This window comes from Nomascus leucogenys, chromosome 3 (assembly GCF_006542625.1).
Source record: "Nomascus leucogenys isolate Asia chromosome 3, Asia_NLE_v1, whole genome shotgun sequence".
NCBI lineage: Eukaryota > Metazoa > Chordata > Mammalia > Primates > Hylobatidae > Nomascus > Nomascus leucogenys.
The window spans coordinates 91,376,896-91,665,253 of record NC_044383.1 but is presented as its reverse complement, the minus strand read 5'-3'; the positions used below and the strand labels follow the sequence as shown (position 1 = coordinate 91,665,253).

Below are 288,358 nucleotides of genomic sequence, written 5' to 3'. Positions count from 1 at the left end.
TTTTCTCACCGTTTTTGCAATCCACAGATCAGGAGATTCCCTTGTGTGCCTACACCAGCAGGGCCCTGGGTTTCAAGCACAAAACTGGGCAGCTGTTTGGGCAGACACCGAGCTAGCTGCAGTATTTGTTTTTGTGCCCCAGTTGCACCTGGAACCCCAGCAAGACAGAACTGTTCACTCCCCTGGAAAGGGGACTGAAGCCAGGGAGCCAAGTGGTCTCGCTCAGCAGGTCCCATTCCCATGGAGCCCAGCAAGCTAAGAACCACTGGCTTGAAATTTTTTGTTGCCAGCACAGTGGTCTGAAGTCAACCTGGGATGATTGTGCTTGGTGGGAGGAGGGGCATTTGCCATTACTGAGGCTTTAGTAGGCAGTTTTCCCCTGAAAGTGCTAAGGAAGCTGGGAGGTTTGGACTGGGCAGAATTCACCACAGCAGGGCAAAGTGGCTATGGCCAGACTGCTTCTTTAGATTCCTCCTCACTGGGCAGGGCATCTCTGAAGGAAAGGTAATAGGCCCCAGTCAGGGGCTTGCAGACAAAAGTCCCATTTCCCTGGGACAGAGCACCTGGGGGAAGGGGGGGCTGTGGCCACAGCTTCAGCGCACTTAATCATTCCTGCCTGCCGGCTCTGAAGAGAGCAGCTGATCCTGACAAGAGGGATTCTCCAGGCACAGCTCACCAGCTCTGCTAAGGGACAGACTGCCTCAAGTGGGTCTCTGATCCCCATGCCTCCTGACTGGGAGAAACCTCCCAACGGGTCAACAGACACCTCATACAGGAGACCCCTAGCTGGCATCAGGCCAGTGCTCCTCTTGAATGAAGCTTCTTGAGGAAGGAGCAGGCAACAATCTTTCCTGTCCTGCATCCTCCACTGGCAAAACCCAGGCAAAGAGGGTCTGGAGTGGACCTCCAGCAAACTGCAGCAGATCTGCAGAAGAGGGGCCTGACTGTTAGGGGCCTGTTAGAAGAAAAACTAGGAAACAGCAACAACATCAACCTCAAAGAAAAAGAACCCCACATGAAAACTCCACCCAAAGGTCATCAGCCTCAAAAATCAACGGTAGATAAGTCTACAAAGATGAGGAAAAAACAGTGCAAAAACACTGAAAATTCCAAAAACCAGAATCTCCTCCAAATGATCACAACTCCTTCTCCAGCAAGGGCACAAAACTGGATGGAGAATGACATTGATGAATTGACAGAATTAGGCTTCAGAAGGTGGGTAATAACAAACTCCTTTGAGCTAAAGAAGCATGTTCTCACCCAATGCAAGGAAGCTAAGAACCTTAATAAAAGGTTACAGGAACTGCTAACTAGAATAACCAGTTTAGAGAGGGATATAAATGATCCGATGGAGCTGAAAAACACATCACAAGAACTTTATGAAGCATACACAAGTATCAATAGCCAAATTGATTAAGCAGAAGAAAGGATAACAGAGATTGAAGATCACCTTACTGAAATAAGGTGTGAAGACAAGATTAGAGAAAAAAGAATGAAAAGGAATGAACAAAGCCTCCAAGAAATATGCAACTATGTGAAAAGACCAAACCTATGACTGATTGGTATACCTGAAAGTGATGGGGAGAATGGAACTAAGTTGGGAAACACACTTCAGGATATTATCCAGGAGAAATTCCACAACTTAGCAAGACAGGCCAACATTCAAATTCAGGAAATACAGAGAACACCACTAAGATACTCCTCAAGAAGAGCAACCCCAAGACACATAATCATCAGATTCTCCAAGGTTGAAATGAAGGAAAAAATGTTAAGGGCAGCCAGAGAGAAAGGTTGGGTTACCTACAAAGAGAAGCCCATCAGACTAACAGCAGATCTCTGTGCAGAAACCCCACAAGCCAGAAGAGAGTAGAGGCCAATATTCAACATTCTTAAAGAATTTTCAACCCAGAATTTCAAATCCGCCCAAACCAAGTTTCATAAGTGAAGGAGAAATAAAATCCTTTACAGACAAGCAAAAGCTGAGAGATTTTGTCACCACCAGGCCTGCCTTACAAGAGCTCCTGAAGGAAGCACTAAATATGGAAAGGAAAAACCAGTACCAGCCACTGCAAAAACACACCAAAATATAAAGACCAATGACACTATGAAAAAACTGCATCAACAAATTGTGCAAAATAAATAGCTAGCATCATGATGACAGGATCAAATTGAAACATAACACTATTAACCTTAAATGTAAATGGGCTAAATGCCCCAATTAAAAGACACAGACTGGCAAATTGAATAAAGAGTCAAGACCCATCTCCTGTGCAAAGACACATATAGGCTCAGAATAAAGAGATGGAGAAATATTTACCAGGAAAATGGAAAGCAAAAAAAAGCAGAGGTTGCAATCTTAGTCTCTGATAAAACAGACTTTAAACCAACAAAGATCAAAAAGGACAAAGGGGCATTATACAAAGGTAAAGGGATCAATGCAACAAGAGGAGCTGACTATCCTAAATTTATATGCACCTAATACAGGAGCACCCAGATTCATAAAGCAAATTCTTAGAGACTTACAAAGAGACTTAGACTCCCACACTATAATAATGGGAGACTTTAACACCCCACTGTCAACATTCGACAGATCAGTGAGACAGAACGTTAACAAGGATATCCAGGAATTGAACTCAGCTCTGCACCAAGTGGACCCAACAGACATCTACAGAACTCTCCGCCCCAAATCAACAAAATATACATTCTTCTCAGCATGACATAGCACTTATTCTAAAATCAACCACATAATGGAAAGTAAAACACTCCTCAGCAAATGTAAAAGAATGGAAATCACAAGTCTCTCAGACCACAGCACAATCAAATTAGAACTCAGGATTAAGAAACTCACTCAAAACTGAACAACTACATGGAAATTGAACAACCTGCTCCTGAATGACTACCGGGTAAATAATGAAAATAAGGCAGAAATAAAGAAGTTCTTTGAAAATAACAAGTTTTGAAATTGAGGAATTAATAGCCTACCAACCAAAAAAAGCCCAGGACCAGACAGATTCACTACCAAATTCTACCAGAGGTACAAAGTGGAGCTGGTACCATTCCTTCTGAAACTATTCCAATCAGTAGAAAAAGAGGGAATCCTCCCTAACTCCTTTTATGAAGCCAGTGTCATCCTGATACCAAAGCCTGGCAGAGACACAACAAAAAAAAGAAAATTTCAGGCCAAATCCCCGATGAACACCGGTGCAAAAATCCTCAAGAAAATACTGGCACACTGAATCCAGCAGCACATCAAAAAGCTTATCCACCATGATCAAGTCGGCTTCATCCCTGGGATGCAAGGCTGGTTCTACATACACAAATCAATAAACGTAATCCATCACATAAACAGAACCAACAACAAAAACCACATGATTATCTCAATAGATGCAGAAAAGGCCTTCAACAAAATTCAACAGCCCTTCATGCTAAAAACTCTCAATAAACTAGGTATTGATGGAACATATCTCAAAATAATAAGAGCTATTTATGACAAACCCACAGCCAATATCATACTGAATGGGCAAAAACTGGAAGCATTCCTTTAGAAAACTAGCACAAGACAAGGATGCCCTCTCTCACCACTCCTATTCAACATAGTGTTGGAAATTCTGTCCAGGGCAATCAGGCAAGAGAAAGAAACAAAGGGTATTCAATTAGGAAAAGAGGAAGTCAAATTGTCTCTGTTTGCAGATGACATGGTTGTATATTTAGAAAACCCCATCACCTCAGCCAAAAATTCCTTAAGCTGATAAACAACTTTGGCAAAGTCTCAAGATACAAAATCAATGTGCAAAAATCACAGGCATTCCTATACACCAATAACAGACAAGCAGAGCAAAATCATGAGTGAACTCCCATTCACAATTGCTTCAAAGAGAATAAAATACCTAGGAATACAACTTACAAGGGATGTTAAGGACCTCTTCAAGGAGAAATACAAACCACTGTTCAAGGAAATAGGAGGGGACACAAATGAATGGAAAAACATTCCATGCTCATGGATAGGAAGAATCAATATTGTGAAAATGGCCATACTGCCCAAAGTAATTTATAGATTCAGTGCTATTCCCATCAAGCTACCACTGACTTTCTTCACAGAATTAGGAAAAACTACTTTAAATTTCATATGGAACTAAAAAAGAGCCCATATAGCCAAGACAATCCTGAGCAAAAAGAACAAAGCTGGAGGCAACAAGCTACCCAGCTTCAAACTGTACTGCAAGGCTTACAGTAACCAAAACAGCATGGTACTGGTACCAAAACAGAGATATAGACCAATGGAACAGAACAGAGACCTCAGAAATAACACCACACATCTACAACCATCTGATCTTCAACAAACCTGACAAAAACAAGCAATGGGGAAAAGATTCCCTATTTAATAAATGGTGCTGGGAAAACTGGCTAGCCATACGCAGAAAATAGAAACTGGACCCCTTCCTTACACCTTATACAAAAATTAACTCAAGATGGATTAAAAGACTTAAATGTAAAACCCAAAACCAGAAAAACCCTAGAAGAAAACCTAGGCAATGCTATTCAGGACATAGACAAGGGCAAAGACTTCATGACTAAAACACCAAAAGCAATTGCAACAAAAGCCAAAATTGACAAATGGGATCTAATTAAACTAAATAGATTCTGCACTACAAAAGAAACTATCATCAGAGTGAACAGGCAACCTACAGAATGGGAGAAAAATTTTGCAGTCTGACAAAGGTCTCATATCCAGAATCTACAAGGAACTTAAATTACGAGAAAAAAAACACCACCATCAAAAAGTGAGTAAAGGATATGAACAGGTACTTCTCATAAGAAGACATTTATGTGGGCAACAAATATATGAAAAAAGCTCATTATCACTGGTCATTAGAGAAATGCAAATCAAAACCTCAATGAGATACCATCTCATGCCAGTTAGAATGGTGATTATTAAAAAGTCAGGAAACAACAGATGCTGATGAGTCTGTGGAGAAATAGGAATGCTTTACACTGTTAGTGGGAGTGTAAATTAGTTCAACCATTGTGGAAGACAGTGTGGCAATTCCTCAATGATCTAGAACCAGAAATATCATTTGACCCAACTATCCCATTACTGGGTATATACCCAAAGGATTATAAATCATTCTGCTGTAAAGACACATGCACATGTATGTTTATTGCAGCACTATTCACAAGAGCAAAGATTTGGAACCAACCCAAATGCCCATCAATGATAGACTGGATAAAGAAAATGTAGCACATATACACCATGGAATACTATGCAGCCATAAAAAAGAATGAGTTCATGTCCTTTGCAGGGACATGGATGAAGCTGGAAGCCATCATTCTCAGCAAACTATCACAAGGAACAGAAAACCAAACACCACATGTTTTCACTCAGAAATGGGAGTTGAACAATGAGAACATGTGGACACAGGGAGGGAACATCACACACCAGGGCATATCAGGGTTTGGGGGCAAGGGAAGGGAGAGCATTAGGACAAATACCTAATGCATGTGGGGCTTAAAACCTTGATGACGGGTTGATGGGTGCAGCAAACCACCATGGGACATGTATATCTATGTAACAAACCTGCGCGTTCTGCACATGTAGCCCAGAACTTAAAGTAAAATTTTAAAAAATAAATAAAAATAGGCTGGGCGTGGTGGCTCATGCCTGTAATCCCAGCATTTTGGGAGGCCAGGGCAGGTGGATCCCAAGGTCAGGAGTTCGAGACCAGCCTGGGCAAGAGACCAGCCTGGCCAATTATGGTGAAACCCCATCTCTACTAAAAATACAAAAATTATCCGCACATGGTGATAGGCACCTGTAATCCCAGCTACTCAAGAGCCTGAAGCAGGAGAATTGCTTGAATCCAGGAGGCGGAGGTTGCAGTGAGCTGAGATCACACCGTTGCACTTCAGCCTGGGCAACGGAGCGAGACTTTGACTCAAAATTAATTAATTAATTAATCAATTAAATATAAATATAAATAAATTCCCCCTTTCACATGCAAATTAAATAAACATGTTAATATTTAATTGTGTATTTTACATTTTCAGCACACTTTTAGATACGTAAATTCATCCTCACAACATCCCTTTAAGGTAGGTGGGGTAGATGCTATAAGGGTGGAATGTCAAAGCAAGTTGGCTGAAATCACCATGGGATCTCAGCAGTAGACAGGTGGGAAACAGAAGAAAGCTAGCATGGGAGGGCCTAGAATTGGGAGACCTCACAATGTCATAGGGCAAACCCCCAGAGGAAAAACTAGTGGCTCATGTTACAGAGGGAAGGGCCAGGCCCAGCCTGGGCCAGAAGACATCTCATCTAGACAGAGAGAGTGGCAGAAAGAGCTGCAGGGAGCCTGTAGAGCCCCAGCTGATGACTAAGGTACCCAGAGAAAGAAGATGCTGGCCCTATCTGTGACAAAGTTCTGATTCAGGGGGAATATTAACCAAAACCAAGGCAGAACACTTTGCCTAGTGGGCTTTTTACTCTGTCCCAGATTAGTCAGAACTACACAGAACTCAGCCTTCTGAAGACTTTAGGAGCACCAGTTTGAAACCTGGAGACAATTATTCCCATTTTCCAACTGAAGAAGTTAAGTAATTTAATCAAGGTGGACTTTGCAGCCAGACTGCCTGGTTTCAAATGAAGATTCTATCACTCCCTGGGGTGTTAGCTGCAGCAGGCTACACTGTGGTAATAAGAGGCCCCTCAAAGATGTCATGGTCCAGACAGAGATTTTCATCTATGCGATAGTCTGAGGAGGGGCTCCTGGTTGGTGAGAGTGATTCAAGGAACCCAGGCTCTGCTTCCACTTGTGGCTCTGCATCCAGCTGGCAGCAGGTAAAAGAGCAGGGAGTGCCACTCCTGCTTCTTAGATGCTTTAGTCTAGAAATGGCACACTCTCTCACATTCATGGGTGGCACTCAATCCCCCAGCCACTCCTTACTGCAAAAGGACTGAGAACTGTCAGCTGGTTATGTCCCCAGAAAGAAGAAACGTATCTGATATAGTTCGGATGTGTGCCCTGCCCAAATCTCACACCGAAATGTAATCCCCAATGTTGGAGTTGGAGCCTGGTGGAAGGCGACTGGATCCTGGCAGTGGATTTCTCATGAATGTTTTAGTACCATCCTGCTTGGTACTGTCCTCACAACAGTGAGTTCTTGTGCATCTAGCCATTTGAAAGTATGTAGCTCCTCCCCCAGGCTCTCTCGCTCTGGCCACGTGACATGCCTGCTCCTGCTTCATCTTCCACAATGATTTTAAGTTTCCTGAGGCCTCTCCAGAAGCTGATGTCATTATAGTCTGCGGAACCATGAGCCAATTAAACTTCTTTTCTCTATGAATCACCCAGTCTCAAGTATTTCTTGAGTCTAGGTAGCAGGAATTTTTTTTTTTTTTTTCTTTGAGACGGAGTCTCTGGCACCCAGGCTGGAGTGCAGTGGTACAATCTTGGCACACTGCAAACTCTGCCTTCCAAGTTCAAGTGATTCTCCTGTCTCAGCCTCCTGAGTAGCTGAGACTACAGGCGCACACCACCACACCTGGCTAATTTTTGTATTTGTAGTAGAGATGGGGTTTCACCACGTTGGCCAGACTGGTCTTGAACTCTTGACTCAAGTGATCCACCTGCCTTGGCCTCCCAAAGTGCTGGGATTACAGACATGAGCCACTGTGCCCAGTCAATAAAAGGGATTTAGTTCTGGCACAGTGTCTCATGCCTGTAATCCCAGCACTTTGGGAGGCTGAGGCAGGCGGATCAGAAGGTCAGGAGTTCCAGACCAGCCTGGCCAACATGGTGAATCCCCGTCTCTACTAAAAATACAAAAATTAGCCGGGTGTGGTGGTGTGTGCCTGTAGTCCCAGCTACTCGGAAGGCTGAGGCAGGAGAACCACTTGAACTTGGGAGGCAGAGGTCACAGTGAGCCAAGATTGTACGACTGCACTCCAGCCTGGGTGACAGAGGCTCCGTCTCAAAAAAAAAAAGAAAAAGAAAAAAAGAAAGAAAAAGAAAAAAAAATAGTGGGGATTTAAATCTACATCTTTTGACTCAGAATCCAGGGAGAGTTCTTCCTACTTTTTGACTGCTGCTGGTACTGTCTGGAGCATCTACACGAAATGATTCAATTCCCAGCTTTCCTCCTGAATACAAATATTGTTTCTCTAAAAAGCATAAATGAGAAAATCTGGTCACGATAATTGGAAGCAACCGCTGGGGCTAATGGAAGGACATGGCAGCCTTATTTGATTTCAAGTTATATTTCAGGGTTTTTTTCTTATATTGAAATTGTTCATTTCAGTGAAAGACCACATAAAAATGCCATACTGGGAAGAAAAGCCAACTAAGAGCTCATTGTTCCCTAGGCCTGTATTTTGAGGGGGCAATATGCATATTTAATTTGTGTGTGTGTCAGAGGACAGCCCAGTATGACTCTCCCTTCACTTTCGTTTATTAAGGAAATATCGAAGCAGCCTTGGAGCGCTTACTTGATTATTCCTTGCCCCTCTAGCCTTTCAGCTAAAGCAGATTATATCTCTCTGCTTTTAGTTAATTCTATTTCATTTGCTTGAGTATTGAGAAGAATATTAGGAAATGAAAATTTCCATCTGCAAAAACCCTGGACACTTTCAGTCAGGTAAATAAAAATGAAGGGCAAATCTCATCACTCACAAACAATAAGTTTTTCCTTCACTATCCTTGAGCTCTTTGACCATCTAATGTTGTCGTTTGTCTGCAGAATAAACTGCAGTTTTATCTTAAATGTACTGTAATTATAACTCTGCTCTCAGGCTGCCCGTGCATCTTGCCAACTGCCTGGACTCATTTATTATCCTATCTCACCCACTCATCGGACAGGAAAATCTGCAGCACAGTGATTCAGCCCAGCAAGATTGTCTTGGCTAGAATAATGTGAGACTGGGATTGAAGCATCAATTTCTTCTCACCAAAACAGGAAGAATTAAACAAGTCAATTTTAAAGAGATATAATCTGGTCATCTCGTTCACTTCCAAAGTCATGAAAGTGGGAAGAAAAAGTCGACTTGTACATTCTCCCTAAATAAATAAATAAACCTCTATACTCAGGAAATTCTGGGAGCAGAATTTTTCAAGTACGTGCTGAAGGGAAGAATGCTGTGAAGTTCAGATCTGGAAAGCCTCCTGAACACTTCTGAGTACGCTTCACCTGATTGGGTGGCCACCAGGAGTCTCTGGGAGGTGTGTGAGGGGACTTTAGATAGAGTAATGTGGCAGGGACTGTGATTTGTCTGCCAACATCTGCTCCCCGCTCTTTGAAAGTAATAGAACTGTAGCTTTGTATGTGGTTGTCAGGCAAGATTATGTTTCTCAGATGTCCTTGCAATTAGGTGTAACCATATAACCAGGTTTTCACCCAAATAATGTAAGCGGAAGTGATATGTACCATCACCAGGTCTGGGATTGAAGACATCAAGGGGGCCTCTTCGCTGCCCACCCCCCCACCCAGCCCCCCGGCCTTCTCTCCTTCCCTGCAGGTTAGAACCTGAATGCGGCAGTCATAGCTTTGACAAATGATAACAACACTCTAGGGTCTCGCTACTCCAATGTGGTCCAGGAACAGAAGCATTGCATCATCTGGGAACTGTTAGAAATGCAGAATCTCAGGTCCAGTCACAGACCTACAAGAATAGAATTGTAAGATTTCCAGGGGAGTCAAACATGCCTGAAGTTTGAGGCACCCTGGCCAAGGGCTGGCAGAGCCCAGACCTAGAACAAACCTGGGTCCTCGTGTGAACAGAGCTGTCCCACCAACCTGCAGCACTCACTTTGGAACTACGTGTGTGTGTGTGTGTGTGTGTGTGTGTGTGCGTGTGTGTGCGTGTGTGTGAGAGAGAGAGAGAGAGAAAGAGAGAGACATTTTATTTATTATTTATTACTAAAGTCATGGCATTTTGGAGTGTCTTTGTTACTGATGCTTAGATGTATCTTGATACAAGTAATGTGACACTGTTCACAGGGTCTCATTTATCAGAACATATTTTAAACTTGCCATGGAAGTTCCTATCCCAAAGTAGTTCAATCTTAAACCCTGCCACATGCCTGTACTCTAATCAGCTTGCAGATCTACCAGGTGTGACTTCAGGACCCAAAGATATTTCCCACTACTAATTAGGGGTCCTCGTCCTAGAAGATACAGCCACTCAGAAACCACCAGCCAAGTTAGGAACTGGGAAAGAGGAAGAGAGTCCCTAATGAATGGTCACCAGTGGAAATTAAGACTAGAAATCAGGAGAGGAATTGCAGTGGATGAAGTTAGAACTGCAGGTCTGAGAACTCATAGGACCCTTGTGGCTGTCCATAGCAGCCACCTTCTAACTGCACTCTGCTTGCCCCTGACCCCTGCCTTTCGTGGTGGCCACTGGCCTATTCAGGACACTTCAATCTTTGCCCTACCCAACTAAGCCCCAGAATTGTTTTTAAGTCAACATCTTATCTATAAAGAAAGTGACGGGGGCTGGGCACAGTGGCTCACACTGTAATCCCAGCACTTTGGGAGGCTGGGGCAGGTGCATCACTTGAGGTCAGGAGTCAAGACCAGCCTGACCAATACGGTAAAATCCCACATCTACTAAAAATACAAAAATTAGCTGGGCATGGTGGTGCGTGCCTGTAATCCTTCTACTTGGGAGGCTGAGGCTTGAGAACTGGTTGAACCTCAGAGATGGAGGTTGTAGTGAGCCAAGATTGCGCCACTGCACTCCAGCCTGGGTGACAGAGCGAGACTGTCAGAAGAGAGGAGAGAAGAGAGACAGACAGAAAGAAAATCACCAAACTATTTCCAAATGATACTTCCCACATGAATTCAATCATGTTTAATGATCTAAACAACTCAAATGGGTTGGCACAGCATATAACCCCAGACTCTGTTTGACCACTACGTACATCTCCATACTCATCACCTCCTCATCCCAGGCCCACTCCATGTACCCTTTCTTTGTATTCACAAAACACTTTGCCATCCCAAAGGGACATTCCCTTGTCTGTCTGCTTGATTTTGCACACAAGTTTTCCTCACGCATTTGTCAAAATTTAGTTCTCCTGTTGATAACCTCATTTTTCTATTCTTAAAACCTTTTATTTAACAAATCTGAGACCTGGATTTCCTTGCAGTGTTCTGCCACTTTACCATTCATGCCCAGATTGTGGCTCTGAATACCATTCTGCACCAAAATGAACCAGGGCTAATCGCAGAAATGGCTGATGCCAGGTCTGGGTCAGGAAATGTACAAGATACCTTGTCACGCCACAAAGCAAGGAAGCTCTCAAAGACTTTTGAGTCATGTTGGTAGGAGTCAGGAAACAGCTTGTAGTGGCTCCCACTTGCCAAAGAAGGGACAAATTGGACATTTATAAAAGTGTATTTCATGTATGTGAAATATAAATTCCAATGGATTGAAATAAATCATTACATGCTTTTAAAAATCCAAAAACAAAACAAAATTTAAAACCTACATTATCACTCTTAGAGGATCTATGGAAGTCAACTCTATCTGAAAAGCTGTTTAAAAGAGGAAGTCAAGAACATATCCTGCCTCTTACATGCAGTCTACCTCAAGCACATAAAAGGTAGTTCACGCACCTCCCCATATTTGTGCATCCCCACCTGTCCCCGAGTTTCAGCCACTTGTTTAATGGACATCCCCACCGCCACCATCACTGTCTGCCCTCCTAATACTGCCACTGTGTCAGCCTCCTGAGTCAAGGGCTGGGCCCTGAGCATGGCTGTGGTCATCCCTGATGCCTTGGGAACAGCTGCTCTGGTGCCCTGGTCCATCCTGAGGGGGTAGGCACCAAGGTACTGGCTCCTCCCATTACTTCTGGATCCAGATAAAGTGCCAATCATTAGTGCAAGGGATCTGACTTCTCCAGATGCTGCCCTGGCCAGTCTGACAGCTCAGTCTGGAGGGTTAGAGGAGTTACACCTCAAGGTAAACTTTGACCAATGAGAGATCGAATATAGGAAATTATCAGCAGATAAGTTTGCTTCCCTTTCTCCCCTAATGATGTACAGGCAGCCTGAGAGTTGAATTATATTCACAGCATATTTGCAATAGAGCCTCAGTTTATTTTGCCCACTAACAGTAACATTAGATGGTCAACGAACTCAAGGGTAGGGAAGGAAAAACTAATTGTTCACAAGTAATGAGATTTGCCGCCCCCATCCCTTTTTTTTTTTTTTTTTTCGGAGACAGAGTCTCACCCTTTTGCCCAGGCTGGAGTGCAATGGGTCTGTCTCAGCTCACTGCAACTTCCACCTCCCAGATTCAAGTGATTCTCCTGCCTCAGCCTCCCAAGTAGCGGAGGTTACAGGCACACCCCACCACACCCGGCTAATTTTTGTATTTTAGCAGAGACCAGGTTTCACCACGTTGGCCAGACTGGTCTCCAACTCATGGCCTCAAGTGACCCTCCCTCCTTGGCCTCCCAAAGTGCTAGGATTATAGGCATGAGCCACCATGCCTGGCCTGCCCTTCTGTTTTTATTTGCCTGAGTGGAAGTGTCCTCTATGGACTATTCCCAGGTGTATCATTTCACACTGGCCCTCTGGAAAATGTTCTACATAACCAAACAACCAGTTGTGTAATTTTTATGAGGTTGTGCTGGCTCAGTAACATACCACCTTGCATTTGCTTTTCCTCATTCCCTGCCTCACTTTTTCCTTCACTCCTGCTGTTCTTGAATTGCATCTCCCAGTAAAACCTTAATATTCAAACTTTGCCTTAGGCTTTGGGTTCTAGTTAATTCATGAAGTAGCTGTGATGGCTAATACTGAATGCCAACTTGATTGGATTGAAGGATGCAAAGTATTAATCCTGGGTGGGTCTGTGTGGGTGTTGCCAAAGGAGATTAACATTTGAGTCAGTGGGCTGGGGAAGGCACACCCACCCTTAATCTGGGTGAGTACCATCTAATCAGCTGCCAGCAAATATAAAGCAGGCAGGAAAACCTGGAAAGGTTAGACTGGCTTAGCCTCCCCACCTACATCTTTCTCTCATGCTGGATGTTTCCTGCCCTCAAACATCAGACTCCAAGTTCTTCAGCTTTGGGACTCGGACTCAGACTGGCTTCCTTGCTCCTCAGCTTGTAGATTGTGAGACCTTGTGATCGTGTGAGTTAATACTTAATAAACTCCCCTTTATATATATGTCTATCCTATTAGTTCTGTCCCTCTAGAGTAGCCTAATATAGATTTTAGTACCAGGAGTGGTTCTAGAGGAACAGAATATTAAGGATGGAGTCCTCTTGTTGGTTTGGGGGTTTCTGGAGGTGGTTGCTTAAAATGATTAGATCCCAAAACACTAAGGACTGTACTTCTAATAGTATGGAGAATACCGAGAGTCCCTGGCATGAACTGTTTAGAAAGTTGGGCAAAATAAATGTATTTGACACTCCTGATTCACTGCTCGTGAGAGACAAGGAGTTCAGTGACTCTATACATAATACCTTTGACCATATGTGGAGAACCAAGGAACATAATGAAGGTGGTTGGTTGCTCCTAAGTTCACTAGACACAGTGATGAAAGAAAATAATGAACTCAGGGATTCTGTCTCCCAGCTTCAGAAGCAGATATTGAGCCTCAAATCTTCTAAGATTGCCCTGAGTGAGAGTCTTATCTCCTGTGGAGAAAGGGCTGAAATTGTGGAAAATCACACACAAGCTCTTATCATGCAAGTGGCTGACCTGCAATGAAAGGTGCATGCACAGCCTCACCAGGTGTCTACTGTTAAAATGAGGGCAATGATTAGAGAAGAATGGGACCCTGCAGCTTGGAATGGGGATGTGTGGGATGAAGCTGAGGACACTGAGCTTGTAAACTCTGGTGAACCCTTTTTGCCAGAAGAAATGGCTTCCCCCATCACCGGTAGTGGCAACATTCCCTTCCTGACCTACACTGGCATCAGCCTTTCCACCTTTCTCTGAAGAGATAAACCCTGCACTGCCTGAGACAACAGTGATGGCCTCCCCTGAGGCAGTTGCCAGGCAAGATAATGTTGATTCTCCTCAGGAGCCACCCCCAATATTCCTGTTTGCTTCTGACCTATAAGTCCCGGCAGGGCCCTAGAAGTGAGGTTGAGAGTGTGACCCATGAGGAGGTGCACTACACTGGAAAAGAACTGCTTGAGTTCTCCAATTTAAATGAACAGAAATCTGGAGAACAGGCATGGGAATGGATATTAAGGGTGTGAGATAATGGTGGAAGGAACAGAGTTGGATCAGGATCAATTTATTGATTTAGGCCCACTAAGTAGGGATTCTGCATTTAATGTTGCAACTTGGGGAGTTAAAAAAGGTTCTAATAGTTTATTTGCTTGGTTAGCTGAAATATGGATTAAAAGATGGCCCACTGTGAGCCAGCTGGAAATGCCTGATCTCCCTTGGTTTAATGTAGAGGAAGGGATCCAAAGGCTTAGGGAGATTGGGATGCTGAAGTGGATTAGTCATTTTAGACCTACTCATCCCAGCTGGGAGGGTCCAGAAGATATACCCTTGACCAATGCTTTGTGAAATAGATTTGCGAGGGCAGAACCTGCATTTTTTAAGAGCTCTGTAATTGCTCTTCTCTGTATGTCAGATCTAACAGTGGGAACCACAGTCACCCGACTACAAAATTTAAATACAATGGGAATAATTGGATCCTGAGATGGCAGGGACCAATTGACAGCACTTAACTGTCAAAGGAAAGGTGGGCACAGCTACCATAATGGACAGCAGAAGCAAAGCAGCAATCACAATAGTCTGACTCACATAGAGCTCTGGCATTGGCTAATTAATGATGGTGTTCTTAAAAGTGAAATTGATAGGAAGCCTACTGCATAACTTCCAGGTCAAATGAACAAAATAATTTGAACAGAGAATCATAGCCCCTCAGTCAATTTCCAGACTTGCGCCAGTTTACAGACCTGGAACTCCTTGAATGAAGGGGGGCCAAGGTGCCGTTGAGGAAGGACCCCACAACACTACCAACGATTTATGCTAATCTTTCTCCCATCCTTCCCCAAGGACACATCCAGCCTTTTACCAGAGTGTGCTTTGGGGAAAGGGAAACGATCAGACATTTCAGGGATGACGACACTGCCTGTGAGCTGACATTGATTCCAGGGGACACGAATTGTCCTCCAGTTAAAGTAGGGGCTTATGGAGGTAATTAATGGAGTCTTAGCTCAGGTCCTACTTACAGTGGGTCCCCGACTCATCTTGTGTTCATTTCTCCCATGCCAGAATGCATAATTGGCATAGACATACTTAGTAGCTGGCAGAAATCCCAGAAATCCCGGGCTCCCTGTCTGGTAGGGTGAGGGCTATTATGGTGGGAAAGGCCAAATGGAAGCCATTAGAGCTGCCTCTACCTAGGAAAATTGTAAATCAAAAACAACACTGCATCCCTGGAGGGATTGCAGAGATTAGTGCCACCATCAAGGGCTTGAAAGCCACAGGGGCAGGGGTGGCGATTCCCACCACATCCCCATTCAACTCTATCTGGCCTGTGCAGAAGACAGATGGACCTTAGAGAATGACAGTGTATTATCGTAAGCTTAACAAAGTGATGACTTCAATTGCAGCTGCTGTACCAGATGTGGTTGCATCGCTTGAGCAAATTAACACGTCTCCTGGTACCTGGTATGCAGCCATTGACTTGGCAAATGACTTTTTCTCCATTCCTGTCTGTAAGGCCCACCAGAAGCAATTTGCCTTCAGCTGGCAAGGCCAGCAATATACTTTTACTGTCCTACCTCAGGGGTATATCAACTCTCCAGCTTTATGTCGTAATCTGATTCAGAGAGAACTTGATCACTTTTCACTTCCACAATATATCACATTGGTCCATTACATTGCTGACATTATGCTAATTGGATCCAGTGAGCAAGAAGTAGCAAACAGACTGGACTTATTGTGAGACATTCGCATGCCACAGGATTGGAAATAAATGCAACTACAATTCAGGGACTTTCTATTTCAGTAAAATTTCTGGGGGTCCAGTGGTATAGGGCATGTTGAGATATTCCTTCTAAGGTGAAGGATAAGTTGCTGCATTTGGCCCCTTCTACAACCAAGAAACAGGCACAACACCTAATGGGCCTATCTGCATTTTGGAGCAACACATTCCTCATTTGAATATGTTCCTCTGGCCCATTTATTGAGTGACCCAAAAGGCTGCCAGTTTTGAGTGGGGTCCAGAACAGGAGAAAGCTCTGCACCAGGTCCAGGCTGCTGTGCCAGCTTCTCTGCCACTTGGGCCATATGACCAAGCAGATCCAATGTTGCTTGAGGTGTCAGTGGCAGAAAGAGATGCTGTTTGGAGCCTTTGGCAGGCCCCCGTAGGTGGATCACAGCAGAGACCTCTAGGATTTTTGAGCAAGGTCCTGCCATCTTCTGCAGGTAACTAATCTTTTGAGAGACAGCTCTTGGCCTGTTATTGGGCTTTGGTGGAAACTGAACGTTTGACTATGGGTCATCAAGTCACCATATGACCTGAACTGCCTGTTATGAACTGGGTGCTTTCTGACTCATCTAGCCATAAAGTGAGTCATGCACAGCACCATTTCATCATCAAATGGAAGTGGTATATATGTAATTGGGCTCAAGCAGGTCCTGAAGGCACAGGTAAGTTACATGAGGAAGTGGCTCAAATGCCCATGGTCTTTACTCCTGCCGCCCTGCCTTCTCTCCCTGAGCCTGTAGGGGAGTTCCCGATGATCAGTTGGCAGAAGAAGAGAGGATTAGGGCCTGGTTTATAGATGGTTCTGCACAATATGCAGGCACCACCCAAAAGTGGACAGCTGCAGCACTATAGCCCCTTGCTAGGGCATCCCCAGAGGACAGTGGTGAAGGGAAATCTTCCCAGTGGGCAGAACTTCGAGAAGTGCACCTGGCGGGCACTTTGCACGGAAGGAGAAATGGCCAGATGTGCAATTATATGCTGATTCATGGGCTGTAGCCAATGGTTTGGCCAGATGGTCAGGGACTTAGAAGAAGCATGACTGGAAAATTGGTGACAAAGAAACATGGGGAAGAGGTATGTGGATATGGACCTCTCTGAGTGGTCAAAAACTGAAGGTATTTGTATTTCATGTGAGTGCTCAGCAACAGGTTACCTCAGCAGAGGAGGATTTTAATAATCAAGTGGATAGGATGGCCTGTTCTGTGGACACCACCCAGCCTCTTTCCCCAGCCACCCCGTCATCACCCAGGGGGCCCATGATAAAAGTGGCCATGGTGGCAGGGATAGAGGTTATGCTCAGCAGCATGGACTTCTACTGACCAAGGCTGACCTGGCTACAGACACTGCTGAGTGCCCAATTTGCCAGTAGCAGAGACCAACACTGAGCCCTCAATATGGCACCGTTCCTTAGGGTGATCAGCCAGCTACCTCGTGGCAGGTTGATTATATTGGACCTCTTCCATCATGAAAAGGGCAGAGGTTTGTCCTCACTGGAATAGACATTTACTCCAGATATGGGTTTACCTATCCTGCACACAATGCTTCTGCCAAGACTACCATCCATGGACACACAGAATGCATTATCCACCATCATGGTATTCCACACAGCATTGCCTCTGACCAAAGCACTCACTTTATGGCTGAAGAAGTGTGGCAGTGGGCTCGTGCTCATGGAATTCACTGGTCTTATGATATTCCCCATCATTCTGAGACAGCTGGATTCATAGAATGGTGGAATGGCCTTTTGAAATCACAATTACAATGCCAACTAGGTGATAATACTTTGCAGGGCTGAGGCAAAGTTCTCCACGAAGCTGTGTATGCTCTGAATCAGCATCTAATATATGGTATTGTTTCTCCCATAGCCAGAATTCATGGGTCCAGGAATCAAGAGGTGGAAGTGGATGTGGTACCACACACCATCACCCCTAGTGATCCACTAGCAAAATTTTTGCTTCCTGTTCCCCATTACGTTCTGCTGGCCTAGAGGTTTTAGTTCCAGAGGGAAGAACTCTGCCACCAGGAGACACAATGATTCCACTAAACTGGAAGTTAAGACTTACACCTGGACAATTTGGACTACTCCTACCTGAAGTCAACTGGCTAAGAAGGGAGTTACAGTGTTGGCTGGGGTGATTGACCCAGGCTATCATGATGAAATCGGCCTACTGCTCCATAACGGAGGTAAGAAGAATAAGTGTGGAATACTGGTGATCCCTTGGGGCATCTCTTAGTATTACTATGCCCTATGATTAAGGTCAATGGGAAACTACGACAGCCCAATCCAGGCAGGACTACAAATGGCCCAGACACTTCAGGGATGAAGGTTTGAGTCACTCCACTGGAAAAAAAACAATCTGCTGAGGTGCTCACTGAAGCCAAAGGGAATACAAAATGGATAGAAGGAGGTCGTCATCAGTACCAGCTACAACCACGTGACCAGCTGCAGAAATGAGGACTGTAATTGTCATGAGTATTTCTTTCTTTTGTTAAAAACATTTGTGGCCGGGCGCAGTGGCTCACGCCTGTAATCCCAGCACTTTGGGAGGCCAAGGCAGGCAGATCACAAGGTTAGGAGATCGAGACCATCCTGGCTATCATGGTGAAACCCCGTCTCTACTAAAAATGCAAAAAAATTAGCCGAGCGTGGTGGCAGGCGCCTATAGTTCCAGCTACTCGGGAGGCTGAGGCAGGAGAATGGTGTGAACCCGGGAGGCAGAGCTTGCAGTGAACAGAGGTCACGCCACTGCACTCAAGCCTAGACAACAAAGCAAGACTCTATCTCAAAAAAAAAAAAAAAGAAAAAACAGAACAAAAAACCACATTTGTACATGTATGCTTATACTAAGAAAATAACTTCGTTTTATCTCCTTTTCCTTTATCATGTGACATAAATGTTGATATGAAGTCAATAAATGTCAAGTGTTGTTAACTTTATGAAATAGCCTTTGGATTGGGGATTGGTGCATTTCCGGTTGTACGAAGGATAGTTGTATTATGTTAGGCACATTATGATCTTATTGTCTTTATTTGAAGATTATGTATGATCTCAGGAGATGTGTTTGGGTTCAAGTTAACAAGGGGTGGACTTGTGATGGCTAATACTGAGTGTCAACTTGATTGGATTGAAGAATGCAAAGTATTGTTCCTGGGTGTGTCTGTGTGGGTGCTGCCAAAGGAGATTTACATTTGAGTCAGTGGGTTGGGAAAGGCCAACCCACCTTTAATCTGGGTGGGAACCATCTAATCAGCTGCCAGCAAATATAAAGCAGGCAGAAAAATGTGAAATGGTTAGACTGGTTTAGCCTCCCCACCTACATCTTTCTCCCATACTGGATGCTTGCTGTTCTTGAACATCAGACTCCAAGTTTTTTGTTTGTTTGTTTGTTTTTTGAGACAGAGTCTTACTCTGTCACCCAGGCTGGAATACAGTGGTGATCTTGGCTCACTGCAAGTTCTGCCTCCCGGGTTCATGCCATTCTCCTGCCTCAGCCTCCCGAGTAGCTGGGACTACAGGCGCCCACCACCATGTCCAGCTAATTTTTGTATTGTTAGTAGAGACGGAGTTTCACTGTGTTAGCCAGGATGGTCTCGATCTCCTGATCTTGTGGTCCACCCGCCTCGGCCTCCCAAAGTGCTGGGATTACAGGCGTGAACCACAGCGCCCAGCCCAGGCTCCAAGTCCTTCAGCTTTGGAACTCGGACTGGCTTCCTTGCTCCTCAGCTTGCTGACAGCCTATTGTGATCTGGTGATCATGTGAGTTACTACTACTTAATCAACTCCCCTTTAAATACATATATCTTCTTAGTTCTATCCCTCTATAGAACTCTAATACAGGAACCAAATGGTTGAAGAAGCAAACATCTGACATTATTTTAGTTAATAGATGAAGAAATTATAGAACTAGAATGTCACCATTTTGTAATCTCTTATAATAGATTATTTTTCATCTATCAATGGCTGATAATATCACAAGAAGAGAGATAAGTAGATATCTATCTATCACAAGGTGGTGTGTTACTGAGCTGGCACTACCTCACAAAAATACACAATCCATTTTTTGGTTACATAGGACATTTTCCAGAGGGCCAGTATGAAATCCTACACCTCAGAATAGTCCATAGGGGACACTTCCACTCAAATAAAATGGAAGCAGGCAGAGAGAATGTCTCCATTGTCTGTGGTGGGAGGAAAGATCTTTCTCCTTTTCCTATGTCACTTTCTAATCCACTTACTTCCTTATTACTCTAAACACAACCACCATCCCTAGTTAATTACTGCATGTATCCGAAGACTGGCCACAGATAGATGTGTATGAATTTGTGTAAATATGCACGCAACGTATTCCTATGTTTCTTATGTAATCCTAGTTACAATTTGCATTCCTTGAGGGCAAAAAACCTCCTCCAGTGTTTCATCTGCTAATCCTCCAGAGCACATAAAACAGGCTTCTATGGACAGTGAAATTTATGAATTACCTGGGAAAGTTACTGTAGAGAATGTCATCATTTGCTCAGTCCTTCCAGGAAATAAGGATTTTTATGAATAGGGTATATTAATAAAAAGCTGCCTCGATGGGTTTCACATTATTTTCTTCACTAACACTTTCACAATCTCAAAACACAATTCTCCACATTTAATAAGAAATGAATGGTAAAAGATTTAAGAGACTATCTTTTATTGCATGAAACAATTATCTTACACAGAAATTCCATTTTGTTATGAGCTGGAAAGGATCTCAATCCATGTAAACAGATCTGTACAAGATTTAGTGATTTTTTTGTATTGACACAAGTATCATCAGAATTCAAGGCATGCCTTAATTTCCTTGGAGTATAAAAGAGGCAGAAATAGGAACCTGGATTTGTCCTGTTGGAGAATAAACACATACACACATGTGTTTTACACTGGGCTTTTCAAGGAAAAATATTGGTGTAGGTAGCATGGTCTTTCATTGCAGATACCTCTCTCCTGTCCAGTGTTTATAGAATCAATGCTTGTGCCAAAACATTTTGTTTCATGAAGCCCTTGGACTTTTGCCATAATGAGGATCTATGAATCTTACAAGGTCAGTGTGAAGGTTATCAATAAAGACCCAGAGTCTGCAAATCAATCGTAGCCAACTGAGTTGTAGGATGGCTATCAGAAGAATACCGTTGTCAGCAGAATTGTAACTAATGAAGAAAAATAATGACTTTCTCAACCTGAATGCAAAAAGTGACTGGCTTGTTAACAGGCTGCACAGAACCAGCATGAATTGTGATTTCCAAGACTTCTCAGAAAGGCTGTTTGTTTTATTCTTTACTATTGACTGTGAGGTTCACAGTATAAACAACTTCATTTGGACTTTTTCTAGCTATTTTTCTCATTAGCCTTATTTTCTAAATGTAATTTCAATGCCTACCTGCGATAAGAAAAGGAATCGTGTTCAATGAGTCATTTGTAATAACGCAAAGAGATTAATATGGAAATCAGCATTCACCAATCTCCCTTATTCCTTTAATGGATATTTAAAATCTATGTTTATATATGAAACCTGCCGCTTCTATTTCTTAGCAGATAAGAATAAACCAATGACAAAGGTGTGTTCAAAGGCTTTCAGTAACATTTAGGTGTGGACACTCCTATCAGGCAGATCCTAAAATTCACTGAATAACAAATAGTTTGATAAAATATGGCTAATAAATCATTACTGGTAGTGTTAACACACAGTAGGAATACATTTTTAACAGACAATACAATAATTATTACATTTCATGAAGCTTGGAATTGTTTTGATGAGAAAAGTAGGTAGAATAATAAAAGTTTTTCGGAAGATAGACTTAATATCTTTTTCAAATCAACTTTAAAGTATTATTTACAGACAATAAGACGTACCCATTTTAAATGTAGTTTGATGAGTCTGACAAACATATACACATATGTGGCTATCACTACATGGAAGATATGAAACCTTACCATCACCCCAAAAAGACTCCTCATGCCATTTTGCATTTACTCCTCCTTCTCACTGGCAACCAGCGATCTAATTTCTGTCCCTTTAGATTATTTTTTCCTTTTCTAGAATTTCATTTAATTGGTGTCATACAAATGTACAGACCATAACTGTCTTTTGTTCAACTTAATGTTTTTGAGATTCATCTGTGTTTTGGTATGAAAAAGTGCTTTATTCCTTTTTATTGCTAAGTGGTAACCATTGGGCATATCTTTCAAATCTATTTGACCAGTTGTTTCTGACTCGTACTAGAATGTAGTGAACTCAGAATTTCCTACTTTATTAACTTTTGATTAGGTGCATCCAACTGTCATCACCATGAAAAGGTCCAGATGGTCAGACTGACCATGATTTTGGTTAAACTGATACAACAAAATGACATTTCGAAGCTTAAAGAATTGGGTAAAAACTAAGTTGGTATGATTATAAGGGCCAGTGGTTTATCACCACTATTATGGCAGATACACTGCTTAAAAATGTTTTTCTTTTGTGAAAGTCATTCTTTATTTACCCTATCAGATAAGCTTTCTTTTATATTTGAGCATTTTTCATGCCTCATTGAATATGGTGAATAAGAAACCATCTTCATATCAACTTCTGGCTTTTTATTTCCTGTCCTTTCCAAGTTGGCATGGTCCTTTTGTGTTTCTTAGGGACACTTAATTTTTTACACAATTATTTTAAAGTTAAAACACTGAATATTTTTACCACTTTAAATGTTTAAAGGTTTATATATTTAAAACATAAAACAAAAAAATTATTTAAAAAAACCCCAAATCCCTAGTCTGAGAAACTGATATATGTCATCTACATTTGTCAGCAAACCTCTACAATTAACTTAAAAACTGAAGTTCATCCATATAGATATGAATTGGATCCCAGCAGGGAAAAAAGAAAAGGAACTAGTTAGAATAGCAATTGTGGAAGATTTTTTTCATTTACTCTTTTTATATCACCAATAAGTTTGTGTAATAAGCATAATGTTTAAAAATATTCTTAGAGATAAAAGGAATTCTCAGTCAAAAAATTAGCACAAAAATATGAGCTAGAATAAAGTCTTCTTGAATTTATTTTCATGAAGAGAAAATTGAAAAATAGTTTGTGCTACCAAATCACTAGTGTTATATTTTTCAGAAAATGAGTCAAAATGGTTTAATTGAGTAAGCAGGGACTCGGTGAGGATGTGGTATGCAAAGCAGATTCCTGGTTCCCATTGGCCTCATGTTCTAGTGCATGGTGAAAGACAGAGGCAACAAACAAAATAAAAACCAAATACGTCTATTTTATAATGTCCCAGAAGACGAAATGTAAAGCAAGGTCAGCAGGTAGAGAATGACAAGGCCCATCTTAAATAGGGTGGTCAGGAAAGGGCTCTCCAAGGACAGACCTGAGGAAAGGAACTTTGTGAAGATCTGGGAGAGAAGATACCAAGCAAAGGGAAGAGGAAAGGCAGTTTGTTCCCTCAATGTGGCCTACATGATTCTAGCAATTATGGTCCAATCGAGTCTGGATTATGGATTCTCCAAATAAATGAAAATCACATCATCAACCCACAATCACACACCTAAACACATGCACAGTCCCCACCCTCGCCACCCCAACAAGCTGACCAAGAATGCAACTTAGCTAAATGGTTCTCCAACTGTCAGGTGCACAAGAATTGACTGGAGATCCTGCTAAAATCAAAAAGTGAATATGGCAGGACAATCGGTAGTCAGCCAGGCACATCGTGAGCTCTCATTTTTAATTGGGGATGATCGGGCTTCAACCTTCTTTGGGCATAAACTTTCAGTAAAGGACAGTTTGCTGGTGTGGATCCAGTATTTGCCATACTATCTTTTTAACTTTTCTATAAATCTAAAACTATTCTGAAATTAAAAGTTTATTTAAAAAGCAAGCCTGCCATTCTGATTTCTGAAACTGGGTGTGGTGATCTCCAGCCTCTGACTCATAAGGATTCCCCACCCTTCTTCCTGCACTGGGCTTTATAAAGGAAGAAGTAGTTTTTATTTGATCATTTGGTTTTTTAATATTTTTAATTCTGAATCCGTGGTCTACTTTTCCTACAACTCAGTTTTCTCCATCTATGAAAGTGAAGGAATGATAGACGACAGTATGGAAAGATACCTCAGGCAACAATGAAAAAGCAATCCTATGTTTGGCAATAAGAACTCGTAAGATTGGGGTCTTACCAACATATACCAAACACCACCAACAGCAAAAGGCAAATTGGCTGCCCCCAGTCTTCATGTGAAAGTCAAAAACTGACCTGTCTCTGGGTCCTTCTATAAAATCACCTCATTAACTTCACCTTTTTTTTTTTTTTTTAAATAATCACCATGGCCTGGCATGGTGGCTCATGCCTATAATCCTAGCATTTGGGGAGGCTGAAGCAGGAGGATCCCTTGAGCCCAGGAGTTCAAGACCAGCTTGGGCAACATAGGCAGACCCTATCTTATAAAAAAAAATACATAAACGAAATAACCACCCTACCGTACTGGCAATTTCTGAGTCTTCCAGGAAATGTCAGTATCTTATAAGACAGGCTACCAGAAACTCTTGCAAAGCCCTGTCAGGGTATTATCAGCTCATCTCTGACACACATAATTTTTCATCTTTGATGTCAGAAAAGGTGAATGGAAAGATCCATCAAGTGACAATAAGGAAAAAAGTAGAAAACATCACACTCACACTAAGAACCTTTTAAAAAGGTCTATTGTTTTTGACTTGGTATAGCTTTACATGTGGATTTGTCTTCCATAAAAGAGGCAAGTACACAATTAATCAAAGACAAACAAAAAGTCATGCTGTCTAGCTTTGTATCCTAGAAAGCTATTTCCAGCATTGTTTATTTTAGCACTGCTAGCACATGTTGAAATGAATTAGAATAATAAAGATAAGATCTTTAGGGGACATACACCTAATTTTATCCTAAGTAAATATAGTAACTATAGTGGTTCCAAATTACAAGTTGTTGGGGGTGGGGGCATATGAAAAAGTATACAGCAGTTATGATCAAGTCAGAAAACTATGAATTAACTTGAGATAACACACTAGAAAAATACAGAGAGCTACACACTTGGAAACTTTTGCTGTTAGAGATATTTATGATAAAGTGGCCTAAAATCTGTGTGAATGTCAAAAGGAATGAACACCTTTTCTGCCTAAAAGTTGTCACTATGTTGTTCTCCAGAAATACTTCCCTGTGTCTGATGAATTCTCTAACTTACAAGTTGTTTGATCAGAGGTAAAGCTCACCTTCCACCATCCAAGTTGAAATTACTAGATACCCTCAAAGCATTATTTGCAGTTTTAACAACCTAGGCCTCATCAGACAGACATACCCACTCCAGACTGTGAAACAGGAGAAGCAGAGGAGCTGGGATAGCAAGGAATCATCTCTAGCAGCAGCACCCAGTGTTCGGGGACCGCAGCAGCACGGTGCTACAATGGAGTGTCCTGTCTAGTGCATAAGCTGTAAAATTTAATGTTTGGGATGCCAATGGCAGTGACCTCACCAGATCTACTTTGTGGTAGTTTTAGATGTCTAGTATCCAGATGAATTGGACTACCTGATTTCAGTGAGGATGACACAATCCAGCCCTCCTGGTATTTCTGTAAGCTATCCAATATTCTTGCAATAAACTGTTCTTTTAAATCAAGATGGCTTGTTTTTCTTGCAACAGCATTTTAACTGATATGGGAATGGCTGCAGGCCATAAACTCCAAAGAAATAGAAAGGAATCTGAGATTGATTACCCAGCCTAGTAGGGATAAAAGGCAATGAAAATCCAGCTAGCACTGAAAAATTGGGAGAGAAGGGCCTCTGGCTGACTCAAGACCAGCAGAGATGAAACAATTGATTTCATTATTTCCCCATGGTCACCTAGAATGAAGTTCCTGCTGAGTCATTATGGCCTTAGAGCAGTTTCTCAACCATAGCACTATTAACATTTGAGGTTGGATCATTTTTTGTTGTGGGGCTATCCTATGTGTTGTAGGATATTTAGCAACATTCCTGGCTTCTGCCCACTAGATGCCAATAGTAACCCCACACTTGGTAATAACAACTAATGTCTTCAGATATTTCCAAATGTCCCCTGGAGGGCAAAATTGCCCCGGGTTGAGAAGCACCGCCATAAAGAACACAAAGAAGCTGATGAATTAAAATGACTTTGGAGTGGGTAACTTAAAGAGAATGACAATCCAGGAGAATTTTTAGTCCAAGAGGATGGAGAGAAAGCCAGGGACTCCATTTGACATTTGCCAAAAGACTCCTTTATCTCATACAGCTCTAAAGGTCATTCTTGAGCTTGAACCATGCTCCCAACCCAGTGGGGCCAGAGATACTCAAAGAGCTGCAAATGGGAGGCCATATGGAAGCGGTGGACCCTGGTTTATAGCATTTGCCAATTTCCATGCAAGCTAGCTCCTGCATACCACAAGTCATGGCCAATTTCCCCCTTAGCCCCTTTCTGCTTTCTTCCCTTCTCTTCTACAGGTAGTAATCCAAGGAGCACACCCTGACAAAACTCCTACTCTCCAATCTCTGTCTGTCTTAGAGTCTGCTTCCAAGGGAATCCAACATGCAACCAATGTGACTCAAGCATAGTGAACCCCGAGAAGGGAGGATAAACTCCCATTATTGAGAGAAAATACTTTGCCGTTCAAATCATGAAGAGCCTGGTTCATCATACAAAGTAGTTTGAAATTTATCACATAGTCAATGGGGAAATAGTGAAGTGTTTTAAATAGGGCATTAACAAGACTAAACAGTTTAGTAAGGTTATTCTGAAGCAGAACAGAGAGTAGCTTGGCAATTACTCTTGTAATTGTTCCAGCTGGGACAGCTAGAATGGGGCTAGAGAAGAAAGCCCAGAATAAATTGAGAGGATTGGATGACTAATTAGACATGAGGCTGGGGGAGAAAGAAGAGTCAAAGATTTAAGATGACTACTAGTTTGGGAGACTGGTCAGATGAGTTCATGGCACAGAATTTAGGAGGAGGATAAATTTTCAATGTGTTGAACTTAAGGTATCGCCATATGAACTATCAAAGTGGAGATATTCAGCAGGGGTATGTGTACAGTCCCAGGCCATACGACAGCATTTCTGTCCACAACGGACCACATACACAGCAGTGGTCCTTTAAGATTATAATGGAGCTATTAATTCAAGATGGATTAAAGACTTACATGTTAGACCTAAAACCATAAAAACCCTAGAAGAAAACCTAGGCAATACCATTCAGGACATGGGCATAGGTAAGGACTTCATGTCTAAAATACCAAAAGCGATGGCAACAAAAGCCAAAATTGACAAATGGGATCTAATTAAACTAAAGAGCTTCTGCACAGCAAAAGAAACTACCATCACAGTGAACAGCCAACCTACAAAATGGGAGAAAATTTTTGCAACTTACTCATCTGACAAAGGGCTAATATCCAGAATCTACAATGAACTCAAACACATTTACAAGAAAAAAACAAACAACCCCATCAACAAGTGGGCGAAGGACATGAACAGACACTTCTCAAAAGAAGACATTTATGCAGCCAAAAAACACATGAAAAAATGCTCATCATCACTGGCCATCAGAGAAATGCAAATCAAAACCACAATGAGATACCATCTCACACCAGTTAGAATGGCCATTATTAAAAAGTCAGGAAACAACAGGTGCTGGAGAGGATGTGGAGAAATAGGAACACTTTTACACTGTTGGTGGGACTGTCAACTAGTTCAACCATTGTGGAAGTCAGTGTGGCGATTCCTCAGGGATCTAGAACTAGAAATACCATTTGACCCAGCCATCCCATTACTGGGTATGCACCCAAAGGACTATAAATCATGCTGCTATAAAGATACATGCACACGTATGTTTATTGCGGCACTATTCACAATAGCAAAGACTTGGAACCAACCCAAATGTCCAACAACGATAGACTGGATTAAGAAAATGTGGCACATATACACCATGGAATACTATGCAGCCATAAAAAATGATGAGTTCATGTCCTTTGTAGGGACACGGATGAAACTGGAAACCATCATTCTCAGCAAACTATCACAAGGACAAAAAAACCAAACACCGCATGTTCTCACTCATAGGTGGGAATTGAACAATGAGAACACATGGACACAGGAAGGGGAACATCACACTCCGGGGACTGTTGTGGGGTGGGGGGAGATGGAAGGGACAGCATTAGGAGATATACCTAATGTAAATGATGAGTTAATGGGTGCAGCACACCAACATGGCACATGTATACATATGTAACAAACCTGCACATTGTGCACATGAACCCTAAAACTTAAAGTATAATAATAAAAATAAAAAGATAATGGAGCTGATACAGTCCTATCACTCAGTACTTAACCAAACTTTTTGTAGTTATTTTAGACTGTACTCCTATTTTTTTTTTTTTAAAAAAAGAGCTAACTAGGGCCAGGCATGGTGGCTCATGCCTGTAATCCAAGCACTTTGGGAGGCCAAGACTGGAGGATCACTTGAGCCCAGGCATTTGAGACCAGCCTGGGCAACATAGCAAGACCCTTCCTCTACAGTAAATAAAATAAAAAGCTAACTGTAAAACAGCCTCAGGCAGTTCCTTCAGAAGGTATTCCAGAGGCATTGTTGTCATAGGAGATGTCAGCTCCTCCATGTGTGTTTATTGCCCCCAAAGACCTTCCAGTGGGACAAGATGTGGACACGGAAGACAATGATATTGATGATCCTGACCCTCCATAGGCCTGGGCTAATATGTGTTTGTATCTTAAGTTTTTAGCAAAGAAGTTTAAAAAGTAAAAAAAGTTAAAAATAGAAAAAATCTTACAGAATAAGAATATAAAGAAAATATTTCTGTATAGCTGTACAATGTGTTTGTGTTTTAAGCTACGTTTTATTACAAAATAGTCAAAAAGTTTTCAAAAAGTTAAGTTTATAAAGTAAAAAAGTTACAGTAAGCTAAGGTTAACTTATTATTGAAGATGGAAAAAATTTATAAACAGTGTCACCTAAGTGTACAGGCTTTATAAAGTCTACAGTAGTGCACGGTAACATCCTAGGCCTCACCACTCACCCACTGACTCACCCAGAGCAACTTCCTGTCTTGCAAGTTCCATTCATGGTAAGTGCCCTGAAGACCTTCCAGTGGGACAAGATGTGGATGTGGAAGACAATGATATTGATGATCCTGACCTATACAGGTGTACCTTTTAAAATCTTTGATACCATATTTTTACTGTACCTTTTCTATGTTTAGATATGTTTTGATACAAATACTTACAATTATGTTACAATTGCCTAGGAGCAATAGGCTATACCATATAGCAGAGTAGTAGCATAGTAGGGTAGCTCATCCAGGTTTGTGTAAGTGGATTCTATGACGTTCACACAATGACGAAATCACCTAACGATGCATTTCTCAGAATACATTCCTGTCATTAAGCAAAGTATAGCTGTATTTATAGACACAGGCAGCCCTCCTTATCTGTGGCTTTTGCATCTGTGGATTCAACTGACCATTAATCAAAAATATTCAGGAAAAAAATGAAATGTTGTGTCTCTACTGAACATGTACGGACTTTCTGTCATTCCCAAACAACACAATATAACAACTACTTACATTGCATTTACATTGTATTAGTTATTATAAATAATCTAGAGATGATTTAAATATTTGGAAGCGCATGCATAGGTTATATGCAAATATCATTTTCTATCAAAAACTTAAACATCCATGGATTTTGGTATCTGCAAGGAGTCTTTTTTTTTTTCGCTCTGTCGCCCAGGCTGGAGTGCAGTGGCGCGATCTCGGCTCACTGCAAGCTCCGCCTCCCGGGTTCACGCCATTCTCCTGCCTCAGCCTCTCCGAGTAGCTGGGACTACAGGCGCCCGCCACCACGCCTGGCTAATTTTTTTTTTGTATTTTTAGTAGAGACGGGGTTTCACCGTGGTCTCGATCTCCTGACCTCATGATCCGCCCGCCTCGGCCTCCCAAAGTGCTGGGATTACAAGCGTGAGCCACCACGCCCGGCCTTCTGCAAGGAGTCTTGAAACCAATCCCCCATGGATACTGATGGAGGACTATATATACAAACGATTATATAAATAGTCTGTATATACAAAATATATTACATCACATATTATTTATATTCATACCCCCTCCTAGTTTAAAAGCAAGGTTATATAAATTTATACAACAGGGTAAAAAACAGATGAAAAGTTTAGGCAAGGGGAATTGAGGTGAATTTAATACACAAAAGACAGATCTTAAACAGCTACAGATAGGCCACCAAATCTGTCCTGAATCTCCCAGTGGCAAAACAGAGGGAAACTGTTACAATTTTTTTTTTTTTTTTTTTTTTTTGAGACAGAGTTTCATTCTAGTTGCCCAGGCTGGAGTGCAATGGCCTAGTCTCGGATCACTGCACCCTCCACCTCCCAGGTTTAAGCAATTCTGCTGCAGCCTCTCAAGTAGCTGGGATTACAGGTGCCTGCCACCTCACCCGGCTAATTTTTTTTTGTATTTTTAGTAGAGACGGGGTTTCACCATGTTGGCCAGGCCAGTCTCAAACTCCTGATCTCAGGTGATCCACCCGCCTCGGCCTCCGAAAGTGCTGGGATTAGAGGAGTGAGCCACTGCGCCCAGCCCTGTTATGATTTGTATTGTTATGGTTTCTATTTTGGTCTTAAAGTTTCTCTGGCAACAGTGGCCATAAAAGTCAAGTTAGCTGCACTCTAGGAGAGTCCAAAGTTAGCTTCCAGTGTGATGGTCAGGTGAAACACAATGATGAGATCAAACCAAAATGCATGAAACAGAAGAAGAAACTTTATCACTTACAGACCCAGAGAGGTTAGGAGGGCTGACGAAAAGTCTGAAGGCAGCAGGGAGCTCAACCATCAGGAGGTGAGTGAGAGAGAGGCGCTGTGGGATGACGCCTTTATTAAGGCCCATGAGCATTAGCACGAGCGTTTTCCCAAGGGAGTTGTGGATTGGCTAATTTAAGGAAAGCACGTGAGAAGAGGGCAACTTGTTTGAATGACTGGTGTTGACCACTAGGTTTTATCGAGGTTAGCAGCTGTGGAGGTTTTGGGTGAACAGAATGAGGAACGAGTGGGCTCAACAGTATACAACCACACAGGGAGGGGACGCTTTAACTGGGCTAAGGATGGTGCAGTACCACTGGGTTTGAAACAACTTAGGGCTAAAAATGGATGCTGAGGCAGCAATGATATTAAAGTTATAACAGAAACACAGTCAAACACATGGTTCACTGAGACTCTAGGTTAAAAGCAAGTCAACGCTTCTGAGAATCACCTGTTTTAGTAGTGAGAGCTGAGGGGAAACACCTTCAAGGCAAACCAGCAGTTGCCTACAGAGAAAAAGGAGGCTTAGAAGAGGGGCTTTCATTAGAGATGAAGATGTGGGAGCCAAGGAGTATGGGTGCTAGTGATGACCACAGGCACAAGGAGAGTGTGTAAAGTAAGAAAAGGACCAAAGATGGAACCCTAGGCAACACTGGCATTGAAAAGGAAAGCTGGAGAACCAGGGAAAGAGAAAGAATAGGGAAAATTAAGCTGTCCAAGGTATCACAGCTGTAAGAATTGCAGATATAGGCCAGGCATGGTGGCTCACGCCTGTAATCCCAGCACTTTGGGAGGCCAAGGCGGGTGGATTACCTGAGGTCAGGAGTTCAAGACCAGCCTGGCCAACGTGGTGAAACCTCGTGTCTACTAAAAATAGAAAAATTAGGTGGGTGTAGTGGCGGGCGTCTATAATTCCAGCTACTCGGTAGGCAGAAGCAGGAGAATCCCTCGAACCCGAGAGACAGAAGTTGCAGTGAGCTGAGATTGTGCCACTGCACCTGGGTAACAAGAGTGAGACTCTGCCTCAAAAAAGAAAAAAAATTGCAGATATACAGTTTGGGAATACTTGCAAGTATATTTTATTCCATTCCATTGTCTACCAAATGAAAGCAGAAACCATAGTCTTGAAATCTACCAATAATAGCCTTCAAATGCTTGTCCGGGGAAAAAAATTGAGCAATCTCCTATCTATCTTCAAAAACACAGGAAAGGACACTGTCATTAACATAACCTCAAATACAAAGGAATATTAGATTATATCAATGATACCATGGTTATTATATGACTACAGTAACTGGCAGTGGCAGAATGTCTATATAAATTATTTATAGTTGCTATCTTAACTCTGATTTTAAAGTAAAAGATTTTATGTTCACTTCAGGAATGACTGAGTCTTCAGAAAACAATATTTTTGAGGAATAAGTTTCTTCCACTCTGCTGTCTTAAAAGTATAAAACTTTTGCTCAGTCTTTTCTATTTGCCTCACAGATAAATTCCTCTCTATATCCTATATAACAAAAGAATCACTAGCTATATCTATGGATTAGCTGATAAATGAAATCACGTGATCTCTGCCCAGTGGAAATGTGAGACCTGCCTACTCTCTGAGAAAGAAGGCTTGTGGGAATCACTTCAAGAGGTCATTGTAGGCTCTGCTTTCTTTAAGCAGTTGGAGATGAGATACCATGAAACACAAAGACATAACATAAATAAAAATGATAGCACCTCCTTAATCCAAATAGTTCCTGCTAAGTCTTCAGCCAATGAAAATGTCATGGGGAAAAATACACTATTTTACATCAGATTTTTTAATAGAAAATAGGAATAGGCTGTGTATCTTGTATGAGAAAGGAATGAACAGATGTAAAACAGTCAACCATATGAAAAGCCCATTGGAGAGAACTGGATGATTAATACTCTACAAACAGGTTGGGGCAGCATGATTGATCTCCATCTCAGAATGAAAACCTATGATGCAGAAAATGAGGTTAAAGTGAAAAATGAAGAAATCCTGACAAACAACAGAATAATGGATAATCTGTGTTTAAAATAAGGACATAAATTAAAATGTAGAACTGAACTCTTTAAAGGAATTCAAGAATCTACAGACAAGTCTTGGTGAGTAAGCAGACGTGAAATGCTTCCTTAGAGAACTTGGAATTTTTCTCTAGCACAAGACAAACCATAGCTCTAGAATCAAATGTCCCACTGTATTTCTTAGTAAGATGATGATGTTTTACTAGGAAAAACAACAAAAAATGTACAGAGAGAGCAAGGGCAAGGAATGGAAGCCACCTAGATTTTTCTTTGTGGTAGATGCAGAGGAATAATTTAGGGTTCCCAGGAAAACAGTTGTGCTCAGATGAAATTATTTGCAGAAATTAAATAAAAACAAACTAGAACCAAACTTGCTGTTTGATAATATTCTAATAACATTATTAATAATCAAAAGATCACTGGCCGGGTGTGGTGGCTCACACCTGTAATCCCAGCACTTTAGGAGGCCAGGTGGGCAATCACTTAAGGTCAGGAGTTCGAGACCAGCCTGGCCAAAATGGTGAAACCCCATCTCTACTAAAAAAGACGAAAATTGGCCTGGCGCGGTGGCTCACGTCTGTAATCCCAGCACTTTGGGAGGCCAAGGCGGGTGGATCACAAGGTCAGGAGATAGAGACCATCCTGGCCAACATGGTGAAACACTGTCTCTACTAAAAATACAAAAATTAGCTGGGCGTGGTGGCGGTCACCTGTAGTCCCAGCTACTCAGGAGGCTGAGGCAGGATCACTTGAACCCAGGAGGTGCAGGTTGCAGTGAGCTGAGATTGCACCACTGCACTCCAGCCTGGTGACAGAGCCAGTCTGTCTAAAACAAAACAAAACAAAACAAAAACACAAAAATTAGCCAGGCGTGGTCTTGCATGCCTGTAATCCCAGCTACTTGGGAGGCTGAGGCACGAGAGTCGCTTGAACCCAGGAGGCGGAGGTTGCAGTGAGCCGAGATCGTATCATTGCACTCCAGCCTGGATGACAAATTGAGACCCTGTCTCAAAAAAAAATAAATAAATAAATCACCTACCGGCTGCCAGGCAGGGTGGTAGGTATGACTTTCCTTTCTACAGATGGAGAAACAGGCTTAAAGTGGACAGTCAATGAAGACAACTGTCAGAGAAGAGGATTAATTACTATATGGGTCAGACTTCTGATGGCCTAAAGGGCACAGTGTGCTTCATAATCCTATAGTATGTCTTAAAGGGAAGGAGTGTTTCCCTACCCTTAGAAGAATAAGTATCTTCATTTTCCTATTCTCATTTCTCAAGATTAAGACCATGAACTTTCTGGAAAAAGTTATTAAAAAGCTACAGTTTCATTCTGTTAACACTTTTTGTTAGCACAAACATTTAAAAAAAAATAAGAGCAGCATCAGGTAGATCTTTATTTAAATAAATTTGTGGCTATTATATTTCACTTTAATTTTTTGTAATATAAAATTTTATTGAAGTATATATACAGAAAGTACACATATAAAGGATACAGTTCAATGAATTTTCACAAAATGGACACACATATATATATAAGCTTTCAGATAAAAAAGAAAAATAGAACACGACCAGATCCCCTGAAGTTCCCTTGTGCCCATTCGCTGTCACTAATCTTTCAAGGGTAACAGTCATCTTGACTCCTAACACAATTGTCTGAGTCTGTTTTCTGTTTCTATAACATAATACAACAGACAGGATAACTTATAAAGAAAAGCAATGTACTTCTTACAGTTTTGGAGGTTGGGAAGTCCAAGAGTATGGCATCAGCATCTGGCGAGGGTCAGCCCGTGACAGGAGTGCAAGAACAAGGGAGCCAAAGAGAGCTCGCCTTTACAACAAAGCCACTCCCACACTAACAAACTCACTCCTGTGACAGTGACATTAATCCATTTATGAGGGCAGAGCCTTCAATAATCCGTTAATCCATTCATGAGGGCAAAGGGATTAACTTTCCAACACATCAACTTTTGGGGAACACATTTAAATCAAAGTGATAATAAATTAGTTGTGTCTGTTACTGAACCTCATATAAGTGCAGTTGCACAGATTTACATATTACTATACTGAGCTTCTCTCATTTGATGATCTCTGTATTTATGAGTATCATTCATATAGTTGGATATGGTTATAGTTTGTTCATTTTCATTGTTGTATGGTATTCCACAATTTATCTATCCTACCATTAATAGATATGTGTTGTTGTTTTCAATTTTTGACAGGAAAAATGCCGCTATGAATACTTCTATGTCTTTTTGGCAGATATGTGGGAGTCATTTTGCAATCATTCAGATACTTTTGAGGACTTTGAATGGAACTTAAAAACATACAGTCTCTCTTTTCAATGTGCATTCCTCCTGTGTTATGTACCTAGACAATATATCTTGCACATGGTCAAATGATAAATCGAGGAGTGGAATTTTTTTTTAATTTTAATTTTAATTTTGAGTTCTGAGGTTCATGTGCAGGATGTGCATGCAGGTTTGTTATACAGGTAAACATGTGCCATGGTGATTTGCTGCACCTGTCAACCCATCACTTAGGTATTAAGCCCGACATGCCTTAGCTATTTTTCCTAATACACTCCCTCCCGCAACTCGACCCCCCAACAGGCCCCAGTGTGTGTTTTCCCCCTCCCTGTGTTCATATGATCTCATTTTTCAGCTCCTACTTAAAAGTGAGAACATGTGGTGTTTGGCTTTCTGTTCCTGTGTTAGTTTGCTTCCAGCTTCATCCATGTCCATGCGAAGAACATGATCTTATTCCTTTTTATAGCTGCATAGTATTAGGAGTGTAATTATTAATATATACTCTGATCAACAATGTAGGAAGGTTTTTTGTCATGAATTCAATTTATTTAGGAGTGTTTAGGTATTTCATTTGTTTTTGAGTCAGTTTTGTCAAGTTATAGACACACTCCTAGGAAATTATTATCGTAATTATGATAAGGGTGGCCATAATTGATGGAGCTGAGTGATAGGTGTAGGTGTTCATTATTTTACCCTCTTCCTTTTTGTAGAAGTTTGAAATTGTTCATAACAGAATTTTTTAAGGTTCCCAGCAATGAGAACCATGACTTACATATCTTTTATAAGTATACTTTTGATCTACTTAATAGTTAATTTTAAAAATTAAAAAGTGGGCTGGGCATGGTGGCTCATGCCTGTAATCCCAGCACTTTGGAAGGCCAAGGTGGGCAGATCAGTTGAGGTCAGGAGTTGAGATCAGGCTGGCCAACATGGTGAAACCCCGTCTCTGTCAAAAATACAAATATTAGCCGGGTGTGGTGGTGTGCACCTGTGGTCCTAGCTACTCAGGAGGCTGAGGCAGGAGGATCGCTTGAACCTGGGAGGAGGAGGTTGCAGTGAGCCGACATCATGCCACTGCACTCCAGCTTGGGCAACAGAGTAAGACTCTGTCTCAAAAAAAAAAAAAAAAGATTAAAAAGTGAATTCAGGAGCCAGTGAGGTGGCTCATATCTGGAATCCTAGCACTTTGGGACACCAGGGCAGGAGGGTCACTTGAGGCCAGGAGTTCCAGACCAGCCTGGGTAATATAGCAAGACCCTGTCTCTACAAAAAATACAAAACTCACATGCTTGTAGTCCTAGCTACTTGGAAGGATTAGCCAGGAGGATCACCCCAGGAGTTCAAGGCTGTATTGAGCTATGATCATGCTCAATGACTACACCCCAGCCTGGGCAATACAGCAAGGTCCTGTCTCAAATAATAAATACATACATACATACATATATAAACTCAGCATTGCCAATATAAACTTGATACAACTTCTTAGATAATTTGGATACTTCCCATATCTATGTTTCCAGGGAAATACTTGGCAATTTTACCTTTGAAGATGCTTCAAATACTTTTTAGAATGAAGTGAATATAAAGAAATTATTTATGCCAATTGCTAAAACATCATCTAGCAAAGAATTTTAACAGCATGAAAAATGTCAGAATCCCCCATCTTCTTGCCAAGACCAAAGTCTTAAGTCCATTTATGCAAACTCGGCCTCTTCTGAAAATAGACACTAATACTCACAACAATTTCATGTACAATTTCCTGTCTCGATTTCCCTGCTACATACCCACTACAATGCATGTCACTCCCTTCAGAACTGGGACCTCACTGTATGTACCTTTACATTCGTGATCCTGTTAGAGGACCTGGCCCACAGTTTACTCTCCATAAATGGAAAGGTTAAGTATTACATTATGCCAGCTCCCACCTTCTTCACTGGCTTATGGGGAGACTTGAAGGAGATGATGAAAGTAAAAGCCTTGTAAATTGGATGTCTAATTGTGCTTACGTCTCTGCTCCAGGTAGAAAACAGGCAGTTCTCTTCTTTTGATTTTTCTTTTTTTTTTTTCTTTTTTAAACTTTCCTGTGGTGCTGAAGTTCTTATCTTTTGAAAGAAGCTTCTTTGAGTAGAGGAGGAGGCTCCTTCCCTCACCCAGTCCACCACAATGGGCCGATGGAGAGGCTCTCTGCTTTCTTTCTGTCTCTTCACTCTCGGCTAGTTGGGTCTGCCCAGAATGGAATAAAGAGGCTGAAGTCAAAAGAGCACATGAAAAGCCCTGGCTTGCTGCCACTCATGCCATGGCTGTCTCTGCAGGGACATGTTACTCAGATTATTTTGGCATAAACTGTCACCATGAGCAGCGTGGTGGGAACGCATGGGCAGGTGCTATATCATTACTAAAGGGCACAAAATAATGGGGATTATTCTCTGTGGCCTTATTCAATTTAAGGTACAGCCATACCTTGAAGATATCGTGGGTTTGGTTCCAGACCACCACAACGAAGCAAATACTGCAATAAAGTGAGTCACACAAATTATTTGGTTTCCCAAGCATATAAAAGTTATGTTTATACTATACTGTAGTCTAAGTGTGCAATAACATTATATTTAAAAAAAAAACAAGGTATACACCTTAACTATCAAACACTTTACTGCCAAGAAATGTTAAAGATCATCTGAACCTTCATCGAGTTGTATTCTTTTTGCTGATGGAGGGTTTTGCCTTGATGTTGATGGCTGCTGAACTTCTTTCAAAATTGGCCAAGCGCAGTGGCTCACGCCTGTAATCCCAGCACTTTGGGAGGCCAAGGCGGCAGATGGTCAGGGGTTGAAGACCAGCCTGGCCAATATGGTGAAACCCTGTCTCTACTAAAAATACAAAAATTAGCCAGGCTTGGTGGTGGTCACCTGTAGTCCCAGCCACTCAGGAGGCTGAGGCAGGAGAATCGCTTGAACCCGGGAGGTGGAGGTTGCAGTGAGACAAGATCGCACCACTGCACTCCAGCATGGGCAACAGAGTGAGAGGGAGACTCTATCTCAAAAAAAAAAAAAAAAAAAAATTGGAGTCAATCCCCTCAAACTGGCCACTGCTTTATCAATTCAGTTTATGGAATGTTCTAAAACCTTTGTTATCATTTTAACAATGTTCATAGCATCTTCACCAGGAGTAGATTCCATCCCAAGAAACCACTTTATTTGTTCATCCCTAAAAAGCAACTCACCATCCATTCAAGTTTTATCATGAGAGTGCAACAATTCAATCATATGTACAGTTTCCACTTCTAATTCTAGTTCTATTGCTATTTCTGCCCCATCTGCAGGGACTGCCTCCAAGACTCTGAAATCTTGAACCCTTCAGAGTCATCCATGAGGATTGGAATCAACTTCTTCCAAACTCCTGTTAATGTGGTATTTTGACCTCCTCCTATGAATCATGAATGTTTTTTTGTTTTTTTTTTTTTTTTTGAGATGGAGTCTCACTCCATCGCCCAGGCTGGAGTGCAATGGTATGATCTTGGCTCACTGAAACCTCTGCCTCCTGAGTTCAAGCGATTTTCTTGCCTCAGCCTTCCAAGTAGCTGGGATTACAGGCGTCCACTACCACCCCCACCTAATTTTTTTCATTTTTTATTTTATTTTTTGTATTTTTAGTAGACACAGGGTTTCACCATGTTGGCCAGGCTGGTCTTGATCTCCTGACCTCAAGTGATCTGCCCACCTTGGCTTCCCAAAATGCTGGGATTACAGGCATGAGCCACGGCACCTGGCTGATTCATGAATGTTCTTAATGGCATTTAGAATGGTGAATCCTTTCCAGAAGGTTTTCAATTTACTTTGCCAGATCCATCAGAAGAATCACTACCTATGGGAGCTATATCCTTGTGAAATGTTTTTCTTTTTTTTTTTTTTAGACAGAGTCTTGCTGTGTTACCAGGCTGGAGTGCAGTGGCATGATCTCGGCTCACTGCAACCTCTGCCTCCCAGATTCAAGTGATTCTCCTGCCTCAGCCTCCCAAGTAGTTGGGACTACAGGTGCATGCCACCACACCCAGCTAATTTTTGTATTTTTAGTAGAGACAGGGTTTCACCATGTTGGCCAGAATGGTCTCGAAATGTATTTCTTAAATAATAAGACTTGAAAGTCAAAATTACTCCTTGATCCATGGGTGCTATGTCAGCAGGCATGAAAACATTTATATCCTTATATCTCTGTCAGAGCTCTCAGGTGTGTGGGTGCATTGTCAATAATCAGTCATCTTTTGAGAAAGATCTTTTTTGCTAAGCAGTGGGTCTCAACTATGGGCTTAAAATATTCAGTGAAGCATGCTGCAAACAGATGTGCTGTCATCCAGGCTTTGTTGTTCTGTTTATAGAGGACAGGCAGAGCAGATTTAGCATAATTCTTAAGGTCCCTAGGACTTTTGGAATGATGAGTAAGCATTAGCCCATAACAAGAGAGTCGAGCTTTGAAGCCAGGCATTGACTTCTCTTCTCTAGATGGCATCTTCTTCTAAAAAAAGGCTGTTCTGTCCACATTGAAAATCTGTTGTTTAGTGTAGCCACCTTCAACAGTGATCTTAGTTAGATCTTCTGGATAATTTGCTGCAGCTTCTACATCAGCACTTCCTGCTGCAGCTTGCACTTTTCTGTTACGGAGATGGCTTCTTTCTTTAAACCTCTTGAACCATCTTCTGCTAGCTTCACACTTTTGTTCTGCAGCTTTCTTTCTTTTTTTTTTTTTTTTCGTTTTTTTTTTTGAGATGAAGTCTCGCGCTCTCGCTCAGGCCGGAGTGCAGTGGCACCATCTTGGCTCACTGCAAGCTCCGCCTCCTGGGTTCACGCCATTCTCCTGCCTCAGCCTCCCGAGTAGCTGAGACTACAGGCACCTGCCACCATGCCTGGCTAATTTCTTGTATTTTTAGTAGAGGTGGGGTTTCACCATGTTAGCCAGGATGGTCTCGATCTCCTGACCTTGTGATCCTCCTGCCTCGGCCTCCCAAAGTGCTGGGATTACAGGTGTGAGTCACCGTGCCCGGCACTTCTGCAGCTTCCTCACCTCTCTCAGCCTTCATAGAATTGAAGAGAGTTAGGGCCAGCTCTGGATTAGGCTTTGGCTTAAGAGAATGTTGTGGCTGTTTTGATCTTCCATCCAGACCACTCAAACTTTCTCCATATCAGCAATAAGGCTATTTCACTTTCTTATCATTTGTGTATTCACTGGAGTAGCACTTTTGATTTCTTTAAAGAACTTTTTCTTTGCATTCACAACTTGGCTAACTCTTTGGTGGAAGAGACCTGGCTTTCAGACTATCACACATTTTTTTGAGACTGCATCTTGCTCTGTCGCCAGGCTGGAGTACAGTGGCACCATCTCAGCTAGCTGCAACCTCCGCCTCCCCCGGTTCAAGCGATTCCCCTGCCTCGCCTCCCAAGCAGCTGGGATTACAGGCACGTGCCACCACGCCCAGCTAATTTTTTGTATTTTAGTAGAGACGGGGTTTCACCATGTTGGCCAAGACAGTCTCGATTTCCTGACCTTGTGATCTGTCTGCCTCGGCCTCCCAAAGTGCTGGGATTACAGGTGTGAGCCACTGCCCCCTGCCCCTATCACAAATTTTGACATGCCTTCCTCACTAAGCTTAATTATATCTTGTTTTGATTTGAAGTGAGATATGTGACTCTTCTTTTAACCTGAACACTTAAAGGCTATTGTAGGATTATTAATTGGCCTAATTCCAATATTGTTATATCTCACAGAATGAGGAAACTGGAGGAGAGAGAGTGAGTCAGGGGAAAGGCTGGTTGATGGAGCAGTCAGAACACACACAACACATTAAATTCACCATCTTATGTGGGTGTGGCTTGTGGTACCCCAAAACAATTGTAGTAATAACATCAAAAATCACTGATCACAGGTAACCATAACAGACATAATAATAATGAAAAAGTTTGAAATATTGCAAGAATTACCAAATGTGAAACAGAGACAAGAAGTGAATACATGCTGTTGAAAAATGGTGTCAATAGACTTGCTTGATGTAGGATTGCCACAAACATTCTCTTAAAAAAAAAAAAAAGGCCAGGTGCAGTGGCTCACATCTGTAATCCCAGCACTTTGGGAGGCCAATGCAGGTGGATCTCTTGAGGCAACCTGGCCAACATGGTGAAACTCCGTCTCTATTAAAAATACAAAAACTAGCCAGGTGTGGTGGCGGGCCCTGTAATCCCAGCTACTTGGGAGGCTGAGGCAGGGGAATCACTTGAACCCAGGAGGCAGAGGTTGTAGTGAGCTGAGATTGCACCAGTGTACTTCAGCCTAGGCAATAGAGTGAGACTCTGTTCCCTGCCACAAAAAAAAAAAAAAAAAAAAAAAAATGCAGCACCTATGAAATGCAATAAAAGGCTGGGCGTGGTGGCTCACGTCTGTAATCCCAGCACTTTGGGAGGCCAAGGCGGGTGGATCACGAGGTCAGGAGATCGAGACCATCCCGGCTAACACGGTGAAACCCCGTCTCTACTAAAAATACAAAAAATTAGCCAGGCGTGGTGGCGGGCGCCTGTAGTCCCAGCTACTCGGGAGGCTGAGGCAGGAGAATGGTGTCAACCTGGGAGGCGGAGCTTGCAGTGAGCCAAGATCACGCCACAGCACTCCAGCCTCGGTGACAGAGCAAGACTCCGTCTTAAAAAAAAAAAAAAGAAATGCAATAAAGTGAAATACAGTTAGGCAAGGAATGCTTGTATCTTCTTCCATGTTCAATCTTTACATAGAAATACTACAAATCTCTACATCTCAGCCTCTCTGATCCCTTTGTTTTGTTTTGTTTTTTGACAGGTCTCTTTCTGTCACCCAGGCTAGAGTGCAGTGGCATGATCGTGGCTCACTGCAGCCTCAATCTCCCAGACTCAAGCAATCTTCCCACCTTAGCCTCCCAAGTAGGGACCACAAGCAGGTACCACCACACCTGGCTAATTTTTTTATTTTTGGTAGAGACAATTTTGCTCTATGTTGCCCAGGCTGGTCTTGAACTCCTAGCTTCAAGCAATCCTCCCTCCTTGGCTTCCCAAAGAGCTAGGATCACAGGTGTGAGCTACCGCACTCAGCCTTTTGCTCCTGATAAGAGAAACTTGAGAGATAACTTTTTATTTCTCCTTCCTTTGCCCTTCCATCTTCAAGACAAAATAAAAGAGTGGATATTATATTTCACAGGGATATGGAATTATTGCAGTTAAATTTGAGGTTGGTATTTAACATTCCAGTTTGTCATTTAAATTGATTTCTCTGTGCAGATCAAGAAACAAAAGAGGTTTTTGGAATGAATTCCAATGGAGTTCAATAACCAGCCATACTGGGCAGATTTTTTTAAAGCCCCAAGTAAGAAGTAGTCTATACATACTGTTTTTGAGCTGTTCAGATGAATTTTTATGACTTCTCCTTTGTCTGGTAGATATTTGTTTTTCCACGTGGTATAAAGTGGATTAATTCAAGAGTTTTACACCCAGGAGCAGCTAAAGGATAATTTTACATTTGAATATACTGACGTCCTTAGGGCCACTTCTTTCCTTCCCACCACTGTGACGGCTCTACTTTTCATAACCTCCTGTTGTGATTCTGGCCACATTCTCTCATCCCACCCTGAATGCAAGTGCACAATTTTGCCAACTCTAGATCATAGGAGCTGATCATATATCCTTGTAGCTCAGAAACGTTATGATAGCTTCCACAGAGGACCTCCTCAGCCCTGCTTTAGCCCCAAGATCAATTTACTCTTTAAGCCAAAAATCTCAGTTTATCAGGAGAATCAGGCACCAGATACACTTTATAAAATGTACCTGGCTATCAGATATATCTTACTAGAATTGTGTCATAGGGCCACATACATGTTGACAAGCTCTGTTTTCTTTGCTCAATAGGTTATTAGTGTTTTCTGAAAAACTGGAGAGAGAAACAACCTCTTTTCTCACCCCTTTCCACCCATCTCTGTTCTCTAGGTCTACTTTGTCAGCTGAGTGCTGGCAGAGAATTGCTACTGGCTGTCTACACACATGGCAACCAGATCTGACCCATTTGTTTCTGTGCCTCTGAGATGGAGAGGAAGTAGGAGCTGTTCAAACTTAAGGTTAGTTGCTTTGGTTCCCATTTCCACTGTAAATTGGTTCATTTTTGTTTTCTTCTCTCACCCATTTTAGTTAGTGAACAGAAGGTCACACAATGAAGAAATTCGTATGTCCTGAAATGGTGTGTGTCTATGCAAATGTGTATATATTATATGTGTTGTTTAGGTAACTTAGAAAAAGCATACTTGAAAGATAAACCAGTAAGAACCTGGAACTGATGTCCTGTAACTTGTTTTCTTGTTGCATTAAACATTGACTACAATCACATACTTGTCAGTGGCCAACTGAATCCAAAAGCAAAACATGCATAGCATAGGCTAATATAGTCCTTTCCCAGATTCCAGAAAACAGCTTGTGGTAGCTCTGTTTCATTAAAGGAAGGTTGGCTCTGTTGCAAGAACGGCTTGCTCATTCTGCTGATGAATTAGTTGTATTAATGTGCCAGAAACAAAACAACAATCTGGGGATGATTTCTATAAAACTTGGTGTTTCATTCAAATGTGATTAACACAACCAAGATTTTTTTTTGCCCTTGCTACTGTGAAATAACTCAGAGACTGAGTTCATAAGGGCTAATCTTCTGTCCACATTTGAAGAAGTGTACGCATCGATTTTCCTTCCTTTGTGTATTAGTCTGTTTTGCATTGCTATAAAGAAATACCTGAAGATTGGGTAATTTATGAAGAAAAGAGGTTTATTTTGGCTCACAGTTCTGCAGATTGTACAAGAAGCATAATGCATATAGAAGCATAAACCTAATGCTTCTAGTGACGGCCTCAGGAAGCTTACAATCACGGCAGAAGGCAAAGGGGGGGTGCAGGTGTTTCACATGATGAGAGATGGAGCAATAGAGAGGGAGGGAGAGAGGTCTCAGACGTTTTAAACAACTAGCTCTCATGTGAACTAGCAGAGTGAGAACTTGCTCATCACCAAGGGGAGGGCACCAAGTCATTCATGAAGGATCCATCCCCATGACCCAAACACCAGGCCCCACCTCCAACACTGGTGATCACATTTCATTCCAGTTCAGCATGAGAACTGGAAGGCATTAATATCCAAGCCATATCACTTTGGATACTAGTTTTTGAGAGAGCCATAAATAAGCCTCTTATTTTTTCAGTTTGAAGATTTGTTAGTGAGGATCAGAGTTTGGAATCTGCCACATCAGAGAGTAATCTAGTGATGCAGCATACTCGGGGATCAACAACTATGCACATTTTGTAACAAAATAGCTATGAGACAGATACTGACTTTTAAAGCTGTGCTGTGGCAAGTCAGAAGCTGTAAACATAGCCTTGTCTTTATACTTTGGGAATCAGTAGAGGATTGTGGTTAAATACTCACACATGGGCATTAGGATGACTCAAAGTTTTAACACTGCCTCTATCACTTTAGATTCTACTGGGAACTGAAGCTAGATTCTGGAGACTGCTCTATGCGTCAATTTCTCATCAACCAACCTCGCTAAGAAATTGAACAAGATAGTTTAACCCTTTTCCTGTTTAGAAAAAAAAAGTGCAGCTTGCTGCCAGCGCTCATTTAATTTTACATAAACATGCTCTTTGAGGCTGAAGCACATCTGACTGGTTTTCAATGTGAAAATAAAATATAAAAACTGTGCTTGGAGTTATTTCTAAACAGATCTAACATCAGAATTGTCTATTTTGGAAGAATTGGGTTCATCAGATGAATCTTTGGCCAACAACTGTTCGAGAATGATGCTAACATCCTGTGTAGGAATGCTATGTTTTCTAGGATTTGACATTTTTAGCAATCGAGAATTACTGTATTTTGTAAATGGAAATACCACTACTAAAAACAGAATGCTATAGCTGTAATCCCAGCACTTTGAGAGGCCAAGGAGGGCAGATCACTTGAGGTCAGGAGTTCGAGACCAGCCTGGCCAACATGGCTCATGCCTGTAGTCCCAGCACTTTGGGAGGCCAAGGACGGCAGATCATTTGAGGTCAGGAGTTCGAGACCAGCCTGGTCAACATAGTGAAACCCTGTCTCTACTAAAAATACAAAAAATTAGCTGGCCTTGGTGGTGAGTGCCTGTAATTCCAGCTACTCTGGAGGCTGAGGCACGAGACTCATTTGAACCCGGGATACGAAGGTTGCAGTGAGCCAAGATTGCACCACTGGGCAACAGAGTAAGACTCTGTCTCAAAACAAACAAACAAACAAACAAAAAACCAGAATGCTATAAATAGAATGATATTCTTTTTTCCAAAGATATACTAGAGTGATGTGAAAATAATAATAAAAGCAAGACATTTAGTGGCCAAGTTATCTCGGGGTAAATGCTGCTGCTGCTCTTAGCACTGCTGGCAAGTATTCTCGGGGAAAAGGGGAAAGGGTTTTAAGTAAAGCTCCTAATTCAAAGTAAGTGCTCAACAAATGGTAGCTACTCCTACTAGCTGCTTAACTATTAAATGAATATAATAATTATACTTTAGGTGATACTAAATATTTTGCACTGAATCAGAGGAAATAGTGAGAATTTATCTTATTTAAGTTAATGTTAATTCAAAATGTTAATACACAAATTAATTTTCTCCATAATTCACACCCCTTATTCATGTATACTTAGTAGATTGCATTTAAAAAAAAAAAAAAAAAACGCCACTTAGTGATCTGAAACAGCTGATGTACAGGAAGCTTTCTGAATCAAGCTGACTCAGAAGGTGGCAAAACAACTCAGTGTTTGGGTACAGAACATGATTTCTATTTTAAATATCTTAATCCTTTAGACTTCAGTTTCTTTACCAGCCAGGATTTGAGATGGAAGGAGCAAGGAAACTCACCAAATTGTCCTTCCCTGATTCTCCATCAAGTGGTGGAGTCAGGGGTAAAAAGACAAATTATTGATTTAGGTTGGGGCAAAAGTAATCCCGGTTTTTGGCATTACTTTTAATGTCAAAAAAACTGCGATTACTTTTGCCCCAACCTAATAGATAACCCCCAAATGTGCATTTAACTACTGTGCTATACTGCTTCCTAGGTTAGGATAAAGACAGGCCTGTGCTAGAATTTCCCAACCAGCAACACTCCAGAAGAGCAACATGGTACAGTGGTGAAAGATGTGGCTTCTCAGAGCCTGCTGCCTGAGTAGGAAGCCAGCTCTGCCACAGGTGCTGCTGTGAAACCTTGGGGAAATTAATCTTTCTATGCCTGAGCTTCCTTATCCAGAAAAGGCGAATGGAAACAATACCTGCTTATAAGTTCACAGGAGGATTAAATGCCTTAATACATGTAACCTGCTTAGAATGGTGCCTGATTATAACAGGTTGTTATCTACCTTATTGAGCATATGGAAAATATCCTCAGGTTTTAGGTTTTTTTTCTTCATCTGTTTGCTATTAGACCTAAAGAAACTTGCCTCATTTGCAACACATTTTTTTGTTTGTTTTAAAAATCTGGGAATGTACCTTTTATCTCATACATTGACTACTTCAAACACTGCTCATATATGTTTTTGTGGATTTTTTCTATTTCATAGGGATTTCCAGTAATTGAAGGAGATACTTCTAAATCAAGTTCTCTTTCCTTGAGGCCTATAAACGTTATTTATCTTTGGGGCAATGGTTCCAAAATCACTAAACTTAAAAAAAGAAAAAAGATTATGGGAACTGCTTTGTAAGCTGCAGAGAACTGTAAAGTAGTAAGGCAAACTCTTACCCAGGGGAATTGCAGTTTATCGTGGAGCTAGGCTCAGCATTTCAGGCAAAGATTAAAGACAGTTAAAATTACCCCTGAAAATCCCTTAGAATACAGGACAGTTCTGTTTTTCAGTAAGTTCACTATAGTCACTTTTTTCTTCAGCGTTGGAAAAGATCACATTTCTTCCATTGAACACTTGATGATGTGATTGTCTCGTATGTAAGCATCTTTTGTATGAAAAAATATATACAAGATAAACCAAGCATTTTCTATATACCACCTCACTTACTCCTCATAATGACCTTAGGAAGTATTATTATTATTATTATTATTATTTTTGGAGACAGAGTCTCAGTCTGTTGCCAGGTTGGAGTGCCGTGCTGCACTCTCGGCCCACTGCAACCTCCGTCTCCTGGATTCAAGGGATTCTCCTGCCTCAGCCTCCCGAGTAGCTGGGACTACAGGTGCATGCCACCACGCCCAGCTAATTTTTGTATTTGTAATAGAGACAGGGTTTCACCATGGTGGCCAGGATGGTCTCAATCTCCTGATCTCATGATCTGCCCACCTCAGCCTCCCAAAGTGCTGGGATTACAGGCATGAGCCACCGTGCCCAGCCATGAAGTATTATTATTATTCCTCTTTTACCTTTGGAGAACTGAGGCAAAGTAAACCCCTTGCCAGTGATCACCAGCAGGCAAACTGTGTAGCAGAATCTTGTTTTCATTTCAGTTCTCTTAGCCATGAAGCCCCTACTTTCCCTCTACGGAGTGCTCCCATGGCCTAGCATCACTGTTACATGGCATTGAGGGATACAAGTTGCCTTTTCCTCTGCTCAAGACTGCTTAGTATCTATGGGAGGAAACACTGAGTTCAGAGCTCCTCAACTTCAATTCAAGACAATACGAAGTAACTAGAGACAGTCCAGAGAAGACTAAGGAACTGATTTTTCTGAAAGAAGTCCCAAGAGGGATTCTGTTTAAGAGTGGAAAGATTTAGAGTGGAATAGAAGGCATTACTGGGTTTTAGGTCCATAAATAAGTGATGCAAGGAAGCTGAGGAAGAATCACCGCTGGCAGCCTTCCCTGTTTGGTTGCAACCCTCCTTAAAGATGGGCTGGATGGGCGCCCTATGAAGACATCTTTCTATCTGGCGATTCTAGGAATCCAGCCCCGGACATCACTAATAAATGTGGTAAAGTGAGAAAGATCAGGTACACTCAGCTGATTCCTGGAAAGCCTGTACAAAGGGGGAACAGACATTACTGTCTTCCTCTCATTTAACGATGAGGAAATGAGACCCAGAGACACAATTCACAGGAAAAGTGACTGTTCAAAAATTCAAGTGAATTTTTCCAGGCCAGGCAGCCCCAAAGGAGCTGCTTCACATGTGCAGGGTTCCAAGGACACTACTGAGTGAGAGAGGATACCACTACCTACATGCCAAGTGTCCAGACCTCCCCTCCTGGCCTGGAGGAAGTGCAAGGAGGGTACTTAGTCACCCGAATCAGTGGGTTGGTGTGATGAGGGGGTTTGTCAGATGTATCTGATGGCTGGTGCCAGCTACCTGTGACCACCGGACAAGCCCATCTCCTCTATAGAAATAGGCCTGTGAAGGAGACCAATTACTCAAATTGCCTGGTCCATAATAAAGTCAGGATCCTTTCTTGTGGCCTTGCTCTCTCTAAAGAGTTCTTTGTCTTTCAATTGCTTTTATCGAATTATACATATAGTTCAAGATTTAAAAAGGAAAAAACAGAAGGCGTAAAAAGATAAGTATCACTTCTAATATCAAAGATCATATATTTAATAGATATAATTTTTCCTTAAGAAACTCATATATATAATAGTCTATCATACAGATAACGGTAATAACAATAATAATGAAATAAACTATGTGCCAGTTGCTGTGCCAGTGCTTAATTTGCATCATCTTGCATATAAAAGCCAACCTAGAGAGGAAAAGTCTGACATTTCCTCCAGGTCCAATCCAGTATGGCACCTTTAAGGGGTCAGATACTTTCTTCTTGCTTTCCTTGAAAAAAAAAAAAAAAAAAGAAGCTAAATATCTAATGATGCTTAACATTTAAATCATCTTATCATCTTAATTATAGCCTCCGAGGTTGTGGTTAATATTAAAACCTAAGAAGAACCAATGAAAATTAACATGAATGATAAGCCTCTGATCAGTAAGGCCCCTCTGGGCTCTAAGAATATGAAAATTCAAAAATTGCCCACCCCACTTAACCACCAGGCCAGTGAATTAGCAGCCTGATCTCAGAACTGTTTCTAGAGCTTGTGCTTCAGCCGCACTTTGTTTTGATGGTCTTCTGTGAGATCTACTGTCCTTTTTAGTTCTGCAATTTTTAGTCTTGTAACTGTTAAGGGTTTTTGTCTTGTACCTGTTAAAGATGATACTGGTACAAATATTCTATTAACATTTATGAAAGGTATAATTTTAAAAAGGCCAACATGTCTAAACAAAAATGTTTTCAACTACAATTTCTTAATAGAATTGGGTTTGAAGCATACTATAATATGGAAAAATAATCAATAAAAATCTTAAAGTCCTTACAGAGGAATCCACCTTTTCATCTTGTTTTCTCTTTGCTTTTGTTGGTTTGTATTTCTATTTTTCAATGACTTCCCGTTTCTCTACTAATTCTGAACATTAATTCTCCCCTCTAGAACTCATATATAATTTGTGATTTAAAACTCCCTTTAGGCTACTGAATTGCTATGTTTTATTTATTTTATTATTTAATATATTTTGAGACAGGATCTCGCTCTGTTGCCCAAGCTTAACTACAATGATGCAATCACACAGCTCACTGCAGCCTCAACCTCCTAGGCTCAAGCCTCCCATCTCAGCCACCCAAGTAACTGGGACTACAGGCGCACACCACTGAACCCAACTAATTTTTGTGTGTTTTGTAGAGACAGGGTTCTGCCATGTTTCCTAGGCTGGTCTCAAACTTCTGAGTTCAAGCAAACCGCCCACCTCAACCTCCCAGAGTGCTGGGATTGCAAATATGAGCCACTGGTGACCAACCAGGCTACTGAATTTCAAAATGTGCTTTCTTAATTAAAACCTTAGCAACAAGCCCTAATAGAGGGCTTACTACTTTGAGACACTTTTTGCATACTATTTTTTTCTCTTTGCACTGTGTTTCAATTCCAACTATTACTTATAAGGTAGAAAATTAGACATATTCCATTCACCATTCCCACATATTAAAGCAATTTCTATATCAGAGTGACTTCATATAGTAGTGTGCTTTGCTGAACTGTATCTCAAAAGGTTTCCTATTCCCCTGACTAAATCTCCAGCTCAGGTCCTGCTGCCCTAAGGCCTGCTGGGCTCCTACCTACCTAAAAATCAATTGTCACTCTCAGTTCTGGAAGCAGGTCTGACAGCCTTGCCTCTGACATGTGTGAAGAGGAGAGAAGCTCAAGGACTTTCTATGAGCAAGATTGCAGGAAGAGTAAGGAAGTGGATGGAGTCTCTACAACAACAAGAAGTGCTTTGATCTATGGCTATGAAATGGACTTGATATTTTAATGAGGGAAAGAGTCAGCTTCTGAGACCAAAAAAGGAGGGGGGCAGATAGATGTACATTGAAAACAAAAGCAAAAGGGTTAGAAATAAATTTAGTCAGGAAGACACAAGACTGGTACATTGAATATGAAAAACATTGCAGAAAGAAATTAGAGAAGACCTAAATAAATGTTCATGTATTGGAAGACTTAAGATAGCAGTATTACCCAAAGTGTTTTATAGATCTTTATAATTCCTATGAAAATACTAATGACCCTTTTTAAGATATGGAACAAATCATAACATTCATATGGATTGCAGGGGACCACAAATAGCCAAAACAATCTTGAAAAAGGAAAAAAAAAAGGTTGGAAGACTCATAATTCCTGATTTCAAAACTTACTAGAAAAAAAAAATTACTAAGTAATCAAAACAGTGTGGTACTGGCATTAAGAATAGACATATAGGCTGGGCAATGCAGTGGCTCATGCCTGTAATCCCAGCACTTTGGGAGCCTCAGGTGTATGGATCACCTGAGGTCAGGAGTTCGAGACCAGCCTGGACAACATGGTGAAACCCCGTCTCTACTAAAAATACAAAAATTAGCCAGGCGTGGTGGCACGTGGCTATGCTACATGCTAATGCCCAGCTAATTTTTGTATTTTTAGTAGAGATGTGGTTCACCATGTTGGCCAGACTGGTCTTGAACTCCTGACTTTGGGTGATCCTCCCACTTCGGCCTCCCAAAGTGCTGGTATTTTAGGCGTGAGCCACCACGCCTGGCTGAAAGTCATATATCTGATAGAGGCTGTCTGGTATCCAAAATATATAAAGAACTCTTACAACTCAACAACAGAAAGACAAGCAACCCAACTGAAAAATTGGCAAAGGACTTAAACAGGCATTCCTCTAAAGATATGCAAATGCCCAACAATCACATGAAATGACATTCAACATAATGAGTCATTAGAGAGATGCAAATCAAAACAATGAGATACTACTTCACACCCACTGAAATAGCTATATTTAAAAAAAAGAAAATAATAAGTGTTGCCAAGAATGTGGAGAAATAAGAACACACATACATTGTTAGTAGGACTGTAAAATGATACAGTTGTTATAGAAAACAGTTTGGTAGTTCCTTAAAAAAATTAACATGGAATTACCATATGACCCAGCAATTCTTCCCCTAGGTGTATAGCCAAAAGTATTCAAACAAAAGCTTACATACAAGTGTTAATAGCAACACTATTCACAGTAGTCAAATGGTGGAAATACCCAAATGTTCATCAACAAATAATGGATTAACAAACTATGGCATAATAAACAATGTAATATTATTTAGCCATAAAAAGGAAGAAGTTTCTACATTCTACGATGTGGATTAACCTCAAAAACATTACGCCAAGTGAAAGAAACCAGACATACAATGTCATATGTTGTGTGATTCCATTTATATTAAATATCTAGAGTAGGAAAATCCACAGAGACAAAAAACAGGTCAGTGGTTGCCAGGGGAGAAAGGGGAATTGGAAAGTGAAGGCCTTATGTGTATGGAGTTTTCCTTTGGGGGGATTAAATGTTTTGAAGCCAGATCGAGGTGTTGGTTGCACAACACTTAATGTGCTAAATGTCACTGACTTGTACATTTTGAGACGGTTACTTTTATGTTATGGTTATTTGACATCAATTTTTTTTAAAAGATGGTTGGCCACTAACATACAACCCACTGCAGTCATTGGCAATTATTTTGTAAATGTACATTTGCTGACAGATATTTCCATAATCTTCATTATGAATCAGGTTATAAATTAAATTATAAATTAAATTTTAAAGATTATAAATTTTAAATTAAAACAAATTATAAATTTTTACAAAGCAAAAGCAAACAAAAGAGAAAAAACTGAGAAAGAGAGGGAAGAGAGGCAGGAAACATGAGAGAGGAGAGAGAGAAGGAGGAGGAAGAAAAGGAAAATGCAAAAAAAGAGAGGAGAACAGGAATATGAAAGAGAGTCAGAGCAAAAATTTTAAAGTTGGGTAATATCAGGTGTCAATGGGAGTTGTGAAGAGAGGAGAGTGCAGGAAGGAGCACTCTCCTACATACATGGTAGGGATATAAATGGACACAGACACTCTGAAGAATGATTTGTCAGTAGCAAATAAAATGAAAATGAACATACTCAGAGCCCTACTTCTGAACATATATTCTGGAGAAATCATCACATATGTGTCCAAGGAGCATGCACACAGCATTTGTTTGCTGTATCAAATACTAGAAACAGGCCCAGTGCAGTGGCTCATGCCTGTAATCCCAGCACTTTGGGAGGCCAAGGCAGGTGGATCACTTGAGGTCAGGAGTTCAAGACCAGGCTGGCCAACATGGTGAAACTCCATCTCTATTAAAAACACAAAAATTAGCCAGATGTGGTGGCAGGTGCCTATAATCCCAGTTACTTGGGAGGCTGAAGCAGGAGAATCACTTAAACCCAGGAGGCAGAGGTTGCAGTGAGCCAAGATTGTACCGCTGCACGACTCCAGCCTGGGTGACACAATGAGACTCTGTCTCAAAAAAAAAAAAACAAAAAAAAACTACAAACAACCTAAATAGTTAAGAGGATGGATGCACTGTGATATGTTTGTGAAAATAAGTAAAACCCTAAGCTGTTGGTACTTTAAAACATTTTGAGCCTTACGGGAATCTGATTATGGGATCTGAGTCACATGTAAACAGGCAGCTATAAAGTAGGCAGCTGTGACCTTTGTTTTTCTGATTATAGATTAGCCTTTTCCCTTACCTATGTTGTTTTGTAAAATGTTATAAATGACTAAAGGGCACCAGGGAAGACCCCTTCTCTCTTAACTGTTGATCTTCATTATAGAGTAACTTCCCTCTTTCCTCTCTTACAGACTTCATGACTACCACATCGTCTAAGATGGAATGTTAAATATACTCTTTTAAATAGGAAAAGAAAACAAGCTGTATGGAAAAGAAAACAAATTGTAACTAATTAAATTGTTGTAACTCATAAACCAGCCTTGTTTAGAAAATGTTATAATCCTACTAAGTTTCTTTGTTTTCTGCTGGTGTATGCAAGATCTTAACTTTGGAGCACTGACTCCATTCCTTCGGAGTCTGTGTTATCTGAATGGCATTCTCAGCTTTTCACTTGGATAAATGCTTTTAAACTGGATTCTGATCCTTTCCATTATTTCAGGTAGACATATTAATAATATAATAGCATACAGTCATTTAAAAGAAGAATTTTATATATACTACATATGTGAAAAGATAAATGAACTTCAAGGTATTTTGTTGTCTGGAAAAGAAAGTTGGCAGATACAGCATGATTCCAAGCAATATACCTTAGTATATTGCATTATATTCATGTATTACTTATATAATAAAACGTATAATAACACAAAATGAGGGAGACAGAGAAAGAGAACTCTGCCATGATCAAGGCAAGAAAATGTATGTGAAGGAGTAAGAAAGAGAAAAATCAGAATGCAGCAGGGCAGCAGTATTTAACACAAAATTTTCAAAGAGGGATTGCACTCTGTATATACTCTCAAAATTTGGGTCAGGGGGTGCATTTAGGAGTCCAGGCATGGATTAAGTGGATCCTCTGCTCAGGGTTTCACAAAACTGCAATTAAGGTGTCATTGGTCTGTGTTCTCATGTGGATGATTGACTGGGGAAGGATTTACTTCTAAGTTCACTTAGGCTGTTGACAGAATTCATTTCCTGGAGTTTGTAGGACTTCTTGCTGGCTGGCTATGGGCCGGAAGCTGCCTTTCAGCTCCTAGAGGCTGCCCATGGTTCCTCACCATGTGGACTTCCCAAGTATGGCCAATGCCTTCATCAGGCCAGACCGGACAGTCTCTAGAGTCTGTTCACAAGAGAGAGTCTTTTATAATATAATGTAGTCATGGGAGTGATATCCATCACCTTTGTTATAATTATTTTCAGAAGCAAGTCACAGGTCCCAACTCCTCTTAGGAGGAGGGGATCTAACACAGGTATGAACATGAAGAGGTACTGGGAATCAGAAACCATTGGGGCCACTGAAGAATCTGTCACACAGGGATATCTTTGTTGCATTAAGACAGGAAAGCTATTTTAAGATGGTGTGGTGAAAAAGGATAAATCTCCTTACTCAAGCTCTAGCTTATCTAACTCTCAGTCAATAGGTAACAAAAGACCCAACAAGCTGTTACCTGCAAGCTCCTATTTCAGAGGGCTAGGGACTTCCCCAGATCCCCACCTGTACAGTTAGACTTAAACTCCAACGTACATTTACCCCTTCCTCACTTTAATGCTAAAAATTACTGCTGGGGTGGAGATTTGAAATGCTAATGCTACATATGATGTATGAAAAAGCATATTGGGCCACTGTGCAAGCACTAGAAAAACTCCTCCTACAGGTGCCCTGATGTAACCCTCCCCTATAGAAAGACCCTATAAAACTCACCCACACACTGTCCTCAGAGCAGTCCGTTCCTTTGCCTTTCTTGGTGCTGACTCCCTTGCGCACAAGCTGAATACACTTTCCTTTGCTGCTATGTTTGGTGATCTCTGTTAATCTCTATCATGGGAGATCATAAGAACCCAGGGCAACAGTAACAGCTTCTGAGTTTTTAAATTAAAAATAACAGTAATATAATCCTTAAATTTTTTAAATGTAGGACACTAAACAAGTAACATCTAAATCCGGAGTACATCTGACCTCAAAGTTCATGGCCTTCTCACTTCTCTGGCCATAGTTTAAAGGTGTACGTATTTATATATATACATATATACATACATATATATGTATATATACACAAACACACACACACACACACACACACTATGGACTACATCCAGTTCAAACTGGATTTCCAACATTTGAGCAAATCCCTGCAATGAAGAGTAAGAGTGAAGGCCTAGGAGTCAACTGGTTTCTAGCCATTTCTGGGGTGTAAGAATATGTGTATTTCTTGATCCTCAGTTCCAGCATCAATTAAAGGGAGTTAATTTTACCATCTACATTCACTGTTTTTGTGGTTATCCTGGGGCTCAAAAAATACATTGATTGCTCAATAAATGCTTGTTCCTGGAGTCACTGTTACCAGTATGGTTATATAAAATGAAAGTGAACTAGAAGAAAGGAGGTGACATTCTTAAATTAGTGGCGTGTTTCTGGTCGTCACCAACCCTCACATTTGTTTCATCACAAAAACAAAACAAAACTTTGCTAATTGCAAAGGAAGAAAAAATGCACCTGATCATTGCTTTAAAATTGTATGCATTTGGTTATTACTGATACGAGCTTTTTTGTCATTTGTGTTTTTAAATTTTTTCCTTTTATGATTGTCTATGCCATTTACTCATTTGCTTTTGGAGATGTTCATTGATTTGAATATAGGTATTTTATTGGTTGGGTGCTGTGGCTCACACCTGCAATCCTAAGCTTTAGGAGGCTGAGTCAGAAGGATGCCTGGGCCCAGGAGGTCGAGATTGCAGTGAGCCGTAATCACCACTGTACTCCAGCCTGGGTGACAGAGCCAGACCCCATCTCTTAAAAAAAAAAAATACTATATTTACCTTTCTCTCTCTCTCTCTGTCCAATACACCCAAATATTCCCGTCCCCACTATGGTGATTTACCTCTTCATTTTGTTTACAGTGTGTGTGGAGCGGGGGTGAGAGAGCCGGCGTGCAGTTGCCTTGGTTCAGCAGCCAGCCCATCGCTCCTGCCCAGTGTGACTGTGAATACTAGGTGTATGTTACAACCGGGAGCGGTGTACACTTGGGGAAGCGCATCTTTGGAAACTTTGGTCCGTAGCGGCCGCTAGGATTCTCCGCAACCCCGCACCCCGGTGTCCAAACCGCCTGCCCCGGCCCAGACGCAGCCGCCGCGCCCGCCCACCCGGCTGCGCCCCGGGGCGCGCGCCCGTGCCCGGCCCCCGCCCGCGCCGCCGCGCCGCTCCGGAGCCCGCTGCGGTCACGCTGCGCCCGGCGCCGCGGGGTGGGCGGCGAGGCACTCGCGAGGCGGACGCTGAGGGCTTCCGCGCGGGCCACCCGGGTCCAGCGCGCTCCGCCGGGAAACTTCTGCGGGCGCCGGGCTGGAGCTCCGGGCAGGTCCGGGAAGGAAAGGTAAGATGGTGAGCCCGAGGGCGCTGCGTCCGCCGCCTTCCGCAGGTGTCCGCACCCTCGCACCTCGCGGCCGCTTCGGGCAACTTAGCGGGCGCGGCTTCTGCTGGGCCGCCGACCCCTGCGAGCGCTTGCGTCTGGCTGCCTTGCGTTCCCGCGCTTCCCGCGCCGCTCCTTCCCGGCTCCCGTCAACTCGGCGCCCTGGGGTCCGGGGTCTGGGGTCCCGGCTGTGTCTCCGCTCACAGCTCGGAGGTCTAGGGGACCCTCTGCTGCGGTTCCTATCCGCGCCGACCCCTGAAGAACGCGAGTCGTCTGCCCTAGAGGCTTCTGGGCGAATATTCCTCCCAGATCTTCTCCCGCAGGTCCTACTCTGGCCCCAGGCACCCTGGATCCCAAATAAACAGGCCAGTTTTGCAAAGGAGAAAAGCCGTTCCTAGGGGCCCTTGTCAGTCCTGGGGAAGTCATGCCACCGCCGGGAGTTTCCTTCCCCCCCCACCCCCTTCCCCGGTCTGTAAGCAAAGGGCCTGACTGGTGTCAGTGCTCTCACACTGTTCTCACAGAGTTGGGGGTACGAAAAAGCTGCCTCATCAAAGGTCGCGCTGACCTGTTTTCTCTATTTGGGGATCCCCTTGCCAAAAAAGAAATTTGCCAACCACTAAATTGTCTTATCACCATGTCGGTTACAGTGGTATAGTTTTGAGGGTCTGTATTTTAGGCAAAGATGAAAGACACAATCAAAATACAGTAAGAGGGGCAGTGCCAAAAATTTAGCCAGAAGACATTTGCAGAAAGTGAAAAATTCTGTTTGTAAATAATAAATGGAAAAGTAGAATTAGAAGCCCACTTTTGAACGCAATTTGATTTACTAAACTTCGTTGCTTCCTGACTTTTCACTCTAATTCTGGTAGTTAGCTATTTTGAATTTGCAAACCTACAAACTGCAATTGAGTTTTATAGCAGCCTTAAAAAATTATTGTTGCCTGTTCATACTAAGTTTAGTGGCTATTTTTTTTTTCTTGTTTTTAATTCTACGGACTGTTGCATGAAAATATCCTTGTGAGTACAATAACTTGGCATTGTTCTTTGTGACAATAGAAAACCAAACAAGAACTACATGAGACAGAAAATATAAACAAAAAATTGGATCTCAGTTTCTATATTTGCAAAATGAAGAGCTCTGGCTGATCCCAGATTCCAGATATCTCTGAGGTTCTTTTCTGTCCTGAAAAATCTGTGTGTGTGTGTGTGTCTTCAGGAGTTTGGGATACAAATATTAATTGAAATCTAAGATATTCTCTGTCCTCAAAATTTTATACATTTAAATGGGAAATATTTGATAGTTGAGTTTCTTTAATCATATCAGTCCCTCAAAATAGCTGAATCATGGTGCATCTTCTGCCTCTAAATGGTTACATTCTATGCTATTAAATAACAGTGTGTCATGGGAAACAAAAATCCCATACTTTTCACCACAAGGCTGACTAACACGGTTGACACTAGAGCACTGATGCCTACTTATTTTGAAACAGTCTCCAGGAAGAACTAAGAATGTTATGAAGCATTTGCTACAGTATGTGAGCATAACACATAAGCAACATGGCAGGCAAGAAATTTCAAAACTGCTTTGGAAATATCCATGATAGATCTGAAAGTCTGTAAACTGCCGTTGAGATCACATTTTGTAATTATGGTCATTGGTCAGCTGGGATTATGAGCTCTCTCGAGAGAATGAATTTCTCTCCAATTAATAGAAGAGTATATTGAATCACCGATACGATTGTTTTAAAGGAAGAGAGAAAATGTTTCTCCCTCTTATCTAAGTAGTTATAAGAAAAAGTCTTACAAGGAAAATTACATTAGGTGTTTTCTAAATTAAATAAATAACCGAAAGTTCCTGACTGAAATTACCTATAAAAATGCAGGGTCCTCCTCCAACCCAGAGAATCCAGGGATTAATTCACACAGACTTATAGCGAGACTTTCTTATTTTGTGTTCTTCAACAGAATAATAACCTCCAGTGACTCTGGCACACTGAAATTGGCCAGGATGGGATCATGAAGGAAGGTGTTGTGGGGTAGTATTGGAAGGACAAGCAACTGGCTAAGCTTATAGAAGAATCTCCATCCCTCTGAGCTTCATCCTCCACTCTGAACAATGCTGACAATAATATGGAGGTTTCAGAGTTGCTGTGACTCCTAAATGGATGTGTGTTTGTAGGAATTAGTACCTGCATAGAGAAAGAGCACAGCTGATCTTGGTTCTTCCTGTCTTCTTTGCAAGGTGTTTGTTTCCTAGCTGAACAAATTGCAGCTGAATTGTAGATAACAGCTTTTGCTTTTAATTTCAAAAATTCTATGTGGCAAAATCTTGATAATTGTTGAATCTGGGTAACAGGTATATGGGAATTTGTTGTATACTATTTTCTCTATTTTTGTGTGTGTTCAAAATTATCAGAAAAAAAATTTAAGTGTGAATCTGAAAAAAAAAACCCCACTTTGAGTTATTTCTAGTCCAGGATTTCATTTTACATTGTATGTTTCATTTTACATTGTATTTTTTAATTAGTGAATATTTAAATATAGAGAAATATAAATTATGTACTATATAGGGAGTGGATGGGCAACGACTGGTCCTGGAGAACAATCCATGGCAGTCTTCAATTTTTTGTGTGGAATATTTTTTTATTATGAAACAATCTAAAGAAAATATGACAGTGTTGATGGTTGTTAATTCTGGTTGTTGGGTTCTTGGATTTTTTTTAATGTTTATATTTAAAATTTTTTTACATTGGTATAAAATCACCATATTGTTTCCCAAAATCATTATAAGAATACAAATAATGCAGCTATTTTTAAAAAGGTAAAAATAGTTTCTATCCCACTATCAAGACATATTCATCTTTAACATGAAGTGAAAATCATTGCGTATGTCTTTCTATTTTTACACAAATAGGATATGTCGGTTGGGCTTGGTGGCTCACGCCTGTAATCCCAGCACTTTGGGAGGCTGAGGCGGGCGGATCACCTGAGGTCAGGAGTTTGAGACCAGCCTGGCCAACGTGGTGAAACCCTGTGTCTCTACTAAAAATACAAAAATTAGCCAGGCATGGTTGCATGTGCCTGTAGTCCCAGATACTTGGGAGGCTGAGGCAAGAGAACTGTTTGAACCTGGGAGGTGGAGGTTGCAGTGAGCCAAGATCGCGCCACTGCACTCCAGCCTGGGTGACAGAGCAAGACTCTTTCAAAAAAAAAATAAAATAAAAAAATAAAAAATAAAAATAAATAAATAGAAAATAAGGATATGTCAAAAGATTAAAAAGAAATGCTTTTATAAAAAATAGAATTGTTAAATAAGCAGAAGGCCATTAGCCTGAGGCTTTCTCCCTACTTTGAGTCCCTATGTGAAAAACTGACTAACTTTGTACATAAACAAACAGAAAACTAACTCAACAGTGTATTTTTTGTAATAGCCAGGTTTCAGCCAATCACAGGCAGCCAGCTCATCACACTATGCCCAAATAAAGCAGATACAGAGCTGTAGCCAGTCGAGTGATTTTGGTTTTTTACTTCTGTGATCAGTGTATAAAAACTGCAGCTCATGCTGCTGGATAGAGCTCTGTGAACCTCTTCTGGTTGTGAGTGCTGCCTGATTCGTGAGTTGTTTGTTGCTCAGGTAAACTGTTTAAATTTAATTTATCTAAAGTTTTTCTTTTAACAGGATGATACTGTATATGCTTTTTAAAATAAAAAAATTATATTTTAACAGAAGAAACTGTAGTGAAAGTGAAGGAATTGCTGAATTTGACATCAGTATTTCTTCATTCTTAGAGATAACAGGTTCTAAACAAGTCTTCCAAACTAAGAGAAAAGATTCTGAATACATCTTGAGATCAAGATTTTTTTTTATTAATTTTTTTTGCACACAAACCAATAAACATTTTCTAAAAATACATACAAACAAAAAGATGCGTATCAAACATATTAGGAAGGTTGCACATAGGAAGACAGGGAATAGAAATGGGGAGTGGGAATTAAAGAAAATGAGAGAGGGACTTTATATGGATCAATGATAATAACTCAATCCTCTATTTGACAAAGAAGAAGGAGAAGGAAGAGGAAGAAAAAGAAAGTGGGATAAAGGATCAGAAAGGGAGGAAAATAGAAAAAATTAGAGTATGACTCCAGGGTAGACCTGTTTTGTTGTCGCTGGGTTGGTTGGTTGGTTTGTCTGTTGCATTTTTCATGTTTCGCCATGTTGGCCAGGCTGGTCTCGAACTCCTAGCCTGAAGTGATCAACCCGCCTCGGCCTCCCAGAGTGCTGGGACTACAGGTGTGAGCCACCACGTCCAGCCCCCACATTGCTTCTGGCCTCCGTGGTAGACCTCCCAGATGGGGCAATCGGGCAGAGGCGCTCCCCACATCCCAGACCGGGTGGCCAGGCAGAGGCGCTCCTCACTTCCCAGACGGGGTGGCCGGGCAGAGGTGCTCCTCACTTCTTCCCAGACGGGGCACCCGGGCAGAGGCATTCCTCACTTCTTCCCAGACAGGGAGGCCAGGCAGAAGCGCTCCACCCTTCCCAGACGGGGCGGCTGGGCAGAGGCGCTCCTCACTTCCCAGACGGGGCGGCCGGGCAGAGGCGCTCCTCACTTCTTCCCCGACGGGGCAGCCGGGCAGAGGCGCTCCTCACTTCTTCCCAGACGGGGCGGCCGGGCAGAGGCGCTCCTCACTTCCCAGACGATGGGTGGCCGGGCAGAGGCGCTCCTCACTTCCCAGACGATGGGTGGCCGGGCAGAGGCGCTCCTCACTTCCCAGACGATGGGTGGCCGGGCAGAGGCGCTCCTCACTTCCCAGACGGGGCGGCCGGGCAGAGGCGCTCCTCACTTCCCAGACGATGGGCGGCCGGGCAGAGGCGCTCCTCATCTCCCAGACGATGGGCAGCCGGGCAGAGGCGCTCCTCACTTCCCAGATGGGGCGGCCGGGCAGAGGCGCTCCTCACTTCCCAGACGATGGGTGGCTGGGCAGAGGTGCTCCTCACTTCCCAGATGGGGCGGCCGGGCAGACGCGCTCCTCACTTCTTCCCAGACGGGGCGGCCGGGCAGAGGCGCTCCTTACTTCCCAGATGGGGCGGATGGGCAGAGGCGCTCCTCACATCCCAGACGATGGTTGGCCGGGCAGAGGCGCTCCTCGCTTCCCCAACGGGGCAGCCGGGCAGAGGCGCTCCTCACTTCCCAGATGGGGTGGCCGGGCAGAGGCGCTCCTCACTTCCCAGACGGGGCGGCCGGGCAGAGGCGCTCCTCACTTCCCAGACGATGGGTGGCCGGGCAGAGGCGCTCCTCACTTCCCAGACGATGGGTGGCCGGCAGAGGCGCTCCTCACTTCTTCCCAGACGGGGCGCCCGGCAGAGGCGCTCCTCACTTCTTCCCAGACAGGGCGGCCGGGCAGAGGTGCTCTTCACTTCCCAGACGGGGCGGCCGGGCAGAGGCGCTCCTCACTTCCCAGACGATGGGTGGCCGGGCAGAGGCGCTCCTCACTTCCCAGACGATGGGTGGCCGGGCAGAGGCGCTCCTCACTTCCCAGACGATGGGTGGCCGGGCAGAGGCGCTCCTCACTTCCCAGACGATGGGCGGCCGGGCAGAGGCGCTCCTCATCTCCCAGACGATGGCAGCCGGGCAGAGGCGCTCCTCACTTCCCAGATGGGGCGGCCGGGCAGAGGCGCTCCTCACTTCCCAGACGATGGGTGGCTGGGCAGAGGTGCTCCTCACTTCCCAGATGGGGCGGCCGGGCAGACGCGCTCCTCACTTCTTCCCAGACGGGGCGGCCGGGCAGAGGTGCTCCTTACTTCCCAGATGGGGCGGATGGGCAGAGGCGCTCCTCACATCCCAGACGATGGTTGGCCGGGCAGAGGCGCTCCTCGCTTCCCCAACGGGGCAGCCGGGCAGAGGCGCTCCTCACTTCCCAGACGGGGCGGCCGGGCAGAGGCGCTCCTCACTTCCCAGACGGGGCGGCCAGGCAGAGGCGCTCCTCACTTCCCAGACGATGGGTGGCCGGGCAGAGGCGCTCCTCACTTCCCAGACGATGGGTGGCCGGGCAGAGGCGCTCCTCACTTCTTCCCAGACGGGGCGCCCGGGCAGAGGCGCTCCTCACTTCTTCCCAGACAGGGCGGCCGGGCAGAGGTGCTCTTCACTTCCCAGACGGGGCGGCCGGGCAGAGGCGCTCCTCACTTCCCAGACGATGGGTGGCCGGGCAGAGGCGCTCCTCACTTCCCAGACGATGGGTGGCCGGGCAGAGGCGCTCCTCACTTCCCAGACGGGGCGGCCGGGCAGAGACGCTCCCCACCTCCCAGACGGGGCAGCGGCCGGGCAGGGGCTGCAATCCCAGCACCCTGGGAGGCCAAGGCAGGCGGCTGGGAGGCGGAGGCTGCAGCGAGCCAAGACCACGCCACCGCACTCCGGCCCGGGCAACACCGAGCACCGAGTGAGCGAGACTCCATCTGCAGTCCCAGCACCTCGGGAGGCCGAGGCGGGCAGAGCACTCGGGGTCAGGAGCTGGAGACCAGCCTGGGCAACATGGCGAAATCGCGCCTCCAGCCAAAGGAGAAAAAGCAGGCAGCGGTGGTGGCGCGCGCTGGCAATCCCAGGCAGCCCGCAGGCCGGAGCAGGAGAATCACGGGAGCCGGAGGCAGGGAGTCTGTAGCGAGCCGACTAGATTCCGGCCTGGGCCACAGAGGGAACAAAAGAAAGGAAAAGAAGGAAGGAAGGAAGGAAAAGATTTTTTAAACATACATTAATTTAGACAGTCAGAGGCTCCCTGTTATAGGATGGAGCACTGGGTAGTTTTACATTACCTATAGTTTCACTTCTAGTCATATCCCAATTTTTATTATTTATTTATTTATTTATTTATTTATTTTTTGAGAGAGAGTCTCACTCTGTCACCCCAGGCTGGAGTGCAGTGGCGCGATCTCAGCTCACTGCAACCTCTGCCTCCCGGATTCAAGCAATACCCCTGCCTCAGCCTCCCGAGTAGCTGGGATTACAGGCATGCACCACCATGCCTGGCTAATTTTTGTATTTTCAGTAGAGATGGGCTTTTACCATGTTGCCCAAGCTAGTCTCAAACTCCTGACCTCATGAGGTGATCCTCCCACCTGTCCTCCTAAAGTGCTGGGATTACAGGCATGAGCCACTGCACTCGGCCTGTATTTTATTTTTTTAATTTTGGAGACAGGGTCGCACTGTGTCACCCAGGCTGGACTGTAGTGGCATGATCACAGCTCACTGCAACCTCAACCTCCCAGGCTCAAGCAGTCCTCCCACCTCAGCCTCCCATGTAGCTGGGACTACAGGCACGCACCACGGCACCCAGCTTTTTTTTTTTTTTTTTTTTTTTTTTGTAGAGTTAGGGTCTCACTATGTTACCCAGGCTGATCTCAAACTACTAGGCTCAAGGCATCCTCCCACCTCAGCCTCTCAAAGTGCTGGGATTACAGGCATGAGTCACTATACCCAGCCCCAATTTTAAAAATATGTTTATATTGTGAGGATCTATAACATTTGCATTGTGTTTTTAAACTTCATTTCAGATACAATTTTTTTTTTTTTTTTGAGATGGAGTCTTGCTCTGTTGCCCATGCTAGAGTGCAGTGGCGCAATGTTGGCTCACTGCAACCTCAGCCTCCTGGGTTCAAGCGATTCTCCTGCCTCAGCCTCCTGAGTAGCTGGGATTACAGGTGTGCGCCACCACGCCCGGCTCATTTTTGTATTTTTAGTAGAGATGGGGTTTCACCATGTTGCTCAGGCCGGTCTCGAATTCCTGACCTTGTGATCCACCCACCTCGGCCTCCCAAAGTGCTGGGATTACAGGTGTGAGACACCACACCTGGCCATTTCAGATATAATTTAGTCTTAGTTTTATAACTAAATGAAATCACTATGAATCACTGGTTCTTTTACCATGGCATCTCAAGTATCAACTTTTGATTCATCCTTTGATTGGCTAGATTTTGTCAGTGTGTCTGTTTGTTTCCAAGAAGGGCTCATTTCCTGTGTCTTTTTATGTTTGAAATGCCCATGTTTCTTTCCAGATAGTCCCTGGCTCACGATGGTTTGACTTAACCATTTTTCAACTTTATAATGGTGCAGAGACAATACACAGTCAGTATGCTCAACTTTCGGTGTGGTTACACCCAAGTAAACACATCATCATCATAAATTGAGAATACTGTAAGTCAAACGTGTGTTTTTCAACTTACGATATTTTCAACTTACCGTGAGTTCATTGTTCATTGGGGAGCGTCTGTACTTGAATGACCATTTGGCTGGCTGTACCATTTTTGAGCCAGTTTCCTTACCTGCGGATTATATAGCCTTTGCTCCATTCACTGCTAGCATCTAATGTGGCTGTAGAGAAGTCTAAGTTTGGTTTCAAAATTTCTGACTGGGCGCAGTGGCTCACGCCTGTAATTCTAGCACTTTGGAAGGCTAAGGCGGGTGGCTCACTTGAAGTCAGGAGTTCAAGACCAGCCTGGCCAACATTGTAAAACCCCATCTCTACTAAAAATACAAAAAATTAGCCGGGTGTGGTAGCGCCTTTAATCCCAGTTACTTGTGAGGGTGAGGCAGGAGAATCGCTTGAACCCGGGATGCGGAGGTTGCAGTGAGCTGAGATTGTGCCATTGCACTCCAGCCTGGGCAACAAGAGCGAAACTCCGTCTAAAAAAAAATTTCTTCCCTGCAATTGATTTGCTTTTTCTGCCTGGAGTCCTAAAGTATCCTTTATATTCCTGAAGTGTAGTAATTCATGCTATGTCATTGTTAAGTTCTGTATCAATTTTTCATGGAACCTGGTGCATTCCTTCTATTTCTATTCTTTCTATTGGAATAGTCTGTTGTTCTTAATTTCAGGTTTTTTTTTTCCCATTATGAATGCTTTTTCTTTCCAATTTTGTAATTCTCTACTTCAAAGACACCAATTATTCTTACACTGTCTCATCTTTGTTCTCCATGATTATGTTATCTTGTTTTAATTTCTCCTCTGTTTTCTTCATTCACTGTACTTGTCAAAATCATTAAAATGTAACTGATTTATAAATGAAAGTGTAGCATGGTATAAACAGAAGCAGGTTAGATATGAGGATATTTGGATTCTAACTTGGCCAAGTCTTTCTTAAAGAGGTTTTCTTGCTTGAAAAATAGGAAAATAACTACCCCTTCCTCCTGCCCCCAGTATTTTTGGAGCTATGAAATAATATACATGTAGTAGTTCACACAGGTTCTGACACAGGGTTGCTACTCAACAGATGCTGGTTATTATTACTTATTCCTCCATTCAAGATGCAGGAGGGGTGGTGTTAGAATTCAAGTTCCAAACACATGTTACATTATAATTGTTCTGGAAGTCACAATGCATGAAGGATAGATAGTACCTTTTCCCCTATGTTATAAAGAAAATTTAACCTCCATGAGAAAAAGATAAACAGAAGCACTTTAACACATTCTGTTTGGAATTTATTTTGTGGAATCTCAGCTTATTTTCTGTTGTTTGAGTTCATTTTCAAGTTTATATTAAATCTTGATAATGCATGGAAACCCACCAACTAGTGGAGCATCCTTGATCAATACTTGGTCAGATATGAAAGGAAATTTAAGATAATGATTCTAGTCTCATTAAGACTTTAGACTGTTTTAAAATGTAGCATTTCTTTAAAATTTAGTATGCAACAAGTGACTTTATTTATTTTTTATTATACTTTAAGTTCTAGGGTACATGTGCACAATGTGCAGGTCTGTTACATATGTATACATGTGCCATGTTGGTGTGCCACACCCATTAACTCATCATTTAGCATTAGGTATATCTCCTAATGCTATCCCTCCCCGCTCCCCCAACCCCACAACAGCCCAGTGTGTGATGTTCCCCTTCCTGTGTCCATGAGTTCTCATTGTTCAATTCCTACCTATGAGTGAGAACATGTGGTGTTTGGTTTTTTGTCCTTGCGATAGTTTGCTGAGAATGATGGTTTCCAGCTTCATCCATGTCCCTACAAAGGACATGAACTCATCCTTTTTTATGGCTGCATAGTATTCCATGGTGTATATGTGCCACATTTTCTTAATCCAGTCTATCATTGTTGGACATTTGGGTTGGTTCCAAGTCTTTGCTATTGTGAATAGTGCCGCAATAAACATACATGTGCATGTGTCTTTATAGCAGCATGATTTATAATCCTTTGGGTATATACCCAGTAATGGGATGGCTGGGTCAAATGGTATTTCTAGTTCTAGATCCCTGAGGAATCGCCACACTGACTTCCACAATGGTTGAACTAGTTTACAGTCCCACCAACAGTGTAAAAATGTTCGTATTTCTCCACATCCTCTCCAGCACCCGTTGTTTCCTGACTTTTTAATGATGGCCATTCTAACTGGTGTGAGATGGTATCTCATTGTGGTTTTGATTTGCATTTCTCTGATGGCCAGTGATGATGAGCATTTTTTCATGTGTTTTTTGGCTACATAAATGTCTTCTTTTGAGAAGTGTCAGTTCATGTCCTTCGCCCACTTGTTGATGGGGTTGTTTGTTTTTTTTCTTGTAAATTTGTTTGAGTTCATTGTAGATTCTGGATATTAGCCCTTTGTCAGACGAGTAGATTGCAAAAATTTTCTCCCATTCTGTAGGTTGGCTGTTCACTGTGATGGTAGTTTCTTTTGCTGTGCAGAAGCTCTTTAGTTTAATTAGATCCCATTTGTCAATTTTGGCTTTGCAACAACTGACTTTAAATGAGTTTTAATGGCTGGGCACAGTGGCTCACACCTGTAATCCCAGCACTTTGGGAGGCCAAGACGGGAGGATTATTTGAGTCCAGGGGTTTAAGACCAGGCTGGGAAACACAAGGAGACTCCATCTCTAATATAATAAAATAAATGAAATAAGTGTTAGTTAGTTTATTTGTAGATAAGGTGTATTTTTAGTTAGTAATATTTAAAATAGATCGCAGTTTTGAAAACTGGACTTAAATAGTGTTAACATTTGAATTTCACTAAAATGTAGGCTCCATGAGGACAGGTTTTTAATGAATAATAATAATAAGTATTATTATTATTTGAGACAGAGTCTTTCTCTGTCGCTCAGGCTGGAGTGCAGTGGCGTGATCACAGCTCTCTGCACCCTTGACATCCTGGGCTCAAGTGGTTCTCCTGCCTCAGCCTCCTGGGTAGCTGAGAATACAGGTGCATGCCACCATGTCCACCAAATATTTTTTATTTTTTGTAGAGCTGGGGTCTCACTTTGTTGCTCAGGCTGTTCTTAAACTCCTGTGATCAAGCAATCCTCCTACCTCGGCCTCCCAAATTGCTGGGATTATAGGCACGAGCCACTGTACCTGGCCCTGAATTATTGCATATATTAATTCACAATATTTTTAAGGCCATTTGAGAGCTAATGATACAGTTAATTATGTTATAATGCATGTTTTGAAAGTAAGCATTATTCCAAAAAATTGACATATTAGGGAACGATTTGGGCATAATACAACTTTCGTGTTTGCTTATGCATGTTTTACCCAGAAAAAACACTGGGTGAATGCATTAAATTGCAACTAGCTGACCTAAGCCATGTAGGGATACACAAAATGCAAAATGCAAAATGCAAACACATACCTCTCAAACATCTACCAGCTATCTTGGTTTGCCATGTATTATTCTGAAAATTTACACTTTGCTATCCTTTCACACTTGTGAACTTTCCTATATAAAAACATGCTCATTCTAGGATTTAAGGGCTGAGAAAGAGCACAGTTTTTATTCCTTCTTCCACCGCTTCACCATAACTCACAAATTGCAACCATTCCTATACCACTTCCCTAGCAAGTTTTTGGCCTTTTTTTTTTTAAGATCAAGTGCCATATTTGTGTATTTTTAACCATTTAAGATAGATAGATATAACTGTGCTATTGTTTTTATTAAATTCCTATCTTTTAAAGAATGTGCCACTGATGAAGATTTTAAGTGTTATATTCCTAACCCCATTTTCTTGTGAGCCCTGTGGTTGTTATTGCACAGTTTAGTACAGTGCAGTGACTGTTTAGGATCACATATGTTGTTGTGTTACAGTAGAATTGACTCTAGTTGATGAAAGTGGCGTAGAAGTGCTATTAAGTGTCATGTTGTTGAGACAATAAGGGTGATATCTACATCTGGCATTCTCTCTACTAAAAGAGTCCTAATGTGACTCCCCTGACCCAGATGTGTGGTCCACCTGGTTATTTAGCCAGAAAAAAAGAAAAGGCAGAGATTATGGCCAATTAGCTATCATACATGATCTTGTTAGGGCTGTTTGCCAGGAAGTAACTTGAAAACTTGATCTAAACATAGGAAAAGTGAGTTCATTTTCTGCATATAGGTCACTTAAAGTAAAGGAAAGCAAAGGTTATCTACCATTGATTCATATAAAGAAACGACTGTTTAATGTATCTAGTTTCTCTTGCATCTTTCATCAGGAATCTCTCTTCAGTAAACTTACTGCATGATGTCATAGCAGCTCATCAAAAGGGAATGGCTTCCTGCTTATGCCTTTAACCATTTCCAGGATATGGAGAAGTCAGAAGAACTTGAGCAGAGTCTGTCAGTTATTTAAAACAGTCTAATGGCAAGCTTGAGAAGTAGAGACTTTACTGCTGCTTCTTCAAATTAAGGATTTTCGCAACTATAGGGCTGAGTGACTCAACGGTAGGACCTACCCTCCTATCCCTCTGTGCCTCAAAAAACTGTAGCTTCTCAAGAAGACATTTAAATTATTTAATCTAAACTGAAGAAAGAAAATAAGAATGTCGTTGATTTGTTTTGTTCCAGTAAGTCCAGATATTTATTGAAATTGTACCTGTAGCAGGATATTTTGGTGGTAAAGAGAGCAGACATGGCATCTGCCTGCCTAAGAGTGAATCTGGGCTCTATCATTCATGTTTCCTTAGGTAACCAACTTAACTTTCCTAATACCTCAATGTTCTCATCTTTAAAAACTGGACAATAAAACTATCTTCTCAGTAAATGCTAGATGCTAGTAGTAGCAAATGAGGATCAAGAAGATGACAGCTGGATATTGCCTTCCCAATGCTGAAGTCATCTGGCCTTGGTGGCGTCACACAATTTGAAGAAATACAGAGTTAATTCTTTTGAGTTTCTCTGGGCTGTATTTTGAGTGTCAATCTCTGAATATATGTAAAACATTAAGTATTTGCCCTATCTTTATGGCTCAATGTTACAAAGAACTGACTGATCTGAAAGTCAACCATGAAAACATGGTATTCCAGGAATTTTGGAGATTTGTATATGAATGTCATAACTATTCTGGAAGTTGCCCATGTGTTCAAATGCTTAACAGTATGGTGACTGCCTGACTATATGAAAGGAAAACCTCTTCAGTGACACTGGGAACCACAGTGAATTTAATGTAATTCCCAGGGTCTCTCATAGGGTCTTGTTTTCCAGGTTCTATCAAGGAACGATTCTCAGCTGATTTTCCTGATTTAAATCTAGCAAGGATTGAGTGTCTTCAGCTTCACAGATCTATATTCTAATTCCATTATAAAATATGCATTATTAGATTAATGAAAAGCCTCATATACAGTGAGTACTTATAACTGTTTATGTGTGTGTTTAGTTTTTTGTTGCTGTATAAAAAATGACTACAAACTTAGCATCTTAAAACAATAAATATTTGTTATCAGTTTTTGTGGGTCAGGAGTCCAGGCACTGTTGAACTGGATCTTCTGCTCAGGACCTCCCAAGCCTGCAGTCAAGGTGTCAGACACACTGAGCTTTTTATTTGGAGTTTGGGCTCCTCTTCCAAGCTTCTCAGATGGTTCACAGAATACTGTTCTTGTGGTTATAGGACTAAAGTCCCAGTTATCTTGCTAACTGTTGGCTGGGACTTCAAGCTCATAGAGGCCACCTGCCATTCCTTTCCTTGGAAACCCCACAGGCAGTTCACTTATGGATGTTTGCCTTTTTCCAGTAGGAGCACGTCAATCACTCTGACATCCAATCTCTCTCCAGTCCTATGATGGAGTCCTATATAACTTAACATAATCATGAGAGTGACTATTCCACCACCATTTGCCATATAATGTTACCTAATCAAGGGAGCATCTATTCCATTCCATTCACAGGTCCTGCCCACACTCAAGGAGAGGGAATGATACAGGGCATGTATACCAGGAGGTCAGGAATGTTGAGAGCATCTTAGAATTCTGCCTACGACTGTATGTGATAAAATGAGAGATCAATCATGGATAGAGATAAATGTGATGTTAGCTGAGACATGAGAACAGAAAAAAGTCCAGCGTAGCCTGTCGGCATGTTCTCTGATTTCCTCAAGTCTCCAGGAGACTCCAAGATCTCATTGATAAGGAGGATCAAAAGCATGCTTCAGCCTGAGAGACTGGTGGTACATGAAGAGTCTCCAAGTATTGTGTGAAAGCAAAGGCTGGTGTGGATACTCTGGAATCCACATCAGAAGATGAAATGAGAAAATTAAACCATGTAATATAATTGCTTGGGAAAGGGGAACTGTCCTCAGCCAAAAGGAAAAAAGTGATACTTCCCTTGGTAGGATAAAGGAGCAAAGTGCTGTAGTGGGGTTGGCCACCCCTGTAGGCAGAAACCAGATGGTGACATCTATGCTTTGGGTAACATCTGACTGATGGCAGCATATGAATGTTGTAACCAATATCATTTACATTTCCATCAACACTCTGTTCTGAATCTTGGATAATTCTTCCACATTTATACACTTATGCATTATACATATGCAGTGTTTGCACAGCATCATGCCAAGTCTTTTCATTTCTTCTCTCTGTTACTTGAGAGACTCTAGATCAGCACTGTCCAATAGAAATATAATGCAAGCCACATAAGCAACATGTTTTTAAAGTAAGAACAAGTGAAGACAGCTTTAATAATAGGTTTTACTTAACCCACTATTTCTAAAACACTATCATTTCAATATGTAATCGATATAAACATTAATGACATATTCTTTACTTTTTTTTTGAGGCTGAGTCTCGCTCTGTTGCCCAGGCTGGAGTACAGGGGCACGATCTCAGCTTATTACAACCTCTGCCTCCCAGGTTCAAGCAATTCTTCCACCTCAGCCTCCCGAGTAGCTGGGATTATAGGCACCCACCATCACATCTGGCTAATTTTTGTATTTTTAGTAGAGACGGGGTCTCACCATGTTGGCCAGGCTGGTCTTGAACTCCTGGCCTCAAGTGATCTATCCTCCTCAGCCTCCCAAAGTGCTGGGATTACAGGCATTAGCCACCACGCCCAGCCTATTCTTTACTTTTGTACAGTCTTCACAATCTATTGTGAACACTTTCATTTCTCCCTATGCTCTTTTTAAATAATTTTAACAACCCTAGTTTTTATTTAGCATTGACCTGTGTGATAGTAACCGCTAAATCTCTCCCCCTTTATCCTACCCCTTATCCTCTGCTGTAAATTCTACTAGACTCAGAGCATCAGATTAAACATGGCTAAAACTGAGTTCCTTTTTCCTCTGACTTTTTCCCTAACTTCAAGATCTTGTATAACCCCCAAATGTCTTCAACCCTTCTTTGTTCCTCTGTCTCAATAGATCCTTTCACTTCTTCCTCATAGTCTAATACATGCTGCCCTTTTTTTTTTTTAAATTCAACACCTAAACTGTTGATTCAGGAGCTTTCTGACTTATTAACCCTTATCCCAAGCTTATTTCAAACACTGTTTTTCTACCTGTGCACTCTTGTCTTTATTAGTGAATGTTTACTAAAGACCACTTTGTGCTAGACAGAGGAAAATTTCAAATACACACACACACACACACACACACAAAATGATCTATCAATAAAGCTGTTATTCTACACACACACACACACACACACACACACAAAACCATCTATGTTCATTTTTTAAAATGCTTGAATATGTAACCCAACTGAAAAAATTAAAAAATTGTGATGCTTTAAAAAGGAAAAATATACATAATGGTCAATATGACACAATCTATGATGGAGGCTACGTAGACAGATAATAAAGGCCATAAAAACTCAGCTTACAAGGTGCACTTCAGGCCACCATGGTCAGGAAAGACTGCTGCAAAATGTCCACAAGCCTTCATCCCTTTTGGACTGATGAGTGTACGGAAGGAAAACGTCTTTTCACAAAGGATGGAAGTGAGAACACATGAAGAGGAAATGTACCTTTCCAGCTCCTTAAAAACAAGGATTAAAATCCAGATCCTTTATTCTGTGGAATGTTCTGGTGTCTCTTTTCCCTCCCCCACCCCCACCTGTCACCTCCTTCCTATCTCTTGGATTTGTTCAACAATTCTTAACCCTGGCTGAACATCAAAATCCCTGGGAAGTTTGTGAAAAAAATTCAGTGCCCCGGCGACAAAACAGGCCAGTTAAGTAACAGTCTCTGGAGTTGGGCCCCAATCAAACACCTGGTGATAAGACCTGCAGTCTTAATTCAGTTCTGCCACTCAGCTCTATATTTTGACCCATGTTTGGAATCATCTTCTACTCCACATCATATGGAGTCATGTCATTTTAGAGCTCTTATGATGTTGTCCAATTCTTTCATTTTACCAATGAGGAAACCGGTCTAAGGAGATGAAAATCACATAGCTATCTAGGGATACAGCTAAGACTAGAACCCTTCTCTTGGGTGGAATCTTAGTTCCATTATAAGCAATGTGACATTGAACAACTTACTTTTTCGCTGAATTTAAATTTTCTTATCTGTAAAATGGAGATAATAGTACTTTCCTCTTGGGGTTGTTAAATGAGATAATTTTAAAAATATGCCTGGCACATAGTTGCTGGGTAAATGTACCCCCTCAAGGACAAGTCGAAAAAACTAAGAAAATGAGAATTTAGCTTAGGGAACACATGCCAAAGTTGAGAGCTGATCCCAATTAATAAGTAGAATATTGATGGAATTTTGAGTTTGTGGGTTGCTTAGCAACCAAAACTCACTCAATACCACTGACTACCCAAGTCGTTGTTTTTAATCAAAGCAGTAAACTGTTCTTAAGGAGTTCAAGGTTGTGAACAGACAAAAGGATTCCCTTATGCATTTGGGGTTGTGCCAGGCATTTTGAAAAAGTGATGCCCCAGCTCCTCTGTGTTTTTGCACTTAAACATCTTGGACATTTGGATCCCCCCAATTCTGTGCCCATAGATGACAGAAGATGTTACAATATCTGTTACATCGGATAGAGAGTGAGAAGGGAGAAGGCAGAGTGCTTGCACTTCTGTACCAATGTATTAAGCCAAACTGATGGCGTGCTAGGGCTGAGAAATAGAAAAGCATTTGTCTTTGCCCCTGCTGCCCTTTAGAATTTCAGTCTAGGAGAGGAAACCAGTCAATATTGAATAATACAGCAAATTATTCATGAGCGGCTCTCTGTGTCCCTAGCAGTATTCTAAGAGTTACAGACTGAACAGTACAAGAACATATAGGGTAAGTCTGAAATATCCATGGTTAGGATTTTTATTTTCTTGGCAAAGCAGCCCTGGAAGAATATCCCATTTGGGTTCCCCAAAACATTAATATTTGATTCACAGTCTTGAGAGCTGGCACTGAATGTTGGAGAGGGTCTAAAGAGGGGTGGAGGGGAATTGGAGCTCCATGCCACCACCTGTTGTACCTGAAGCCAGAGACTCAACCAATCTGTGCCCTTCTTTTCTCATTTGTAAGCTGGGCATGATGATTTAGATTCTGCCTCCCTCGTGGCAATGAGATAATAAATGCAGAAGTTCTGTTGCAATAAATGCAGTTTCTAGCTAATTTGCCAGCAGGTTTACTTTGCATTTCATTGAGCATCCTCATATCTTCATTTACATTTCCTATTCCTTTATAACTCGTAATCTTAACAATTTAAAGAGAAAACCCAGATGAGCTTGGAACAACTGTGTTTATTTGCACTTAAGTTTGTCTTCATCATTTGTAGCTCAGTGTGCTAACTTGTTTTGCAGTGAAGATCAACTCTAGTGCTTAGGAAAGAAATCCATTGTGCCGCTTTGGCATGTCAGCATTTATTTACGCAAAACATGACCTCAGGCTTACAGGCCTTTAAGGCAGACAGCTGGTTGATGAATCATGTTGGACATTCATATAGTGCTGCTGGCACATGTCAGAAGGACACTCCTGCTCATCACCTGCCCCTGTCAGTTCTTCCACTTCTAATAAAGCATATCTGTTTTGGTGACCAAATAAAAACACAACAAGTGAAGAAGGGCTGGGTGTGGAGTAATTTAATCAGGGCAAGTCAGCACGCTGCATTGAGCAGTACAGTATCAAGGATAAAAAGATGGTTTGTAACAGCTGAATGAAACGAAGCAGATTAGAAAAGGCGGAAGCACAGTTCCCCTTATAATCATAATGGGTCATGACCCTGGAATGCAGGAGCCCCAATATATCCTACAAATCAAGATTTTTAAGGAGACAGGATTCCCAGAAGTTCCCTTCTGAATTGCCACGAACGTTTTACATGGCCTTTCTCTATTAGCATCATTTTAACATTTCGCTGAGGATTATAAATTTTTAAGGAAGTTCAAACCAAAGTTCAGAGCTCCACTAGCAAATCTTTTTAATACTGGCTTTCGTGGGTGTGTTTGGTATCCTGAAGAATTGATTGATTTAAAATACCCTAGTTTTGAAACAGCAGGGAGACTGACATTTCCAGCCTGGTATTTTGCAGTTCTCACTACTCATTGTATTTTAAAAATAATTTTTCTTTGTTGTAATATCCAGTAGAATAGAATTTTGTGCTTTGTTTAAAAGAGGAGAAATTGAACATGTTCAGGATGCTGGCCTGTCTTGAATTTCATCACCATCATCTCATAGATTGATTGGTGGAGAGAATAATTAGGGATATGCAGGATGTTTGAAATGTATTTGAAAACAAGCAAAAACAACAATATGACTATAAGTTGTTAAGTCTTTTTTTTCTTTTTTTTTTAAATGATTCACCTGGCAGTGTTCTTAAAGTCATTACTTACTGAGAAAAGAATCACTATCCAAGATGAAAAATCAGGAACTTCAACAACAGCTCCTTTATTTCCATTTCTACTTCTGTTGGTGATTACACTGTTCCATTTTTTACTCCAGCTAAGTCATTTTCACCTCTGTGTATTTTTTCTCCTATGGGGCAAGATCTGTGATATCTGATAGTTTATTAACAGGTGTGCTGGAAATAATCTATTTCAAAAATAAAACTAAATATAGCACACCAGTTCAAGGCTTTTGAATGTTACCATTGTTTTAAAAAATCAATGTCATCAATGCTTTACATTGAAATCATTTATTGTTAGGAAACCGGGTGGCAAATGATACATCTATCCTGTAGCTCTGTCATCATGGCTAATGCTCTCCTGACTCAGATTACATATTAGCATTTCCACCATATGGCTGAAAGGGTAGAGAATGTATGTGCAGAGGAACAGAGTTGGTAATATTTTTGACCATCTGGTAAATAAATACGTAAGTAACAGGAATATTAATATTTATTTAGTCATGTGATGCAAACTTTAACCTGAAATAACCACTAATACAACAAAGTAGTACTACATTTATGTTTCTCAAATAATTTCAATCTAATTTATTAAACATTTTCATAGTCAATTAATGCTCTTAGAATGCGACTTCTGTTTCTTATGTTTATTGATATAGTAGGGTTCCTTATCATGCCAAATTTAAAAATCTTTCATGAGAGGCCACATGATTGGACCCAGCACATGGGCATGAGTGCCAAAGTTCTGCTCTGCCAGTGACCACTGTGTGGCCTTGGATAAATTACCTGACCTCTCTAAGCCTCAAATTAATGTGTAAAGAGTGAATAACCTATTATCAGACAGTATCCCTCAAAGGGTGGGCCATGGAGGACCATGGATTAACACATCAGAATCACATGGGGAGCTTAAAATACAAACATCTGGGCCCCACCTGCAACGATTCTGATTCATGTATCTGGAAGCAGTCCATGAATCTGCAAATATATATATAATATATATATATATATATATATATATATTATATATATATATGTATATAAATACAGAGTCTTACTCTTTCGCCTAGGCTGAAGTGCAGTGGTACGATCTCGGCTCACTGAAGCCTCTGTCTCCCAAATTAAAGCGATTCTTGTGCCTCAGCATCCTGAGTAGCTGGGATCCCAGGTGCGCACCACCACGAATGGGTCATTTTTGTATTTTTAGTAGAGACAGGGTTTTGCCATGTTGGCCAGGCTGGTCTCGAACTTCTGGCCTCAAGTGATCCACCCGCCTCAGCCTCCCAAAGGGCTGGGATTCCAGGCACACGCCACCTCGCCCAGCCCGCATTTTTAGTCACTGTCCCGAGTGATTCTGAGGTACACTGAATCACTCCCATAGAGACAAGATTAATATAGAGCACTTAGCTACCTTGAAAAATATGTAGCTAATTTTAATAAATATACTTTTTATACCATAGAAATTTAACACCCATCAGCATTTGTGCTTAAAATACTCTAACTTCATAGAAAATAGGAGGTCAGCTTGCTAAGTAATGCTGCTGATCATTAAATATACCTCACAATTCTCCTTTTTGTTTAATTAGATCCTTTATCTTTTTTCCTCTTGCATAGGAAATACCAAAATATTTGCAGACTGGATCCAAATCAGGAGCCCAGATGAACTTAAAGAAGCGAGCATGGGATTCTTAGTTTTACAAGATCCATACACACGAAGCCTTTAATCAGCATCAACTCCAGTGTCTTTTTTCTCTGGTTTTGTGAAGACTGCGTAAAACTTTCATGATGGAAAACCAAAGGACTTAGTTATCTGTTTCAGTGTCATCTAAAGTCAACTGAAAAGTGAAGCAGGCAGTAATACAGCCATGGAAAGAAATTCAAGTTTATGGAAGAACCTAATAGATGAACACCCAATCTGCACAACCTGGAAGCAAGAGGCCGAAGGAGCCATTTATCATCTTGCCAGTATTTTATTTGTAGTAGGTTTCATGGGTGGCAGTGGATTCTTCGGGCTCCTTTACGTCTTCAGTTTGCTGGGGTTGGGTTTTCTCTGTTCTGCTGTCTGGGCTTGGGTAGATGTCTGTGCAGCCGACATATTTTCCTGGAATTTTGTACTGTTTGTCATCTGCTTCATGCAATTTGTTCATATTGCATATCAAGTTCGCAGCATAACCTTTGCCCGAGAATTCCAAGTGTTGTACAGCTCCCTTTTCCAGCCCCTGGGGATCTCTTTGCCTGTCTTCAGAACGATTGCTTTGAGCTCTGAAGTGGTTACTTTGGAAAAGGAACACTGTTATGCCATGCAGGGGAAAACTTCCATTGATAAACTCTCCTTGCTTGTTTCAGGAAGGTTTGTACCTTTGGTGCTTGCATGTCATTCCTCAAGTATTAGTTGTTTGTGTTTCTTTCCACTATATTTTTCCATCTCAGTATCGCATAGTCCTGGGTGGCATTTAGCACCCTGAGGCTTGAGGAAGTCTTTGATACTTGAGTCACAGACATAGCCATTTAGAGTATATGGCATTATTTACTTGAAGCAGAAAATAATCAAGAGCCTTAATATTTCATCTTAGAAATCAAATTACATGAATCTTAAAATTAAAGTATGAATTTGTTTATGTGATATATTTGTTTCCTAGATAATTACTGAAAGTCAAGAAGAGGATGATGTCAGCTTGAATTAATAGAATACTTATATTGGCGTGCAAAGTATTTTAAAGACTCTTTGATAGGGCTTTAAGTAACAGAGAACATTTAAATTTTATTATTATCTTTTTTTCTTCAGTAAATTCTAGCAATTGCCCATGAGAAGCAAGCTGGGGAGACACTTCAGGAACAGATATAGAAATCTAAACTTTGAAAACAGGCCAGGTGCGGTGGCTCACACCTGTAATCCCAGCACTTTTGGAGGCCGAGGCAGGATAATCACCTGAGGTCAGCAGTTCAAGACCAGCCTGGCTAACACTGTGAAACTCCCATCTCTACTGAAAAAATACAGAAACAAAACTATCCAGGCATGGTGGCACGTACCTGTAGTCCCAGCTACTCAGGAGGCTGAGGCAGGAGTTGCTTGAGCGTGGGAGGCGCAGGTTGCAGTGAGCTGAGATCGTGCCACTACACTCCAGCCTAAGGAACAGAACGAGACTCTGTCTCAAAAATAAAATAAAATAAACTTTGAAAACAAAGTTTGGGAGAGGAAACAATAATGGGATTACTCACGGTTTTCAAAAAGTTAAAAATTTGGCTTACAGGCCAGGCGTGGTGGCTCACGCCTGTAATCCCAGCACTTTGGGAGGCCGAGGGTAGTGGATCACTTGAGGTCAGAAGTTCAAGACCAGCCTGGCCAACATGGTGAAACCCCGTCTCTACTAAAAATACAAAAAACTTAGCTGGACATCGTGGTGCACGTTTGTAACCCCAGCTACTCGGGAGGCTGAGGCACAAGAATCGCTTGAACCTGGGAGGAGGAGGTTGCAGGGAGCCGAGATCGTGCCACTGCACTGTACTCTGGGCGACAGAGTGAGACTGTGTCTCAAAAAATAAATAAATAAATAAAAAATAAAAATTTGGTTTACAGAGGTATTTGCAGAACTCCTCTATGTTCTTAAATGTTTCCCTACTTAATTTAAAATCCGACAGAGTCCATTAAAATGTTTTATTGAAGTATAATATGCACACATAAATGGACATATATCATAAATGTACAACTTGATGAATTTTCTGATGAATTTCACTCAATATTCCAGAATCCTGACTATGTAAGGAACATGATAACATGAATCTTACAGGATATTATGTCACTTACTATAATCTATGAATTTAATGTTTTGCCTTTCAAAATCATAAAGGGCAAGAGTCATCAGGGATCTGAAATACACTTCCTCTACCCCCCACCCCTCCCCAATTATGTGCTCTCTTTCTCCTTCCCTTAAAAATGTTGTTCTTGTGTTATGATAGGATCAGAGTGACAGTTGATGGCGAATTTCTGCATTACATTTTCCCCCTTCAGTTCCTGGATTCTCCTGAGTGGGATTCACTGAGACCCACAGAGGAAGGCATTTTTCAGGTAAGGGATACCAGAACACACAGCACTCCCTCTTTCAAACAGATGTTTGTTTAAAAATAAGTAAACAAATAAACAGAAAAGTGGGTAAGACAAGAATATTTTAAGACTTTGGAATGTACTTTGCAGCATACATGACTTTCCCAATTCTGCTGGACTCCTGATGATTAATGCCACTTTATAGGTCCAGTGATGAGAAGAACAGGTGCTACATATGACAGGAAGGAGGCTGTGATCAATACTTTAAGCTTTACTTTGCATAACTGCATATTTAGGAATTAAAATATAATTGAGATTTGACTAAACACTGCTAATGCGACGTCTAGAAAACATCAATCAAGAACAAAAAACTGCACTTATTAAAAAATAAATGATTTTTAAAATTTAAAATGCCAGTGGATTTCAGTTGTTTTCCAGCAACAGAATGCTAAACTTACTGTCATTACTCTGCTGCCATGTCTGGCAGTTTTGAAAGATAATCATTTCAGCAGGTTTCATTTATTTTGTTACACAGTTTTCTAATAAATATATGTGTGTATGCAACAAACTCAAATATGTATGCAAATTAGGTATATAAATTCTATTTTCTACTGCAGAAACTGCATTAAGGTTAAATGTCCACAGTCTTCAGAATTGACTTGGAAATATTTCTGTAACATCAACCAACTTTTTTTTCCCTTCAATAAAAGAAATGTAGATACTGGAACTTAGAAAAACAGATTGAAGATGGCTAGAACATTGTGATTATTCATATTATAAATTACGTATGTAGTAACACATTTTGTAGTTTCTATTTTTGCAATATATTGTAGGTCAGTGGGCTTTTTCAACCTTAAAAAAGGCAGCAGGTGAAATTAATTTAACATTTGGGGTAGAAAAAATGTGGGAGAAGTTTTCTTGCTTCCACATCTGTTTATGTGTGATCTTGTGTTTTTTAGGTAACCCTCACTGCAGAAACTGATTGTCGATATGTGTCTTGGAGGAGAAAGAAATTGTATCTGCTCTTTGCTCAGCATCGTTATATCTCCCGCCTGTTTTCAGTGCTAATTGGCAGTGACATTGCAGATAAACTCTATGCCTTGAATGACAGGGTATATATAGGAAAAAGATATCACTATGATATTCGGCTACCCAACTTCTATCAAATGTCAAGTCCAGAAATACGCAGATCACCCCTGACACAACATTTTCGGAATTCCAGACGATACTGTGATAAATGATATCAAAGTCTGAAATTGATAAGTATAAAAAAAGACTCTTTCTTCACCATTCCCCAAATGAAATAGCAAAATACAAAAAAAAAGCTCCCTAATGTTTTTATAAATCAAATTTAGAAGCGAGATGCCATTGCCAACTGTTTTATTCAACAACTGCATTGTGAATAAACTTTACAAATTTTTCTTGTATTTCTCATTATTATAATTGGGGAGGGGGTGGATAACTATGGGCAATTTGCCCTTTTCTGCATCAAAACTGGGAGAATGAAATTCCACATTCTCAACTCTTTTCTTACATATACTCAAATGCATTGTCTTGCCCTGTAGACTCAGGAGTTGCTTCTCAAGAAACAGCCAGCAAGTATTCTCAGCCTGAGAGTGGGTTGCTACTGTCCACATAGGCATTTCCAGAATTCACTTTTTTGCTACAACCTCCAGTGAAAGCAATTATTTATTTTACTTGATATGACTAAAAAGTAGAATAAATGCAAGAGATAATAATATGTGAATCTTGAAGCCTATTTTATTGCTGCAAATGAAATAACATTTAAAAAGAAGCATTTCCTGGAAAACAAAGCTGCCTGATGATTACTAAGTCAAAAGAGTACTCCTGAACCAATAGTAAAAATGTTGCACAGTGTTTCAGTTTCACGTGTTCAGCGGAAAGAGCTTTCAGTGGTGTTGAATGGGCAGCGAGGGTTCACAGGGAATGCTCAGCCCACCACACAAACACAAGGGTCTGCCTCACAGCAAGTGCTTCAGCTTTGTGAAGAACTTAAGAAAGAACCCTAGTTGGAGATCTGATCCCTTCCTTTGGAAAACTGGTTTTCTGAAGATCACATGCAGACTATGTTCTTTAATACAGAGATACATTATCAAATATTTAACAAGTGTGTACTGAGCACCTTCTATGGCTCTAGGTGCTGACATGGGCATGGGGATACATCAGGTAACAGATGGAGATCCCACCCCTCATAAAGCTTACATTCTGGGGATGCGGGAGACATAATAAAGTAAATCAGTAAATATTTAGAAGGTGATAGTACCAAAGGGAGTGATAAATTAGAGAAGGTGGATAAGAAAGGGCATTGCAATTTTAATAGGGTGGTCAAGGAAAGCCTCCACAAAAAGGAATGTTTGAATGAAGACCTGAAAGAGGCAATGGAAGAATCCATGCAGATATCTGGGGGAAGAGCAATTTGGGCAAAGGGGACAGCAACTGAGCAGGCCCTTAGGCATGAGCATGACTGGCCTGTTCCAGGAGCAGCTGGAAGGCTAGCGTGGCTGGCACAGAATGAACAGAAAGTAACTGTGGGCAGACTGGGTAAGGCCTAAATAAGTCATGGTAAGGACTTTGATTTTTTCTAAGAGTGACCAGAAGCCATTGTAGGGTCTGAAGTAGAAGAGTGATATGATCTGCCCCATGGTTTAATAGGATCACTCTGGCTAGCCTGCTGAGAATAGACTAGGGGGAGGAGAGAAAAGAGTGTACTTGGAAAGTAAAATGAGGATTAAGAGTGAGATGCCTGCTAGACACTGAAATAGAGTAGATAGCTGGAGATAGGAGCCTGGAGTTCCAAAGAAAAGTCTGGGCTATAGAGACAGCTTTGGGAGTATTTAGCATATACATGGTATTTAAAGCCATGAGTCACCATGAGATGGCCAAAAGAGTGAGTGTAGATTCAGAAGAAAAATGGTCTGAGGGCTTGCCTTGGAGCACTCCGTTGTTAAGGGGACAAAGATGGGGGAAGAGTCAGCAAAGGATCTGAGGAAGAGCAGCCAATGAAGTAGAAAGAAAATCAGAAGAGCCTGGGATCCTGGAAGCCAAGCAAAGAGAATTTCTGGGAGAAGGGAGTGATGAACTGTCTCAGATGTGGCTGAGAAGCCCGAGAATGAACCATCGGGTTAAGCAACATGGAACTCACTGGGGAACTTAACAAGAGCAGTTTTGGCGGAGTGAGCAGGAACAAAAACTTGACTGAAGCAGGTTGAAGGAGAATGAGAGGCAAGAAGTTGGAACAGTAAGGGTAGGTAAGTTTTTCAAGGAGTTTTGATGTGAACTGTAATAGAAATGATCAGTAGCCTGGACAGAAAGTGGGGTCAAGAGAAGGGGTTGTTATTGATTTTCAGATAAGATGGTGCATTTGCATGCAGATGGAAATGATCCATAAGTGAGGAGTGAACTGCAGGAGTGATGACCTTGAGCAGGTGATGGGATCCAGTGGCCTTAAACAGAAATATGGACAATTCTTCATGAACAAAAAGAGAAGAGTATCTGGGAGAGTAGTTGCTGGCAAGCGGGAGATGTGGTGAGAGGTTGTGAAAGTTCTCTAGTGATTTTCATTTTCTCAGTGACCCAGGAAGCAAAGTCGGCAAGGAGAACGGGAGAGGAAGTACTGGGGTTATGTAAAGGACGTTGCTTTTTCTGTATGTTAGCATCTACCATAAGTGGGACGATGTGACAAGATTTAAATCATTAGTCTGGATGAACTACTGAGCTATTCAAGTTCAGCATGAACTAAAGGAATCACTGGAATGGTTTCTTCTATTTCTTGGCCACACACGGCCATCATGGGCGGCTCTTCCAAGCACACCCAAAGGCAGCTGTCTGCCAGATGCAATCAAAGGCCTTCAGGAAGCACCCACTGGCTTGTCAGTGGGCTTTACAATGGCTCTGGGAGAAATTCATTTCTTGAATCTTTTAAGACTTTGAGATATTTATAAAGTATTAAAATGCAGAGCATCCCAGATAGAATTCACATCTTAAGTTAGTACTACCAGGTAATAATTTTACAGGGATTAATTATCAGATAGCTTTCTAACCATTAAAGTCAGCAGAGAACAAAGCCACAGAAATGGGATGTAGACTTCTGGCTCGAATCATGTGGCAGAGGGGACAAGATTTTATATGTAAGTTTCCCAGAAATCTATTTTTACTATAAGGAGAAAGGGGTACAAACATAATGGGATAAAGGGATACTGAAAGAGGAGGTAAAGGGATGCTTTGAAACTTCACAGTCTTCACTTCTGTATAGGGCTGGCATCATTCCTTGGTGTTAACAGATACGCTATTATCCAATATCTAGGTTTGCACTCAGGTTTTCTCACTTTACAAAAAAAATAAAAATAAAAAACCTACAGTGACTTTCAGGTAGCTGTATTGTATGTCTGGTTTGAAATGTCTAGCAAACCACATACTATCTCAAAATAATCAAACCAGATGGAAAGCAGAAATGACACATAACCTAGAAAAATACCTCTGTGTATTTAACACATACATATCAATCAAAAATATAAGTAAGCATTAGTATCATATAGACCTATTATAATAAAATGCAGGTTTAATTTGATAGAACTGTGTGTTATTTCAAGACTGGAAATCTCACAGTTGTGAAAAGATGCAGCAAGACTGAAACACTGGTTACTTTAACTCTTAGTCATCTCATCCTAAGTATTACCATGACTGTAATGCTGAACTGTACATTTGCATAGAATATCAGCATGATTTGAACATAACTTCAAGTTTTATTGTTATGCTAAATTTGACTAGTTTTAAAACCTGCTAGCTATTAAAGATTGGCAGGGAACTTTAAAACACTTTTCTCCCTAAGAACTGATAATTTGTGTTTTGAACTGTAATTGTCTCCTTTTTTCTTTTATTCCAATTCAAGCTTTGGTGATCTTAATAAGAGTAATTTTATTTTATTTATAAGATCCTAAAATATTTGTTTTTACATAATTTCATAGAATTTTAGCTCCACTTGATATAATATCAAGTGTCTCAGGCCATCAGAATTGAGATTACTACTCTTATTAAATGTAAATTTATCTCACAAATTATTACAAAACAATGTCTTACATTTATTTAACACTTTATAGTTTACAAAGCACATGCCTACATGTGATTTCATTTGCTTGTTCCTTGGAAGGATCCCATTTTACGGATAAAAATCAGAAAGACTGAATCACAGTTAGTAAACAGTGGTGACACTCAGCTTAAGCCTAATTCCTCCAAATCAGTGTCCTTGCATTTTTCATGCTGCACTGACCATGTTCTTGACTGTGTTCCTGACTTGGAGAGTATTAAAATGTCCCCAATCTGACTTGAAGGACAATTTAATGCCAAAATGCTAGTTACACATCTTCCAAATCTGTTAGTGACAGCATGAGGAAAAATTATTCAAACATGAACCTTTCTTCTTTTGAATCATCAGCAGTAGCTTGAGCTCAAATGTGGTTTACAAGTAAAATGTGTCATTAAGTGTAACTCCATTTTAAATGGCTGTAAGTTTACATAATGAAAGAACAAGGCCAAGTTTCTTTGATGCAGTTTAAATCAGTTTTTAAAATTTTGGTTCTGTCCAATTTCATTGAGATATTTTCACAGCTCAACTGAGGTCTCTCTCTAGGTATCCTAGAGAGAAGCCTTCATCATTTCACCCCATCATGTTTTATGTGCCATCCACTCCTTCTTATAAGAAAATTAATTCAGTGCCCCTTGTAGTGCTATTTCTCTTTCTTCTCTCAGGTAGAATAAAACTTTATGTACAATGAAACTTTGTAAAAGCTGAAGTTTTTTCAAATAGCACCAGGTAAGGGTTCCAAGATGTGGAAGAAATTTTTGGTGTAATACAAGTGGGGTTTCTGAAGAACAGGATATTACTGCAGAATATAAGTTGGTTCCTTTGAGATAAAAGTTTAACCAATGCAAAAGCACAATGTCCATCTTATGAGAAAAGGAATTCTACTCCGAAACTCTTCCACTAGTCTATATCTTTTTCACTGTTAGAGAACAATGCCTGGCGCATGGTAGCTGCTTTGTAAATATTCATTGCATAGAAGGAAATTAATTGCATCTTTATTTTTGAGACAGAGTCTCACTCTGTCACCCAGGCTAGAGTACAGTGGTGCCATCTTGGCTCACTACAACCTCTACCTCCTAGGCTCAAGCAATCTTCCCACCTCAGCCTCCCCAGGTGCTGGGATTACAGGCGTGAGCTGCCATGCCCAGCTAATTGCATCTATTTTTGTATTTGAATTTTAACATTGAATCCCCTTCTCAAATTGATTTCAATTATGCAGTGCCACTAGTAGTTTCTCATGAAATAAAATGTAAGAACTATAATAATAGCATTTTTTTCTGTATGATATAGAATTATTATTTCCTTAAATGACTTTCAAAGTCACATTTTTTCTTGCTGATACTGTTGAAGTGAGTCTGAACAGCACTTGTTCAGGATGCACAGTTATTAAGTCTTTAGGTTCCAAGATCATTTGTTGAATTGAAAATCTACAAAATGATTTTTGCTTAGAGATTCTTTGTTGGGAATGTTAAAAGGTAAACTTAGGCAAAACAAAATTTTGAAGAGTTTATTTGGGCAGACAGCAATTCATGAATCAGGCAGCACTAGGCCACAAGTGGTTCAGAGCTTCACTGTAGGGGGACGGGCAAGAGAGAAACTTATAAAGTCCAGAAGCAAGACAAAGAAAATATACTTGAGTGGTTAGTGTGGAAAGTCCCTAGTTAGAGGATGGTTGGCAATTTCTGATTGGTTAAGCTTAAGTTTTGTTTTACTGTTTACACTGGGCTTTGGTTTGTTTACATAGGAGCCCAAGGCACTGGAGCCACCTCAGCCTAATGGCCTCCCAATTAAATTTTCTTTTTTAACAGAAACATGTAATGGATTATCATGTACCTCGTAAGTGCAGTCAGCCCCCTGTATGTGAGGGTTCCACAGCTACAGATTCAACCAACCTTGGATCTAAAATAAAATGTAAGGCCTATAATAATAGCATTTTTTTCCTGCATGATGTAGAATTACTATTTCTTGGAAATAATAATTTGGAAAAAATCTAAAATAACAATACAACACTACAAATAATACAAATAAAAACAATATAGTATAACTATTTACATAGAATTTCCATTGTATTAGGTATTATAAGCAATCTAGAGATGGTTTAAAGTATACGGAAGGATGTTTCTATGCTACATGCAAATACTAGGCCATTTTATATCAAGGACTTGAGCATCCTCAGATTTTGGTATCTGAGGGGGTCCTAGAACCAATCCCCCACAATACCCAAGGATGACTATAATTCCATTTTAAATGATAAATTAAATAATATGGCTCTCACACCCTCTTCCCAGGGATGGCAGAAAACAAACATTTGATCCTGCCACTTAAGAGACATTTCTACAACCCACAGAATGGAAGAAAATATTTGCAAACTATTCATCTGTCAAGGGATTAATAACCAGAATATATAAGGAACTTAAGCAACTCAATAGGGAAAAAGTCAGTCCAATTTAAAAATGAGCAAAATATCTGAATAGACATTTCTCAGAAGAACACATGCAAATGGCTGGCAGGTATATGAAAAAACAGTCAACACCACCAATCATCAGGAAAATGCAGCTCAAAACTACAATGAGATATCATCTCACTCCAGTTAAAATGGCCTTTACAAAAAAGGCAGGGAATAACAGATGCTGGTGAGGATGTGGAGAAAGGTTGGTGGGAATGCAAATTAGTACAGCCACTATGGAGAACAGTATGGTAGTTCCACAAAAAATTAAAAATAGAAGTACCATATGATCCAGCAATCCCACTGCTGGGTATATGTCCAGAAGAAAGGAAATCAGTATATCGAAGAGAATCTGCTCTCCCATGTTTATTGCAGCACTATTCACAATAGCGAAGATATGGAATCAACATAAGTGTCCATCAGCAGATGAATGGATAAAGAAAATGTGGTATATAGACACAATTTTTAGCCACAGAAAATAATGAAATACTGTCATTTGCAATGACACAGATGAAACTGGAGGACAATATTTTAAGTGAAATAAGCCAGGTACAGAGAGACAAATACTGCATGTTCTCACTCATTTGTGGGAGCTGGAAAAAAAAACTGAATTCATGGAAATATAAAGTAGAATGATGGATACTAGACACTGAGAAGGGTAGTCGGTAAAGGATATATGAAGCGGAATTGTTAATGGATACAAAAATACAATTAGATAGAATGAATAAGACCTAGTATTCAGTAGCACAATAAATAGGGTGACTATAGTTAGCAATAAATTATTGCATATTTTTAATAACCAAAAGAGTGGAATTATAATGTTCCCAATACAAAAAAATGATAAATGCTTGAGGTGACAGGTACTCCAATTACCCTGACTTGATCATTACCCATTGTATGCCTGTATCAAAACGTCACATGTACCCCATAAATATATACAACTATTATGTACCCATAACAATTTTTAAATGTTTTAAAAAGACGTTTCTTTCCATTTTAGGCATTTATTATATTTTATTTTTTTAATTTTATTTATTTATTTTTGCAATGAGGTCATTCCATCACCCAGGCTAGAGTGCAGTGGCACGACCACGGCTCACTGAAGCCTAGAACTCCCAGGCTCAAGTGACCCTCCCACTCAGCCTCCCAAGTAGCTGCAACTACCATGGTATGCGCCACTACACCCAGCTAATATTTTTTTTTAAGAGATGGGGTCTCGCTATGTTGCCCAGGGTGATCTTGAACTCCTAATTCCTCCCTGGATCGAACGCAATGTTGCTTGGGTAGTTGGTCTCTGGGTATCTGGGCTGATGGCCCCTAGAATGTGGTTGGCTTTGCTGCTGCCTCTGACTTGGAGGCCTCTGCATTCTTCCCCTACTGCTGCGGTCTGACCCCAAGCATTTCCCACCTATCAGACCACTCAGTGTTTCTGAATGAATGAATGAATTCTGAATGAATCTCAGGGTTAAACCTTCCCTCTGCTCCACCAGCTCTTTCCACTCCTTCCAAACGTATCTTTTCCGAGTTGGGTCCCTGTTCCATCATTTATCAGCTAGACAGGACAGGGGAGGAGAGGACGTTGGTGATGGGGAGTATGAGGGTGGGCAGTGGGGTGGGGTGTCACTGTCATGGTGAGACGTCACCATAATTCTAATAAAATAATATAACCTGGTAGAATATTAAGTGTCACTTTGTTATTTATTCTATTAGAAAAATAATGTATTATAAACAAGTTAGAATAGAAAAAAGAAAAGACAATCATTCCACTATCCTAACCCAATTTCTATTAACATATTGGTATACATTTCTTCTGCTGTTTTCCCCATTCATAATAATTTAAGTTGTAAAACACAGTTTTTAAAAAGATTTACTGTTTCTTCTACTGGGGAATTTACCGAGTTCCAAATATATGTAAATCATGTGCTAAGCACCATGGAGATATGAAAGATAAATCAGATACACTTCTTATCCTCCAGAAACTTTCAACCTAGAGGGAGAAAAAGACTTTTACATAAATATGTAAAAGGTAGCAAGTGATAAAGGCCATAACAGAGATAGAGAAAAATGGCTCTAGGGAATCACACATCTGTAGTGTCACCTTAAAACTGGGAATCACATGCCAGCATGTTAAGTCATCAATAATGTAAGTACTGAATGCCAAGTCATTAATAGCAATATTTTCCGTTTTATTTTTCCCATTCAACATCAATTTTCTTTTTTTATAATGTTTTTATTTATTTTTTATTATTATACTTTAGGTTTTAGGGTACATGTGCACAATGTGCAGGTTTGTTACATATGTATCCATGTGCCATGTTGTTTTGCTGCACCCATTAACTCGTCATCTAGCATTAGGTATATCTCCTAATGTTGTCCCTCCCCCCTCCCCCCACCCCACAACAGTCCCTGGAGTGTGATGTTCCCCTTCCTGTGTCCATGAGTTCTCATTGTTCAATTCCCACCTATGAGTGAGAGAACATGCAGTGTTTGGTTTTTTGTCCTTGCGATAGTTTACTGAGAATGATGTTTTCCAGTTTCATCCATGTCCCTACAAAGGACATGAACTCATCCTTTTTTATGGCTGCATAGTATTCCATGGTGTATATGTGCCACATTTTCTTAATCCAGTCTATCGTTGTTGGACATTTGGGTTGGTTCCAACTCTTTGCTATTGTGAATAGTGCCACAATAAACATATGTGTGCATGTGTCTTTATAGCAGCATGATTTATAGTCCTTTGGGTATATACCCAGTAATGGGATGGCTGGGTCAAATGGTATTTCTAGTTCTAGATCCCTGAGGAATCGCCACACTGACTTCCACAATGGTTGAACTAGTTGACAGTCCCACCAACAGTGTAAAAGTGTTCCTATTTCTCCACATCCTCTCCAGCACCTGTTGTTTCCTGACTTTTTAATGATGGCCATTCTAACTGGTGTGAGATGGTATCTCACTGTGGTTTTGATTTGCATTTCTCTGATGGCCAGTGATGATGAGCATTTTTTCATGTGTTTTTTGGCTGCATAAATGTCTTCTTTTGAGAAGTGTCTGTTCATGTCCTTCGCCCACTTTTTGATGGGGTTGTTTTTTTCTTGTAAATTTGTTTGAATTCATTGTAGATTCTGGATATTAGCCCTTTGTCAGATGAGTAGGTTGCAAACATTTTCTCCCATTCTGTAGGTTGCCTGTTCACTGTGATGGTAGTTTCTTTTGCTGTGCAGAAGCTCTTTAGTTTAATTAGATCCCATTTGTCAATTTTGGCTTTTGTTGCCATTGCTTTTGGTGTTTTAGACATGAAGTCCTTGCCCACGCCTATGTCCTGAATGGTATTGCCTAGGTTTTCTTGTAGGATTTTAATGGTTTTAGGTCTAACATTTAAGTCTTCAATCCATCTTGAATTAATTTTTGTATAAGGTGTAAGGAAGGGATCCAGTTTCAGCTTTTTACCTATGGCTAGCCAGTTTTCCCAGCACCATTTATTAAATAGGGAATCTTTTCCCCATTTCTTGTTTTTGTCAGGTTTGTCAAAAATCAGATAGTTGTAGATATGCGGCATCATTTCTGAGGGCCCTGTTCTGTTCCATTGATCTATGTCTCTGTTGTGGTACCAGTACCTAGGTATTACAAGTTTTATTTATTTATTAAACCAAGTCATTTGAAACCTTCAAAATGTGAAAAATTTCCTGATTCACACTATAATGCTCTATTGCTTTTAGATGCCATTTTCTAAGCTTATAATATATTCATACACTTCTACTCAGATGACTTAGTGTGGCTGATGTAAGAGATATTAAGAAATCCTATGTTGTGGCATGCAGTAAAACTGCATAACAGTTCTGTATATCTCATATAAACCCAAATCACCTTCTGTCAGAAACTGCTCTGTCCAAAGTATTTCTATTCTTCCCATACTCTAAAAAGAGATTCAATGGCTCTAAAATCTCTTTTTCAAAGCATGATCTTTTTGTTCTTTCATGGGAATGTGTGAGGGTGCCCTATAGTTTTCAAACTAAATAGCATTTGCAATCACTTTGTGTGGTTCTAAATTATATCTAATATGTTTGATCTTGGACTAGAGAAATATTTCATCATGTTTACCAATTTTTTATGCAAAATGGTAAAACTGCTGGATGTGGCTCATAAATATTTTATTAGGTCTTATATATGTATTAAACTAGAGAGGTGTCTTATTTTCATGAATTTATTACAACAATTTAAGTAGTACTAATAATACAAATTTGCATTTAAATAATTCTTTTCTCCTGGGAACTGAGTGCTTTTGCACATCAATTAACGCTGGATGGCAGTGTCATTATTCCCAACTTTATTTTATTATTCCATCTTTATGATGTGCTGCTTTGGGTTTTTGTTTCTAGCCTTATGTCAAATTACTTGGCTGGCTGTTATCAGGCCTCACATTTGCCTCCCAAACCAGCCTTTTTGGAGGATTAATTGTATAAAAGAATGATACAGAACTCTATGTCACATAGTAGAAACTCTATGATAATTGAAAGTTCTGCTTTCACCAGATATAGATTAAAAGTCCTTACATGGCTTCACTTTTTTTTTTGAGACAGAGTCTCGATTTGTCACCCAGGCTGGAATGCAGTGGTAAGATCTCAGCTCACTGCAACCTCTGCCTCCTGGGTTCAGCAATTCTTCTGCCTCAGCCTCCTGAGTAGCTGGGATTATAGGCGTCTGCCACCACACCTGGCTAATTTTTGTATTTTTAGTAGAGACTGGGTTTCACCATGTTGGCCAGGCTGGTCTTGAATTCCTGACCTCAGGTGATCCATCCGCCTTGGCCTCTCAAAGTGCTGGGATTACAGGTGTGAGCCACTGTGCCCAGCCTATAGCTTCACTTTCAATCAATCAAAATCTTATCTATACCACTAAATTACATACTATTAAAAATTGCCAAAAGTTATTTTTCTACCATTAACAAGTTTTCCTTTCTAACCACTAAATACCTCATATAAAGAAGTTGTTTACACACTAAATAAAATAGTACCTTTAAAAGTGTTGTCCTCGGAGACTAAATGGTTGTTGGCATTTCTCTTCTCTGAAAGTGGGCATGCTTGAGATTTATAGATGGGCTTTATACAAGTCTGTAAATTCCTAGAAGTTCCCAACAGGGAAAGAACAAAAGACAAGAGAGGTTGTCACCATAGCTGGTGCCAGACATGTGAATCTGCCCTTCTTGGGGTATCTGCCTAGGCCCCTGATCCAGTTTTGTTTTGAGGATCCAATCTGGCCCAGAGATTGAATCCTTCTGGTTACAGGTTGAAGCTTCTTAGAGAATTGAGTGGAATTCAGGGTCACTTCTCTGATCCTCTTTTCATACTTACCTTTTTTATTTAAAACACGATTTTGTCATGCCTGCTTACTTACAATAATTTCCTTCTCTTTGAAATAATTTCCAAAAGGATTAGGAAACCCTATGAAATGGTTCATCTGTGGCCTTTGTTTGTTACCGTTAATATTTAAAACAAATATTAACAAACATAATTCTTCTGTTTTAGAAGAAAAGCTATGTGAAAAAGAATAAACAGAGAGAAGATCAGGCCTCTGGTTTTTGACAATATAGTTACTGTATGCACATTTCTGCCAACCCCAAGATGGTGAATTACTGTAACTTAGCTCTGCCAACTGCCTGGTTTATACAATCTAGACTGTTGCATATTTCATGAGTTTGCTTTTGAAGCCAATATCTTTTTTTTTTTTTTTTTTTTGAGATGGAGTCTCGTTCTGTTGCCCAGGCTGAAGTGCAGTGGCATGATCTGCAAGCTCCACCTCTCGGGTTCACACCATTCTCCTGCCTCAGCCTCCCGAGCAGCTGGGACTACAGGAGCCCACCACCACGCTCCACTAATTTTTTGTATTTTTAGTAGAGACGGGGTTTCACAGTGTTAGCCAGTATGGTCTTGTTCTCCTGACCTCGTGATCTGCTAGCTATTCCAGGGAAGTCCCAAACTACTGGAAATTTTAGCATGCATCAAATTCTTATAATGTATAAGCAAGTTTCATTTAAAATACCTTGTGTATTCTGTATTCCATCTATTTAAAACAGGCAAATATATAGAAAAATGAAACTACATTTTAGCTACTTCATGTGTTCATAGGATAGTTCAACTATTTCTTCAGACTAGGGAATTTTGATGATTCAAATTCATTTCCATTAAACAATGAAACTAGAATTCAAATAATTTTTATGAATTGTGAACCATGTGCAGGGCACTGTTGGGGCATACAAGAGATATGCAATTATGCTACCAAGAACTAGATGCTAGGCATTTTAAAAAACATAATCTCTAAAAGTCAAAATCATCTCGGTAACTATGAGTTATTTTCCCAGTTTTATAGACAAGTAAACTGAGGCTCAGAAGAGATAATTATCTGAATACACATATAGCCTATTAAATGTAAAACCATTATTCAAATCCAGCTGCTAATTCCAAAGCTACCACTCTTTGAACTGCCTTCATAATTCTCTATCTTCTTAAATTTCGGGGTCACTTTTTAAAATTTTGGTGTTGTGGGTGTGGTTTTTTGTTTTGTTTTCGTTTTTGTTTTTTTTTAGACTGAGTCTCGCTCTGTCGCCAGGTTGGAGTACAGTGGCACGATCTCAGCTCACTGCAACCTCCACCTCCCAGTTTCAAGCAATTCTCCTGCCTCGGCCTCCCGAGTAGCTGGGACTACAGGCATATGCCCCCATGCCCAACTAATTTTGTATTTTTAATACAGACAGGGTTTCACCATGTTGGCCAGGATGGTCTCAATCTCTTGACCTCGTGATCCACCCACGTCGGCCTCCCAAAGTGCTGAGATTACAGGTGTGAGCCACCACGCCCGGCCGTGTGTGTGTTTTTTTAATTTTGTTTTGTTTGTTTATTTGCTTGCTTTTTGAGACAGGGTCTTGCTCTGTCGCCCTTGCTGGAGTGCAGTTATGTGATCACAGCTCACTACAGCCTCGACCTCCCAGGTTCAAGGGATCCTCCCACCTCAGCTTCCCGAGTAGCCGAGACTACAGGCGCCAAGTTGCCATGATGGCCCATTTGTAGAGACAGGGTTTTGCCATGTTACCCAAGCTGGTCTCAAACTTTTGGGCTCAAGCAAACGGCCTACCTCAGCCACCTAAAGTGCTGGGGTCACAGGCATGAGCCACCACGCCCAGCCTGTGTGTCATTTCTTTTAGGAGCTGTGAAGCCTTTTGGTGAAAGTTTATTGTCCAATGATTAAATTGTTACATGACTTCTTTAGGGAGCTTCTCCCTGAATTTAACATTAACAGTATTTGGACACTGCATTTTTTAGATGGTGGGACTTGCAAAACAATAATACGAAAGTTAAGGCCCTTTGCTTTGAGATGTTGTTTCCAGTTTTCTATCTAACAAAAATATAGACCTGTTGAGTGCATAACCTGTTTGGTTATTTTGAACAAATTAAGTAATTGAATCAATTTATAAAGTAAAAAACACACCTATTAGAATGGCTAGAACTCCCCACCCAACCCTACAAAAAAATGATAGTATTAAATGTTAGTACAGATATGAAGCAACAGGAACTGTCATTCATTGCTAGTGAGATTGCAAAATGGTGCAGCCACTTTGGAAGACAGTTTGGAATTTTTCTTACAAACCTAAACATAGTCTTACCATATGATCCTAGGTATTTACCCAAATGAGTTGAAAATATGTGCACACAAAAAACTCCACACCAATGTTTACATATGTTTAGACATAATTTGCCAAAACTGGAAGAAACCAAGATGTCCTTAAAATGGTAAATGGATAAATGAACTGTGGTACATCCAGTAATAAAAAGATATGGGCTATTAAGACTCAAAAAGACATGAAGGTTACAACTGATACCACAGAAACAGAAAAGATCATAAGACACTACTATGAACAATTATATGGCCACAAATTGGGTAACCTAAAAGAAATAAATAAACAACTAGCAACAGACAACCTACCAAAACTAAATCACAAGTAATAGAAAATCTGAACAGACGAACAATGGTGAGGAGAATGAACAGTAATAAAAAGACTCAACGAGAAAAGTAAAGGACCAAATGGCTTCACTGGTGAGTTCTACCAAATATTTAAAGCTTCAATCTTTAACTTTTAATTTAACGTCAGTCTTTCTCAAACTCTTCCAGAAAGCGGAAGGGGACAGAACACTTCCAAACACGTTTTATGGGCCCAGAATTATCCTCATACCAAAGCCAGATAAGGACACCACAAAAAAAGAAAATTACAGGCCAATATCCCCGATGAATATAGACGCAAAAATCCTTAATAAAATACTAGCAAACTGAATTCAACAACACATTAAAGATATCATACACCATGATCAAGGGGGATTTATCCCTGGGATGCAAGGATAGTTCAATGTATACAAATAAATAAATATGATACACCACACCGACAGAATGAAATACAAACACCATATGATGATCATCTCAGTAACTGCAGAAAAACATTTTACAAAATTCAACATCCTTTCATGATAAAAACTCTCAAAAGGAATGTTCCTCAACACAATAAAGGCCATATATCACAAGACCACAGCTAAAATCATACTCAATGGTGAAGGCTGAAAGCTGACTGGGCACAGTGGCTCATGCCTGTAATTCCAACACTTTGGGAAGCCGATGTGGGAAGATCACTTGAGGCCAGGAGTTTGAGACCAGCCTGGCCAACACAGTGAGCAGTGAGACCTGTCTCTAAAAAAATGTAAAAATTAGCGGGGTGTGGCAGCACACAGCTATAGTTGCAGTTACTCAGGAGGCTGAGAGAAGAGGATTACTTGAGCTCAGAGTTCAAAGCTACAGTGAGCTATGATCATGCCACTGAATACTAGACTGGGCAATACAGCAAAGACCTCGTCTCAAAAACACAAAGAAAAAGAAAAAGGAAACGCTGAAGTCAGGAACAAGACAAGAGTATCTTGTCTTCTATTTAAGACAGTACTGAAAGTCCTCGCTGGGGCAGAAAAAGAAATAAAAGGCTTCCAAATCAGATAGGAAGAAGTAAAATTGTATGCTTGCAGAAGACATGATCTTATATATAAAAACTCTGTATACTCCACCAAAAATTATTAGAACTAATAAGTACATTCAGTAAAATTAAAGGATATAATATCAACATGTGAAAATCAGTTGTATTTCTGTATATGAAAAACAACCTATCTGAAATGAAGTAGCAATCTCATTGACAACAGCATCAAAACAATAAAACATTTAGCAATTCATTTAACCAAGAACATGAAAGACCTATACACTAAAAGTATAAAACATTGATGCAATAAATTGAAGAAGACACAAATAAATGAAAATATGTCCTACGTTCATGATTTGGAAGAATTAATATTGTTAAAATGTCTATACTACCAAGAGTAATCTATAAACTCAATGCATTTTCTATCAAAATTCCAATGGCATTTTTCACAAAAATAGAAAAAAATCCTAAAATTTGCATGGAACTACAAAAGGCCCCAAATAGGCCAGGTGCTGTGGCTCATGCCTGTAATCCCTCCTAGCACTTTGGGAGGCCGAGGTGTGTGGATCACTTGTGGTCAGGAGTTCGAGACCAGCCTGGCCAACGTGGGGAAACCACATCTCTACTAAAAATACAAAACTTAGCCAGGCATGGTGGTGGGCACCTGTAATCCCAGCTACTTGGGAGGCTAGGGCAGGAGAATCACTTCAACTCTGGAGGCAGAGTTTGCAGTGAGCGGAGACTGCACCATTGCACTCCAGCCTAGCCAACAGAGCGAGACTCCATCTCAAAAGAAAAAAACAAACAAAACAAAACAAAATAAAAACCCCAAATAGCCAAAGCAATCTTGAGAAAGAAGAACAAAGCTAGGGGCATCACATTTCCTGATTTCATGCTGTATTGCAAACCTGCAGTAATCAGAACAATGGTACCAGCATAAAATCACACGTATAGACCAATGAAACAGAATAGCCCAGAAATGAGTCCATGTGTTTATAATCAAGTAATTTTTGACGACAGCACCAAAAATATACAATAGGGGAAAGATAGTACCTTTAATAAATTGTCTTGGGAAGACTGATTATTGGACCCTTATCTTATACCATTCACAAAAATTAACCCCAAATGGATTAATGACTTAAATGAAACCATAAAACTACTAGAAGAGAATGTAAGAAAAAGTATTCTTGACATTGGTCTTGGCCATGACTTTTTGGATATGATACCAAAAGCAAAAACAAACAAGTGGGATTCCATCAAACTTAAAGGCTTCTGCACAGCAAAGGAAACAATCAACAAAATGAAAAGGCAACTTATGGAATGGGAGAAAATATTTGCAAACCATATCTCTGATAAGGGGTTAATATCCAAAATATGTAAGAAACTCATATAACTCAATAGCAACAAATAAATAAATAATAGGTGAAGGACCTCAATGGACATTTTTCCAAAGACATACAAATGGCTAACAAATATAAGAAAAGGTGTTCACCATTACTGTCATCAAGGAAATGCAAATCAAAACTATAATGAGATAATCACCTCACACCTGTTAGAATGGCTACTCTCAAAAAGACAAGAGATAACAAGTATTGGCCAGAATGTGAAGAAAAGGGAGCCCCTGTGCATTGTTGGTGAGAGTGTACGCTGGTATAGCCATTATGGAAAACGGTATGGAGGTTCCTTGAAAAATTAAAAATATAATTACCATATGATCCAGCAAGCCCACTTCTAGGCATACATTGAAGGAAATAAAATCAGTATCTCAAAGAGATGTCTGCACTCCCATGTTCACTGCAGCAATATTAACAACAGCTAAAACAGGGAAACAATGTAAGTGTCCACTGAGGAAAGAATGGATAAAGAAAATGTGGCATATGTACACAATGAAATATTATCCAGCCACAAAAGAAGGAAATTCTTTCATTTGTAACATGAATAAAAATGGAGGGCTTACACTAAGTGAAGTAAGTCAGAAAGAGATAGACAAATGTTGTATGATCTCACTTATGCATGGAAGCTAAAAAAGTTGAACTCACAGAAACAGAGAATACAGTTACCAGGGGCTGAAGGGTGGGGAAACTGGGGAGAAGGTAGTCAAAGGGTACAAACTTCCAGTTATAATATGAATAAGCTCTGGGGATCCAATGTATGGAGTAGTGACTCTAGTTAGCCATATTGTATTTTATAACTGAATTTGCTAAGAGAGTAGATCTTACATATTCTCACTATACACATAAAAATGCTAACTATCTGAGGTGATGGATGTGTCAACTAATTTGATGGTGGTAATCATTTCACAATATATACATATATCACATTAAAAAAAGAAAAGGCATGGAAGAAACTTAAATGCATACTGCTTAGTGAAAGAAGCCAATTTGAAAAGGCAATACATCATATAATGCCAACAATAGGATATTTTGGAAAAGGCAAAACTGTGAAGACAGTAAAAAGATCAGTGGTTGCCAGGGGTGTGGGAGGAGGATAGACAGAGGGATGAAGAACTGGAACACAGTAGATTGAGATTGTTCTGTATGATACTGTAATGGTGGATACATGACATTATACATTTGGCAAAACCTGCACAATCTACAACATGAAGAGTGAACCATAAACTACAGACCTTTGTTAATAATGATGGATCAATTTGAGTTGTCCCTTTGTGACATACCACACAAATGCAAGGTGTTAATAATGAGGGAAACTATCTGCTCAGTCATCTGTAAACTTAAACTGCTCTTTAAAAGAGTCCATTAATTTTTTAAAAATCAAAAGAAATGTAAAAACAATCAGTGAGGTTGGTTGTCAAACTGGTCAGTGAAAAAGTTAATGCAACAATTAATGAGAGGAATGTGGGTTCAGAAACCAGTCGTGACCAGAACTGTCTGCTATGAGAATGTATCAGAAGCAGCTGTAGTCTCCATGCAATTAGTAATAACAGTTGAAATAAAGTCTACACTGATGTATATCATGGGCAGATTTATAGATAAGGAAGATAATGCTACTTATTGTTATGTGAGTACTTGTTTTTTTGTTTTTTGCTTTAGACAGAGTCTCACTCTATTGCCCAGGCTGGAGTGCAGTGGTGTGATCTTGGCTGATCGCAGCCTCTGCCTCCCGGGTTCAAGCTATTCCGGTCCTTCAGCCTCCAGAGTAGCTGGATTACAGGCATCCACCACCATACCAGGCTAATTTTTGTATTTTTAGTAGAAATAGAGTTTCACCATGTTGGCTAGAACTCCTGACCTTAGGTGATCCGCCCACTTCGGCCTCCCAATATGAGTACTTTTAAAACAAGTGACTCCCTCAGATCTTGTTTTATTTTCACAAAACTTATTCTATCTGAACTTTGAAGTCTCATTAAGGTTTTATCTAACTGGTAAAAGTAGACTAGGATGCCTATAGAGAAATAAAGGTAAAAATAATTATGTCAATCTAACGCTAGCCAGAGTTTTTACAGAGGAGACAGACTGCCTTGTATTTTGTTATTTATGCTTCTTACCCTTTTCATTCTACACGTATGTGCAAATTAGTTCCTTGCTTCATATTAACTTTCAAAATAGCGCTCGGAAGCTTTCAATCTGACCTTTCTGTGGCCAGCAGGAGGAGACCAGGGAGCTTGAGGCATTCCCATATCCTGGGTTCTGTGTCTAGAATTCTTGCTTTGAATTTTATAAAGCTACTATTCATACATCCGGGATAAGAAATTAAAATACAGTAAGATACTCATTATAAATAACGCTTTCAATCCTAGATGGGTTATAGTGAGGGGACTGGGTTTTTTCCACTCTTCACTTTCTATAGAACACAGACTCAAAGAAAACACAGACTCTGTCAAAGGCTAGAACTCAAATCTTATGAAAACTAATTCAGTGCTCTTTTCATAAAAATGTTCAATCTTTCTATGATCTACATGCCTTACAGGTATCCTATCCTGAAGGTAAGGAGTGGGTGTGTAATAGGTGACAATATATCTAGGTTACTGATAACACTGCCTGACACAAAGTATACTCTATGTGAGGCGCCAGTAAGCTTCTTCTGTAGAGCCATAGAGTAAACATTTTAGGCTTTGTGGGCCATAAGGTTTCTGTTGTAACTAATCAAAGCTGCGTTGGCAGCATGAAAGCAGCCATAAAAATGAACGTGACCGGGTTCCAATAAAACTTTATGGACACTGAATTTGAATTTATACAATGTTCTTATATAAAAGAAGAAAATTTTCTATTACATATAAAAGAAGATATATTCTTCTGATTTTTTTCAACCATAAAAAATGTAAAAATGGGTGTACAAAAACAGGCAGGGGGCTGGGGTTTGGGGCATAGTTTGCTTTATATAATTAGTAGACATTATGATGATGTCTATAATATCTTTCTAGAAATTATTTGTAATGGTTGCTTAAACACAGAGTCTGTTTCTATGTTTTTTATTTTTAATGGCTGCTTAAACTGGTAGGAGAGGGAGGATTCAAACCCAGCTTGTGTGACATCAAGGCCCATGCCCTTTCATAAACAAGACTGGATGTTCTATAATTTACTTAGTCCCCTGTAGTTAGAATTTAGGCTATTTCCAATATTCATTATTATAACTCACCCTCCAGTGAATATCTGTGTAGTTAAGTCTTTATGCACACATAGTATTATACCCACGCCTTAAAATGTATTTAGTGGTAGCTATCAAAACGGCTGGCAGGGGCGTGTGCGCACCTGTAATCCCAGCTTGAACCTGGGGGGTGGAAGTTGCAGTGCGCCCAGATCGCGCCATTACACTCCAGCCTGGGCAACAAGAGCGAAACACTATCTCAAAAAAAAAAAAAAAACAGGCTGGCAGAGCATCTAGAAAGAATCAGACTCTAAAGAAGTAATCTCAAAAAGTAATCTTTTATGGTTATAGGAAAGTTCAGACATATTAGAAAAGGAGTTTTATAAATACAATATATATACATAGCACTTATGTCCCAAACACCATTTTAAGACCTTTATATATAATTACACCATTTAGTCCTCAAAACAATACTATGAAGTGCAGGTACAATTATCATAATTATCCTCCTCCTCCTCCTCCTCATCATCATCATCCTCATGTTCCAAAAAGGAAACTGAGGAACAGAAGGGCTAGGTAACTTCTCCAAGGTCACACAGTAAACTGGCAGGAGAGGGAGGATTCAACCCCGGCTGTGTGACATCAAGGCCCATGCTCTTTCATACCAGGCTGCACCATCTCTTCAAGCAGAGGCTTGACCAGTGTGCACCTCCAGGTACTCTTTATAATGTACCTTCACACAATTGGTGGTGGTCTTTTTTATACTGAGATCACATTTCACATGCACGAACGATCTCATACTCTAATAACTGGTGCCAATTTTAGCCCATAATGGGACACTTTTGGTGGAAACTGGGTACCCATCTAACCTTCCTCTATTGTCCTACAAGACACCCCCCCACCAAGGCCAATTCTTCTTAACTTCCCCTGCTTTTCTTACCCAAAATAGTTGTCCAGTAAACACTAAAATTGATTGGAGCATACTCTCATGTCTTATTTTCCAACGTATGGCCCCAAATCTACATTCAGGTGGTGCTTTGCCTACGATGGAGGGCCTTCTACCGCCTGGGATTGCTAGTTTCGGTTAAGTACACCTCCTTGAAAACAAAAACAGTGGCACGTGTCAGAAGTCCCTCCCGCGCGGCCTCTTCCCCCTCTTCTTCCACAGCAGGAGGCCTGACCCCCGCGTCCTACACCCGTGTGGCCCAAACGTCCAGACTTGGACGGGAACTCGCGCGCTCTCCGGTCTATTCCCTGTTTGTGCTGAGTTACCGGCGAATCTTCCAAAAAGGAGATATGCGAGTGGGTCGTCCAACTTTGAGGGGAAACGAGGATTCTCTTTCTCATTTTCTCTCCTGATTTCTCTCCCTACCCTGCCGCGCTTCTCGAATTATCCCCGTGGGGAGGAACGACGAATGCCGCCGGTCCCACGAAACTAAACTGCCGCCCCCCCCCCCATGCCCAAACAAGGATAGAATCTTGTAGCGAGGGAACAAGAAAATAAATAAGCTGGCGTTTCAAACTGAGTCCTCGGGTGTGCAGACCCGCCGCGGAGTCGCGGGAGCGGGGCGGGCAGTCCTGGTCGCGGCGCGGGGCTCCGCCCGCCGGGGGGCGCGGGGCGGCGGGCGCGTGCGCGTGCGCGGTGCGGCCCCAGCCCTGGCCGCCGCCGCCTGCCGCTGCCGCCGTCTCGATGCCTATTTTAGTCAAAGCGGCTGCGGGCTTGGGGACCCGGCCCGGGCAGCGGAGCTTCCGGACCCGCCGACCCGCCGAGGAGCGCGCGGCGGGCTCCCGTCGAGCAGCTGAGCCCGTGTCCACCGCGTCCCGCGCCTCGAAGCTGCCGCTCCGAACTTTGGCCGGCGCTGCCCAGGCTCCCCGCCAGGGACCAGCCAGGTAAGGATGGGAGGCGCAGCTGCCGCCGGCTGTCCCCCCGCGCCGGGCTGTGTGCGGCCTCGCGCTCCGCTGGCTAAATCGAGAAGCGAAAGTTGGATCTCAGCCGCTCGGGGAGCAACTTTGTCGGCCTCGGCGGCGGCTGCTTGTTCTCCGCGCCCGGGCAGCCGGGGGCGCCGCCCTCTGTCCCTCCTCGCTGGCCGCGCCCTCGAGGGGCTCCTGGCCCTTGGAGGCCGCCCTTCTCCCCGGGTCTGGGCGCTGCGGCCACAGAGATCCTCAAGGGTCAGCGGCCGCCCCTCGGGTCAGGCAGCCCCAGCGTCCCCGGGCCCTCGGCCCCACCGAGTGCCGGCTCCCGCGCTCTGCGGCGGGCAAGCCCCTTGGTGAGCTCCGCCTCTGCTCTCTCCGCCGGGTCCCCAGGGTTCCTCCTCGCCCCCGGTAGGGCCACCGCGAGCCGCGCAGAGCCTGCGTGCAGCCGGGCGCGCGGTGTCGCCCACTCCGTCCCCGCTCCGAGAGTAGGGTGGGCCACGGCGCTCACTCCTCACCCCCGCGTCCCGAGAGCGCCTGGCCAAGGAGGACGGTTGCCGCGGACCCTCCTCCTTTAAGGAGCGAAGTCAGAGGGCCCCGGGAGAGCGCCGATGGCTGGGGAGCCGAGGTCCGCGCCACCCACCCGCAACCTCCTTCCCCGAGCCTTTGGGAACGGGTTGTTGGCCAGACAAGTCCCAGAAACTGCCTGCTTTGAAGCATGAATAAGTGCGAAAAGACTCTTAGCAATGTAATGCCGTTTGCCATTCGGAAGATGTGCGAAGATTCAGTTAGAATTACAGAATGAATTAACTCGACTAGCAAGACGCTCTTTGCAGTTATCTTTTTCCTTTTTTTAGTTTGGTAGAGGTTTAACGTTAGTTTCAACATTTAGCTATTTAGCCCTACAGTCACCTATTTGAAAACCGATAAGGAGAACTTTACTAGTATAGGTAATTTAAGGACTTCAACTTTGGTGATCTGATGAGGGAAAGGTAATTTATCTTGATTTAGTCAAAATTAATCTGAAAAGTTTACCAATTTAGCAGTCTAACCTTTCTCTTTCCACCTATTCTCTGTATAAGAATTGTTAAGTGTAAGCCACTAAACGATTAAGTGGTAATCAAAGTAAACTGATCTGATCAATATTTTCGACAATAGGTAACTGGCATTTCACAATAGACAGTTATATAGATATATAGATACATATATCTGTATATATATACATATCTCTTTAATAAGGTGTCGTGCATCAAAACATGTTTAGGATGACCCTACCTTCTAAAAATTGCTAATAATATTTTCTGGTTCTTGGATCATAATTGTAGTTTTCCTGTCATTTTTCTTGGACCAGAAATTGGGACTTTTAGTGTCACTTTAAGAACTTGTAAAAGCCTGATATTGAATTATAGTGGATTAATAGGCAATACAGGTGAAATTGGGTGAACTCGAGGGGGAACATGTATTGATTGATTGATTAGGTAAATGTGTATTAGAACCATAGGCTATTAAAGTTTTCCCTATTCCAAGGAAGAAACAGACCCGAGGAGCAGAAGTGGCTTTCCCTGGCTTAGGTGGCACCCTGGTGGCTTGTGGTATAGAACCTCACTCAACCTCAGGAAGGCTAGGCACTCTTCTGGCTTTATTACTGAGATCGGGGGAGACTGAACAGTGATTTCTAAAAGTGTTTATCAGGCTGAGGTTCCTTCAGAGTGGCTTTCATCCCTGCCTCAGTGGCCTTCTCTACAGAGGCTAGGCCTTGGAAGTACATAGATGAATAAACATTGTCCCTGCCTCCTAGAGGACAAACAGGACAATGGGAGTGTAGGTACATTCTACAGTGCTGTCAAATGGTAGTTATTATTAACCTATGTAATGCTAGGGTAGGTGATGTTAGGTTATGAGTGATAGAGGACGCGTCGTATCATTCTGTCTCCTGCAGAAGTTATGAGATCCATTCTCGTTTGGCCTTGAAAAGCAAACTTTGTATAAATGGAGTTACTAAAATAATGATCTTGCCCCCCACCATCCTGATAGGCTTACATATTTGCTGATTTCAGACATTTGGAGAATAGGTGAATTTTTGTTTCTTTCCTTTTTGTAGCAAATCAATATCTAAGTCAATTATTACTATTGTGTTTATGAGCTATTTCAGAATTATGTAAAAAGATCTTCAGTTGACTTGATGATTTCATTCACAATTTGTAAATTGGTGTGCTTGTTTTTTATCATCTTTAAGCTGTGGAATTCTTTCACATTTGTCTGTTAACATCCTTTCAAAATACCCATTTTATACCAATTAATTATTCTACTACCTAAAACCTTTAGTATATTAAGAACAAGCAGAAAAGTAAGATTAATTGCATGACCTTATTTTGAAAGAAATACATATTTCTAAATTTAAATGTATTTAGGATCCTCATTTGGAATTTTCCTGAAACAGAATAATTCATATATTCTGTAAACCTACATAGTGTTTGGCAAGGACCAAATTTGTGCAATTAATAATAGAGTGTTTTTTAAGGACCGGAGACCAAAGACAGGTAACATAGGAAATGGTTTTATATAAGCATGTGTAAAATGTATATCCTTTAAATGTACTTGCTATGGATTTTCATATGTATAAGTAAACGGGAAGTTTACTACTTTTAAATTTGTGATATGCTACCAAGTAGAATTATTATGGGAAATAAAGTAGAGATTTAAATTAGATAATAAAAGTTTCATGTTGTATCTCTCTGTGTATATATAAATGTTTATATGGCTATATATTATTTGCATATATGATAATGTATTATGTATGTATGATACAGTGGTTTAATGGTGGTATAAAAATAGAGCCTTCTAAATATCCTAAGCCTTCAAATAGATGTGAGGGTATTCATATTTTTTTAAGTATTCAAATAATTAGTTTTCTAGTTATTTTTCCTGTGTTTGGATTCAGTCACCAGTGGGAATTTGATGGAAGACTAGACGAAATAACTTTGTAATTACCATGGTTTATGAACATTGGTGATTGTCTTAAAGACTAATTCCCTCACTCCTCCCTTCCCTACAAGTCTTTATACGTATATGTGTGCCTGTGAGGGACTAGTTGTGCACTATGCTAAGTATTTTATATATTTCATTTCATTTGATCATAAGGCAAATGAGGTATTATTATCATCCTTTAACAGGTAAGGAACTGAATACATTTAATATGTGACAGAGTTGGATTTGAATCTGGGTCTGTGTAATTCATAAGCACTAGAGAAGTCTATTTAATTCACAGAAATAATTTTGGTATAATACCTATGAAGGTAAAAAGATACAATTGCCATTTTTATGATTTTACTTTTGTTTACTTGTTTTTACAGGAATTTTCAAAATGAATTATACAGAGTCCAGCCCATTGAGAGAATCAACTGCCATAGGTTTTACACCTGAGTTAGAAAGTATCATACCTGTGCCTTCCAATGAGACCACTTGTGAAAACTGGAGAGAGATACATCATCTGGTTTTTCATGTAGCAAATATTTGTTTTGCAGTTGGGTTGGTTATTCCAACTACTCTTCACCTTCATATGATATTTCTTAGGGGAATGTTAACTCTAGGTAAGATACCTAACTGATATTTTATGTAACTTTTCTGTAACTGACATAAGATGGGCTTTACATTGAGAGCTTCAGAGTATTCTTTGTCAGGCCCATAGCAAGCCAAAAAATGTAAGTCTGTGTTAATGAATTAGCAGTATATCAGTTAGCTTAGAGCATAGGCCTTCACATGCCATATCTCTCCCTTACTTACTTTGTTTATATGTGCTTTCATATGTTGTTTAGGTTTTCCAGATACCAGAACATTCATTCTTGTGTAAGAGTATGAACTTTAGAGCCAAATTGTGTGATTCAAATCCTGGTTCTACTTCTTGTTAACTGTAACTTGGGCAAGTGATTTAATCTTTCTACTGCCTCAGTTTCCTCATGTATCAGATAAGGGTAAAAATAATACCACCTCCCAAAGTTGTTGTGAATTAAATGTGTGTCATATATATATTTAACTTGGAATATTGCCTGCACATAGTAAGTACTGTATAGTTTTAACTATTATTACTTGAAAAGTTATTTGCTGTGGGCAGTAAAGAAACATTGGGAACAAAAACAATTACCAGATACAGTAGTTTAAATAAAACAAATTTTTTTTTGGTCCCAGTAACCCTGATGAAGCAAGTAAAATTGATTCACATCAGAATATTAAAACAATTGAGTCTGTTATATTAGCCAGTGATTCTTGACAAATTATTCTCTATGTGATTATTTCCCTGATGGCCCATTTATTCAGGTGCATTTTTTAGCACCTGTGATGTGTCAAGACAAAGATTGAGGAAGGCCATCTTCATCCTTGAGAAAGACACTCTTGTGGGGGCTGGTGGAGAAACAGATGGGCAATCCCAGTATGGCGTATCGGATGCTGGGATGCAGGTGTGCACCCATTATCCAGGGGGACACGGAGAAGGTAATAGGCTTAATAGGAGGGCAGAGCAGGGTCCCACTGAGGAGGTGACATGGGACCTGGATTTTGGAAGATGAGCAGGATTTCTCTGAGTGAATGTGTGTAGCATCCAAACAAAGCACAGAAGAGAAGGAAATTGAGCATATTGGGGTGAACGTAGAGTAGTGCATTGTGCTTAAAAATATAAATGGGCTGGACACAGTGGCTCACGCTTGTAATCCCAGCACTGTGGGAGGCCGAGCTGGGCGGATTACCTGACGTAAGGAGTTCGAGACCAGCTTGGCCAACATGGTGAAACCTTGTCTCTACTAAAAGTACAAAAATTAGCCAGGCATGGTGGCAGGCGCTTGTAATCCCAACTACTCGGGAGGCTGAGGCAGGAGAATTGCTTGAACCCAGGAGACAGAGGTTGCAGTGAGCCAAGATTGTGCCACTGCACTCCAACCTGGTGACAGAGCTAGACTCTGCCTCAAAAAAAAATGTGATAAATGACAAGGAAAAAGAGGCTGGAAGGTTAGTAGAAGCTTGTGGGGCCTCTGTGGCTGTGTGACCTGTGAGTAAGGTGAGGATTACAGCAGTAGGAACAGGGAGTTGAATGGAAAAAAAAAAAATACTGTACCCTATAAAAAAGCAAACATCAATTATGAATTTTAAGACAGAGTTTTGGAGGTGGAATGAACCAAAGATATTATCAAATCTAACACTTTATTCTGTAAATGCAGGAAGAGAAACCTAGGCCAGGCACAGTGGCTAACGCCTGTAGTCCCAGCACTTTGGGAGGCTGAAGTGAGAGTATCTCTTGAAGCCAGGAGTTCAAAACCAGCCTGGGCAATGTAGTGAGACCCTATGTCTACAAAACATTTAAAAATTAGCTGGGCATGGTGGCATGCATATGTGGTCCCAGCTATTTGGGAGGCTGAGGTGGGAGGATGGCTTGAGCCTGGGATGTCGAGGCTGCTGCACTCCAGCCTGGGCGACAGAGCAAGACCCTGTCTCAAAAAAGAAAAAAAATAATTTAAAAAAGCGAAACCTAGACAAGTAAAATGACCCACCCAAAATTAAGATGGAGAAAAAATGGTCAAACCAGGACTATAATTCAGGTCCTCCAGTTTTTCTGTATCCTCCCATTATATACCTTGTCTCCTTTAAATTAAAATATTTTAAATTGCTTCACTATTTGCCATGAAATATTACTTAAAGAATATTTAAATTTTTACATTTTGGGCTTTATTCAGGTGCCTCAAATCATTCTTATGAAATAAAAAACTGCAAGTGAGTAACTTTTAAAGTGGGAGGTTAGCTTTTGTGAGTATGCGTGTGTCAATGATTTATATCTTCAAGATAGTTTTATTTTAAATGTATATACTGTATTAACTCTCCTACTATAAAATTCATCAAAAGAAACTGGGGATATTTTATATAAGGTAAGAGAATCGATAAGAAAACACAGGAAGATTCTCAGAGATAAATGGATAATCACCAAGGGAAAATTCAGATGGCTAAAACATTTTGGTAAAATATGCAAGTTCACCAGTAATCATGGAAATACAAAATGAAGTATACATAATTCCTTACTATCAAATTAGGAGTTTTCACATTTTATAATACAGTCATGCATCATATAATGAAAGTGGTCCCATAATCTAGTACCACATGTTCACCTTTTCCATGTTTAGATATATTTACATATACAAATACTCACCATTGTGTTATAATTGCCTGCAGTATTCAATATTCAATACCATAACAAGCTGTACTTTGTTGGTTTATACCCTATAGTGTAATAGACTATGCCATCTGGGTTTATGTACGCATACTCTCTGATGTGCACACAGCAACAAAATCATCTAACGAAATGTTTCTCAGAATATATCCCTGTCATTAAGTGACACATGACTATACTGGCAACTTGATACTGGCATTTCTAACTAGTAGGATTGCAAATTTGTACAAACCTTTTGGAAAACAATTCTTCAATATTGTAAAAAACTATAAAGTTCATTCCCTAGATTCACCTTCAGGTAATCCAGACTAAGTAAACAATCACAGATACAGAAAAATTTGTATGTATAAAATTTTTTTTCCACTTGTCAAAAATTATACCCTCAAAATATTGTCTTTCCAGCAGTAGGGGGATGGTTAAATAAATTATGGTTTAATCAGTTGCAGTCTTTTAAAACTATGCTTGCAAAGAGTTTAATGAAATGGGAAAATCACTGGAATAAGTCAAAAAGGAGATTTTAAAATTGTATGTGTGCTAGGTTTGCCATCAAGTAAAACTGTATGAAAACTAATTCTGTAAGGCGGAATTAAATTATTTGATATTTAATGGCTTTCTTTAAGTAGTAGAATTATGGATTTTTCCCCTTTAAAAATATTTTTTATACTTTGTATTTCCTGTATATTTTTAACACAGATTTTATTCAACAAAGCATATATTTGGGAGTTTTTTTGTCACTGGACAGAAACCAAAATGAAACAATGTGATATTTGGCTTAGGTAGTTCTAAAATATGTTTGATTTACAGTAGTCCCCACATGCATGGATTCACTTTCTGTGGTCGACAACAGTCCAATAATATTAAATGGAAAATGCCAAGAATAAACAATTCATACGTTTTAAATTCCAAGACATTCTGAATAGTGCGATGAAATCTTGCAGTGTTCTGCTCTATCCTGCCTGGGATGTGAATCATCCCTTTGTCCAACTTATCCCCACTATCTATGTTACCCACCCAGCGATTGCTTATTAGCTGTCTTGGGTATCAGATCAATAAAGCATAGTGTTTATAGAGTTGTATACTATCCATGGTTTCAGGCATCCACTGGGGGTCTTTCAAAGTATCACCTTCAGAAAAGGGAGGACTACTGTATATATAGAGGATATCAAATTTATTAAACTCCCTGCTTAGGCTCTTCTAGGTTATCTAACATGTTAACTTTGCCCTTCAACAGGATGTACCCTTTATATCGTCTGGGCCACTCTCTACCGATGTGCCTTGGATATAATGATCTGGAACTCTGTGTTCTTGGGTGTCAATATTTTGCATCTGTCGTATCTTTTATACAAGAAGAGACCGGTAATTACTAAAATTAATTAATAAGGAAGTGATTTTAAAGCTAAAACTTTGAAAGGTACTTTGCTCAGAGTTCAGAGTAAGCATCTAGCATATTTAGTCACTTTGATATAATTTCCCTGAAGTTTAGGCTTTCTGTTTACATATGCCTGAAAGTGAAACATTTTAGTACCATGAAACTTGTTCTACAAATGAGTTTTTAAAACTTTAAAGATCATTAGCATATAAGAGAACATGAGTAATATTTTCCTTTTTAAGTCATATTACTGGATTTTTTTATATTAATATTCAGATGTTAACCTGGAAATATCATTGCCCAGTTATAAAATTACTTACTAATAGACAACTTCTGTAAACATTCTAATGATTTACGAACAGTTCGTGCTATTTTTTAGTGTAATAACTATATATTTTTCTAATGCCCAAAACATTTAAGGAAGTCACCATATTTGGTAGGTTGCTACCAAAACACCAGTCTTTAACTTTTTCTTTTCAACTCTGATTTATCTTGTATTTGTTGATAATACCAAGAATAGAAATAGAGTAGGAAAACAGCAGGAGTCCTAGAAATCACCCCATATATATCTACTGACTTTCCTAAGCACAAACAAACATTCAGTAAAGTAAAAGATATAGTGCTTGCCTTAATCTTACGTTTGGGGCCAGATTTGCATGTAGAAAACTATCAGAAAACAAGGCGATTCATAGAAGATTCTAATTTGAATGATGCAGATGATATATAATAGGCATTCAACTAGATTGTAACCTCATCCAAACATAGTGAGTCAGTCCGTGTTGTTTTACTGTAATATTCAGTTTTTTCCAGGTTATGCTATGTAACAAATCTCAATGATATATAACAGCAAATGGGCTTTTTTTCACACCCACCTTGTATCTTGACGCTGGCAGCTATGTGTCAGCTGTGATTCTGTTCTATGCATCTCATTCATTTCAGGGTCTGTGCTGAAGCAGCAGGTTCTATTTGGACCATGCATTCTCATGGCAGAAGAAAAAGTACTAGAGAGCAAAAGAGAAACACCCAATGTCTCTTAAAACTTTTGCTCAAAAGGGACATATATTGTTTCTGTTCACATTTCATTGGCAAAAACAAGTGACATGGCCAAGTTTGATAATATGGGGCATGGGGTGGAGTAAGGGGATGTACAGTCCTCTTACAGAGGTTGGGAGCAGTGAATAATTGGGAACAATAACACACTTACTGTTGTATCCACTTTTCCTGTCAACTGTTATTGGCACACAGTAGGTGCTCAAAAAAACCTTTGATGAGTAAATGCTTTCAAAGAGGAAAAGAAGTAGGCCAGGTGCAGTGGCTCATGCCTGTAATCCCAACACTTCGGGAAGCCGAGGGGGGTGGGTCACCTGAGGTCTGGAGTTCAAGACCAGTCTGACCAACATGGTGAAACCCTGTCTCTACTAAAAAATACAAAAATTAGCTGGCATGGTAGTGCACACCTGTAGTCCCAGCTACTCAGAGGCTGAGGCACAAGAATCGCTTGAACCCAGGAGGCGGAGGTTGCAGTGAGCCGAGATTGTACCACTGTACTCCAGCCTGGGTGACAGAGCAACACTTTTGTCTCAAAAAAAAAAAAGAGGAAAAGAATTAAGAGGGCTTCATGAGGCTGGGCCCCATGGCTCATGCCTGTAATCCCAGCACTTTGGGAGGCCTAGGTTGGAAGATCACTTGAGCCCAGGAGTTTGAGAGCAGCCTGTGCAACATAGACCCTGTCTCTACAAAAAATTTAAAAATCAGCTGGATGCGGTAGCACACACCTGTAGTCCCAGCTTCTCGGGAGGATCACTGGAACCCAGGAGTTTGAGACTGCAGTGAGCTATGATCACACCACTGCACTCCAGCACAGGAAACAGAGCGAGACTCCATCTCCAAAAAATAAATACATAAAAAGGGCTTGATCTGAGAGTTATGGGATGAGCAGATTATGAATAAATCATATTAAATGCTCATTAATAGAGCTTTGGAGTAGAGGAGGTAGATAATGATTGCATTTTCTGAATGTCAGAACTTGCTGGAATCCCAAAATTTAAGGTTCAGAAGTTGCTGATCATAGCACCAAATAAGTAAATCGCTTAGTGTCTGTGCTTTTGTTTGTTCTCATACTGTAAATCTACTTTTTTGAAAAATATGAATGCTGGATTTTCCTCAAAATGAAACAGCAGGACAAGTAGGAGCATTGCAGATGCTATGGTGACATCAGGTTGGAGCAGCTGTCATGATCCCAGTCTATAGGCTTCATATCGTGCCTGCCAGAGATACGGTGCAGTATGGTTTTCCATCCACCCAATTAGTGTGACTTCCAGAGACTAATGCTGGGGCCAAAGATGGGGCATGACCTGGGCTTTGGAGAATCTGACAACAGAAATGATTAAGCCATTTTGTTTTTCTCTTCCTCCAGTAGCCAGCCTTGTTTGCCAGTAGGTTCTCCATTTTACAGAGTTCATTTAAGCTTACGATGAAACTTCTACACTAAAACTCTTTTACACCCTTTTATTTTTCCTTCACTTTACTTGACAGTACATAAATGTGAAGCAGTGATTGCAGCTATGCATGTTTGTTTTTCTATATTGGTGCATTAAGTAATTACATGGAGATAAAATGCTTAATGTATGTGTTACCTTTGTAAATTTGTTTCCTCATTGATTCCTATTTTGTGTTTATTTTCTTGCTGCCATATTTAAAAGTTAGTAAAAATTTTTTTGTGTGAAACAAAAGGTTTCACAGAAAAGGTTTTCTGTTATTTATAGAAGATGCTAAGATTAGGAAGATGAATGTTGTGACAACATTGAAAACCTAAACAGTTGCATTATAGCTAATAGGAAGAGGTTATGATGAGTAGTGCGGATCTTCCCCTTATGCTCTGAGTTCAGTTTAACTGCGAAAGTTTTTTGATTTTTTTTTTTTTTTGAGACAGTCTTACTCTGTTGCCCAGGCTGGAGTGCAATGGTCCAATCATAGTTCACTGCAGTCTCAAACTTCTGGGCTCAAGTAATCTTCCCAGCCTCCCAAGTACCCAGGACTATAGATGCTAATTTTTTTTTCTTTTTCTTTTTCTTTTTTTTTCTTTTCTTCTTTATTTTTTTATTTTTATTTTTATTATTTTTTTGATACTGAGTTTTGCTCTTGTTGCCCAGGCTAGAGTGCAATGGAGCAATCTCAGCTCATTGCAACCTCTGCCTCCTGGGTTTCAAGCAATTCACCAGCCTCAGCCTCCTGAGTAGCTGAGATTACAGGTGCATGCCACCACGCCCAGCTAATTTTTTGTACTTTTAGTAGAGATGGGGGTTTCACCATGTTGGTCAGGCTGGTCTCGAACTCCTGACCTCAGAAGATCCACCCGCCTTGGCCTTCCAAAGTGCTGGGATTACAGGCATGACCACTGAAAGTGCTGGGATTACAGGCGTGACCACCGCACCTGGCTTTTTTCTTTTTAAGTAGAGATAGAGCCTCACTGTGATACCCAGGCTGCTCTCAAACTCTTGGGCTCAAGTGATCCTCCCACCTCAGCCTCCCAAAGTGCCAGAATTACAGGCATGAACCACCTCACATGACCTAACTGTACCCTTTTAGCATCTAAAGTATAAACTTCTATCACCATTTCACTTGCTGTGTAAGATTCTATTGGCCTAAATACAGAAGGGTGATGGTATATATCAAAGATTTGTTTATTGTCAAAACCATATTTAGACCACAGAAGTCAGTGTTTTGGGATTGCTGCTGCATTGGTGCAGCATCTAGTCATTGCTGCATTTCAGGTAAAGATTGAAAAGGAACTCAGTGGCATCTACCGGCGATTGTTTGAACCACTCCATGTGCCTCCAGATTTGTTCAGAAGACTAACTGGACAGTTTTGCATGATCCAAACCTTGAAAAAGGGCCAGACTTATGCTGCAGAGGATAAAACCTCAGTTGATGACCGTCTGAGTATTCTCTTGAAGGGAAAGTAAGTGTTCTGTGGAAATCAAAATTCCTAGTTTACCTTTAATCTTTTCATGGCCTCTGGGAAGGAAGTGAATGGAAGGAAATGTTGCCAATGAGTGGAGAAAGCAGTCACAGGGTTTGTTGTTGGTGGAATTTTATGCTACAACCACACTTTACAACGCTATAGAGCAACACGTTAAAGCCAGGTTGAATGTACTGTTCTGAATCTTGATGTCAGGATTTTCAATTGCAAGTATTTTAACCATTTTTGACCTTTTATTAAAAATGAATGAGTCAAAATTGAAGTGGATTTAAATTAGACATTGAAATTCAAAAAGCTTATGCATGCTCCAGAGTTAATTTGTCTTGAATATCACAAAAATACAACTTCTAGGAATATCAGCCTTTTGGGGAGAGAGTCAGTCTATTGTGCTGGCATTGTTATTAATAACACCTCTTCCCTCTCAGAAGTGTCCCAGCTAGAGTTACAGATTATATGGTCACTTCCATTACAAGAGCAATAGTAACCACTAGACGGCATACATCTGGCTCAATACTGGACACTGTTTTTTTCTTTTTCTAACGTTATTTTTTGAAATACTTGTGCCTCAAGAAGTGCTTTTAGTTATGTCCATCATCTGTGGAATTTTTAAAACTGTACTACAAAATAAAATCGCATAAGATTATAGCAGTTTTAAGGATCATCATGGTATTTGTGAAATATTGCTTTTATTAACATTAATTTCTGTTATCAGAATGAAGGTCTCCTATCGAGGACATTTTCTGCATAACATTTACCCCTGTGCCTTTATAGATTCTCCTGAATTTAGATCAACTCAGATGCACAAAGGTGAAAAATTCCAGGTACGTTTTCACATGATTTTTAAGGAGATTGAAACTAGTTTGCATCTCATTCAGAATCCAAAGGATATTAATAGAAACACTGCTATGAATTATTGGGGGAAAAAACAAGTTACCATAGGGCATATATAGTATTGTCTCTCTTTTTTTTGTTTGTTTGTTTGAGATGGAGTCTTGCACTGTTGCCCAGGCTGGAGTGCAGTGGTGCAATCTCGGCTCACTGCAAGCTCCGCCTCCCAGGTTCACGCCATTCTTCTGCCTCAACCTCCCGAGTAGCTGGGACTACAGGTGCCCGCCACCACCCCTGGCTAATTTTTTGTATTTTTAGTAGAGACAGAGTTTCACCGTGTTAGCCAGGATGGTCTCAATCTCTTCACCTCATGATCTGCCTACCTCAGCCTCCCAAAGTGCTGGGATTACAGGCGTGAGCCACCACGCCTGGCCTAAAAAATACTGTATATATGTACAGAAAATGTTATAGAAAGATATATTCTAATTTTGTCATAATGTTATTTCTAGACTGTGTTTGCTTTTTAAACTTTTTTTTGCTTATTTGAATTTTTATAATTTTTTCTATAGAAAACATCTTATGCTTTATTAGCAAAAAGGAAAATGTGAGCTGTAGATAATCAGTGTTCTTAAACCAAGTAATTGACATTTATTGGAGAAAACCAGAAAACTGGCTTTGCCTTAGGGAATTTATTTTGTTAATTCTTATGAAAGAAATCTAATCACTAAACTCTTTTATACTTAATGAATATGTTTAAGGGGAAAGAATGAAGTTCTTTGTAATGGCAATAATTTGAATGTGGACTAGTTAGTGTGATTCCTTTTGTGTTAAAACAAATTGCTGCAGCCGGGCACGGTGGCTCACACCTGTAATCCCAGCACTTTGGGAGGCCAAGGCAGGCAGATCACGAGGTCAGAAGATCGAGACCATCCTGGTTAACACGGTGAAACCCTGTCTCTACTAAAAATACAAACAATTAGCCGGGCGTGGTGGTGGGCGCCTGTAGTCCCAGCTACTTGGGAGGCTGAGGCAGGAGAATGGCATGAACCTGGGAGGCGGAGCTTGCAGTGAGCCAAATCACGCCACTGCACTCCAGCCTGGGCAACAGAGCAAGACTCCATCTCAAAAAAAAAAAAAAAAAAAACAAACAACAACAAAAAACAAATTGCTCCATTATGTGGCACTTTGTTCTGATTCTTTCTGTAAGTGTCCAGCCCTCCTATTTTATTCATTCACCTTGTTATTGGAAGGAAATTAACCAAGAAAATAAACGGGTGAGAGTTTCCTTTAGTCTCAGCCTCTGGATTAACAGCAGTAAGGAAATATCCTGAGAATGGGATTGCTTATGGGCAAGAAGGTAAATCTATTTAGGTAAGAAATAGAAACGAAGAGGCTATTACTACCTGAGGGAGGAAGGAATGTTAGTGTTTCTTGATGACAGAATCTTATTTTAGAGTCTCATTTTGAGATGCTATACAATTTGGGATGCCACAAAATTGGAGATAAAAGAACACTTACAGACATACAGTTTAGTTTATATCATTTACGATGGTTTCAATCCTGCCCTGCTCCCGCCGTTCCTGAATAACTGGCCTGAGTAATCGTGCAGCTTGTTAGTTATGTGCATTTACTAAAAGGTTGCATATAGATTCACTGTTACGCAACATTCTTCCCAAGCTGGCTGGGCTTAATAATACAGAAGGAGACAGCTAATGCTGTGTCCTGGCTCCTGTCTTTACACTGTCACCTTGTTGTTGTGAGGGTCAGCTTTGATGTGAGATTTATGTTCTTATTTTATCTTTAATCACCACCATCTACAAACTGGTGCAGGGCCACATCTTCTTTCTCTCCTTCTTTCCTGTGACCTTTTTACAGTTTCTTCTTCCGAAGCCCAACATTTATCTTTTGCCTGTATTTCTCTGTGTATAGTAGCAGGTGGTTTTGTGTGATAACTATCTCATATAATCCTGAAGAGACTGGGATTTGAGGATGGAGTGGGAATTGAACCTGCTTTGTTTCCAGAATCAAGTGGTCCCCAAGAGGCCAGAAATACTAACATACTATCTTTTCCACTGGACTTCAGATTGTGTTTATAATTAAGTCAACAAAAAAGGAATTCCTACCACTAGCTACAGTTCTCTTCTTGGGGACTAGGGATTGGATTTTGGTAGTTGAGAATTATTCCCGGTAATTATAAAGATTCCAAAAACGTGACCAAAATTTTATAGTGCCATAGCTGGATGAAGAAAATGTGTTCAGCTTTTCCTAATGCCAGTCAGCTTTTCTCTGCATAGGGTCTCGTGTGGCATTTCCTGATTGGCCAGTAGATTAAAACTAGCATCATGAAGCCTGTGTCCTGTATAGCTGGAGCCATCAGAGTAAGCCCTTGGGAGAGACTGTACTTTGATTGTTTACAAAATGTTCCTGTTGGCAGATCCTCGAGAGTAGTAAATAGCTATTACACATCTGTGTAGGAGTATGTATATTGCCACTTACCTATGCAAGTTCCCAAATGAAAAATGTCACATTCTCCCAGAGCCAACTTCTCTCTACCTGTGTCAATGGCAGAGGACACTTGATCGTCAGCCATCAGGCTTCTCCACCCTCAACACTTTTTACCTGCTAAGCTCATCCTTCCCTAACTGACCAGTTAAACATGTTTGATGAGGATCTACTTCCTTTGAATTTCTCTTTCTTTAAATTCGTTCTGTGGTCAGAGTGCTCATGAATTGTACAGTAGGATGAGAAGGAGGAAAGAGAAGGCAAGTGGACTCAATGACTGTCCCTTGAGATTGCACAGCAGGTGTTGCTCAGGTAAATATGTAGTAATTACCATGATAATAAGCATAGTGATAGAGCTGAGAAAACAGATTCTGAACTTACAGTTTGTTATCCCTAGGTACTTATAGTGATTTTGGTACTTATAGCCCAGAGTTGCTGTTTATTGATAGAATCTTGAGTACTATTATTACAAAAGATAAAAGTAGGCCAGGCGCGGCGGCCCACACCTGTAATCCTGGCACTTTGGGAGGCCGAGGCGGGTGGATCACCTGAGGTCAGGAGTTGGAGACCAGCCTGGCCAACATGGTGAAACCTGGTGTCCACTAAAAATATAAAAATCAGCTGCGCATGGTGGCAGGTGCCTGTAATCCCAGCTACTCAGGAGGCTGAGGCAGGAGAATCACTAGAACTCAGGAGGCGGAGGTTGCAGTGAGCCGAGATCACGCCCCTGCACTCCAGTCTGGGCGACAGAATGAGACTCCATCTCAAAAAAAAAAAAAAAAAAAAAAGATAAAAGTAGTGTTTTGTTTGGTTTCTCCTTCTTTATGTAGATGTTTTATATTAAGTGAGCTTTACTGTTTGCAAGCTTTTCTTTTGTATTCTATCTCATGCTGCTGCCTTCCCATAGCCAGTAGCAGGTCCTGGTGTTGCAAAGCCCAAAAATCAAAGTTTTATTGACTTCAAGGGGTGAGGGATGTCTTGGAGGCATATGTCCATGCTCTTGTAAAAGAAATGAACACCAAGTTTTAATGGTATTGAAAGAAAACATTATCTTAATATTAAGTAAATATTTTGGTGGAGCTGTGAAGCAATTTCCTCTGCCACTTTTGAATCTGTGTTATTTTAGTGCTTAGGAGAACTAATAAGCATCAGTGGAATAGACCACTTCTAGGATATTTTAGTGTTTGGTATATGAAATGCAGTATGATGCATGCAAAAAGTATTAAATTATTTCCTTAGGACAGTCAGCCAGTCCTATTGCCACACTGCGGTTTCTGATTCTAGCACATGTGGCAGATCCCTCAGAGACCTTTGTTTCCTGCAGTGGAGCCCAGTGTCTTCTCTTTATGACAGGCTGTAGAATTGGTTTGGAGTCTAAAGGGAGGAGCTGATCCAGTACCTGGTGGTAATCATGGCAAACCTGTTTGCAAATGCTTAGTCTAATTCTCGACCTGAAAGATGTCCTTTTATGTCTTCTGTTGCCGTATTTGCTTTTATTTCTTCAGTAAAATTCTTCACAAGGACTCAAGCATAGCACTACTGAAGTGCCTAATAAGAAGCAAATTTATTTTATGGAAACTTTTAAAATTCTTATATTGCTTTATAAGATATTCTCATAAAAAATACACTTTGCTTAACTGTTGTGACAGGAAATCATTAAATAAAACTGTCTATTTGGTAGAAATGAAACATTAGGAATCAAATAAAATGACCTCAGTCAGCACTCTAACTACTGGCTTCCAACTAAATCCATGTTTTTATGGGCCTGTAAGTTACTCATATGAACTAAGTACAGCTTATTATTTGAACACTATTATTTTATATTCAATAATAACTTAAACAGGTCGAAAGTAATTTTTTAACCATCAATAAAAAGTGAATTTGCTAAGGAAATTACAGTGTCATCGTAAAAGTTTTATTGCCTCAGTGGAAACTTGAGGTAATTCAGATGGCTGAAGAAAAGTTAACAGCCTTATGTATCATCTAAATATAATTTCTTCATCTCATAGATGATTCCCATCTCCTCTTTTAACTCCTTCACCCACTCTTTTCCAGAGTCCTGGGTCACATCTTTGCACAACAAAGGAACATCAGTCCTAACTGTCTTTAGCACTTAGGTGCATGGCTGGGCCCTCATGAGGACCCCATGCTCACTTTTCTGTTATTACTCCAGGAATAGTTTTCAGTTGCCTTCCATTTATGCACCCACCTCATACCGTTTGTGGGAATTCCCCAGGGGCAGTTTGCTTATACTCCTCTTCCTGTAAATCTTGCCATGTTTTTGATCCTATTTCTTTATTAGCAGCCTCGTCCGCTAGAATGTAGGCTTCATGGCATGTGTTCAGCCTTTCTTCGTATGAGGGGCTCTTGATGGACTGCACAGCCAACCTTGTAGTCACTAGGCAGAAATACTTTCTATGAAATGGTATTGATGAGTATTGGGTGTATTGGGTATTTTGACCTGGTGGGAAAATACATTTGGGCTGAAAGTCAGAAGTGCTCACTTTACCACTACTTTTTTTTTTTTTTTTTTGAGATGGAGTCTCACTGTGTCACCCAGGCTGGAGTGCAGTGGCACGATCTCGGCTCACTGCAACCTCTGCCTCCCAGGTTCAAGGGATTCTTGTGCCTCAGTCTCCTGAATAGCTGGGATTACAGGCGCCCGCCACCATACCCAGCTAATTTTTTTTACTTTTAGTAGAGACAGGGTTTCACCATGTTGGCACAGGCTGGTCTCGAGCTCCTGGCCTCAAGTGATCTGCCCATCTTAGCCTCCCAAGTAGCTGGGACTGTAGGCACATGCCAGTATGCCTGGCTAATTTTTGTATGTTTTGTAGAGCCACTCTACCACTAATTAATATGTGTTTGTGAGTTTTTTGGTCCTTCTCATTTGGCATCTGAAAAATGGGGAAGAATATTACTTGTCTTATTTTAAACGGACTTTTGAGGATCCACTTACGTGATAGATATGAAAGCACCATAAAGTTTAAAAGTACATATACAAAGTGAGTGGCATTATGTGCTACTGTCACGCCCTAGTCATTCTCGACCACTTTCCCCTGTTCTATGGTTGTCAAAACACTTACTGCCACCTGAAATTGTCATATTTCTTTATTAATTATCATCCTTCTCCACTAGAATGTAAGCTTCATGGGGCAAGCATCTTGTCTTTCTTGTTTACCATTGTAACTTCATACCTTGAAGAGTATCTAGCACAAAGTACATGCATAATAACGTATATCGAAAGAATGAATGAAATTTAGTGTTTCATCAAGTCTTAGATGCTGATGCATTTCTTAAAAACAAATACATTTGGTTTTGGAAATTCCTACTTTTGATATAATAGATAAACACAAGCTTTTTTTCCTAGGAATGTTGACACCACTTTTTAAAGTAGCCAGACGTTCTTAATTTGCCAGCGATCAGATTTCAGTTTGTTGAAGTAAGGAGACAAGCTGGGTTTTTCATTTTCTGTCTTGGTAGGTGTACATATCCCCTTGTCCTCTGAAATGTGTTTACTTTTGTGACAAAGGGGACAGAGCTTCTTTGGAAACATTTGCTCTGAGGCTCAGATAGGACTGGATGTCAGTTTAATGGACATTGGCTTTTGCCTTCTGCAATATTTGTGTTCATTTGTTTTGTTTTTGTTTTTGAGATGAGGTCTCATGCTGTCACCCAGGGGTCTCCTGCTGCCACTGTATGATCGAGTGTAGTGGTGTGATCATGGCTCACTGCAACCTCAACCTTCCTGGGCTCAGGTGATCCTCACACCTCAGCCTCCCAAGTAGCTGGGACTACAGGCACATGCCACCATGTCCAGCTAATTTGTGTATGTTTTGTAGAGCCAGGGTTTTGCCATGTTGTGTGTTCATTTGCTTAAGGCCTTCATACAATGGTCATGCATTAAGCACCACTCCATGTTGGAAGTCAGGCATTCAGACAGACATGAAGATACACAATCCCTGCCTTCACAGTGCTTAGAACAGGCAGATGTGTCAGCCGATGAGCTTGGATATAATGATAGGATTTAAGCCATAATGAAGCTTGCAGGAGTGTTAACTGATGGAAGTGTTAACATGGGAAGAAGGGCTTCCTGGCACTGAGTGGTGAGGGCATGGCCCCTCACTCTGGTGCAGGGATTTATTTGAGGGATACTTGAGCTCTGTGTCTTGCAGTTATAGTACCTTTCTGCTTTCCTACATACAATACTGAAGGAAAGGGGGTATGATTTCCAGCTCTGAGCTAATTCGGGAGTGTCTGTGAATATCTCTAATGGGCTATCCTGGATCTAACCTTGAAATGTGACACTCGAGAAACACCTATGACAGAAGGACCCTCACCAGCCATATTCATCAGCAACAGCTAGGGGCCCTTGAAGTTTTCTCAGTCTTTAGTGTATATTTGCAGAGTTGGATGGGCAGAAGGTCTTTCATCTACAACTTGCCTAATGAATCTTAGTTCATCTGCTTGAAGCTGTATTTTTGAACTTCATTGTAATGTACAGGGTGTAAAGAAATATTTCATGTTAGTCATATGTCCAGTGGCATCCTCAGTTGAATACATGCTCCAGCAGCAGTATCAGTACAGTGGCCATTCTTCTGTCACCAGACCTCACAAAACAAAACAACAATGAAACCCAGAGAATTTGCTTTTATTTAGTCTGCAGATTGCTTTTTTAAAAAACATAATTTTATACATGTAGAAGCTTGTGTGCATTGAGTCTTTTTTTTTATAATTTGACAAATCAGTGCTATGATAATGTCCACTAAATCATTGCTAGTTTTCTAAATCACTATAGTCATAATTCATATACATAGATGTACTTTATTCTTTGCATGCTTGTTTCTTTGGCAGGTCACCATTATTGCAGATGATAACTGCAGATTTTTATGCTGGTCAAGAGAAAGATTAACATACTTTCTGGAATCAGAACCTTTCTTGTATGAAATCTTTAGGTATCTTATTGGAAAAGACATTACAAATAAGCTCTACTCATTGAATGATCCCACCTTAAATGATAAAGTAGGTGTTTTCTGAGTTTATTTTGTTAAATAAATATGTATATGAGGTATATTTCACTTTATGAAATATGTTTTCCTGAATTTTTAGTAACTAGCCATATGTTAAATGCACTGGGGATACTTGTAATCTTGAGAGGAGAAGGTATTTTGTAATGATTAGATTTGCTGTTACTTAGTAAGGAGTCTATAATTGTTAGGGACTAGTGTTTATGGTGATAAGGCACCCTCTTCATCAAGAGCATTTTAAGGAAGATGGTAAAGGAGTAAGAGGGGGTGGAGGATGGAGTAGGTTAGGGAGGACAGGACAGCTGGAGGTTTGCAGACAGGAAAAGGCTGACAGACCCCAGTGATCAGGAAGTTGGCCTTTGAACCCTGCTGTCTTCCAGTCTTGCATATCTTCAGGTCAGGCGAGAAGGTGAAAGGAGAGGTGTAGAGCTGCATAGATCTTCAGCAATTTGCAATTTGATCTTAATATTCCCATATCTTTTTAGAAAGAAATTAAAATGATTACAAGAGAGAATTTAAAAAAACGTTTCTGTGATAAGTACTGTTACACAGTGACAATTGAGTATATGTGCCCTTTCAAAATCATCTTGTCTGGGCTGTTTATCAAATTAAGCTGGTGCTTATTTCAGTTAATTATTTAGCTTATTATAAATAGGCTACTAAGTATATTTGATTTTTTTATAATATATGGTAATAGCTAATAATAAAAATCATAGTTTATGTTTATTGGCCACCTAATATGTATCAGCTATTCTTTTTTTTAATGCACTAATGTATTTCTAGGAAAAGTACATGCTGCTTAAATGGAATGTATGATTCAACTCCCATAATTCTCAGAAAGCTTAAAACTTTGCTTTGTAGAAAGCCAAAAAGCTGGAACATCAGCTCAGCCTCTGCACACAGATCTCCATGTTGGAAATGAGGAACAGTATAGCCAGCTCCAGTGACAGTGACGACGGCTTGCACCAGTTTCTTCGGGGTACCTCCAGCATGTCCTCTCTTTGTAAGTTATCCCAAAACTGATACTACTCCAGAGTTCTGATGGGTATTTCTGGACATAGACAAATGACAACTTTGATTAGAAAAATAACTTTGCAGGTAACTATTTGAAATGTAACCTAAAGGTAATAATAAAAACAATCAAATTTTGTGTAGCATTTCCCCCATATTGCATATGAGCTAAAAGCCAACTTTAGAACTATTATTTCTGTTTCAGAAATTGAAATTGTTCACTGGTTTTGCCATATACTTTGCTTAAATAGTGGCTCACCGGCTGGGCATGGTGGCTTACGCCTGTAATCCCAGCACTTTGGGAGGCTGAGGTGGGCAGATCAGCACTTTGGGAGGCTGAGGTGGGCGGATCATGAGGTCAGGAGATCCAGACCATCCTGACTAATATGGTGAGACCCCATCTCTACTAAAAATGCAAAAAAAAATTAGCCGGGCTTGGTGGCAGGCGCCTGTAGTCCCGGCTACTCGGGAGGCTGAGGCAGGAGAATGGCATGAACCTGGGTGTCAGAGCTTGCAGTGAGTCGAGATCACGCCACCGCACTCCAGCCTGGGCGACAGAGTGATACTCCGTCTCAAAAAAAAAACTAGTGGCTCACCAGAATACTCTAAGAGTCCACATGGTTTGGTTTTGTTGCTTTGGTTTTGTTTGGTTTTGTTGCCATTTGGCTTTGTTACTTTCATGACTTTAGTTAGAGTGAAAGCCTGGACCCAGAAATGTTTTACTAAATGGTAGACAAATAAATGCTGGGTGTTCTGCTGCTGGTTGGTTATCTCAGTATGAATGCCATGAGTTAAAAAGTGATTGAGAAATGGAATATTCCCAAAGATGAAGGAGATCACTCAACACCCTTGTAAGCTACCTCATTCACATGCCTGCCAAGAGGCACATTTTCCGGTATTCTTCCATAGTTTAGATTGTTTCAAAACATCTTAAGTTTAACACAAATAACCTAGATCTTGAAAATAGTAAGTAAAATGAGAAAAACTAAATTAAGAATTAAATACTTAAAATTAAGAATTATTCTAAGAATGATGGTATAAAAACTTTGAACAAATTCATATGAAATAGCAAAAAGGCAGATATTCTTCCATTGCATGAATTAAAAACTATTCGTATTTCCAATTGTATTTTAAACCAAATTAACTTTTAAAAAATGCAAACACATTCAACAATTCTTTATGTAAATGATCTTGTAACTTTGTGTGCCTTAGATAAGTTATATTAGGGATTTTAAGTATTGCATAGTCAGGAGAGGCTGGAATTTACAAGGCCATATAATTGGTGTGTAGGAAAGAAAAAACTTTACCTCTTCCCTTTTAGGGTTGTTTTTTGGCTGGACCTGAGAATTAAATTGACATAAGACAGATTAACAAGAGAAGAGGATACAAATGTAATACAAGTTGTATGAGTTTGTGTCAAAAGCTCATACAGGTTTTACATGGCACAGAAGCTTTCATAAGGAAATGAAGACCTAAAGAAGCAATTAAACAGTTTATAGTGAATTGGACAAAGAATAGTAAGATATGAAAAAGCAACTAAATTATGTTGGAAGACTTAAAGACAAGAGTTATTTTAATAAAGTCTTGTACAGAATAATCTCTCTGCCTCAACATCTTGTCCTTGGTGATAAGAATGTTGTTTTCCTTCTAATATTTTGGGAGATCACCTTTCATACAAGAATTTCATCTCCGGTTTTTTTTTGTTTGTTTTCTTTTTGTTTTTGTTTTTGTATGGCAGGGGGGATGGGGGTTGGTCTCACTTTGTCACCCAGGCTGGAGTGCATTGGTACAATTACAGATCACTACAGCCTTGAACTGCTGGGCTCAAGAGAACCTTGTCTCTATAAAAATAAAAATAAAAAAAATGCCAGACGTCGTGGTGCAGGCCTGTAGTCCTAGCTATTCAATAGGCTGAGGCAGAAGGATCCCACCCGCCTCGGGTGCTGGGATTTCAGGCATGAGCCCCTGCACCTGGCCTGCATAGTAACTTTTTGAAGGTATTAACTAAAGCTCACATGAAGGTCCGGTGCTGCACTTCCCTACTCTTGGGGCTCAGCCAAAAGACCAGCTGCCATCTGGGTCATTGCCATTGTAACTGCAGAGGGAAGACAGTGGTGGCAGATTCACAAGATGGCTGTTAAAGCTCCTGCTCTAAAGGAGCAAGTACCACTTCCATGCATGTTCTCTGGGCCACAGAAGTCACTTGCCAGAACCAACATCAACGGATAGATCATTTAACCCTTCTGCAGGGGCTGTGCAGGAAGGGGCTAGTGAGAAACAACAGGTGGAAAGCTGGACTATAACACAGTCTACTACAGCGGGTGTTAGGTCATTTTACAGATGAGGAAATAGGGAACATGAGATGTTTATTCACTTGCCCCTCTTCCATGGGGGCTGGTTCTGCGATACAAACCTAGGGATCCTGTCTGATTCCAGAGCTCATGCTTGGACAGGCACAGTGCCTCACACCTGTAATCTCAGCACTTTGAGAGGTTGAGGCTGGAGGATCGCTTGAGCCCAGGAGTTCAAGACCAGCCTGGGCAACATAATGAGACCCTATCTCTACAAAAAATTGAACAAATTATCCAGGCATGGTGATACATGCCTGTAGTCCCATCTACTTGGGAGGCTAAGGTGAGAGGATTGCTTGAGCTGGGGAAGTCAAGGTTGCAGTGAGCCATGATTGAGCCACTGCACAGAAGCCTGAGTGAGACCCTGTATCAAAAAAAAAAAAAAAAAAAAAAGAAAAGAAAAACAAAAGCTCGTGCTTGTAGACCAGATTACCTCTGTGTTTTTTTAAATACAAGTAACAGTTGACTAGCGTTTTTCCATATACAGGTCACCTTCACATCTGTTCTTGCATTTGAACCTGACAGCTATGTGAGCTAGGCACAGGAGCTGTTGTTATTTGCCTCTTTGCAGATGAGTCTACCTAGAGTTGGTGAGAAGGTAGTGACTTGCCCCAAGCCACTTTTTCTCAACTCCCACCTACTTTTCTGGGGAAACCTGTCATCTCCTGATTCCTTCCTTGTGATCAAGTAGTGCTGCAGATAGGTTTTCATATATTGGTTAATGTAATCCATTTCAATGAAAATTTTTGTCTTATTCTTAGCACTGGAGTACTAGGGTTCTACTTAGGAACATGTGAAATTATCCAATGATAATCTCCAGTGTCATTTAGCTTTTAGTTAGAGTACTTAGAGAATTACAAGCAGTGTCACTCCATACCAAATTAAATATACCTTATGTATTTCCTTAAACCTTTTTACATTGTTCCACCTATTCATTAACCCAAGTCTAGGTCGATTTAAACATTAACGTGCATACGAATATTTATAATTATTTTTCGAATCACGATCTGAACAGCATGTGCACATTGCATTCAGCCGCTACACCTCGGGGCTCCCTTTCCATCTCTCTCTGTCTCTCTGTCTCTGTGTGTGTGTTTCTGCATATGTTTTTGTTTTGGTGTTTTGGTTTGTCTGGTAGAACAATAGATTCTTAAATGTGCATATGAATCACCTGGAGATCTTATTAAAGCTCCTGATGTAGCAGGCTGGGGTGGGGGTCTGGGAGTCCACAGGTTTAACCAGTGCCCAGGTGATACCAGTGTGGCTGGTCTGTGAACTACACTTTGAGTAGGAAAGCTGTAGAATTTCCCACCTTCTGGAATTTTGCTGAGTTCATCCCCATGGTGGTGATTATGGTGTTCTTGTCTTTCTCATCTGCCGGTAGTTTGGTCTAGAAGCTTGCATAAATTCTAGTAAAGGCACTACTTTAAAGATCTCAATCAGTAATGCGACAAATATACTTCATAGCTTTACACAGCAAATGTTCAGTGAAACAGAAATACAGATCAAAAAAAGGTGGAGGGAAACTAAGTGACCTGTTTTAATGGAATTGCTGCTGCTCCCATTTCTCATGTTGTACTCTGCTCTTATACATGCCACACAACGCTAAATCCACAGCAGGGTCTCTACTCCTTTCCACAAAGATTCTGTATTCCCACTCCAAATTGTGGGAAGAAAGTGAAGTCATGAGATAGCCTGAGAAAAAGTCATTCTCTCTGTTTATTCAGTAGTTCATAATTCAGTTCATTTAACTCTTTCACTTTCCCATTGCTTCGTTTACTGGGTTTCATGTTTGCAAACATGGAATATAGCAAGATAGGAAGAGAGGAAGGGACAAGATGTATGAGAGGTGTGAGAACGCTTTAGTGCCAGTGTATGTAGGAAAGCTTTCTTCTCTTGGCTCCTGGACCGAGGTGTTGCTCATCAGGGCACCTTGTTGTCATCCTTGTGTCTTCTCTCCTTCTTAGCTCTCTTCATGTATAAAACACACACATTCACACAGATGGATCGTATTGGCAATTCCATCACTAGTAAGTGCTGCCCAGCTCAGGCATTGCTATGGTAACAGGAAGACATATGTTTCCTTGAATGTTACGGAACTGTATTTTAGTTAATTGGGGTTAAATAACCTATCATTTGGATTGTTTTTTTTTTTTTAAATGACAAGACAATACAGGCAATGCAATCAGTTGGAACTCATCTTTGAAAAAGCTTGTTAGTTTAAACCGTGTCTTTTTTCATGAAATAATAATTATGTTGTTTTTAAAGATGCTGTGAGATCTTTAGAGAGATGTTTCCTATTAAGATCTTTGTTAAGTATTTTGTTTTTTATTAGTATCAAGACAGTACTACATTGGCCAGGCACACTGGCTTACACCTATAATCCCAGCACTTTGGGAGGCCAAGGCAGGAGGATCTCTTGGTCCCGGGAGGTCAAGATAAAGCTGGGCAACATAGCGAGACCCCCTCTCAACATAGCGAGACCCCCTCTCTACAAAAAATTTTTTTTAATTATCTGGAGGTGGTGGCATGCGCCTGTGGTCCCAGCTACTTAGGAGGCTGAGCTAAGAGGACCACTTTAGACTGGGAGATCTAGGCTGCAGTGAGCCATGGTCTTGCCACTGCACTCCAGCCTGGGTGAAAGAGTGAGACCCTGTCTCAAAGAAAAAAAAAAAAGCTGCTGTGGACAGCCTACTAATGTCGTATGACCTAGTTGTACAAATATTTAGTTAGCTTGCAGTCTGAAAAGGCTACCAATATGTCTGAGAGAAACTAATGAGTTTCTCTTGGTTCTCTTCTGTATTTACTTACCTGGAAAGATGCAAGAAGCCATTACAGCATTCTTAGTTTCGAGGCTGGTTTCATGAAATAATCTGTTCTGCTCAATTTGTGTTTCATTCCCGTTGTGAGCAACCATAGACTTACAAACAATAAGCTTTACATGAATTGTACAGAGAGGTAGAAAGATGTGATTAGGCCGCAGGTTTCTGGGAGATGAGCCTGAACAATTCTCAGACCTACCAAGATGGATAGAGAAAAGCAATACCCTCATTTTGTAGATGAGTGAAGTGTAGTTTAGGGAGATCAATGTGAGCATAAACTTGTTTGGGGATATTCAGCTACCGCTGTAGCCCCTGACACATCCTGACCATTTTTGTCCAGGTTCTCATTTAATCCTCACAACCACCCTGTGAGGTGGGTGTTTCATTTTCCATTTTTAGACTTAGGAATGTGACCATGTCTTCCCCGGCCAGTAGAGGCTATGCTCTCTCATGCCAGTGCCCTGCTCCTAGCCCCCGGAGGGGCCTCTATCCTCACATAGCATTTTCTTACCTATAAAATCTTATCTGAAGGTATTTTATACAGTTGTACATTTTTAGTCTGTTAGTCAAAATTTTTTAAATTATCAAGTTAATATACATAGATATCATATGGTTAAAAAACCTTACAGTGAAAAAAAATAACTGACCCCCCTCCAAGCTAACCTTAGTTCTGCTCCCAAGGAACAATCACTTTGAAACAGCTGTTAACCACAGTGCTAAATGATGTGCTGTTATTTATTGCTTTATACACTTAATCTTTTTTTTTTTTTTGAGAAAGGGTCTCACTCGGTCATCCAGGCTAGAGTGCAGTGGCACAATCACAGCTCGCCGCATCCTCCACCTCCCAGGCTCAAGATGTCCTTCCACCTCAGCCTTCTGAGTAGCTGAGACTACAGGTGCATGCCACCATGCCTGGCTAATTTTTGTATTTTTGTAGAGACCACGTCTTGCTGTGTTGTCCAGGCTGGTCTCAGATTCCTGGGCTCAAGTGATCTGTCCATCTTGGCCTCCCAAAGTACTGGGATTATAGGCAAGTGACTACCTTCTCATCAACTCTAGGTGGACTTAGTAACCTTTATCTACTGACCTACGTAGATAGCTCACTTCTAACTTCCCCTCCGATTTCTGCTCAATATGGTGAAGTCACAGTTTTTGTTCTTTTATTGTTTAACTTTGTAACATTAAACAATACACTTAAATCTCCATTTCTTTTTCTCACTGCACTAATTTTAAAGGTGAGGACATTAAGGGCTGGGCCCAGCGGCTCACTCCTGTAGTCCCCGCACTTTGGGAGGCCAAGGCGGGCAGATCACTTAAGCCCAGGAGTTCAAGACCAGCCTGGCCAACATGGCAAAACTCTGTCTACAAAAAATACAAAAAATAACAGGGCATGATGGCCTGCCTGTGCCTATGATCCCAGTTACTCAGGAGGCTGAGGACCACCTGAGCCTGAGGAGGTTGAGGTTGCAGTGAGTCAAGACCACGACACTGCATTCCAGCCTGGGCACAGAGTGAGACCCTGCTCAAAAAAAATAAATTTTTTTAAAAGATGAGGACATTAGCATCCCTACTTTCCTTCTTTTTTTTTTTTATTGTACTTTAAGTTTTAGGGTACATGTGCACAATGTGCAGGTTTGTTACATATGTATCCATGTGCCATGTTGGTGTGCTGCACCCATTAACTCGTCATTTAGCATTAGGTGTATCTCCTAATGCTATCCCTCCCCCCTCTCCCCACCCCACAACAGTCCCCGGAGTGTGATGTTCCCCTTCCTGTGTCCATGCGTTCTCATTGTTCAATTCTCACCTATGAGTGAGAACATGAGGTGTTTGGTTTTTTGTCCTTGCGATAGTTTACTTAGAATGATGATTTCCAGTTTCATCCATGTCCCTACAAAGGACATAAACTCATCATTTTTATGGCTGCATAGTATTCCATGGTGTATATGTGCCACATTTTCTTAATCCAGTCTATCGTTGTTGGACATTTGGGTTGGTTCCAAGTCTTTGCTATTGTGCATAGTGCCGCAATAAACATACGTGTGCATGTGTCTTTATAGCAGCATGATTTATAGTCCTTTGGGTATGTACCCAGTAATGGGATGGCTGGGTCAAATGGTATTTCTAGTTCTAGATCCCTGAGGAATCGCCACACTGACTTCCACAACAGTTGAACTAGTTTACAGTCCCACCAACAGTGTAAAAGTGTTCCTATTTCTCCACATCCTCTCCTGCACCTGTTGTTTCCTGACTTTTTAATGATGGCCATTCTAACTGGTGTGAGATGGTATCTCATTGTGGTTTTGATTTGCATTTCTCTGATGGCCAGTGATGACAAGCATTTTTTCATGTGTTTTTTGGCTGCATAAATGTCTTCTTTTGAGAAGTGTCTGTTCATGTCCTTTGCCCACTTTTTGATGGGGTTGTTTGTTTTTTTTCTTGTAAATTTGTTTGAGTTCATTGTAAATTCTGGATATTAGCCCTTTGTCAGATGAGTAAGTTGCGAAAATTTTCTCCCATTCTGTAGGTTGGCTGTTCACTGTGATGGTAGTTTCTTTTGCTGTGCAGAAGCTCTTTAGTTTAATTAGATCCCATTTGTCAATTTTGGCTTTTGTTGCCATTGCTTTTGGTGTTTTAGACATGAAGTCCTTGCCCATGCCTATGTCCTGGATGGTATTGCCTAGGTTTTCTTCTAGGGTTTTTATGGTTTTAGGTCTAACATGTAAGTCTTTAATCCATCTTGAATTAATTTTTGTATAAGGTGTAAGGAAGGGATCCAGTTTCAGCTTTCTACATATGGCTAGCTAGTTTTCCCAGCACCATTTATTAAATAGGGAATCCTTTCCCCGTTGCTTGTTTTTGTCAGGTTTGTCAAAGATCAGATAGTTTTAGATATGCGGTATTATTTCTGAGGGCTCTGTTCTGTTCCATTGATCTATATCTCTGTTTTGGTACCAGTACCATGCTGTTTTGGTTACTGTAGCCTTGTAGTATAGTTTGAAGTCAGGTAGCGTGATAGCATCCTTACCTTCTTATTCTTCCCCCTTCTACCTTCAAACTATTCTGGGTCTCTTCTTTTACTTTGAAACGGTCAAGTTATATGTTCTCTTTTATAACTGCAATTAGCCTTTGTCTATGAATTGTTTCACAAAGTCTAAGACAAATAAACAATGTTGAGATTATTGTGCTTTACGTGGAACCAAGTAGTGGGCAGTGCTTACATTTATTTCAGTTTCCAATGTCATGACTCTTGTTCTGTTCAAAGGAGACTGTTCTAAAAATCAAGTTCAAGTGGATTCTTCTTTCATATACAACATGAAAATCATGCCATGGTTTACTTTATGCCTTGACTGTCTTTTTTCCCCTGAAGTTGTTTCATTGCCTTGTTGTTGTGGGACACATCTTACTCACCATATCCCTGGGATCTTCAGGCTTCTTCCTCATTCTGTCTTTTAGGTGAAACCCATTTCATTTTTTCTTCAAGTCTCTGAGTGGTTTTCCTCTATTTGACCCCTGCCTTTTCATACTGCTTATTGTTTCTATGGGCATTTCTAGTTGCCCTCCTTTTTCCTTATCCTTGTCTTTTCTGTCCTTATATCCTTTCTTCCAGTTCTGTGTCCCATTTTTCCCAGAGACTTTCCTTACAGAGCCTGCCGTCCTCCAGCCTCATCCTGGATGGATTGTTCTCTGGACTGTTGCATGGCTGCCAGCCTGGATCCTGCCCTCACTCCTCTCCTAGGTTCATTCACCTTCTCCTCTACCCTGTATCTTCTTCTTTGTGAGCAGGAAGAGGCTGCAGGACTTTTGCTCCTCCTTGGCTGCTCACACCACACCTTGTGCTGTACAGCTCAAGGCCCTGATGGTCCATCCGAGCAGTTAGGGGACTGCTCTGAGAATGTGCTCTTGGGGCAGAGTAGACCTCATCACGGGAACCACTAAGCTACTCCAACCTCCGCATTTGCCCTAATTTTGTACGCTTTGCTTGAGTTCCTCAGTGCTGGCACTGAGTGTTTTAAAGGAAACATTTGGTGCACAGGCCAAAGCTACTCTTCAGTATTATTGTTCAGAAAGCTTCAATTCAAACTCAGTTTCCTCAATTAAAAAAAATCTTAGGATATAATAAGCAAAGACAGGAAAAGAATTCTTTCCAGGAAAAAAAAAGCCATTAAATCCTTCCCCATTCCCATTCTTCAAAAGTTGTACAATCTAATTAAAATTCTAAACTCCTGTAGGTTTTTAATTACTTGCTAAAGCAGTTGGCCAGATGGTTAAACATAATAAAAATAATAACATTTTGAAAGAAATGGAGAAAACGTCATTAAAGTTAACAGGGGAGAGAAGAAAACCTTAGCACATTGTCTTAGCTTACAGAAATGTTGCTCCTTTTTAAAAAGCATATTTCTTAAGCAAGGATAAAAGTCACCTGACAGATTTCACATCATGGTACTCTACTTATTTGAAGTTCAGATTTGAGGTAGTTTATTCATCCTCTGGAACAGGCATGACCTTCACTCTGGATTTAAGAACAACAAATATGTCTGTTTACTTTTACTTCCTAGGAGAGGCCCTCAGGCCCTCCTGTAATTAGAAGCACACTGAAATAGAAATAAGCTTAATAGGGAAAGAATCTTACCTCATTTTTTCTTACCCTGTATGGCAGAGATTTGACTGATTGTCATGGAAGAGCTCCCTGGTTCATGTATAAAAAGGCCTCCTCTCATTATGTTAAGTGAAATAAATCAGGCACAGAAAGACAAACTTCACATGTTCTCACATATTTGTAGAAGCTAAAAACTAAAAGAACTGAACTCAAGGACAGAGAGAGTGGAAGGATGGTTATCAGAGGCTGGAAAGGGTAATGGGGGCGGGGGGAGGTAGAGGGGAAATGGAGATGGTTAATGGATACAAAAAATAGGTAGAAAGAATGAATAAGACTTAGTATTTGCTAGCACAATAGGATGACTATAGTAAAAAATAATATACATTTTTAAAATAACCAAAAGAGTAAGTTGGATTGTTTGTAACACAAAGGATAAATGCTTGAGGTGATGGATAGCCTATTTACCCTGATGTAATCATTTCACATTGCATTCCTGTATCAAAATACCTCATGTAACTCATAAATATATGCATCCACTATGTACCCACAAATATTTTATACTAAAAAAAAAGTTTTTTAAGGCCTTCTGTGGTTCTTTAACTCAAGACTCTGGAAGACAGAGAAGGATCTGCAGGGCAGCCCAAGCCCGCCCTCCATGGAGGTCAGCGTTTCGTTTGCCCTTGCAGCCAGTGACCCTCAGGGACATGCAGTGGGTCTTAACGATGGGCTCCCCTCCTCCCTAACCAGCACCCAGCCCTAGCTGCCATCTGAACAGTTCTGCCCAGGAGAGACTCTGCTGGCCATATCTGAATCCCCTTGTGGGAGCCCACGGTGTGGTCACCCCCTGCCATCTGGCAGGAGCAGAGTGTCCACTGTTTAGCTCAGGACTCTCGCTGCTGTCCCAGTCTTCCGCATGTGCTCAGGGCCCTTGACTTGGAGTTTTTCTTTCTCACCCTCAGCATGGCAGCCTGGTGCTACAGTTCTCTTCTTCGCACCTGAACATACTGCGAGTATGGCAGACAGCCCAGAGCACAATTCTGCTCCACTGACTGCACCTTTTCGATGCCTTGGTCCTTATGGAAGTCCTTTGAGCAGAGGACTTTTTTGCCACTTGGTGTAATATGAAACATCCCTCCAGCAACAGTAACTCTTGATGTAACCGTTTAACAGTTTCTCACCTGTTAAGTCTGGATTGTAGTTCAGTATGATACTGTTTATGTGCTTTTATAATAAAATGTATTAACTGGTAGGTGGAAGGTGACTTTAGCTAACAGAAAAAAAATTACTACAGAAGTCTTTTCCTGATCACAATAAATACAACAGGATGGAGTTAACCACTCTACCTCCCAACTGTAAAAATAGTTTTAATAGAAAACTAAGAATCAATTTTCTGGGAAATTTATGGATATGAAATTATTTGCCCCTCTACAATTGGCAATAAATGAAAAGTAAAGCATTCTACAGAGATCATGAACCTTATAGTAACCTCCTTGAAGAAGAAAAGTGATTTGAGAAATCACTTAACTAAAGATAAGCTCTATTTCTTCCTCTCTCCTCTCATGTTCTTACATCTCTGGAAGATAGTTGGGCTTCTGGGCAAATTTCTGATGATCCATCAGTACATAAAATTAATGAAAAACCAGGCAAAACTGTAGAAGTTATTTATTAATGTTCAACTTGTGAAATGTAAGAGCATTCCCTTGAAATATAATATTCCCTCTTTTTTTTTGTTCATACTACAAATTGGTTTTGGATGTATTAGGGGTTCAAAGAAATAATTTCCAGCTATATAGGGATGGACTCTGAATCTTTCCATTGAACCAGTAAGTCTCCTGATGAGGCCAGAAAGTCCCATGTCTAGGGGCCAGGTGAGCCCCTCACTCCTCAAAGCTGGCCTTTCTGGTGGCCATGACAGTTGCAGATTCCGAGGCAGGGCAGGTGATCCTTTTGTCTTCCTGGATGTGAATGTTATACTTGGCCCTCAATGGTACAGAAGGCCAGGCTAACTGGGGTTGGTACAAAGAGTGGACACTCTCCGTGATTCTAATTCCAAGCGAGGGGTTGGCAGCCAGCTGGCATCAGGTAGTCCCTGGAAGTGACAGGTTGGGCTGTGCTCCTGTCTGCCAGTGTGTCTACCAAGGTGAAAAAGAGCAACAAGGCAGTGTTGTTGTAAGGACAGGGACTTGGGGGGGGGATTGCAGATTCTCAGCCACAAAGCTTGAAATGAAAGTGAGTCAAGAGCTTTTGCAGAAAAATTCCATCTTCCCAGGCCCTTAGGGCTCCCTGGTTTATCCTCCTAGGATATGTTCTAAGTGGTTCATGCCCTGGTGAGAAATAAGCTCATTCATGGCAGCCACCCCTCTCTGTTTTCTTTCAGGGATGTCTTTGCTTTGGCTTCTGAATATGCAGTAGAAATAATGGTACAGATGTGGTGAGGGTGAATTGCTCTGAAAAGTGCTTTGAGTTTCTGAGAAATAAAATAAGACAGCATGAAAGACCGGGTGTGATTCCTTTTTATTTCCCCAACATTTAACCCATTGTCCTAGCACCTTGTGGTTGCTCCCTGATTCCTTTTACTGATTGGATGAAAACATTGTAGCAGGTGATGGTGCTATTAAGCCTATTGATATTCCCTTGAGAGAACAGTGTTCTTGTCCATGCTCTAAGCAGTGTCGAATCAATTCTACGAAAGTGATTTCCTTCAGGGGACATGCTACAGAGTAGAGTGATGACAGTCCCTTTTCCTAATGAGGTTTACTGGACCCTGAGGCCTGCCTGTGCTTGAGGAATGCTGGTGGTGTCCCACTGGGAGACCCGCCAGAGATTAAAGGTGATGCCCATGTCTTTTTCCCTCATCCTCAGGATCCTTTCTGAGGTTCCCTATGTGGCCTTGCAGAGGAGGGATTTTTTTACATCACTGTGTACTTAAAGACATTATCAAGGTCCTGGCTATGTGTGGGGTACTTCTGTGAGACTGCGGGAGAAAAGAGGGCTTGGTTACAGCATTCAAGATGCCTGTTTTCTAATAAGGAAGAGTTGCAAATACTGTAACCACAATGTTACACAGAACGTGTAAGGGCTGAAGTTATTGAGATGAAGAGGGTAGACTCTTCCCACAGGAGTCATGGAGGGTTACACATGAAGGAGGTGGAGTTTGAATCCTGCTTGAGGAAACGATGGGAATTTGGTGGTTAGAGATGGGAGTGAAGGAACCATTCCAAGTAGAGGGAAAAAAAGCAAGAGGAAAAGAGGAGGATGGGCTGGATTTGAAGAGCAGTGAGTTTGCAAGAGCTTGGACTGGAAGAGGGAGGGAGACCCAACTTGGAGAACCCTGGATGTCACCCTAAGGATTGTGAATGACTCTCATTATCCTTTTAATGTTATATAGTAAGTTCCACAGCTCTTCTTCTGCCCCAGCAAATATGGTGGGAGCAGAATAAATTCTTTCACAGAAAAGCTGAAAACTCTTGGGAAGTTCTCACTTAACCATTTCCACTTGTGTTGAGTCCTCCCTTCATTTTCTGTCAGTGAAAAAAAATGCAAAGGATAGGTGAGAGAGTTGGGAGGGTTAAATAGCATTGTGGGTCCAGAGTATAGATACCTGCCTCAATATAACTGTAGGATGTCCTTCCTGGTTTGATAGATGAGCTTAAAAACTAGAAACCAGTTAGTCCTACTTCCTCAGACAGAATAAACTGGGTTTCTGTTAAGCGTGTTATATAATTATGTCTAAATACTATATATTATTGACTTCGTTTAATGCTCTTAGACATGCCATCTTATTGTTTGTTCTGAGAGTTTTATCTCATTGTAGATACTCAGCCTAAGTTAATATTTTATGAGACCCAATGATAACTTAAGGCTAAAAATATGATGGAAACCAGGGCTATTTTTTTGTTTTTGTTTTTAAAGACAATTTTGCTACACTCAAGAGAGCTAAGATTGAGAAACACAAACCCCCATTTGAGCACAAGGCCCATTTCCTTTATTGGCCATTCTTATGAGCAATGATGGATTTTAACAAATTTTCTCATTATTAAGTCCATAGCCTTCCAAAGACATAGTAATTGATTTTTATATTCTTACAAATATTTACAAAGTGGTTATTACATCCCAGGCACTGATAGAAGAACTTTACAAGTATCAAGTTGTTTTATCCTTATAACAACCATATGAAATAGGTGCTGTTCTTATTATTCCTATTTTACAGGTAAGGAAATCAAGGCACAAAGAAGTAAAGTAACTTGTCCAAGGTCACACAGATAGAATTCATTGCCATTTGAGTAGACATGTGAAGTAGAGGTTGTGTTTCATGTGTTTGATGTCAGCTGCATGGGAAAGGGGAAGAACTCGCCTGAGAACGTCCCATGCTGTGCCCTGTGCAGAATTGGGTTCTTGGACCATTTTATTAGATGCCTGTTTTCTACGGTTTATGTCAGTAGTTGTTATTCAAGAAACTCAGTATTTTTGCTGTATATGTCTGTAAGTGAACAATTTCCGTATATGTACAGCGAGTATACATTAGCTGTACCACAGTCTAGCTCTGCATATTTTTTATGTTAGAAGATGTGGACTGGTGGTAACATTTCCCCAGATGTATGGCAGTGACTGTACAGTTAATAAGAAATGACATTTAGTCACATGTTCTATAGGCCCAACACTCTGCTAAGCACATCATATGCATTATTCTGTTTAATCCTCCCAACAATCCCATGGAGCAGATCCTAAGAATATCCCCTTTTTATAGATGTGGAAACAGAGGCCTAGAAAGGTATGGTAATTGAGTGCAGGTGGCAGAGTAGGGATTTGAACCCTGGAACTGTTTCCTGAGCCTCTGGTCTTGACCACTCTGCATGCTCCCTCCCCCTGTGCCATACCAGGGGCCAGGAATGACCACTCATTCATGGCTGAGTGCCAGGGCAAAGCCTTTGCCGCTGTCTCAGCCTCCCTCCAGGAATGGCTGTGTGACATGCTTATGGCCCATGGCCCTCCTTGCTGGTTGTGGCATTCTTCCTGTGCTGGCCAACCCAGCTATCTGCTCCTGACTTCTGCCAGTGAATGACAGCTGATCTTGACAAACTTCTGTGGTCATCTTGTAGCAGATCTGCTTCATGTCTTAATAGATCCTCCACTTACTTTCGCTGTAAGCACGTATTTAGAGAGCCAGGTTTCACCCAGTATCCCTCCACCATCAACCTTCTCCCCAGCTGAGTTCAGCATTTGTGGGCTGCCTGAATGCCACTCTACCCTGTGATTGGGCAGTGAGGATATGGGTGTGGGTGGCGCAGGTGGAAACCCAGACAACATGGATACTGACAGTGATGGTGGTGACTGTAAGGAGGGGAGTTTATGCAGTCACGTTACCTGCTCATTAGGCACCTTGAGAGGCCTTTTGATAATGACTTCTACTCTTACTTTTAGATAGTATTTTCTTCTACACCGGTATCCATTATATGGTAGATGCTCGATAACCATTTGGTGAATGCATGAATCAGTGAGTGACTGAATGAATGAATTGTTACCTGGTTCCTTTGATTAAATGGCATCCTAAAAGGCCCTGGGGATGCCTTTTCTCCTGCTGCTGTCTGGGGTTGTGTTTCCTCCACTTGGCTCTTCCCTCCTGAATGCCTGGCCTTTCTTCCTCTTCCCGTCTCCTTTGCGTATAAGCCCAGGGAGTGGCTGGACTCCATGGTGGAGGCAAGAAATGTTTTAGGTGATATTACAGATGGTGATAGGTTCCATAATTTTGGAATACAAGTATTCTTTGGGGAAATTAGGAGTTAAATCAACTTTCAAGGGCCAATATGAGACTCAAGCCCCCATGTATGATATTAATGTAGGAACATGCATTCTGAGTCCTAAATAGACTGTGGGGCAAAACCCCTGGGAACTGAATATATTTGAGTAGCTCAGATCATCCAAGCACATGCGGTGGAATCTGTCCCTCATCTGTGCTCCTGACTGAGAGTCTCTTCTTGACTTGGTGGTTTTATTGAGATGCTGAATTGAAATAGAATGGTTTATGGAAATTGTGTTCTTGGTACTAGTGATAGATTCCTACAGTTTTATTTTCCAGTTGGAATTTATGATTGATACATCACACCAGTGTCTGGGCAGATTGTGCATTCAGTGGTTTTCCCTCCTGTATCTTTCCACAGATGTGTCATCCCCACACCAGCGAGCCTCTGCCAAGATGAAACCAATAGAAGAAGGAGCAGAAGATGACGATGAGGTCTTTGAACCGGCATCTCCAAATACATTGAAAGTCCATCAGCTGCCTTGATCAGAGAGAGAATTCAGGTTACCAAGACGGAAGGTGTCTTGAAGAGATCCTGAAAAATACCAGCACTTTTTCATGGCTTTTAGGTTATTCTGCTTTAGTGCATCCAGACTGGTAGAGTCTGAGGGAGGAAGTGAGGAAGGGTCAAGGATGGAAGAGTTCTTTCACTTACCCTTTTTATTAGTCAGCTTTTAAAGTAATTGTTTTACTGAGCCTTCTGACTATGCCTTGTTCTCTTTTGAGATATATATTTTCACAGTCTTTTCTAGATATATTATTGTTTTAACTTAACAAATCTTAGCAATCTCTCAATGCCTTTTCACTTATTTTTTTCCAAGTTATGATTCTTTTTCCTCACAGTCTTTTTTGTTCCATGGCAATAAGGTTGTCCATTTGATAATTTTAACGAACAATGTAAGTTTAAAATTGAGGCTAAGGTAACATGAAAAAGCAGGGAATCTCAAACTTTATTCCATATGTATATATATATATATATATATATTTTTTTTTTTTTTTTTTTTTTTTGGGACGGAGTTTCACTCTATTGCCCAGGCTGGAGTGTAGTGGCGCAATCTCGGCTCATTGCAAACTCCACCTCCCGGATTCACGCCATTCTCCTGCCTCAGCCTCCCAAGTAGCTGGGACTACAGGCGCCTGCCACCACACCCGGCTAACTTTTTGTATTTTTAGTAGAGACGGGGTTTCACCGTGTTAGCCAGGATGGTCTTGATCTCCTGACCTCGTGATCCGCCCGCCTCGGCCTCCCAAAGTGCTGGGATTACAGGCGTGAGACACCGCGCCCAGCCTATTCCATATTTTTTTAACGGAACATTTTAGAGAAAGGTGTGATTTGACTGGTTTTATTTTTCTCCCAGGCCAGAAGTATTACTCCATTAGATCACCTTACTTAGTTGGGCACTGTGTCGATAACTTGATGATGAACAAAACTCTCAGATTTTACTCACATTACCCTTGTATTATGCCATTTATAAACTGCTCTGAAACCTGAAGCTGGAAAGATAACAGATGGGTTTCTGAGCACGGGGTTAACCTCCAGCTAAACTCAACTTCCTTGGGATTTGGAGTCACCATGTCGTGCACACTGTGGTGTGGGAAGCACTTTATGTAGGGTGGGAGGACAGGGGAGTTAAATGGCTGGGCAGGTGCCACAGGATGAGGCGACTGAAAGATCCGCTTCATTCTTTGATCTGTATTCTGAAGTTCCAGATTGTTCATCTAGAGGCAGAGACGTCTCTTTTAAAAAAGTCCCAGATGCCCCAGTGCCAGAGCTGCGAACGTGAACACGGTGGAGGGCAGAGGGTTTACCACAGGCCAGGCCATGGACACCCAACCCAGACGCTGCAGTGAGGGCCTTGATTCCAGAGCTCTCTTTTCTACTGAAATCATGGTTTAGTAAACAGTGGCATTTGGCTGGTGGGAGATGCGTAACTAGTCAGTGTGTCTGGCCAGTGTGGCTGTGGCACTTGGCCAGGACACTCTGTTGAATGAAGCTTGTTGATTGGCCATGCTGGTCATGTCTATTTTGCTTCATCCATTAGAACCAACTTTGAGTCAGTCTCCTGTTAGGTTAAATGGCTAAGAAAAGTTCCAAATGAAGTTGTTTTCAGGTGAACTGAGCCAAAGGAAGCAACTCTTACCATGAGGTGATTTCTGTTAGAGGAGGCATATAAATAAGCTCATCTAGGGTCACCTCATTTTCCTAAATATGTTTTTAAAGCAATTATTGTAGTAATTTCATTTGAGTTAAATTTACATGCTCGGTCACTCATTGAGAAAATTTACGCAGACTCTGAATCCAGTTCCTGACATCTTCAGATGTTGGTTTATTGACATCACAGTAAAAAGGCTACTGTCGACTGGACACGGTGGCTCACACCTGTAATCACAGCACTTTGGGGGGCCAAGGTGGGTGGATTGCTTGTGCCCAGGAGTTCAAGACCAGCCTGGGCAACATGGCTAAACCCCATCTCTACAAAAAAAATTAGCTGGGTGTGGTGGTGCATGCCTGTAGTCCCAGCTACTCAGAAGGCTGAGGTGGGAGGTTCACTTGAACCTGGGAGGTTGAGGTTGCAGTGAGCCCAGATCACACCACTGCACTCCAGCCTGGGCAACAGAGTGAGACCCTATTTCAAAAAAGGCTGCTTTCACTGTACTGCTGCAGCAGTCTCTTCAGGTAGCTAAATGAGGAACTTGTTTTGGAGAAATGAAGCAGAGGTGAATGACAGCCTAGGCTTTGAAATTATAAAGCTCTCTCAGGTTGAACTCTCCGTGCGCTCTCGCTCTCACTCTCACCCTCACCCTGTACCTGAGAGCACAGGTGTGACTGTGACATCATAGTGCTGAGACTACTTTCCTTTAACCATTGGGGTTAAGTTGGGCAGCCCATTTAGTTTACACGTGCATAAGACTAATTTACAAAATCACTCTATACAGTCATTAGATGTAACATCCTTCCCTGAGTAGAAAGTAATGCATGTGTTTGGAGATATTTTCTGTAATGTTGGGAACAAACCTGTTTTAAAAGCACACTGCTAAAAGTAGGTGATATAAGACCATTTACTGTTTTTATTAAAGTATGTGTGTGTATCAGTGTCTCAATGTGAAGATTGTAACCTCAAGGTTAGGAATCTTAAAAGAGCCACTTAGCCTGAATGGGAAACGTGAAACTATTTTTAAATACACACCTCTAAGGAAGAAACCCTCCCATATAGACTTGATCTCAAAGAAGCAGATAAGAAGACAGAAAAGTGTTTTAAGTGTAAGATCTCCTATGGAGTACTTTAAATTCATTTATACAAATGAATAAGTGTATCTTTGTATAATGCATAAATACATAGATAAAAACATGTTTGCTGCCAAAGTTCCCAATAAGATACTTCCTGTGTTTTTTGGCCTTTACTTAGCTGAATGATCACAGTTCAGAAAATGTTCTGCAAAAGTTACTCCATATACAACCCCAAATCTACTACTTTTAAATGTAACATCAACTCAGTTGTATGAATCTGGGGTGTAATATTTATATTAGAATGTATATGTCATTTAAAATATTTTGAAAGCCCTCATAAATATTTATATTTACTAAACTAATAGCATAGACACTATATAAATCCGCAGTGATGCTTATATATCTTTAATTAGTAATAATGGGTGCTATATAATTATTTTCAGTTACCATCCCTGACTCTCTGGAATCTTCTCCATTTCTCCCTATCACTCAATTTCATTTTAATCATTGGACACCTTTGCGTTTTGCTGCTAACAGTGTGTGTATGTCACCCTCTTTATATCTGGTTTTCCCACTTGTCTGAAGCTCTGCTGATCTTAGAACCTGGAGCTGCAGATTCCTCCGTGTCAGCTCCCATCACGGCCCCAAAGACAGAGTCACTTGGTTGCTGGAAAAATGTTTGGGGAAAGCTGGTATAAGCTACACACTGACCTGTCCCCAGTGTTTCCAGGTAATGACTTGGCACTCCAGAGAAAGTTTCATGCTGTTGCGTGTGGTGGCTCCAAGTCAAGCACCTGGCATGCAGGTCAGCCCTTCCCAGCAGGGCGTGGCGTCGTCCGCTTCACAGATGCCACGTTGCAGCTCCAAGGCCTCACCATTTTGCGTTTTTTAGAAACCCATTTTCTTGGTCATTTATAAAGCTGCTTTATAGGTATCTTTGATCCTGGCATGCCTTGGTTTCCTCTCCCTTCCCTCTTTCCAATCCTGGTTTCCTAACCTCCTCTTGTAGTAATTCTCAACTCAATTCAAAGTCCCAAGAATTGGGAATGGTAGGATGCTGTGTGGGGAACTCGAGGCGGAGGCATAGTCACTGCTTCGGTTCTGCTCATCAGGGGGGACACGCTCCCTTCCTCATGGCAGCCATGTTTGATTGTCACAGAGCCCCCCGAATACTCTGTCTATAGTGACACACTGTAGGTGTCATAAATTTTAAGAAACCTGCTTTTAAGTACTATTTATAGGTTTTTCTGTTATACTTGCAACCTAGTTTTAAAATACATGAGGATTTTATGAAAGCTTTATACAGACATTTATAGGAAACTCATTCTTTGATTTTAGATGCCATTTAAATTGATAACACTTACTTTATAAAAAGATGCTTTTTGTCTGGATAGAGCCTTATAGTTTAAAATATCTTCATATATTGCCATTTGATCAAATAAATTTCTTACTTAGAAAATGTGTGTATTTTTTATTTCATTCCTCTTACATGTATCTACCTTGTCCGAATGTCATGCCCAAAGGCCAAGGTTGTGGGGATGGGCCTGGTGCAGGCCATTGTATTCTGAGCAGACCAGCAGGGGCAGTACACGTGGGTCGGTCATACCTGATTTCAAAGGTCCTGCCATCTTGGCTGCTTTGACTGTGAAAAAAAAAAAAATGGCCAGAAGGCAGTGTAGACAGTGTTGACTAGATGCAGCAATGGAGAAGCCTTCAGAGTTTTCTTGATGGGACTTTGTGGGCTTCAGCTTTTTTTCCACTGCATCTGAACATTCACTCCCTTCTAGTTTCCCAAGATTCAACAATATGAGGAGTCACATGAAGGAGTCAGAAAACCTCCCTGGATCTGTTCTGTGGTGGATGAGGGAGACAGTCTTTCTATTCTTTGAGAAACCCACATTTTCTCCCATCAGCTATCCTAGGTATTGGAATGGAAACTTGACAGCCCATCTTTTGGCCTTGAGTGGCAAGTCCTTGGCATCCAACACACCCACCCTAGTCAGCCTCAAGGATAGGCCCAAATGGAAGGAGCATCTTATACCATGAGAGGAATTAATTCTGTCACTCAACAGGCCATGGCATCTAGGCCTGATGTCTGGGTTTCCAGCCCTGAACTTCGTGCTGAGCCAGCTTTTGACCAGCTTCCCCTTACCTAAGGCTGTGCTGTAAGAGCTGGGAGTTTCCACTGATGTCCACTTGGGGGTTTTCTGTGGACAGACATGGCTACAGCCCACCAGAAGATAAAGCTGACAGGACTTGGCTATTTGTGGGAGCAGAAGTGGTGAGTGAGAGGAGCATGTCGGAGATTTCCGGCTTATGTTACTGCTGGTGATTCTCTGGCCAGGAACATGGCAGAGTGCCAGGTTTGAATGCAAAGCCTGAGTATGTTTTCTTCCTGCTAAGTTCCAGGGGCCTTCAGAATAATGAAAAGATGTCAAGCAGGCAATTGGATAAGCCAGTCTGGACCTCAGTGAAGGGATCTGGGCTGAAGATACAGATTTCCAAGTTGAAGACGTCACTGTGAGTTTACCAGCTTCCTAATACATAAAGATTTTTCTAGTTAAGGTTTTTTCTTTTCCTCGTCCCTCGCCCCCCCATGAATGAATGAATAATAACAAATGAGTGAATTTCTGATCTTTTATTTTGAAATGTGTTAACATTTGAAAGATCCGCATAAGTGAGCCAGTATTTTTTAAATGGTCAACACATGATGTTGTAAAGTCACACACATGGATATAAGATCTATTCCAAGCGCAAGCTAGACCAGTGCAGCAGCAGAAAACTGCCAGTAACAGGGTTTCAGACTCCACACTGCAAACAACCTTCAAGAAAGATTGTTCCTTTTCCACTCCCACTGCTTCACTTGACTAACCTTAAAAAAAAAGAAAAATGAAACTATTACAGTGTTTTTTGTAGTATCAAGAATAGCCACAGTTGGCCGGGCGTGGTGGCTCACGCCTGTAATCCCAACACTTTGGGGAGTCTAAGGTGGGTGGATCACTTAAGGCCAGGACTTCAAAACCAGGCTGGGCAACATGACAAAACCCCATCTCTACTAAAAGTACAAAAATTAGCCAGGTGTGGTGGCGCACACCTGTAATCCCAGCTACTCAGGAGAATCGCTGGAACTCAGGAGACGGAAACTGCAGTGAGCAGAGATCATGCCACTGCACTCCAGCCTGGGTGACAGAGCAAGACTCTCTCAAAAAAAAAAAAAAAAAAAAATCCACAATTATCTCAAGATTATTAAAGTACTTACTCTGTACTCCTCCCTTTTCCAAAATCTGTGTGAAGCTAGATTTTCTTCATATACTTCAACCAAGACAATATATGTTACAATCTACTGAATGCACAGCAGATGTGAAAATACAGCTCTTGTATTTAGCCACACCTCTAAAAGAATTGCAAAAGCGTAAAATAATGCCACTCTACACTTTTTTGTTTTATAAAATTGTAATTTTATAAATTTTATAAATAGAAAAATGTTCTTCATGTTAACATGCAATGAGTTATTATTTTTAAGTGGAATGATGAATTTCATCATTCTCTCAGCACCTCTGTTTCTAGCCCCTGTGGCTCTCCCCTGGTTCCTGCAGTAGAACCTCACATTGTTTCTCCACCTCTGGCCTCGCTTTTTCCAGTCGACCTTTGTGCTGCTATCGGAATAATCTGAAAATTTGCCAGCAGAATCGAAAACCTGATGGAGCTTCCTTTCCTGCAGAGAAAAGGCCGCACTCTGCACGGCCACCAAGGCCCTTCCCATACCCAGTCACCTGCACCCAGCCAAGGCAGTGACTTCTCCATCCCCTGAACTCATCGCACTGGAGCCCACCTCTGCCCAAAATGCCCACACTTCTCCATCCAGCGGTGCCCCCAGGGTAAACTCTCACACCTCTGTGGATCTGCTTTTCCCTCCTTTGCTGCCCTCTGTGGCCAAGAATTTATGCACACAATATGGCTGGTTGTATGGCGGCCACGGCAGGCACGTTTGCTTAGGTCTCAGTGTCTCTTCAGATCATCGTCGAATCTAGCAATGCTCTTTCACTTATCTATTCGAACCCTCAACAGTACTGTCAGTGTGGGAGGGCAGGCCCTGTGTCCCCTTTTTAGCAGGGAGAGAAGGTGGGTACAGAGATGGTCAGTGACTAACCCAAGGTCACGTTGTCGGCAGGTCTCAAACATATGTGGTCTGTTCACTTTCCTAGTTCTGCCTTACAACTGTGGGTTTTTTTTTTTTTTAGAGACAGGTTCTTGCTCTGTTGCCCAGGCTGGAGTGCAGTGGCGTGATCACAGCTCACTGCAGCTTTGAACTTCTGGATTCAAGTGATCCTCCCAGATCAGCTTCTCCAATAGCTGGGAGCACAAGCATGCACCACCATGCCTGGCTAATTTTTTTTTTTTTTTTTGGTAGAGATGGGATCTCACTATGCTTCTCAGGCTGTGTCTTCAACTCTGAGAAACCGACTTATTTTCTACTTATTCTACTCCTACTCTATGCTTAGGCCTTGTTCTCATTCCAGTTTTGGGCCATGTTCACAGTTCCCACATCATCTATAGCAGCGTCCTCTTGGTTGCTCTACCACTGGATCTTGGATTTTGTTTTGTGTTTTTTGTATTTTGTTTGTTTGTTTGTTTGTTTTTGAGACAGGTTCTTGCTCTGTTGCCCAGGCTGGAGTGCAGTGGTGCAATCTCAGCTTACTGTAGCCTCGACCTGCCAGGGTCCAGTGATCCTCCCACCTCGGCCTCCCGAGAAGCTGGGACTACAGGCGTGTGCCACTATGCCCCGCTAATTTTTGTATTTTTTGTTGAGCTGGGGGGTCTCACCATGTTCCCAGGCTGGTCTGGAACCCCTGAACTTGAGCGACCTGCCCGCCTTGGCCTCCCAAAGTGCTAGGATTACAAGTGTGAGCCACTGTGCCCAGCTGGATCCTGGATATTAAACACTACGTTAATATTTTCTGCTATTAACCGAGGACAAATATATCCCACTGACTTCCAAGTTCTCCCAGCCTTCTTCTTCATCCTATCATGAGAAAATTTACCTCTTTCCCACTTTTAGTTATGTCTTTCTGATTTTCTTCGTCTATTCGCTTGTCCCAGCTGCCTGTTAAATGCCATGGTGCTTATCATTGCTGGGCCAGTGCACAGGGCCTGCTCCCAGGAGGACACCTTGACTCAGGATTTTACCCTCTGACTCCTTGACTGGCAGGCCAACAGAACCAAAAATGGTTTGAACTGAGCTAAACTATCTCACATCTGAGTCAATGGAGGTCCCAGCTCTTATAAGAAGGGAAGTGATGGCAGCCATTTAATTCTTGATATTTATCTGCAAATGATGAAAGCGTACTGAGCTGTTCACAACTGTTGGTGACTGCATTATAATTATTCCATTTGTGTAGAGACTGGCTGAGGCAAGACCGCAGAAGGATCTCAGACAGGGAACAAACCTCAGGTTCAACCTCCCAGCGGGCCAGCTACACTGTGCAGAAAACAGAACCACAATTCACTCATCTGCTATGACATTACTTCTCTTAAAATTGTTTCTGTAGGCCGGGTGTGGTGGCTCACACCTGTAATCTCACGGAGGTGGCTTTGAGAGGCTAAGGCAGGGAGATCCCTTGAGCCCAGGAGTTCAAGACCAGCCTGGCCAACATGGCGAAACCCTGTCTCTACAAAAAAATATAAAAATGAGCCAGGCATGGTAGTGCACGTCTATAATCCCAGCTACTTGGGAGGCTGGGGTGGGAGGATTACTTGAGCCTGGGAGGCGGAGCTTGCAGTGAGTGGAGATCATGCCACTGCACTCCAGTGCACTCTGGGCAACGGAGTGAGACCCTATCTCAAAAAAAAAGAAAAAAAATGGCTTCTGTTGTCTTGGAGACCTAATTTTTTTCAACTTGCTTCCCACTACTTTTGTTGTTCTCACCTGATCTCTTCTAACTTTTCTTATTAGTGCTGATATGTTTTGTTAGTAAGAACAATTAGGTGTAATGGGAGATAGTGAGAACAGCATGTATTGAGTGCCTATTATTTACCAGAGGCTGCATTTAAAATACGTGACTTAGTATCTCACAACAATTCTGCAAGGTAGTTATTATGATCACCACTTTGCAGAGGAGGAAACTGAAGCTCAAATAGATTGAGTTTACCAAGACAATTCAGCAAGTCACAAAGCCAGGACTTCCTCCTGGACCCCTCAGACTGAGGCCTGCCTGTCTGTAGCCCTCTTTCTCTCCAGTGCCCCTGGAGGTTGAGTGTGAGGCCACCAGTGTATCTGGTTCCCAGCTCCTTTCCTTAGGTTATCAAGGAGTTTTCATGCTAAAATAGAAAAATGTAAGACTTTCTATTCTTTGTACATGTATTTATATAGAGGGGCATTTTCTTAGGAAAAAAAATTAAAATCTGACATTGGCCTTTAAAATGATTACCAATTCCTGTGAAAAAATGGGGTCCTAGTATATTTTGTCCCAAACTGATTTCTTATCTACATTGTTTACCTCCACTTGCCTCATAGATGGAAGCAGCTGAAAAGCACAGGCCTGAAAAAGGAGGCAGAGTCCTTCTGCCCTGGACGTGGCTTGGAGGTGGAACAGAAGCGGTTCTGAGCGCCGGCTCTGACAGTGGGATCTTAGGCAAATTGTGAAGCCTGCAGAGCCACTGTGTCCTCACATGTACACTCGAACCTTTCCTAACACATAGCTTGCACCCAGTACATGTTTGTCATCCTCTTTCCCTTTTTCCTTTGTCAAGTCGAATCCTTAAGCCCTCTGGAATCTTGGCAGCCACAGTCCTTGTAAAAAGCCTTGTAAAGGTCAGTGCCAGGACCCACAGGACGGACAGGGCAGGGGATTATTACCAAGGCTCCTGCTTACAGCAGAAACGGTTGGAGGCATGGGCGGCCCACACTCATGGCTGCAATCCCTCTGGACCTGTTTGCCTGGGGCAGAGAGAAGAGCCAACTCCAACTTAGACAAGTGGCTCCAGAAAGCACTAGGCAGAGAGGAGGCTGCAGAGACCTCTCTGAGGCAGCCAGTGGATGGAAAGCACTGGTGTAACAGTGAAACAAGAAAAGAACTAACACAACTAACTCCATTTGTTTAAAGGGCCTGTACCCATTCCTGCACGTAGCCTAGGATAATTTTAGAGAACTAAGATAAAACACAAAAACAGCAATCTTGTCGCTTTTGAAACCAGCTCTGGGAATAAAGGGGAAGTATATATATTTTAGAAAGCAAACCAACTATTTTGTTAAAGGTTTAAAGGAGCATTGTGACCTGACCAAGGACAAGGAAGTTCAGAACCTCCTTGGACCCTTGCTGGCACTCAGATGTCTGCGATTATTGGTCACCTCTTGATCCAAAAAAGTTATGTTGAGGATAACTTTCTTTTTATTTTGAGACAATACCTCCCTCTGTTGTCCAGGCTGGAGAGCCGTGGTGCTATCACAGCTCAGTGCAGCCTTGATCTCCTGGCTTCAAGCGATCCCACCACCTCAGCCTCCCAAGAAGCTGGGTCTACAGGCACGCACCACCATGTCTGGCTAATTTTTGTATTTTTTGTAGAGATGAGGTTTTGCCATGTTGCCGGGGCAGGATGCTGCTGCTGCTGTTAAGGACCACATTTTGAGGTACTCTTGACCACTTTGAGGTCTGATTGTTTGAGTCCACCTCCTGCCCACATTGGGCAGATGAAAAACACAGCCAGGAAAATTGAACCCAAGAAAAACTAGAACCCATGTATTCTTGTTCACAGTCCAATTAAAAGCAACTTGTATTTATTGGCTCCTGGCCAGTAGTTTTCAGACTTTTTATAAAACAGTCACTCAGGGAACCAGTTAAAAGTCTAGTTCCAAGAGCCCACCCTCACAGATACTGACACAATACACCCGCCGGGACAGTGGGTTTAGCCTGGGCTGCACGTTGGGATTAAAGATTCTGATGCCATTCATCCGGGCACTGGGAGTCTTAAAAGCTCCCCAGGTGATTCATATGGATAGGAACGTTGAGAAACTGGTCTGGGGTGAGGTCCAGGAACTTCCCTTGCACAAGCATGCCAGGTGATTGGGTGGAACTCCTGGCAGGTCCAGGCTTTGCAGGCTAGTGCATTCATAGCCTTGCTTCCCACTGTAAGAAACATGGCCAGGCGCAGTGGCTCACGCCTGTAATCCCAACACTTTGGGAGGCCGCAGCAGGTGGATCACTTGAGTCAGGAGTTCCAGACCAGCCTGGCCAACATGGTGAAACCCCATCTCTACTAAAAATACAAAAATTAGCCAGGCATGGTGCGTGCCTATAATCCCAGCTACTCAGGAGGCTGAGGCAGGAGAATCACTTGAACCTGGGAGGCAGAGGTTGCAGTGAGCCGAGATCGTGCCACTGCACTCCAGCCTGTGCGACAGAGTAAGACTCTGTCTCAAAACAGAAAACAAACAAAACCAGAGAAACACAGTGGAGCATGATGAGAGTGAGAGTGGGTTTGGAGAATGACTAGTAGAAATGGGTGGCATGGACGGAAACATTCAGACAGAAGCAAATGTGGGCAATCACATTGGTGTGTGATTTTGATCCTTTCAACTCTCCTACTCACTTCCTTGTCTTCCTGGCACTTCCTAAAGAGTCAGAAGGAAGCTTACTGCCTGGTTCTGGTGACTGGAAGAAGAGAATGATTCAAATCAGAATTCTGAGGTGTCTTTTCTAGCTAGCTCCAAGCCTGGTTGTGGCCCAAGTAGTTAATGTAATCTCCCTGAACCCAGCTGTAATATAGGAATACTGATATCTGCCATCTTAACCTTAGGAGGGTTTTGTGAGAATTAAATTTTAAAGCACCATGTCACCGATAAAGCACTATAAAAGTAAAAGCTATTATTACATTAATCAGTGACATATAAATGGAAGCTGAAGGTGAAAGATGTATTTCTTCATTAAATTATATCTGAAAACTCTTTTCAGAACTTGTATCTAATTTGTCCGTGTTTCTAGAGACACACATTTAAATCGAATACTTAGAATACCCGGGTGTGATATCAGCATTTTGACAAGATATTGTTTCTTCTCAAATAATGGAAGTATGGGCAGCCCTATTAAGACGTCTGAGTGAGAAGAGGAACATCGAAGTTTTCAGTAATAAAATCCCAATGAAGAAGTCTTGCATTTCTTATTTCTTTTTCTTTTTCTTTTTTTAGTGACAGTCTCACTGTGTCTCCCGGGCTGGAGTGCAGTGGTGTGATCATAGGCACTACAGCATCGAACTCCTGGTCTCAAGCAATCCTCCTGCCTCAGCCTTCCAAGCAGCTGGAATTACTGACACAAGCCATCATGCCCAGCTAAGGTTTTGTAGAATCAGGCTGTATTAGTCTGTTTTCATGCTGTTGATAAAGACATACCTGAGACTGGACAATTTTACACAAGAAAGAGGTTTAATGGATTCACAGTTCCACATGGTTGGGGAGGCCTCACAATCATGGTGGCAGGTGAAAGGCATGTCTCCCATGGTGGCAGACAAGAGAAGGGAGCTCGTGCATGGAAACTCCCCTTTATGAAACGATCAGATTTATTCACTATCATGAGAATAGCATGGGAAAGACCCAACCCCATGATTCAATTATCTCCCACAGGGTCCCTCCCACAACACCTGGGAATTATAAGAGCTACAATTCAAGATGAGATTTGGGTGGGGAAACAACCAAACCACATCACAGGGTCTCACTATGTTAATCAGGCTGGTCTTGAACTCCTGGCCTCAAGTGATCCCTCTGGGTTGGCCTCCAAAGCACTGGGATTACAGCTGTGAGCCACCATGCTTGGGAGAAGTTTTATATTTCTCATAGCTTGAAAGGTGGGGGAGAAATGTATGAGGTAATAATGCAGTATGATTATTTAATGTAATTGAATGTTTACAGTCCTGTGGTTTCTTATTACAAGGAGACTTTTAGAAATGCTTTTTTCTAGACAAGTTACAAATATCTGATTATCTCTTCAGTATTGTGAGCTCTGTGTTGACAGCCCCTGTCTTCTGCATAAGAGCTCAAAAGGCATTACTTATAATTACACATTTTTTCACTCAGAAATTTTCCTAGGTAAGTTTATCAATCATGTGGATATTCAGATACTCAAAAGGGTATTACAGCTATGAGAGGATGTAAAAGAAAATCTGTTTCAGAGAGCGAGTGAAGAGTGCCCTCTGGTGGTGTCAAGCAACAACTGAACTGCATCATGTTCAATCTTTATTCAGAATTATTAAATTCCAGTTCTCCATTCTTAAAAGTCGGACTTTCACCTTAATCATAAGGAATTTTTACACTTCTAAAGGCCCACTGCACAGTGGAGTACATTATGACATGCTTTTTAGATTGTGTTATTTAGGACATCTTTTACATAAGCCTTGAAGAAAATTTTAGTAGGCATAGTTCCATTAAGAAATAATGTCTTACTGAAAAGAAATACTGCAGCGTTGTCAATATGGTCCCTTTAAATCGGATCTCTTTTTAAATTATTTTTTAGTTTTTGTGGGTACATAGTAGGCATATATATTTACAGGGTACATGAGATATTTTGGTACAGGCATGTAATGCGTAATAATCACATCATGGAAAACTGAGTATCTATCTAAATGGGATCTCTTATATAATCTGACATTGACCCACAGTCTTTTATTACTTATTTTTGTTGTTGTTGTTTACTGATTCCCTTCTAAAGGAACTCGTGGACTCTTCTCCAGCAGATTTTGGGAATAACCATCTAGGATGGTCAGGTATGATCCTAGATGGAGACAGACTATTGAACCAGATGCCAATCCAGAGTCCCTTCCCACTGTTTGGTTTTATGTTACATTTTCCCCGGCAATAAGTTTCCCCATTAATGCTGTGCAGCCTCAACAAACAAAAGCCTACCTAAGGAAGTACAGCATGGACCGGGCACATCGTCAGAACACCACAGCAGGAGCTTCTCACACGGCAGCCCCTCCTCTGCATTTTCCAAGATTTTTACTGTGAGGAAATTAGGATTGTAATTAGGTTTTTATTAATATAGTTTTAAGTGGATTTTTCGGGTGAGTTTGATTGCTTTTGGGCAGAGGCAGTTTAACAGGGGACTAGCAAAACTAGTATCTGAACTAGTTAATGAAAGTTGTGGAGAATTAATTTCATGAAGAAATGAGAGAACTTGAAGAGCCAATGTGGAGATTGATAACTATAAGGGCTTAATATGTGGCCCAATGATCTCAATGAAATAGAGTGATAAATGACCAGGCGCAGTGGCTCACATCTCTAATCCTAGCACTTTGGGAGGCTGAGGTGGGTGGACTGCCTGAGCCCAGGAGTTCAAGACCAGCCTGGGTAACATGGCAAAACACTGTCTCTACTAAAAATACAAAACATTAGCTGAGTGTGGTGGCGTGCACCTAAAATTCCAGCTACTCAGGAGGCTGAGGCACAAGAATCGCTTGAACCCGGGAGGCAGAGGTTGCCGTGAGCCGAGATCACGCCACTGCACTCCAGCCTGGGTAACAGAGCGAGACTGTGTCAAAAAAAGAAAAAGAAAGAAAGTGATAAATAACACTTGAAACATCTGACATACTGGCAGTGAGGGAGAAGCTACACTTCTAGAAGGTGGAAAAGCAGTATGAAAGGACAGGTCAACAATATGTCTATTTGCACCAAGTCAAACAGAAGTGTGGTTTGATTCTCAAGTGTGAAACAGTCTTTCCCTGGACTTTGACTTTGGGCATTGTCCTTACGTTAACAGGTGTGGGTCCAGCCTCTTCCTTCTTCTTGACAAAAGAAAACCAACCATGTGATTTGGGGTGGAAGCAAAACCTCCAAGGTTGGAGTTTGTGTTTTAAACAACTTTTACAAACTGGAGCAGGTGGATATAGCTACAGATGCTGAGCAGCTCAGAAATTAAGTAGAAATGGAGGCCCTTGACTTTCAGAAACAGCACACATCTTCAAGAAATTTTGAGTAATTTTAGAAACAAAATACACTATAAATACAATAAACTATCCTATATTGTGTTAAGAAACATGCCTGCTATGCAGCCACAGAAACATTTACCATTTACCAGGCAGTCCAAATTAATTCAGAAAGTGTATGTGTGTGTGTGTGTGTGTGTGTGAGAATGAGAGAGAGGGAGAGAGGATTAGAAAGGGCAACATACTGGTTTCTAAATTGAGGATGACAGAAATTACATTTGAGCAACTGTGAAAGTTTTAAGAATTTTCAATTATTTCTAGAAAGCAAAGCAAACAAGAAACCCCCCAGTTTTTGAGGAATATTTTACAAAAATAACAGGCAATCAGGAGCAGAATCAATCACAAAATTGTGGCTATCACACAGCACTGCTTTGATTTAGTAGCCTAGGAAGCAAAAGCTTCATACAAAGGTCCTTACAAAAGGCTTATACAGGAGACACAGACGGGTAGGAAACGTAGTACTCTGTGTAGAGAATGACAGCCTGGGATTCTGGCTGGGTCTTCCTGTTATCCTGAATGTGCCTTACAGCTATTCTTTATTCGAAAAAAAAAAAAAAAAAAAAACATTAATTACGTAAGCATATTGGACTATTTAATGATCAAATTATTCTATGTATAAACACTGGCCAGGCGTGGTGGTTCACACCTGTAATCCCAGCACTTTGGGAGGCCAAGGCAGATGGATCACCTGAGGTCAGGAGTTTGAAACCAGCCTGACTAACATGGTGAAACCCTGTGTCTACTAGAAATACAAAATCAGCCGGATGCAGCGGCACGTGCCTACAGTCCCGGCTGGAGAATTGCTTGAACCCAGGAGGTGGAGGTTGCAGTGAGCCGATTGCACCACTGCACTCCAGCCTGGCAACAGAGTGAGACTACATCTCAAAAGAGAAAAAATCACCCGCATGTGTATGTATCTCTGTGTGTGTGTGTGTGTGTGTATAACCAGAGGAAAATTAATAAAAAATGCTAATGGTTATTTCTAGGTGATGCGATTATGTATAAAATTTTTTTTTTTTAAAAAGATTTTCAGCCAGGTGTGGTAGCTTGCACCTGTATTCCCAACACTTTGGGAGGCTGAGGTGGGATCATTGAAGCCAGGAGTTAAAGACCAGCCTGGCTAACATAGTGAAACTCTGTCTCTACAAAAAATTTAAAAATTGGCCGGGCGGGGTGGTTCATACTTGTAATTCCAGCACTTTGGGAGGTTAAGGCAGAAGGATCAATTGAGCCCAGGAGTTCAAGACCAGCCTGGGCCACAAGATGGTAAATTTTTGTTTTGTGATTTTACCATCTCTACAAAAAAATGCAAAAATTGAGCCAGTCGTGGTGGTGTAGGCCTATAGTCCCAGCTACTTGGGAGGCTGAACTGGGAGAATCACTTGAGCCTGGGGACAGTGAGCCGTGGTTGTGCCGCTGCACTCCAGCTTGGGTGACAAAGCAAGACCCTGTCTCACGAAAAGAAAAAAAAAATTTCCATATACTAAATATAAATTAATAAAAGCTGTTATTGGTTACTTTCAGATGATGGGATTATGTGTATTTTTCTTTTAAGGTTTAAAGGTTTTCCATATTCTCTAAAGTACAAAAAGCCCTTCACATTCAAAGAAAAGTGAATCATACGTGGTTGTACAAGAATGTGAATATACTTAATAATCAAAAATGGTTAAGGCTAGGCATGGTGGCTCACACTTGTAATCCCAGCCCTTTGGGAGGCTAAGGAGGGAGGATTACTTGAAGCCAGGAGTTCAAGAGCAGCCTGGGCAACAAAGCAAGACTCCATCTCTATTAAAAAAAAAATTAGCTGGGCATGGTGCACATCTGTAGTCTAGCTACTCAAGAGGCTGAGGTGGGAGGATCGCTCAAGTCCAGGAATTTGAGCCCACAGTAAGCTACGATTGCACCACTGCACTCCAGCCTGGGCAACAGAATGAGACCTCATCTTAAAAAAAAAATGGTTAAGTTAGTAAATTTTATGTTATGTGATTTTACCAGAATTTCAAATAAAATAAAAAAGAAGAGTCATTAACAGATCATCAAAAAAATAAATTATCCAGGTGTAGAGAGGAAAATAAGTTTGATTGTGGAACTGGCCAATTTAAAGAACTCAATAGTTTTACCAAATGGTTTGTTATAGTACGTCAATACTGCATTCATGGTTTGATAAATCTACATTCGTATTTTAGATATTTGGTACTGATAAAATTTGCCCTTTTCTTTTCAAATTCTTTATTAGAAAAAACTTGTAGAAAAAATTCTAAAATGATTTCTTCAATAGGCTTTGAATATTTTGCTTCAGACCACTCTTCTGACCACATGAAGTATGTGTCTTTATTCACAAGCTTGCACAATCCCTGCTGGACAATTCTGAGTGATGGCAGCTCCCACCTTTCCTTCTTCCTTCACTTAGACTGCAATTATTCAGCATCTCTATTGTTGGAGTAAGTTCCATGTTAATACTCACCACTGAGGATATGTTAATACCATTTAACTTATGCTCCAACTGATGTAAAACACTGCCTAAATGGCCTTTTATCCTTTCACTTAGTAAGAACACACATCATAAAAAATCTCCAAAACCCATCATAAATGCCAATGTTATATGTTTTATTTTTAATCAAGTAATATTTTTAAACCTCAACATATCCATAATTGACAGAATAAGACATTAGGCATGAAATGAGAATATAAAACCCAGAGTGTACAGAAAGGCAAACAGTGCTTCAGTCCCTCCAGATGACTGCACGTGAGTGAAATGCATTCCAAACATTTACCCCTTTTTTGTCTTTTAAAAACATACAGTTCAAGTGTTTTTATTTTCACTTGTAAACAACATGAGTCAAAATGGACAATGAGGTAATCTAAATACTACACAGGATAATTTAAAAACACTAGATAAAACACCATTATTAAAGACATATAAAAATCAGGGTTCACTTTGGTCTCTAGTATGGTTAGAGTTGTTAATACCAAAAAGCAACACATACTAATTGAAGCCAGCTTGGTGGTAGGTGCCAGTGGTTGATAGATGTGATTCAAGAGGTAGTCAACACCATCATTTTCAAGCTGGTAACTCTCACAAGTGTTAAGCCACAGATGCATTAAATATCATAATACTTCTCACAGTACAGTACTTTACCATAACTTGCAGCTTTGTTCCAAGTATAAAACTTAAAAATGAATCATAGGTCAACTTCTCACTCTAACTGAACAATTAAGACACAGATCATACAACCACCACATCTTAAAGAGGCTGCTGACAGCTATGTAAGACAGAGTTTGATGCTTTTACAAGATGTTCTTCTCTAAATCAAATCTCATCAAGACATCTAGAAAATTAAAGTCAGTGCAGCTGCACTTGTACATACTTTCCCAAATTTTATAACCAAAGGGGAAATACACATATATATTTTATGATAAACATTTCTTAGAGAAAACAGATAAATTAATTTAAATTAACTTTAAGACTTAATGAGATTTCCCATGTCCTGTATAATTCATCTTATAGTGAATGTTACAACGTCTATTAACACTTATGGGCTCCTATTCACAAACTAAATACAACCAGCAGTAACTTGGGGCCACACTGGTGCAAAATAAAACTGAGCCAGAATAAAAAAAATATCAGCGATATTGGAGGTGGACTGATGCTAATAACATGACATTTCTTGATCTTTTTTCTTACATTGCACGCTAAACTTCCAAGTTATAAGCAGGTAAAAATCTTTCTAAATCTTTCAACTGCAAAAATACATCCAAGGCCTTCTAGTGAAGACTAGAAACCCAAGTATAAAAATGTTTTCATTATAGTCTGCCATGTAGCAAATGATTAGCTTACAGGGCTAAGAGACTGGCAATGCATCTTGTTTAGGAATTACATTTGTGTTGACATGAGGGTGAGGTCAAGAGATAACTTAATTCACAGACCTGCTGCCCCACCATTAGTAATCCCTGCAAAGTGATGCTTCACACATACCCTTTTCCCTCAACAGCTAGTAATGGCATTGCATGTTCATTCCTTGGCAAGCCAGTGCGAGTTAGTTATGTGCCTGGGGCTATAATGCTGCAATATGCTTGGCTTCAGGGCAGCACAGACAGTAAATGAAGTACACTGGCATCTTTTAAACTCTTTGCCTAGCATGAATACCTGCATACACCAACCCCTCTCCCTGCTACCCCTTCCAACCTCCACCTCTGGGCAAAGTGATGCTTCTAAGACTGCTTCCGTGTTCTGTTTTGCTTAAGTTAAACAGTGCCCATAATTCTTTAAACTAAATACATGATTATTTTAAGGAAATGTTTGGCGACTTTGCTAACTAAAACGAGATGCTTCATTATTCACAAGTGTTTGTCAGAAACATGCAGTTGTGAATTGCTATTTATAATACAGATAAAAAGGTTCTGTACCAGAGAATTATCAGCCACCTGTAAGGCTGGAACAGCATACATACAGGTGTGCTAAGCATCAACTATGAGGTAGCCTTTTGCTGTAAACAGAGTAATATTTTACGTATGTAAATGAACAATGTATTCACATCAGTGATATTCACATATGCACGGAGTTGAGGGAATCTGCTTTAGAGGAGTTTTCACATGAAATAAAAATAGGATAACTGATATCTGATATTCAAAAATTTTGATCTGTGTCAAACTCAGAGGTAGTTACTATCATCAGTACATAATACTTATATAAAGGTATAAGTTATTTGGTTTGTTTTGAGTAAGCAGGACTGTAGACTAGTCTGTAAAGAAACAACAAAAATATTATATGGTATGTTCCCTGAGCAAAGTTCTTTGTCCTGAGTATGTTATGTTATAGTGATAATATTCTCATATAAAAAATAAACCCCAACTTTCAACCATAAGATAGGTTTGGTATATGCTCTTAGTTTAGTCTGGTAAGATGATGAAAAGGATTTCAAATTGCACCCATAAAGACCATAGTTCTCAAGTGTTTCTATTTTTTTACCATGATTTTAGCTCTGAATTTCTTTTTGTAAACAGGAAATGTCCAATTTTGAAGTCCATAATTTCCTATTTCCATAAGGTGAAGGAACTTTGGTTTGAATTTTCAAAGTGACTTATCTATCATGTTTTGCATTTTTACTGTTAACCTGCTTATTATACCTGCTAAAAATTGAGCAATGCTTATCATGTTTTGCATTTTACTGTTAACTTGCTTATTATGCCTGCTAAAAATTAAGCAATGCCACTTTGATTTGTCTACATAATTTAAATAAGTTTGAAATCCTCACATAAGGCAAGGAAGTACTTCTCTACAGCTATATCACATTCAATATCGTCAAAGGTAAGCTTTGCATCACAGCACACCGATACTTCAGTGTATACCACGCAGATTCTCACAGTCACTGTTGTGAAATTCAAGCTGAGTTGTAAAGGACTGGCAACCCAACCTGAGGCATTTTCTTCTTACGGTGGCTTGCTGAAACAGCAGCAACTATACACGTCTCCCATGACAGGACAGGTGGGAGAGGAAGTAGAAACTGTTCAGCAGAATATGTCTCATTTGAGTCATGCTATTTTTATTTAATTATCTGAGCTTACACCAACAGGCCCATACATTGTAATTATAATGCTTAATCTTATTCCCAATATTAAGCACTATAATTAACTGGTACCTTCTTGCAGATGTTTCAGAAATTCGCCCATAACACCTAGAGCCAGGATGACCCCAAAATAATTTTTTTTTCCATGACCGAAACCTAACGGGACCAATACCATGACTGGCCCCTAGCCAGTTTATCACTCTAACTGAGAACCAACCTGAGAAGATTCTCCCTGGCACTGAATGTTCATCCTGTATCCACCATATAGGTTACTTCAGAATAAGCATTGAAGGTTAACTTCCATAAGATCAAAGTTACTATATAAAATACTTCTAGCTCTCTGGTGGGAGAGGTTTCGTACCTCTGCCCCAGGCTTGTCACTCTTGTTAACTGCCACTAAATGCTGCACTTTTTCATATCATTCACAGGTCATATATATTGGGCAATTGTGAACATCTACTTAATTTTAATTCTCAACCCCAGTATTTAATTCATTTGTGTGCTGCTTGTTTGTTTTAGAAACAAGTTAGATAACTCTCCAGGAGGAATAAAAACAACCATCAAAAATATATGCCAAACAATTGGAGTTCTCTAAGGTCTTCAGCAGTAAATAAGGAGGGCTCCCTGCTCTAAGCAATGGGTAGAAGATTGACTTAGCCAAGGGAAGCTGCTGTTGCCACACAATCCCATACAACCCTCACAACATGGAAAAGGTTACAAGAAGCTGGTATTAAAATACTACTGAAAACAAGCCACTAAGATTATCCTCCCCTTCATTTCTCTTAATAGGCATCTAATTTTACAATCAAACCTAGAATTTAAAACAGTGAAATATCGGCACAAATTACACATTCATTGTCTTTTCTGGAGTTATGTTATCCCAGAATCAAAAAAGCTTATGGCAGTCAGAGGCATATGAAGTTAAGGTACTGCCTTCAAAAAGGGGGAAAAAAATTACTACTCCAGAGATTTCAAGAAAAGGAGGCAATCCCAAATTTGGGAGAACTGGATGTCTTAAAAACCTTTAGTACCCCATAATTGGCAGCTCTGAGATCTGAAGTATCCTTTGGTTCACACAAAAGGTAACAGTCATGTTTTTATTTTTATATAATATAAAAGAAGTGGTACTTCAAGAAAACTCCAGTGGGTTAAATTTAAAACTATCTATAATGCTTCACATGGGTTTTCAATTCTTGGAAATATCCAATTATATGAGAGAGGGTGTGTGCTTTGATCTATACACAAATATATAAAGACAAAGGCTCTTTATATATGTGTCTACATTCCTATATAAAAATCCTCATGTACACACACAGACTCAGGCTCTCTCCCTCTCACACATGCACATATTGACAGACATAGTATCTTATTCTCTGAATTAACATAAAACATGACACCCTGCTCAAATGTAATTTGCTTAGAGTGATTTGTCTGTTTAAAAAATTCACAGTTCCCCAATAGTAGTTAAAATCCCAGGTCAGCTACTGCTTGTGAAATACTGTTCCCCTATACTTGCATGAGGTAGACTTTGCAACCGGGTAAAGGAAAGAACATATGAAGACCTGTTATGTCTTTTTCCTTTTTTGAACTGAAGGCCCCTTTTTGCTTTGCTCTTCTGGTGCTGTAGATGACTTCGTGGAGGAAGCTTCTTGAGGTGACCTGCCTGAGCGTTCTGAGATCTCTGCCCTAGCCTCCTGAGGAAACGGTGGTGATGTACAGCCATGCCCGCCTCCCACTTCTCGAGGGAGAGTTGAAGTGCATGGCTGGGATTCTGCTTCCTGTCTTCCCTGAGAACTCGCGGGTGGCTGTGCAACATTTTTATGTGGGCAGTTTGCCACCATGTGCATGATGCTCTGACAGTAATGGCACTTCTTTGGCTGAGGAGGTAGACTACATTCCTTAGCATGATGATCAAGGCCACCACAGTTGTAGCATCTGCAAGGAAAAAAGATGAAAACATCTTAGAAGTAGGCAGCATGTATACAAAAACACATTTTAAAATGTGAAAACACACCAACTATCAATGAGATAAGCTTATCTTAATGTGCCTTCTTAAAAGCATTTATCATTGTTTATACTGATTACACTGTTGGTTCAAAGACTATCATCACCAAAATGTTCTGGTGAGGTTAAAAACTTAGTTGTGTGAAACACAACTAAACACAGTGAAAAACAAGAGTATTAAAACATGTAAGAATATTTAATCACTTCCATATAGAAAGGATTCCTTTAAATTTGACACTATCTGGTTATTTTAAAAGAACCATTTAGCCCACTAGAGGGCAGCGAATATTCAACAAAAAACAACCAGTCAGTTTTAAAAAGAAGAGTGTAGAAATACAGCTGTTGGAATGATACAAAGTGGCAATTCACTCAGAAATTGGCAAAATTTTAGACCAAATTAAATTTTAACAGTTTAACACTTCTTTGAATGTTAATTATTTTGACTGTAGAAACCAGCTAAACTGGAAAATTCTTTTCCTTTGTATAAAATTAAGTAATGCAGTGAAATTTGATATATAAGAAAGTCAGTCTAGTCAGAAAGTCAGGATGATATCTGGCAAATTACTAAGTAATTTTAGAGCAACAGAGTAAATGTCTGAATCAGAACAGTGCTAAAAAAAGAAAGCTTCTAAATACTTAGATTGAATTAATAAAGGTTCATGCTAGTTCAATGATGAGAAAAGTTAACTTTCTTTTCTTTTTGTAAGAAATTAGCTTTCTTTTAGGGTGATCTCTTTTAAGTCAAAATAAATGGAAATCCATCCATAATATGTGAATGCACACTGGGGACATGGCTTTGCATTAGATGTTTGAAAGTTCAGCTTTTAGCTTGGCAAGGAAAGCTAAGCAAGAAAATTTTTTCAGAGGTATATTTGTTCAATCAGATTTTCTTCTAAAATTTTACATTAAAAGTAACAAAAAACCATAAGTGGAACTAAGAAAAATTTATATTTACCAAAGGTTTTAAATCTGATTTTAAATACAGAATTCGTTTAATGACTTGTCTCCAAATGAAATATTTTAAGAGCTTTCTATTTTATTTTCCAAATACATTTATGACTCTATACATCTCATTTATGAAGCACAAAGAACAGGTTTTATATATATATATATATTTTTTTTTTTTTTTTTTTGAGATGGAGTCTCACTCTGTTGCCCAGGCTGGAGTGCAGTGATCTCGGTTCACTGCAACCTCCACCTCCCGGATTTGGGCGATTCTCCTGCCTCAGCCTCAGGAGTAGCTAGGATTACAGTCATGTGTCACCATGCCCGGCTAATTTTTGTATTTTTGGTAGAGACAGAGTTTCACCATGTTGGCCAGGCTGGTCTCGAACTCCTGACCTCAAGTGATCTGCCTGCCCCTTCCTCCCAAAGTGCTGGGATTACAGGCCTGAGCCACCACACCGGCCAGGTTATAATGTTTTTAAAAAATAATAACAAAATGTGTTAACTAGCTGGGTGGCGGTGGCTCACGCTTTGTAATCCCAGCACTTTGGGAGACCGAGACAGGCGGATTACGAGGTCAGGAGATCCAGACCATTCTGGCCAACATGGTGAAACCCCGCCTCTACTAAAAATACAAAAATTAGCTGGGCATGGTGGCGCACGCTTGTAGTCCCAAGCTACTCGGGAGGCTGAGGCAAAACTGCTTGGACCTGGGAGGCAGAGGTTGCAGTGAGCCAAGATTGTGCCACTGCATTCCAGCCTGGTGACAGAGTGAGACTCCATCTCCAACAACAACAACAACAAAAGTGTTAACTGAGAAAATTGGCTTAAGTCCAGACTCACAACAAAAAATGAATTATGATGACTTATATTTGTATGTGTGTGAGAACATCAAACTTAATAATTTATACTACTTTATATTTCATAGACAAACTACTAATGTACTAACAACCTACTAAGCAGTGTATATAGGATATTTAGTATTTTATCTCCTGGGATAAATTAAACAGTGAATTTTTTTAATTGGCAAAAATTAGGGTAACTATTGCCTGCTTCTCCAGTTAGCAATATTACCTTATATACTTTAGAATGATGAATTTATAAGATGGGCTTTTATTCTTTGCAATGATTAACAAGTATTTATCTTAGGACAGACTGAATCATATTTTCAAAAAGAGAAAAAAAAACAAGAAATCACATGTTGTAGTTAAATTATTCATTGTATAATTACGTATCTTAATAAAGTATTACAGAGCAGATTTAATATTGTCAGCCATATGTTCTAAGAGAGTGCAAGATTAAATAATAAAGATTACTTGCTAATGCTTAAAATTCAGGTTCTCAAAATAACAACACTCAAAAATGACATATTTGAAAAATATAACCACATTACTTATAATAATATATTTTCCCACACAGTTCTCTTCTACAATAGATAAGTGAATTCTTAAATTAAATTTTCCCATCTACAAAATATCTTCTTTTGAATTAAATTCACTTCCTTGAGGATAACTTCCATTCAGGAGCTCATTTTCAAAGAGAGAAAATAGGTTAAAGGCTTCAGTAATAGGGCTGGCTCTCCTGCGGACACATCAATTTTATCAGTCACCGTGGTATGCACTGTGTTATCCAATTCAGGGAACCATTTTGCCCACTCATTGACCAGGAGCCTGATGTCAGTATTCTACTTTCACAAATGGGATCTTCAATTACCCTCTATCTGTGCATTTACCATTAGATTTGGGCTATAAAAGTTATTTTTAAGGATGCTATATAATTTTGGTTTCCTTACATTTTGATCTGCATAGTTAATTTACCCCCTTGGCTTTTCTGATATGTGCTATCATTAGGCCAGACTTTCTTCCACATTGAAAAGATTTGCATTTAGTGTCTATGTGCTTAGCCTTAAAAGGGGGAGGAGTGGTATTTATATTCTCTTCTATTTAATCATTCAGTGTCAATCACTCTTACTAAGAGTACAGATCACTCTCCATTATGAAACCCCTTCCTTCCCAAGGGACTGACACCAAAATAGAAATGTTCAGCTACCTTGCAGCTCACAAATTATACCACAACTATATACTCCATACAAGCTATACATGATTTTAGTCCCCTTTGTTCACCCTCCACACTGTTCCACATCAGTTTGCCTTTGTAGTTGGAATGAATTTTACATTGTGATGTGAGCATAAAAATATCACGTGTGTCCATGTTTAGCTACATGCTTAAGAAATATAAGGACATAGTCTCACACAAACAATGTATAGTATACAAAGAAAACTATACTCATACTTTATTATATATTCCCATAGTCCAACATAAAAAATAAAATTATTCATGTTAAGTACTTTATTAAATGCTGAACCAATGGCACAAAGGATATTTTCTCATGCATTACAAATAAAGATAAAATAGGCCAAGTGCAGTGGCTCACGCCTGTAATCCCAGCACTTTTGGGAGGCTGAGGTGGGCAGATCACTTGAGGTCAGGAGTTTGAGACTAGCCTAGCCAACATGGCAAAATCCCGTCTCTACTAAAAACACAAAAAATTAGCCAGGCGTAGCGGGGCACACCTGTAGTTCCAGCTACTCAGGAGGCTGGGGTAGGAGAATTGCTTGATCCAGGGAGGCAGAGGTTGCAGTGAGCCAAGATTGCTCCACTGCATTCCAGCCTGGGCAACAGGGCTAGACTCTGTTTTAACAAACAAATAAAGATAAAATAAACAAAAATGTTTGGTTTAATCTTAGAAGGTTATCAAGTTCATAAAATCATTTTATAAATACTGTAATTCTAATGAGCTAGCATATTGTACAAGTAGTATTTCTTCTTTAAGGAACGTTTAAAGATAGAAGATAATTAACAATCAAATCAAAGTCAACATTTTTGAGACACTATCAAAATAAGATTTATAATTTAAGATTTTAAGGCCGGACGTGGCGGCTCACGCCTGTAATCCCAGCACTTTGGGAGGCCAAGGCGGGCAGATCACGAGGTCAGGAGATCGAGACCATCTTGGCTAACATGGTGAAACCCTGTCTCTACTAAAAATAACAAAAAATTAGCCGGGCGTGGTGGCGGGGGCCTGTAGTCCCACCTACTCAGGAGGCTGAGGCAGGAGAATGGCGTGAACCCGGGAGGCGGAGTTTGCAGTGAGCTGAGATCACGCCACTGCACTCCAGCTTGGGCGACAGAGTGAGACTCTATCTCAAAAAAAAAAGAAAAGATTTTAAATGAAAGAATGGCAACAATGGATAGAATAGAGGCACTTACGATGGTTAAATAAATAAAAGCAAATTGTTTAGACCTTTAGAACTATTTAATTATATTCTGAAGTAATTACATGAGTTTTTAAAAATCAAGTCCAAACACCTACACTAGTTAATATCAAAACATACCCAAATTTCTGAGGATTTCATCAAAAAATGAAAACTCTGATTCAGAAATCAGAATTTAGATCTGCTATGACCATTAAAAATGTTTGCATTTTTTGATCCAAACAACTGAATAGGCAGATTATATTTTCAAATGATATCAGCAATAATGGAGCTGAGCACAGCAGACAACCACTAGGTTAAAATATAGACATTAATTTTTAAATAATATTCCAATGGTGTAAATGAAAATATTCATCAGTTATATATTCCCCCTTGATCCTGACAGTGATGAAAAAAATTGGGAAGAGGGGCGATACCACAGAGGAAGATCCAGATTTGCCTGTCTAAAAGTATAATGGAAAAAAATATATCTTAGGATTCTTCACAGTACTTGAACATTTTAACTTAATAAGAATTTATATGTAAACTCAAATCCACATTCTGAGGGTCCGATGGGGGCATTAAGGATAATTTTGACAGTGATCTGTAAGCTTCTGAAGGGGAAGGAATTGTTGAAAGATAGTACATAAAGCAATATCAGGGACAGAGAAAAGAGTAGAGAAAGAAGTGCAAGCTTTGGGCAGGAAGAAGGTACAAATATAGAAAAGGAATTACATAAAAATTCCTGGGAAAAACAGACCAAAAAAAGGATTAATAAAGTTTCCAAATGGGAGGCAGAGGGGCTAAAGAAAAGTCACAGATTGAAAAAAATTACAGGAACTAAATTGAAGGAAAAATAACTGATTCTTTGAAGAGATCATTTTAAACCTTCATGCAGTTCAACTAAAATCCAGAAATGATACTAACAACATTCCTCAGCTGTATTATTTTTTATTCTAGTATGTTTTAATACTTGTTATTTAATTAAAATGGTGTGCCAATCAACTGAACACATGGAAGTGCTGGATCACAGCCAGCTGGTGGTGAGGAGGTAGGTGGGCAGAAAGGTTATTAGAGAACCACAGAGAGCTGACAAGCAAAGGATCCAGAGCATATTTATGGAAGCAATTTGCCTACCCTGTACCTCCTGAAGGTAAGAGGGGCAGATCCTGGAACCAACCTTCCAGAAGAAGGCCCCATTTTGTTCTGATTCTACACAATCTAAATAAACATTTGGGTATTGTTTACTCACTCCACAGGACTAGCCCCAAAATACCAAGAGAGGAGTTAGGAAACTTTGATGAGTCACAGAACTAGTAAGTTTCTTTAACAGTGTACATGTCCTCTGACCTCCATCAACCTATACTTTAATGAATTAGTTTCTTTTATTTCATGCTTCTCATAACCAAATTCATAAGACTGTAAGCCAGTTAAACAATAACAATTTTAGTAAAGTTAATTTTTATTTAAGTATATTTTCCATACTTAAATTTTTATATATTCTTTCTAAGTACAGTGGTAAAAACATGGAGTTTTCAAAAATAGTTGGTGATACTGATGATTTATGTTCTTTTAAAAAGTTTCCTAGATAATAAATACACATTTAACACCAGAAAAGTTTTCATTTGGATCTTCTGGAATATAGAAGCCAGCATCATGCCCCTCTATTACCTTAATCATGCTAAAAACAAAATATTCTATATACAGAAGGACTAAACATACTTTAACATACTTTTAAGAGAATTAAAATGGTAATAACAGAAATAATAAACAGTTTCAATTCACTGAGAGCTTACTAAATTCGACAGTGTGCTAAAGGTTTTTAATGTGTTATATAATTTAATCCATCCCCAAAGCCTATGAATTGGGAACTACAATATCTAAATTGTATTGATGAAGAAATTTAGAGATTATCTAGAAGGGAATTTTAATTGAAAGCAATTAAGTTTCACTTCCATTTTGATTACATAAAAATGTTATACCCAACAATATCGATGTAATTTTATTATATATAAGTCTAAAATATCTAGGATCTTGAATTTAAAACACTAATACACACACACACACACACACACACACAGGCACACAAGAATTGAAGTAGATTTTTCTTGAGACTTTGTTACTGGGGAGGTCAGCGTCTTTCTTTGAGCATCCCATCTATAAAACAAAAGACTGGGAGTAGTCCAGTCCAGATTCTTTACACTGCCAAGGCTGAATTTTCTTTTCATCTCTCCCATACTTTACATGTTGAAAAACTTGGTCTAAAAATTTGTGAATACTTTTTCTATTCTTTTTAATCGTATGTTTAAGATTATAAATTGGAATTTTAAGCTGATATGCTATATGATCAGTGCTATCAAAGTGACTCAATAAAATTCCAGTCAAAAGAGAGAAGATGGAAATTTTAGTTAGCCCATTAAGTCACACTGCAGTATGAATGATTTATTTAGGCTCTGAAATATTGCAATCAGATTCTATTGGTTGGAGTGAATGTAAATTGAGACTGCCTCTCTTGGAGGACAATTTGACAGCATATTTGAAAATATTAATACACATACTCTCTGACCTAGTAACTCTCACTCTAGGAATTTGCTCTACAGGAATATTCACTGACAAACACAATGATTCAGGTACTAAGATATTAACAACAGCATTGTCCATACTGGTAAAAAGTTAGAAAAATTAAATTATAATAATAATGCTAACAATAACCAATTGTTATTGTTAAGCTATAAACTTGTTAAAATGAAAAATAAGTTAAAGCCACATATACCAAAAAATATTTTGCAGATAGAATAATGAAATAATTTTTTAAAAATTGAGGTAAATTTATATGTATTGACATGGAAAGATCTCCAAGACAAATTGTTAAGTAAAAAAAGCAAACCACGGCATAATACATAAATACAGTATGATCACATTTGTTTCAAAGACATTAGACATGATTATAAGTAATTATGTGCATTTTCAAATGCATGTAAAAACCGGCTGGGTGCAGTGGCTCATGCCTGTAATCTCAGCACTTTGGAAGGTCTAGGTGGGCAGATCACAAGGTAAGGAGTTTGAGACCAGCCCAGCCAACACAGTGAAACTCCGTCTCTACTAAAAACGCAAAACTTAGCCAGGCGTGGTAGTGCGTGCCTATAATTCCAGCTGCTCGGGAGGCTGAGGCAGGAGAATCGCTTGAACCCAGGAGGCAGAGGTTGCAGTGAGCCAAGATTGCACCACTGCATTCCAGCCTGGGTGACAAAGCAAGACTCTGTCAAATGAATGAATGAATGAATGAATGTAAAAACCACTGGGAGAGAAGACAATGAATTGACAAATAAAGAGTGGTTACATCCAGGGAAAATAGTACGGTGAAAGGGCATTTCATTTTTCTTGAGACAAGGTCTAGCTCTGCTGCCCAGGCTGGAGTGCAGTGGCGTGATAACGGCTCACTGCAGCCCAGACCTCCCAAACCCAATCATCCTCTACCTCAGACTCCCTAGCAGCTGAGACCACAGGTGTACACCACCAATATGTGTGTGTGTGTGTGTGTGTGTGGTTTTATTGGTAGAGATAGAGTTTTGCCATGTTGCCCAGGCTGGTGTCTAACTCCTGGGCTCAAGTAGTCCCCCCCATCTTGGCCTCCCAATGTGCTAGGATTACAGGCATTAGCCACCATGCCTGGCTGGCATTTCACTTTTACTCTGTAAATTTTTGTATAGTTTCTTTTTTAAATAACAAGAAAGAACTGATAAATTATTTGTGTAATTAAAAACGAAAAAGAGAAATTATAATTATAAAACTCCATTGCCATTTTGTAATTGACCTTCATTATTATTGTTAGTCATCTGACAGTGAGCCTGTCTACCAGTGACTCAGAACCATTTTGAAAGCTTTCAAAAAATACTAATGCCTTGGTCCTACTCTAGACCAATTAAATCAGAATCTTTGAGCATGATGCCCTAAGCATCAGTACTTTTTAAAAGTTTCCCAGGAGATGATGATGTGCAGCTACTTGAGAACTACAGCTATTAACAAACTCAAGTGTTGCACTGACAATCTTACCACTATATTTCCCACTATAAGGAATGTGGTTCGAAAGAGAATAAATCTCTCAAAACAGTTTTCAACAGGTTGCTCACTCATGCCTCAGAAAGGAAAAGAGGGGAGGGATGGAAGGAGGGAAGAAGGAAGGGAAAGAGAAGGAAAGAAGGGAGTAAGTGAGGGAGGGAAGAAGTGTGTGTATATATCTCTTATTTCCTTATTGAGAATGGATCCTTGAAATTTCTGGTTGTGATGGCAGAAAAGCTCCTCAACCTTTTACCATCACTGATCCCTGGAAGGCACACACTGCAAAAACCTACTGAGTTTAACTTCAGATATGGTTTCTCTGTTCAATTTATAATTTATCAATCAAGAACAGGTTCAATGTATACTTGTGTCATCAAAATGGATGATAACTTACAGCTTTTTTTTTTTTTTTTTTGAGACAGGGTCTTGCTCTGTTACCCAGGCTGGACTACAGTGGCACAGTCAGGGCTCAGCATCCCTCAGTAGCTGGGACTACAGGTGTGTGCCAACATGCTTGGCTAATTTTTTTTTATTTTTTTTATTTTTTGTAGAGATGGGCTGTCACTTTGTTACCCAGTCTGGTCTTGAACTCCTGGGCTCAAGTAATCCTCCCACCTTGGTTCTCCAAAGTGCTGGGATTAGAGGCATGAGCCACTGCACCCAGCAAATTTACGGTTCCTTAATCAATAGCTACTTTCCCTAAATTTCACCATCATTACCAATTAACAATTACTGATTTCCCATAATAACTCTTTTAATTCTCCATCTTCTATTGCCTACATCTAAAATAATTTTGAACAGCATATAAATTTGTTTAGCATGGACATGCTCTTGCAAACGTTTCTCCTCATGGCCAAATTCTGTTTTTTTGTTTGTTTGTTTTGTTTTGTTTTTTGAGACAGGGTCTCACTCTGTTGCCCAGGCTGGAGTGCAGTGGCACAATCTTGGCTCACTGCAACCTCCACCTCCCAGGTTCAAATGATTCTCATGCCTCAGCCTCCTGGGTAGCTGGGATTACAGGTGTGCACCACCACACCCAGCTAATTTTTTGTATTTTTAGTAGAGTCAGGGTTTCACTATGTTGGCCAGACTGGTCTCAAACTCCTGGCCTCAAGCGATCTGCCTGCCTCGGCCTCCCAAAGTGCTGGGATTACAGGTGTGAGTCACTGCATTCGGCCTCTGTTGGCATTTAAATAGAAAATTACTTTCTTGTCAGTATAAATATAATAACAAGATCTCTGCTTTTTATAAAAATGATTAAGTATGTTATTTTTCAAAACCCTCATATCTAAACTACATTGTGCTTAAAAGAATGCCATTAACAAGATAACTACTGCTCACTCTGTTTTCCATACCTAAAGAAAAGGAAGTCCATAATAGATAGTATTTAAACCTATTTAATCAGACCACCCTATGGGTAGGTGCTCAGTATTATTAAATAAAAAGCAAAATTCAGTTAGCATAATTGCCATTTGGTTCTTTCTGTTGCATAATAAATCGTGTGTGTTTGGAAGGCTCTGTATTGTCCAGTACTATTCAGCGTAACAAGCAGGGATCAGCCTGTGGTCTCATGGAACCAAAGTAAATTCAAACTCTGAACTGCTGGCAGTGGAAATGAATACTCTATGTCTCCCCTAAAGCTCAGTGTTCAGACCAACTAAACTAATTTTTTAAAAAATTTATCAACTACTGTTCTAACCTCTTTTATCATCTGATTATATGATGAGAAATTAACTAGATACATTGTCTGTTAGTGGATTCAACTGCTTATAATATTCATTTAATCATTTTCATAGAATCAAATGAAAACCAAATGGAGAAAAAAAATTGAAGAATATCTACTATGTGCACAACTTTGTATTAGATGCCAATGAAAGGTATGTGAATAGTTAGCTGGATGGTTAAGATCTACACATTTTATCTCATTTAATATCTTCTCCTGACTGGTTTTTGGATTGTCTTATGTTTATTAGCCTTTGAACACTTTCTCTGATTAATGCTATCAACTATCTCATAACATCAGTGAAAATGCACCAAAGTATACTGAAAACCAGCTAAAATACAGTAATAGCTCTATTCACAAACCTTTCATCATCTTATAAAAACAAGAAGGTAAGAGGAAAAATGCGGGGAATGGGTATGTAATGAATGGTGGTGCAGGTCACTGAGAAATGGGGATGAAACATGTAGCAGTTTTAAAAGCAAACAAGACATGGAAGGGGAGAGAAATCACTGGAGGCATGGGGGCAAAGGGGAACATTTTTCATATAAGGGCATTTCAATCAGGCATAGCTATAAACCAGACATTTTTATGTATCATTCCATTATGTTTAAAAGTACTTGGTAGATTCTGTGTCAAATCAATGGAACAATATTTATTTAATGAAAGTTTTCTACTTTGTACTGTAACTTGAGAAGGAGCATAATAATGAATTCTAGGTCACAAGTTAAAACTTTATTTCAAATAGAAATGTTATCTCTCTCTTACATGACAAACAACATCTCAGACAGATAATCTGTTCTGGCTAATGGAAAAGCTTAAAAAAAAGAGAGAGAGAGAAAGATGTACTCAAACACAGATAACTTCATGCTTTCCAATTTCCTGGGAGTAAAAGCAGTTTGTTATGAAATAGGACCCAATCTCACATGCAGTGGGTACTCGGCCAGTGCTGCTTTCAGAACCCAAGACAACTAAGAAGGAGCGTCCAGTTCAGGAGTAACACACACACACATACACAAATAAATAAAAGCCACATGCATTTTTGCTGTTGTAGTGTTGTAACTATCCTAACTGCAGGTTTACATTCATCCTTGTTGGAAGCAAGGTCAGTTTGTCGACTCTATTTGGTCTTACTGACCTTTGAGTTAAAGTGTTTTAAAAGGTTAGTACTACTATCAATTATGAAAGGAAGAGAAGACGTTCAATGTTTAACTTATCTTGAAATGGTTAAAATTAGGTGCTTGCTTAGATGGAAGAATCAGATTATAATATACAGTCTGGAAATGTTTGTTCATTTATTAGAGCAGCCTTGCCGAAAACTTAAAACCATCAGGACTGCTTGCTTTTTTCACCAGACTACTTCAAATTCACAGTGTCAGAGGTGTGACATCTGCTGTAAATAAGCATCAGCTCAGCCTGAAGAAATACAATTCCACTAGAGCTTTGTGTCAACTCTTACAAATATTTTTTTTCTTCTCATCGCATGATTTCTTTTAGGCTTTGGTTCTGCAGCCAGCATTCTTTTTATCTATTAATACAATATTATTTTGTAAGTCATTCTAAAGTCATATCTTTCATATATATATATATATATATATATATATATATATATATGTAAAATGTCTTACTATTAGGACATATGACCAGAGCACAAGAAATTTTAAAAGAAGAATTTCATCATGATTACCTGATAAGTGAGGCAATAATTTGTTATCTAGAGAAGTAGATGTAAATGTCTAAACAATATATAAAAGAATTTTAACACCATATTAAAAATACTTTAGGTATACAAAATAAGGACTACAAAATAGTGACTAGCTCACATTTTATCACATACACTTCTCCATTAAAACACAGAAGGAAGAGAGAACATGAGAAATTCCAAAAGAAAGAAAGGCGTATAGAAGTCAAGAATCAATTTTGGTGGCATGACTGATGTACTGTACATACGAGATTAGATAACAGCTTCAAATTTATACTGGTTGTTTGCAAGCCAGGGGCAAAAGGGCGCTAGATTAAAAGATGTTACCCTAGTTTTAGCAAAGTAAATATCTTCTGGGTTACTCAAAGCTTTGAAGTTACCTATGACTGGGTTACCTTTGATGCAACTAACAATGCTGGTAGAATCTGAGTTTTTAATGAAGACAGAATGTTAAAACACCTTTCTATTGGTGTATAACTGACTTACTACTGAATTACTAGCACTTACTACTAACTACTAGCACTTCCTACTTATTAACTATTTATTATTTTTTGAGACAGGGTCTTGCTCTGTCACCCAGACTGGAGTGCAATGGCACCATCACAGCTCATTACAGCCTAGAGCTCCTGGGCTCAACCAATCCTCTTGCCTCAGCCTCCCAAGTAGCTGGGACTACAGGTGTGTACCGCCATGCCTTGGCTAATTTTTGTATTTTTAGTGGAGACGAGGTCTCACTATGTTGCCTAGGCTGGTCTCGAACTTCTAGGCTCGGCTCAAGTGATCCACCTACCTTGGCCTCCCAAAGTGCTGGGATTACAGGTGTGAGCCAGAATACCCCCAGCCCCCTGAATTATTACATTATTGAATTAGTAATAAATATTAATAATCTTTCCATTTTGACAATGTTTATATGAATAGCATTAAAAATATTTATAGAGGGCCAGTGGTCTTAGAACACAGTGCCTGGTATGATTCAACCAAAATGTGTTCTCAGTATGAATTCATGTGCAAGAGCCAAAAGAAGACTGTCCCAAGCCATCACCTGTCTTGATGGCTACACAGCAATCAGAAGGAATTAAAACCATTTTGCTCAAGTCAGAAAGGAAAGGCTTCTAATGATCAGTAAGTTTGGTCTCCCATTCCAGCACCAGCTACCACTGAGGAAAACAATGAAGTATAAATGAGAAGTAAATGACCTCTGTCCATTTCTCCCTCTGGCCCAATTGGTCTTCCAGTGACAGACTATATATTGCCTTTTGCCAAGAATCAGCAGTTCTTCAACTGTTCACCATGTACGTAAGTAAAAATTGAACAAGGAAAATTGCTACCATGTTCAGATAACCTCCTTAAACTGTGATATTATCTTCTCTTGTGTAGGTCTTACTTTAAAAATTAGAGCTCAAGATAAAGTCTTGTACGGTGTTCTTGGCCTCATGGCTACTTCTTTCCTCCTCCTTGCTGATTGAGGGTGCCCTTCGTGTCATAATCTTTTTATGACTAAAGCCTGATGGTCAAGCTGCTAAGACATCTCTACAGATCTTTTCTCTGATCACTGATCCCTTAAGGGGTCTTGTCTTCCTATTTGAACATTTCAAGGCTGTGACCCTGTGAATACACAGCCACTGGTGGAGGTAAAATCTGAAGGTAAGTATGGCAAGAGCAGTTGAATCCCCGGATAGAACCAGATTGTTTATACAAGTCCAAATACTCTTAATAACTTCTAATCATTAGGGCTAGATTCTACATGTTAACAGATTTATTTGCACATATTCTGTAAGCCAAAAAAATGGCTTTGTTATGAGTACAGTTCCTTAAGTATTTGAATGACGAGTTTTCATCTCCTTTGGTCACCCTCTAGATTTGGCTGGAGGAACTTTCCATGAAGAACTTGGCTTATTCTCTTAGTAGAACAAGAGAAACAAAGCCACTGAATATTTTTTTCTAGATTTTTCTTTAAAAAATATTGAATGATACCCTGACTGGTGTGGCAAAAGGAGGTAAATTTGGGCAATACTTGAGCCTTTTATTCAAAAAATATATTTATTTCAGAAAATACACATTTAAAAATACAATAGCTACAAATGGCAGTGTTATTTACCACTCTGAATGTAAAGTTCTCTTTATGTGTTTGACATGTAATTTGAATGAATGCAATATATGTGCGGGGGAAAGCTCTGCTTCAGTGGAAAACATCTGGAACCCAGCTTCTGGATTATCTGATTCTGATTCTAAGAGGGTTATTTTATAGCTCTTTCCATGACTGATAACTGATAGAAATACAACATCATTTTTCTTTACAGAGGGGCAAATTCTACCCTGGAGAGTGGAGAGTCAACTGATTTCCCTTCCCCACTGTGGAAGAAGCCAGTTTTGGCTTCATTTGCATATTCATGTCAATATACCTGATCTACAAATATGTCTATTCTTTGATTCTCCTTTGAACAAGTTAAAACATTTGGTTCTCTCACTTAACTGAGTTCAATAAATTCTTTAACACTTACTCATCTGATATTTGCATAAAAATCATAATGCTGCCTTTTTTGAAAATTATCCTTTAACATACAGTAAATATGCACCACAGAGCCACTACATGAGATGCAAGAAACATTTATAAGCACTTTTAGGCACAGAGACTTCTAGATCACCAACTAGCTTTAACACTGAGTTATTGGACCCAATTTTAGTTTTTTTGTTTCTTCTCAGTGCTTTTGTTCTTCCTATATCTTGAAACATTTTGATCTTTCATAGTATTGGGACTTATTTCTAACTACACTAAAAGATAAAATAGTTACAATATAATTATTATTATAACTATTATATTTAATAAGACATATTGAAAAATAGAATTCTGAAAAAAAATTTTTTTAAGACTGAGTCTCACTATCTTGCCCAGGCTGGATTGTAGGGGTTATTCATAGGCGTGACTGTAGCACAGAGCAGCCTCAAACACCTGGCCTCAAAGGATCCTGTCAAGTAGACATGTGCCACTGTGCCCAGCAGGTGATGATAAAACAGAGAAATAAATCATTGCTGTTTTATTATCCTTTACTTTACCTTTGTTTTGTTTTTTTTTTTTTTGAGATGGAGTCTTGCTCTGTCACCCAGGCTGCAGTGCAGTGGCGCAATCTCGGCTCACTGCAACCTTAGCCTCCCAGGTTCAAGCAATTATCGTGCCTCAGCCTCTCGAGTAGCTGGGACTACAGGCATGCGCCACCATGCCCAGCTAATTTTTGTATTTTTAGTAGAGATGGGATTTTACCATGTTGGCCAGGCTGGTCTTGAACTCTTGAGCTCAAGTGATCTGCCCTTCTCGGTCTTGCTTAAAGTATTGCCTGATCTTCCAAGAATGTACCAAAGACATTGGGACAGTGTTTTTAATAATCTTTTTCTTTTTAACCTTACATTGAACACAGCTGAGAATTCAGAAATTTTCATTTCTGTCCATAATGGCAGAGAGAAGATGATTAAGAGCATAAATACAAAAAGATAACTAGCAGTACTCTAGACTCTAATGATAATGATGAATTGTATAAACTAAATCTCAGAGTATGAGCCTTTATATAAGACAAATAAATAAATATTCACTGAATCAATGAGTAAACAATATTATTTCTAAGGACAAAAAGGAAATTTGTTACCCAGTTAGTCATTCAACAGGATGTCCTCATGCAATATTTTTGGACAAAAATTTTTACTAAAAGAACACATGACAGTATTTTACCTTTTATGAGGTTTGTACTAAGAAATTTACATAAGAAACCATACATAAGAAATATGGCTCATAAGTGGACAAATGCTTAAGGCACTGACTGAAAGGAAATAACATAGAAATGAAAAAAAATCAATTGAATTGATCATTCTAATCAATGTCTAAAAATGAAAATGTTTTGTAATCATAGGCTAAAGAAAATGACCACCTTCTTACAAAATTACGAGCCCCGAAAACTTTCAAAAGTATTTCATTTTGAGGATGTAAATGCAAGAACCACCAGGAACAATAAGCTGGAACCTCTTAGAAATGTATTTGAAAACTGAATCGGTATTTACAAAATAGGTATGTTCCAAGATCATTCATGCACAATTACTTGTATTCAACGGAAATCACCCATTATGAAAATTAGTGTCTTCATACCAGAAACACATGCAAGAAAAATTTCAGTTTGTTAAATTCTTGCTAATTTCCAATGCAATTTTTAAAGCAGGCTTTGATTTATATATTTGTAAATTATTTGTAATGTCACTTAAAAATATATTTTAAAACAGTCCGTTGGCGTCAAATGGTAACTGTTGCTGAAAACTGTTCTTCCTGGTATAGCAATGGCTAATAAAATGTAGATTTTGTTAAATGCTGTAAGATAGAAAGTGTTATGTCTTTTCCAAAAATGTCATAATCAAAAACAAAACAAAACAGAACAATGACACAATCATAATTACTGAGAGCGAGAGGGATGACTTTGTAAAGGAGTTGGCCTGGCTGCAACATAGTACTTAAAAGTTATTTTAAAATGAGTAAGGTTTAGGCTGACTCTGAGAGCCCTGCCTCCAAGTCAGCCCTGCTCCACAAGGAGCAGTACTATTTAAGAAAATATTCCTGTCTAAAATAAATAAATACATTAGAATAAAAATAAAAATAAGTAAGGTTTAAATAGATGCAGAGATGGGAAAGAAAATATGCCAGGCAAATAAATGGCCTGAGTATAACACCGAAGTAGAAAAGCAGAGGACATGTTTAGGAAGGCAAGTTGGCTGGCTTGGAAAAGAAAATGGAAATGAAGACTACTGAGCAGAATATTAAATATATTTTACAATGTAATATTTTTAAAACTCTCATCTTACAGTAGAAAAAAGAACCCTAAGTTTCAAAGTTTATGTACACATTGCTCATGACCTCAAATCTAATATAAAAGGGAATCCAGGATTTCAGCCTGTAACTCAGGTGGTGGTCCATGATAAAACCACCTAATCTCTCTGGGTTTCCTCCTCTATAAGTAAGCTTCATACTTCAAGAACTCATTTTTAAAGATGAACATAATTTCCACTTACTTCATTTGGTTGCTGTTGGTCTTAAATGAGATACATATTTTAAAATGTTTTGTTAATTATAAAGCTCCATATATAAATGGTAGGTGAAATTTCTCCACCAGTGTTAAGACAATTCATGGTAGATGAACTGAAGCCCTAATGAACTGGGGGGTGGGGGTGGGGGGAACGAGAGCAAAAACAAATAACAGAAGAAGTTTAAAATATTTTTCTCTTTACAAGAATGCTAAAGAGATCAAACTAAATAGCCCAATAATGATATATGTATACATCTTATGAATGCTCTATAATTAATTTCTATTTTCCATTCCTTATCTACTGGAATTTTCTTGACCATCTCCTACTCTTCCATTTTGATTAGATATTAGTAAATTAATTTGCTTTGTTGCAGATGCCATGCATTTCTTCTTGTATGTAGCTCACTGTCTAAATATTTAATATTTTTCTGCTTTATCCCTTGGAGTCCCTAAAAATCAAATTGCAGGGTAACTTAGTTTATGTAAATTCTATCGGAAAATTTGCAGATAAAGAAAATGATAAAGTAGACTATCTTTGTGTTGTACAGTTTTAAGTACTGGGAATTTGCTGACTATTCCTATATTCTAGGGACTGTTCTTTCATCTGGCTTTCAGAATATTAAATTGGTTTTCTTTCTACCTTACTGATATCATTTTCCTATCTTGTTCTCAGTACCTTTCTAGAGTCACCAAGATCTACACTTATATTTGTCTATCAACTCCCTTTTGAAAAATTAATCAACTTCCCATATACAAACTACTTTCTTTACTCTGATCACTCACAAATTATTTCCACTTTTATGTTTTCTTGTAATCTCAAACTCAACTCATCTCTTCAAGGTCATTTAGACCCAGCCCTAGTTTCCAAATCTCTTCCAATAAGTTCTACATTTATCACTGCATTCACAGTGTTTACTGGTGTAATACCTGGTTGGTTCAAAGAAATGGAAAAAGCACTATTGAAAAAGTCACTATATTTTGGGCTTTAAAACATCATGCTTACTGGAAGTCAATTCTCCTAAACCCATGAAGTCATCTCAGTTTCCTGTCTATTTGGGAGTAGATTGCTGATCTCTGGCCTTCATGCCATGTCACAGATTGGTCACAGTAACTGATACTCCAGGTGCATCTATCAGTCTGCTCATACCACTCAGTCACCAACCACTGTGACCCTATTTATATTACTGTGGATAATATAAATGAAATGAACAAACAAAAAATTAATTATAGGTCAAGCACAGTGGCTCACTCTTATAATCTCAACAACTTTGGGAGGCAGAGGTGGGCAGATCGCTTGAGCCCAGTAGGTTGAGGCTGCAGTGAGCCACGATCACACCACTGCACTCCAGCCTGGGCAAAAAGGTGAGACACTATCTCAACAAAGAAACAAACAAACAAACAAAAAAATGAATTAGCAAATCAGTCACCTTCATCTTGTATTATTAAAAAACAGAGTAAAAGGCCGGGCATGGTGGCTCACGCCTATAATTCCAGCACTTTGGGAGGCCAAGGCAGGCGGATCACCTGAGCTCGGGAGTTCAAGACCAGCCTGACCAACATGGAGAAGCCCCATCTCTACTGAAAATACAAAATTAGCCAGACGTGGTGGTGCAGGTCTGTAATCTCAGCTACTAGGGAGGCTGAGGCAGGAGAATTGCTTGAACCCGGGAAGCGGAGGTTGCAGTGAGCTGAGATTGCACCATTGCACTCCAGCCTGGGCAACAAGAGCGAAACTCCGTCTTAAAAAAAAAATAGAGTAACATGAGAATAAAGAAAATGAAAAGGGAAAATATTGTAAGATGCTGGAATGTAAGAATGAAAAAAGAATATTTAGTACTAAAGGGCAGCATCATTAAAGTGGAAGAAATGTAAAATGACTAGTGTCAAATGCAATAAAAACATGAATTCCTATTTGCCATACTTTTTGGGCCAAATAGTATTGTCATACATTTCAGTAATATTTCAGAGTAACAGGCACCCACTGAGCTATAATATAACTCTATGGCACAAGTTTCATCTTCTGGGCAAAACTACTACGCAGTTCAATTTCCCTTTATCTAATCAATTTTTTGTCAAATCTTACTAAGCTTCACTTACCACTATAAGGATTTTTCAATAAAATAGTAATGGAAAAACTACAAGTTAACCACATGTGGATGTGCATCTCTGGAGACACAGCGAGTCTGAAACTCGAAGAGATGCTAAGGTTGAAGTCACAGACTTGGGAGACATCACTGAAAGAACAGATAGTAGCTAAAGCTCAGAGGTCACCTAGCAAAATGTGAAGAGTGAAACAAGAACTGCAGCCAAAGCTTTCAGGAAATCCACTATTTAATAACTTTCAGGTGGAGGAACCAGTTAGGCGTTCTAAGAAGGAACAGTCAGACAAGTAGAAGGAAGACAAGGAAAGAGATACTTCTCCCTAGTTAAAAAAAAAAAAAATATATATATATATAGTTTCGCATTCAAGAAAGTGGCTAACAGAGAGATCAAACAAGATGAGGTATTAAAACAGACTGCTGGATTTAGCAAGTAGGAGATAGTAAGAGGCCACAGATTGAACATAAAACGAATACAAAAGAATTAAGGAACTAAAATTAAACCATAGCCCCAGTATCAAACTTCCTCAAAGTCTGACAAGCATATCTTAGGAAACAGATCTTCCTAGGGGACTCATTTCCTCAGAAAAGCAGCCCTTTCCAAAGCCATGTACTATATATTCTTTTGAAAATCACCAGAGTCCAATAGAAAAACAGACAATGGACATGAATAGGCAATTCACAAAAAGAGAAAGAAAAATGGCACAAATACCTTTAAAATACCCACAGGAGCAAAAGCGCAAATTTTAAAAAGCAACAACCATACATTAAAATTATATTATATATAACATAATTACATTACATACAAAAATACACTTCATTTCCTTCCAAGTAGCATATAAAATATTCTGAACAACCATACCACTGAAAAACAACTAAAAATGCTGGAAAAATATTTCTAAAGCATCCTTTGAACTGCTTTGCTGATGGCACTGAAAAGTCAGTGATGCTTAGAAGCCAAAAACAAAGTGAAAGCAGAAAACTAGGGAGGTAAGTGGAGCACTAAAATAGCCTCTCATTTTGGAGACATCTACAGAACACTAGCAACAATCTGAAGCTTTCACCTTGTAAACTGGATGATGCAGCAGGAGTTAGAAAACAAAGCCTAAGATCTGTCCAGAATTAGGAGGCTAACAGGAGATCCTGTCCCACAGAAAGCTGGAGCCCCTGCCCAAAATTATAGTCAGAACGAAAAGATCAATGAAAAGTAGTTACCTCAAAGAAGGGAAAGGGCAAGATAACTTTTTTGCTCCCAAGTATGTGGTGGGAGGAAGAGAAAACGATCTCCCCCTTGAGAACTGATATCACAAGCCAGATGCTATATGGTGTTGCAGCTCATGTGGGGCTACAACTCAAGCTGAGAATTTCTTTTTAAATGGTTCCCAGTTGGTACAAGTACCTCTAGGAACATGATAAAATAAACACATACCCTCCTCAGAGAAAATGCACTTTCAAGCCAGGAGTCAAAAAATTCCTATAGACAAAAGTTCAAGAAATATGAATTTCTGGTTAAAAAAATCATAAAAGACAAAATAATTAAATAAATAAGGGACCATGAGCTACAGCCAGTAGAATTAGATCCAAAACGTTCAGATATTGAATTGCTCAGATTCAGACTATAAAATAAGTATGTTTTAATTTGTTTAAAGCAACACTTCTTAACACTACTAGGTCAATGTCAATATTTTTTATACTAAATATTTTTGTAATGCCCCTATTCTTATACTGAAATAATTTAAAGTAATGTAATCTCTCTCTATATATAATTTAAACTATTTATCTATATTCCTTAACCATAATACATAGAAAAAAGTAAGTTATAGTAAACTAATACATACTTCAATTTTAAAATGTAGTGGTAAAACTACACAATAATACAATATCAATGCTTGTACTTGTCTATGATAAATAAATTGGCTTTAAGCCATTCAAGTAAAAGTAAATGAAAGAAGAGGTACACGGGGATACTAAGATAAAAATTATACTGAGTAATATACATATACAGAAAGAGGAAGAAAAATCACCTTGATTGAAGCAGCATAACATGTCAAGGCAAATTAAACACTCAACACTGCAAAAATGAGAAATACAACACTCTTCAAATGAGCTGCATGTTAGGTATAAGTGTAGGAGCCAAATAATTTCCTATGTTGTCAGATGGCAGATGATAGTGATGATGTGTAGCAGAAAACATACCACATATATTTTAATTCAACCTCATGCCGAGACATAAATTCAGTGTCATGTATATAAAAAGACCTTAGAGACAAGATTCTTTAATAGGTGATGGGGAATAGCTGATGGATTGGAAAACAAAAACTAATACAAGAGGTTATAAAGAAATTATCTCTGGAAATGGTACCACAGTCCGGCTGTAAAACAACTTGCAACCCCAAAATAAATTTCTACATGTAATTTTTATAGTACAGCTATTTTATATCTGTATTACAAAAAAGTTATGAATACTGTATATAGGTTCAGTGGGCTTCTGAATATGATAGACTTATTAGACTTACTCTTCTGCGGTCTACAGCTATAATAATGGGACAGATACAAGAGGCAACTGTTTATTGTCACTGGACAGGACAATAGGTAGTAAAAAACTGTAGTGCTTGATAGAAGGGAAACACTCAAAGTAAGCCCAGATGTTTGCCCTAGCTTTCTGCCTGGGTAGACTTTTGGGACTAAGGGGCAAGAAGACAATGAAACACAAGCACAGCAGTGATCTCAGTGAGCCATAAAGGCATAAATTTCAGCTCAGAGTTTCTAAAGCAGTTGGAATTCATGGGACAGGATACTGGAGAGAAGAGATCTGTGCAAATCCGGTACCTTTCCCTCCTTATTCGTAATTAAGGGCCAGGTTGCATGTGCACAGGTTGAGACCCTTCAAAACACAGCAGCAGACTTTGTTGTTTGGCAGAGAGGTATGCAAAAATATCCAAGGCCACAAAATGCTGGGAGATACTGGAGTTCTGGCCTAGCCAGAAGTCAAGAAACCACACTGGATTTCAAATCGAGAAACACAGGCATTTCACTTGAGATCCTAGTAAACTCATGCCTTAGGAATAAGGATCATACTCTAAGTACCCTAGGACTGCATCTAGGACTAAGCAAAACATGAAAATAGATCTACCATAATCTAGAATAAAACAAAATTGGCAGAAGCAAAAACTGTCTACCAGAACAAAAGTCAACATCTTGTAGAGAAAACAAATGACCCAGACTCCCTACGATCTATTAGCCCAACATTCTACATACAATAAAAAAATTACTAGGCATGAAAAGAAGCAGGAAAAAGTGACCCATATTTAAGGAAAAAAGTAGTCAAGATCTTAAAAAGACCCAAATGTTGGAAATAGCAGGAAATAACTCAAAATCGCTATCATAAATATGTTCAACAACTTAAAAGATGGACATAATGAATGAACAAATGAGGAATAGTGGTAGAAAAAAAATAAAAACAGAGGCTGGGCACAGTGGCTCATGCTTGTAATCCCAGCACCTTGGGAGACCAAGGTGGAAGGACTGCTTGAGCCCAGGAGGTCAGACTAGCCTGGCCAACATGGCGAAATCCAGTCTCTACCAAAAAAAAAAAAAAAAAAAAAAGGCCAGGCATGGTGGCGTGCACATACTCAGGAGGCTGAGATGGGAGGACTGCTTGAACTTGGGAGTTTGAGGCTGCAGTGAGCCATGATCATGCCACTGCACTCTGGCCTGGACTGGAAGGAAGACCCTGTCTGAAGGAAGGAAGGAAGGAAGGAAGGAAGGAAGGAAGGAAGGAAGGAAGGAAGGAAGGAAGGAAGACAGACTATTAAAACAACAACAATGACCAGGAATATTAGAACTGAAAACTACAATCTCTAAAATGAAAATATTCATGGATTGAATAACAGTAACTTAGAAACTGAAGAAAAACTTAGCGAACTTAAAAAAGCAGATTATAAATAGCACAAACTGAATCAAAGAAAATAAATATGAATATAATAAATATGAAGATATTTTTGCCTACCTCTCTGACAGAAAACAAAGCCTGCTGCTGTGCTTTGAAGGGCCTCAACCTGTGCACATGCAACCTGGCCCTTAATCAAGACTAAGGAGGGAGAGGTACAGGAGTTCTCTTTTGCACAGATCTCTTCTCTCCAGTATCCTGTCCCATGAATTCCAACTGCTTTAGAAACCCTGAGTTCAATTTTACAGTTCTAAATACGAATCTATTCATATTTTACAGTTCTTTATTTTCTTTTTAAGATACTGTTATTCATAGTGACATGAGGGACAATATGAAATGGTCTGATATATACATATATGTAATTAGAATCTCAGACGAAGAATAGAGAATGAAGCAGAATAAAAAACACACGAAGAAATGATGGCCAAAAATTTCCCCAGTTTTATGAAAAACATTGTGGATCAACAAATCCAAAAAGCTCAGAGAACCCGAAACATAATAAATACAAATAAATCCCCCAAAATCTCACACTTTGGCACATCATAATTTAGCTACTTAAAGCCCAAATAAAGGAATAAGAAAAAAGATACATTTTATACTATGGAACAAATAAATGAATTATATGTAACATCCTCTCAGAAATAATGAAGACCAGTTGACAAGGGGACAGTTGACAAGTAGTTTAAAAAAAACCCTTTCAACTGAGAATTCTAAATCTATTAAAAATAACCTTTTAAAAATTAGGTCAAAATAAAGATATCTGAGTGAATTTTTGGCCAGCAGACTTCACAAGAAGCAATGCTAAAAAAAAAAGTTGTTCAGGTTCAAGAAAAATGTAACCACATAGAAACTCACCGGCTTGCACCCCGGGTGTGTGTCTCCCCCATGCGGGGCACCCCAAAGTGGCAAGAAGTCCCCTGGGGCATGGAGACAGGACAAAAGGTGATGAATGTCCCTCCATTCCTCAGAGTTCCTAGGACTAAGTTGATTGCTCTCCAGGTTTCAGGTTGTCACTCTCCCACTCCCACCACAGAATTAGTCAGTCCCATTCCGGTACCTATAATTTCACCTTTATTTTCATCATCCCCTAATGTCTCCAAGACATTTTGTCCATAAGAGCAAGGTGAAATGGGGATAAAGACAGATCTACAGAAAGTAATAAATAAAACTAGAAATGAGAGATGTGTACAGGAAACACTATTTAAAGCGGAAGTAGTTACACTGAATTGTGGGACTTATAAATTATGTCAAAATAAAAAATGTATGACATAATAGCACAGAGAATGACACCAGGGTGGTGGTGAATGGAATTAAATTTTGGTAGCATTGTTACATTTTATAGCAAATGAAACAATATTCACCAAAAAGATGGCAGGAAACAAATAGAAACAAAACCAAATGAGAAAAATAGAAAACTGAGAGCAAAATGGCAGACCTGCATCTAACCATATCAATAATTACATTAAGTACAAATGGTCTCAAATCTCAATTAAAAGGCAGAGATCATCAGGTTAGATTTAAAAAAAAACACACTAATTACATCTTGACTGCAGGAGACATATTTTAAATATAAGTCACAGATATGTTGAAATTAAAAGGAAACAAACAGTAGGCCAGGTGCAGTGTCTCACGCCTGTAATCCCAGTACTTTGGGAGGCCGAGGCAGGTGGATTACCTGAGATCAGGTGTTCGAGACCAGTGTGGCCAACATGGTGAAACTCTGTCTCTACTAAAAATACAGAAATTAGCTGGGCGTGGTGGCAGGTGCCTGTAATCCCAGCCTGTAATCCTGAATACAGTAGGCTGAGGCAGGAGAATTACTTGAACCCGGGAGGCCGAGGTTGCAGTGAGCTGAGATTGTGCCATTGCACTCCAGCCTGGGCTACAAGAGCGAAACACCGTCTCAAAATACACACACACACACACACACACACGCACCCACACACACACCATACAAAACAACCATAAAAAAGTTGGTGGGGCTATATCAGTATCAGACAAAGGATACTTCAAAGTAATAGATATTACAAGGGAGGTGGGACATTTCATAAACGTAAAGGGTCAATTCATCAGGAAGACATAATATTCCCAATATGAATGCAACGAATTTGCTGTTAATGTGGTTTCAAAGCACATGAAGCAAACAATGTTAGCACTCAAAGAAGAAATAGAGAAATCCACAATCAGAGTTGAAATTTAACATTCCTTTCCAGTAACAAGTTTATAAGCACGCGCACACACACACACACACACACACACACACACACACACCATAAAGACACAGATCTGGGCTACACTATCAACCACCATTATCTAATTAACACTATAGAACCATGCACTCAACATCTGCTGAATATTCATTCTTTTCAGGTGCACATGAGCCACTGTCTAGGACAGAACATGTCTTGGGACAAAAAAAGTCAATAAATTTCACAGAGTGGAAATCTTACAGAATGTTTTCTGACCACAACAGAACTAAGTTAGAAATAAATAAGACATATAGAAATTCCAAAATATTAATACAATATACTTTTAAATAACACTTAGATCAAAGAAGAAATCACAAGGAAAATAAAAATGAAAAAATAAATTAAGATTTGTGAAATGCAGCTAAAGCAGTGTTTAGAGGAAAATTTAAAACTTTATCTGTTTATGTTAGAAAAGAAGGTTTAAAAATCAATGGTCTAAGTTTTTACCTAAAGAAGCTACAAAAAGAGAAAAATAAACCAAAAGTAAATAAAGTAAATTAAGTAATTAAGAGCAGAAACCAATGAAATAGAAAATATAAAAAAATTAACAAAGCCAAAAATTGGCTAGAAAGGATTTAAAAAAAATGAATAAACTCCTAGTTAGAATGATCAAGAAACAAGAGAGAAGAAATCAGTAGCCATTATCAGCAATGAAAAAGGGAATATTGGTATGTATCTTGTAGTCATTAAGAGGACATAAAGGAATATAATAAACAATTTTATGCCAAAGCATTCCACAGCTTACATAAAAAGGACTCATTCCTTAAAGAAACAAAACATAAGAAAATTGATCTTCAATGCAGCAGTATTGGAAAGCAGGGCCTAATAGGAAGTATTTGGGTCATGGGGGCACTGTCCTTATGAATGGATTAATGTTATTATCCTGGAAATGGGCTCATTATTACAGGAATGGGTTCCTTGTAAAAGGACAAGTTTGGTATCCTTTTCTCCCTTTGCTCTCCCACCATGACACATCAAGAGGGCACTTGCCAGATGCCTGCCCATTGATCTTGGACTTCCCAGCCTCCAAAACTGTGAGCCAATAAAATTTTTTTTTCATCATAAATTACCTAATCAGTGGTATTCTTTCATAGTAGCACAAAATAGACTAAGACACCATCTCACCAAGAATAAAATCAAACTTCATAAACCATGGTCTACATGACCCTGCCAATTTCTCAGCCCTAATCTTGGACCTCTCTTCTCATCAATCAATTCACTCAGTCATACTGGCTGGCCTGCCACTCCTCAAACATGCTCAATTCATTAATGCCTCGGAATCTTTGCACAGGTTTTCCTTTTGAATAAAAATCACTTCCCCCAGATCTTTACAAGGCTTGTTCCCTTACGTCATTCATGTCTCTGCTCAGATGTCATCTCTTCAGGCATTTCCTGATTACTTAATCTAAAACAGTCCAACTATTACTCTGTCCCCTTACACTGCTATAATTTTCTTCACAGCACTTATCACTACCTGACGTCACATTATATACATTTATTAATAAATCTGTTTTTGCTTATTTGCCTCATATTCTAAAATCTGTGCTCCAGGACGGCAAGACCCTGGTATGTCCCTTTCTCTGCTCCATGTTCAGGGCCTAGAACAGTACCTGGTCCATGGCAGGTACTCAACAAAAATTGGTAAAATCAAAGAATTTACAGATGAGAAACTGAGATAGAGGGAAAGATAACTGCCCCGGGTTACAACTACTTAAATAAATATTTACTAAGTAGTTACTTTGTACCCATGACACAATAGTGAATAAGGCAGATCAGGTCCTTGTTCTCATGGAGATTACACTTAAAAGAACTCAGATTATAGGTCTTTTTATTGCAGACATTTCTTTGAAACTAAAAAAAAAAAAAAAATCCCTGGAGAAGGAAAGCAAGCAAGTATACAACATTCCTCAGCAATTCAATTACAATCAGTTGTCGCGGCTTTTTCTTTTTCTTTTTTTTTTTTTTTGAGACGGAGTCTCACTCGGTCACCCAGGCTGGAGTGCAAAGGCACGATCGCAGCTCACTGCAACCTCCACCTCCCAGGTTCAAGTGAGTCTCCTGCCTCACCCTCCTGAGTAGCTGGGATTACAGGTGCATGCCACCACACCTGGCTAATTTTTGTATTTTTAGTAGAGATAGGGTTTCACCATGTTGGCCAGGCTAGTCTCGATCTCCTGACCTCATGATCCATCCAACTCGGCCTCCCAAAGTGCTGGGATTACAGGCATAAGCCACTGTGCCCAGCCGCCAGCTTTTTCTTTTCTCATTATTACCTACATTTTTTTTCTTTTAGATATATTTACTTATTAGTCTACATGAATCCTATATACCATTTCTTTTCTTTCTTTCTTTTTTTAATCTAAGCTCTTGCTTCATTGTCTAGGCTGGTCTCAAACTCCTGGTCTCAAGCGATCCTCCCACCTCAGCTTCCCAAAGTGCTGAGATTACTCCTAGCCCTATATGTGTTTTAAAGCATCATTTGTAAAACACAGTCTTACATATTTTATATCGTGTCTTGAACTTGCTAATAAAACCAAGTACCAAAATCAACATTTCTCAGAGATTTTGGTGATCTCTGTCTAAAAGAAAAAAAAATTTTAAGAAAATTTATGAGGCCATTCATTGTCCTGATAATATAAAAATACACAGTGATTTAAAAACATTGTAAAATAACAAAGGGAAGCCCATCAGACTAACAGCAGATCTCTCGGCAGAAACTCTACAAGCCAGAAGAGAGTGGGGGTCAATATTCAACATTCCTAAAGAAAAGAATTTTCAACCCAGAATTTCATATCCAGCCAAACTAAGCTTCATAAGTGAAGGAGAAATAAAATCCTTTACAGACAAGCAAATGCTGAGAGATTTTGTCACCACCAGGCCTGCCCTACAAGAGCTCCTGAAAGAAGCACTAAACATGGAAAGGAACAACCGGTACCAGCCACTGCAAAAACATGCCAAATTGTAAAGACCATTGATGCTAGGAAGAAACTGCATCAACTAACGAGCAAAATAACCAGCTAACATCATAATGACAAGACAAAATCCACACATAACAATATTAACCTTAAATGTAAATGGGCTAAATGCTCCAATTAAAAGACACAGACTGGCAAATTGGATAAAAAGTCAAGACCCATCAGTGTGCTGTATTCAGGAAACCCATCTCATGTGCAGAGACATACATGGGCTCAAAAAAAGGGAAGGAAGAAGATCTACCAAGCAAATGGAAAACAAAAAAAGGCAGGGGTTGCAATCCTGTCTCTGATAAAACAGACTTTAAGCCAACAAAGATCAAAAGAGACAAAGAAGGCCATTACATAATGGTAAAGGGATCAATTCAACAAAAAGAGCTAACTAACCTAAACATATATGCACCCAATACAGGAGAACCCAGATGCATAAAGCAAGTCCTTAGAGACCTACAAAGAGACTTAGACTCCCACACAATAATAATGGGAGACTTTAACACCCCACTGTCAACATTCGACAGATCAGTGAGACAGAAACTTAACAAGGATATCCAGGAATTGAACTCAGCTCTGCACCAAGCGGACCTAATAGACATTTACAGAACTCCCCACCCCAAATCAACAGAATATACATTCTTCTCAGCACCACATTGCACTTATTCCAAAATTGACCACATACTTGGAAGTAAAGCACTCCTCAGCAAATGTAAAAGAACAGAAATTATAATAAACTGTCTCTCAGACCACAGTGCAATCAAACTAGAACTCAGGATTAAGAAACTCACTCAAACCACTCAACTATGTGGAAACTGAATAACCTGCTCCTGAACGACTACTGGATACATAACGAAATGAAGGCAGATATAAAGATGTTCTTTGAAACCAAGGAGAACAAAGACACAACAAACCAGAATCTCTGGGGCACATTTAAAGCAGTGTGTAGAGGGAAATTTATAGCCCTAAATGCCCACAAGAGAAAGCAGGAAAGATCCAAAATTGACACCCTAACATCACAATTAAAAGAACTAGGCCGGGCGCGGTGGCTCAGGCCTGTAATCCCAGCACTTTGGGAAGCCGAGGGGGGCGGATCACGAGGTCAGGAGATCGAGACCATCCTGGCTAACACGGTGAAACCCCGTCTCTACTAAAACACACAAAAAATTAGCAGGCACGGTGGCGGGTGCCTGTAGTCCCAGCTACTCGGGAGGCTGAAGGAGGAGAATGGCGTGAACCTGGGGTGCGGAGCTTGCAGTGAGCCGAGATAGCGCCATTGCACTCCAGCCTGGGCGACAGAGCAAGACTCTGCCTCAAAATAAATAAATAAATAAATAAATAAATAAATAAATAATACAAAAATAAAAGAACTAGAGAAGCAAGAGCGAACACATTGAAAAGCTAGCAGAAGGCAAGAAATAACTAAGATCAGAGCAGAACTGAAGGAAATAGAGACACAAAAAACCCTTCAAAAAAATCAATGAATCCAGGAGCTGGTTTTTTGAAAAGATCAACAAAACTGATAGACCACCAGCAAGACTAATAAAGAAGAAAAGAGAGAAGAATCAAATAGATGCAATAAAAGATGATAAAGGGGATATCACCACCGATCCCAGAGAAATACAAACTACCATCAGAGAAGACTATAAACACCTCTATGCAAATAACCTAGAAAATATAGAAGAAATGGATAAATTCCTCAACAAATACACCCTCCCAAGACTAAACCAGGAAAAATTTGAATCCCTGAACAGACCAATAACAGGCTCTGAGATTGAGGCAATAATTAATAGCCTACCAACCAAAAAAAGTCCAGGACCAGATGGATTCACAGCCGAATTCTACCAGAGGTACAAGGAGGAGCTGGTACCATTCCTTCTGAAACTATTCCAATCAATACAAAAAGAGGGAATCCTCCCTAACTCATTTTATGAGGCCAGCATCATCCTGATACCAAAGCCTGATAGAGACAAAACAAAAAAAGAGAATGTTAGACCAATATGCCTGAACATCGATGCAAAAATCCTCAATAAAATACTGGCAAACCGAATCCAGCAGCACATCAAAAAGCTTATCCACCATGATCAAGTGGACTTCATCCCTGGGATGCAAGGCTGGTTCAACATATGCAAATCAATAAACGTAATCCAGCATCTAAACAGAACCAAGGACAAAAACCACATGATTATCTCAATAGATGCAGAAAAGGCCTTTGACAAAATTCAACAGCCCTTCATGCTAAGAACTCTCAATAAGTTAGGTATCGATGGGACATATCTCAAAATAATAAGAGTTATTTATGACAAACCCACAGCCAATATCATACTGAATGGGCAAAAACTGGAAGCATTCCCTTTGAAAACTGGCACAAGACAGGGATGCCCTCTCTTACCACTCCTATTCAACATAGTGTTGGAAGTTCTGGCCAAGGCAGTCAGGCAGGAGAAAGAAAGAAAGGGTATTCAAATAGGAAAAGAGGAAGTCAAATTGTCCCTGTTTGCAGATGACATGATTGTATATTTAGAAAACCCCATCGTCTCAGCCCAAAATCTCCTTAAGCTGATATGCAACTTCAGCAAAGTCTCAGGATACAAAATCAACGTGCAAAAATCACAAGCATTCTTATACACCAATAACAGACAAACAGCCAAATCATGAGTGAACTCCCATTCACAATTGCTACTAAGAGAATAAAATACCTAGGAATCCAACTTACAAGGGATGTGAAGGACCTCTTCAAGGAGAACTACAAACCACTGCTCAACGAAATAAAAGAGGACACAAACAAATGGAAGAACATTCCATGCTCATGGATAGGAAGAATTAATATAGTGAAAATGGCCATACTGCCCAAGGTAATTTATAGATTCAATGCCATCCCCATCAAGCTACCAATGACTTTCTTCACAGAATTGGAAAAAACTACTTTAAAGTTCATATGGAACCAAAAACGGGCCTGCATCGCCAAGACAGTCCTAAGCCGAAAGAACAAAGCTGGAGGCATCATGCTACCTGACTTCAAACTATACTACAAGGCTATAGTAATCAAAACAGCATGGTACTGGTACCAAAACAGAGATATACACCAATGGAACAGAACAGAGTCCTCAGAAATAATACCACACATCTACAACCATCTGATCTTTGACAAACCTGACAAAAACAAGAAATGGGGAAACGATTCCCTATTTAATAAATGGTGCTGGGAAAACTGGCTAGCCATATGTAGAAAGCTGAAACTGGATCCCTTCCTTACACCTTATACAAAAATTAATTCAAGATGAATTAAAGACTTAAATGTTAGACCTAAAACCATAAAAACCCTAGAAGAAAACCTAGGCAATACCATTCAGGACATAGGCATGGGCAAGGACTTCATGTCTAAAACAACAAAAGCAATGGCAACAAAAGCCAAAATTGACAAATGGGAACTAATTAAACTAAAGAGCTTCTGCACAGCAAAAGAAACTACCATCAGAGTGAACAGCCAACCTACAGAATGGGAGAAAATTTTTGCAATCTACTCATCTGACAAAGGGCTAATATCCAGAATCTACAAAGAACTCAAACAAATTTACAAGAAAAAAACAAACAACCCCATCAAAAAGTGGGTGAAGGAGATGAACAGACACTTCTCAAAAGAAGACATTTATGCAGCCAACAGACACATGAAAAAAATGCTCATCATCACTGGCCATCAGAGAAATGCAAATCAAAACCACAATGATATACCATCTCACACCAGTTAGAATGGCCATCATTAAAAAGTCAGGAAACAACAGGTGCTGGAGAGGATGTGGAGAAATAGGAACACTTTTACACTGTTGGTGGGACTGTAAACTAGTTCAACCACTGTGGAAGATAGTGTGGCAATTCCTCAAGGATCTAGAACTACAAATACCATTTGACCCAGCCATCCCATTACTGAATATGTACCCAAAGGATTATAAATCATGCTGCTATAAAGACACACGCACATGTATGTTTACTGTGGCACTATTCACAATAGCAAAGACTTGGAACCAACCCAAATGTCCATCAATGATAGATTGGATTAAAAAATGTGGCACATATACACCATGGAATACTATGCACCCATAAAAAATGATGAGTTCATGTCCTTTGTAGGGACATGGATGAAGCTGGAAACCATCATTCTCAGCAAACTATCGCAAGGACAAAAAACCAAACACCACATGTTCTCACTCATAGGTGGGAATTGAACAATGAGAACACTTGGACGCAGGAAGGGGAACATCACAAACCCGGGCCTGTCATGGGGTGGGGGGAGGGGGAAGGGATAGCATTAGGAGATATACCTAGTGTAAATGACGAGTTAATGGGTGCGGCTCACCAACACCGTGCATGTATACATATGTAACAAACCTGCATGTTGTGCACATGTACCCTAGAACTTAAAGTATAATAATAAAAAAAGAAATTAAAAAAATTGTAAAATCATTTAGTATTAGTTACAATTACTAACTATAAAAATATCTTATGAAAAAACAGAAAACCATACAGAGATGAAAGAAGATGGGTTTTAGATTTTTAAAAAGGTGTTATTAGATAGCACATTACATACTGATCACTTGGAGAGTCATGGTAAAGTTCACAGTTCTGAGTTCTGGCAAGGTTTTGCTCAGCCTCCTACCAACTGGACTTTGAAAAGCAGCCTAACCATGCACTACAGCACACCCAGACTTCCTTTCTAAGGCAAAAAATGAGTAATTGGTTTAGCATTGTCCAAGTGTGTACAGATATGGTTAACTTTTTTAATGTACAGTGAGTGGGTGCTTGCTTTGCCAGCACATGCACTAAAATTGAAACAATACAGAGAAGATTAGTATGGCCCCTATACAAGAATGACATACAGGGCCAAGCATGGTGGCTTACACCTATAATCCCAGCAGTTTGGGAGACTGAGGCGGGTGGATCACCTGAGGTCAGGAGTTCGACACCAGCCTGGTCAACATGGTGAAACCCCATCTTTACTAAAAATACAAAAATTAGCTGGGTATGGTGGCGCATGTCTTTATCCCAGCTACTTGGGAGGCTGAGGCAGGAGAATCACTTGAACCCGGGAGGCAGAGGTTGCAGTAAGCCAATATCGTGACCCTGCACTCCAGTATGGGTGACAAGAGCAAGACTCCATCTCAAAAAAAAAAAAAAAACCAGAATGACATATGATATACAAATTTATGAAGTATTCCACATTAAGTAATAATAGTTATTATTATTAAATGTAAGTGAGTGGATTTAGGAATACTCAGGATTTAAACAGGCTTATCTACATAAGATATACATAGAATAAAAAAATAGTGCCTTCAGGTATTTCTGAAACTTTTCTCAATCTATGATGTGATTATTTACCTGCTTCTTCTATTACTGCTCCTAACAGTTTAACGTTAAGACTATTCATAGCACATACACTTGTAGCTATAAATGTCATATGCAATTTTTTTTTAAGAGATAGGGTCACACTATATTGCCTGAGCTGGTCTCGAACTCCTGGGCTCAAGTGATCCTCCCATCTCAGCTTGCCAAGTAGCTGAGATTACATGTGCGAGCCATTGCACTTGATCCAAAAATTCCAATGACTAAAAATACAACTTTAAAATGTTACCATTAAGATCATCTCCATTGGGTAGAACGTGCACTAGTCAGGCAACAGGTACACTAAGAGCCAGGCTTCACTACTATACAATTCATCCATGTAACCAAAAGCCACTTGTACCCCTAAAACTATTGAAATGAAAATATTTTTTAAACTAAAATAGTAATTTCCAATGACTGTATTAACTTAATTTTTAGAGCATGAAAAAAATTAGATCAAGCCATATGAAGTAGTTTATCGGCTATAATTAGATTTATATCTTCATTATGGGAAGTAAAATTTCTGTTTATGGTACTATACTTTGGATTTACAAACTGTAAAACTGGGATTCCTGTACCACAAGTATTTTGTGAATAAAATAATTTGAATTCCCATAAAAATACCAATGAGAGTTGATAATGATGGGAAGAAAGTGATTTTGAAGTTCATCTTTAAAAATAAATTAAAATAGCTATAATAATATCTCAGAACAGTAATAAAGGGAGATTTACCTTTGAGGAATTAAAAGGTATTACAAAAATATAGAAATTAAAACAACTAGTGGAAGAAAGAGTAGGACAAGCTGTACAAGTATAGAGCCCTGAAACATACATATTAGAAGTAACATGGAAGAAATCATTAAATAACAAAAGAACTTTCACAAATCAACAGAGTTCAACAACAGATGCTGAGTAAGGGGAAATTCAGAACAAAGCTTCTTAATCTTTATATAAAGTAACAAATAAAATTTCTGATGGATTTAAAAGTTAATAGAAGGAAACCAGGAAAAATATAATTATTTGATCACTGAATAGGTAAAACACAAAGGCAGAAAGAAAATGGAAGAACAATAAAATGGATATACCACAAATTATCATAGAGGATATAGTTATTATTATTTGTGGGTAAAAATATTTCATACCTTGAAAACCATGAATATATTGAAAAACTATTAAAAATCAACAAAGAGCCAGGCCCAGTGGCTCACGCCTATAATCCCAGCACTTTGAGAGGCTGAGGAGGCAGACTGCTCGAGCTCAGGAGTTTGAGACTAGCCTAGGCTAGTGAAACCCCATCTCTACTAAAAATACAAAATTAGCAGGGCATGGTAGTGCACACCTGTAATCCCAGCTACATAAGTGGCTCAGGCAGGAGAACTGCTTGAACCCAGGAAGGGAGGCTGCAGTAAGCTGAGATCCTGCCACTGCACTCCAGCTCGGGTGACAGAGTGAGACCCTGTCTCTAAAAAAAAAAAAAAAAACCAAAAACAAAAAAATCAACAAAAGAAGTTTTTTAAGTAACTGGTTAAAAATTATCAATCTTATTAAGTTTCTAAAAATAAAAGGAGGAAAAGATTTTATTTTGACTAGGATACACACACACACACACACACAAACATATCCCAGGGTAGGCTTCATACTGAGCTTAGTTTTACTCATGTGTTTTCTTTTATACTAACTTTGTATAGTTTCAGTTTTCTTTTTTTTTTTTTCGAGACAGAGTCTCACTCTGTTGCTCTCAAGTAGCTGGGACTACAGGCATGCGCCACCATGCCCGGCTAATTTTTGTATTTTTAGATGGGGTTTCACCATGTTGGCCAGGCTGGTCTCGAACTCCTGACCTCAAGTGATCCACCTGCCTCAGCCTCCCAAAGTGCTAGGATTATAGGCATGAGCCATTGCGCCTGGCCAGTTTCAGTTTTCTTCATTTAGACTTTGTATATCTCTCATTAAGCTTTATTCCTAGGTATTTTCACTTTTTTGTTCCTTTGGCAAATGGAATATACTCTTCCAGTGAGTACAGGACAGTTCAGAGGTTCCTTCCTTGGTCATCCATCCTTCAACCCCCATCTCCCATAGCAGAGGGGTTAGGCTTTGATAGTTTGCTTACTGTCAGCTCACAAGAGCAGAAATCACAAATCACTTCCATAAATCAGAGGTTTGTCTCTGTTTAAGAGAGGCTAAAAGCCACCTCTGTACTCATGTTAAGGGAAGAAAAACCACAATGAGAGGGGAGAAAAACTCCAGTATTTCATAGGGACAAAGTAACCCGACAGAGAGAGCTGCACTTTTAGAAAACCTGGCTCCCACTGACATCTGAAGAGAATTTTTAACATAAACTAGTTCAGGACAGAAAAGAAAGCTCTCTGGAACTAAAAACATGATCTCAAATTTTGAAACTAAATAGAAAAAAAAAACAGTGAAAGAAGACAGTCACATCTGAGAAGTCAGTTGATGTTCCAGAAGAACTCAATTAATATTCCAAATAATGATCTTACAAAAGAAAGCAAGACGATAGATGAAAATGCTGAGAAAAGACATGAAACTTTAGGAGCACTAATAGCTATGTAACCAGATTTCCAGGAGAAAAGGAAAAAAGTAAAGAAACATATAAACAAATAACAGAGGAAAATTCTAAACACAGGAAGAAAGGAATATTTAGTACAGGTCACACTGTTTTTGTTGCAAGGCCTTCCAATGAAGGAAGTGGTATATTAACTTAGATTACAGTAGAAGCTAATTTTCTTCTTGAAAAACAGTAACAGTTTACAGACTGGCTACTCTGTAATCCAGTGCTATTTTATGTGTATCAGTTATTTTTGCCTACCCCCTCCCCCCAGTTCAGTGTCTCTACTCATAATGGCACTTTTTCTTCTGAAGAATCCTCTTTCCCCTACTTTTAATCCTTGTGGTTTAGATGGGGGTGGGAGTTCACCTGACTCCCCAGCACAGAGTGGGCAAATGATTCATGTCTAGCGAATCAGATTATCACATTCTAGGCTAGATCAGCAAAATTAATTCTGAACTTTTGTGAGAATTGCTGAGAATTCTATCCCTCTTGGCACTAGGATTGAGCACTCAAATCCAGATGTATCTGAACTATTTTAATTCCTGGAATTATAAACTATATGATTCAATAAATTTCTTCCCACATCACCCTCACACGCCAAGCCAAGGGATCTCAAACTTACAATATATCAAAATTACCCAGAGGTTTGTTGGAGAAAAGGAGGAAAAAAACACAATAGCTGAGCCCAACACCCCAGGTTAAGTCTAGGGTCAGGCCTTGGAGTGTGCATTTTAAACAAGATCCCATGTGATGCTAATGCTGGTCCAAAAATGGCACTGAGAACAGCTACCTTCAGCCATGATGAGTTCATTTGTGTAACTTGCATCGGAAAGACTTATGATCAATATACCTCCAGTCAGACGATAAACAACAACCCTTTAACAGCACTGGATTTCAGAGTAGCCAGCACAGTGAAAATCAAAACTAAGTATCAAATTATCTAGAAAATAACCAAAAAAACCTAGAACTTCATACTGAAACCTGTGCAAAACAATTAAGTTTTTCCTAAAAGAATATTTATGGTCTAAAATCCTTAGTGCCTATAAAAATAAAGACTGAAGATAAATTAAGCATCCAACTTATGAAAATAGAAAGAAAAATATAACAAAATTATCAAAGAAGACATTATACAAGTGAGATCTGAAAGAAAAAACAGGCAAAATTGTAGATAAAATAAAAGGTAATTATTTGAAAAGGTAAATTTGCGAGATGCCTAAATGAGAAAAAAAGAAAATGAAAACATAAAATGTTAGGAATTACTAAAATCCAGTTGCAGGCCAGGTGTGGTGGCTCACACCTGTAATTCCAGCACCCCGGGAGGCTGAGGCAGGAGGATTGCTTGAGCCCAGGAGTTCAAGAACAGCCTGGGCAACATGGTGAAACCCTGTCTCTACAAAAAAAAAAAAAAAAAAAAAATTATTGGTTGTGTTGGTGTGTGCCTGTAATCCAAGCTGCTCAGGAGGCTGAGGTGGGAGAATCACCTGAGCCCAGGAGGTCGAGGCTGCAGTGAGCCAAGATTCCACCACTGTGCTCCAGCCTGGGCAACCAGAGTGAGAACCTGTCTCAAAAAAAAAAAAAAAAAAAAAAAAATCCAATTGCATATAAGGAGGAAATTTAAAGAATAAGAAAATCTTCTTTCAACTTTTGGCACAAATTAGAAAATCTAATGGAAGTAAATTATTTCTTAGTAAAATATACCAAATCCGATCGGAAAGGAAACAGAAAACTCTAATAGATATGAAAAAGCTCTGGACAATTTTTTTAACTACAAAATGCGAGGGGCTTTGGTGTTTGTAGCTTAGTTCTATTACCTTTTAAAGTTGTGGGCTCTAAATTATTTTGATCATGCACACTTATTAGTAAGAATTTTTTTTGAACATCTACCCCATTATATGTAAATACACACAAATATACATATAATGTGTATTTGTGTGTATTTATAATATCAGGTATATACTAATATACATTATAAAAAATAAAAGGTATAAAGTAAATAAATACAAACACGAGTTGTGATGTTTTTCCCATGAAAGAAGAAATCTATTATTTATCACTTGAGAGAAGACTACTACTTAAATTCTTATTATGTTAAACTATACAGCAATACAGACAGAAAACTCACTAATTCATGAGACTAGAATAATCTTAATAAATTTAATAAAACTTGAAGAGGAAAGTACACAAAAAGTCCTAGTTATGTATGACTGATAAATATTATGAAACTGAATAAGCAAATAATGACCAAAAAGGGTCCCACTCTCCCACAGGAATGTAAGAATGCTTTAACTTCATAAAATCTATAGATGTAACTCACTTTTTCAATATACTAGAGTAGAAAATTACATAATTATGTCAAGAGATGCTGAAAACATTTTTGATATAATAATTTAGCAGCCATCCACGGTAAAAACTCTGAGTAAACGAGAAGAAAAAGAAACTAATTTAAACATGATTATTTACTGAAAAACAATAGCAAACATCAGACTAAACTCGAAATATTAAAGCTATTTTCATTAAATTGGAAGACAAAATGCTTGCTGTCATCAGCATCATTCAACACTGCTTAGGAAGTTCGAGTGTATTCCTAAGAAGAGAAAAGAATAGGTACAACTCTTGGAGAAGAGACAAAACTTTCCCCTAAATCTTTACACAGCTTTTCTCTACAGTAGGCAAGAACTAGTTAAAACTGAAGAAAAAAAATTCATTCAAAATAGCATCAAAAACTACAATACCTAAAAATAAATATCATAAGGTGTGGAATCTATTATATATGAATACCCTACTGAAGGATTCAAAATAACTTGAACAAATGGTTAAATATAATCTGTATACTCCCACAATCCCATTCTCTTCTCTGCCTCTTAAGAGTAAGTACTATGATGAATTTAGGGTTTATCATGTTTTCACATTTTTGCCACACATGTAAGTATCCATACATAATACATAATATCATTTGATGGTTTTAAAAAATTAATATAGATGGAGTAATATTTCATATACTCTGTGCAACTTAAATTTTTATTCAACAATAATACAGTGGGGTTTTTAAAAAAGGAGTTATCCTTGAGATGTAGCTCTAATATGTTCACTTTAACTGCCATATCATCCTAAGAATATACTATAATTTAAAAATTATCTTTTACAGACATTCAGGTTGTTTCTAGTTTTTTGTTACTACAAACAATGCTCTAAGTAACATTTTTGCATAATTCTCTTTGGGTGAAAACGACCATGACCCACATTGAGAAAACATTTTCAATCTTGATTCAGTACTCACACAAATACACACACCACAACTCAAAAGTTTACAAAATAAGTTAATCTTACTACATGCAATGTGCTCTGATGATTTTTATTCTATCTCATTTTTTAAAATTAATAATACTGGTCATAACCCATCAAATAGATCTCAAAGCCACCAGTGGGTCCCAACCCACAGTTTGAAAAACACTGCCATGAAAAATCTACCCAGAAGTGGAGTAAAAAGACATGAACAATCTTCCACCAGATATTGCCAAATTGCTCTATGAAGTGGTAGTGTCAAGAATCCCATCAGTATTGTGGAACGTTCTTCACAATGCTTGGTATTATCAGACTTTGAAATTTCTGCTAGTTCAACATCAGTGAAATGATGTCTCATTTAGGTTAGTAATGCCATACAGTTTTTCAGTGAATACTTTTCTTTAAGAATTACTATTTGTTCATTTCTATCAGGGTTTTTTCTTTTTGATTTGTAGTGCTTTTTGGATATTAATTATTTATCAATTACATGCATTGCAAATATCTTTTCCCACTCTATCTAACTTTGTTTATATTAACGATGCTAGACTGAAATGTCAGTTTGGTTACGGCTAGCACCTGTATTTCACAGAATCTCCTTCTCTGGATGGTTCTGAGATAGAGTCAACCAAAAGAGAAACTTGTACAAGATTTGGAAGTGAAGAAGTCATTATTCTTGGACCTGGCCAGACTTGGTAACAGACACAGACCTGCCCAGCAGGTCCCACCTGTTCTCTCTCTGGTGCTCTGTGCTCAGCTTGTCTTCCCAACTGTTGGCCCTGCTGACCAACAGCAGCCTGCCACTGGTCCACTCGGAGGCAGCAGTTTCCATAGGCCTCTCCAGAGACTCCCTCTTCCAGTTCCCTTTTCATAGTTACGTGTGCCTCGCTTTTTGGAATTCCCTGCAAGCTCTGATTTGTACCCCTCAGCCCAGTGCTTCTGAAGACTGGTTAATGACTATTTCTCTAAAACACTGACTCTTCCATTCCCCTGCAACTCCCACATTATGTATAAGGTCTAAATCCCTAATTTCTATAGATACTTTGAGTGGTTTTATCTGTCTGACTGAAACTTTTGCCTGGTAGAAGTTTAAATTTTAGAGCAGCCAATTTTATTAATCTTATCCCTTATGGTTTGTACTGTTTGTACCTTCTTTTAAAAACATCTTTCCCAAACCTAAGATCACAGGAATATTATCCTGTATTTCCTTCTAATATTGTTGTAAAGTTTTGCCTTATTTCTTTAAAAATGGTATAAGGTAAGGGTCCAATCTTACTCTTTCTCTACAGATGGACAATTTTCCCAGGACCATTTATATATACAAAATAAATTTAATATAAATAAGGTAATCCTATTATTCCAAAAAAAAAAGAAACATCTCTTTATGAGAACAGTTCAAGTTGTAACTCTTGGCCGGGCGCAGTAGCTCACGTCTGTAATCCCAGCACTTTGGGAGGCCAAGGCAGGCAGATCACCTGAGGTCAGGAGTTTGAGACCAGCCTGGGCAACGTGGCAAAACCCAGTCTCTAAAAAAAAAATACAAAAATTAGGGCGTGGTGGTGCACATGTGTAGTCCCAGCTGCTTGGGAGGCTGAGGTGAAAGGATCACCTGAACTTGAGAGGTGGAGGTTGCAGTGAGCCGAGATTGCACCACTGCACTGCAGCCTGGGTGACAGAGTAAGACCCTGTCTCAAAAAAAAAAAGAGAGAGGGGAGGGGAGGAGAGGGGAGGGAGGGGAGGGATGGGAGGAGGGGGAGGAGGGGGAGGAGAGGGAAGAGAGGGGAGGAGAGGGGAGGGGAAGGGAGGAGAGAAAAGTTGTAGCTCTTAATCTGTTATTTTAACCAAATTTCAAAAATTAAAATTCCAGTGTGAATTTGGAAGAATCTTTATATAAGCTCTTCAAATTTATCAGAACAGAATTTGACTTGCATATCCTTATTATGTAGAATTTTAAAAGTCTAGCTGGAGACCACTGAAAACTTTGTGATTCCCCTAGATTGTTACTTGGGTTTGGGATGCAGAACTAGTATTTCAGTGGAAGGATTCAGCAGTGCAAGTAACAAATTCAGTGGAAGGATTCAGCAGTGCATGTAACAAAATTTTCTGTTGATCATTCTTCATCTTGATCAGCTCTTACTCTGTTCACACAGGAACAGATTGGATGTCACAGTTAGCAGATATAAATCATGATAATTTATGTTTAAGACATTTAAGCATAATTTTTAAAATTTAAGTGACATTAAAATTTACAAATGATACTCTGAACAATGTCATAATGTTCATTTAAACATCTACATACTTAATATTAGAGGCTAAATTAATTTCCTTTTTAGAAAAGATATCAAATTTCTAATATAGTACCAAATTATCACAATACCCTTGTACTGAAATCATATAATAAATATATGATCTAATTTCACCAAGGCCACAGTCTAAAGGAAGAAAGCTAAGTTACTTCTTAAATCCATAATTTCTACTTGAACTATTATTAGAGTTGCTTCTGGAACTTTTTTTCTGTAGGCACTATTTTATTATTTATTATGCTTAGACTACAACAGCAATCAGAAAATCAACCTAAAATTCTGATTATTTGCCACTTGGCTTCTGACCATTCCAGTAAGGCATCTTGGGAGACCTATGCAGCGCCAAATGAAGCTCAGCTCCACACAATGTCTGGCAGAGGGTGATGAGAATGGCACATTGTCTGCCCGGTCTGAACAGAGGTCACAGCAGGGAGAGCATCTGCTAAGATAATGTGAATGAAGGAAACAACTATAATTGCCTCATTAAGAGATCCCTGGCCAAATAATCACAAGAAGAAAGGACTTGGATAACCATCCTAAAATTAGGCTATAATAAAGAAACTTGGGATAGAATTAAAAATACAGAAGAATTAAGAAGACTTGGGTATTCTACTGGTTTTATTAATTTCCTTAGTCACCATATGGATGACTGAAAATTTGGATGCAATAGTTCAGTTATTCAACTCAAGCCTTTGCCAGTCATTAGTAGGAAGTACAAGATGCAAATTCACAGCTGTCCAGGATACAAACAAATGTAAAATAAAGAGTTGTGGGGAATTTCTTACAGGGACCAAAATATAGAAACTAAGAAGGGATATCTACTGATCTATAGTTCGGAATTACAATGAAAAAAAGCATACAAGTAAAAGACGTAAGGAACATTTTAAAGAGGAAAGACAAAATTTAAAAGAGCAGTCTCAAAAAGGCAAAGGAGAAAAATGAACAAATTGTCTCTCCCCAATCAGTTTACCTTCTTTTACTTTCTACCTCCATCTTTTAAAACTATTTTTTTCCCAAAAGTCAACATTGTATAATTACAACTAAATCCTTAGTCACTTCCTATTACCATATGTATATATTTTATGTAACAGTGTCGATAAATTAAATATTTCATAGTAAAAGCTGAAGCAAATATTTTCCCAATTTAAATTTAAGTATACAAACGCACACAAGACTAAAATGTATTGATATTGTGACAAACTATTTTTATATTTCCTGATATTTTCAGGGTAAGCTATGTGAACTTAATTTGTATTATGCAGCTAAAATTTATTATTATATAAATAGTACCTTGAAGTAAATTATAGTTATTAAACTTTTCTGATTCCAACAAACACAATAAAATTAGCTTGTTATAACCATAAGCCAGGTTTAAAATAAGCAAACTATTTGATGACTTTGATGTTTTGCACCCAAAATGTGCTGGCTAATTTTTCCATTCCATTTACCATTCTGGTCTTTAAACTGCCTTAATCTCCTGCCCTCAGATGTTGACCTTGTAAGAATAGGGGTCATAGGTCAGAATAGACAGACCTCAAAGGATCTGGACTATCAATTCATGCCTGAAAGATTTCTCTGCTACAATAGGAACCTACTAAACAGCAAATTCCTAAATCTAATCACACAAGTATCAGGATGAAACAGTTATTTATTGGTATTTGTTGATCTACACTTCAAACATCTCTATCATCTAAAAAGCATTTTTATTTTTATTTTGGGAACAGAATCTGGGATATAATACACATAAAAAATAAAATCATTGACAGGATTTTAAAAGTAAAACAGATATTCTTTAATAAAATGACACCATAAACCTAAACATGGGTTTTTTTCTGTTTTCAGGAATGCTATGGAGATTTCAAAAATATAATACTAGATTTCCCAAGCATAAAAGTACCTGGAAAAATGTCAAATTATACCACTGTGATAATGAGTGGAAGAGGTTATATTGCTGTAGAGGTGGGTGGGAGTGGGACAGAATTACCACATTAGTTTTCAGCTTACTTGCTCTAAAACTGAATGAGGGCAATAAATAAATACTTTTCTGTTTAATAAACAAATGTGAATTTACAGCACCTCAATAAGGAAGCCTACACTGATTTTCTTAATCCCAAAAACAAAAACCTCATGGCTTCTAAAACTTTCTTGCAAATTTAAAGAATTTGAGGCCACAAAATTATGGCTCTGCAAAAATAACTTTACTATCATACATCTCCACTTTCTTTTTTAAAAAGGCAAGTTAATTCATGTGAGCTAAGAATAAATCAGACATAATTGGTTTCTGTTTCTGTTCATCTTGGTCTTTCTGATCATAAATGATAAATACACCATGATGTACCATTTTAGTACTGACTACAAGGAATGTTAAATTTCACAATTTTTAAATCTAAATAAGGAGCATCTTAAAAATGATAAATTAATAAATTCTTCTAATATGATCAAACTAAAGAAATTCCCCATGCTTCCAAGCCAAAAGTAGTAACATCAAACATTTTTTTAACAACAGTCTATTAGCCTTCTTTCTAAACAAAATATATTACCACTTTAACTCATGTAGAAAATCAAAAAGCTTACTCATACTAACGTAGTTATAAAAACTAAATATTGAACAAAATGAAATAAAAGCAGTAGAATGTATTATTTCCTAAGTTATTTTTAAAAACTCAAGTCAACACTGCATTATTATGAATGACACTTCTTGGAATATGTGGTTGGGTCAAAATATGTGGAAGGTTAAGAAGAACAAAAAAGACAGTCACTACTCTAAAAAAAATAGAATTAAAAAAGGAGGTAAAAAGAGAAACCATGAACAGTTAAAAATTACAAAGCTGTATGTATACAACCAACATATACACTACATATCCATGCACTTTGTGTTCTTTAAAATTATACACATTTTTATTCACCAAGTATTAAGGAGTAAAAACATTTAAACTATATATAAAAAAGATTTCCAGACCAGTCATTTTAGTCTAAATCCTTTTTACATATTTAACATATCTGTTAATATAAACTAAAATTATATTATATATTTAATTACGTGCTACAGGATGACATGATTATTTCATATAAATAATAGAAATCAACTGTGGCAAAGAAAATAATTCTACCACCCTCACCCATAATTTCATTATGTTGGAAGTCACTCACTCTTCTTCTTCATAGTAAATCATGTTTTTAAAGAGAACAAAAGGTCCCAAGTATAGGCTAGTTTTATAGAAGAAATACAACATTTCTTAATTTTTTATTAACAATCTTCACTTTATTATAAAGAGAGCTGTATGGAGTCGTTAAATTTCTTTACTCTTTTTGTAATGAACATAAGAAAAACTAAATAGAAAAAATAAATCAGAAATTATTTCATTTGAAATGTTAAGAAAACTTTTCAAATGTGGAGGATTTAAAATAAAACAACACAATATTTACTACCTCAAGTAACTAGAGAGTTGTAAGTGGACACTAAATTAAGCAGAATTTTAAGAGAGAATAAAATAATCCCATTTTCTTTTATAAACAGTGTACTAATAATTGAAGTGGAATCTTCAAAATTATTTTACATTTTTTTGCCATAGGGAGTAATTCTTCACAAAATATGATTCTACCTTATATACAAATATTAGAATTGAACAAATAAGTTCTCAAGTGATGAAATCATATTTGGAATTTGTTAAACATATTAATACCATGTAATCAAAACTTTGAAATTTCAATTTTTAACCAAAAATGACAGAAATTAAACTTAATCTAAAAACATTTCAAGAAAAAGGATATTCTTTTCAATAAATGATGTTTGAACAATTCATATTACACATGGCAGAAATGAACCTCTACCTAGGCCTTACACTTTATATAAAAACTAACTCTAAATGGATCATTGATGTAAACAGAAAATGTAAAGATTGATAAATCATCTTCTTTCAAATTAAAAACTTTTGTTCTATAAAAGATATTTAAGAGACTGAAACGACAAGCCACAGACAGGGAGAATATATCTGCAAATCATGTATCTGGCAAAAAAAACGTATACAAAGAGCTCTTAAAGTGCAATAAGAAAACACACAACCCAGTAAAAAATGGGCAAAAGATATGAAGAAACAGTTTGTCAAAGAGTATATGAGGAAGACACAAAAATACATATAAAGATGCTTAATATCAGTAGCTATTAGGGAAATGAAAATTAAAACCATGATATCATCACACGCCTAACAGAATGGTTAAAAAAAAAATTCTTTTTTTTTTTTGAGGCAGGGTCTTGCTGTCACCCTGGCTAGAGTGCAGTAGCCTCATCATGGCCCACTGCACCTTTGACCTCTCAGGCTCAAGTGATCCTCCCATCTCAGTACAAGTAGCTGGGACAACAGGGATGCACCACCATGCCCTGCTAATTTTTTTACTTTTTGCAGTGACAGGGTTTCTCCATGTTGCCCAGGCTGGGTTCAAACTTCTGGGCTCAAGCAATTCACTGGCCTCGGCCTCCCAAAGTGCTGGTGTTAAAGGTGTGAGCCACCACATGGGGCCAAAATTTTTAAAAATTGGCAATACCAAATGCTGGCAAAGATAAGTTGCAGTTCGAACTCTCACATACCAGTGGTGGGAATGCAAAAGAAAATAATTACTCTGGAAAACAATTTGGCAGTTTTTTATAAAGTTAAACATGCATATATGACCTTATTATGCAGCAATCCCACTCCAAAACTGAAAACGAATCTTCACACACCTGTGCATAAATGTTTATAGCTGTTCTATTCATAATTGTCACAACTGGACACCACTCAAATGCCTTTCAATAGATGAATAAGCAAACAGTGTTATAGCTATAAAATGGAATACTATTCAGCAAAAAAGTGAACTACTGATACACTCAACAGCTTGGATGAATTTCAAAGATTATTATGCTGAGTGAAAAAATGCAATTTCAAAATGTTACACACTGTATGATTCTACTTACGTGTCAGTCACAAAAACACAAAACTACAGTGAAAGAGAATAGGTCAGTGGCTGCCAGGGGTTACAGGTGGGGAAGGGGTAACCATTATAGATAGAGGGAGATTTTTGGGGGTAATAAACTTTCTGAATCTGGACGATGGTACTGACTACAGGAATGTATACGTGTGTTAAAATTCATCTAACTGAATATCAAAAGAAAAAAGTCAATTTTCACTTTGGGAGGCCGGGGCGGGCTGATCATGAGGTCAGGAGATCAAGACCATCCCGGCTAACACGGTGAAACCCCGTCTCTACTAAAAGAATGAAAAAAATTAGCCAGGTGTGGTGGCGGGTGCCTGTGGTCCCGGCTACTCGGGAGGCTGAGGCAGCAGAATGGCGTGAACCCGGGAGGCAGAGCTTGCAGTGAGCCAAGACTGCACCACTGCACTCCAGCCTGGGCGACAGAGCCAGACTCCATCGCAAAAAAAAAAAAAAGAAAGAAAGAAAAGAAAAAAGTTCAATTTTACTACACGACAATTTAATATTATGTATATATTTATATACAGAAATACACCAATGCTTACTTCCAAATTTAATATAAATTAACTGGAATTCTAGCTTTCTGGTGCATCAGCAGACCAAATCAATTATTTAATATCATTATTTTAAACATTTTGTAGGCTATAAGGTCAGTATGAAAGTATCTTATACCAGTAAGAAAGTACTCAAAAAATGATGAGGACCCATCAAAAGGACACAGAAACCAGCGTGAAGGGGCTCCTACTGGTCAAATCTGGGAAATTTGGGCAGTAAAATAAATAACGGTGGTTACAGATTATAACTTCCAGAAAAATGCAGAAATCCCTGGTTCAGACTAATATAATAAATAAATGAAAATTTAAAAGTTTGATGGTGAATGGGATATTTACATAGTCTTAAAATATCTCCACACAAAATGCTTATTAAAAAAGGAAAAAGAAGCCACTTTAAATATGTAAGGTGGGCATACATGTTTGGTGGCCATACCTAATTTTTCCTACCTTTTTGTATTCTAAAAATTTTCATAATAAAAGTCAAAATAAAATAAAATAGAAGGAAATAAAAATAATCACAGGAAGTATTGGGGAAAAACAGTATAACAGAAATTAATCCAAGAGGCAAGGTGCAGTAGCTCACGCCTGTAATCTTTGGGAGGCTGAGGTGGGCGAATCACCTGAGGTCAGGGATTTGAGACCAGCCTGTCCAACATGGTGAAAACCCATCTCTACTAAAAATACAAAATTAGCCAGGCACAGTGGTGCACACCTGTAGTCCCGGCTACTCGGGAGGCTGAGGCAAGAGAATTGCTTGAACCCAGGAGGCAGTGGTTGCAGTGAGCCTAGATCACGCCATTGCACTCCAGACTGGGCGACAAGAGCAAAACTCTGTCTCAAAAAAAATAAATAAATAAATAAATAAATAATTAATTAATTAATTCAAGAGCCTGTTCTTTGAAATACAATACATTATCTTATCAAGAAAAAAATAGCAACAGGAAATAAATAACAAGAGAATCAGAATATTTTATAAGATTTTCAAGGCTGCTTCACATAATTGTACTAATAAACATAAAATCTGGATCAAAGCACAATTTTATTCTCATTACTAAAACTGTCTCAGGAAATACCCATGAAAGAAATCAAGAAAGTTATCAAACATCTTTGAAGTTTTTTAAACATTTGGGGAGCAAATCATACCTTGGTAACTGTTCCAGCCATCAGCTGACAAAGATCCATTTCTTGCTAACACACTGTCAAATCTTGTTTTCTCATGGTGTCAGTTTCTATGCAGGAGTCTAGTCTCTATGTTTATTGAATATTTTATTGTATGTTGTCTCTACATCATTTTGTAAAAACAAGTGGCGCATGGAAAACTGGAATTGCTAATCCTTGTGACAAAAATTATGGACACCCTTAGCTTAATAGAAAGTTGGAAATTATTAGATATTAAGTGTGTCAAAGTTTTAATCACAATAAGACACACAGTAATAGTAAGCAGTTGGAACAGTTATTCACTTCTGACCACCACCACCTCGTACCTTGCCAGATCAGTACCCCAACTACAATTCTTTGACTCCACTGCAACCCACACCCCATGTGTTTACTTACCACCTTTTCAATGTCTTCACTCTTTATACAGTTTCTATTCTATCATCCATCACTACATTTGCTGCCCTACATACATCTCCAGTGCCCTTTGTCATTCTCAACTAGGAAAAACCTCAACTCTAGTTAAATCATTTTAATGACTATTTCACAGCTGTAGCCATGAAGTCAACAAGGGCTGGAGAAAAAACACAATCATATTAACTGACTTTAAATTCATATCCACTATTCTTATGTGGGTCTTTGGCACAGCCTGAAATTGTACCTCTTCTCTACAATGTGTTCATTCTTCTATTTTATACATCTTTCTTGTTAAATTTTGAAACCTACTCTTCTACCATCACTCTTGGTTGATGACTGTGCTTCAAATTCAAAGAAAAAAAAACCAGCATAAAAAAGAGAAATTTCGCCTTATCCTACCTTCATATCTATCTACCACCTGCATCTGTGCCCATAAGCTATGCCTTTCCTCCAGGTTTGTAAGAATGAACCTTCTGTACTCACATGACCAGCTCCCCCAGTTGTGCTTTAAATCCCAATACTGTCACCCACTCAAGGAAATCACTCCAGTAATCGTTCTCCTCTCTCCTGCATGTTCAATCTTTCCTTTGCACTAGACCATTCCTATGAACATATAAACATGCTATAATTTCTTCCATTTAGCTACTGCTTTGTTTCTCTCCTCCCATTTATTATAGAAACACTTCTCAAAAGATTGTCTAAACTTGCTGTCTCTGCTTCCTCTGTTTTCATTCTCTGTATTGAATACAACCCACGAAGGCTTTCACCCCCACCAGTCCACTGAGCCCGTTCTTGTCAACCTCAGACCTCAATAATGACTTCCGTGTTGCTAAGCGGTCAAGTTTCAATGGTTATCTTACTTGATCATTTCATCATCAGCACTATTCAACATACCTGATACCCTTTCTTGAAATATTTTCTTTCCCTGACTTTCCCTCCTATTTCCCACCTTCTTACTTAGTGCCCTTTGCTGTTCCTCCCTCTTCTTGACTCTTAAATGCTAGAGTGCCCCAGGGCTTAGTCCTCTTCTTGCCTATGTATACTCGCTGTGATGGTCATCTCATTTCCTCTTGTGGCTGTAAATATCATCTTTTTGCTAAATGTTGCCAATTTTTTAACTCCAGTGCTGGAACTCCATATAGTGCACCCATCTGCCTAATATACATCTTCACTTGGATGTGCATTATGTATCTCTAATTAAATGTCTGAAACTATACTTTTGATTTCAGGCTCCTTCTGTAGGTTTCTCCATCTTGATAAATAGTCCCTTAATCTTTCCTGTTGTATAGGCCAAAAACCCTTGGAGTTACCCTGGACTCTTCTCCTCTGATAGTCCACATCTAATCAATCCATCAGTAAATTCTATGGTCTCTTCCTTCAAAACATATCAGAATTTTTGTTCACCACTTCTACTGCTACTACCCTTGTCCAAACCACCACTATCTCTTTTCTGTATTATTGGAACTTCTTCTTTAGTGGTCTTTCAGCTTCTATCCTTGCCTCTCCACATTGTGTTGTCATCGAAGCTGCCAGAATGATACTCTGAGTAAATCAGATCATGTTACTTTTCGACCTAAAATTTCCCAATGACTTCCTATTTTCTCCAGAATCAAAGTCCTTACAATGGTTGACAAGATCCAATATGAAAAAATGTCCTCCTATCTTACTCTTCAAATCTCAACCTCGACTATTCTCCCTCTCATACTGATTCCAACCCAGAATGGAATGTAAAGCATTCTAGAACTACTTTGTTAAAGATTTTATCTTAAAGACATGGAAAAATAAAGGGCTGTTTTATTTTACTTTGCTTTACTTGTACGTATTTAAGCATGTATGCAGGTATTATCTCCATGGGAGCAGAAAACCACATTAAAAGCTAAATGTATCATTAAACTTTCACACATATTCATGGACTTTCTTTTGTACAAAATGAGCTGCTAAAAATGTCAATGAAAATGGAATTTATTGTTTCACTGGATGGCTTTTCAAAACAATAGGAAAATACGAAATAGGCAACAAGTGCTACAGAGATAACTGGTTACCAATTTGGACAGAAAAGAAAATCTAGACCTTTACAGTCCTTTCTTCAAAAGCAAATTAGATTATAAAGAGAAGAGACACTTAAGTGTAAAATATAAAATAACTAAAATAATACTAAAAACATAAATGAATATAGTATATTTTTGATTTTGTAGTTTGGAAAATGAAATAGCAATCAAAGTCAGGTAACACCAAGGAGAGAGTCACAGACTTTGTAAAAATTTCAAAACTTCAAAAAAAAAAAAAAAAACTATCATTAAAGCTAAAATATATTTTACAAGCTAAAAAAATTTCTTATTTTTTGAGAAAAATGATTCATATCCTAAATATATCAAGAGAACTTAGAAATCAATAATAACAAATGAACATCTCAATAGAAAATGGTCAATGGACAAGAAATGTACAATTCTTAGAAGAAAAAAATAAAAATGAAAACATGTAAAATATATTCAACCTCCAAAGTAATCAAATAATGTGAAAAAAAACACAAACAAACAATGAGCTGCATCTCTAACCTACGTAACTGGAAAAGATTTAAAAAAAACAACAACATTCAATGAGCTGTCTCACTTTCAGAGGTGTTACATACTGGCTCGCTAATCATTTCTGGAGAGCAGTTTAGAAATAGGTATCGAAATTTTTAAAATACATATTTTTTTGATCCAGACTTTTCACTATTAAGTATTTACCCTAAAGATATAATCAGACAACTTTTCAAAAATGTACATCTAAGAGTTCCCACGGTGTTATTGATCAATTCAAGATACATGAGGTAGCCTAAATATCCACTAACATATTGTTGTTTAAATTATATTTTGGTACATTCATATAGTAAAATTTATGAAGTGATAACAATTGACATGAAATATTCTATAATATACTATTAGGTGAAAAAAATTACAAGTTTCAAAATACCATATATATTATAATTCCCACCTCTAATTAGGATTTCAAGTGATTTTTTCCTCTTTACGGTTTTTATATTATTTGGACTTTCTATATGTGAGCTGCCTTTTAAAAACAGACAAAACAATAGGTACATTTTCATTTGAAAAAAGAGGTGAGGTGTTTGGCAAATTCTGGGTGTAAAAAAGGGCACCTCTATCTATTGGGAACTTCAACTCCTCAACTGTGGTCTCAGAACAGTCTGGTGGAAAAGGTGATCAAGGGACTATTCAGTGCTTAATGCTGAAGGCTCAGTTCAGTACATTCTGCAGATAATTCAAAATGCAAAATAGCCTATATTTCTGATATTTAATATATTCTACATGATGGTGGTTTCCTTTGGCTAGACGATATAAAATGCAGTAAGATGAAAACATTTTCAGAAATCCTTTCCAAGTACAATAAACTGATAAATTAACAAAGCAAAAATGATTACCTATCTCCCTTTGGTTTTCTTTTCTGTAGTGTCTTCCCTTTGGGTCTTCTTTCACTTCCTAAACAGGGGCTCCCACCAGGTCCTGTTACCCGTATTGACTCAAGGCCTTTGGAAGATTTTTTAAATGTGAATTCCACTGGTTCTCCTTCTTTTAGGCTTCTAAATCCTTCCATGAATAGTTTGCTCTGTAAAGAACAGAAGAGGGTGGGGGAGAAAAAGAGAGATCAAAATTATCATTGCTTTATAAATTATCTCTATAATTTTAACAAAGAAAGATACTCTGTCATGCATTACAAAAGTATAAAGTCTTAAGTTCAGTGAAACATATACCATTTTAAAGTTTCTTTTTGCGATACTGGCAGTGGGAGAAAAAAATTTTTAAGGCAATTTGGAAATACTTAGAAAAATTTAAATGTGCATATTCTTTGTCCCAGCAATTCCACAATTAATAATTCTACTACAGACATACACAAAGGCTCAAAAAGATACCAGGGCACTGAGGGTAAAAAATTACACCTATCTGAATGTCTATCAATGGGAAACTGATTAAATAAATAATATAATAGCACCATATAACATTATTAAGCCATTAAGAGAAGTTTCATTAGTTCTACATGTTCTAATGTAGAAAGATAAGCATGTAATATTGTTGAGTTAAAAGAAAAAAGAGTTAAAGAACTGTGTCTACCATAATGCTGTCTACGTAAAATTTTAACTTTATTTATTTTTGATATGGGACTATGTTGCCCAAGCTGGTCTTGAACTTCTGGGATTTTCTAGCCTCAGCCTTCTGAGTAGCTGAGATAACAGGCACATGCAGAGTCCAGCTAAAGTTTTTAAAAGATATATGTTTATTATATAGAGATGTGGTCTGAAACAACAGACACTAAAGAGTCGTTTTCTCCAGTCCCGTTCTAGAAAGGTAGCAAAGTTTTCTGGTATATACATTACTACGTCATTTGAGCTTTTTATAATTTGAAAGGAAATCAGATTTCATATTTGAAAGATAGCTGATTTTTTGTAAAAATAACAATGTTCACCAATCACAAAATTGTTGATTTTGGTTTCAAATATTATTTGGCTCTTTCAATCCTCTTTTCATCAAAGTCAATGTGCCAATTCGAAATATACTAAAAATAATTCAATCAGTAGTTTTATTGATTTTTTCAAACCCCTCTGTGTACATTTTACAGATCTAATTTAGAATATCATGTAGTTTTTAAAGACTCTCCTGAATTGGTGAGGCAACAGAAATAAAACATATGATGGTAGAAGTTCTTAGTTCAAGTCCAGTTCTTTAAATAAACTGCTATATTGCTTTGAATAAGCCATTTGCTGTCGTTTCTATTTATTTGTAAATTCAAAAGATTTGAGTTCTGAGTAACAACAAGACCACGACAAAAAGGTTTTGTGGTCAAGTAAGTTTGTAAAACACTGTATGTTGTTTCTCTGTGAGAGACTCATATTAGCATATTAAAGTCTCAGGAATGTTCTCACCTCCCCAACTCCCACAAAACTAAAAATCTTTTTTAACTCAGCAGTTTCCTGACCTAATTGATCCCAGAGCCCCTTCTTTAAGTACAGATGACGAACATACTTAGAGAAATACTGGACCAGAAAATCTTCACTTCTCCAAGTCCATGACTCTAAAGGCAGCTAAATAATTACACGTAACCAAATTATTACATAGAATAAAAACAAAACTTCAAAAATTCATTGCGAAAGGAGACCATTCATTGTGAAAGCAAGACAGCCCATGAAAACAGGGTTATTAACCTGCTTCTAGTGCAGGTCACATGACATAGTGAAATCTTTCATGTGGAAGTCTGCAATTTGGCAGCACCTTTTCTGCTCTCTGATGAAACGTTTGGGGAAAAAATCACAACTGCCTACGTTCTTTAAAATAACAAAGTATTATTATTAAAGCTATTTTAACATTTCTAAAGCATCTTTTCATTTTTTTCCTAAGCTTTCTCCTCACTAATTATAAATAGTTACGTTGCTTTCATTCATTTCCTTTCTCCCTCTCCACTCAAGAAGGTACAGATTATTTCTCTTTTACGGATGAAATGGAGCATAGTTCAACTACTGCAATTATGAGAACAAAGAAACAGCATTTTTTATTAGAGCTATCGTATGTTCAGATGTTTTGTTTTGGCAACAAAAACGCTATCACTGGGCTAAGCACAGTAGCTCACGCCTGTAATCCCAGCACGTTGGGAGGCCAAGGCGGGCAGATCACCTGAGGTCAGGAGTTCAAGACCAGCCTGGCCAACGTGGCAAAACCCCGTTTCTACTAAAAAAATACAAAAAATTAGCCCGACGTGGTGGCGCTTGCCTGTAATTCCAGCTACTTGGGAGGCTGAGGCAGAAGAATCCGTTGAACCTGGGAGGCGGAGGTTGCAGTGAGCGGAGATCAAGATCGTGTCACTGCACTCCAGCCTGGGCGATGCAGCGAGACCCTGTCTCAAAAAAAACCAACCAACCAACCAAACAAAACTCTATCACTTATCTCCTCATAGCTCTTAGCGCACTTTCGTAGGAGTTGGTGCATAGTTCCTAGTGAACCCAATGAAGCTGGTATACTTTCACTTAATTTAATTTTCTGTTATTATGATTTTTGATAGGTATCTTATAAGTGAACTGCTTTTCCAAATCTAAAGTAAAATTCCAGCTCTTACAAACCAATAAATTCTAGCTGTTCTTCATGATATTCTGAAAGAATACTTTAAAAAGTTCTATCGTATATGTCTCCCTCCCCAAATTAGTCCATAAGGCAATTTAGTTTCATAATACTTGGCAAAAAAAAAATATATATATATATATATACATATATATATATATATATCCATAAGAAACTATAATGGCTTTGCAAGAAAAAGACAAGAATTCACAGAGAATACTCTGTCTTCGCTATTATACCAAAATAGCTGCTACATAGGTGGGAAAGATTGTTGAAAGGTAAGGAATTAGCTCACTATATTTGTTCCCCCAAAAATCAACTTATCCCCTTAACTTGCCAATTTTTATTGAAGGTTTCTCCATTTTTCCAATTACACTGGTTCCAATGCTTACTTTTACCCAAACCATTTATGGAATCTTATTTATTTTTGCTTCCTATCTCTCCTCTCTCATCTGCCCCATCCACTTCATTGGACTGCTATCACCCTACTTCAGGTCTTAACTATTGCTGGGATTCAGAAAACAATACAACAAAAAAGAAAAATTTAGAAGCAGAAGTTTTTCTCTGACCTTCTCCAGTCTTCCTGTTTCTCAGTCTCATTTCCCCGCAAGGCTAGCCATAGAAACTGGAATCCCTCTTCCCCAAGGTAGGTTACAGAAACCAGAACCCCTTTTCCCCAAAGCCAGCCATAAAACTTAAAAACATTACTCCAATTCCATCCCCATCTGGACCTTTCTGTGCAAAACCTGACCTACCTTGTTTGACTCTAAGTCAATAAGACCTCCAATCAGAGAAGGTCCTGCCCATACCCAAAAGGCAGGAATGCATGCTCAGAGAGGCCAAGAAAAATCTAGGCAGACAGACCTTGCTGGGTTTCCCTACTCAGTCTGTTAGCATTAGATCATACATAATCTTTTTGTCCAATTATATTTCTTTACAGCTGTCTATACTTTGTTAAACATATGCCTAAAAATGTACAATTTCCCCTGAATTTTTGAATCTTCATTCTGGAGGCTCCTGTGTCACGGTAAAACTATGATCAAATAAACTTGTAAGCCTTTTCTCCTATTAATCTGCCTCTTGTCAGTAATTTTTAGTGAATCTTCAGAGGGCAAAGGGAAAGTTTACACTATCTTCTACCAAGATAAGTGTAATAGTTTCTTCACTGGCATCTCAGCATCGCAACTGCTCGTTACTCTACATCATCTTCCATACCTGCACATTCTCTCTCAATAAATCTTAGCTTGTTAGTCCCTTGTCTCAAAAATCTACAATTCTGCTCTTAGGTTGTAGGTGAGATCCTTCATAATCTTACCTTACTTACATTTTCCACTTCATTTCCCATTACTCTAAAACACAATCCCTAACTGGATAACTTATATTTCTCTGAATATTTTCTCATTTCTGTATTCTATCTTATTCCGGTCAGGGATGTACTCTCCTAGTCATGGCTTTCTATTAAAATCTTACTTGGTAAGACCTCAACAGCAAGGCAAAAATAGACAAAAAAGACTTAAACTAAAAAGCCTCCTTCTTCACAGCAAAAGAAATAATCAACAGAGTGAACAGACACCCTGTGGAATGGGAGAAAATATTTGCAAATTAGTTATCTGACAGGTAGATTAATATCCAGAATATACAAGGAACTCAAACAACAAAAAATAGTGAGCAAAGAACATGAATAGACATTTTGCAAATAAGGCATACAAATGGCCAACAGGTGTATGAAAAATGCTCAACGTCACATCACTAATCATCAGGAAACCACAATGAAATATCTTACCACAGTCAGAATGGCTATTATTAAAAAGATGTTAGCAAGGATGTGGGAAAAAGAGAACTGTTTTTTTATTTTTTTATTATACGTTAAGTTTTAGGGTACATGTGCACAATGTGCAGGTTTGTTACATATATATCCATGTGTCATGTTGTTGTGCTGCACCCATTAACTCGTCATTTAGCATTAGGTATATCTCCTAATGCTGTCCCTCCCCACTCCCCCCAACCCACAACAGTCCCCGGAGTGTGATGTTCCCCTTCCTGTGTCCATGTGTTCTCATTGTTCAATTCCCACCTGTGAGTGAGAACATGCGGTGTTTGGTTTTTCTGTCCTTGCGATAGTTTACTGAGAATGATGGTTTCCAATTTCATCCATGTCCCTACAAAGGACATGAACTCATCCTTTTTTATGGCTGCATAGTATTCCATGGTGTATATGTGCCACATTTTCTAAATCCAGTCTATCGTTGTTGGACATTTGGGTTGGTTCCAAGTCTTTGCTATTGTGAATAGTGCTGAAATAAACATAGGTGTGCATGTGTCTTTATAGCAGCATGATTTATAGTCCTTTGGGTATATACCCAGAAATGGGATGGCTGGGTCAAATGGTATTTCTAGTTCTAGATCCCTGAGGAATCGCCACACTGACTTCCACAATGGTTGAACTAGTTTACAGTCCCACCAACAATGTAAAAGTGTTCCTATTTCTCCACATCCTCTCCAGCACCTGTTGTTTCCTGACTTTTTAATGATCGCCATTCTAACTGGTGTGAGATGGTATCTCATTGTGGTTTTGATTTGCATTTCTCTGATGGCCAGTGATGATGAGCATTTTTTCATGTGTTTTTTGGCTGCATAAATGTCTTCTTTTGAGAAGTGTCTGTTCATGTCCTTTGCCCACTTTTTGATGGGGTTGTTTTTTTCTTGTAAATTTGTTTGAGTTCATTGTAGATTCTGGATATTAGCCCTTTGTCAGATGAGTAGGTTGCGAAAATTTTCTCCCATTTTGTAGGTTGGCTGTTCACTCTGATGGTAGTTTCTTTTGCTGTGCAGAAGCTCTTTAGTTTAATTAGATCCCATTTGTCATTTCTGGCTTTTGTTGCCATTGCTTTTGATGTTTTAGACATGAAGTCCTTGCCCATGCCTATGTCCTGAATGGTACTGCCTAGGTTTTCTTCTAGGGTTTTCATGGTTTTAGGTCTAACATGTAGGTCTTTAATCCATCTTGAATTAATTTTTGTATAAGGTGTAAGGAAGGGATCCAGTTTCAGCTTTCTACATATGGCTAGCCAGTTTTCCCAGCACCATTTATTAAATAGGGAATCCTTTCCCCGTTGCTTGTTTTTGTCAGGTTTGTCAAAGATCAGATAGTTGTAGATATGTGGCATTATTTCTGAGGGCTCTGTTCTGTTCCATTGATCTATGTCTCTGTTTTGGTACCAGTACCATGCTGTTTTGGTTACTGTAGCCTTGTAGTATAGTTTGAAGTCAGGTAGCATGATGCCTCCAGCTTTGTTCTTTTGGCTTAGGATTCACTTGGCGATGCGGGCTCTTTTTTGTTTCCATATGAACTTTAAAGTAGTTTTTTCCAATTCTGTGAAGAAAGTCATTGGTAGCTTGATGGGGATGGCATTGAATCTATAAATTACCTTGGGCAGTATGGCCATTTTCACAATATTGATTCTTCCAACCCTTGAGCATGGAATGTTGTTCCATTTGTTTGTATCCTCGAAAAAGAGAACTCTTATACACTGTTGGTAGGAATGCAAATTAGTAAAACCTTTATAGAAAACAGCATGAAGATTTACCAAAGAACTAAAAATGGAATTACTATTCGATTTAGCAATCCCACTACTGGGTATCGACCCAAAGGAAAAGAAATCAATATATCAAAGATAACCACACTTGTACGTTTTGCACAGCCCTATTCACAGTAGCAGACGTGGAATCAAACTATCTATCAATGGATGAGTGGATAACAAAAATGTGGTATATATATATACACAATGGATATTATTCCACCGGGAAAAAGAATAAAATCATGTCTTCTGCAGCAACATTAATGGACTGGAGGTCATTATCTTAAGTGAAAAAAGCCAGGCACAGGAAGTCAAATATCACATGTTCTCACTAATAAGTGGATGCTAAAAAATTTGTACACATGGATGTAAAGAGTGCAATGATAGGCCGGGCACGGTGGCTCACACCTCTAATCCCAGCACTTTGGGAGGCCAAGGTGGGCGGATCACGAAGTCAGGAAATCAAGACCATCCTGGCTAACACGGTGAAACCCCGTTTCTACTGAAAATACAAAAAAAAAAAATTAGCTGGGCGTCGTGGCGGGCGTTTGTAGTCCCAGCTACTCGGGAAGCTGAGGCAAGAGAATGGCGTGAATGCGGGAGGGGTAGCTTGCAGTGAGCCGAGATCGCGCCACTGCACTCCAGCCTGGGCGACAGAGCGAGACTTCCTCTCAAAAAAAAAAAAAAAGGGTGGAATGATAGACAATAGAGACTCAGAAGGGTAAGGGGTTGGGTGGGAGGTGGATGATGAGAATTCAATTTTTAAAATTCATTCTGGCACATATTTATTTAATAATTATATAAATATTGGCTTTCAGCCTAGGTGCAGTGGCTCATGCCTGTAATCCCAAAACTTTGGGAGGCCGAGGGAGGTGGATTGCTTGAGCTCAGGAGTTCTAGGCCAGCCTGTGCAATATGGCGAAATCCCATCTCTACAAAAAAATAGAAAAAATTAGCTGGGCATGGTGGCACACACTTGAGGTCCCAGCTACTTAGGGAGGCTGCAGTGAGCTGAGGTCTCAATATTGCACTTCATGCTGTTTTCTATAATAGCCTGGGTGACAGAGAGAGACCCTGACTCGGGAAAAAAAAAAAAAATCCTTGCTATATTTGCTTTCCTCTTCCCAACGAACCATTTAAAAAGGATTTTTACATAGTATTAACAGGCGCCAGGTGCAGTGGCTGATGCCTGTAATCCCAACATTTTGGAAGGCTAAGGTGGAAGAATTTCTTGAACCGTGGTCAAGGTTGCACCTACCCATGATTACACCACTGCACTCCAACTTGGACAACAGAGCAAGACCCACTCTCAAAAAAAAAAAAAAAACTGAAAATAGTCTGAATGCTATTGTTCATTTGCCAATTATTTTTACCCAGGGCTCCAGATAGTAATGGGTTACTTAGCTCTCTTGACACAGGCTTTTTCTCTCCAACTAGATTGGGAAGTGGCTACAGTTTAATAACTGATTCTCCTTAGAAATAAGAGTATTTTTTTCTCTAGGAGGCATAAACTGACTTCCAGTTCAAGATGGCAGGCTGAACAGACCAAGTGAGGTGCCTCACGTTACTCTTTAAAAGCCATCAAAATGACAAACTAGTAAAAAGAAAGATTCACAATAAAGAAGAGAATGAGAGATGCATCAGCAGAAAACCAAATTCAATAAATTTCTAGAAGTTTGAGTGCTGACTGATAACTGAGTTGAAGGAGCCACACCCAAGAAAATTAACAGAAGGAGCTGCAGCAGAAGTAGGAACCAAGATTCCTAACAGAACCCTGAGAAACTCTGCTTACACACATGTATGATAAAGGGCAAGAACGAGCAACGGGCTTGAAAACAGGGAGGTTAATGAAAGGTTTGTGAAAGGACCAGATTCCCATTTCATTCTCACACACCATTCCTACCTACACATGTGAAAACAGGCAAACATGGCCTTAAGGCAAATAATATGAGGCCCTTCTCTAAAGAGACTGAAGGAAATATCCAGGCAAGTGGTAAAATATTGGATCCTGTGCATACACCCCTATTCATTCTGACAGTGAGAAGACCACTGGTATAAAAACTGGCTCTCTACCCACTGGACCTTAAATCATTCCTATGCCTCATTCATATATCTGAAGGGTCAACCAAGAATCATAAAACATACAGCACAATTAAGAAAGACCAGATGGGCGCGGTGGCTCACGCCTGTAATCTCAGCATTTTGGGAGGCTGAGGCGGGTGGATTGCCTAAGGTCAGGAGTTCAAGACCAGCCTGGCCAACATAGTGAAACCCCATCTCTACTAAAAATACAAAAAAATTAGCTGGGTGTGGTGGCAGGCGCTTATAATCCCAGCTACTAAGGAAGCTGAGGCAGGAGAATCACTTGAACCCGGGAGGCAGAGGTTGCAGTGAGCCGAGATCGCGCCACTGCACTCCAGCCTGGGCAACAAGAGCGAAACTCCATCTCAAAAAAAAAAAAAAAAAAAAAAAAAAGAAAAAGAAAAGAAAGACCAAGATAAATGAGAGAACAAAAGAAATTTTATATCCAGAGCTATTTGAGACAATATAACATCAATAAAAGATTTTAAACAACCAGAGAATTTAAAAAGCACTCTCAGAAAATTTTGAAATGACTGTTAAGTGGCTTAGAAGTGAAAGATTAGAAAATGGAAGGGGAGGGGATGATATGGGAGGTGAGGAAGGAAGAAAGGAAGGAAGCAAATACATGAGACAAACACAAAAACAAATGAGAAATACAGAGGATGAATCCAAAAAGACAAATATTTAACTTTAACTTGATTTCCAGGGAAAGAGAATACATAAAATAGAGAAACAGAAAGAAAAATTATGAAATGAATAATACAAAGGAGGGGTCTACACCATACAGAAGCATTATAGAAACTTTACACGTGAGGTGTATTTTTGGGTGCATGGAGAGAGAGTGAGATTCTAACGGAGATTGAAGACAGCAGTCCAAACTGAGCTAATGGTACCATATACTTGTGTGGCAGGAATAGTTAATACAATGTTTGAGGATGGCAAGGAGAGTAGTTTAAGTGTATCACTGTGAAGTGAGAGACCAAAAATGAGGTTGTAAAATGCAAGCTAGAGTCATATCACGGAATTTTATTTTATTTTTTTAAGAGACAGGGTCTCACTCTTTGCCCAGGCTGTAGTGCAGTAGCGTAATCACAGCTCACTGTAGTCTTGACCTCCTGGACTCAAGCAATCCTCCTGCCTCAGCCTCTCAAGTAGCTAGGACCACAAGTGCGCCCTACCATGCTTGGCTACTTTTTAAATTTTTTTGGAGAGATGGAGTCTCACTACGTTGCCAAGACCAGTCTCACTAGGCTGGTCTTGAACTCTGGCTTCAAGCAATCCTCCTGCCTCAGCCTCCCAAAGTGTTGGGATTACAGGCATGAGGTAGCATAATCAGCCAATGGAAATTTTTGATTGACATCTTAAGCACTTTATTATGTCTAACACAAATATTTCCTTCTAAAATTATTTCTCTATTTTCAAATTTCAACTTCTTTATTTGAGATTTAGGGGGTACCTGTGCAGGTCTGTCACATGGGTATACTGCATGATGCTGAGGTTTAGGGTATGATTGATCCCATCACCCAGGTAATGAGCACAGTACCCAATAGTTAGTTTTTCAACCCTTGCCCCCCTCCCTCCCCTCCTTCTCTAGTAGTCCCCAGTGTCTATTGTTGCCATATTTATGTCCCTGAGAACCCATGTTTAGCTCCTACTTATAAGTGAGAACATGCAATATTTGGTTTTCTGCTCTTTCATTAATTTGCTTAGAATAATGGCCTCCAGCTGCAAAAACTGAAAAAACACCCAGAGCCCCAGTTTCCTTGTCTGTAAACTAGGGATAATATATTTCAGGAATACAAAATATCTCATAAGGTTATTGTTGGATCCCAAATAAATGTACAATGCCTAGAACAATGCTCAGTACATTGACTAGTAGTTCAATAAACACTTTAAACTATTTTTTTAAGTATCCAGTCTGCTTCCCTATCTGCTGACACAGAGATGGAAGAGGTAGGAGAAGACAAACATGTATGGAGAATCTATTCAGTAACAGGTACTGTGCTGAATGCTTTCACCTGCTATCTCATATGCTCAACCCACCCTTACCCCTCACCCACACTTGGCAAATATCTGTATATTACTGAGTTTCAGTTTAAACATTACCTCATCTTCAAAGACTTTATGATACTCTTAAGCAAATACAGGTACTCCTTTTCCAGTGCTCCAATTATGTATGGTATATATCGCCATTATAACACACGATACTACATTATAATGTGTCTGTTACCTTTTTTTTTTTTTTTTTTTGAGACAGGGTCTTGCTTTGTCACTCAGGCTGGAGTGTAGCAGCACAATCTTGGCTCGCTCCAACCTCTACCACTCAGGCTCAAGGGCTCCTCTCACTTCAGGCTCCCAAGTTGCTGGGACCACAGGTGTGTACCACCACACCCAGCTGTTTTTTTTTTTGTTTTTTTTTTTTTTTCATTACAGATGGGGTCTTGCCAAGTTGCTCAGGCTGGTCTTGAACTACTGAGCTCAAGCGATCCACACAACTCAGCCTCGCAAAGGGCTGGGATTACAGGCATGAGCCACCGCGCTCCACCAATGTGTCTGTTTTCTTATAAAGCTACTAACTTCTTGAAAGGAAATATCATAATTTTTCATTTACATGCCTAAAACCATCCCTGAAACATAGCAGGTGTTCAGCATATATTTGAAGCAGAGAGGGAGAATCAGGATGGTGGGGAACAAGGGAAAGAGGGAGGGAGGCAGAAAAAAGTAGCTGTGACTTTTTCTCACTTAGATGAGGACATCAAGAGTTCCAAGGCCTATCTGATGAGAGGCAGAACCAGGACTCAAAGCCAGATAATTTGACATGAAAAGCCCTTGTCTATCATAATGCTTAATATAACATTCTCTGGAATATTTCAAATATCCCTCAACAACATAATCACAATATTAAAGTTTAGAATCTTGAAACTATATGCCGCAGGTAGGCCACCCTACTCAACTCATGCTCACCTTTTATCCTTTAATTTTCTGAACTTTTAAAAATTTTCTATAAAATTTCTTAGCTGACACAATGAATCATAAGAAATAGGTGATTTTATGATAGAGTATTTTGTTTTTATCCTTTAATTTTCTGAACTTTTAAAAATTTACTATAAAACTTCTTAGCTGACACAATGAATCATAAGAAATGGGTGCTTTTATGATAGAGTATTTTGTTTTACTGCTCCTCTTTGAAAATAAGAGGTACTTAATAGATGATGGCTGAAGAAACCTTTAAAATCCCTGTCAAATCTATACTTCTATGGTATTAATGTTGCACTGTTGAAATAATACTATATTTCAAGTAGATCTTACTTATAAAAATATCTCTGATTTTACATGGAGTGGCAGAATAGTACATCTATGTACACTATCTAATTTGAGGATGTATACTATAAGCCTAGAACACTGTTTTTCATTATACTCCCCATAGTGAGCTTTGTTTCCTATTTTCCTCTCCATGTGAAATTTTAATAACACAGATATACTGAATATTTACTTATGTACTGTAGCTCTTTGGAAGACTACAAACCACTACAGTATCTGGGATGGTATTGCCTCTACAAGAACTAATTTTCATTTCTTTGTTGTGATATCATGCTCTGAGAATGCATGTCCTCAACCACTTAAAAATGCAAAAATATGTAACTGAAAAGCCAGTGGATAAATTAAAATGGAATTTTAAAAATATCATATTAACACAGACAGCAGCAGACAGACATAAAAAAGTTACCAAAGAAATGAGATAAACAGAAGAATATCAAAATGGTAGATCTAAATCCAACCATATGAACAGTTACATTAGGTGTTAAATTAGGATTTAACACTCCAACCAAAATGCAGAGATTTATCAAATTGGTAAAAAAGCAAGACCTGACTATTTGCCGTCTACATCTACAAAAGAGCCACTTTAACTATAAAGATATATAAAAATTAAAAATCAGAGCACAGAAAAAGACAACCATGTAAACAATAATAAGGCTACAGCTGTGTTATATTACTAAAAGTAGACTTTAAGATAAAGAGTATTATCAAAAATAAAGAAGGACATTTCATAATGGAATTTTTAAAAACTCATTAAGAAGGCATAACAATCATAAATGTGTATGTGCCCAGTAACAGAGCTTTGAGATGCACAAATCAAGAACTGACAGAATTATAAAGAGAATTAGACAAATTCCAAGCATAGCTGGAGATTTTTTTTTATAAGCCACCGTCTACAGTTAACAGAACAACTGGGGGAAAAATACATTTAAGACACATTAACTATTAAAAAACACCATCAAGCAATTTAACCTATTTGAGATTCATTTGTTCTCTTACCAAAAGAGAAGTAAAATAGAAGCCATAATGATAAATAAAAAGATAAATAATTATAAATATCTGTAATTACACAGTATACTTTTAATTGACCTGATAATGCAAAAAAAAAAAAATCACAGGAAATTTTAAAATTTTTAAACCAAATGATAATTAAAAATACAACATATCAAAATTTGTGGGATGCAGCTAAAACCATTCATGAAGGAAAATTTAGATTTAAGTACTGTATTTATTTATTTATCTATTTTTAAAAAGGCCAAGTACAGTGGCTTACATCTATAATCCAACACTCTGGGAAGCCCAGGCAGGAGGACTGCTTGAGGCCAGGTGTTCATGACCGCCTGGGAAACACAGTAAAACCCTGTCTCTATAAAAAAAAATTTAAGGCCGGGTGCAGTGGCTCACGCCTGTAATTCCAGCATTCAGGAAGCTGAGGTGGGCGGATCACCTGAGATCAGGAGTTCAAGACAAGCCTGGCCAACATGGTGAAACCCCATCTCTACTAAAAATATAACAAAGATTAGCCAGGCATGGTGGTGGGTGCCTGTAATCCCAGCTATGGAGGAGGCTGAGGCAGGAGAATTGCTTGAACCCGGGAAATGGAGGTTACAGTGAGCCGAGATCGTGCCACTGCACTCCAGCCTGGGCAACAAGAGTGAAACACCGTCTCAAAAAATAAAATATTTTTTAAATTGCTAGGCATAGTGGCAAATGCCTGTACTCCCAGATACCTGGGAGGCTGAAGTGGGAGGATCACTTGAGCCTAAGAGGTTGGGGCTGTAGTGAGCTGTGATTGTGCCACTGTATTCCAGCCTGGGCAACAGAGTGAGATCCTGTCTTAAAAAAAATAATAAAATAGAGAGGTTTCAAAGAACATCATAGGGTTTCAAACTAAGAAGCTACAGAAAGTGCAAAGGAAACTCAAAGTTGGTAGAAGAAAATAATAGGAACATAAATCAATAAAATAGGGTAAAAAACAATAAAGAAAAGTAAAGACAGCTAAAAGTCAGTGCTTTCAACAAAATTGATAAACCCTTAGGTAGAAACACAAGAGAAAAATAAAGAACACAAATTATCAAAATCAGGAATCAAAGAGGGCCTGTCACCACCAATCCCACAGACATTAAAAGGAGACCAAAGAAATATTACAAATAAATGATTGCAATAAAATTGACAACGCAGATCATCTCTACGAACAAAAGGTTGCTTAAAAAATAGATCAGGTTAAGTTGTATAAATTCTTTTTTATTAAGGCTAACAAAATGTAAATTTTTTTTTTTGTTTTTTGAGACAGGGTCTCACTTGCCATTGCCCAGGCTGAAGTGCAGTGGAGTGACCACAGCTCACTGCAGCCTCAACTTCCTGGTAATCCTCCCACCTCAGTCTCTCGAGTAGCTGGGACAACAAGCACATGCCACCACACCGGGCTTATTTTTTGTAGAGACAGGGTTTTGCCATGTTGTCCAGGTTGGTCTCGAACTCCTGGGCTCAAGCAATCCTCCCGCCTCCACCTCCCAAAGTGCTGGGATTATAGGTATGAGCCACTGCACTTGGCCAGAATGTAACTTGATTTTTAAAAGTAAGCAAATGGCTTGAATTGATATGCCTATTAAAAAAAGATACCTAAATAGAAAATAAGCACATGAGTAATCAACATCATTAGGCTTCAGAAAAAATGGGAATTAAAACCACAACGCAGCCGGGTGCAGTGGCTGACGCCTGTAATCCCAGCAGTTTGGGAGGCAGAGGCAGGCGGATCACCTGAGTTCAGGAGTTCGCGACCAGCCTGACCAACATGGAGAAACTCCGTCTCTACTAAAAATACAGAATTAGCCGGGCTTGGTGGCACACGCCTGTAATCCCAGCTACTCAGGAGGCTGAGGCAGGAGAATCGAACCCGGGAGGCAGAGGTTGTAGTGAGCTGAGATTGTGCCACTGCACCCCAGCCTGGGCAACGAGCAAAACTCCGTCAAACAAACAAAAAAACCACAATGCAATACACAGCCACTAGAATGGCTTAAAAGTTGGTGAGGATGTGTAACTACTAAAATTCTTATACACTGCTGGTAGGAATGTAAAATGGTAGATCTACTTTGGAAAAAGTTTGGCAATCTCCTATAGAATTAAACATATACCTGCCCTATGACCCCAGGTTCCACGGCTAGGCTTTTATGCAAGAGAAATTAAAACACATGTTCACACAAAGACTTGTGTGCAAATGTATATTAGGGGTTTATCCATAATAGCCAAAAACTGAAAACAGTGTAGATATCCTTCAATGATAGAACAGATAAACAACTTTTGCTATGTAAAATACTACTGAGCAATAAAAAGGAATGAATCACTGGGATACACATCATAATAGTTGTCAAAAACTGTTAAGAGTTTTTGGTTTTACCTGAACAAGCTAGCAAATAAATTAGCCTGCCAAAATTTCACAGAAGGTGGTAGAATGCATGATACCACAGGGTCAGAAACAAAGGATAGGGTTTTTGTTGGTTTGTTTCTGTTTTTTTTTTTGGAGATGGAGTCTTGCTCTGTCACCCAAGCTGGAGTGCAACGGTGTGATCTCGGCTCACTGCAACCTCCACCTCCCGGGTTCAAGCGATTCTCCTGCCTCAACCTCCTGAGTAGCTGGGATTACACACACCTGCCACCATGCCCAGCTAATTTTTGTATTTTTTAGTAGAGACAGGGTTTCACCATGTTGGTCAGGCTGGTATCAAACTCGTGACCTCAGGTGATCCACCCGCCTCGGCCTCCCAAAGTGCTGGGATTACAGGTGTGAGCCACTGCACCCAGCCAAAGGTCAGTTTAGTTTTTGTTTGAAACAGAGTCTTGCTCTGTCACCCAGGCTGAAGTGTAGTGGCGCAATCTCGGCTCACCGCAACCTCTGCCTCCCGGGTTCAAGCAATTCTCCTGCCTCAGCCTCCCGAGTAGCTGGGATTACAGGCGCCTGTCACCACACCCGGCTAATTTTTTTATTTTTAGTAGAGATGGGGTTTCACCACGTTGGCCAGGCTGGTCTCGAACTCCTGACTTCGTGATCTGCCTGCCTCAGCCTCCTAAAGTGCTGGGATTACAGGCATGAGCCACCACACCTGGCCAGCAGTTTATTTATTTATTTATTTTTTTTTTTTTTGGAGAGACGGAGTCTTGCTCTTTCACCCAGGTTGGAGTGCAATGGCACGATCTCAGCTAACTGCAACCTCCACCTCCCGGGTTTAAGCGATTCTCCTGCCTCAGCCTCCAGCTGGGATCACAGGCACATGCCACCACACCCAGCTAATTTTTGTATTTTTAGTAAAGACGGAGTTTATCCATGTTGGCCAGGTTGGTTTTGAACTCCTGACCTCAGGTGATGTGCCTGCCTCGGCCTCCCAAAGGACAGTTTATTTTTTAACAAGAGCAGTTGCTTCAATTCCCACAGGGTGATGTGAAGAAGGTCAGATGCGACCTATACACCCAGAGGGTTGCATTAACAAGAGAGGAACACTGCCAGGCAGACACAGTGGCTCACGCCTGTACTCCTAGCACTTTGGGAAGCTGAAGTAGGCAGATCACTTGGGCCCAGGAGTTAAACACCAACCTGGCAACATGGTGAAATCCCATCCTTACAAAAAATACAAAAATTAGCCAGGCATTGTGACATGTGTCTGTAGTCCCAGCTACTCTAGAGGCTGAAGTGTGAGGATCAGCAGAGCCCAGGAAGACAGAGGCTGCAGTGAGCCATGATCATGCCACTGTACTCCAGCTTGGGCAACAGAGTCAGACTCTATCTAAAAAAATAAAAAGGAGGAACACTGATGTTAGTTAGGGAAACTGAATTTTTTATAATGGGCAGTAAGCATACTGGCCCTTTATTTTGGAAGGAAACACAAGCCTATGTTCCAAGGCTATTAGCACATTATAAACATTTTGAAAAGATAGTCTGGAACAAAGGAGAGTCAGCCTCACTCACAAGAGATGGAGCAATCTGAGTGAGAGATGCAAGGAAAGTTATCTCCCAAAAACAGCAAGTAAAAACAGCTTTATAAAAAATGAGTATACTGTAATTCCATTTATTCGAAGTTCTAGAACAGACAAAATTAACTTATAGTAGGAAAAAAATGAAAATAATTGTTGCCTGTGGGTGGATATGTGGACTGACTAAAGAGGGACATGAAGGATCTTTCTGGAATGAGATAATGTTCCATGTCTTGAGATGGGTTTGAGTTACAAAAGGGTAGACATGTGTCACCGTTATTGAATGGTGCACTTACAATTTCACTGTGTAACAATTTTACCTCAAAAAAGATAGTGAACTCTAGTTAATGATATGTATGCTGGAATATTTAGAGGAGATTATATTGATGTCTGCAGCTTCTTTTGAAATGTAGAAAAAAGATAAACAGATGAATCCATAGAGGGATAATAGATGCAGAGTTATATAAAGTATACAAAAATGATAATTACACAATCTAGATAGTATTGTACTCCTTGTTAAAATTCTTTCAATCTATGTTTCAAAATTTTAAAAATATTAGAAAAAATATCTTTGATACAGATACTTTATGGGTGAGAGATATGTTGGTTTGCTTAAATTTAAAGATGAGAAAGTAATAAGTTGATATTGAAACTGTTATCATTCTAACTTTTTTTTTTTTGAGTCAGGGTCTGGCTCTGTTGCCCAGGCTGGAGTGTAGCAGCATAATCTCAGCTCACTGCAACCTCCACCTCCCAGGCTCAAGTAATCCACCCACCTCAGCCTCATAAGTAGCTGGGACTACAGGTACACATCACCATGTCCTGCTAATTTTTTTATTATTATTTTTTTTTGTAGACACGGGGTTTCGTCATGTTGCCCAGGCTGGTCTCATACTCCTGGGCTTAAGCGATCTGTCTGCCTGGCCTATTCTTACTGCTATGAAGTATTCAGCAAGAATGGCATGTGCATGGAACTTATATTGGATGCTACCAACAGATTTTAGACAATATTCAAGTGACTGACAATCTGACATTTTACATTGTTCATGTAACTAGAAAATGGGGAGAAGGTAGATGAAGAGACAGAGAGATGAATAAGAAGAAATGAATATGAATATGAATGAAACAGAATAAATGAGTGTAAGAACTTTGAAGCGAATCTGCGGAATTATTTTCAGACTACACTCTTGGCGGCTGAGCTGATGAATGAATTTGAAAGGCAGCAGGAAAATGATTTAGACATCAACAAATGAGAATACAGATCATGAAACTGAAGAGAACAACTGATATAGAGACCCTGCTTTCCTTTTTAGCATATTTTCTGAGAAGTTATATTTGATTCTTTCCTCCAAGGCAGTTTCAGTCATCTTCATGGAGCTGATCTGGCTTTGAGAACAGTGCGCTATTCACCCTTTATCGCAATGACGGTTGATGGGACAGGTAGTATAGAAAATGAATCAACAAGAAGTGTGTCTACTTTTCTTTTAGAGCTGAGAAGAATTAGGAACTTCTCAAGCTTTACAGGTAATAGGAAAATTCAAACTTATCTTTGGCTTTACTTAATGTAAAAATAATAACACGCCTCCCCCCAAAAAAACCCTAAAACTTTGGCTTTCCACAATCTCCCCACCATCATCTGAGATTTTGAAACTGTTCTATGTTTAAAACTCTGGAGATCAGGGAAATGCTTCAAAGAGTCTAAAATAATTTATTTGAATTTATATATTTAAATATATTTTTAAAGTATCTTAAAATCTGTAACATATAACATGCACTATTACACACTCAAAACTAAGTCAATGGAATCCCTAACACATAACTTGGTACCACCAGGTTCATACGTTTTTTTGGTGCAGACTTCAGGGTAGTTTCTACTGGTAGCTTTCAGTGCATATATTTTGATTCAGAATATTACAGCTCTGCATTTCTCATTCATTAAAATCCCTGGCTTGTGCATAGCCATTCACACACACAAAAAAAACATGAAAGACTAGTTAGCTCTAAAGTACTTGTGATATTAAATGATGTGGTAAGTCCTAGGCACAGAATGTAATCCTCAGTTGTTGATAAACAAATGAGCATATAACATGCCTTATTATAATAACTTGTTAGTTCCTCTTAGTTGAATGTCACTGTATGTGTGAAGTAAAAAGTAACTACCCTTACAGCTAGAAGTGGTTTCCTTTTTTTTTTTTTTTTTTTTTTAGCAAAATCAGGACATTTAAAAAGAAATGTGTCAAGTCTTTGAACTCAAAGTAAAACAAATTCCATTAAATTAGCAACATTGCATTCTTCAACTGCTTCCACTATGTAGACAATACACAAAATAACAAAAATAAAGTTGCTATTCAACAGCAAGCAAACATTATGTTACTTGATATTGGCATGCTCTTTTTCTTCTTTTTTTTTGAGATGGAGTCTCGTTCTGTTGCCCAGGCTGGAGTGCAGTGGCACAATCTTGGCTCACTGCAAGCTCCACCTCCTGGGTTCACGCCATTCTCCTGCCTCAGCCTCCCGAGTAGCTGGGACCACAGGCGCCCGCCACCATGCCCAGCTAATTTTTTTGTATTTTTAGTAGAGACGGGGTTTCACCGTGTTAGCCAGGATGGTCTCGATCTCCTGACCTCGTGATCCGCCTGCCTCGGCCTCCCAAAGTGCTGGGATTACAGACGTGAGCCACCGCGCCCAGCCTGGCATGCTCTTTTATGAAAATAAAAATTGTCCGAACATACATGAGTTTCAAATAATGAAATTTGGCGAAGAGTTTGTATGGTCACTCTCAAGATACAATGTCATTTTCAAACACAGAATGAAAATAATTCCGTTAATTTATTTTTAGTGTATATTTAACAACTTAGTGGTTTGGAAGGTATTTTATTGCTTAAAATAACCTACTATATTGAACATGAGGGGAAAACAGGCATAGACACGGAAGAAGCTCACAGATTTAGCAATGTGGTGGTATAATGTTACTATGTCAGCAATAAAATTAAAGTTTGGACACAAGGCACAAAATTAAATATGACTGAAATTTTATCTGACAGAGGGCACTAACATACTTGAGGTGTTTTTTAATGACAACATAGAACAATTTATGATTTAAAAAGGGGGCTGGGTGTGGTGGCTCACATCTATAATACCAACACTTTGGAAGGCCAAGTAAAAAGGATTGCCTGAGGCCAGGAGTTAGAGACCAGCCTGGGCAACACAGTGAGACCCTTCTCTCTACAAAATTGTTTTAGTTTAAAAAATAAATATTAAAAAAGAGGCCAGGCATCCTGGCTCATGCCTACGATCCCAGCACTTCAAGACAAGCCTGGGCAACACAGTGAGACCCCGTCTCTACAAAAACAAACGAACAAAAATTTGCCAGCTGTGGTGGTATGTATTTGTAGTCCCAGCTATTCAGGAAGCTAAGGTGGGAGGATCTCTTGAGCCCAGGAATTACAGGCTGTCGTGGGCTATGATCACATTACTGCACTCCAGCTTGGGCAACACAGTGAGACACTCTTAAAAAAAAAAAGAGGTATATTTAAAAATATATATGCTTTATTTTCAACAAAGAAAGAACATTTAAATTAGCTGAGGAATCTGGTCATTTAAAATCTCCCAATTGGACATTTATAATTCAAGAATGCAAGCAGTTATTAAACATTGCCAGTGATGCAACACAGAAACAAAAATGTCCCACGATTCTTTCAAGCATCTGACTCTGTTTCAATAAAGCATACCACCTCTAAATTATTTATCTTAAACTACTATTGGGGAAAATAGCTCCCAAATGTTTTCATTAACTGTATATTTACTTAACATAGTAATTTTTAACAAGTTGTTAGGGTGAATGGCAATTCTCAAGTATTACAGCCATAAAATTTGAAGCTGAAAGAGACCTTAGACATCCCATTCTTGGAAGATATGTATATTATAAAATCCATTAAAATGGCAAGAGCATATATGAATTACAGAACATGTGTAAGTAGAATGCCATTACAGTTGTTACAAATATTCTGGTCGCCCTTGTCTTCAGGACAAAAGGCAGGCTTGCATTTCCCTACTGTCTTTTACATTAGGCATGGCCATATAACTTACTTTGGCTAATGAAATGTGAGTAGAAATAGCTTAGGTACTTTTGGGAAGAAACCGTAAGAGCTAGCTAGTGCAAAATCTGCTGTATCCCCTTTCCTGCTTCAAAACTTTTGGAAGCAAGTTTCAAGATCCATCATCTGGGTCCTGAAGTGAGAGGACCATAACTAGAGGACCCTGCAGACCACACTGAATGTGTAGTGCAAGAGAGATAAAACCTTTATTGTGTTACCTCACTGAAAATTTGGGGTCATATGTTACCAAAACATAATCTAGGCTGGGCACGGTGGCTCACACCTATAATCCCAACACTTTGGGAGGCCAAGGCGGGTGGATCAACTGAGGTCAGGAGTTCGAGACCAGCCTGACTAACATGGTGAAACCCCGTCTCTACTAAAAATACAAAAATTAGCCTGGCGTGGTGGTGGGTGCCTGTAGTCCCAGCTACTCAGGAGGCTGAGACAGGAGAACTGCTTGAACCTGGAAGGTGGAGGTTGCAGTGAGCTGAGATTGTGCCACAATACTCCAGCCTGGGCAACAAAGCGAGACTCTGTCTCAAAACAAAACAAAACAAAACAAAACCATAATCTAGACTATGCTGAGTGGAACAAAAATTGGAACCTAAAAGTGAGTTATGGCCACTTGCTGTTATCTTAGGGCTGGTAAGTAAAAAATATACTGGTTGGCAATCCATGCTACGTAGTGTTAAAGCGTTTAGTAAAAATGTCATACATCAAAAAGCTAGGTCACTCTTAAAAATGGACAGCCAAGAATCACCAGTCACTTCAACATGAGAGAAAGGAGCTCAAACAAGCAAACAGAAAAAAGGAACATAAAGGAAACAGACACAAAGTCAGGAGAATAAATCTTTAACAACTGCAATTAATATTCCTCAGCTGGATGAAAGATTATAATGCATCTATGAAATGAGTCCGAAGTCTCCTGAAAACAAGAAAGAGCTCTTGAAAATTAAACTATTATTAGAGAATTTAAAGAATCAACACAAGTGTTAGAAAATTGATTAAATCCTCCAAAAAGAACACAGAAAAAATGATGAACAACAACAGTGTATTAGTCCATTCTCACACTGCTATAAAGAACTACCTGAGACTGGGTAATTTATGAAGAAAAGATGTTTAATTGACTGACAGTTCCACAGGCTTCACAGGAAGCATGACTGGGAGGCCTTAAGAAACTTACAGTCATGGCAGATGGCAAAGGGGAAGCAAACACTTTCTTCACATGGCAGCAGCAGAGAGAGAGAGAGAGCCAAGGGACAAGTGCCACACACTTTTATTCAATAAACCATCATATCTCAAGAGAACTCACTATCATGAGAACAGCAAGGGAGAAATCAATTTGACATGAGACTTGGGCAGGGACACAAATTGAAACCATATCAAAGAGTAAAAAAGCTTAAAATAAAGCATCCACCAGTAGGAGTTACAGAAAAAGAGAACTAAGAAAGGAGAACACTTTATTGAGAATAGTTCTATGAACAGAAGGATATGAGTTTTCACAATTAAAGGATCAAGTCATAAAAAAATTAATAAAAAAACCCTGCAAAATCACTGTGAAACCTCGGAATAACCCAGGGAGGAGGAAAAAAGAAAATCCCTAAACACTTCTTGGAAGAGAACAAAAAAGGCAGAGGGGTCTTATAAAAAGGAATAAGAATCAGAAGGGCACCTGAGTTCTCAACGGCAACAGCGAACACCAGAAGATAAATAAAACAATACTTTGAAAATGTGGAGGGAAAAGTATTTCCATATTAATTCTATACCTGGACAAACTATCAGACAAGTGGAGTCTTTAAAAGTTTGCCTCCTTATTACCCTTTCTATGAAGGAGTTTAAAGATATGTTCAATCAAAACCTGGGAGAATAAATATGATGAAGACATGTGATCTAAAAATAGTAAAAAAGAAGGGAAATTCCCCAAGATGAAATTAAAGGAAAGCATGAGACAATAGCTATCAAGCAGGCCTATATAGAACAATAGAGTCTGGATTGGAGCAGGAGTATGGTAAGCTATAGGAATGATTATCCAAGGAACAACAACAACAAAAATTGGCAGATGACCTGATATGTTTGAAGCTACTGAGTAGATTTCTAGTTCTGTTAAGATTTTAGAGACTTATTAATGATATTTACATGGGAAATTAAGCAAAAAAAAGCAATTATAACCCTAAAAGTTGTTTTTTACAAAAAAAAAATCACTATATACTGTGATTCTGCCACAAACAATATTTACGTAGCTACAACAAAATAAACATTCAATATTTATCTAACTAGAAAATGGGCCAAACTTTTATTTTTAGAAGAATGGTGAAAGAAGTGGTTTAAAACAACTAAATTCTCATTTTCTGCAGTAAGAAGTTCATGGATAATATCTGAGGGGGAAAAAAAAAGATACAGCAGTATGAATACCGAATACCAAATACCAAAAGAGACAGCTACCCAATTTAAATGTGGTTGCCTGTACAAAAAAGAAAGAGGGAGTGGAGAGGAAAGGCGCATAAAATTGCTTTTCCTTTTTCCTTCTTAGCTGTGATAGTTAATACTGAGTGTCAACTTGATTGGATTCAAGGATGCAAAGTATTGATCCTGGGTGGGAGGGTGTTGCCAAAGGAGATTAACGTTTGAGTCAGTGGCCTGGGAAAGGCAGACCCACCCATAACCTGGGTGGTCACCATCTCATCAGCTGCCAGTGAGGCTAGAATATAATGCAGGCAGAAAAATGTGAAAAGACTAGACTGGCCTAGCCTCCCAGCCTTCATCTTTCTCCTGTGCTGGATGCTTCCTGCCTTCGAACATCAGACTCCATGTTCTTCAGTTTTGGGACTCGGACTGGCTTTCCTTGCTCCTCAGCATGCAGACAGCCTATTGTGGGACCTTCTGATTGTGTGAGTTAATACTTAACAAACTCCACTTTATATATCTATATATTTATATCTATCCTGTTAGTGCTGTCCCTCTAGAGAACCCTGACAAATACATTAGCCTTGTAGAACAATTGATTTTTTTAAATTATTGCTTTGTAAAATTAAATTGAAAAAACAAAGTCAGGCTGGGCGCAGTGGCTCACGCCTGTAATCCCAGCACTTTGGGAGGCCGAGGTGGATGGATCACTTGAGGTCAGGAGTTCGAGACCAGCCTGGCTAACATATAGTGAAACCCCGGCCCTACTAAAAATACAAAACTTAGCTGGGCATGGTGGCACATCCCTGTAGTCCCAGCTACTTGGGAACTGAGGCAGGAGAATCACTCGAACCAGGGAGGCGGAGGTTGCAGTGAGCCAAGATTGCGCTACTGCACTCCAGCCTGGTAGAGAGAGCAAGAGTCCGTCTCTCAAAAAAAAAAAAAAAAAAGAAAAAAAAAATCAGTAAGGCACAGGAAGAGAAAGAGAGAGAGAAAGATCTAATCTCACTATTTCCTTTGCCACTTCATCCATTTATTCTTCAGTTCTTCATAAAGTGACCTTTGCCCCAAACTTTCTACCTAGCCAAAATATTCTAAGGTCATCTTATGACTCCTTGAATACAAATTCAGCAGACTTTCATTCTTTATCACACTTATCAGCTTTACAGCATTGAACATTATGAATCACTCCCTCACTTGCCGTTGGTATCTGGGCCTCTAAGGCCTACTTTTCTCTATCGTAAAATCATTTTGAATAAGGGCAGGATCGTTTTAGCACCTTTATTAATAACTTTCTCTTTCTCTTTGTATTACCTCTTCCATTCAAAACCATAGGTCTTTTATAAAAGTCATACCTAAGGGAAGAAAATGCTTAGAATTAACTATTATAACAAAAGAGACTTTAAAAATTATTTCATTTAAACCTACAATTTAGAGATGAAGAAATTAAATCCCAAATTAACCTGCCCAAAGTCTTACAACAAGTTAGTGCCAAAGCTGGGACAAGGTTCCATGTTTCCTGTCTTTAAGGTCTGTGTTCTTTTTCACTATCTATACAATGCTATTGCCCAGAAGCCCAACTTTACAGTATTTTACAGCATGACACAGTAAATATTACTGATTAATTTGAACAAACTTGTCCTCTACTAAAGTCAGCTAACTTGCAAATCTATTCTCACTGTAATATACTGTCAAAGTCGTAAGAACATGTGTCCAACTTGAAAAAACAAATAGTTTCTCTTGAATACACTTACACTTTGAAAGCCACGAATGAAGCAATATTGATGACTTCTTCAAAAGATATATGCTCTAAAGGAGTGCTGACCAACAAACTCTACACAATCATGGATATGGTCTATATTTGCTCTGTCCAAGACGGTAGCTACTAACTAGTCATGTAACTACTGCACGCTTAAAATACTGTTAGTGCAACTGTGGAGTCAAATATTTTATTTAATTTTTATTAATTTCAGTTTAAACAGCCGTAGATGGGCATGAATTACCATTTTGGATAATGCAGTCCTAGAGTTATATCGCAATCTGAGGTAGTTTGCAAAGGAGGACTGAAAATAGATTTCATCTCTACCCTGTTCAACCCTATTAATGTAAAAGAATTATCATAGTGATTATAAGATACCATATTATTTTAAAATGTATTTTCTTCATCCTGAACACCTTCATCTTCCAATCTATGTATCAGAGAACAGGATCTTATATGCCACAGGAGAAAACCTTTATGGCTAATGCAAAGTTAGGTAAAAATGAACCAACCCTTCTCCTGTGAAAAAAAAAAAATATATATATATATATATACCAGAGAATCTCTTCAAGTGCTCAGTCTGCTCCAATGATCACAGAAGGGTCAGAAAGCCCTGGGGGATCTTTCCAGGCATAAAACAAGTTCCACAACTCTGCTCTAATTCTTTCACTAAAGTCACTGGATTCATGTAAGTCAATGGCCCAGCTTCACCATAATGCAGTTTTTACATTACCGCAAATTGTTCCAAATAACCAGATGCAATAGAAAAATATGCAATTTTAGACAAGGGCTGCATTAATTTATAATTGTGCTATGTACTTTTTCTCCCCTCCCCACTTTCTAATATTTGAATACTTGTCTAAAAATAAATTCTCTTCCAGCTAGAGATCGAGTTTTTTTGTAATATCAAGAAAAACTTGAAGAAGAGCATTTTATTCTTAGGGATATCATAACATCTTCTTAATTAGCTCATCATCTTTCAGTAATACTGATTTCATTTCTATGATATCTTCATTAGCGCATTTCCCCGTAACTTCTTTCTCCTTGTCTTCCCTACTCATTTGTTCATCGCAGTTCATTGACCTTGTTAATAATTCTTCCATTCTCTTACACATGTCCCTTTTCCCTTAGAATCCTGGTAATATTTTTATTCCTGATATTTATCAAACCTAAACAGTATTTTGGAAATTCACCATCTGCTGTAGGAAAAAAGCATATAAACAGCGATTATTAGTCTCCAAATGCACTCTGATTTCTACCAGCTTTCTCACCTAGCTCTGAGAAGACCCACAAGGTCGTAGATAAGAAAATATGTAGATAGACGGTCCAACGAAGTTAGTTACCATCATAAATAAGTCAGACATAAACATCACTGACAGTCATCTTCAGTATAAAAAAGTGTGATTTATGTATATCCCAAGGCCAAATGATTTATATGTGTTCCACAGGCAGAGCATGTAGACACTGTTCACACCCCACATAATTGTGGTAATCAGCTTGCTTAAAAATATACATAGTAACTCAGGGTCAAAGCTACCACAGACAAAACTCCAAAAATATTTTAATAAGAAAGGGCATCTGATCAATCTAGAAGATCTACTTGTTTACTATCTGCATATGATGGTAGCAATGAGTGAAGCAACAACAGCTGTTGGTCAAAGGCTTCTAATAAGATGATTTTAAAAAACTGAAATACAAATAACATAAAATATACACATATATGTCTATATATATGTTTTCACATCTGCCATCTATAAACTATTTTTAAAATTTAAAAGAATTAGTTATCTGAATTGGAGTTCAATGAGGTGAAACTCGGAATAAAAAAGTAACATATAAGGTAGTTTGAATCAGTAGTGTGACCTTGGTCATATTACTTCAGCTTTCTGTACATAACAGTAATTCTGAATTAGGGTTGTTGTAAGAATTAGATGAGTGAATATATGTCAACTGCTTACAACAACTGGCATACAGTAAATCTTATACTTAGTGATTATTATTCTAGGTTTAGGAAGGATTTTCTATTTTTTAATTTAATAAATATTTTAAATTTTTATTCTCTATTATTTAAATTATTTTACCAGGCCAGGTGCGGTGGCTCACGCTTGTAATCCCAGCACTTTGGGAGGCCGAGGTGGGCGGATCACGAGGTCAGGAGATCGAGACCACGGTGAAACCCTGTCTCTACTAAAAAATACAAAAAATTAGCCGAGCATGGTGGCGGGTGCCTGTAGTCTCAGCTACTCGGAGAGGCTGAGGCAGGAGAATGGCGTGAACCTGGGAGGCGGAGCCTGCAGTGAGCCGAGATTGCCCCACTGCACTCCAGCCTGGGCGACAGAGCAAGACTCCGTCTCAAAATAAATAAATAAATAAATAAATAAAAATAAAAATAAATTATTTTACCTATTAAATTAAAACACTAGTGTAACAGAAATCCAGTTACAACATAGCTCTTTTATATAAAAAGGTCTCTTGAACAATTAGCCTTGAAGGGCAAAACTAGTTCTGACCAGACCAGCATTAAAATAGAATTTTGCATGCAAGTGTGCTAACATTTTAAAGGTATTTATAAGTGACTGCTATTGCTTTGTTTTCTAATCATCACAAATACTACCCACTCATTTTAAAAAATATAGACAAGAAAAACAAAGTAAAAAACATCTTGAAATCCCACCACACTACTGTGACCATTTTTTTTTTTTTTTGAGACGGAGTCTTGCTCTGTCGCCCAGGCTGGAGTGCAGTGGCGCGATCTCGGCTCACTGCAAGCTCCGCCTCCCGGGTTCACACCATTCTCCTGCCTCAGCCTCCCAAGTAGCTGGGACTACAGGCAGCCGCCACCATGCCCGGCTAATTTTTTGTATTTTTAGTAGAGACGGGGTTTCACCATGTTAGCCAGGATGGTCTCGATCTCCTGACCTCGTGATTCGCCCGCCTCGGCCTCCCAAAGTGCTGGGATTACAGGCGTGAGCCACCGCGCCCGGCCCGTTTTATTTTTTTACCACTCTGTTACCACTATATACCAAAACTTGCATTTTTTCGTACACACAGAGAGATGGAGATACAACTGTTTTTTTACATACTCAATGTTTCATACTATACTTTTTTCATTTAGGAAGATAACATGCATGGAATTGAACATTTTAAGACCATGGTTTTAGCAGCCAAATGTGCCCCCTCCCCCACCATTTTTGCAGGTAAACTCTTATTTGAAACTTCTGTATTAAAAAATAGAGACAAAACATTCTGGCTGAAGCAGAATGGAAATGTGCTCAGCTTTCCCCTTCCCTGGTGGTCCTCAAAAGGAGTGCCAAGGAAGTCAAAGGAACTTCTGAATACAGTTCACAATGTAATCCCAGCACTTTGGGAGGCTGAGGCAGGCGGATCACCTAAGGTTGGGAGTTCGAGACCTGCTTGACCAACATGGAGAAACCGTCTCTAATAAAAACACACAATTAGCCAGGTATGGTGGCGCATGCCTGTAGTCCCAGCTACTCGGGGCGCTGAGGCAGGAGAATCACTTGAACCCGGGAGGCAGAAATTGCAGTGAGCCGAGATCACGCCAATGCACTCCAGCCTGGGCGACAAGAACAAACTCCGTCTCCAAAAAAAATTAAAAAAATTAAAAAAGACTTCCTTTGTTCCTTTGTTCAGCACCATAAGACAGGGTAAAACAAACAAACAGCTTAAATTGGCTACACGGTATACATGCCATTACACTGATGTTCATAATTAAATCACCTAACAATGAACATTTGTTTCTAATTCTTTGTTGTAAGTGCTATAATTAATATCTTTGTGCATATCCATCCTAATTTACGTGCTTTTGATATAGATTACAAATTATTATCTAGAAATTTATATCAGTATATAAATTTCTGTCCATTTCTCTGCAACCTTGCTAGTATTAGGTATTATCATTAAAACAGGCTGGGTTAGGTGGGTTATGCCTGGAATCCCAACATTTTAGGAGACTGAGGTGGGATGACTGCTTGAGGCCAGGAGTTCAAGACCAGCCTGGGAATCATAGCAAGATCCCATCTCTACAAAAAATACAAAATCAGTTGGAAGTGGTGTCACAGGCCTGCAGTCCCAGCTGCTCTGGAGGGTGAGGTAGGAGGATCTCTTGAGCCTCAGAGTTCAAGGTTACAATGAGCTATGAGCATGCCACTGAACTCTAGCCCCCACCTCAAAAAATAAATACACAAATAAAATAATAACATTGCCAAACTTTCATCTACTAAATGTTGTTTTCAAATTTCAATTCTTTAATTTCTATATTTATATCTCCATGAATTTCCATATTCCTGTCCTTTGCCCATTTTCGATAAGGATGCTTGTTTTTTCTAATTCTCAAGAGTTCTATATACTGCAAGGATTTTAATCTTTTGTCTGTGCATTATAAATCATTTTCTTACTTTGCAGTTGGCCTTTTAATTACCTAAGAAGTTTCTACAAGCTATTTAAGTCTAATAATAAAAATATAGTTAAAATGACAAAGATCCTTAGTCATGCACAATACCCAAAAAATTACCTGGTTTACTGTACATACATATTTAATTTATACATAATTTACTCACTTTAATTAAATATTTTAGACCCCAACGTGTAAGTAAACTGCCTTTATGACATTAAAATATATTTGGAATAAAATATTTCACTCATTAAATGGCCATCATTACTTTTATAAATAATAGGTTATCTAAATATAAAAATGACTTTAAATGTCAACATCAGTGAATGATAAGTGATACTGGATTCTAAGAGGAAATGAATGGACAAGAAGAAATTAATTTTTTATACAAGCAGTTGTAACATGACACAGCTGGCAAGTATGGAGAGAAAAAAGTAGTTACATATAAATGGTGAAGGTAAACAAATTTTAAAATCACAAATTATTATTGTCTCTATATAAACAATAAACTATTATACAAAGAATAAAATTAAACCATCTAACCCTAAATTATTTTCGAATATGCTCATTGTTCTGTTTAACACTGAAAAATCTAAACAAAATGATAATAAAATGTTAACAGATTTACATCCCTCTTTTAGTTGAACTTTATGCTTTATGAATAAACTGTAGTCACAGAACTTCAATTACATAATAGATTAAATTTTACTGCAATGAACTTCAATTATTTCTTGGTTTTAACCTTGTGGGGTCTTATAACATGAAACACTTCTTAAAAACATGGGTCTTGAATTAGGTATGTTTATTTTAATATTCTGTTATTGTATGGTTTGATCAGTATTACACATTTTAGCTAAAACTATTCTAATTATGACTAAAACAAGTTAAATGGATAACAAAAGGACTTAATTTTACAGCATAAAAGGGTTTAAAACAATCTTTCAACAATAAGGCTTTTCCAATAATGAAACCTTTTTTCCCTCAGTTTACTATTGTATATAAATAAGAATCTTTTCAAAAGCATGTAAAAGAAGACAAGCTCATCAAAAAGGCACAAGGGAATAAATTAAGGACAAAAGGCTACTGCTGCTTCCGATGAGTGACAACAACACTAATGGGGATGCTAGGCATATAAACCCGGAAGTGTCAGCCTTAGCTAATGTGCTAAGACTAATTTTTATGGGATATGAACCCAGCCATGTGCAGATTATAAATTCTGATTTCAGTACAAGTATGAGCTTCTTACCATTAGAAATTCTACCATCATTATTCTCTATCATCATCACCAAATGTCAAACCTCTCAACCTGAAAACATTTTATCATTTTAGCAGTCAGGTCTATATTGCAACTTTCTGGCTATCTCATACAAATAACGTGTGTGTGTGGGGGGGGGTGTTACATATTTTTGTTGGTACTATATTATATTGGGCAACTGAGAAACTATACATATAGATACAGTTCAATTTTGCCATCATCAAGGTTCAAATTTTTTATTCTTTTCTTCCTTTCACTCCATCTTATCTATATATATAAAATACAATATATATAAATCACAATATATATCAGAACAATAAAATTAAATTATAACCATGTAAAAATGTTTTGTGGACGAACATTTTCTTTTCTTTTTTTTTTTTTGAGACGGAGTCTCGTTCTGTCGCCCAGGCTGGAGTGCAGTGGCGCGATCTTGGCTCACCGCAACCTCCGCCTCCCGGGTTCACGCCTTTCTCCTGCCTCAGCCTCCCGAGTAGCGGGGACTACAGGTGCTTGCCACCACGCCCAGCTAATTTTTTGTATTCTTAGTAGAGATGGGGTTTCACTGTGTTAGCCAGAATGGTCTCGATCTCCTGACCTCATGATCCACCCGCCTTGGCCTCCCAAAGTGCTGGGATTACAGGCGTGAACCACTGCACCCGGCCTTTCTTTTCTTTTTAAAAAACAAGGTTTCACTCTGTCACCCAGGCTGGAGTGCAGTAGCTCATTCCTACCTCACGCAGCCTCAAACTCCTGGGGTGAAGTGATCTTCTTACCTTAGCTTCCCCCAAGCAGCTGGGACCACAGGTGCATGCCCCCTTACCTGGCTTGGACAAACATTTTTAAGAAAAATACAGTTATTTGAAATAGACTTACAGGCAAGGTAAAATGTTCATTAAACAACTAAGGGGGAGTTTTGTCCACAAACACTATTTTCATCATACCACAACCTGGTTAAGGAATCTACATGAAAGATATTCCAAAGTTTATCAATTAAAACCATATACTACCTGGTTTTTCCTTACTTTACTACCCCTCTACACCTCCTTAATTACTGTCCTTAGTGTATTCCCAATACAGACTTACTAGAGCACTTCCTAACAACACCCAACATTTGTGTCTGCCACCAAGCCTTTGCTAAATTCTTCTCTTCACTTATCACTGTTATATACTGAGAAAGACAAAAGCAGCCCTTCACAGTCAGGAGCTGTCTTGGCACTATCTGTTAGGCCAAGAGTGTTCTGTTGAACATAAACAATTTCAGAGAACACTAATATCAGACAAGAACATTCTGTGACCTTATCTGAACAGAGACAAAAACAAGAACACTGTCCAAACCAGAAATGATTAAACACACTCCCCTCTTCTGGCTAATAAATTTGTTTAACAATTTCTAGTTTTAGCCCTGTTATATTCCTCTTTCTAGATAAGAATTATTAAGATACCCAACCACCGAATGACTCCTGCTTTCTGATGGCATCCAATCCAGCACAAATCCCTGCTTCCTTAAACCTCTGCAAATCCCCTGACATAAACTCAAGTCCCATAAGTCCTTTTTAACACCCTCTTACTGAGATGCTACAAGATTCCACATGATGTGCCATGTCTCACACTGCTGCAAACTATAAACCTGATTTTGTTTGATTCACATGTGTTTCTAGTGGGGTATGTATATATGTGTGTGTATATATATAAAGTATATAATAATTTTAAAATAATTTTTAAATGTTTTTTAAACCTTACTCAAAAGACATAGTATCTAAGAAGTTTCCCTTCATTATATAAGCCCAAACTACTTTTAGTTTGGCTTTAGCTATTTTTTTAGTTTAGTTTATATTTAGTTCATCATGTTTTTACAGTTCTTATTACATGTATTTATTATATGCTATTTAGTAAAAATGTTTCCATTAAACGCACATATATATTTGCCCTCTACTTCCAAAACAGAAGATAAGCTTCTTGTGGATCTAAACATTTATATCTTTCTATCACTATGAAGAAAGTATGTCACTAATCCCTCTTATTTACTGGTACTTTGCAAAGTTCTGTTCCTGGATCCTTTTCTTCCCACTCTACATTTTCTATTTCACTACCACTTAAATCTGATGATTCCTGTACCTATAACTAGAACCCAGACTTGACTTCTCAGACCCACATGAATATATCCAACTAGATGGTCACAGGGCCTGCATACTTGTATTTCTAAAACAGATTTCATATCTGGCCCCCCCAAATCTGAGGATCCCTCTCCTTCACTATAATTCTCATGCTTCTGTCTCTCCAGTCCACTCAATCAACTCCAACTCAAGCTAGAAATGTAATAAGTCATTCATATGCTTGCCTCCTCTCTCACCCTCTACAACCAATTGCTTACCAAATCCTAAGTATATTCTCCTTAAATCTCTAATGTTCCTGTTTGTCTCCGGTGTTACTGCTCTGGTAAAGGTCTCTTTCACCCTTTTCCTAGAAATGCAGTTCTCTTACCTTCCTTAAATGCATCCTCAATATACATGCTGAGTATCCCTTATCCAAAATGCTTGGAACCAGAAGTGTTCAGATTTTGGACATTTCTGGGATTTTGAAATATTTGCATTATACTTACCAGTTGAGCATCCCTAATCCCCAAAATTCAAAATGCTCCAGTGAGTATTTCCTTTGGACACTAAGTTGGTGCTCAAAAATTTTTGGATCTTGGAAGATTTTGGATTTGAGATTTTCCAGTTAGGGATAACTCAATATGCAATACAGCAAGAACCACTTATAGTGAAAATCTGTTCAAATTAGTTGCCCACTTAAAATCCTTCAAAGGCTCCCAGTGTCAATCAGCTGAAAGCCAACCTTTCAATAAGTTTAAGGCCAACCTTTCCAGCCCTCTTACCTCTTCAACCAACTGTCTCACATTGTCCTCTCATCCTTTGCCCATACTTAACTGTTTAAAATGTTCTAAAAATGCCTGGCTCTGAATGTAATGCTTTCTCTGTTGAGAATTACTGCCTGACAAAGACCCTTCTCTTACAAGGCTCGAATTAATAATCATCTCTTATATAATATTTTTAACACCCTGACAAATGAAAAACCTTCCCTTTTGGGATTCCAATGTACAAATTTTCCCAACAGGATCTACGTCACTTTTATGAACGATTTATAGCTTTCTCTCCTATTCCAAACCACAGGGTCCTTGAAGACAGAGCCCATGACTGAATTCATTTTTATATCCTAAATATCTAACACAATGCCTGGCAGAAAACAAAACTGAATGGATAAGTTAAATAACTGATTTGCTAATTCTTAGTAAAACAATTTTATTTTGCCACAAATCTTCATTTAAGAGTATGGTTAAAAGTTAAAGAAATGTTTTTATCGGCCAGGCGTGGTAGCTCATACCTGTAATCCCAGCACTTTGGGAGGCCGAGGCGGGCGGATCACGAGGTCAGGAGATCGAGACCATCCTGGCTAACACAGTGAAATGCCGTCTCTACCAAAAATACAAAAAATTAGCCAGGCGTGGTGGTGCACGCCTGTAGTCCCAGCTACTTGGGAAGCTGAGGTAGGAGAATGGCATGAACCCGGGAGGCGGAGCTTGCAGTGAGCCGAGACTGCACCACTGCACTCCAGCCTTGGCGACAGAGCGAGACTCCATCTCAAAAAATATATATATATTTTTATCAAGAACTGGTATAGTTTAATGATACCTTTAGAGATAAATATTCTCTGCTCAATGCCATTTAAGAAAAAGTAACTTTCCAAGATGATCGGTTTATTGCTTTTGGAATTATTATTCACAAAATTAAGGGTCTTAACTTTTTTTTGTTTTTTTGAGACAATCTCCCTCCGTCATCCAGGCTGGAAGTGCAGTGACGCAATCCTGGCTCACCGCAACCTCCGCCTCCCAGGTTAAAGGGATTCTTGTGCCTCAGCCTCCTGAGTAGCTGGGACTACAGGTGCATGCCACCACACCTGGCTAGTTTTTGTATTTTTGTAGAGACAGGGTTTCACCATCTTGGCCAGGCTGGTCTTGAGCTCCTGGCCTCAAGCAATCCACCCACCTCAGCCTCCCAAAGTGCTGGGATTACAGGCGTGGGCCACTGCCCCCTGCCAAAGCTCTTAACTTTAAAATCCTGAAACAAACAAATTAAACAATGGCCATTTATTCAACAATAAAATCTCGTTTTGTTTTTTTCTTTTTTGAGAAAGGGTCTTGTTCTGCCACCAAGGCTGGAATGCAGTGGTGTGATCATAGCTCACTGCAGTCTTGAATTCCTGAGCTCAAGTGATCTCCTGCCTCAGCCTCCCAAGTAGCTCAGACTACAGGTCCTCTCCACCATGCCCAGCTAATTTTTATTTTTTATTTTGGTAGAAACAGGGTCTTGCTATGTTGCACAGTCTGGTCCTGAACTCGCCTCATGTGATCCTCCCACCTCAGTCTTCCTAAGTGCTGGGATTACATGAGTCACCATGTAGGGCCCCAACAGTAAAACTAGTCTTAATAATACTAATACAAACACATAATTTCAGGGACTTTTAAATGTTAAAGAAAATATTTTAAAGCTTTAAAAATAAGATAAAGAAAACAGTTTAATAATCTCAGAACAAGAAAATAATTCTGAAACAAAATACAAAAGGCAAAAATCATGTACGAAGGCTGATAAATTCAACTATATTAAAAGAAACAACTCAAGAGACACCATGAGATTCTTGGGAGAGTAAAAAAGTAAGAATTTAAAGTTGTCTAAAATAAATTGAGGATGCACACTGTAACCTCCAGCGTCACCACTAAAAAAAATTTTGAGAAAAGTAAAAGTATAAAGCTAATAGAGAAGAAAAATAGAGTAGTAAAAAATACTTGATCAGACCAGACACAATGGCTCGTGCCTATAATCCCAGAACTTTGGGAGGCCAAGGTGGGAGGACCACTTGAGCACAGGAGTTCAAAACCAGCCTGGGCACCATAAGGAGATCCCATCTCTACAAAAAAATTTTTTTAATTATCCAGATGTGGTGGCACATGCCTGTGATTCCAGCTACTCAGGAGGCTGAGGTGGAAGGGTTGCTTGAGACTGGGAAGTTAAGGCTGAAGTGAGCCATGATTATGCCACTGCACTCCAGCCTGGCTGACAGAGTGAGACCGTTAAAAAAAAAAAAAAAAAAAAAAAACAACACACACACACACACACACACACAACAGAAACTTAATCCAAAAGCAAGCAAGAAGGAATAATGACAAAGAACAGAAAAAACAACTTGAAAACAAATAGCAAGGTTGCAGACCTAAACCAAGTAATAGTAATTGTTACATAAGATGTAAACGAGGCCAGGCGCAATGGCTCACACCTGTAATCCCAGCACTTTGGGAGGCCGAGGCGGGCGGATCACCTGAGGTCAGGAGTTTAAGACTAGCCTGACCAACATGGAAAAACCCCGTCTCTACTAAAAATACAAAATTAGCCGGATGTGGTGACGTATGCCTGTAATCCCAGCTACTCGGGAGGCTGAGGCAGGAGAATCACTTGAACCCGAAGGCAGAGGTTATGGTGAGCCGAGATCGCATGAACTCCAGCCTGGGCAACAAGAGCGAAAGTCCATCACAAAAAAAAAAAAAAAAAAAAAGATGTGAACAAATTAAAGACTCCAATTAAAAGACTACAATTTTCAAAATTAATAATGAAGACTCATATATATGACATTTACAAGACGCACACTAAACATAAGGTAACAGAAAAGTTAAATTCAAAAGGATAATAAAATTATACCAGGTGAAACACTTATCCCAAGACAGCCAGTATAACCATATTATATCAGATTCTCTTAGAAAAAGAAAACAAAAAAGTCAGTAAGGATATACATTTGAATATGACTAACTAGCTTAACCTAATAAATATATGTAAAACGCTATGCCTCCAAACCGCAGAATATACATTCTTTTCAAATGCACATACTATGACCACATTCTGAGCCACATACCAGATCTTAACAAATCCTGAAAGGACTGAAATAATACAGAATATATTATCTAATCATTATGGAATTAAATGTGGCTCAATTACAGAAAAGTAACTATGAAAACTCCAAATATTTAGAAATTCAGCAACATACTTTCAAAATAGCCCATGAGTCAAAGAAGAAATCACAATGAAAATTAAAATGTATTTTTCACTGAATGGTGATGAAAACACAACATATCAAACTATGAGAAATGTGGTTAAAGTAGTCTCAGATGGAAATGAATAGCTTTAAATGCATTTACAGAAAAGAAGGGTTTAAAATCAATAACTTAAAATTTCATTTCACTGGCTGGGCATGGTGGCTCATGCTTGTAATCCTAGCACTTTGGGAGGCCGAGGCAGGTGGATCACTTGAGGCCAGGAGTTCGTAACCAGCTGGGCCAACATGGCGAAATTCCATCTCTACTAAAAAATACAAAAATTAGCCAGACATGGTGGCACAGGGCCTGTAATCCCAGCTACTCAGGCCGAGGCATGAGAATTGCTTGAGACTGGGAGACAGAGGCTGCAGCGAGCCTAGATCATGCCACTGCACTGTAGCCTGGGCGACAGAGTGAGACTCTGTCTCAAAAAAAAGCAAAACAAAAACAAAAACAAAAACCCAAGTAAAATAAAATAAAATTTCAGACAGCTAAGAAAGCACAAATTAGTGGGACCAGGCATGGTGGCTCACGCCTATAATCCCAGCACTTTGGGGGGCCAAGGCAGGTGGATTGCTTGAGGCCAAGAGATTGAGACCAGCCTGATCAACATGGCACAACCCTGGCTCTACTAAAATTACAAAAATTAGCCAGCCATGGTGATGCACACCTATAATCAATCCCAGCTTCTTGGGAAGCTGAGGCAGGACAATCACTTGAACCAAGAGGTGGAGGTTGCAGTAAGCCAAGATTGCACCACTGCACTACTCCGACAGAGAGATACCCTGTCTCAAAAAAGCAAAAATAAAAAAAGAACAAATTAATCACCAGGAAATTGGATGGAAGGAAATATTCAAGAGCAGAAATCAAGAAATAGAAAGCAGAAATAAAATACAAAAAAAAAGAATCAACAAAATCAAAGATAAAATAAATATATCCCTAGCAAGATTAATCAAGACAGAGAAAACACAAATTTCCAATATAAGGACAGAAGGCAGGAACACAACTGCAGATCATATAGAAAGTATGAAGAAAATGTGAGGCCATTATGGACTCTGATGGTGACAGACTTGAAAATTTATATGAAATACACAAATTCCCTGAAAAACACAACTTGCAAAGGTTGACATGGGAAGAAAAGAAAATCTAGGTAGTAGCTGGGCACAGTGGATCACGCCTGTAATCCTAGCACTTTGGGAGGCCAAGGCAGGTGGATCACCTGAGGTCAGGAGTTTGAGAACAGCCTGGCCAACATGGGGAAACTCCATCTCTACTAAAAATACAAAACAATTAGCCGGGCATGGTGGCAGGCACCTGTAAGCTCAACTACTCGTGAGGTGGAGGCAGGAGAATCACTTGAATCTGGGAGGCAGAGATTGCAGTGAGTTGAGACGGTACCATTGCACTCCAGCCTGGGTGACAGAGTAGACTCTGTCTCAGAAAAAAAAATAAATAAATAAATAAATAAAAATCTAGGTAGTCCTCCTATATGTAGTTTAAAAATCAAATCAATAGTTCAAAACCTTTCTTTTTTTTTTTTTGAGACGGAATCTCGCTCTGTCACCCAGGCTGGAGTGCAGTGGCACGATCTCGGCTCACTGCAAGCTCCGCCTCCTGGGTTCACACCATTCTCCTGCCTCAGCCTCTCCAAGTAGCTGGGACTACAGGCGCCCACCACCACGCCCGGCTAATTTTTTGTATTTTTAGTAGAGACGGGGTTTCACCGTGGTCTCGATCTCCTGACCTCGTGATCCGCCCGCCTCAGCCTCCCAAAGTGCTGGGATTACAAGTGTGAGCCACCGCACCCGGCCAGTTTAAAACCTTTCTACAAAGAAAACTACAGGCCACATGGCTGCACTGGTAGACTCTTCCAAACATTTAAGGTAAAAAAAAAAAAAAAATACAAATCTTTCAAAAACTCTTCCAAGGAATAGAAAAAAAGATGAAACGCTTCTCAACAAATCTTATAAATCAGGCTTTATATCTGGATACCAACACAATTTACCACATTAACAGAATAAAGCCAAATACCGTAAGGTCATCTCCATCCATGCAGAAAAGGCATTTGATAAAACATTTGTTCATAATAAAAACTATCAGCAAACTAGGAATGAAAGGGAATTGCCATAATTTGACAAACTTATAAAACTCTATAGCTAATATCATGCTTAATGATGAGATTGTTAAACATTTTCCCTGAGTTGCGAGCAAGAGAAAGATGCCCACTATCATCACTTCTAGTCAACAACCTAGTGAATCAAAAAAAAATTTTAAAAATAGAAGAATATTGATGGCCGGGAACAGTGGCTCATGCCTGTAATCCCAGCACTTTGGGAAGCCAAGGTGGGCAGATCACTTGAGGTCAGGAGTTCGAGATCAGCCTGGCCAACATGGTGAAACCCTGTCTCTACTAAGAATACAAAAATTAGCCAAGCGTGGTGGTGGGCACCTGTAATCCCAGCTACTCGGAAGGCTGGGGCAGGAGATCACTTGAACCCAGGAGGCGGAGGTGGCAGTGAGCCAAGATCGTACCACTGCACTCCACCTTGGGGGACAGAGCAAGACTCCATCTAAAAAAAAAAAAAAAAAAAAAAAGACGAGTATTGAGATGGGAAAACAAGAAATAAAATTATTATTATTTGAAAATGACGTGACTGTATACACGGATAAATTTTAAATCTATAGGAAAAAGAGGTACATAAAGTATTTATAATAATTTATAAAATGATTGGGTGCAGTGGCTCACACCTGTAATCCCAGTACTTTGAGAGGCCAAGGCAGGAGAACTGCTTGAGCCCAGGAGTTCAATGCCAGCCTGGGAACAAAGAGAAATAAAAAAATTTGGCTGGGCATAGTGGTGTGAGCCTGTAGTCCCAGCTACTAAGGAGGCTGAGGTGGCAGGATCCCTTGAGCCCAAGAGTTTGAGGTTGCACCACTGCATTCCAGCCTGAGTGATTGAGCAAGACTCTGTCTCCCCATCCCCACCAAAAATAAGTGCAAAAACCATGTGAATCAATAAGAAAATTTAGCAAGGTTGCAAGATGCAAGGGCAATATTAAAAAATCAATTATTCTTATGTAGAGTAAAAAACAAGTAGAAAATAAAATATAAAAAAATACTATTTAACAAGAGCATCAAAAAAATCAATACATAGGAATAATCTAATTAAAGATTTACAAGACCTCTGTACTGAAAACTAAAAACATCTCTCAGAGAAATTAATGAAGCTTTAAATAAATAAAAGGACAAATATGTTCATGGATTTGTCAAAGTCAAAATAAAAATGTAGAGATGAGTCTCTAAACTTAATGTTTTACTTGGGAAGAAAGAATTGCAATTCAGGGTATACATGCTTTGGTATGTCTGAAGAACAAAGAGAAGGTTAGATGATTTTTAAAAAAAGAAATGTTAGATAGTGCTCTTTGAGAAAGTTCGTTGACACCAGTAAGCATGTGGGGAGCTGGCAAGCTCGGATTGGTGAGTGGTGAATGAGGGTGGTGGGCAAAATTAGTCCTAGGGTTGCAGCAAATTATTTCAGAACCTAAAGGTAAAACTGGTTTTGGATTACAACAAGCAGTTTCGACTGTCAGGCTTGCAGAGAATTACATTCTTGGAGTAATGTTTTGTATTCTGAGTGCTTTTCCCCTGGTTTCTCAACTCTATTTTAGTTGGGTATGACAAGAATGACCAATTCTTATGACTAGCTTTCACAAATTGAGCACCTCAATATGAAGATGTCATTTCTCCCCTAAAATGAACCACAAATGTAAAGTATTCATAATCAAAACCCCCACAGAGATTTTTTTTTTTTGGTAGAAACGAACAAGCTGACTAATTTGTTAGGAGAAGAAAAGGACCTAAAATAAAGGGACAATATGGGAAAAAAATGAGATCGCAGAACTTAAAACTACCAGATGCTGTCTTACTATAAAGTAACAATAATTGGGAGTATAATGCCAGAGCAAGGATAGATAAAAAGGCCAATGAATTAGCAGACCCACTGTATTAGTCTGTTCTTGCACTGCTATAAATAAATAACCTGAAACTGGGTAATTTATATAGAAAAGATGTTTAATTGGCTCATGGTTCCTCAGGCTGTACAGGAAGCATAGCTTGGGAGGCCTCAGGAAACTTACAATCAAGGCAGAAGGCAAAGGGGAAGCAGGCACATCTTACATGGCCAGAGCAGGAGGAAGAGAGCAAAGGGGGAAGTGCTACACGCTTTTAAACAACCAGATCTCGTGAGAACTCACCCACTATCGTAAGAACAGCAACTGGAAAATCTGCCCCCATAATCCAATCCACTAGGCCCCTCCCCCAACACTGCAGATTACAATTCAAACATGAGATTTGGGCAGGGACACAAATCCAAACCATATCACCCACACATATGCAATCACCTGATTTATGACAAAGGTTCCAGTGTAATTCACTGGAAAGAGGATCATATTTTAAATCTAGGTACTGGGTCAACTGAATACTCATAAGACAGAACAAATAAACCTTGACATCTACTTGACTAGCTGCTCAAAAATTAACTGTATATGGACCATAGATGTAAATGTAAAGCTAAACCTGTAAAATGTATGGAAGAAAACACAGGAAAATGTCTTCATGATCATGAGGTAGACAAAGATGTCTTAAACACGACATAAGAACACTATCTGTAAAAGAAAATATATAATATGATGTATAATATAAAATATAAATTGGACTTAATCAAAATTTAAAACTATTCTGTTCATCCAAAGAAACTATGAAGAAGGTAAAAAAGGCAAGCCACATATTGAGAAGATATTTGCTGAACAAGTATATAAAAAACTGTATCATATCAAGATAGGTACTATCAAGAATATATAAAGAACTCATACAAATCAATAAAAAAGATCAATTAAAGTATAGGCAAAACACACTTAAACAGGAATTTGAACAAACACACCTTGTTAAGTTCCCCCAGTTTACTATATTTAGGTCATATCCCTTTGTATTGTCATGTTTTTCAATGACTTTCCACTGCTCATCAAACCTAGTATTAAAAACACTCAGGCTTAACAGTTGCTTCAGGTCTTAATTTTCCTATGAATGCTTCTGTGTCACATAAGGCTCATATTAAATAAATGTGTATGCTTTTCTTTTGTTAATCTCTCATTTGTTAGTCCAACTTACAAGCTCCAGCCTGAGAACCTAGAAGAGTAAGACAAAAATATTTTTGTTCCCTCCCCTACAGTTTGTCACTGTGCATTTTTTCTCAAATCCACATTCAGTGATTTCACACTGGTAGCTTAAAATTGGCCATGGTGGAAGTATTTATTACCATGGAAATTTGGAAATGCTACAAATCAGGGCTTGATTTGTTTTCTTAATTGTCTAGACACTTAGGAAAGTGACGAAGAAAATGTTAATAATGCAGATAAAATTTAACAGTGTGTCCTATCTATAGCAGTTACATTGTAAATAGCACAAAAATTTAGGAAATATTCCTACAGTATTCAAAAACTGTTATCTAATTCTGCAAAGAAGTAGTCATAACATTCTCAATGAATAAAGTTCTGACCTATATCTTTGTCTTTGTTGTTTTACTTTTGTGTTACTAACTAGTATCAAAAAATATTACTTAACATACATTTAAAAATTATACTACTTTGGGAGGCCAAAGTGGGACAACTGTTTGAGGCCAGGTGTTCAAGACCAGCCTGGTCAACATAATGAGACCCTGACTCTACAAAAACTAAAAAATAATTAGCTGGGCATGGTGGTGCATACACTACTTGGGAGACTCAGGTGGGAGGATCGCTTGGGCCCAGGAGTTGGAGACTGCAGTGAGCCACTGCACCTCAGCCTGGGTGACAGAGTGAGACCCTGTCTCAAAAAAAAAAAAAAAAAAAAAGAAAGGAAAAAGAAAGAAATATATTCATTCATCAAATGCAAGCATAGTTTGGCTAGAGATACAAGAGTTGAGGTAAAGCCAACAAAAGCATTCCAAGAGAATCAATTGGCTACACAGAATTTATGAGTACCATATGTTTATTATTTACAAATTGTGTGCTTTTTTTAATCAGTAAAATGTGTAACACATACACACAATTATTCCTCTGGAGAAAGAGCTAATTATTAAACATTTACCAAATCACCTATTTTTTTAAATGCATACTGGGCTACAAATAAAAATTAAAATCACTTATTCAGAGAAAGCTCTTATATATCTAAATCACTTTTCTTTCTACTTGTAGAATAAAAGGCATAGTCTTCAGTAGGAAGAATTTTAGGCAGCTGTTACTATAGCCACATTTTCAATTTGGCAGCTGGGTACTCTAGTACAATGGTAGTGTGGTATGAGGATTGGTGCCGGCAAGTAAACTGTTCGTGACTTACTTGTCATAGTCCATAAGTACATAAATTGAAAATAAGCATTTGTACACAAAGATTTGGTCTGTAGCCGATCAAAAAAAATTTTAAAACACCTGGAGAATCGACCAGGCATAGTGGCTCACATCTGTAATTCCAGCACTTTGGGAGGCCGAGGTGAGTGGATCACTTGAGGTCAGGAGTTTGAGATCAACCTGGCCAACATGGTGAAACCCCAGCTCTATTAAAAATACAAAATTAGCCGAGAGTGGTAGTACACGCCTGTAATCCCAGCAACTTGGGAGGCTGAGGCAGGAGAATCGCTTGAAACTGGGAGGTGGAGGTTGCAGCAAGCAGAGATAGCACCATTGCACTCCAGCCTGGGCAATAAGAACAAAACTCCGTCTCCAAAACAGAAACACAAACAAAACCTGGAGAATCACTGTGCTAGCACACCAAGACTTGTTCAAGATTTGACCATAAAACTGACAATAATCTGTTAAGTAACTAAGGTAGCTGCCTTCAAGCAAATTTTGCTGCTACTCAAGGAAAGGCAGCCAGGTGCTACTAGTGGAAGAGGAATGTATATCATTTATCATTGTTTTACTTTCTTTTTTTCCTCATAGAACCTACCCCAACCAAATTTCAGCTTCCCTGCACCATCACCACTACCACCATCTACAAATTTTGAGCTATCTTCAGTCTCCTTTTAAGATACCCAGATGCATGGTTGATGCTTTCTAAATATTCACCTGATGTTAGCTCATCTGTTATGCTATTTCTATATGAGCCATCCCTTTGCCAGCTTTTCTGGATGCCTTGAATATTATTTATGTCTCTGGCTTTGTAAAATAAAAATACATAATTGAAAATGTTTAGAAAGACCAGGTGTTATGGCCCGCACTTTGGGAGGTCGAAGAAGGAAGATCACTTGAGGCCAGCAGTTCAAAACCAGCCTGGCAAACAGAGTAAGACCCTGTCTCTACCAAAAAAAAATAAAAGAAAAAAATTAGCCAGGCATGGTAGTGTACACCTGTAGTCCTAGCTACATGAGAGGCTGAGGTGGGAAGATCACTTGAGCTCATGAGCTTGAGGTTACAGCAAGCTATGATCACAACACTGTACTTCGGCCTGGACAGCAGAGCAAGATCCTGTCTCTAAAATAAATATATAAATAAAAATGTTTAGAAGATGTTTGAAAGATCTTTAAATTTTTTAACTTAATAATTATGAGATAAACAGTAAAGGTGTTAATATTAATTAATATACAGATTACTGTCAGCCAAGAATTTCCCAGTACTTGTCTCCATGCAACCACATATGGCCCATAAGATGATTTCTCAAAATGGGAGGGGTGGCCAATGTTCACCAAGTATGGAAAATACATCTTATCCTCCTATCATGGAGACTGACAGCATACTATAGTACGATAAAGCAGTGATGTATCATATATTAAATAAAAGGATTGAATTTTATATAGCCAAGAATTTCCCAAACTTATTTAACAACTTTTGCTTTTCTTTCAGGAATTTACAATAACTAATGTACCACAGAACTATTTATTTGTAAAACATGCTTTTGGGGCATTAACTGTCATTCAATCTCATCACTGAACTGGAGGCCATTCAAATTAATAATTAATTCCTCCTTTTCTTTTTTTTGAGATGGAGTCTTGCTGTATCGCCCAAGCTGGAGTGCAGTGGCGCAATCTCAGATCACCGCAACCTCTGCCTCCCGGGTTCAAGCGATTCTCCTGCCTTAGCTTCCCGAGTAGCTAGGACTACAGGCGTGTGCCATCATACCCAGCTAGTTTTTTGTATTTTTAGCAGAGACAGGGTTTCACCATGTTAGCCAGGATGGTCTCAATCTCCTGACCTCGTGATCTGCCCACCTTGGCCTCCCAAAGTGTTGGGATTACAGGCGTGGGCCACCGTGCCCAAGCCCTAATTCCTTCTTCTTATGATAATCCTGCTGTATCTATTATCACTATGCACAAACACCTTTATGTAATGCCTAAAGGATATTCTAAATAGAATCCATCTGACCAGTTTGTAAATAGTCTTATCACATAACCTTATTTGTAGGCTAACTTGGCTGCTCAAACTTGTTCATGACCTAATGACTAGTTCTTTTAACTCTATTTAATTCTAAGATGCTTGCCATGTTTAAAGAAATGTACCTATAAAAACAGCAACAAGTAACTTTCCCTTTTTTTTCTGGGTATCTTGGAATTGACATTAAAATTGCTTTCTCTTCCTTTTTGCTGGGAAGTCAGCAAGAGCTAGGAAATAGATACACTCATTTTGATTTGCAGTCACTGTCTTTTGAATAGGAAGCGGCTTTACAAATCACACTGTACAAGTATACACATTAGCTGGAATTGCTGAGGATATATGAATTACAAGAAATTAGCTCTTTACTCTCTAGTACAAATGAGATAACTGAAAGCCAATAATTAAAAGTTTATAATAAAAGGGCAAAGTGATAGGAACAGAAGAAGAGCAGATGTAAGCAGCCATGGGCAAATGAGTAAAAATTCCGGTTAGTTTTCTTTTGTTAAGAGCAGTTTCTCCTGTAAAGAAAAACTGATTAATCAGAGAACTGACAAGGATCACAGGAACCTGGTCAATTTCTGTTAGCAGCCAGCTCCATGTGTTACAGACTTTGAAGCAGAAAGACATGGATTATCAATTCCCTACAGAAGCTTTTAACACCAGAAAGAGTGAGTGGGGGTAGAAGTTGAGAAAAAGGGGAGGAAAAAAACCCAAGTGGTGAGAGGAGCAAATATGAGTAGAATGATTTTAAAATAGCAGTGTTTTCAGAAGGATGGGAAATAATAGCACACACACAAAAACAAAGGCTAAGGTGAATTATAATGTGAAAAGCTATGTCCTGCATCCTTTATGACACTGTATTTCTACTAGCTAAAATAAAATGTTCCAGAACCTGTTGTGGTGTCCAACCTTAGTTCTGCTTGGCATTATCTTAAGAATGGGCTAAACACCCAGAAGACAAGAGGGAAAATATATAGCATGAAAATATATGGCAGAATATGATAGCATTTGGCATATATTTTAATATATGGTAGGAATAAAATTAGTAACAGATTGGAAATGGGCTGTTTCTAGTGGCTCTGCTGATAAAATGAGTAGAACAACCAACAATTTATATGGACATGTTATGAAAAGGTTAATTCAGTCTGTGTGCAGAGGAAGTATCCTAGTGTATAGAGAAGATACAAGAGTGACCACCAATAAATATGTGGATAAGCAGATAATGAATCAATCACTGTAGAAAAAGGAACATTTACAAAAGGCATAAAGGCTGTTTCCTTTCATATTGAATGAAAATTCTTCCGTTAGCATCAGTTTTAAATATCTGTAACACAGGACAGAACCTGAAGCACATTTGCCATTTAAATTCAGGTCAGCATATGACCTTCTAATCATAAAAGGAATATATACATTTGTGCACCTCTGAAACCAATCTGGGATGATAAAGTTGAGAGAGCCTCCTGGGAACTCCATGTCACACAAAATTTCAAGATCAAAAGACTGTTAACACCTACGTTTTAACACCTGCATCATTTTTGCTACCAGAATGCTTTTCCTCATTGCTCTGTGGTCAGACAAAACATCTTCCTTTCTCAAAGAGATAAAAATTCATCTCAACTGCAAATGACACTAAAAGGTACTTAATATACCATGGTTACACATATAGATTCAACAAAACTTGTATAAACCTATACATTTTAATAACATAATTACTTTATGCACTTTATTAAATTTAGGAAAACTACATTACGGAATTTTAAATACATTTTAGGAGTGAAACTGATCTCTAAGTATAGTTAACAGAATTGAATTCCATATTAGCTAGGAGAAAAAATATTAACTTGCCTATTAAAGAGGACCTATTAATAAATTTGTATGCAAAAGCATATCAATCCTTTCTATGTTTCTCATGTTAAGATAGAGACATATTGCTATAATTCTGTTGTTTTTCTTCTCTAACCAGGTGACAAAATTTCCCAAAGCACTTAAATTCTTAAAAATAATAAACGGCTCACGTGTTCAGACTAATGAAATTATGAGTGGACCAAAGTAAGAAATAATAGGTTTACTCATTTTTAAAGATGTATACTTCATCAACAAATATAATTCAGAATCTGTCACTCAAATGCATAGTGTTTCTCTACATTTTCTTTTTTTCAATTTCCAAATTTATATGTTTTTCTATATAATTTGATTAATTTTAAACTCATAATTTATAATTTGACAAAGAAAATTAAAAGTTAATTTCCCTATTTGTATAAAAAGTCTAAAGCTAATAGCATAAATACCTGATTCAGAAACAGCTTTTTTTTTTTTTTAACAAGAAAAAGAAAATATACCAAAGGGTAAGCAGTGGTTATCTCTGAGTGATAGAATAATGGGTGATTTTAAAAATCATCTTTGGCTGGGCACAGTGTCTCACGACTGTAATCCAGCACTTTAGGAGGTCAAGGTGGGTGGATGACTTGAGGTCAGGAGTTCGAGACCAGCCTGGCCAACATGGTGAAACCCCGTCTCTACTAAAAACACAAAAATTAGCCGGGCGTGGTGGCGCACACCTGTAATCAGCTACTAGGCAGGCTGAGGCAGGAGAACCACTTGAGCCTGGGAAGCGGAAGTTGCAGTGAGCCAAGACTGAACCACTGCATTCCAGCCTGGGCGACAGAGTGAGATTCTGTATCAAAAAAAAAAAAAATTAAATTAAATTAAAAAATAAAAATAAAAATCATGTTTATATTCTTTTTCTCCAAATATCCTATAATCACATGTACTACATTTATAATCAGAACAACACAATATAAAACACCCTAAAAATAAAAATGCTAAAATGTTTCATATTTAGTCCATATTGTTACTTAAATCTTAAATGACTTACTGGTAGTTTCTTATGTCTAACGTTTAGGCCCTCTAAAAACCAGTAACTAAAAACTAATAACTGCTCCCTTCAGACTGAATAAGACAACTTATGTCTCACTCTCCTAGACTTACAATAGTTGCCAGAAGAATGCCATGCTTAGACTAAAAAGTCTAAGCCCCTTATATTGGGGGTGGAGCCACTTTTCCCAGTGGCATATGGGTATAGAGGTAAATACATGAATAAAATAACCCGGGGTTTTGATCAGAAGGAGGAAGGGAGGAACTGGATGTTGGATATACAACCAACAGTGTTCACTACAAAAATCTTTGGTGCCAATTTCTATCTTTTATTCCATTAAATTTCACCTTGTGTGGTTAGTCCCACTTACCTGCTACAGGGATTAAGATTTGGCTCTGTCACCCCTTACATCAGATTCACTCTGCATTATAGCAATTGTAGCATATCTACATTTTTTTAATTAAAAAAAAAAAGACAGGATATCTTTATACTCCTTTCAGACACTGGACCAGACACTTAAAATACATGAACACTAATCCTCACAATCCTATAAAATTAGTATTACTGATTTCTATAAATAAGAAATCTGAGTTAAGGTAATTTGGCAAAATTCAAGCAGCTGATAAGCATTAGAGCTGGGATTCAAACACAGGTCTCTCCCATTTCAAGGCCTCTACTAGTTACATTTAATACCATCTCATCTTCCCAATGAGACTGCCACTTCAAAATATTTATTAAACATCCAGTACAATGTTTTCTGGACTTAAAAAGAGAATTAGACAGATAGATCCTTCCCTTCCAGTGAACTGCAGATACTTCAGACTTAGCGGTAAACTATAGTAACAAATAGAACACGGAAACCACCATCTTTTCCACTTAAAAAAAGAAGGTGGAGGCAGTAGCCCAAAACTATCTTGGATTTCTACAGTTTACCGTATATAACTCAATGCATAATGAATATGTAAGAGTGGTATTAGAAGTGGATGGAATATAGGTTAAACACTTGGTTTTCTTAAACAAGAAGAGTTAATATATATTCTCTTGGACACTGAATCCAGTTTATGTTCTAGAAGCCCTATCTTTTTACCCAATGGAAGACAGGAAAAAAATTCCTAATGTATTATGCTTTTTTCATTGTTCAAGAAATGTTCTACAGTAGGAATTATAAGAAAGGCATACACCTGGTTGGGTGCAGTGGCTCACGCCTGTAATCCCAGCACTTTGGGAGGCCAAGGCGGGGGTATCATGAGGTCAGGAGTTCAAGACCAGCCTAGCTAACATAGTGAAACTCTATCTCTACTAAAAATACAAAAATTAGCCAGGCATGTTGGCGCACGCCTGTACTCCCAGCCACTCGGGAGGCTGAGGCAGGAGAATCACTTCAACCTGGGAGGTGGAGGTTGCAGTGAGCCAAGATCACAACATTGCACTCCAGCCTGGCTGACAGAGTGATCATCTGTCTCAACAACAACAACAACAACAACAAAAAAGAAAGGCATACACCTAAGTATTGTTAGAATACCAAATTTAATAAAACAATTTCCACGTAGAGTTTACAATTCAGTGGGAGAAAAAAGGAAACAAAATAATAATAGAAAACAGTCTATGACAAGTGATCCATTATTTATAAAGGGTTTTGAAGTTTATAAGAAGGAAGTAAGCAATTCTGGCTAGAAAGCCCTTGGAGAAAGAAGGTTCTGACTTTGGGGCGAGGTTCTGAAGGATGGCAATGATTTCCAAAAGTGAATGTAGGAAGGAATTTGGGAGAAAATACTGTTTGTGCAAAGGAAAAGTGGCAAAGAAGTGAAGGGTATGTTTACAAAATGGCAGGTCCTATTTGACAAAGCAAACAATTTAAATAGGAAATATGAGAAGAAAGATTTTAAAAGTAGATTCACTCAGGAGGCTGAGGTGAGAGGATCACTTGAGTCTCGGAGTACAAGATTATACATAGTGAGCTATGATCATGTCACTGTACTTCAACCTGAAAGAGGAAGACCCTGCCTCAAAAAAAAAAATAAAAAATAAGAAGTAGATTCAATCAGATCATGAAGAGCTTAAATATCCGGCTAAGATGTCTAAATTTTATTCAGAAAACAAATAGGCAATGAAACTTTTGGGAGAGTGAATACTTTAAATAAATTCACCAATAGCAATGTTCAGGGTAAGGGCTAACAAAAAGTATAAGCCTGCCTGCCACAAGCTGGTCCCAACCTTGGCTTGGGCTTCATCTTCCACCTCCTTCCCTTTTGCCTTCACCCATCAAGTCCCCATGCTCTAACCAGACATTGGCCTTTCCAAGAGGCTCTTTAACCTCTTCACATCTTTGCTCATTTACAATATGAAATGCCTTCTCAGGCTGACAATTTCCTAGGTATTTCCAAGGCCCATCTCAAATGGACTCTTCCTTTGTAAAAGCCTTCCCTGCAACTAAAAGCATTCGCAATTGCTACCACAATGCTGTTATCTTGGCACTTAACACTCTGTGGGAACTGTTGGTACATGCATACACATGACTATAAGCACTTAAAGACAGAGACTGGATATTACTGATCTTTGTCATCTTAACACTTTGTAAAGCTAATGTTCAATAAAGTTCCATTGTCCTTCCTGCCACAAAGCCTCTGCACACAACTCCTTCTTCTGTTAGAATGCTCTTTTCCTTATTTGCCTACTCCTTCTTCATTCCTCATCACAAATCTACTGCCCCAAAGAAGCCTTTCTCACTCTGAGACTAGGTCAGGCCCCTCACCATTATACACGCAAAGCACCACATACCTTGTCTTCATCACACTAATTTTACTTTCATTTGTGTGATGAGAGTGTCTGATCCCTTAACTGGTCTTTAAGCTCCACGAGGTCAGAAACCCTCTCTGCTTTTTGCTCATACCTGAATCTTTAGCACCTAGCACAAAGTAATTAATATAAAATTAAAACAGCTACATGTGGCTAGAACCCAGAGATTTAAGAGCACTACTCTGGGGTGATACTGCTGGCTCAACTGTGTGAAATTAGGCAATTAGCCATTCTATGATCATTTTCTTCATCAGGACATAGCACACTAGGCTAAGCACAGTGGCTCATGCCTGTAAATCTCAGCACTTTGGGAGGCCAAGGTGGGGTAATCGGATTGCTTGAGTTTAGGAGTTTGAGACCAGCCTGGACGACGTGGTGAAACCCCAACTCTACAAAAAAAGGAAAAAAAAAGAAGAAAAGAATTAGCTGAGCATGGTGGCACACACCTGTAGTCCCAGCTATGCAAGAGGTTGAGGTGGGAGGTTCACCTGAGCCTGGGGAGGATGAGGCTGCAGTGAGCCGTGATCACACCACACCACTGCACTCCAGCCTGGGAGACAGAACAAGATCTTGTGTCCAAAAAAAAAAAAAAAGTGCAGTACTTGGCACATGCAAGCACTCTGTACAAGTTACACTGTAATCACTGTGTTGTCACTATATCAAAATTTTCATAATTACTACAATACTGTCTATAGTTTAACAGTTCTCTCAGGTGGCAGAACAGAAGGCTTGGTAGAGAGAAGTTAAACCAGTGGCTTTGGATAATCAGTTAAGAAAAAATGGTGGCAAACTGGGGTCTATGCCTAGGGATTGGTAGTAGTGGGGATTTAGTGTTAGCAAGCATTTAAAACAAAATATAAATGTTAATCTACAAAACTATAAAATCTGCAGAGGAATTAACATGGAGAGGAACAAATGATTATAATCTAACTGTATTTTTAGATATTACTAAATATTAGTCTATTATAGAATAATCAAAGATATTACTCTATCTTTTTTTTTTTTTTTTTTTTTTTTTTTGAGACGGAGTCTCGCTCTGTCACCCAGGCTGGAGTGCAGTGGCGCGATCTCGGCTCACTGCAAGCTCCGCCTCCCGGGTTCACGCCATTCTCCTGCCTCAGCCTCTCCGAGTAGCTGGGACTACAGGCGCCCGCCACCACGCCCGGCTAATTTTTTGTATTTTTTTTAGTAGAGACGGGGTTTCACCGTGGTCTCGATCTCCTGACCTCGTGATCCGCCCGCCTCGGCCTCCCAAAGTGCTGGGATTACAAGTGTGAGCCACCGCGCCCGGCCTAGATATTACTCTATCTTTCGATAGAATGATCAATTTTTATATTACCTTAAATCTACTTAGCTATTATGTTTGTATCTATCCTTTAAACAAATAATATTCAAAAATTTCATAATATCCAGGGCTGGGTACGGTGGCTCACGCCTATAATCTCAGCACTTTGGGAGGCCAAAGTGGGTGGATCACCTGAGGTCAGGAGTTCAAGACCAGCCTCAACATGGTGAAACCCCATGTCTACTAAAAATACAAAAATTAGGTGGGTGTGGTGGCAGGTGCCTGTAATCCCAGCTACTTGGGAGGCTGAGGCAGGAGAACCACTTGAACCCGGGAGGCAGAGGTTGCAGTGAACAGAGATCGTGCCACTGCACTCCAGCCTGGGCAACAGAATGAGACTCCATCTCAAAAAAAAAATAATAATTCAAAATATCCTTGATTCTTTCCATAAAACATAAGTTTTATGCAATATTTATTTTTATTATCTTTCAAATATAGATTGTGAGCTAATTGTGAGATTCATAACCATACTGTGTAAGTTTTTCAAACTAGTCAACAAGTATAAGAGACTTAAATTCATGTGGAGCTAAGTAAAGAGATTACCCTTTAAGATGAAGAAAAGCCAACAGAAATACCTATACCGCAATGAAAGAAACTTGGGCCCTTCAGGGAGCTTACACTATGGTTTATAGTGTTTATTCCACTGAATCTGCATTTTCTTTGTTTCTTTTTCTTTTCTTTTTTTTTATTTTTTTGAGATGGAGTCTCGCTCTGTCACCCAAGCTGGAGTGCAGTGGCGTCATATTGGCTCACTGCAACCTCCGCCTCCCGGGTTCAAGCTATTCTTCTGCCTCAGCCTCCCAAGTAGTGGGGACTACAGGCACATGCCACCACACCCGGCTAATTTTTGTATTTTTGGCAGAGACGGGGTTTTACCATATTGGCCAGGCTTGTCTTGAACTCCTGACTTCGTGATCTGCCCACCTCGACCTCCCAAAGTGTTAGGATTATGGGTGTGAGCCACTGCACCCAGCCTGAATCTGCATTTTTTTACTCATCTTGGAAAACAACCAACTTCACAGTCTCTCTAAGGAAGTAAACAATTAAAACATTTCTACATCTATTGGTATCAATTTATTTTCATTATTAGCTATTTTATGAGTCAGTCTGTGGTTTTAAAAGCCTTCTTCTAGGTAAAAATATGCTAGAAACACAAACACTCTCTTTAGATGACAAATGATATACAGTAAAACATTTCATATGTACTTTCTTTGGAAATTCAGGTAATATCAATAAGTGTGTAAAAATGTTAAAACTACTTAACCATCCAATGCTCTTGTTAAGAACTCTTTCTTCTTCAATGTTGGAAAAATCATTAGCCTTTAGAAAAGGTATAAAAGAATTAACCAAACCTAAGTAAAGACAGAAATGTAGTGAAGAACTGGATTTGACTTTGCTAATACCTAAAGAGACAGAACAGACATCTTTTTTTCATGACAGCAATAGCCAGCTGTATCAAAAATAAATTCTAAAGTAATTAGAATAAATTCTAAAACTCTATTATCTGTTATTAACTTCTTCTCAACTACACTCTTCGTCAAGGAATGACACTTCTGCTAAAGACAGACACTTTCTGCTGAGTGATTGCTTTTTCCTGGTATCTCTAAAGCCAGGGCCTCAGGCTTCCTTCCCAAAGGGGAGTGGGGGGGAGGAGGAAAAAAGAGAGGAGAAGGAGACTAAAGAAAGGACGACTTAGGGCTGTAATAATTCCTGGTGGCAGATCAAATTATAATGATAGGGCAGGGAATAATTTGGGGACAGCATAAAGCACCAATAATTTGGGTAATTTCACTTTTCAATTTACACTGAAAATTGAACAATATAAATCAAAATAATGAATTCTATTCTATTAAATTCTCACTCTGAAAACATTATCCATGTTTTAAGAGATTTTGGAATATATATTCAACACTAAATATCAAAGGAAATTCTGAATTACTATTAGGAATATTAATGGCTTAACAGTGATCAGACATTTTTAAAACTAAAGACAGAGAGGATGGAAAAGTGGTTACCATCTAACAAGACAATTTCCCAAACATCATTTGTTAAGACTTTTTTTTTTTTTTGAGACAGAGTCTCATTCTATCCCCCAGGCTGGAGTGCAGTGGCACAATCTCGGCTCACTGCAACCTCTGACTCCCGGGTTCAAGCGATTCTCACGCCTCAGCCTCACGAATAGCTGGGATTACAGGCGCCTGCCACCACACCTGGCTAATTTTTGTATTTTTAGTAGAGACAAGGTTTTGCCATGTTGGCCAGGCAGGTCTGGAACTCCTGACCTCAGGTGATCCGCCCACCTCGGCCTCCTAAAGTGCTGGGATTACAGGCATGAGCCACCATACCAGGCCTCATTTGTTAAGATTTTTAAATATCATATCCTTAAAAAATAAATACTGAACTCTAAAAAATATGTACTGAAACAGGTATCTGCATCTATCTGGTTGTTCACATATTTCAACTATTTGAAAATTTATTTATTTAGTATTAATTTTATTTTAGGAGAAAGAAAATCCAGAAATCAAATAATTCATTAAACTTATACGTACAATGAAAACAAGTAGCAACACATCTAATGGTGTTACCCCCCCAGCAAACTAACCTTGTATTTTTGACAAAACATGAAAATGCTTAAAACCCGAATACATTCATTTTAAAAACTACTTTTCTCCACAGAAGCTAAAGAAAAATTCTGAAGGAAGAAAACAGGTATAAAGGGGAAAACCCTCAACTTTTCACCTTTCACTTCCAAATGTTGTTATGAATTAATACCAAATTTTGTTACGTATTTTTTTTTAAAGCCTGTGTCACACAAAAAATCCAAGGTAGCACTTCTTTAAAAACAGGCTTTTGTTTATCTTTTTATTTTAAAACTCACAGTAGGCCGGACACGGTGGCTTACACCTGTAATCCCGGCACTTTGGGGGGCCAAGGTGGGTGGATTACCTGAGGTCAGGCGTTCAAGACCAGCCTGGCCAACATGGTGAAACCCCGCCTCTACTAAAAAATACAAAAATTAGCCACGTGTGGTGGTGCGCACCTGTAGTCCCAGATACTCAGGAGGCTGAGGCATGAGAATCACTTGAACCCAGGAGGTGGAGGCTGCAGTGAGCTGAGATTGCGCCACTGCACTACAGCCTGGGAGACAGAGTGAGACCCTATCTCAAATAAATAAATAAATAAATAAATAAAAGTAATACTAGGATACAAATAATTTCAACAATAAATGTTAGTACTAGATTTAAATGCTTAATAATAGTTGTTAGTGTTTTCTGTATTCCTTGCTAATCAAAATGACAAATGAGGGAGGATCATGGATTTGAAAGATTTACTATCCCAAACCTTTCCAAAAAGCAAAATTTAAGTGACAACTTAAGCATTAATGAAAATATCAATAAAAATTTAAATTTAATTAAGTAAACAGAAGTTGAAACATTCAATTGCAGAGGACATAAAAAAATAAATCAATTGCTGTAAATTTTAATGTCAATGAAAGCATGGGCCAATACATTAATTAGGGACTTCATACCTGATCCTAGTTCTTGAAAGGTTGATAACCCACTGTTATCAACAGAAACTTAAGTAGCCTTTCTTTGTAGCTCAACAAATCTTGTATTTAACTTTTAAAGGTAAAATAAACTTATCACAAAACACTACTAAAAATTAAAAGATGACTTTGTTTCTCTCATTATTCATCCTAAAAGCAGACCAAAAGATTGTATTTATAAATCTGGTTAACTTAAAAGTTATCTTGGACTGATAGGAAGATCATATGACCAAATATCATTGTCTTTTAAGATCTACAAGACTATGAAAATTTAAGGAAGAATTTTTTACGTAAACAACAAATACTCATTGAAATAAAATATTTTAAACAAAAATGGCTATTAGATTTTAAAATGTAATTACTTATGTCAAGGGTGGTCTATACAGTATTCTTAGAAGTCTTTTAAAAGTACTTATTTGCATGAAAATATATGCCAATAAATGACATATTTTAAAAATCAATGGCAGAGAGGGTACAATTTTTGAAACTATTGTTTCAAATATTTTAGTTATTATTTGGAGACAGTTATACTGTTCACTAAAATAGAATTTAAACATTTGAATACAAGTAGCTTAAGAACAAATTAAAATAACTTTAAATATTGAATATTTAATGGTTCACAATAAACTAGAACATCATGACTAAGTCACCAAATTAGGAATAAGCATCAAACACTTATCCTCATTTAACTTTATAAAAAAAGTATATAAATATCATAGAAGGTGGATAGGATTTTCTTCCAAACAGCTAGCTACCCTATGCTTACTGTTAAGAGGTGGGTCAGAAGAGCAAGAAGAAATAAATGTAATTAATTCCCTCTTGTATTTTACATGTAGTCCTATAACGTATTTCTTTCTTTTATTCTGCCAGCAATTATTTCTTGCTAATGTCTCCCAACCACTACCCCTACTTTCTCTACACTATGAGTTCTGAGAAACAAGCTACAGTTTAGAAACCTCAAATGATGCTAAAAGATAACTGATTGAAAAATAAGTAACTAAGAAACTACTACGGTAGATTAAAAGGTCTGTATTATTTTTAAAATCTGTTTAGTAGTAATTTTTTTCAGCTTCCTAAAAAACAACAGCATGGATGTAAAGTAAGGTAAATCATATGAAATTAAACAAGACACATATCAATAAATATTTTCTCAAAGTTTTATGCTTCATTCTGAGATTCACTGCAATCCTATCTGTGACTAACTAAAAGGGAAGTCACATGACTTAAGCAATGAAAGAGAAAGTTTTCTTTCCTTTCTACAGGAAGAAACAAAAGCTTGGTATTAGCTATCCAAAGCTAATGGGTGGGGCCTGAAAGCCAAAAAACTATACTGAATTAAGATTAATCTTAATAGGGGCCCATTTTAGCCTTCTGAAAACATCAAAAATGCGAAGACTGCAGCCAGAACTTAAATAAAATAACAAGCATTTAATGTAACTTAGGTTTTACAACTAGAAAATTCTTCAGGGACAAAATTCAGTTTATAAACAATATTGAAGCTTTTATTGGGGTAAAATCACCTAACTGTGATTCCTTATACAGATACACACACCATCCCCCACTGGCACACAGATACTTCACAAGCCTCTTGAATAAATAGGAGTATCCAATGTCCAGGGTGATGGGTGGTCCTGAGGTCCTGAACCAGAGCTGTATACTTTTAAAGGATACTAAGATAAGAACAAAGTGTTTTGTGTTTGTTTAAACCTGGGTCTAGATGTAGTCTTTGCACCATTATTGGAACAGCTCATAAACTTGTGCTGTTATTAATTCAGGGAAGCTTTAAATGTCTGCATAAATACTAGAAATTAAGTACATCAAAATAAAATACTTTAGGGCTTTTTACAGCTCTCATTCAAATTAATTCAATTTACTTAAAAGTCATGATTTCAAAAGTGGTAAATCTCAACCTAAGAGAAAAACATCATATGACCACACTTTCACTACCAACAGGATACCATACCATATAAAATAACATGTATTTAAAGTATATACATCAAATAAGCTGCAATGCAATGAAAAACTTCTAAAGATAACGAAATTAACCCATGGAGAGTCCCAATAAAGAATCAACTATTATGCCCATTTTTATACTGCATATAAAGTCCAATACAAAGAGTTGTTTATACATGTCCAGTATAAAGAGTTGTTTGTGGGGCTTTTTGTTGTTGTTGTTGTTGTTGTTGTTGTTTTGTTTTGTTTCCCAGAGCAGAAAGCAGGCTTTACAAGTGGCCCAAGGAAAAGATAAGCAATGAATAGTTCTGACCCTGGCTTCTGTGGCTTGATCAAGTGGGCCTGCAACCTGAGCCAAAGGGCACAAATTCCTCACCATTCAAAATTCTTCAATGGCATGGGGGAGGAAACAGTGAAAGGGGCAAACAAGCAAATCCAAGTGTCTTTAGATTGAGTATTCAACGAAAATTTTTAATTAGAGAGCTAAAAAATGAGGCCAATACTGTGACTAAATTTTTAATGCACAGTTTAATCAACCCCTGAAAAGAGAAGCTTTCTTTCTTGTGAAAATGGAAAAAGATGCACTTTAAAAAAAAAAAGTATGGCTTACACTGAGCTGTGTTACGTATATGTCTCTAATATTTCATCTATTTAAAGGAGCTGTTGAAAAGTGTTACTAATTTGGAAGTATCAGTGCTTATATATCATAAGCAAAATCATGTATTATTAAAATCACACAGGAAGAAAAGTTGATATAATTCATTCCAAGCTTTACAATATATTAATGATCTATTAAATATTTAAAGCAATAGCTATAACCTATGTTGCCAGACTTTTGTTACAGACTGAACTAAAGATAAAGACAATTCATTTGAATGGAAGAAAAAAAAATAAGCTAAGTTAAAATAATTTAAGCATTATAGGATCTGGGAACATTCTATTCACTATCTCTAATGGCCTAGGAAATTGCTTACAAAAGCTTAAGGAAAAAAATGATCACCAACAAATCTTGGCCAAAGTAAAAGTAATTTGAAATTTATATGGAGTCTTTATATCCTATAACACCATAAAACAAAATAGCAATCTTAAGAGTTATTACCAAATTAAACTTACAAGATTTAAAAATAGTCTAACTTTAAGATTAACAAAAGTAATAAATTTAAGTGGGTTTTGATTTTTTAAAGTGGGCTGTTATGACAAAAGATTTAAAGCAGCTGGTAGAAATTAAGTATATTACTAACAGCACAATAAATTAATGATTCTAAGGACTGGCAAAAACAGTTTCTCCACATGAAATGTGAAAAACATATTTTAATACTATTGGGAAATCATTGCATTTAGCTCAAAATTTTAAAACTAATATTTGCTTTTTATCTTAGCTATCCCAAAATTAAATTGGTAGAGGCTGTATAATTAGACTTCATAAAAGGAAGTGAATAGAACACAGGAAAAATGATCCTTCGCTTTTATGCCTTATATGCAAACAATGAGAATTAACTGGAAAAAACTTATTTTAAAGTTTGCTAAAATGAAAATACCAAACCAACAGTGTTTCACTTAGTACATGATCAATAAAAATTAGTTGACTTTACTGAACCACGATTTTTATAATCATTTTTTAAAAGTTAATACTTTTCTATGACATTAAGCCATCTTGTTGATTTACATTTCTAAAAATGTTTTTACAAGCTGAGCAAAGTGGCTCACATCTGTAATCCCAGCACTTAAGGAGGCAGAGGCAGGAGGATTACGTGAAGCCAGGAGTTCTAAACCAGCCTGGTCAACAAGGCAAGATTCTGTCTCTACAAAAAATTTTAAAAATTAGCCAGGCACAGTGGCATGTGCCAGGCATGGTGGTGCACACCTGTAGTCCCAGCTACTCTGGAGGCTGAGGTGGGAGGATCCCGTGAGCCCAGAAGCTCGAGACCAGGCTGGGAAACAGGGAGACCACATCTCTACAAATATAATAAAAAATATCAGCCGGGCATGGTGGTGCACGCCTGTAGTCCCAGCTACTCAGAGGCTCAGGTTGGATAATTGCTTGAGCCAGGAGTTCTAAGTTGCAGTGAGCTATAACCCCACCATTGCACGACAGCCTGGGTGACTAAGGAAGACCCTGTTTCTAAATAATAATAATAATAATAATAATAATAATTAATTAAATAAAAATTTTAAAAATGTTTATACAAAAACTACTGAGTCAGGATAGAAATTCAATAAATTTCTTTCTTTTTTTTTTTTGAGAGGGAGTTTCACTCTTGTCGCCTGGAGTGCAATGGCGTGATCTCGGTTCACTGCAACCTCCAACTCCTGGGTTCAAGCGATTCTCCTGCCTCAGCCTTCCAAATAGCTAGGATTACAAGCATGTGCCACCAGGCCTGTCTAATTTTTTGTATTTTTAGGAGAGACAGGGTTTTACCATGTTGGCCAGGCTGGTCTCGAATTCCTGACCTCAAGTGATCCACCCCCCTCAGCCTCCCAAAGTGCTGGGATTACAGGCATGAGCCACCATGCCCGGCCAATGCAATAAATTTCTGACAAGACATATGAACATCAATAAGCCTAACTATGCCCTTTAAGTAAGTAGTGAGTTTACAGCACATGAGAAAATACCATAATGATAAATGAAATTAATATTATATTGAAGATCAGTAAAATGCATATGAATTAATCTCATTAACAAGCACAGAAACTACTAGGATAAAGGTTAATTTCCAGGCAGAAAAAAAACTAAAGAAAACCAAAGTGAGGCCAGGCGTGGTGACTCACGCCTGTAAATCTCTGTAACTTTGGCAGGCTGAGGTGGGAGGATCCCTTGAGCCCAGGAATTCGAGACCAGCCTAGGCAACATAGGGAGATCCCGTCTCTACAAATATAATAAAAAAAAGTCAGCCAGAGGCTGGGCGCGGTGGCTCACGCCTGTAATCCCAGCACTTTGGGAGACCGAGGAGGGCGGATCACAAGGTCAGGAGATCGAGACCATCCTGGCTAACTCGGTGAAACCCCGTCTCTACTAAAAATACAAAAAATTAGCCGGGCGTGGTGGCGGGCACCAGTAGTCCCAGCTACTCTGGAGGCTGAGGCAGGAGACTGGTGTGAACCCGGGAGGCGGAGCTTGCAGTGAGCCGATACCGCGCCACTGCACTCCAGCCAGGCATGGTGATGCACACCTAGAACCCCAGCATCTCAGAAGGCTCAGGTGGGATAATTGCTTGAGTCAGGAGTTTGAGGTTGCAGTGGGCCATGATCCCACCACTGTACTCCAGCCTGATCAAGAGCAATACTCTGTCTCCAAACAAAAACCAGAAAAACTCTTATAATTAAAATGATTAATAAAAACATAGCTATTGAAAAAAAGATTAAAACTAAAACCTGAGATTGTTACAGTTTTTATATTATTTTCATGTGTATTATTTCAATTGACCCTTACCATAACCCTCTAAAATAAAGATGAAAAACATTATTTATCACATTTTACCCATGAGAACACTGAAGCTCCCTGGAAGTGACCAGCCAAAAGTTATACACCAACCAAGTGGCAGAGCCGAAGCCAAACACTCATTCCCATGGTTTTTTTTTCCTCACAATACCACACTACTTCTCCTTTATAATAATAATTATGTACAACACACATTGAGTCCCTACTATCTGCCGCCAAGTTTGTGTTGGGTGCTTTACATATGTAATAACATGTAATCCTCCTAACAGCCCTATACAAAGTGGGTACTATTTTTGTCCTCCCATTTATAGGCCATTGAGACACTGACAAGGTAACTTACTTCCCTCACAGGTATCTAATAAACTGGGATTTGAATACTGATTTGACCAGAATCTTTATCATTCTGTACTATCTTACAAAGATTAAATAATTATTAATCAAAAAATGGTATTAAATTATCACGGCAGGCCTATTTAAAACAGTACTTTTTCTTTAGCTTATAATGAATACACAAGATGCATATGTACACAGGTAAAATCTTACACAGGTAAAATCGTATGTTATAACAATTATTAAAACCAAAATATCTGCATAACAAAAGTATTTCCAAGCTGCAGTTTATACCCTGATATTTTAAACAATATTCTAGGCCTGGCACTGTTGCTCATGCCTGTAATCCCAGGACTTTGGGAGGCCAAGGCAGGAGGATCACTTGAGCCCAGGAAGTCAAGGCTTCAGTGAGCTATGATCCTGCCACCGCACTCTAGCCTAGGCAACAGAGTGAGACCCCATCTCAAAAATTAAAAAATAATTTTAGAGACCATTTTGCTCTGTCATCCAGGCTGGAGTGCAATGGAGTGATCTCGGCTCATTGTGGCCTCTGTCTCCTGGGCTCAATAAGTGATCTTTTACCTCAGCCTCCCTGATACTTGGGACCACAGGTGCATGCCATCAGGCCTAGCTAATTTTTTAGGTAGGGACAGAGTTTTGCCATGTTACCCGGGCTGCTCTAAAACTCCTGGGCTCAATCTGCCAGCCTCAGCCTCCCAAAGTGCCGGGATTACAGGCATGAGCCACTAAGCTCAGCCAAAAGAATTATTTTAAATAACAAAAACAATATTCTATACCACAAAACTGTAATAAAAAGCCTTAGTGTCAACTGTAATGGAAATTAAACTACTAATATACAACACATTTTGCCCAATTTTAAAGCAAGCACATAAAAGACTAGCTTAATTATCCATCATGAGTATACGCCACTGAAAATAACTTAACCATGATTCTTTTGGCAAAGACCAGTTTACTTTAGTTTATTTTCTCAACAGACACTTACTAGGCAGTTTATATAACATAACCTCTACTCTTCAAAACCACTTAAAAACTTGGGTATTATTACTCCAGCTAATAGAAAATTATAGAAAAAATTATAAGACTAAATCTGTCAATTATTTGTAAATCTTATTTAGAAAATATTTCCAAATTCTCAAATATTTAGATATTGGAAAGGAAGAAGCAATAATCAGACTGTCCTCCAATTTGAGATAAATGATTAGATGTATCCTGATGTATCAAAATGCAACATGGTATGTTCATTACTTGTTTGATAAACTACTCATTAAAAGATCATTTTTAAATGTACCCCACTGACTTGCAATGTACTTTCTTAAACACATTACTGTTATCAACTTTTATGATATTAGAAGATGCTATAATCAAATTATTTTAGGGAGGAATATAAATCAGTTAAGTTTCTTATGCACTGTATATGGTACAATGCCATCTATTGTAACTATATATTAAATAAGCTGAACTTCCTGTTACTCAAAACTCAGGGAAATATCTCAAGGTATAAAGAACTGATAGTCTTTCATAATGATAAAATATCCCATATTTCATTCCAAATCAAGTCTACAGAATATAACATTTAAGATAACTTTCCAGTTTAATTGATCAGAAGTATCTTCACTTTGTTTAGGTTATTCTCAGTGTAGAAATAAAAATATAGTACATCAAGCTGGACATGGTGGTGCATGCCTGTAGTCACAGCTATTAGGGAGGCTGAGGAGGTAGTATCTCTTGAGACTAGCTAGGAGTTCCAGGTTAGCCTGGGCAACTTAGTCTCAAAAAAACAAAAACAATACAGTGCATCTTATTTTTAAGTAGCAACTTTTAAGTTAATCACAAACCAAAAGAGCTGCTCCGTTAAAACAGACATAACTATCTGTAATATTTCTAACTATCTCTGAATAGGAAGAATTAAACCAAATCCAAATAATGTTTTGTTGCTGCCTGAAAGTAACAAAAATTACAGTGAAGGACTCAATTTTTAATCTACCAAGTTGAACGCAGGTAACAAATAAGTTTTAATTTCTCATGAAACCTAAGAACTCTAAGATAAGTTAAAGACATGCTTTAAAAGGTTACACTGAATACTTGTAAGTAGTTTGACACTCATATTTTTATTTAAAAAATAATTCTTTGATTTACTGCATTCATTTGTTGTGAATAGTCTTTTAAAATAAAAGAGGAATCAAAAATTAGCGAGAACATGCAACACCAAAGGCTAACACTAATGTAAACTATGGACTCTGTGTAATTATGATGTGTCAATGTACATTCATTAACTGAAACAAATGTGCCACTCTTGGTAGGGGATGTTGATAATGGAGGATGCTACGCATTTGAAGGGGCAATGGTACATGGAAAAATCTATGTATTTTCCTCTTAATTTTGCTGTGAACCTAAAACTGCTCTTTAAAAAGGGAGGAGAAAAATATTTAAGAAGTACACCAATGATCTTTAAAATAGGAGAAAGGCCTACATATTCAATATGTACCCAATTCACATTTCACATTTAAATTGAATCAGAATGTCTTTGTAGGACTTAAATACATGAAAAAGAGTCTGAGAAATGCACCACCACTTGAAAATCAAAAGTATCTTTAGGGCTACATTAAGAAATCTTATTAAATTTTGTTGTATAATAAATGCCTGGCCAGGAGCGGTGGCTCACGCCTGTAATCCCAACACTTTGGGAGGCCGAGGTGGGCGGGTCACGAGGTCAGGAGATCGAGAGCATCCTGGCTAACACGGTAAAATCCCGTCTCTACTAAAAATACAAAAAAATTAGCCAGGCGTGGTGGTGGGTGCCTGTAGTCCCAGCTACTCAGGAGGCTAAAGCAGGAGAATGGCGTGAACCCGGAAGGCGGAGCTTGCAATGAGCAGAGATCACGCCACTGCACTCCAACCTGGGCCACAGAGCCAGACACTGTCTCAAGAAAAAAAGAAAAAATAAAAAATAAAATGCCTTTAAATGTGATGTTATGATTAAACGGCCTTAAAGCACTTAGCTTGAGATTCTCTGAAATTGGTCAACTGGGCAAATCATCTTAAAAATCTTGTAGGTTATAAACCATTTTAAAAATATTAAAATACATAACTCACTATACAAATGAGCTGTAACTGTTTAGGATCACATTTTCAAGTTTCCAAGATGTCTAATTTTTTTTAATTGGCATTTTAAGCAGCCCAGAGAATAATAATAATCACACATATTCTTCATGTGAAAAATGATTTTATGCTTAACTATAACAAAACTAAACATGGCTAATTAATTAGCAATGAAATATTATGAAAAGCCCTTAAAAATGAACATACTGAAATAAATTTGTTTTCCTATATTGTATAATTAATTAAATATATAAGAACTCTATATTAGATCAATTGATTGAACTATGTGTAAGAAATTTTTCATATATTTAAGTATTAGTCATCTCTAAATGTTTTCGTATCTCATACTGTTAATGCTTTAACTCAGTAACAATAATGATTCTTATTTTTTCTATTTCCATTACTCCTTGAGATATTTTTGAAGCAAAAGAACATAAAATATATAAATCCTTTCTAATGTGGGCATTTGAATTATCCATAAAGATCAAAATCTAATTCATAAATAAAGACCATAAGAAGAAAACACCAATACTTGTAAGGTAAATGAAGATGAATAAAGGCAAATTATTAATAAATATTTAGGCCTACTGAGTAATGGTAGCTAAATTGCAGTCATTTTGAAATTACTCTTTCTCTTTGAGAAAAAAAGAGATACATACATTATGCATACATTATGAAATAAATGAAATACATTTATGTAAACAATTGTATCATATTTGATGGCAAGGAATTCCAAGTATATATACACCCAATATGTGAAGTATTATTAGGCACATAAGCTGAGGAGAGAGCAATAAGGAGAATGTATTCTACACCTCCCAAGAACAAAATCAAATTCAAATGATCATTTTGTCTTATTAGGTAAGATAATGACTTTGGAAATAAATATCAAAATCTATAGAAAAACCTATATAACAAACATCAACAGGTAGTTATTAGGTTAACGTTGCCCTTCTCCAAAAGAGATCTAATATTTAATTACCATTCTATTCCTCTAAAGTACCATCAAATATTTAAGTCGTATTAAAAACTTTCAACATTTCAAAAAACTGCCAGTAACATTTTCCAGGTAATGTAAATGTTATCCTACAATCTAACTGTGATTTTAAAAAACGTAAGAAACTGGTAGGAGTATTAATTACTTGCACTTACAAAATAATCATATTCTGATTTATGAAATCACCTTAGTAAGAATCTAGACTTACAGACAGGTGCGGTGGCTCAAGCCTGTAATCCCAGCACTTACAGACAGGTGCAGTGGCTCAAGCCTGTAATCCCAGCACTTTAGGAGGCGGAGGCAGGCAGATCACAAGGTCAGGAGTTCGAGACCAGCCTGGCCAACATAGTGAAACCCCATCTCTACTAAAAATACAAAAAATTAGCCAGGCATGGTGGCGGGCACCTGTAATCCCAGCTACTCGAGAGGCTGAGGCAGCAGAATCGCTTGAACTCGCGAGGCGGAGGTTGCACTGAGCCAAGATCTCACCACTGCACTCCAGCCTGGGTGACAGTGCGAGACTCCACCTCGAAAAAAAAAAAAAGAATTTAGACGTAACAAATTTGTATTAACCACGTATATCCTTACTTCATTTGAAATAAATCTGTGTTTGCATTAGATACTTAAGAAATTCTTAAAAATTTATATTTAAAAATAAAATCATCAAAAATTTCCTATTTTATTGAATATTTTTTAAAAACTTCAACAGTGAGATATGACAAAATTCACAAATATAATAGTTATATATTTTGTTAATTTTTTAAAAATAAAATATTCATTATTGAACTAAATGTTTCACAATTAATATGGGTCAGAATATATATTTTCACATCATAAAAATAGGATTATTTAAATTACAAGTTAACATTAGAAAATCAAATGAAGACTGTCATTTTAAACCATCAATGGTTACATACCATCCTCAAACAGCAGAATCTCACAGCATTTATCAACAAGTCTAAAGACAGACAAAGTACAGCACCTAGGCATGTGTTTCTTTTTGAGGATTTGGTGACATCACAGGAACTACAAGAAAGTTTGACGGTATTACTGCCAATAAATTTTAAGTAGAATTATGTAACTATAAATATACATAACCACAAATACACAGCTCAATTTTAAAATACACATATATATATTCTCTTTATTTTGAAGCAACTGAATATGTTTTGATATGCAGTTACTTGCAATCAATATTTTTAAGAGAAAAAGTATCCTAGGTGCCTCAGCATAAATTTTTATGTATTTATTAAGGACACAAATAATCTGTTTTTTATTTCTCCAAATATACATTATTAAAAATGTTTCAGAATACTTTAAAAAAAAATCCAATGACACATGTGCTGCCAAATACTCCAAAAAAAACTATGTCATATATTTTAAAAATTTTGAGTAGATATAGGTCCAGTTGAACATTTAAAATTCCTAATCATCTATGATACATATCCTTTCACAACAAAACAGTACATAGACATAAAACCTCGTATGCTTTCAAAAATGCTTATAAAACTAAAAAGGCCTCTAAAATAATAATAAAAATGTTTTTTAAAATTCTATGAAATAGTCTTGAATTGCAACCTTATTTCATCAGTGATGCACACATAATATCTATATCATTTACAACCATCTAACTGTTACTTGTAGTTGCTTGGCTAACATCAGTAGGATTCCTGCCTTCTTCAAAACAATTATTCATACGATTTATATACAATTTATGTATATTGCAATATAAGAAACCTCTTAACTAGGCATCATTTAATACTGTCCTTTTAACATATATATGAACTGTATGTATATACTACTGTATGTAACTGAAGATTAAATCAACTATTTAAAAATCAATGTTTATAGTATAGAAACAGCTATATATTTAAAAAGCTTTAGCAGCTATATGTTTTAATTCAGTGAATAGAGGAATGTTTATCAATACATAATCATTAAATAGTGTAAACACAAATGTCTTGTGGTTCTAAACATTAATATTGGTTAATAAAATATCTTAACATTTGATGAATATTTTAGAAGGTAAACATAGAAAATCAAATTATAAAAAGGTGTGACCAGACAAAGAAGAAAACGGCTATTTTTTTCATTCATCTATAAAACAAATTTATGAGATCATAAAAAACAATTTAACAACCTAAAGAAGGTTCAAAGGGGGAAGAAAGAGCCTGAGAGAAAATAGGTTTGTCAATTATTTTTGTCATCCAGTCTTAGAGGGGAAAAAACAGAAAATATAGCTTCATTTTGCACTATAAAATAGGAAGCATAAAATCCAGTAGTCTGTATGTGGACTCGTATTTGTGTATTTAAACCCTGTTTCAATTCACAGATTATGCTGATCCTTCCACATATAAACAGCCAATAATGATGGCCAGGCCTTCAGGAAAGGAAAACACACACCACACAGCAAGGTCAGGAAGCTACCAAGCACCACAGGACAACAGATCAAAACAGAATGGTTTCATATGTTTCTATTGTTTATATATTTAATTTGAAGATGATATTCCTTAGGGAAGGGGGTATAAATATTACTAGGAACATGCAACACAGTATCAAATACATACTTTTCAAGCAAATATACCAAGTATTTCACGCATGTATCTGTCAGTCAATCTGTAGTATTAACAGCCTTTCATTCAATTCTTTTTAACTTAGATATCATGCCAAAATAAACCTCTTTAGTCGTAAACCTCTTTATTTCTAACTATGAATTCGCTACAGAAAATTTATATTTACCTTTTTTTGAGGAAACAATCGGCTTCCATAAAAGTATCTTTTTTACTATAAAGGGATTAAGCAGTAGAGAGGAGTAAAGGCAGAAGAAGTATTAATTCATTATTTCCTGGGTAAAATTTTGAAAATGGGAAGCAATGAAATTCTGTTTGATATTAAAACATCTTTAAAAATTACAACACAATACGAGCAAAAGTGGAAATTTACCCCAAGTAGCAGACCAGCACATTTTAAACACACAAGCTGGAGCCGCCTCTGGCCACATGTTTTTTTGAGTTCAGTCTCTTAAAGAGACAGTATACGTAGACCAATGACTACACGGAGCACATTTCTAAAATGTTTGTCAAGCATCCCTCTATTCCACCCATTTCTTTACAACCACACTAGGCCAACAGTGTTCTATTTTATTTTACTATGAAGTCAAATTATTTTGATCTGAGTCTACAAAATGACTACAGGACAGGCAGCAATGAAATAATAAAGGGAGCTACTGTGACTACAGGTGTCTAAAGTAAGAGGCAATCTATACATTTCTTTCCACAGCAAACTGTTTTGCTTTGTTCTTTCAACCTTAAAATGATCATGTTTCTTCACTTTTCTACCCATTCACCAGATACAGGCGACAGAGTATATTGTATAGATAATACCGGAAGCTACATGAACACTATTTCGCTGTAGAATATAGCAGGGGGAAACGCTAATAACATCAACCTTAATATATATAGTGAAATTTCAAATATTTTCTTTTCTCTTTAGACAGAAAACCCAGGAAAAGGCCCATACACGTACCCTAAACGTTGGACTACCTAGTGATTTTAGGGAAGATTTTGTCTTTCAATATACCAAAGGGCATCTCATTGTACGTCTATTGGCATAACTACCGATCAGATCCTCCACATGGAAAAAGATGAAGAGGGGGACAAAAAAGTTTGGCTTACTTGGTGTACAAAAACATCGACTGGAATATCCAAGGGGCTTCCCTCTCGGTTTATCATGGAGATGAATCCAAATCCCATGCGCACATTGAACCACTTACAGTGGCCAGTTCCGCGCAAAACCTGGGATTCCTCCTCTGCCGGCTCCGGCAGCTTCCCGATCTCTTCTCCACCACCTTTGCTCGCCCCGCCTGAGAAGGAACAGGACAAAAAAGTCAGTCTGTATTCCCATTCAATGTGCATTCAAAGATTAAAATAAAAAAAAAAAGTTGCCTGCCTGGAGGTGGAGGGGAAGCGTAACAGAAAAAAAAAATTTTTTTAATCGTTTGATTTCTTTTCCCCACAGAAAATACTTAAAATGAAAAGGGTTAAAAGGAAAGCGGGGGAGGGGGAAGCCACACTGTTCTATCGATCACACCAACTTCCACGTTTCTATACATACGTGTACTTTTTCATTTAACTCCATTTTTCAGCCACATTTTACATTACAGCATGCGATACTTTACTTGTATATTGCTGATTTAATACTGATCCCATTGACAAAGAGAAATTTTCAGCGAAACTATTCTCTCCGGCGGGCACGAGGAGGAAACAGAAATCCTGAAGATGGTTTAGAGCTACTAGTTAAGGCACATGGGGCAGCAGTGAATCCAGCGTTATTTGCAATGTGCATTCCCCTCCCCCCCATAACTTTCAATTAAAGTTGAGGTGGAATGGGGGAGGGGGCAGGTGTATAAAAGTTTTCTTGGGCTCACTAACTGAAACTGCGCTTAATCACACTCACACAATTCAAACAATAGCCCCCTGAAAGCTTTTCAAGTTGTGAATCAGTGTGGGCGGTACAAAACATTTTTGGAGATCTATAACAATAGGTTTGAAGAAAGCCCCACTGCGTGATGGGGGGTTGGGAGGTAATGCCCAGTATTGGGGTAAAAGGGGAAGGGGGGGACGGTCTAAGAAGGGTGGGAGAGGGGGAGGGGGAGGAGAAAAGAAGAAAGAAATTCACAGTAAAACAATAGAAAAGAAAATTAACCTTCGGCCATGTTGCCCCACGGGCCCTCAGCTCCAAACTCGTGAGATGAAAACTTTCCCTTTGGAACGGAGTGATCTTCTGCATCAATCTAACATCTTGATTTTGTGCGATCACAAATTTAGCTCGCATGGTCTAATGTGCTTTCCTTCTTTTGATTTTTTTCTCTCCTCTCTCCAGTTTCTGGCCCCCTGAGCACACGTGACTTTGTCAATTACATGCTTTCTTGCTACTAATTTCACCTCGTATCCTTAAGGGGCTGGCAAGAGGAAGAGATAACCAATCGCCATTTCATCTATGCTGACATCAAAATAATTTATGAATGAACACGAAAAACTCAAACATGTTATCTTAAAGACAATTTGGAACGCTTCTTTAGGATAAATCAGAATGCTGATTTCGTGCTTCTACTTAAACACAATGGAGGGTCCTTGTGAATCATAGATTTAGAAAAAAAGGCACAGTCATATATGTGCACACGCGTGCCTTACACACAAGCCTGACTAAATAAAATCATGGGAGGGGGTCGTTTAAATAAAACAACTGATGTTAACGCTTTTTTTTCCCTTAAGAATTCAGCTATTCCATGGCAGTAAACCTGCTTGGAACGCTAATTTCACATTTAATTCAATTCTTAGAGGAAAATATATAATTTATAAAAGATCTAATTAAACCTAATTACATCCCCATGAAACTTTAGATAATGAAAACATACACCTAGGAAAAGGCAGAGGTACATAAATTACCTGATTATGCCCGAAATTTTTTCAAATTTAAAATAAAATCCTACTAGAAAAATCGTTATCACCTTCATATAGTCAAATTATGTTTAGGTAAACCATTTTGGAAAATTTTAGAGGGGGTTGGTAAAGAATTGTACTTCACAGGTTTCTCTGCCATCTCTTTCCGGGGGAGTAGATGTGATTAATGACTTCCTAAATAACAGCCCAGTTTTCCAGCCTAACATAGAGTGAACCTCAATCAGTGGCGATTGTTCCCCAAGAGCCGGAGGACATAGGGCAAGAGGGGGAGGGGATCGCCAGGCAGGGGAGCTGAAGAGGAGCCGCCAGGATAGGCGGCAGCAGAGTCAAAGAAAGAGGTGGGAGAGAAAAAAAGCCGGCGCGGGCAGGGGGTGGGGTGGAGAAAGAAGGACAAGTGGGAGAAAAAAGGTAAATTCATATCATATTGACTTGTACCCTGACATTTTAAAAGTCCACTACCAATGGCTAGAAGAGTTGAATAAACGAAAATGTAATAACGGATGAAGCTCCTACTGTCTGTCCTTCCTCGACTAACCCCCAGTTTCAAAATGCCTAACCCCTTTACCTTTCAAACTGGTTCAAACGATTGATTACAAGATGCTGGCAACAGTATTGCTGCCCTTATCGAACACTACAATAAATATTATAGGTTAACTAAAAATACTTTATTTCCTTTAAAATATAAAATATCGCCTATTTTAAAACCTTAAAACGCACCACCAGACTCGCCTACCCCACCCCCCATTTTCTTAAACAAGCAGTTTACCAAGAAACTAACTGTTCAGATACCACTTCCTTCGACAAAGCTACTGAGTTGACCCTCCCCCACCATGCCAGCAGTCCCCCCCTCCCAGTCTCTTCAAACACGTCCACACTCCAGCACTGTTTCACACAAGCTAAAATGTAGGGATTATGAATCGAAGAGCTATGGAAAAAGCTGTATACAGCTATTTATACTCCCTCCCCATATTAAACAACTAAATATAAATGTAATTGGTTCAGATTGGAAAATGGATGTATAAAAAATAGAAGTTATTTTCAGTTGTTTGTGATAAAAGGTTTAATCAAAACTAATCAATTTGGAAAGTTTTTTTTTTTTTTGTCTGTTATTCCTTTTTGTTATTTCTCAGGAAAAAGGGCTAGGTTCTCATTTTATTTATTTTGGGAGGAATAATCATGTGCCAGCTGTTAGGGAGAAAAGAAAAGGCACAAAAATCCAATGACTTTGAAAGTTTAACAAAAGCTCAAAGCTCTGAAAAAATTATTTACTAACAAAACATTTACTAGGCATTATTTTCATGGTAGAAATTACTTCTATTATACTGATTACACTGACAAGAAAGTAATCTCAATGATGGCATTACAGGCTAAGCTTGTGACATAATATGAAATCGAGAAAGTAATTTATACGTTTTTCATATTTTAATAATCACTTTAAAAAATCAACATCTGGTATAAGAGGAAAAAAAATCTCAGAAAGTATTCATGTAAATTGAGGTGAAGTGCTATTACTTACATAAAAGTAATGATCACAAAATTCACAGGCCAGTATAGTTTAGCTTTGTAAAATATCATTTAAGTTTGCTTTTAATTAGAAAACAGTTTAATCATTATAAAACCAGAATCATAATATGTGGGTAGATTCAGACTCTGTTTATTGTTCAATTTGATGAAATTCAAATTTATTAACACGTGGAGGAAAAGTGTGGAATACCACAACTGAACTACACTGTACAGTATAGTTATGAGATTCAGTCTTGCCTGATTGGGGGCCTCCAGTATTAGTGGAATTAAGGTAAGGTTCACTGGAGTGGTCATTGGTGTCAGAGGTTATCGACTCATTCATTTCCTGAGAGGGACATCAGCCTTTCAAGTTGTGTAGAAGGCTTTTTCCAACTGGGAACCCTGAAAAATCCTCTAAAATTCGTTCATGAAGAATTTAAGACAAATGCATTTACATACCTTGGGGGAGGGTAAAATAAAGGGGAAGAGAAGAGGCGAGGGAAGAGTAGAGGGAAAAGGAAGAAGAAAGCAAGGAAGTTGGAAGGGGAGAGAAGTAAAGGCAGGAGACACATTGAGAAACACAAAATAATCACTCACCAATTTAAGAATATGGCACTGTCTTTTCTGTGCCTTCCCCCAAAACTTTTGAGCCTAAGATCCTTTTATCATATAAATTGCCCATAAGCTTTTAAAACTCCTAGAGTGCTTCTTTCACATAAAGTCGTCCTATGAGTCTTCTAGAATGCTTTCCAATTTGTCACTTTCCCGAAGTCTTCTGGTTTTAATTTTTTTCTCATTTCCTACTTGTTTTTAGTGCCTGAAAGACCTGTGTTTGACTCAAAAGGCGTGTTTTATTCCTTCAAAAGCCAAATACTTTATAGCTTGACTTACAGTTCTTTCAAAATGTCTTTAAAATGAGTTCAAGTAGCCACAAAGAATCGTCAATGTACTGGGGGGAAAAAGCAAGGAAATAACCTATCATATGCCTGTTGGCTATCACAATCATTCCCATTTAAAAAACAAGGTACACGTTTTCCCAGACTTTTTTTCCAGCAGTACAAGGAGCCGAAAGAGGTGCCAGAGCCCACCGTCGTTGTTTTCAATTATAAGGAATGAGTGACTTCTGTTAAAGCAGAAACAATGCTTCGGTTCTTCTTAAAACTAGGAGGAGGGGCTGTGGCAATGCGGCAAGTGACTCCACCCGTCCTCTCCTCCCCGCAAATAAGGCGGGGTCTGTAGCCCAGCGCTGCCATCGCAACCCGCCTCTCCAGGCAGGTCGCTCCCCAGGCGGCCGAGACCTGAGACCCCAGACCCCGCGCCAGCAGATCTGCGCTTTCCCTCCACCTCCTGCCTCTGCAGCTTCCTCTCACCTTTCTTTCCTCAGTCACTTTTCCCTTTATTTGTCACTTTACCATCTCCTCTCCCTAAGTGGGGTAGATCCGAAGAATGCTGGTGATTTCTCACTAATTAAGGGACTTTTACATTTGTCATCTTGTCCCCAAGAACACCAAACAAAAGAAATCCCTGCCTTCACTACTATGGCAAAAACACTATGCACGACCTACTATTTTTACTGAATTTCCAGACGTATATCATTTATCATTTGATCCCTTTTCCTATGAGATGCCAGAATCTTCTAAAGCTAAGTGCGGTCAAAGAGAGGGAATCCGAACCCAAGAAAATGACCACCCCCACCCCCACCGGGCCATGCCTAAAACTGAGCTGTCTTCCAGCAAACCCGGCGCCGTCCTTTCGGGAAGCCGCGATGACAAACGTCGCCCTGGGCATTCGGAGGATCAAGAAAAAACGTCGGCGAGAAAGGGCTGGACGCAAGGCTGGGGGCGATTTTCGGGATC

The 288,358-nt window shown here is 39.2% G+C and overlaps 3 protein-coding genes and 1 non-coding gene across 6 annotated transcripts; 3 read left to right on the top strand and 1 right to left on the bottom strand.

Moving 5' to 3' along the window:
* The first annotated feature begins 56,459 nt into the window (after positions 1-56,459).
* On the top strand, positions 56,460-81,528 carry POPDC3 (popeye domain containing 3). Its single transcript, XM_003258386.2, has 4 exons — positions 56,460-56,641; positions 77,306-78,041; positions 79,649-79,757; positions 80,693-81,528. Exons 2-4 carry the CDS (start codon positions 77,557-77,559, stop codon positions 80,972-80,974), a joined length of 876 nt encoding a protein of 291 aa, XP_003258434.1. The 5' UTR covers positions 56,460-56,641; positions 77,306-77,556; the 3' UTR covers positions 80,975-81,528.
* A 21,004-nt stretch (positions 81,529-102,532) lies between these two features.
* On the top strand, positions 102,533-140,188 carry BVES (blood vessel epicardial substance). Of its 3 annotated transcripts, none has more exons than XM_003258383.4 (8): positions 102,533-102,716; positions 106,091-106,327; positions 110,177-110,301; positions 114,088-114,275; positions 115,009-115,117; positions 122,481-122,648; positions 123,515-123,656; positions 139,596-139,837. In XM_003258383.4, the coding sequence occupies exons 2-8, from the start codon at positions 106,102-106,104 to the stop codon at positions 139,718-139,720; spliced, it is 1,083 nt and encodes a 360-aa protein (XP_003258431.1). In that variant the 5' UTR covers positions 102,533-102,716; positions 106,091-106,101; the 3' UTR covers positions 139,721-139,837. The 3 variants fall into 3 exon arrangements, with proteins under 3 accessions (XP_003258431.1, XP_003258433.1, XP_003258432.1); XM_003258385.4 differs by lacking the exon at positions 102,533-102,716 and adding an exon at positions 103,006-103,093 and having other exon boundaries at positions 139,596-140,188; XM_003258384.4 differs by lacking the exon at positions 102,533-102,716 and adding an exon at positions 103,340-103,485 and having other exon boundaries at positions 139,596-139,978.
* A 16,828-nt stretch (positions 140,189-157,016) lies between these two features.
* On the bottom strand, positions 157,017-284,454 carry LIN28B (lin-28 homolog B). Its single transcript, XM_003258382.2, has 4 exons — positions 284,242-284,454; positions 283,212-283,399; positions 214,038-214,222; positions 157,017-161,932 (listed from the first exon to the last, which is right to left on the bottom strand). Exons 1-4 carry the CDS (start codon positions 284,249-284,251, stop codon positions 161,563-161,565), a joined length of 753 nt encoding a protein of 250 aa, XP_003258430.1. The 5' UTR covers positions 284,252-284,454; the 3' UTR covers positions 157,017-161,562.
* LOC115834525 lies at positions 194,792-194,898 on the top strand. The gene has a single exon (XR_004029472.1). It is a non-coding gene; the product is annotated as a U6 spliceosomal RNA (small nuclear RNA).
* Positions 284,455-288,358: the final 3,904 nt, after the last annotated feature.

Bases quoted from the DNA above. Each gene is read 5' to 3' on its own strand.
- POPDC3 (XM_003258386.2), top strand. From the start codon at position 77,557: ATGGAAAGAAATTCAAGTTTATGGAAGAACCTAATAGATGAACACCCA. The intron at 78,042-79,648 runs GTTTGTACCTTT...GTGTTATGATAG, and splicing joins TCCTTGCTTGTTTCAGGAAG to GATCAGAGTGACAGTTGATG. The intron at 79,758-80,692 runs GTAAGGGATACC...TGTGTTTTTTAG, and splicing joins CAGAGGAAGGCATTTTTCAG to GTAACCCTCACTGCAGAAAC.
- LIN28B (XM_003258382.2), bottom strand. The intron at 214,223-283,211 runs GTAAGCCAAACT...TGTTCTTTACAG, and splicing joins TCGATGTTTTTGTACACCAA to AGCAAACTATTCATGGAAGG. The intron at 161,933-214,037 runs GTAATCATTTTT...TTTTCCTTGCAG, and splicing joins AGAAAACCAAAGGGAGATAG to ATGCTACAACTGTGGTGGCC.
- BVES (XM_003258385.4), top strand. From the start codon at position 106,102: ATGAATTATACAGAGTCCAGCCCATTGAGAGAATCAACTGCCATAGGT. The intron at 110,302-114,087 runs GTAATTACTAAA...GCTGCATTTCAG, and splicing joins TTTTATACAAGAAGAGACCG to GTAAAGATTGAAAAGGAACT. The intron at 114,276-115,008 runs GTAAGTGTTCTG...TTCTGTTATCAG, and splicing joins AGTATTCTCTTGAAGGGAAA to AATGAAGGTCTCCTATCGAG.